This window comes from Papio anubis, chromosome 3 (assembly GCF_008728515.1).
Source record: "Papio anubis isolate 15944 chromosome 3, Panubis1.0, whole genome shotgun sequence".
Classification (NCBI taxonomy): domain Eukaryota; kingdom Metazoa; phylum Chordata; class Mammalia; order Primates; family Cercopithecidae; genus Papio; species Papio anubis.
This window is the reverse complement of record NC_044978.1, coordinates 5,145,571-5,396,674: the sequence shown is the minus strand read 5'-3', so window position 1 is coordinate 5,396,674 and position 251,104 is coordinate 5,145,571. Positions and strand designations below refer to the sequence as shown.

General features: G+C 44.0%; 2 protein-coding genes, 2 long non-coding RNA genes, 1 other non-coding gene and 1 pseudogene across 20 annotated transcripts in view; 2 read left to right on the top strand and 4 right to left on the bottom strand.

Annotated features, from left to right (window-relative positions):
• Nucleotides 1–9,118: 9,118 nt before the first annotated feature.
• On the bottom strand, nt 9,119–98,558 carry IRF2 (interferon regulatory factor 2). 7 transcript variants are annotated; one of them, XM_031664145.1, is made up of 10 exons: nt 98,362–98,554; nt 98,093–98,240; nt 52,700–52,792; nt 42,752–42,851; nt 41,817–41,993; nt 41,451–41,497; nt 31,166–31,283; nt 22,036–22,200; nt 14,151–14,197; nt 9,119–12,513 (listed from the first exon to the last, which is right to left on the bottom strand). In XM_031664145.1, exons 3-10 carry the CDS (start codon nt 52,784–52,786, stop codon nt 12,205–12,207), a joined length of 1,050 nt encoding a protein of 349 aa, XP_031520005.1. In that variant the 5' UTR covers nt 52,787–52,792; nt 98,093–98,240; nt 98,362–98,554; the 3' UTR covers nt 9,119–12,204. The 7 variants fall into 7 exon arrangements, with proteins under 7 accessions (XP_031520005.1, XP_031520006.1, XP_031520004.1 ...); XM_031664146.1 differs by lacking the exon at nt 98,093–98,240 and adding an exon at nt 72,791–72,955; XM_031664144.1 differs by lacking the exon at nt 98,093–98,240 and having other exon boundaries at nt 98,362–98,558.
• On the top strand, nt 55,645–55,728 carry LOC116274327. The gene has a single exon (XR_004182954.1). It is a non-coding gene; the product is annotated as a small nucleolar RNA SNORD79 (small nucleolar RNA).
• Nucleotides 98,559–102,985: 4,427 nt separating the features above from the next.
• LOC103884830 lies at nt 102,986–149,988 on the bottom strand. Of its 6 annotated transcripts, none has more exons than XR_004182599.1 (7): nt 149,609–149,988; nt 149,129–149,282; nt 147,761–147,862; nt 124,820–124,882; nt 124,593–124,642; nt 123,975–124,158; nt 102,986–103,217 (listed from the first exon to the last, which is right to left on the bottom strand). It is a non-coding gene; the product is annotated as an uncharacterized LOC103884830 (long non-coding RNA). The 6 variants fall into 6 exon arrangements; XR_647624.4 differs by lacking the exon at nt 102,986–103,217 and adding an exon at nt 108,488–109,323; XR_002522326.2 differs by lacking the exon at nt 123,975–124,158 and having other exon boundaries at nt 124,573–124,642.
• Nucleotides 149,989–174,761: 24,773 nt separating this feature from the next.
• Nucleotides 174,762–176,982, bottom strand: LOC110743380 (annotated as a pseudogene).
• A 58,402-nt stretch (nt 176,983–235,384) lies between these two features.
• LOC116274114 lies at nt 235,385–241,447 on the top strand. The gene is made up of 2 exons (XR_004182598.1): nt 235,385–235,468; nt 241,295–241,447. It is a non-coding gene; the product is annotated as an uncharacterized LOC116274114 (long non-coding RNA).
• The window catches only part of CASP3 (caspase 3), a 21,928-nt gene continuing 8,815 nt past the window's right edge, over nt 237,992–251,104 (bottom strand). For 3 of the 5 annotated variants that reach the window (XM_021938972.2, XM_021938973.2, XM_031664140.1), the window contains 6 exons: nt 248,969–249,036; nt 245,223–245,347; nt 242,201–242,329; nt 241,697–241,872; nt 241,292–241,412; nt 237,992–239,793 (listed from right to left, as the gene is read on the bottom strand). In XM_021938972.2, coding sequence (XP_021794664.1) covers nt 239,564–239,793; nt 241,292–241,412; nt 241,697–241,872; nt 242,201–242,329; nt 245,223–245,347; nt 248,969–249,021 — 834 coding nt within the window. In that variant the 5' untranslated portion in view covers nt 249,022–249,036 and the 3' untranslated portion in view covers nt 237,992–239,563. The remainder of the gene's footprint in view (nt 239,794–241,291; nt 241,413–241,696; nt 241,873–242,200; nt 242,330–245,222; nt 245,348–248,968; nt 249,037–251,104) is intronic. The other 2 variants (XM_031664142.1, XM_031664141.1) reach the window with 1 other exon arrangement.

Genomic DNA, 251,104 nt, shown 5'->3' with positions numbered 1-251,104 from the left:
ATAAGAGAAAGGCACAGGGGGGATTTGAGAGGGACAATAGAGGAAAGAGACAGGGATAAAGAGGAAAAGTGCATGTGAAGACAGAGATGGAGTTTGGAGTCAGGCACTCACAAGTCAAAAGAACACCTGGAGCCACTGGAAGCTGGAAAAGGCAAGGAGGGATCCTTCCCTGGAGCCTTCGAAGGGGACATAGCCCTGCTGACACTTTGATTTTGGGCTTCTGGCCAAAAGTGAAATAATACATTTCTGTTGTTTTAAGCCACCAAGTTTGCGGTCATTTGTTACAGCAGCCACAGGAAACTAACATAGGGCCTGAGGATTATGTGTGTGTGTGTGTGTGTGTGTGTGTGTATGTGTGTGTGTATCTTTAAAGCCTCATAGTTTACTAAAAATATCTCAGTTATTCTCTCTAGGTCAGTTTTTCTAGATATACAGTGGGCCTCTTCAATATGTAAATTATATTTTCTCTTCTTTCTGGAAAGTTTTCTTGAATTACAGTTCCATTCCATTGCTTTGCTTTTCTTCTCCAGGAGCTCCTATTATATGTATGTTGGATCTTATTTGCCCATCCTCCATTCCAATCACTTGTGTTTAACCCTGTTTACATCATTCTTTATTCTCTTCGTTATTTTACTGCCCCTTTTCAATGCTGAAATTGTTCAATGTTCAAATCTATTACCCTTCAGTACCTTGTAATCTATTCTTCATTTTTGAAATGATTTTGTATTTTTCTTGAATTTCATTCCATAGCTCAATCAACTCATTGCATGTCTTCCTATTTTGTGCTCATTATGACCTTAGTTATAAAATTTCTGATTCTGGGTTTCTTTTTTTTCCTAAATATATCCCATTGTTTGAAGATAACTACTTCAGTTTGGAATGTTGGGTTACACTTTTCTTCTGCTCTTTGGTTGGTTTTGGTTAAGAATTCTCATCAGTTAAACTGCAATGATTCTCATTTTTGCGTGTATGTGTTCTTCTAATAGTAACTCTTTATGGAATTAGGTTGATTTTTTAAATTTAAAGTTTTTTGGACAGGTTTCTAATTCAAGAATATCCTCTCCTGTCAGTGCAGTGCAGAAATGGGTAGTAATGGGATAGTGGGCCATCATGTCTTATCTCTCTACTTTCTGCAAGGTCCTCCATTTTTCCCTCTTAGTTCCTTCTTTCTCATCACTGTCAAGTCTCTAAGGGGTACTACTCTTTCTTAGTTTATCTGATTCTCCCCAAGAAGCAATGCTTCTTTGAAGTTGCTATTTCTGGTTCTGCTTATTTTCAATCCCCTTCCCTTTAACTGTGCTGTGAATGTGTCACTTAGCAGTGAAACTTTTACTTTCTGGAGGTGATTTTGTTTATGCTATGTCTAAGTTTTCCCTGCCTCTTTACTCTTTTTCCTGGGGATTTTAAGCCTTCTTTCTCCCACTCTCTGCACACAGCTTACAGTGGGTATAAGTGATGGGAGTTCATTTGGAATATGGCGTTTGTTTCTCTACTTATTGGTCACTTAACATTTGTGGTATCCTCCATCTTCCACCAATGCTGAAGGCATGGACCATAGGTGATTATCTTGTGCTTCTGTTGAATTTAAGGGTTTTGTGAGGAGGTCCAAATTAGATGGCCACAATTATTCTGGAAGCTCCCTTGGATTAGTGTTTCTTAACCTTTTTGAATCCATTTTCTCTTCATCAGCATAAAAATCACATACACTACTGTCATTTTTATAAAATTCAAAATAGATGAAATATTATAACTAAAAACAAATCAAACCAATGAGACAAAATACCGTTTTCTTTCTAGACACACATTCTCCCCTCCACAGATTCTGATGTGTAAACATTTCTTTACCCTCTTCTCCAAATCACTGAACTGAATAATTTTCATAGGCATAATACTGAATCAGTAAAATTTTGCCATAGTTGTTTTGATGCATAAATATTTCAATACCTCTGAATGTATATATTTTATGACACCTTTGTCTTTTTTTCTTCACTTTTTACTGTCCTGTTCATTTTAAGTGGTGTAATTTAACTCACACCCAATACCTATAAAATTGTAAACAATATTGTTTTACTTTCCCTCTTCTTCTGTATTATTTAGTTGCATTCTTTCTACTTGGTGAGAACATATCATATTTACTTAGTATAATTCCAACTATGTTCCCGTTTTAGTCTTAGTTATATAATCAAATACAGCAAATTTTCATCAACAGTCTTTTTGCTGAAGTTTCCCAGTAATCTTTTGTTGGATGAAGCTCGTTCATTAGGGGAGTCTTTGGAAGGGCATGTAAGGATGGTATTTATTCGGTGTGGGGGCTTTGATGTGAGCAAAGGCGAAAGCCTCAGAGAAGCATTCCTTCTTGGAGGAGAATCAGATTCAAAGAAAAGGGGTGGAACTTCTTACAGAGTTGGCAATGAAGAGAAAGATGAAAGCAAGTTGGGGGGAATGTTAAGAATTTCTTGATGAAATGAAGGAGATACAGCTTTATATCACAGTGGTCACATCACAAGGAAAAAACTCTGTTTTTATTATCCAGTTGTAATTTCAGTGTCCCAGGGCTTCCCAACCTGTAGGTACACATAATGTCATATTACTACTATATGAGCTGTCCTAAACATTCAAGTCCTAACCTTGAGAGCCCAGCCTAATGAAACCTCAGGAAATCAATAGCAGCACCCCCTGCCGCTACCTCTTTTTTTTTTTTTTTTTTGGTCTCACTCTATTGCCCAGGCTGGAGTGCAATGGTGCAATCTCGGCTCATTGCAACATCTGCCTGCTGGGTTCAAGCGAGTCTCCTGCCTCAGCCTGTTGAGTAGCTAGGATTACAGGCACCTGCCACCACGCCTGGCTAATTGTTGTATTTTTAGTAGAGATGGGGTTTCACCATGTTGGCCAGGGTGGTCTCAAACTCCTGACCTCAGGTGATCTGTCCACCTTGGCCTCTCAAAGTGCTGAGAATACAGGTGTGAGCCACTGCACCCAGCCTCCACTACCATTTTTGAGGTCCCTTCCACCTTTAGTATCCAGGGTTCTCTGCTTTTGTGTGTCAATCCACTAAGTACACTTCTGCCCTCCCTAGCCCTGGAGCTGCCACTGACTGGGCCAGCAGCCTACCTACTGTGTTTCTGCTTTTAGGCAATTTTCATTCCTTAGCTAAGGCTTCTGCTTTCCCTACTGTCTTAGTCAGTTTGGGCTACTATAACAAAATACCTCAGACTTGGTAATTCATAAGCAATAGAAATTTATTTCTCACAGTTCTGGTGGCTAGGAAGTCCAAGATCAAGGCATACGCAGATTCGGTGTCTGGGGAGGACCTGTTCCTCATAAATGGCACCTTCTATCTGTCCTCACATGGTGAAAGGGGCAAACAAGCTTCCTCAGGCCTTTTTAATAAGGGCATTAACCCATTCATAAGGGTGGAGTCCTCATGACCTAATCATCTCTCAAAGGCCCCACCTCTTAATACTATTGCATTGGAGATTATGTTTCAACATATGAATTTTGAGGGGACATAAACATTCAGACCATAGCATCTACTGATGCAGTCCTATTCCAGGATGTCTAGGAACTTTTACTGGGACACATGCCTCTGTCATTACTGGGGAAGTTCTCATCTTCTACTTAATCTGCCACCCAGGCTCAGGCCACTAAGAAATAGCCATGGAAAACTCTGCTTAATAGAGGTGATATGGTTTGGCTCTGTGTCTCCACCCAAATCTCATCTCATGTTGTAATCCCCATAATCCCCACTGTTGAGGAAGGGACCTGGTGGGAGGTGATTAGATCATAGGGGTGGTTTCTGCATGTTGTTCATGAGATAATGAGTGAGTTCTGACAACATCTGATGGTTTTGTAAGTGTCTGACAGTTCTGCCTTCACTGGCTTCTCTCACCTGCCGCCATGTAAGACATGCCTGCTTCCTCTTCTGCCATGATTGTAAGTTTCCTGAGGCCTCCCCACCCATGTGGAACTGTGAGTCAATTAAACTTCTTTCCTTTATAAATTACCCAGTCTTGGGTATTTCTTTATAGTAGTATAAAAACGGGCTAATACAAAGGATAACCGGGACCGGAAGTGGCAGTTTTACACTCCCAGCCATTCTCTCTTCAAGGTATGCACACCCCTTGAAGCAGGCAGGTGTCTTCACAGGTTCAGGCAGCAGTCAAGACAATGTACCAAGAACACCTTCTACCACATTCAGAGCCTAATTGGCCCCAGCTGGTCACATCCTCAGGCTAGATTCTTTTCCTGGGATCCATTCTCTGCATGCTCTTCTAGCTCTTTTCCCAGGAGCCTCCTCAGCCCCTATGTTAATCTGTTTATGCAAACAGATAACACAGAAGGTCTGGCCCTGCCCTCATGTCTGGCACAGGTTAGGCTCTGACAAAGCACCTGCCATGTAAGCTCCCTCATTCTGTCCTGAGTGTGGGTAAGATTCTAGCATAGGGTAGAAAGATACCAAGAAAGCACAAGAGCGTAATGTTTGTGGCTCTGTTTTATGAATATGTTGAAATATTCCCAGTTTTAAAATTGTTGAGTCAAAATGTCATGAATCCCAGCATCTAGTGGGAATTATAATGCCAACTGGTCCAAAGGGAAACTGTATCAATGGCCAGAATGAAGCAAATCAGAATCACTTCAATAATCAAAAGTTAATGTAATTCCACTGGGTGGCTTTATGAAGCTTAAAAAGTTTGTTTGAATCTATGTTGTTTAAAAAATAAAATTGGCCAGCCATGGTGGCTCACACCTGTAATCCCAGCACTTTGTGAGGCTGAGGCGGGTGGATCACTTGAGCTCAGGAATTTGAGATAAGCCTGGGCAACATGGTGAAAATCTGTCTGTACAGAAAACACACACAAAAAAAACTAGCTGGGCATGGTGGCATGCACCTGTATTCCCAGCTACTACTCAGGAGGCTGAGGTGGGAGGATGGCTTGAGCCCAGGAGGCAGAGGTTGCTGTGGGCCGGCACTCCAGCCTGGGTGACAGAACAAGACCCTGTCTTAAAAAACAAAAATCAAATTAAATTAACTGCCAGCAGGTTTATATCCCCTTCAACTTCTACCAGAAAGGAATAAATTCTCAGCTCCTTCTATGCCACTTGACAACAGAATTAGGCTTGCTCAAAAAAAGGATAGCTCAGAGAAGGAAAGACTAATTTTAGTTATATAGAAATTGGGGTCACATGTCTGAGCTCTGAGATCCTCTGTGGTCAAATCTTGAATTCATGTAAGTCTGAGAGAGGATAGGTAGTTTGGAATCAGTGCTCCAAAATATGGATCTTAGCTATTTTATATGCAGATGGTGTGGCTGATATAACTGAATGCTTACAATGTACTTCATACTTCAAACTTTACATTATCTTATCTAATTCTCACCTTGCAAGTAAGGTGTTAATATCCCCAATTTATATGTGAAGAACCTTTTTCTCATAGATACAAAGAGATTTCCCAAAGTCGTCAGCAAATAAGAGCAGACTGAACCCAGGTTTATCTGATTTCAAAAAACGTATTCTCTTCCCACTACATATGTTGCTTTCCCATCTACGCTGGAAGGTATGGGATGCAGATTTCATTCTCTGGATATTCTTACCTTGGATTTTTCACTCCCTTTGGTATTCCTGGCAGGTTTCCTGAGGTGTGACAGACATCCTGAAGAGGCACTCAGCACCCATTCTCAACTCCTTCTGGAGTCTCTTCCTGTACCGCAGAGGCGGGAACTCTGAGGGCCATTTCTCCAGTCTCACTTGCAGCTGGGGTTCTAACTGTGAATTAGGTTCAACCAATTATATGCAAGAGATTTGGAAGTCAGAATGGAGGCAGAAGCCACCTCCTCCTGATTGACTGTAAACACTGGCAAGCATGACTGTGGTAACACTGGGGTTTTCTGAAGCCATGTCTCAAAGTTCAGCCACTGATTGCATGGGTGTTGAGAGACAGTTAAAGTGGTGGTGACAGAACTTTCTAATAAATAGCTTTCAGCTAAGACAATGTGTCTTCAGAGTCACTATTTCCAGCCACAGGCTCCTGATTTCCTGCCTTTACGGTGGTGGCAGATGTGGAAGCACCCGCAAGCCGGCTCCTCCAGCCTTCCCAACAAAGTTGTAAACACCTGCTTCTCTCTAGACAATGCCTTTCTGCTTAAAATAGCTGGCGTGGTTTTTGTTTCCTGCAACTAAGCCCCATTGATATATGCTGTTTTCCTTCTTTCCCTCTAACTGCTGGTTTTCACAACCGCCAACCCTGCAATCAATCCTTTAAGCTCTAAAATGAAAGCCTTGAATATCTTCATCACTCTATATTCTGCTTTGTTTTTCTCCATAGAGTTGACTGTCACCCAAAGATTATTTTTATTATTTGTTGACGGTCCACCTTACTAGAATTTAAACTCCATTAGAACAAAGACTTCGTTTTGTTCACTTCTGTAACAACTCTCTGACATTTAGAACAGGACTAGAAAATAGTGGGAATTCAGCACATAGGGTTGAATGAACGAAATCTACTTTTTTTTTTTTTTTAACAAAACACTACTTTAAATTAATGCATGAATAGGGTCATCAACAAGATATTCTCAAGAACACCTCCTCATGAAACATTTACCTGGGTTTTAAAAATCTTCCAAAAACACAAAATGTCATTTGTGCTGTGTAACTCAGCATTACATTTAGGCGACATCCCTTCCCAGTTTGCCTGAGACGTTCCTGGTTTTAGCACTGAAAGCCCCACGTCCTGAGAATCCCCTCAGTTCTGGGCAAACGAAGATGATTGGTTACCCTAATTAAACATGTTAGTTGCTGAGAAAGGCACTGTAATTACATTACTTCAGATCAATTTTGCAAATAAAAGTTTGAAAACACAAATCCACCTGTGGTCTCCTTCCCATATCAGCTGTGTTGCACAGGATCCCTGGAACCATCAGGTAAAATCCAAGCAATGGCTTTGGGCTGTATTTTATGTTTTTTACTAAAATGTCTATTGCTTGTACCCCGAGTATTGCAGAGCTGAGCCTGTGACATCTTTCCTGCATCTCAGTTACATTCAAAACATGAGCGTCCCAGAGAAAAGATACTGCAGCATAAAGATATGCTCTAGAGTCCCAGCACCGGGCAAGTCCCCTTGGGAGACAGCAGAGCGAACTCGGCAGAGAATATGGATCGATGTTAATTCTGGGGATGAATAAAGGCTTAGTCATCACCTTCCCCCAATTAAGGAACTCACTCCCATCTCGCTGCTAACATTATCCTGAAACTTCAGGCAGTCGGTTCCGGGGCCATGTGTGGATTTGAAAATGTCAATGCCTTTGAACTGGCACATTAGAGAAAATTTGGAGCATAAGAGTATTCTCAGATACACAACCCAAGCTGCCAGAACATCTTGGATATCCTCTCCCTGATGATTCACGTGGAGAGATATTTGTATTTTAAAATCTGCTTCTCAACCAAAAGTGAAACTTAAAGCTGCTATCACTGTGGAGTTTTTTTGCACCTGCAGGAAAAAAAAAAAAAGTTGTGTTTTTTAAATTAACTGTTTTCGCAACACAGGCTGTTGCACGTGATATTGCTGTTTCTCCAGCCACGCATGTAAGGGGTTAACTGGGCAGCAGTTGCACGATCCCAGCGCACTACATTCCACAGCACCAGCAACCTGTCTGGACGTGTTTATAAAGCAGATATGGGGAAACTGACCAAACCTCCAAAGGGCAGTGTGCTTACAGGAACTGAAGCACACACACTGCTTTCCTTCTGAAGAAACCTGGTCAGACTCCAGAGCGTGCTCTTTTCAGACTATGTGAACTCTGAAATGTGCTACATCTTGATCCTTCCACAGCACAACCCAGGTTCTTGGACAGACTTAACATTTTTGCTAAAACCAGCTATTAGGCCTGACCACTTCCTTCCTTCCAGGCACTATTTTCGGAAGCAGAGACACAGTGCCTCTGCACCTGCTGTTCGTGTGGTCACAGAAGAAAATCCTCTACAAAACCCTCATTTGTCTGCACAGCAGGACCAGTGATGCCCAAGCCCAGACAGGGAATAGGGAAGGTACCAGTGTCCCATGGGGCTAGTGGGGACCCAGAGGCCAGGCAGCCTCACAAGAAATCATCTCCCCCCTGACTCCTGCCAGCTTCCTGCATCTCCTGACCTGAGACCTGACGGCTTCGCACAGCTGGGCTCTCATCTCCAGGCCTGTGGTTAGACACATTCCTAAGGGGGTGAAGCCAAGAGTCCCAGTCCTGTTCTTTTGACACCAGGATGGTGGGGCTCAGGGAAGGAGGAGATCCCGGGTATGACAGCCTAGTAGTACCCAACCTTGATTCACATGTTGGGGTGCAAATGAGATTGAGAAACAGCCTCAAGAAGCTGATGGTGTCACCCAACTGCCCTTGGGAGGGGTCCACTGCAGCCTGGGGACAGAGGGAGGTCAGGGTCATGTCCTACCAGCTCTGATCACTCTGGTCCCGGGCATGTCACTGTGCTGTGGGATGGAGTTTCAGGGTGAGGGAGGTGGCTGAACAGTACCACGTAAAAACCAGTTTCTGCCTCCAAACCACACTGGTACTCAGCCATTAGCTGTTTGACCCCTGAATGCCAGGAACTCATCTTGGCCACCTGTGGGTAAACCTCTCCCTAGCTTTTGTCTTTTATCAGGAGAAATCGGGCAGAACAGTGGGGTTCTTTTTTTTCACCTTTGATCTGGGCTTATTTGTCCATAACTACAATAGCAGGGGGCCTTTACAGCCTAATGAATGCAGCGCTGCAGAGTGGCCTCAAGCAGAAGGAACGTCTCATGTTCCATCTCTCGGAATTAGGGGCAGGAGGCCATTTGGGGCTTACCATCTTTTCATTTATATGCAAAGTACTTCCAAAAGCACAAGTTTGAAAACTCAGACTCCTGAAATCAAATCACTCATCTTCTTCACTTCTAAAATCTGTCTCAGTGGTGGCTACATGATAGCATGGTACACTTTGGATTCAGGTGGGGAAAGGGTGTTGTGTTAGGGTTTTGATGTCTCAAGAATCTGTGTTCCACAGCCATGTATCTCTCTTCTTTTTTACAAATCCTTTTCAATAGACTCAATATCACCTTTGGCAGTGGTTCATCAAAACACGGACAAAACGGTACGGTTGAGGGTGGATTTATTTAGATATGCAAATGGCATTCCAGAAGCCCCTTTGGTCAAGGCATGTGGATGTGCTGGGTGCTGGCAACCTCAAGGCTGGGCAGAAGTACACGTCCCTGAATTCACAGTTCACAGCTGTACAGTGAGCCCGTTATCAAGGGAGTGACCCAGGAACTGGCTGCAGAGAATGGAAACTATTGTTCCAAAGGCAGTTACACTGAACTTGAACTTGCTGTTAAGTGCACACGTGCACACACACACCCAAGCCCATCATAAAAGCCTATCAGCTCACACAAATACCAACCAGAAGCATGTGTCCCTGGTACTTCCTCTAAGTGACGACAAGGTCTGAGGCTTGGGTCCATGAGCTGCTCTATCGCCTTTTTCTTCCTGTCAACCGTAGGCATCCTGAGACTAGCTTGTTTTCCTATGTTGCTCACAAGGATCACTTAGAAACAATATAGGCTTTCTCAGAAGTATTTTAAACATGATTCTGTTTTTCATGGCCTTATTGGCAATGGGAGTATCATCTCTGGAGCTTAAATGATGCATTTCCAAGTCCTGAATTTTATTCCACTTGATGGGGTTTGAGAAATCTGGTTACACTACAGAAGCAGGGGGAGGGCAGCAGGAATGGCATTTGGGACCTGAGATGCAGGAAGAAGCCCTGAGCCTGTGTTGGGAAGAAGGAACGGGGAGGAGACCTGAGCTACCTTAAACCCTTTGATAACCAGGTCATGTGACTCAGGGCAACCTTCCGTTACTGTTTTGTTAATTTATTTAAAAACAGGATGACTTAGTAAAAGGTTTTAGATGTAAGTCTCAAAGAAGTGAACTCCTCCATTTAGGACCTGGGGGAAGAGCAGGTCTTCACTGAAAAGCAGGGTGCCAAGGAGCCGGGGAGCATCCGTTTCCTCCTGGTAACTCCCCTTTCACTAAGAAACTGAGACAGTCAACGAAGGTGCTCCTTCCACAAGCAGCCCCGCCTGTGTGTGTGGCATTTCAACTACAATGCATCCGCCAGGAAAATGCTCCAGCTGATTTCCATTCAGGGCTGGATCACTTTATGGCCGCTAATTATATCTGCTGCCACACATGGAGAGAGGCACAGAAATAGCCTTTTGTCCTTTCATTAAAGGAACCTCTTCAAATATTAACTTAGCAATCTCCTCCACAACCCCCCAGAGGTAGTAGGCAGGTAGCGAAGGTTTCATATTCTGATTTTACAGAATAAGATACTGGGGATGCAGGGGAGGCTGGTGCTGTGGCTTTCTCCAGGCCAAGGCTATACCTTCAAACACCAAGTGGATGATAAAGACTGGTGTTCTTGAAGTCACCCCTTTTATTCCACAAGACAGACCCCAAGTTTTGAGGGCAGGGTCTATGTGCAAGGCCTTGGGTCCTAGGAAGAATAGCGACGGACATGGTGTTGGAGCCCAACACATATTTCCTGTTGTGGAAAATGTCTTATCCATGCACCCCTCTAAGTGACATAAACACAAAACGTTCGTCGTACGTGTAAGCCTAAGGATGAAAACAGGAAAGACACAGAGGTGGGTGAACCTCGCTCATAGCAGAGAAGGAAACCAGTGGAGTAGCTAAAATACTCCCCTCCCTAGGGAACGCTCCCAACACAAAGGAAGACAGACATTTGAGATAACAGATATGCTTACAAGAAAAAAGACCCCCTTCAGAGCACAGGGAATTGGGCTCAACTTGTGCCCAACGTGTGCCTTTGCCTCTTAGTGTCACTGTGAGCCGAGTAAAGGCATCTTCACGTTAAGTCTTCATTTCCTCCACATGAAACGGAGATGAATGCCTATTCTACAGCACGAGTGTGATGAATGAAGACGGGAACTCATGGAAAACGCTCAGCACAGGCCCCTGCTCAGGCAAGCACTCAAGAGAAGTCATCTGCGGCCTCACAGTAGGAACCTCCAGGGTTTCTTGTGGTCAACAAGGGAAAACATTTTGGTCCCCAAAAAGAAACAATACTTTGTCAGTCCTATTCCGTGATTGTGCTCTTTTAAAGCAGACACAGACAAAGCCAGGAGTGATGCCCCTTAAAAATTTAACTATATATCATATTCATTTATTATCAATCCACAGGATAATCTGATTGCTACATGAGCTCATAAAAGCTTTTCTCACCTTTACAAAATTAAAAAAAAAAAATGTGCCACAAGGATGTAATAACAACTGCTGATAAACAAGAAAAGGAATCTTAAAATTATAAATTTGCTGTAGAAAAGATAAAAAACAATTATATTTTATTTAGAATTTTACCTTGAATAAAATATTCCCCTGTATAAAAAATAAAAAAGCTTGCTCTGGTTAGAATTAGAGTATTTTTGTCTTCAAATCTGGGAATTTGCATAATATTTCCATGATAGTTTTTCCTTTGTACCGCGTGGCATTCAAGCATAGCAGATTAGAAGGATTTTTTTTAAAGCAGTCTTAAAATGGGACATCTGTAGAGAAATTCATTTCCTTCTTCTCCTCCGGATGTGGAATGGAAGCTTTGAGGGAAGGAAAAGTAGGAAAAGAGTGGGATGGGATGGGTCGGGATGGGATAGGAAGAGAGGCTGGGGAATGGGCAGAGAAGGGGGTGCTGAGTGTGCTGTGAAATAGAGCAAGATCACAAGAAGGCCTATCTGTAAGTGCTTTAAGATAAGGTGCAGAAGCAGACTGCAATGTCGCTAGTGCTGCCTATGTACATATTCACAAGAATAAAAAATTCCAGCTAGTTCACATTATCTCGTCCATTCTGAGGCATCCACTCCACCTTGCTGGCCGTGACCGCAGGCAATGCAGCACCTCCACTGCCCTTGTTGGTCCTTGAACTTGAGCGAGTAGCCCTGGGAGATCCAGCAGGCTCTAGAAACACACGTCTACCAATGGGCTGGAGTCCTGAGTTAAAGAGAAGCTCCAGTACTGGAGTTGGACACAGCAATCAATGTTCTATTGTCAAGGCTTTTTCCCTTAGATTTGTCTAAAATAGGTGTCAGAGAGAAAAAAATAAAATACAAACAAACAACAAAACAAAGCCAAGAAGCCCCAATAACCACCGGGGAGAGTCAGAGGCTTAACAGCTCTTGACGCGGGCCTGGGTGATATCCGATGTTTTCTTGATGACACTAGCCCGGGTCTCCCGGTCTGGCCGACTGCTGCTGGATGCTGGGGTCATGGAGGAAGAAAGGGGGAGGTCTTGAAAAGGGGGCCAGGAGCTGTTGTAAGGCACCGGATTGCTCTCCTCTTTGATGGTGACCTGGAGGTCCGGTTTGTTGGAAGTGACGAAGGACGCCATGCCGGGCAGCAGGTAGGAGCCTCGAGTCCCCATGTTGCTGAGGTACTGTTTGCCTTCAATATTCCTCTTCCGCCAGTGTGGCCGCCCCTTTAAAGAAAGTAATTAAGATATGTATTTCCTTCTCCTTCTATTGGATGGCTTTTTAAAAAATGCATCACTGGCCAGGTGTGGTAGCTCATCCCTGTAATCCCAGCACTTTGGGAGGCTGAGGCTGGAGGATCACTTAAGCTCAGGAGTTTGAAACCAGCCTGGGCAATGTAGTGAGTCCTCATCTCTACAAAACATATTAGTTAGGCATGGTGGTGCACACCTTTAGCCCCAGCTACTCGGGAGGCTAAGGTGGGAGGATCACTGGAGCCCAGGAAGTCAAGGCTTCAGTGAGCTATGATTACGCCACTGCACTCCAGCCTGGGCAACAGAATGAGACCTTGTCTCAAAACAGCAACCCACAAATAAAATTTAAAAATGAAAAATGTGTCACTGTTTCCATGTGTTGGTGCTTTAGCTGAATTTTTTAAGAACTGCAGAATGAACAAAGGCTTAGCACTTCTATATCCTTCAAGTGAAATCTATTGCACCCAGCTATTCACATGCCAAGTAATGGTTTTTCTTCCCTTTTCTTTTTTTTTTTTTTAAATCAATTCCCATTTGCTACCTCCCAGAAATACTTTCCAGACTACTCTATGAAGGCAAGAAAAGAAGGCAGCAGCTTGGTTTCTGGTTCCCGTATGCTCTGCCGCTCGGCCCGATTACTCGATAGGTTTCAGGTCACCACAGCCAGTGTGGCACAGTGACTCAGTCCCTCAGAGCTGGCCCAGTCAACCTGAGCCAACCTGCATTTGCAGAGAAAAGGTAGTGAGGAACTTAGTGATTTGCAATGTATGCCCCTTGATTGCTTTCAAATGGGGGTGGTTTAGAGCTCCACAGTGTGGAGCTCTGAATGAAGGGCTGGTTTCATTCAGAGAAGGGACTAGACCTGCAACCTTGAAGAAATCAGGCCAGGGTGTATGTGAGTGTGTACATCTGTCTTTTCAGAATGCCTGCACTTTTTCTGAAAGTGTTTAGTACATGGGAAACCACTAATTCAAACAACCATGAGCTTCCCTCTCTCTTTCTCCTTCCCTCTTGCTCTCTCTCATTCACTCAAGCACAGACCCCCAGCAGGTGGCCAGCAGGAATGCTTTCCATCTCCATTCCAGCCACTCTCTGCCATTGTGCATGCCCCATCTACGGGAGGGAGAGGGGATGGGACCCACTCGGAATCAAGATGGGGCACACAACCAGCTCTGGGCATGGGTCACAGAGGGAGGGAACCCACGCACACGTGGAAGAGGCTTTTGCTTAGCATTTTCTGACGTGTACTGGTCACTGCTTTTGGCTGGGAAGGCTGTTCTATTTTTGCCAGTGAAGTAGGATGTTTAAGTGGTAAGAGCATCAGCATTTCCTGGCCTCCACTTCATTCCCTTTTCCTGCCATCACAGCTTCTCTACCTGATGGTAACATTTAACTCCCTTTCCTCCCATTCAGTTCCAACATCGAATTTTATAACCCCAAACCCAAAAGTATGGTAAATTTTAGGTGATGCATATTTCACCACACAAGAAAATCCCAAAGTGAAGCTTGTGATCTAAAGGAAAGGTGTGTAACCAGCAGCAAGGAAAGCCTGGAGCTGGTGGGGAGGCTTTTCCTCGGCAGAATCGTAGGCGGCCAGGGCAGCGGCTTACCTCAGCGCTCTCTTCATCGCTGGGCACACTATCAGTCGTTTCGCTTTCTGTTCACAGAGAGAAAAACACAGGGCCATCATTCCTGTCCCTCAAGCCATGCCCAGGCTCGGGCAGTGTTTATAAAAAGGAGACTGAGTAACTAAACTCATCACCTCCTCCCTTTGTAAAGTCAAACATTCTACATGGAAGAAGCTACAGTGAATTTCCACTCTGTAATCTTCGGAGAACCAGGCTTGAGAGCTGCGAGGAGGCTCCCTTGGCCAGGGCCGGGCTGTGTCTACACTGGGCACTACCTCCCAGGAAGGGGCACTGGTCCCTGGGGCCCTCCTCACTGTAGCACTGTCCACGATGCCCACATGGGTCCTGTCTTCCAATCCATGCCAACCAATTCATTTAAGTTCCAATGCAGAGTTGACCATTTTGAAAAGGTTTTCCTACATTATCCCCATCACACTCAGATCCTTCCTTTACCTCTCACCCCTTCAGGACTTAGATCCTGGATTTCTAGAGTTGCATCTGCCATGTGGGTTACCGTAGGTGGACAGACCTGGGGTGCTCCCCATGATCCTCACCTCCTCGGGTTCACTTTCTTTGGGATTGCCTCCCTTGAGTGTGGATGGAATGTGTGTCTGCTTCTAATAAATAAGATACAGTAAAGGGGATGGAATGGATGTGATCCTGTGTCCAAGATCATGTTACATAACACAAAAACCTGTTGGGAGAGGAAACACTCTGCCTTGCCGGCCTTGCTGAAGCAAGCAACCATGTTGGGAAGGCTCCCATGGCAAAGAAGTAAGGACTGCTTCCAGCCAACAGCCAGCAAGAGACTGAGGTCCTTGGTCCAACAACCTGCAAGAAACGAAATTTTGCCAAAACCACGTGAGCTTGGAAGTGGACCCTTCCCCAGTTGAGCCTCAGATGAGACAGCAGCCCTAGCCAACACCTCCATGGCAGGTTTGCAAGACTCTGCAGCAGAGGACACAGCTAAACTACGCCTGGATTCCTGACTCACAGAAACTGTAAGATCCGTTTCTGTAAGATCCAAATGTGTGTTGCTTCAAGCCACTAAGTTTGTGGTTTCATGGTTATGGCAGCCAATCAGTTACCATCCCCATTTGGCCTGCCAGCTGTGAGACACTGGGCAAGTTTCTCAACTTCACTGAGCTGCAGTTTTCTCCTCTGTAAAATGAGGGCACTGCTACCTGCTAAGAGGATTACATGGAGAGTGAGTGAGAGGGTACATGGAAAAGGCCTAGCAAGGGCCTGGCACACAGCACACACTCCATACATCAGCACTGCTTAACCCTGGGTTTGCACAACAGGCTGGATTAATGAAATTGAAGTCTAGTGATTATACACAACCTATGCTTATAAAAATATTTTTAAACATAAAAACATTTTGATTTTGTAAAATAAAATATCAATGGTGTGTGATTTTTCCAGTGTCCATAACCACTGAGAAATGAAATCACAGAGGGCAGAGCTTGTGCAATATTTAGGCATTTAGAGATCACTTAACCTGAGCCATTCACTGTACAGACAAGGCCTAAAGAGTAACTGCAATAGCTTCTCTTCCTGATGGTAACCTTTAACTGCCTTTCCTCCCATTTAGTTCCAACTCTGAATTTAATAACCCCATACCCAAAAGTATGGTAAATTTTAGGTGATGTATATTTCAAAACACGAGAAAATCCAAAAGTGAAGCTCATGTTCTAAAGGAAGCGAACATTCTAAAAGAGGGGAGCGCTATGGGTCAATGCCATGCCACAGGCTTTGCATGCAGGTCTCACAGGGGTCCTACGTCAGGAAGCAGCTGCTCTTATCCCCCGTTATGCAGAAGAGCTCTTGTGCTCCAGTGCCTTCCAGCTTTCCACCCGGTCCCTGCTGAGGGGCTGGCTTCTGTCTCACATCTTCCTGGTGGCAGAGCTGGGATGAGATGGCTCTAGCCCAGATAGAGCCCTTTCTTCCACTGAGAGCATTAGCCCCAGACCAGGCTGTCTATCAATTAAAGGCAAAAGAACAAATGGACAAACTGTGCCACAGGTGCATTCCTTAAACGAGGAAAGTAAGAACGCGGACTCCACTGGTCCCAGCCTGGAGTCTCTGGGCCTGTTTGTCAGCCACTGTTCTCCAGTGACTTCACACAAGCCTGAGTGATCGCGGGGGGCTGGCCAGGAGCATGCAGAAGGCAGATCTCTCCACTCCTCGGACTGGGCATGTTTCCCCAAAACATCCCGTGCTGGGAGCCACAGAGGCCCAGAGAAGCCCTCAGCCTCAGCTGACAAAGATCCCAGCTATGAAGATGAGCTGACAGTGCTAAGCACAAGAACCGTTTCCACGCAGAAACACATGAAAAACAACAGAAAACAGAATTCCCCTCCTCACAGAACTCTCGTGTTGGCTCAGTATCCCGAGGAGGCAGGAATCGGAACAGCCACTCCCAAGAAGAAAAATGAGGAACAGAGATGTTGAGAAACTTGCCAGAGTTGCCAACTGAGACAGCACAGAGGAGAGAAAACAAAACCGGACTTCTGACTCCAGGGCCTGCACACTGCACACAGCAGCCCTGCTTCTCTGCTCTTCTGGCCTCTGATGAAATTTCAAGATCCGCTTTCCATTTTATGCTGAGCTTTCTTTGTGCTCCAAAGCCAAGGTTTCTCTTCCTTTCATATGGGTTCAGAGGCTTTTCACTCCTAATGACTTTCCATAAATATCATGGTCTTCTTTTCCTTTCCCCTCCAAGTACAAACAAAGAAACGCCACCAAGCATGCTTTGGGGGCTGGGATTCCAGCACAGCCCAAGTCGCAGGTGCAGGAAGGGCTGGAAGTCAGATCCTGGGGTAAGGCTCCTGGGCGAGACCTTGCACAGCCCATGAATGTGACTGGGATGCTAACTTCCTTTAAGTACCCAGTTTTCAGCTCAGGGAAATAGCTGCAGATAAGAAAAGATACACACGCTCTGAACTTCTGTTTTCAGCTGACACAAATGCGAGTTAAAGAGCGTCATGTCTAGATTAAGGTCCACAGCATCTGAAGTCATCAGGAAGATGCGCCATATTAGGACACCGACAGTTTTAAAAAGTGGCCTTGAGTACCTTCGGAGCAGAGAACCCTGAACCTCCCCCTGAGGGCAGCAGTTCTCTCTGCGACCCCAGAATCAGTGACTCAAAGTGCTTTGGTGGATGCACCGCACCCCATGTCCTCTGTTTCCTTGGTTTGACTCCACCACTCCCACTTCCACGCTGACTTCTTACACAAGGCAGCTGACTGCAGCTGTGCCTCCAGATCAGTACTACTATGGAACTATCAACATAAGTTGTTATTTCATTTTCCCTTTTGATTAGTTTGAATTTCCTTTTGCTTTTTGTTTATTACTTACTTCAAATATAATGGAATAAAGAAGTCTGGAGTTGCCTCTCTAGCAACTCCAAACAAGCTGCATAAGCTGAAGGTGTTTACATGGCACCAACAGGCACATGAGTAATTCACTTAACCTTTCTGGTCTCAGTTTTCCTGAAAGCATCTGGGCTGGGAGGGAAGGGGAGTATTTGGATTAGATGATCTCCAAAGCTCTTCCAGTTCTAGGGTGACGCTGGTTGTAGGTTAACTCTCTATTCCAGACCAGTTTTTAATGCCTCCCTGAGAACACACATATTGTCAAACCATCTCAGGCATACTGCTGGAAGGGAGATGACACATTTTTACCTGAAAGCCTTTTTTGCACTCTGACATTCTGCTACACTTTCTGGAAGGCTCTTGTTCAACAAGTTTGATTTGAATGTCTTTCTATTGATCATATTCTCAATTACTTTCACCAGGAGTAAATTATTTTCAAATCGGAGTCCTCTTCATCTCAAAGCTATTGTGCCTTTGCTCCGCCCAACAAAATGCAAGCCTGGTGTGGTTTCCCGAAGGATTCAAAGCCTTTACTGATGGCTGCCGGTCAGTAGAAGATCTCCACTCTCTCATTATAGCCAGTGAGTCCTTCAGATGATGCTTTCTTCTCGAGTCTACTCTCCAGCCCCTCTTACCCATCCTCCCCCATTATTCTACTGTGGTTTTCTTTTATTAAACCATCAACCACCTAATAAAATTCTGATGCCACAGATCAGGCAAGCGGTCCCTTTGTGATGGATCTTTAAACATGACATGTCTGTCCGCCGGAGCTTCCCAAAGTGGCACTTTGAAATGTCCCTCCCTAGTACGAAAGGTTTACGAATCACACTAGAAGTGTATGTTGTCTTAAAACATCCAATGCAAGTGCTGTCTCTTCTCTTTCTCACCATAATATTTAGACCACAGAGGAGAAGACAGACTTGCAAAACTGAATGTGGTTTTCTAATACACTACTGGGATTATAGTTCAATGATTAGTAGAGGGGAAAACGAGCAAACGGCAGCCTCCAAATACCAGTTTCCCAAACAGATGAATAAAGATGGTCAGAGGAGGTTGACATGCAGATGAACAGCCCAAACAAAGGAACTCCATCATGAAAAACAGGCAAATGGCCGGCTCTACTGGAGAACACAAAGCAAGAAAGGTGAATACACGCAGAAAGCTGCCTTTCCTGGCAGCACGTTATACAATTTCTGACGGAGGAACTAAAATTAGCCACAGTCAGTAACAGGGAAATGTTTTATATCAGTGTGAGCTCTAGAAAAGCAGCAGCGACGGAACACTGTGGCTCCATCCAGTAACCCTCCCTCCACAAGGTTCTGGAGAATCCAGACAATGAAGACAACAGAAAGAACCAAAGGCCAGGCTGAAAAGCCAGGCTCCAGCCAAACCTCCTGTTGATGGCCATCCTGGCACTGAAATCCTTCCTTTCAAATCTATGCAAATGTCCTGAAGACAGTAACGAAATTTTCCTTTCTCTCTGCATGGATCTGCTGTTCTCCGGATTCTTTTGCTTGAGCAAATGCCGCTGCTGGCAGAACGGCAAGAAGAGGCCTTTCCAGAATCCCCAAGAAGACCTCAGAGAAGTCTTACTCAACAGATAAACATAGAAGTCTATTCTAAAGCTCCAACCCCCTAAAAAAAGAAGAGAAAAAGAAAACCACATGGAGCGTAACGATGCCTGCAGCGGCAGGATACAGAAGAAAGTCATGGGTTTTTAGCCATAACTATGTAAATATAAGTGAAGTGGCTGAGTGTTTCACGCTTCAGTTAGCTCTACTGTAAAATTAAGGCATAAACATTCGGCTTTGCCTCCTTCGGTGGGTCCTTGTGAAAATCAAATGAGATCACGAGATGTGGCTGTGTTCTGAATGGCAGAGCCCGTGCAGCTGTCCAGGGCAGCAACACAGGCTGGGGGGGTTAAGGACCAGCCTTTGGCATCAACGGCTCATGGGTTCTAGCTGTGCTCCCAATCGTTCCTCCCTCAGACACACAGCTTTACCTACGACAGCCGTAGATCCATATATATATATATATATATATGGTTTTTAAAGACAGGATCTCACTCTGTCTCCCAGGCTGGGGTGCAATGGTGCAATCAGGGCTCACTGAAGCCTTGAACTCCTGGGCTCAAGTGATGCTCCTGCCTCAGCCTCCCAAGTGGCTGGGACTACAGGCACATGCCACCACACCCAGCTAACTTTTTTTATTTTTTGTAGAAGTGGGGTCTCATTATGTTGCCCAGGCTGGTCTCTGATTTCTGGGCTCAAGTGATCCTCCCACTTCAGCCTTCCAGTGCGGGGATTACAGACGTGAGCCACCACACCCAGCCAGATTCATCACTTTTAAAAAGGGGATGATGATGATGCCCAGCTGACAGGGTTACTCTAATTATAATTAAACAAGTCAACTGTATCATACCAGGCTTGGCAGCTCAGGCCTGTAATCCCAGCACTTTGGGAGGCTGAGGTGAGCAGATCACTTGAGCCCAGGAGTTCTAGACCAGCCTGGGCAACATGGCAGAACCCTATTTCTATTAACAACAACAATAACAACAACAAATAGTCCCCTGTACCGAAGCACTGAGCATGGTTCCCAGGGCACGATAAACTTGCAACAAATGGTGGTTCTTGTGACTGAATACTGGCAAGGACCAAATAGGGACTGGCACGTATAAGAGTTCAAAATGCATTTGCTGAATAAATCACTGATGACAAGCTTATCCTGTTTGACAGATTATAGTCTTCCTGTAGCCAAGGTTTATTCTCACATCCCACTTACGTTCGTTCCTAGCATAAATGTACACTAGAACCTATGCTAAGTGAAGTAAGCCAGTCACCAAACAATAAACACCATGATTCCACTCATATGAGGTACCTAGAATGGCCAAATTCATTGAGATAGAAAATAGGTAGGAGTTGCCAGGGGCTAGGGTGGAGGAGGGAAAAGAGGACTTAGTGTTTAATGCGGACAGAGTTTCAGTTTTGCAAGATGAGAAACGTTTTGGTGGTGGCTGCTGGTGACAGCTGCACAACATTAATGCACTTAACGCTACTAAACTTTGCACTTAAAAATGGCTAAAATGGAAATTTTATGTTAATGTATTTTACCACAATTTTTAAAAGTGAAAAAAAAAGAAAAAACAAGAAAGTTGGCATTCAGGGAAAATGAGATTAGATTTAGTGGCTGATAATTCACAAACAACGGTCCTTAATTCCAGCGCGGGTTTGAGCCAGTGTTGGGGGTGGCACCTACTGGAGGACACCCCATTTGGCAGCGTGTAAAGAGCACAGGGAAGAATCTCTGAACAATTTACTAGAACTGAACTGCAGTTTCCTAGGATGGGGCCTCTGCTTTTTATTTTTAATATCTGCAAGCAGTAACACTGACTCAGGATTTATATTTCCTAATACGGTTGATTTCCACAAAGTTAAATGGAGATCATCAGGAAGAGAGGAGAAGATGAAGTAATGCCGGTGAACAAGAGGAGCCGTCCTTTTATTCTGTAAGAATCAAGAACCAACTGGATCTGTTCCTTCTCCTGTGACTCTGCCCGGGCCAACTCCTGTCATTATGTCGCCAGTTCCCTGGGGAATTGGCAATGGGCTCAGTCATCTGGCCTAATTAGAACCTGTACTAGATATAAAAAGAAAGAGAAAATATGTGGAAAGGACAAGTACGCTTGCTGGAATGGAATGGATCTAGCAATGAGCTTGGGGTCTGAAGGTTGAGGTCAAGTCCTGGCCTAGACATGTGCTGACTGTAGGACCCCGAATAAGTCCCTTCCCTTTCAGAAATGAAGGAACAGGAAGAGATCACCTCTAAGGTCCTATCCAGTCTGCTCAAACTGAGAATCCATTAAAGCACTGCCAAATTTCTAGTAACTTGGACTAACAAATTAGACTCTGATGAACCACTGCCCTAAAGAAATCTTATCTGTTAACCATACAGAAAAATGTTATGGGAGGCCAGGCACGGTGGCTCAAGCCTGTAATCCCAGCACTTTGGGAGGCCGAGGCGGGCAGATCACCTAAGGTCAGGAGCTCGAGACCAGCCTGGCCAACGTGGTGAAACCCCAACTCTACTAAAAATACAAAACTTAGCTGGAGTGGTGGTGTGTGCCTGTAATCCCAGCTACTCAGGAGGCTAAGGCAAGAGAATCGCTTGAACCTGGAAGGCAGAGGTTACAGTGAGCCGAGATCATCCCACTGCACTCCAGCCTAGGCGACACAGCGAGACTCTGTCTCAAAAAGAAAAAAAAAATGTTATGGCCAACGAAGTAAAGAAATGTTGTGATCCTGTCCTCTACCTGAGAACAAAAGTGTCCAAGAAGATATTGATCAAGATAATTAAAGTATGAAAAACTCCAGGAAGAATAACTCCTAGGACAGAGGAGAGATGCTCCGTGGGGTGGTGAGATGGGTGACCCTAGACCAAAGCACTGCGCAGCCAGTTTCCAGGCCTCCCAGAGCCTCCCACTGTAGCTCACCTGCATAGGAAGACACGGGGGAGATCTGCAGAGGGTAGAGCTCGCTCATGCTGACCGGCTGTTCATCGCTCTCCGTGGTCACCTCTACGACTTGGCAAATGTCCGGCGGATTGGTGACAATCTCTTGATCCTCAATGTTGCTGTCCAGATGGGACTGTCCTACAACTTCAAAGAAAAGACAGCCATCATGCAAAGTCTCCTGACCTCATAATTCTAGCACACTTTCTCAAGAAAGAAAGTCTTCCCCAAAAGAGCCAGGTTGCCAGGCTCCCATCACCATCTGTCCCCCGCCATGGGGCTGAAGAACAAGCCTGAGCTCTGTAGCTCTGGGGTGGTGTCTCCCAGGGAGCAGCCGGCCAGCACTTGGCTCCCCAGGTCTGTCTCCAGCATGCCTGCCAATGGCATGCACCGTAGCCATGTCCTATCCAGCTCAGCAGAACTCCACACTCAACCCCGTCACAGCCAAGGCCACAGGACCAGAGGGAGCATCCAGCCCCAGCCCCAGGGCCAGACATGACAGTATTTTGAACCTGACCGATTTCTGCTCCCTGCACTTGCTCCAAAAGAAGGCGCTGTGCTTATTTCTGGATTCTATGATCCAGGGAGACATTGTCAAACCTTACCAAAGAGGAAGGACCATGAAAATCACCCAATTGTGTCACATCTAGCTGTGGGGTGCTCTGCTTACGCTCCCAGCTCCCTTCCTGCTCTGCAGGCAACATGTCCAACTGGCTGAAATATCAGCACAGTGGAACAGAGTCAGATCTCCAATTCTGGCAAACATTAGTAGCATCAGCTCCCCGGAACACCGATAAGATGGAATCTGACAACCCTAGCTCTGAAATCTGCCTCAATTTTTAAAATTATATTGTTTATTTCGAGATCATTGTAAACTCACATACAGTTGTAAGAAATAATACAGAGAGATCCTGTGTGCCTGTTACTCATTTTCTTCCAATGGTTATATCCTGCAAAGCTAGAATACAATATCGCAACCAGAGTATTGAAATTAATAACAATCCACCCATCTTGTTCTGATTTCCTCAGTTTTACTTGCACTTTTTTGCGTGAGTGTGTACCTGCGCCAGGACTAAGTGGTTTTATCACACATGAAGTTTCATGTACCTACCACCACTGTCAAAACACCAAACAGTTCCATCACCACCAGTCTCTCTCATGTGACTCTTTGTAACCATAGCCACCTTCCTTCAGTACCTCCCCATCCATCTCTTTGTCCAGGACCCCTGGGCAACTATTAATCTGTTCCCCGTTTCATTAATTTGTTCATTTCAAGGATGTTATATTAATGGACTCATATAGTAACCTTTTGGGGCTGGCTTTTACTCAGCAGAATTCACTGCAGAGTCACCCAAGTTGTGCGTGTCAGTCATTGGTTCCTTTTCTATTGCCGAGTAGTATTCCACGGTATAGACGTACCAGTGTGTTTATTCTCCCCCAAAGGATGTCTGAGTTGATACAAGCCTTTGACTATTACAAATAAAGCTGCTATGAATGTTTGTGTTCAGGTTTTGTATGAACATCAAGTTTCCACTTCTCTGGGATAAATGCCCAAGAATGCAATTGCTGAGTCATATGGTAATTTCATGTTTAATTTTACAAGAAATTGCCAAACTGCTTCCCGGAGTGACCGTGCCATTTTACATTCCCACCAGCAATGTCTGAGTGATGAGATTTCTCCACAGCCCCGGCAGCGTTTCGTGTTGTCACTGTTTATTTATTTTGGCCATTCTCGTAGGTAAGTAATGATATTTCATTGCCATTTCAATTTGAAGATCCCTAAGGTCCTGCCCTAATTTTAAACGAAACTGACCTCATACCACTGTCAGTTGGATGAAATGTCCCTGAAAATTAGCTTCAATAAATAAAGGTGAAGAAATAATTCCCAAGGTCCTCGTATATGTTATTTTAACATTTTATCCCACAAGGATGACAGAGAAAGCAGCGTTATCCTGTTATAGATGAAGAAACTCAGGCACAGAGAGGGAGAGTGACTTGCCCAAACTCACACAGCTTGGAGTATATGCGGTGCTCTATGTTGCTGACATTTTCTCACCAATCGGCGAAGTATTCAGGTTAGAATGCATTCCAGTCTCCTTGAGACGCCAGGCGTCATGGAGAGGCTCCTGTTTTAATCACTCCAAGTATTTTATTTTCTGAAGTATTCTTGTTTATAAACAGGTTCCTGTTTTAATTGCTTTCTGTGGAGTGATAAGCACATTGTCTGATTGCTACGCAGGGAAGGTTTTAGAGGGCAATGGCAATTCATAGGTTCTTTAATAAAGAAAGGAAAGGTACAGAAGAGGCTCAGAAAGGGGATTTGGGGCTGTGATAAGAGTCCAAAAGCCACAGCATACAGAACGGAAGGAAACCGGATCCTGTTTAGGTTTTCCTTGGGGGGATAAAATTAAAGAAAAGGCAGGCAGACTCTATATGGCAGGCAGATCCCAAGCCTGTTTATTTCATCCTTTGGACTATCCTATTTGAGGGTGAGGACATCAATTATGCAGGTCACTAGACACAGACTGACGCTGACCTACACTGACCTCTCTCAAGTTTCTTCTGCCTCTTCCCTCCAAGTAAAATAAAATGGCAGGAAAACAAGATAATGTCCTGCCCTAGCCCAAGTCCTAAGAAGCAGCTGGTGGGTGGAGGTAGAACCCAAACGGGTGAGTTTGAGGAGGGAGGGCACAGTGATGCTTTGCATACTAAGGCAATGAAGGCCTTAGATAAATGTGACTTAAGGCGAAGCCATTTAAACTTCCAGTACTTCAAAACTCATCTCTCCTTTGCATGTTGCTCCTGATAGAAAGACAGCAAGCTAGCTGGGACTACAAACAATGGCAGCCGCTCAAGTATCCCCCTAGTCAGATCCCTTTGTTCCAACCAGGAATTCCTTCTCTCACTGCTTTTCCCCATGACATCCAAGTCGGTTATTCAACTAACAGAGATTTATGGAACACCTGCTTTGCACCTCCTAGCCTCCCAGGGCTAGAAGGAGCAGCGGAAGAGCGATGCAGTCAAGCATCCGGTTTGTAAGGAAGTTCATAAACATGGCTCTAGGCCAGCGACTAACCATCTAGAGAGTAAGTTTAAGGCCGTGAACACAGAAAAGAAAGAAAAGAAAAAGAAGGGGCCACACGATGGAAGCTGGAGAAGTGGGGTGTTTTTTCTAGTTTGAGGAATCAAAGACTTCAGTGAGGCAGTGGCACAGGGGTGGGGGTTGAGCAAAAGGCAGCATGCACCATGCCCCTGACTTCTGGAGCCCCTTCCTGACCGGCCAGCACAGACCAGCCTCTGTCCCCTGGGTGCCTCTCACTCACTGTCCCCGTCGCTCGGCCGAAACTACAACGGGGCGTGACCTTGCGACACTTCTGGACTTCCGGCCTTGTGTTGCTGGTTAATTCTATATACCCGTATGGAACTTTGAACTGGTCAATGGCGTCTCTCCTCAATGGAAGTATGAACTTTCTGTGTCCAGTCATGACACACACTCACAACTCCCACCAGAGAGGCACTCAGGGACTCTCCCCTGAATAAATGGACACATGAAGGGGCCGAGGCTCACTGACTGGAGCCAGAGAATGGACACATGAATGGGCTGAGGCTCACTGACTGGAGCCAGAGTCGAGTCCTGCAGGAGACTGTGACAATCTGCAATGACGAGATGTGACGATTAATGTTTTCTAGAAAACGTCAAGACTTCTGGCAAGCGGACTCTTGAAGCCTTTGGGAAGTGATAAAGACAGCCGGCTGCGGGTGCGAGGGCTGGGGGCCAGGGAGGAAACGTGTTGGGGTGATGACCATGTTCTGTCTTGAGTATGGTGGTAGTTACATCACTGAGTGCATCTGTCAACATTTATAGGACTGTATGCCTTAAAAGGGGTGACTTTTACCGTATTTCACTTAATACACATGACCTGGGATAAAAAGTAGATAAGCATGTCCACGCAGATTTTAGGTGTATCCTGAATGCGGGTGACCAGGACAGAAAAGTCAGTCTTTGTTTTCTGGGCTAGGATCTGGATACCAAGTTAATATAATGATGTTATCTCTCAGGCCAAATTCCCCCACAGGCGTGTGCTGTTTGATGCCCTGGTAAGGGACAATGGCTTCTCTCCATCCAAACATCCTGGGTACTTTAGAAACTTTCCAGCTCCCGAGTGAAAGCCCATGAGAGAAGCAGGGAAACCCCAGTATCGAAATGCTCTCTAGACGAGCATCAACACTATCACTAACCAGTCTCTATCTGTGTCTCTCTCTCTGTCTCCTGCCATGTGAACTGATTTCCCTGAACCGCTCACAGCAACACTGACTCCTGACAGCTGAAAAGACACATGAATAACAAACTTACCTGCTACAGCAAATAGAGTCAGAAGTGGCACTCCTCTGGGTACTCAAGAGTGTCCTGACTGATAATAATGACAAAACCTGACTTTCTGAGCACCTATCTTTGCCTCTACCTACCACCTCCCAAGACCTCACAGCCCATGAGGCAGGCACAATAGTGATCCCCATTCCAGACATGCTGAAACAACCGGACGAGACATAACCACATAACTAATTCAAGGTCGGACAGCCAATCAGCAGCAGAACCGGGAGTCAATGTTAGCCTTACCTGACTCCAAATTTCAACTCTTTATAATATGCTCTCCCTAACAGAGAGAGTTAATGAAGTCCGAACTGAGCTACTGTTGGCTTTCTTAGCCCCTCTCAGGATAAAAAACTTTTGAATCTCACCTTAGTGAGTCTTCAGGCTCATAACTAATAGTGACATTTCTTTTCAACAGTTCTCTGTTGTGTGCTAGGGAAATTCTCAGTTAGAAGAAGGAGAAATCCACCAAGTTTCTCCAGTTTATTGAAGTCAGCACATCTGAAAAGAGTCACCCACAGGAATGCAATTTTAACTGAATCTAGTTGCTGAGAATTATAACAATATTATTTATGGCTGGTTACCGATGAACCGGTTTGATTCCTTAAAAGGTCATTCTTACTTTATTAGCCATTGTTGACTTAATGTAGGTCTCCACCTGAGAAAGCAGCTTGCTCCCACGCCTCAGAGAAAGTGCTTAAAAGCAGATTATTAGAAACAGAGGGGTCCTTGGAGGGGGTTTGGTCCTACCATTTTACAGCTGAAAAAAGCTGAAACCCAGAAGTCAGGTAGATTGCTAAGGTCACCCAGGTAGCTGCAGAGTCAAGAATGAAATTGATTAGCAGGCATATAAACTCAGGCCATCAGCAGGGCCTCACGCAGGGAACTTCCCCCCCCCCTTCTGAAGGTTTCAGGAGTTAAACTTCACACTCGCCCTGATGACACAGCACAGATGGAGGCTACTTTTCTTAATCAAATATATTTTAATATGATTTTGGTAATATCATAATCATATCATTTTACCCCCGTCTAGTCCCAGAGTGATGTACCTGTACATTTCACTTCATCCTCACAGTAACTCTGTGAGATGGGCCGGATCCATATGATTATTTCCATTTTCTATATAATTTTAAATTTTTCCATTTTATAAATAATTATATATTATTTCCAATCTATCTAGACATTGAATTTCAAAAGATTAAGGAGTTTGCCCAAAATCACATGGTAAATAAAAAACTTCAGAAGCAGGTCTAGAACCCACATCTTCTGACTTCCAATCTCGTGCTCTTTCGGTATAAAATACAGCCATGATTTGATTTAGGCACTCGAGAGCCATGGTGGGAGAGACAGTCACCGTGGGGTCGGTGATTCAGAGACAGGGATCTGTAAGTGCCTGGGCCATGCTGTCCCTGACTACAGGCTGCACACACCTCACCAGGGTGACAGAGTGCAGTAGTAGGCAACAGTAGGACAGGGCACCGTGCACCCTGCACCCCGTGAGAAAACAGCATCTCAGGCTACTACACGAAGGGAAGCACAGGATGTATCCCAGTAAAAACTCAGTAGAGGCCAGGCGCGGTGGCTCACACCTGTAATCCCAGCACTTTGGAAGGCCGAGGCAGGTGGATCATTTGAGGTCAGCAGTTTGAGACGAGCCTGATCAACATGGTGAAACTCCGTCTCTACTAAATACAAAAAAAATTACCCAGGCATGGTGGCACATCCCTGTAATCCCAGCCACCTGGGAGGCTGAGGCAGGGGAATCGCCTGAACCCGGGAGGCGGAGGTTGCAGTGAGCCGAGATCGCGCCACTGCACTCCAGCTTGGACAACAGAGTGAAACTCAGTCTCAAAAAAAAAAAAAAAAAAAACTCAGTAGAGGTAACCAATGTCTCAAGGGTCAATGTCTCAAAGGGAGCAGAAGTGTGGATGAGACGTGTTGGGCTGGAGCTACACCTCCTGTTGGAACTGCCACATGTCCACTCCTCACTGTGCCCTGTGGACAAAGCCTTTGCAGCTGCTCCACCAGAAAGGGGCCCACCACCAACCTCACTGTCTCCATGAGCAGCCACAGGGAGCTGAACTTGTTCAGAGTAATTCAAGTTCAAAGACAGGTATGAAAGCGGTGGGCAGGGCCCAGGTTATGCCAGACCGCGGGGACCTGGGGGAACTCAACTCCTTCTCTTGGGGTCAGTGGTGACATGATGACACTGGCATTCTTTATTCTGTGAGAAGAATAAATGGGGGGCAGAATGGAAGCAGAGCCCAGCTGACAGCCAAGGCAGGCCCACACACAGCGTCTGCAACAGAAGGGATGGACTTGAGAAGTACGGTGAGGGAAGACAGGAGGAGGTGACAGTGAATTATAAACGAGGTGGTGGCAGCCAGGGAGAGAAGGAAGAAGAAAACAATATATAGCATCACAAAAAGATGACAGCTTTCTTGAGTAAATAAAAACTTCTTAAGGCTGAAAACACAGCAGCCCAACTCCACTGCCCGGGTCTCTCGGTTGGCACCTGCTGACTGAGGAGCGGCCCCACAGTCTCACCTCAGTGCCCAGGCGCTCCAGGTCCAATACAGCCAAGAATAAAGCATGTTGTTGTGGGTTCTGTGTCGGGGCATATTGCAATGTAAGGGTTCACATCTCATATGGTGTTTCATCTTGCTAAGAGCGTTCTAGGGGTGTGGATAAAATCGAATGCCTTGTCTCAGGCCCCTTCTCCTAAGGGGTGAACAACTCAGCTTCCAGGAGGAAGGCATGGGCACAGCTGACAGCATAGGTGATCTCTTAGAGGGGGTGCCCTCCATCTAAAGACTGACCCAGAGTTACTTTTTAATCTTTGTTTTTTTTTGGCAGTCTCCCTCTATCACCCAGGCTGGAGTGCAGTGGTGCCATCTCGGCTCAGTGCAACCTCCACCTCCTGGGTTCAAGCGATTCTCCTACCTCAGCCTCCTGAGTAGCTGGGACTACAGGCACCTGCCACCATGTCCAGTTAATTTTTATATATTTAGTAGAGACAGGGTTTCACCATGTTGACCAGGATGGTCTTGATCTGCTGACCTCGTGATCCACCTACCTCGGCCTCCCAAAGTGCTGGGATTACAGGCGTGAGCCACTGTGCCTGGCCCCAGAGCTACTTTTTATCTTATAAATAAAATTTCTATCTGAAGCATAATAAAACATGGCAAAAACAAGGGGAAACAAAGGATATGGGAAGAGATGAAGACCCAGTGCCACAGCCCTGTGTCACCTCTGGCCATCCTGAAACCATGGCAAGTGCTGGGGCCAGAGTCTGCCAACCTTGAGTTCAACTGGGTGGCCCTCACAGGGACCCTAACACTGGCCAGTAAGCTGTGGATCTGCTCTCCTGCGCCTTCGGGAGCCCATGTTGATACTTGGGTTTGCAGGCCTGCCTTAAAAAGCTGCTTGAGTTTTACTGTAGATAACGACAGGCAAACTTGGAAACAATTACCAAAAAAAGAATATCCTATGGGGGCACTTTGGGTAGCCAAAATTAAGACAAAAATCCCAACTCCATGACTTCCTAATTGCCATATGTCTAGTCCCTACAGACTGCTCTATTGACTCCAGAGTAATGAACAGACTCTCTGGTTTCATAGCAATCTTTGCTTTATTAAAGGGTGGGGCTGTGTTTTATCGAGAAACACAACAGGGTTACAGAGCACTGCCTAGGCCGGTCGGACAGAATGTCCGCACCTGCAAACTTTTTACACTGCCCCGGAGATGGTTTCAATACAAAAAAGCACTGCTAACCTCGGCAAGAGGCCAGCGGAGGCCTGTCAGGACAATCCAGTATGCTGCTGGCTTCTTCCGTTTCCTAAAAACAGAAGTCGCCACACACACAACAAAAATTCAATGCTAAAAGAAAGTAAAAATAAAAAGGAGTTTTTTCTTCTCCTTCCCCTTAAAGGGAAAGCAGGCTGAGGTCTTTTGGGCACCACACCTGTGCCTTTGGCCACACGGGAGAGAAGGAACATCAGAAGACATGTCTTCATTGTAAAGACCCTGCCCTCCTCGGGGGTGGGCACAGCTAGCTACATCTGGAAGTTGTTCAACTGTCACGAAGCAGGGAAAACACTGCTCCTCTGAGACCTCCAATCTAAATTTGGTGCCTTGGTTTTTCCCTCTCCTTTCTTTTCTTTTGCAGTATCTACCACACATGGTAACACTGCAGTTATCTGTGGGTGTCTTTGTTTACTATCTGCGTCCCTCCATGCCTCCTCCATCTATTTCCTGCTCCTAGTACTGAGTCTGATATACAGACGGTGCTCAGAAACATCTGCTGAACCAGAGTGGGCCCTTTGGCAACACGTCTCTGTGCCTCAGTTTCTCTGTCTGCCAGGAAGCAGCTGCTGAGAGGACTCGTGAGGACCGTCTTCCCTCTCCTTGGTTCCCGAGTTAAAGAAATACTCTTTTGTCCATGTGAACCAAATAGTGAAAGACTGGGATCGCTAGCCACGAGCCGCCGGGAAACAAACATTTCTCCTGGGAGGTCACCCCAGCCTTCTTCCACGGAGACTGACCCGTCTCAGTTCCTTTATCTGATCCTCAAAAGCCTTCGTTTCTCAGCCTTGAAATCCGAGAGCTGGAACTTGCATTCTGAGATGATTCCAAGACCTCCTCCCACTGACTATGTTATTTGAAGTTCACTGTTTTACAAATTTTAGGCCCCAGGGGGCTGCTCGTATGTATAAAAAAAGAGATGTCAAAACAGTTTACCTATGATGTTCACCGTACTATCCACTTCATTTTTTATAGTTGAAGTCAGGACCGCAAACTCAGGAGAAAGATCACTTACTCCATTACTAAGCCCCAGAGATGACTCAACTGGTTCTTGCTAGGAAGAAGAAAAGAAAAAAGAATTGAGAACACTTCCTTTCCCCTCCCTTCTCTTAGCTGAAATTCTACCCTCGGCCTACTTTCTTTAATGCTAGGGTCATTCATGTTCAGCTGCCGAATACATTCATTCCCTGCTTCTTTAAGCTGGCCTGTTTTAAAGCACATTTCTGCACAGGGTACACTGCTGGGTATTCAGCTCCTTCCATTTTCCTTCAAGGAAACGGTACCGGCCCATCTGGCTTGCCTTTAGGAAGTGCTTCCACCTGCAGACAATAGCTTTGGGGCTGCGCAGAGCTGCATCACTGTCTCTGTAAAATGCCGCACTGTGTGGATTCCACATTCTCCTCCTCTGAGGGAGTGCTCAGAAGAATCAATGCCTGGCTTTCTCCTAAGGGGGGAATCATGCCACCTCTTTCACAGTTATTTCTTAGGAAAAGCTCTGCCCCAATGACTGGCCCAAGAACAGGAGCCTAGGGGAAGTTGTAGATGAATTCTCTGCAGGTAAGTTTTGCCATGGCCTCCGGCCACCTGAGGCCCTGCACTGGATGGTTGGCTGATCACAGGGGCCGTACCCTGGCCTGAGCCCAGCCAGGCCACCCCACACCATGGGCTTTACATAACTGCCCTTCAGGTGGCTGAATATCCCATCCAGCCCAAGAATTCTGCACGCACACACTAATGAAATGATGAGAACAAATTCCTTCCCCTTATTGGAGCTCTGAATGTGTGCTTTTTTCAAGTGCACCAGAACCCTCCATTCCCTTGTACTAAACAGCTCTGCAAAAGCCAGCCCTGAGGTGCCTGTTGCCGTTCAGCTCTCAAGGTAAGCTTGCCTCTGCTGCTACGATAGCAATCAAGTCAGACAAAAGCCACACAGGACAACACCCAAGGAATCCAAAGCGGAAGAAGAGGGTGGAGAGCAGAAGGAACACAGGACTGGAAGCAGAGGCTCATGCAAGTAGATGTGACTGCGTTTGGAAAAGTCAACAGTGGTCGGCTCTGAAACATGGTGGGTGTTCTCATCAGTTTATTTATACACTAGCTGGAATCAATCCCCCCAAAATCCTCAAAAAGTCACTAACGGAAGGAGGGGAAATAACCTCCTCCTTCATAATCCCACCTGGCAAACTCCCACCTCAATAACATGACTTCAAAGGCATCGCTCCACTGTATAGCTCGGTTTTTAAATAAACGATACACTGCCTGCTTTACCAGATGTCCCGAAGGTCCAACGTAAGGGCAGGCCCAGAACATCCATCCCTACCGGGCACGATTTTTACTCCTTTCTCCCCCAGCATCTTGCATCTCTTCTCTTACAAGTTCTAAATAAGAAGTCTGCCCTTTCTTGGGTCAAGCACAGTGGCTCACCCTGGAATCTCAGCACTTTGGGAGGCTGAGGCTGGAGGATCGTTTCAGCCCAGGAGTTGGAGACCAGCCAGGGCAACATAGCAAGACCCTGTCTCTACAAAAAATAAAAACATTGGCCGGGTGTGGTGGTGCATGCCTCTTGTCCCGGATACTTGGGAAACTACCGTGTTGGGAGGATCTCTTAAGTCCAGGAGTTCGAGGATGCAGTGAGCTTTGATTATGTCACTGCACTCCAGCCTGGGTGACAGAGTGAGAGCCTGATTCTTAAGGGAAAAAAAAAGCCTGCCCTTTCTGGAAAAAAAAAAAAAAAAAAAAAAAACTTGCCTGTGACATGGGTGAGTCAGCAGGTTTTCCCTTCCTTCACAGCCAAACTTCCGATCCCCCGTCTGCCTTTCCGGACTTGGCCTTTCCACCTGGGCCCCCATTAGTTCCTGTGGTCTCGCTTCCCCTCCACCTCCAGAATCAAGCTCCCAGCGGGTCTTGAGAGCTCAGGCTTTGGAATCAGAAGGGCCTGGGGCAAAGTCTGGCACCTTCCCTCCTCACTAGCTGCGGCTCCTTATTGAACCTCTGTAAGCCACCCTAGGGCACCGCGGACAGTTGTAAACTGAGGACAATAATAGGACCCACGTCATAGGGATAAGGTGAAGATTAAATGAGCTAACCATGTACATGGCACTTATTAGTAAATAAGTACTCACCATTACCAAAGGTCACCAACAAAACTCTGCTCTCCCAAATCCAATGGCCTTTTCTCAAATCCCTTCCCCCCGCCCCATATTCTGACCTCTGATGGACGGTGCTGTCCCTCCATGGCCACCTGGACTGACACTGCTGCAATTCTCCACTTCTCCGACGGCAGCCTCCTTTCTCAATGGCGTCCTCAATGACCCTGGTCAGTTTCCCTCCCCCAAGTCATGCCCCACCTTTCACTCTTCCACCTCCATTTCTTCAACTCCCTCTAAAAGAACTAAGCACAGGCCTCTGAAGAAGTGACGAGAGAATTGCTCATTTGTATGGGTTTCCTTTGCTGTCTGACCTTATTTTTTTATTCATTCTGTTTCTAGGTTTCTTATAAAACTAATGAGGCAGTCAGGCTTGCATATATTTAAAAAGCTAAATTAATTCTGATTTCTCCATTGAAGACCTCTAAATGTTACACATGATCTACAGTTTAATTAGTGACAAGTGATACTTTTATCACTTGAGAAAACGATGACTCAGAGTCTAAATTAATTTTCCAAGATCATGCTACTTTTAGCCTGCGGAGACACCGGAACTGACCTCTGTCCTTGGTCACGAAATATGGTTCCATTCCAGGAGCTTTCTGTCTTAAGAAGCCCTTGTAGCCTGCCCTAATTCCAGTGGAGACTGAGACACTCTTTTGAACACTGTTCTACTCTCTCCATACTTTTTTCTTTTTTTCTTTTTTTTGAGACGGGAGTCACACTGTCACCTGGGCTGGAGTGCAATGGCGCGATCATGGCTCACTGCAACCTCCACCTCCCGGGTTCAAGAGATTCTCCTGCCTCAGCCTCCCAAGTAGCTGGGATTACAGTTGCCTGCCACCATGTCTGGCTAATTTTTTTGTATTTTTAGTAGAGATGGGGTTTCACCACGTTGGCCAGGCTGGTCTCGAATTCCTGACCTTAGGTGATCTGCCAGCCTTGGCCTCCCAAAGTGCTGGGATGATAGGCATGAACCACTGCACTTCTACTCTCTCCATTCTTACCCTGTATCCTGCACTGACCACTTCTATAATGGCACCATCTATTCCACCGATGGAGGCTGGGAGAGACTATTCCAAACGCTGTGTTACTCCCTTCACCCCACTTCAAAAGAAACCGTCATTTCAAAGCTATCATCTCACTGATACTGTCACTCTGGACGGACAGTACAGTCAATGGCACAGTCAAATGGAGCCAGCACCTCCTGAAACGCCTCCATCCAGAGTGCAGAACAGGCCCAGGAGAGAAGGATCTTCACGAAACAGGGTCAACATTTTTGACATGATTGGAAGTAGAAACATCTAAATCTAAGCTATATTAAAAATCCAAGGATCTCAAATGAAGAAAAGGGGTGTGGAGTTCTGTATGTAAAATGAACACAGAGATCCTGCAGCCCCTGAACAGCCTTCACCCGCAGCCTCTCCTGCACCCCCGATGCCCCACTCCTGCCCTGGCTCAACTGCCTCCTGCTTTGCTGCACCATAACCTGGCCCGGTGAATCCTGGCCAGGATTCATGTCTCCTCTTTCTGCTCCCTTTCTCACTTTAGATAGAGGCTCTTCTGTAACTCAAGTAACCCATAGCTTTCTTGACTTTTAATTTTCTCAACTTACTCCAAAGATTAAAAAAAATAAAAAATAAAAAAAGAAATAAAAGACCCTGCTTGGGTCCAGACTCCTCCACGGTGCATAAACACCGCCAAACATTTATGTTCAAAACCTTTGCTCTAACTATAGAATCCAAGGTTTGGTCTACACGGGGGCATGAACTCTGCCAAACACTGACGCTCAAGAACCTTTGCTGTAATTACAGAATCCAAGGTTTGGTCTATGGTTTAAGGGATTTTAAGCAGAAGCAAACTGGCACAAGAGAGAGTTCAGGGGCAGGAGCACGCTTCTTTAGACCTGTAAAATAATACACCTTTAGCTGGTCTTGAAGCTACACAAGCTGAATGGGCTTGGGGATGGACCAGAGTTAGAGGACAGCAGAGGGACTCCCCTCTGCTCCAAGCCTATGCTGTCTCAACCCTGTGCTAATGCCCCTTGTCCCTGAAGCCCTGTTTAATGGGCCTCCAGCCCACCTCCCACCTTCCAAAATGCTCTAATTCATCTGTGCAAAGCCAATCTCTTTGAAGCCAGATTTAAGAACATCAAATTTAAGGGCATCTCTAGGTCTCTGCTAACAGAACATGTAGGCTGAGAGCTAGACTTCACAAGTAGGTCAGGGAACTAGACCCTGGCGAGTGCACGCACCCAGCACAGAGGCTGCAACGCCACTGAGAACAGAAGCTCTCGTAAGACAGGCTGGGGCCTCCTGCCCGGTCCCAGAACCACCTTCCTTCCACTCCTTCCTTAGAATGAGGCCATTGTCATTCTCTTCCTCCCTTCTCTCACTGCAGCTTCCCTCTTGACTTTTTTCCTTAGCTCGCTTTTCTCTGCCTCTTCTCTGCAGGCCTTTGTCTGCATCTCACAGAGCTTCTCTCTTGGAGAAGCCATCAGTGTCCAAAGCTACCAACGCCATTCTCAAGTAAATGACCACACATCTGCCCATTGGGCACTCACTCAAGTGCTACGCTCTCCAACTTTCTAGCTGGCATTTACTTTCAGGGCTCTCTGTCACTTCAAAGGCAGCATGTCCAAAGCGAAACACCCTCTCCACAAAACGACCTCCATTCCCAACACTCCCTTCTGAAGGTGCAAGACGCAGGGGCCTCCTCTTTAGGCCACTCTTATCTGCATCCTCTGTACCCTCTTCCACTTTCTGGAGAAGCGTCTCCTCCCTCCATGCCAGTAGCACCAGCTACTGCCTTTCCACAGCAGTGTCTCCGCCCCCACTCCTTCCCATCCCGGTGAGAAAGGCCTCCCTTACACACCAGTGCCCTCCTGCTCTAAGTGTGCTCCAGGGAGTTCAACTGCGTCTCATCCCATAAAACTGTCCCTCAAGCTTTTCAAATTGGGCTCGGAGGTCCGGTTCTGAGCCACCACATGGGAAGGGAGGATCCCGGGCAGGCAGAATAAGCCTGATAACCCGCTTCACCCAGGGCATCTCTCATCTTATCTGTTTTTCAAGTGAGTTGCTGGCGTGTGTTTTCATTTGATTACAATTTAAAAACTGAAGACCTCTTCCAACCAGTGAAGGGATCACCCCAGTAGCAGCCCTGCCAGGGAGTGTGCCGTGTTTTAATCCAGCTCATGCCACTGTTAGAGCCAACAACTCTATGAGAAAGAGCAGCCGAACCCCTATCTGCTTTTCTGTAACTTCCACCCATAGGTCTGCGCTCAGAACGAATACAGACCAGGCCTAATCTTTTCCAAGCGACTTTGGCAGCCCTTCCCAATTCTGTCTCCTTCATTACACTAACACTTTGATCTGGAAGCACTTTGCAGTTTGGCAAGGATTTATGTTCTGTTTTCAAAACAACCCTCCCAAGCAGGAAGTACCTATTTCTTTTTGAGACGGAGAGTCTCAGCTTCTGTCGCTCTTGTGGCTGGAGTGCAGTGGCCGATCTCAGCTCACTGCAAGCTCCGGCCCTGAGCCCACCCCGACTGGCTCCAGCCTCCCCGAGGCTGACTACAGGCCCGGCCACCACCTGTTTTTTGTATTTTAGTAGAGACGGGTTCACCTGAGCCAGCTGTGGGATGGCCTCGATCCCCTGACCTCGTGATCCGCCCGTCTCGGCTTCCCAAAGTGCTGGGATTACAGGCTTGAGCCACTGCGCCCGGCCGGAAGTACCCATTTCTATTCGCCTCACCTACACGCCTGTATTTCCCATTGTCCCCTCGCACAAACTTCTGCTCTAATTAAGCCAGTTTCCTGTCTCATCCAGGAAAGACAAACCAACTCTAATCTCCAGGCCTTCATTCCTGATGCCCCTAGTGTGGGGGAAGGACCATGGTTTGACCCTGTCCACCCCTTAAGGCCTGGTTTAGGCCCCAAAGGCTACAAGGCACCCGGTGGACAAACCTGGATTCAAATCTCAGCTCTGTAAAGCAATGCAGCCTTGGGAAAATGAATCGGCTTCTCTGTGCATCCATTTCCTAAATGTCTACAAGGGAAACGACCTGTCCATCACAGGGAGAACTCAATGAGACAATAATCATAGCTGGGAACTTGGAATCAGCTGAAAAATATCAACGAGCACCCCTCTGTTTTAACTACTTCTATCCTTATTGTTCTTGGCCTTGTGTGAAGTCTCACAGAGCAAACCATTCCATGATATTTTCTGAAACATATGTATGCACTGATGATGTAGCATCCAGGATTTCTCACTATTGTTTTTCTTTCTTTTTTGAGGTGGGGAAGGGGTCCTGCTCTGTTGCCCAGGCTGGAGTGCAGTGGTGCAATCATGGTTCACTGCAGCCTCGAACTCCTGGGCTCAAGCCATCCTCCTACACCTCAGCCTCCTGAGCGGCTGGGACTACAGGCATGTACCACTGTACCCAGCTGTTTTTCTTGTTTTCACTTCCTTGGATATCCAGTTACTGCCGCACAGGTGGGGCTTAGCTCAAGGAAAACATGGCTCACTGAGCATGCAGGGATATGCTCACAAAAGGACATGTCAGAGGATGCTGAGGCCATTTCTGCACATACCACATGGCTACTGGGCCTTGGGTCTCCCAGTCTCGGGGAGACTATTTGTTGGGGGACATACAGCATGGAGATGAATCATGAGTGACCCCAAGAAAATTCTAACACTTGGCCTACATGTTGTAAACACTGTTTGCTAATGAAAACTTCAACTTGAATTGAAGATTGGGAAGAGCTTGCTTCAACAGCAAATTTTCATACCTAGTTACCACATGAAAGACAAATTTGCTCAGTAGAAGAAACCTGCTTAGTGTATCCGGTTACATATGTGGATAGACTAAGTAGGTTTAGTATATTTGCACAGGGTATATTAACTCAGTCCCTGGGTGTTTTGATATACAATTAAAAGGTAATATATTAATAGCTAGTAATTGTCCTCTGACTTTCCAATTCCAGACGCCCTGGGGAGTTCACTTTTCAAACACTCCACAGAGACAGAGTCCACACGATGGCTTGAACAGCCAGGAAGCACAGAACTCGGGAAGCCCACTGGCCTCTTCCGAGCTTCCCTGCTTTACTGTACAGCACAATGCAAGTAGATCGAAATTCCGAAGTTAGGCTGTGTGTAGGCCTAATGAATCACCTGCCTTCTGCTGAAGGAATCAGGTCCTTTCAAAACAAAAGTTTCAGGTGTCAATCCTATCCTCATGGCACAAGGATTTCATGAAACACACTTGGCTAAGGTGGCTCTTGACCCACATGGCTGCACGTAAGGGGGTCTCTCACTTACTTCCCTGGGCCAGGATGGTCAAGCCCACCTAGGACTGTGCCTTCCACAACTTGCTCATTTTAGGGCCATGTGAAGACACTGCTGGTGCTGATGTGGCTGCAGAGATCCCGGACGAACGGGACCACCACGTGGCAGGAACTACTAAGACGGACATTTCCTCGCATTGCCACATCCCTGAAAGAGGACGTGCCTTTCAATCCAGTATGTGTCCTGGTTTCATTGGAAGCAATTTTTCTAAGAGATACACAAAATAACAGTGCATCTTAGCATCATTGGCATCTGGCGTTCGATGGAATACAGTGGATGCATGTGAGCAATGTGTGCTGAAAAGGCAACATATGTTACTCCATTCTTATTTCTTCATTAACTGTGATTCGGAAATTAAATCTGCATCCTAATGGAAAACCCCTCACTCCCACCCCACATATCCTACTTATTCATGCATCTATTTAGTCAACAAACGCTGATGCATCTATTCAGTTATCAAATACATATTAGTGGTCTGTTCTGGGCCAGACACCGAGCTAGATGATGGGAAAACAGTAGTAAATACGATTTAGTCACACTTGAAATTGTAGCAAATTCTCACACATTGGTGAGAAAGGTATACTTTTCTGACTAAATAACATGAATCAAAATGTAGGCCTTAAAAATACTAACTCGGCCAGGCTCACACTTGTAATTCCAACATTTTGGGAAGCCAAGGCAAGAGGATCACTTGAGGCCAGGAGTTTGAGACTAGCCTGGGCAACAGAGTGAGACCTCACCTCTATAAAAAAAATTTTTTTAATTATCCATGCTTAGTGGCACACACCTGTAGCCCCGACTACTAGAGCGAGGCTGAGGCGAGAGGATCACCTGAGCCCGGGATGTTGGGGCTGCAGTGAACCATGATCGCGTCACTGCACTCCAGCCTGGGTGACAGAGTAAGACCTTGTCTCAAAAAAAAAAAGAACTGTGAGAAATGATATGGCTAACAACTAGGTTTGTTCAATTGTAAAAATATATATATATATTTTTTAAGAGGTAATATAGGAGAAACATATACACTTAAAAAATACTTAAAAGACATTCAAAAACCACATGTGAATTGTATATGGGTCTTAAGTAAACAAACCACATGAAAATTATAACATGTATGAAACAACTGAAACTCTGAACACTGGCTGGATATTCACTGATATTGAGAAATTACCGTGCACTATTTCAGGTACAATAATGACATCATGGTATTTTTACAGAGCACTTATCTTTTAAATATATATACTGAACTATTATGGAAGAAATGCTATGAGATTTGGGATTTGCTTCAAACATTATATTAAGCTGAACTACAAAGAATTGTTTTTGGGCCGAGTGCTGTGGCTCCCACCCGTATTCCCAACACTGTGGGAGGCTGAGGTGGGAGAATCGTTGAAGGTCAGAGGTTCAAGACCAGCCTGGCCAACATGGTGAAACCCCATCTCTACTAAAAATACAAAAACTAGCCAGGCGTGGTGGCGTGCGTTTGTAGTCCCAGCTACTCGGGAGGCTGAGGCAGGAGAATCGCTTGAACCCGGGAGGCAGAGGTTGCAGTGAACCAAGATCACACCACTGCACTCCAGCCTGTGCCAACAGAGTAAAACTCTGTCTCAATTAAAAAATAAAATAAATAAATAAATACACAAATTATTTTTGTAAGTCAAAAATGGTTGAAGGGCTGCAATTTCATGTTAGAAGTCAGGAAATGGGAAGAGCTATTGATGAAGCAAAACTGGCCGGGAGCTGATTAAGGTTAAAATTACTCTGAATGTTGGCCTATGGAGTAAATTTTACTCATTTGTCTCCTTTCTATGTGCATAAAATCTTTCCACAATGAAAAGTTAAAGCACAATCAGGCCTTTAATACAGTGCAATATTTAAATTTAGTTAAAAATAAAAAATAGTGAAAATGAAACTGAAAGTATCAGTGCAGAAATACGCTGCCTAAATTTCTTCATCTGCAAACGGAGGCCAGCGAGCTAGACAATCTCTCTGAGATCCCTGGGTCTGTGGCTGCAGTGTCTGCTCTCTGCTCAGCCACTGAGGTTTGTCCCCAGTTTTGCGGGGCATATTCGGCTCTTCTCTCACTGTTTAACAAGGGCCACCTCATCTGTGCACAGAGATCCTCAGACCGCAGGGGACTTCAGACCACACAGCCTCGTGTGAACTCACACACACACGCACATCCCACGGGAAACCCTTGTGGGGTGCGAGAGATGCAGGGGGCAGAAGGCAGTCATTGAGAGCTGTGCTGATGGAGTGCTGAAGCTAACCACTGTGTCCCCCACTGAAGGGCCCGTGACGGATGTCTGTAACATACAGTTCATACATTTTATAGAGGTAGAGAACATTCAATACACACTAAAGTATATTTAATAGCCTGAAAATATGCTTAATAGTATGAGCCACAAGCTGTTGTGGAGCTTAGCTGGCACAGAATGACCGCTGGCAACGGCCGTGGTGGCCAGATGGAGGCCTCAGCCTGCCGAGCACAGTGAGAATCTGTGACTTCATTCATAAATTTCCCAGGGAAACGGGATGAGGCAGGGCCCTGTGTACCTATGTCTGCAAGTGGATACATGCCGAAGAGCAAACATGTAAAGCACAGAAGACACAAGCAAAGGAAGAAAGATGACACACTCCGCAGAGGTCCTGTGACTCGTCTTTACGAGGCAGAGTATGAGTCATTAATAGGAACCCAACTTTGGCTTTCTCTCTGAAACACCCAAGATTACCTTGATGTGCTTAACTTTGTCTTCTTTTTCTGTCTTTGGTTTCTTTCCTGTGGCAACAAAAATGTAGTTTTGTATTAATTCATGAAGGGCCTCCAGAGAAACATTTCCCTCAAATTAAATTCTTTCTGAAACTCTCAATGAACTTGTTGCTTTACTCTGTACATGATCAAAATTCCACATGTATCTTTTACTGCCTTTGGTGAATTGAGAGTCTTGTTTCCAAGCCAGGTAGGGGCGGAATGATCCCCCACAAGCATGAACAGGCTATTCTACCTGCGAAGTGACTGCAGATGTAGAAATGAAGAGGTCACGAAGGCACGATGACATAAATTGAGTGATCTTGTTTTAGTCTGTAAATGCCTTTACCTTTCTTAGAAGGCCGCTCCGATAGGGGCAGCATTCGGTAGACCCTGAAGGCATTGTTTCCTTTCTTTATGCTTTTATCCTTGACTTCTTCAATATCAGGCAAGGAATTCATGGCACATCTGAAATTCGCCTTCCATGTTTTGGGATCAGGTTTATCTACTCCTGGTTGATGCTTTCCTAACAAAAGAGATAAAGATGAAGAAAGAGAGAGAAAACATTAGATACAGCGGAAGAAATTTCTGGAAACAGTATTGCTGGTCAGGCAGTATGAGGAAACCTTTTCACTCCAGGCTATACCTCCAGTGACCAATCGTCCTGGTGTACCTGGGGGTGAGAAGGTTCTTGGGATGTGGGAATTTTGTTTTTAAAACTTGAACAGTTCCAGACAAACTGGGACAAGCTGGTCACCCTGGTTCTACTGAACAGCTTGAGGAAACTATAAATGCTGGAAGAATGGAGCACCAGCGTAAGAAAAATACAGAAGACCGAGAGGCTGCAAAGTCAACAGGCAGAGGGAACCTGAGTGCCTCTTTTTCATCTGACGCTCCAATAGAGTCCATTCCTGTAAGTAGCTCCCTATGTAAATGTTGTAATAAATAAATGTATTTCTGACTGCCTTTTGTAGGGTAGATAAATTTGATCAAAGTTTATAGCATCAGAACAAATGAGTTTCTATTTCCCTGGTAACACCTAGGGAACTTCTTAGAATACCACATTTATAGGAAATTGAAGGACTAAGAGTCTATGAGATGAGGGGAGCATTACTTCTGACGGCTGTAGTTTGCACCCCATGTGTCCTGGATGTGCCTAGCAACAAGTCACAGGTTTTTCACAGCCATCTTCATGAGGTCATAAGCCAGGATATTTTATGTGTAATAAAAACAAAACTAAGCAAGAGTGCCTGCCTCTATAAACGCCGCAGGGAGTTTTAGTACCTGTATGGATTGCCCAGTTTCTAAAGAGTGGTGCATCTTTTTCCACATCCCACCCATGTCTAGCCGCATGCATCCAGGGGATCTGAAAAATCTTCTTTTCCTGAAGGGAAAAAAAAAAAGGTAAAGAACAACCGCAGTCACGGGTTTTGACCCACCACTGCAAAAGGTTGTGAAGGTCTAGCCAGCAAGATTCCCCACCAAGCATCACTGAATGTGTTGACTGTTGACAAGAAAATCTACCGTAAACCAAACCCACTTCCCCCGCTGGATCCCAAATCCTGACAGCCTACCCCAAGTGACAGTCAGTCCCATGAAGTCTTGCAGAGCAGGAATGTTTTCCAAGGTCAAAGGTGATGATTTGGGATATGCCAGTGTGTTCCATTATTTGTGCCTCTTTTCTGTTTTTTAATTTTCTTTTTGGAGACAGAGTCTCGCTCTGTTGCCCAGGCTGGAGTGCAATGGCACGATATTGGCTCACTACAACCTCCATCTCCCGGGTTCAAGAGATTCTCCCACCTCAGCCTCCTGAATAGCTGGGATTACTGGCATGCGCCACTACACCTGGTCACTTTTTGTATTTTTAGTAGAGACAGGGTTTCACCACGCTGGCCAGACTGGTCTCGAACTCCTGACCTCAAGTGATCTGCCCACCTCAGGCTTCCAAACTGCTGGGATTACAGGTGTGAGCCACCACACCCGACCCTGTGCCTCTTTTTATAAAACCACAGAAAAATGGCCACCTACTGAAACTTCTAATGCTTATTCTTATAATTTATTCTCATCGTTTGGTAAATAGTAACTCCAGCTATCTTCAGTACATTAAAAATGAGACAACTTTCCAAAACCCTTGATGCTGCTACAGAGAAGTCGGGTGTATCTGGGCCACTGTCGCAGAAACCGAGTATCTCCATTTGCCTATGCATCCAACAGAAATAGAAAGTAATGTTGGAATCCCCGCGGGTCCACCGCCTGCAGGAAATAGCAAGGAGTGCAAACAAAGAGGTAGTGGTTTTGAGATGACACATTTTCTGGAGAAACAGCTCTCAATACAATCCTTATATCAGACTATCTCTACATCTCTCTCAATGTAACTGAGGTTTGTAATTCATCACTGCCTCAAGCAACCCTGAAAAACAAATCATTGGAAATTGGAAACGCATGGTTTACTAAGAAAGCCGTCTTCTGAGTGAAGCTACAGATGAGGAACCTGGCCCAAGCAGCTCCTGTGGCGGTAGCGGCAGACGTGCTAAGGTCCCACTGGCACTGTGCATCTGCCTACACGTCCACATGGACCTCAGGTACTAAGGTCCCACTGGCACTGTGCATCTGCCTACACGTCCACATGGACCTCAGGTACTAAGGTCCCACTGGCACTGTGCATCTGCCTACACGTCCACATGGACCTCAGGTACTAAGGTCCCACTGGCACTGTGCATCTGCCTACACGTCCACATGGACCTCAGCTTTGTTTACCTCCTACAGCCTCCTGAGCGAGGTATATGTTACGATTTCCATTTTACAGCTGAAGAAACCGAGAAGCAGATTTTAACTGTTTGGTCAAGGAACTTGCAGGGTAGTAAGTGTCTAAGTTCAAACCCCAGGTCATGCAACTCCATATACTATTACTTAATCACCCACTCATTATCTCCCAGCTTTTAGATTTGGAAGAGTCCCTGTCCTATGACAGACCGGTTGAGACCTGGATTCTGTAGATTAAAGCCCAGGAGGCCGTACTCTTTTAAAGCTCTCAAGGCAGTTCTGGTAATTGCCAGGTATGCGGGTCCCCGCACTAGACGCTGAGGAAGGAGAGGAAATGTCAGCAGGGGTTTCCACCTCTTCGGTCTCACACAGTGACATGCAGAAAGGGTCCAGCTGTCCCCAAAGAGACTCAGCACCTCTCCACAGAACCAATCACAAAGCCAGAACTAAGACTATTTCAGAACATTGGAGAGTTTCCCAAAACCTGTTAAAAGGAAAATTCTACCATCTTCTAAAAAGTCAGTTATTAAAGGAGAACTGAAAGTGAGAGACTCTTTCAGAAATTCCTTGGTGTTCATTCTGTATCATCCACAGAGAGGGCTGCAGGTTAGCCAATTTCAAAAGACAGTGATCAGAAAGGGGCTGAGTGACATTTGATGCTTTAATGTAGATGAAATCGACAGCAAAATCACTTAATGCCATTTATTGATGTTCACATGAAAATGAATACAAGTGAAAATTGATTTCAGTGAAAGAACTGTTCCTGAAGTGCACGCCCAGAATCTAAAGCTTTATGCTTAAACACCAAGATTCTTAAGAATTTGCTGTTGCACTTTTTTCTAGATCAAAGGAGTTCTAGGGTGACACAATCTGAAATCTAACTTGCAAGACACAAAATTGATACCGATAAAGTAGATCTTTTTAAGCATCTGCACGCATGCATGCATATACATACACACACACACAACCAAACCTAGTCCCACAGAAACCGCAAAAGTCTTGCAACTACAAAAGCGCTGACCGAACCTAGCAATTACCCACTATGGATCCTCCTGAAATGTGTGACAGGCCTGAGTAGACGGGAAGAGTTCGGATGTTTGTCCCCTCGAAATCTTGCGTTAAAATGTGATCGCTAGTGTTGGAGGTGGGGCCTGGTGGGTGGTGTTTGGGTCATGGGGCAGGATCCCTCATGAATGGCTTGGTGTCGCTTTCATGGTAATGAGTAAGCTCTCGCTCCATTAGCTCCTGTGAGAGCTGATTATTCAAAAGAGCCTGGCGCCTGCACCTTTCTCTCTTCCTCCCTCTCTTGCCATGTAATGCCCTTTGTCTCCCATCCTGAGGCCTTATTAGAGGCAGATGCCAAGGTCATGCTTCTTGTACAGCCTAGAACCCTGACCCAAAGAAACCTCTTTTCTTTATAAATTACCCAGCCCCAGGTAGTCCTTTATAGCAACACAAAACAGACTAACCCATAGACATGTCTCCAAAAACAGATACACAAATAACAAACGCTGGTGAGGATGTGGAGAAACTGGAATCCTCATACATTGCTGTGCGAATGCAAAACAGTGCAGCCAACTCTGGAGAAAAAGTCTGGCCATTCCTCGAGACAGTGAAACACAGAATTACCTGATGACCCAGTAATTTGACACCTGGATATACACCCAAAGAATTCTAAGCCAACATTCAAACCAAAACTTAGACACAAATGCTCATAGCAGCACTAGTCACAAAAGCCGAAAGATAGAAACGACCCGAGTGTCCACCAGCTGACGAATGTGCAAACAAAATGTGGTATATCCATACAATGGAATATTATTCAGCCACAAAAAGGAATAGCGTATTGACACATGCTACCACGTAGATGAACCTTGAAAACATTACGCTGGGTGAAAGAAGCCAGACACAAAAGGCCAAATATTGAATGATTCCATTTACATGAAATATCCAGAAAAGGCAAATCCATAGAGACAGAGAGGAGATTAGTGGTTGCCACAAGCTAGCGGGGAGGGAAATGGGAAGTGACTGCTTAACGGCTATAGCATTTCCTTTTGGAGGGATAAAACGTTCTGGAACTGGACAGTGGTGATGGCTGCATATTTTTTAAACTACATGTCACTTTTCACTAGTTTTTCATATTTCAGGAAAAAAAAGACTAATAAACTTATCAGAAATATCTTTAAAATCGTATCACAGATTCTTTTTTTGAAGAAGACCATATGAAAAGGTAAGAGAAAGCAAGATTCATCTTAAAACTGAAAGAGATTCTGACCAGCAAACATTCTGGTCACAAGCTGTGTGTTCCATGGGACATGACGGTGTTGCTATGTGTGTGTAGACGCTATGACGTCAGTACGTGCTAGGTGTCCCATCCCCGAGTGACCAGCCCTGCACATGTGGTGGTGGTACACGCTGTGCATGGATAGACGCCCCATGCCAGGGCCCACCATTTGTACATGTGTGCAGCACTCTGCCCATCTGAAGGAAGGCAGGAGAGATGAGCACTGCTTGACTTCAGAAAAGCATCTGAGATTATCTTGAGCAATGTAGAACAAAAATGTTCCTTGGCCCCACATGGAAACTAGTTCTGTTATCTCCTCTGCCTCTTCTTCCCCCCAGCATTTGCAAGATGTTCCAATTACTGTGCTATTTTTGTTTGGACTCCTTACCTCAGTCAGAGACAGCCTGATGTTTACACAAACACAAGTCTACTTTCAAAGTGAAAAAAAGGGAAAGGTCTGATGATTCCCCTGCCTTAGTGCATGGATCCAGGAGGATCTCCCCCAGGAAATAAGAAATCAATAACCCCACCAGTGTTGGGGGTCACACGGAGCTGTGAGAGAAACTGGGACCCCGGATGTGGCTGCCTCCTTCCTTCCTCAAGAAATGGCCCAGGGAACCACAAGCAAGCACGTGGACAAACCCAAAACTAACCTGGTCTCAACAAGTCAATGGCAAGAAGGAAAAAAACAGAGGTTACTGCCCACAGTCAGCAGAGACGTAGAGTCATAAACATGAAACACAGCCTGTGGACAGCCTTTGAATTCTGATTTGAACAAATCAACTGTAACAAGATTATTTGGGAATACTCAAGGCATTTTGAATATGAATGGAGCAGTGATGATATTAAACAGTATTAATTTTGTCCAATTAACAATGGTATATTGTGGATATATAAGAAAATGTCCTTATGTCTTACAATGTACACTGTCAGGGAGTTGCTTTAAAATACCACACAGATACACACAGATACACACACACACACACACACACACACACACACAAAGATAAGGCAAAATATTCATACATCTAGATGCAGGCATATGAAAATTTGCTATCCTATTCTTTTTTTTTTTTTTTTGGTCATTGGGCTACTCAAATATGCTATGCACATTTGCAAATACCTATAACCAAAGGCAAATGGCCCAGCCAAGGCCTCATTCATAAGCTGGTTATAAAGCACTTTTCCAAACTTCCTCGCTGTTCCTTCAGAGAAATCCAAGGGACCCATTCCATTCCCACCCTCCTTCAAACTTATTAAAAGTAGGTGCTATGGTTTGAATACTTGCCCCCTACGAAACTTATATTGACATTTAATCCCCCATGTGGCATGACTGAGAGGTGGGGCCTTTAAGAGGTGATTGAGTCACGAGGACCCTGCCCTCATGAATGGATTAATCCATTCAGGGATTAATGGATTAATGAGCTGTCATGGGGGTAGGATTGTGGCTTTTTAAGGGGAAGAGAGACCTGTGTTCGCACACTCGTCCCCCACACCAGGTGATATCCTGCACTGCCTCAGGACTCTGCAGAGGGTCCCCACCAGCAAGAAGGCCCTCAACCAGATGCAGCCCCTCAACCTTGGACTTCTCAGCCTCCATAACTGTAAGAAATAAATTCCTTTTCTTTACAAACTATCCAGAGTCAGGTATTCTGTTATAAGCAACAGGGAACAGACTAAGACAATAGGGGATGGAAACAAACGTAAGGAGTTAACGAACCAACTCTTTCTCTCGTACTAAAAATGGAGTAGGTTGAATGGACTTTCTGAGAGCCATGTGACAACTGCCAACCCAGTGTCCATAAATCTGATTATCTTAACAGAACAAAAATACCACCAACGTTGCTCCCCTTCAAGACCACGACATTCATCTGCGTATTCCCAGAACAATTTTGACAGAGGGCCTCCCACTTACCAGGCACTAGGCCTGGCCCTGAGCACGCAGACACGATAAAGACGGCCAAGGCACCAGTGCATGGGGCTTCCAGCCTGGAGCACTTCACGGTAAACACGAACACATCCTGAATGCCAACTGAAGCAGAAGTGAGTCCCACAGCCCCAGGGACAGTGTTTTCTAACAGTCACAACAGTCTTCAGTGGCAAAAGGTATCTTGGAATGATCTCAAACCACTCAAAATATAAACAAGGATTTCCAGGCAGAATGCTTGTGAATGGGAGGGAAGAACATTAGGCTCTCCGTTAAGTATTTATATGGACGGATGAATGCCAACAAGCCTAAGTTAGCGGAAACCTATAAAAAGACGCCCTGTGGGAGTGTAGGTATGGAGAGAAGAGATCCTGACCCCAGCCGAGGTCTGCAGTGACAGTGATGGCAGTGCCCATGTGCACGAGCAGCACACGTGCCCACTCTGGCTAGGCCTCAGCAGGATGCAGCTTGACAGGGCCTCGGGGCCACAGTGCAGGCCTTGGCCTCTGTGCCAGGGCGGTGCTGAGAGGCGGCACGGGCCAACAGCCACGGGCACGCTCTTCTTCATCAGCCTGGCTCACGTCCAGCTCTAGCGGAGGAGCCCGGTGAGATGACAGAGGTCTCCTTTCCTTCCCTGCCTCAGGAAGAGAACTCTCAAGCCAAGAGTCAGATAAGCGACGCTCCGCAGGGAAGGGCTGCCTGAAAGGGGCCAAGTGTTCATTTGCACAAAGAGAAATCCATTTGCCTTCTGGTCCTGAACCAGAAAAACACGGACAAAATAGATGGAAGAGAAGGCATCTCAACCGAGAGTCCCAGTAAGGAGGTGACCCTTAGAGGGTGCATCAATCTCCTAAGACTGTCGTGAAAAATTACACAAAATGGGTGGCTTACAGCAGCAGCAATGTATTCCATCACAGTCCTGAAGGCCAGAAGTCCAAAATCAAGGTGTCTGCAGGGCTCACTCCTTTTATTTATTTATTTATTTATTTTTGAGACGGAGTCTTGCTCTGTTGCCCAGGTTGGAGTGCAGTGGCGCAATCTCAGCTCACTGTAACCTCAACCGCCTGGGTTCAAGCGATTCTCTTGCCTCAGCCTCCCAAGTAGCTGGGATTATACGCACCCCCCACCACAGCCAGCTAATTTTTGTGCTTGTAGAGATGGAGTTTCACCATGTTGGTCAGGCTGGTCTCAAACTCCTGACCTCAGGTGATCTGCCCACCGCGGCCTCCGAAAGTGCTGGGATTACAGGCATGAGCCACCGTGCCCAGCCAGGGCTCACTCCTCTCAAAGGCTCTGGGAAGATTCCTTCCTCGCCTCTTCTTGGAGTCCTTCGGCTGTGGCTGCCTATTTCCAGTCTCTGCCTCAGTCCTCACACGCCCCTCTCCTCTGTGCGTGCCTTCTCCTCTTCCGTGTGTTATAAAGGCACTCCTCATTGGAGTTAGGGCCCACCCAGAAAATCCAGGATGATCCCATGTCAAGGTCTTTCACCATATCTGCAAAAACCCTTTTTCCAAATGAGGTGACATCCACAGATTCTGGGGGTGAGGATGTGGACATATCTTCTCGGGGAGCCAGAGTTCCATCCACTACCGCACCAAGAAGGCACTAATGGTTAGTCTAAACCAATCACAGAGGTCAACATACCAGGCACCTGCTCAACACGATTGGTGTGAGACACTGTCTGTTCTCTACTGCATCAAGCCAACCAAAACTGGTGGAGGTAATTTTAAAAAAGGAAAAGCAAAAACAGACAACTTACTTCTCTTTAGAACACAGGAACATAGGCTTTCCTCTTCCACTCCACATCAAACAGTGACGCTACCTGTTCCTCAAGACAGAATCCTACCTAACCTCTCTGTGCCTCGGTTTCCTTGTCTGTAAAATGGAAAATATTAACTGTACCTACCCCATGATGGCAGAAGGTAAGTTAATGCATGTACCTTGCTTAGAAGGGTGCCTGGCACACAGTAAGTGCTGAGCACTCGTCAGCTTTCATTCAGTGTCATTTGCTACCCTGGCTCTCCAGCTCCCCTTTACTCTGGTCCCCCCTTCCTTATACCCCCATGGCACCCCTGCTAACTGAGCTGACCAAGGAGCTCCTCCATTTCTTGTTTGTTTCTTTGGAAGAAGCTGATTACATATGTAAATCTAAAACACTATAGATAGAGCAACTCTAGAAAAATACATTGTTTGCGTTAAGACCTTGAGATATGTGACAGGTCTCAGGGAATAAGCATGTGGTTTCTTCATTTCTATTTACTTAGTGCCCCACCTTGTTTCAGAAAGGCTCAAACAGAGCTATTCAACACAGTAACATTAAATTCAAAATAAGGCTGGGCACTGTGGCTCATGCCTGTAATCCCAGCACTCTGGAAGGCCGAGGCAGGCAGATCACTTGAGTCCTGGAGTTCCAGACCAGTCTGGGCAACATAGTGAAACCCCATCTCACCAAAAAATTCAAAAATTATCCCGGAGTGCACCTGTGTCCCAGCTACTTGGGAGACAAAGGTGGGAGGACTGCTTGAGCCCGGAGGCAGAGGTTACAGTGAGCTGAGATCGTGCCACTGCACTCCAGCCTAGGCGACAGAGGGAGACCTTGTTTAAAGGAAAAAAAAAAAAAATCTAAATAAGTGGATAAAAGGAAAAGGACAAAAAGAAATAAGATTTAAAAGATATCTGAAAAGACCCAATAAGGCCAGGAATTATATTAGTTAAAAAAAATTACACTGCGGCCGGGCGCGGTGGCTCAAGCCTGTAATCCCAGCACTTTGGGAGGCCGAGACGGGCGGATCACGAGGTCAGGAGATCGAGACCATCCTGGCTAACACGGTGAAACCCTGTCTCTACTAAAAAATACAAAAAACTAGCCGGGCGAGGTGGCGGGCGCCTGTAGTCCCAGCTACTCGGGAGGCTGAGGCAGGAGAATGGCGTAAACCCGGGAGGCGGAGCTTGCAGTGAGCTGAGATCCGGCCACTGCACTCCAGCCTGGGCGACAGAGCTAGACTCCATCTCAAAAAAAAAAAAAAAAAAAAAAAAAAAAAAAAAAAAAAAATTACACTGCAATATCCTGTTCCCTTGTTGGAAGCAAGCTACAAACTGCAATCTGGCTCTAAACTCTTGCACCTGATACAAAGATAAAGCCTGGCCAGCTAAATTATTCATTGGGTCCTTAAGATTAAAAAAGAAAAGGGGAGGGAGTGGAGAAGAGGAAAAAGGCATTTACTCAGAAGTGTCCCTGGTAGGAGAGGAACTTCTCTCCTGGGCCTCCTTAAAGAAGGCATGATATATATTTAGTTGTTTTTCTAGATTATATAGTTCTAGAAGTTTTTCATTTTTACCTACATTATCTCTTTCTGATTCACCCCTAATAGCTAGGATCAATTAAATTCAGAGTGTTTAGGTTAGCAAAGTAAGGGAGGGTTTGTGCATGGAAGGGGCAGGTTGTAAAGGACTGGCTGCTTTTTCAGGAAAGGTGGGCACACAGATGGGCTTCATTACAGAGGTAAAAAGAAGGTTTTTTTCTTAAAGACAAAAACAAGCTTTCTTTAAATAGAGAACATTGAAAAGGAAATGCTCCATTCCTAATATAAAACCCTGGAGTTCCCATGTCCTCTAGTCCTAAAAGGCCAGGAGAAGCAAAAAAAAAAGGAATTTGGAGAAGGAAGAGGGTAAGAATCCTCAAAGAACACCACAGCAAGGAGCTTTCCACAGGCAGTCAGCCAAGACACCAAAGGTGAGCAGACACTGGAGACTCCAGGCTGAGGCTATAGTCGGAGAGGATACAAATCCTTTTGCGACAGGGTTCAGTGGCTCATGCCTGTAATCCCCACACTTTGGGAGGCTGAAGTGGGAGGATCACTTCAGCCCAGGAGTTCAAGACCATCCTGGGCAACATGGTGAGACCTCAGCTCTACAAAAAAAAAAATACAAAAATTAGCCAGGTGTGGTGGCGTTTACCTGTAGTTCCAGCTACTCTGGAGGCTGAGGTGGGAGGATGACTCGAGCCCAAGAGGTCGAGGCTGCAGTGAGTCGCAATCACACCACTGCACTCCAGCATGGGCAATATAGTGAGACCCTGTCTCTAAAAGAAAAAAAGCCTTTGAGATGATAACTTGATGTTTTATGATCATTTTGCATTGGCTGTTTTTTGTCATGAATGAGCCTAAGATTTTGAATACAAACAATTTTACTTTCGGCAGTCTGCTTGGGCGTGTTTCAGCCAGGACCTCTCTCACACATACACCCATCCTGATCCACTCACCTTGTTAAGCCACTTGAGCCCTGGGATCGTGTTGGAGTTTATCTGCTCCTCCAGCCACGGGCGCATGCGCATCCTTTCCACCGGCATGGTGCCCTTGCAGGAGAGAAACACAGCGTCAGGCGTTGGTGCCACTCATTGTGGTGTCCGCGCTGCAGAGTTCTACACCCTGCCTGACCCTTTCCTTCTCTCCTTTCCTGGGCGTGGGGACTGGCGAACTGGGGGATTGGTGTACTCAGGGGCTGTGTCCTAGAGCCACCTGTGCAAGCCCAGCCCTCGTGCTGGCCAGGAGGCTATCTGGGGACACAGGATGGTCCAGGCCTGCCCTCCACTGGGAAGGTCCTATGGACATTGGAGACGAGGACCGGCACTCCTCCCTGGGACTCTGCCTCGAGGGGGGCTTTATCCCCACTACCCTGGCCATATTTTGAGGCTTCAGTTGCTCGGAGGCCCCAATGCCTTTGGGGATTATCCTTCCAAGAGCCAGGGGTGGGCAGAGCAAAGCAGTTGTGGGAAAGCACTGACAGTCAAGCCATTCCTTTTGAGAATCTGGGTTATACAAACGCTTTCAACCCCCAATATTAACATTTAAAGCTCGAAAGGAATCAGTTAATTTGGCTTTCCCAAAGTTTTCCACCAATTACCCGTCCCTCCCGACTTTATTTCCAGAGCCCCCGGCACCCTGCACAGGTATCTCCTTTGGTTTTGCTTTTACCCGAGTGCAATCTCTCACCCAAGTGTCTTTCTTCAATGCCAGCCTCCCCTCTGACCTGACATCACCCCCTTTTCCTTTAACTTACTTTCCCTTTGAAAATCATTCTCCTAGTCTGACTGCCATTCCTCCGCCAGTCCACACAATGCCCCCTGCTGCTTCCAGATGCCTTTCTAAGATAGACTTCCCCTTGTCCATCGGAATAGATCCAGAGGGGAATCACTAACAAAGTACCTTCCACACTGTCCCCCACCCATCTTCACCCTATCTATGCCTGCATTTACTTCTAATCTGGGGTCCAAAAGCGAAGACGGTTCTGGTGCAAGCCTCCGTTCTATAGGACCTCACGGACAGTGTGACACTGTAATCCTCTTCTCAATCCTGATGCGTCCCTTCCTTCTTTGGTTCATTTCCTCCAAAACTGAGCTCTGAAAATTCTATTCATTGGCATTTGAGCAGATGTCTCAATAACTCTCCTTTCCAGCTTGCCACGAACTTCCTCTCTCCTCTATTCCCTGTGCCCTGAACATGCCAGAGTTACAAGCATCCTTCCATGACCCCCCCGGCCTCACCCCGGGCCTGCAGGAGTCCACAGCCTTTTCCTTGTACGCCTCCCGCAGTCGGGCCCACTGAATACTGCAGACACCTCCTGCTCCGTGCTCATCCCATGCCCTCTGCTCTTCATTCCCTGGCCTTGCAGGTCCTTATCCGCCCTCTAAGACCCAGCCTCCTCCTCCACAGGGGCTTCCGAGACCACTCCTGCCTAAAGCAGTCCCTCTGCCTCCAGCTCCTACGATACTCACTAATCCTACACTGCTCCTCTGAAAAATCAAACATTGCTTTAGGGCAGTTGTTTTAAGTGAAGTCTTTCATCTTATCCCTTGCTTTACCTATATACTTCTCAGCTGTGTACACTCCACTCTCTTTTCCTAACCAAATTTAAGTTCTACATAGCAAGAACATCACCTTCTTTTGTTCTGGAGGCTGGGTCTCACTCTGTCACCCGGATGGGAGTGCAGTGGCATGATCACGGCTCACTGCAGCCTCAACCTCCTGGGTTCAAGCGATTTTCCCACCTCAGCCTCCCGAGCAGCTGGGACCACAGGTGTGAGCCACCACGCCCAGCTAATTATTTTTAAATTTTTGTAGAGATGGGGTCTCAACTCCTGGGCTCAAGCAATTCTCCCACCTTGGCCTCCCAAAGTGCTGAGATTACAGACATGAGCTCCCATGCTCCGCCCTCTTCTAGGTCTTTTACTAGTCCTACAAAGCCCAAATGTTGCCTTCCACACAGGAAACACTCACTACAAGGCCCAGGCCAGCTCTGAAGATCGCTCTGACAGCCTAGGTGGGGTGCCGTCAGAGGCTGGCCTCATCCACTCATATGGAGGCTCCAGCCACCAATCTTTGAGACACAAACAGGAACCTTAGAGACACTTCACGAGGACATGGAATGGCCGCAAGGAGTTGCAGATACTGCTGCTCTTGGTCTCATTCATTCATTTGTTCCATTCATTCATTTGTTCACCCACTCATTCAAAGATCATGTATTGAGAATGATGCTCCAGGAACAGGGAAAGATGACATTCCCTACCGTCTAGGAACTCCCGATCTAACAGGACACTGGAAAGAAGGGAGGTACCATGCTCCACGAAGACTCCTGGGTACCAGATGATAAAGAGTTTCAGAAAAGTCTGGGGAGTGCTGGGGAAAGCTGTGCATAGAGAGGTGCACTGGCGACCCCTCAGAGGCTTACCCTGCGAGAGCTCTGCCCGCCAGGGTGGTGACCACCAGCCCAGCCTGATCCTCCCTCTGGAAAAGACCTCAAGACACAGATTGGAGACCACTAAATCCAGAGCAGTCAAGAAAATAGAGGGAAGAGCGAGGGAAGAGTAGTTACAGGATAGGGGTAGGTACAGTGGTCACGAGTGGAGAGCAACAGATGCCAGTTCTCCTGGCAGCCTGATGTGCAGAAGTGCTGTGTGTGGTCCCTGGCACTGCAGCTGAGCCTGAGCCTAGCAATATGGAAACGTGAGCGGAGTGTGGAAGTGGCCCTGCTTCCAGCTAGTACTCAGAATAATATCATATTTCCTCCATTATCTTTCTCACAAATAACCCAGTTGGGTGGGGGGCGGGGGATGGGGGGTGGGGGGGAAGTCCCATCTGAAATAGTTCAAAAAGCCATATGGTATGGTTCCTCCCAGGTGCCCCCACCAGCTCACGGTGGTTCCTGCTCTCATGTTAGTGATGGCTTTCAAAGTTCACACAGACGAGAATCTCCCTGAAAGACAATGAAGATCAGTTTGAAACGGAAACAGTACTTGAAAAGTCAATTGTCAGGTAAAGCAAAGCACCAAGACAAAAAACCCAACTTTCTGTCTTTAAAACTAAAGCCTGTGTGTGAAGACACATTCGATCCACGCTGTTCGCAGATTCTGTATCTGTGAATTTGCCTACTCACTAAAACATCTCCGCAACCCCCAAATCAATACTTGGTGCATTTGTGGTCACTTGCGGACGTGTGCTGAATTCAAGTCATCTGACGCACGTGTTCCCAGCTGAAGCTGGACAAGGCCACACTCTGCCTTCCTGCTCTTGCTCTCCTATGGCAAACAAGTGTCCTTTTCACAGGCTACGGAGTGCGACATTTTTGCGTCGTTGTGCTTTTTGTTGGTGACTTTGTTGTTTCAAATGGCCCCCAGGCATTGTGCTGAAATGCCTTCCCGGGTTCCTAAGAACCAGAAGGCTATGATGTGCCTTACAGGGAAAATATGTATGTTAGATAAGCTTTCTCAGGCATGCATTATAGTGCTGTGAGTTCAGTGCTAATCAATCAACAGTAAATATTACAGAGGGTATCTTCAAACAGAAACACGTAAGACAAGGTTATATACAATGATCAGCTGACAAAATATTGTGACCAGTAGCTCGCAGGAACCGGATGTCCTCATAAGAAGAGGGAAGTGTGGACACGGACACACAGAAGCATGCTGCGTGAAGACGCAGACACAGGGAGGATGGGCACATGAAGCCAAAGGCAGAGACTGCAGTGAGGCTGCTGCAGCCCGCCATGCGCGGAAGCTGGAACGGGCAAGGAAGGATTCTCCTGAGAGCCGTGAGGCAGAGCAGGGCCCTACTGATGCCTCGATCTGAGACTTCCGGCCTCCAGAATTGTGATGGAATACATTTCTGTTGTGTGAAAACCATCTGTTATGGCAGCCCTGAGCAACTAACACAGAAGGGAGAGCTGCAAAGGCCCCGAGGCAAGGTGGCCCCTGTGGACGGCAGTCAGTGACAGGGAGGGCCCAGAGACCCAGCTCACCCAGAAGACCATGCCTAGGATTTAGGTCATGACCATGACCTAAGACTAAAGAGGAAACCGAAGGATTTTAGCAAAAGAATGATAGGGTCAGTTTGGCCAATAGTAAAGGGAAGAGCTGACTGTCAAATCCAGACCAGCGCTTCACCAACTTGAATGCACACAGGAATCCCAAGTCAGTGGATTCCAGGCAACCCCTGTTGTCTGCATCTCTGACAAGCCCCTAGGTCCTTGGGTCACACTCTGAAAGCAAAGCTCCAGAGTCCCCTTATTTTCCATGCTTAATGGCCTGGATCTCCCATGCTCCTGCCGTGTGGTCATTTTGGCTATTCTGATAGACTCCTCCGCTGGTCGGCGTGCTGGGCTTGTCATCCACCGGCTGGGTCCGCTCCTCACTTGCGCAGTGTGCCTGTCTAGTAAGGATGCAGCTCCGCCAAACCTCAAGCTTACTGGAAAAGTTCATAATCTTAAATCAGGACTGTTATTAATTATAAGTAACTTTTAGAAAAGGCAAAAAATCAAACAAGTATTTTATCAGAGTAAAAAAAAAAAAACTTAAAAAGGTCTATACTTATTTCAGGTTTTGTTTGTGTTTGTTTGTTGGTAGGACATCTCCAATGAGACGCAATGAAAAGCTCACCCAGTCACATGGAGGCCCTTCTCCTTTGTGACTTGATTTTTTTCTCCCCTGACTCATCTCCCACCCTAGGAAGGTAGTGCATTACCAGTGCGCTTGGCATGCGAGAGGTTATAAAGGTTGCCATTTGACATAGGTTTCTCTAGACTAGCAGAGGGTGAGCATACATCTTTACTTCTGTGAAAAACAGCAAAGGCAGAATCTACCTCAAGCCTAGCACCAGAAACGGATCATTTAGTTGGACACTAAAAATAGATTAATTATGCTTCCAGAGATTAAAAGACTGAGATGACAGGCACAGAGGGTCAGGGGACTGAGGACTGGAAAGCAAGATGCTTACTCGGTATGTATCATCCAGCTTCCATTACTGAAAGTCAGGGTGACGTGCTGGTCTTTCCATAAGGCAAGCCTCCCACAGGCACTAACAGCCAGGCCATGTGAACCTCGAACCGAGTTAGAGCAGGCAGGTAACTTAGTGGAGATGACACAGAGCGGCTATGTTTGTCTAAGAACAAAATGCACAGAAGTCAGGACAGTTGTGCCACGGCCCTGACTCTGCCATTGCTGGTGTGTGTCCTTGGGCTAATCACTCCATCTTTCTGTCCACACTTTGATCATCTAGAAAAATGGGACGTTTTAAACAGATGATTCCTGGGGTTATCCATGATACGATGAATCATAATTTGATTTTTTTTTGTAAGCTTCTCTTCTTGTACATCAGGTTGTTTTTAGAAGTAAAATGCTAAAATTTTATGGTCCTACAAACCTAATATATGAGCAACCTGTACTTCAAAGTAGGTAAAAGAGTTGAAGCATCTACCCTGGAGCCTGACGAAAGGCACTCTGTAAAATCACTTTTGAGATTTGAGGTTGGGACTGGTTTCAAAACCGTGGCATCTGGCCATAAGTCAATTCAGCCCACGGTGGGTACTGAGAATATCACTGGTGCCAAGCCTGCTATATAAGGCATGCAAGCTATTCGTTGTGATTCGTAAGTCACGACTGATCCTCCATGAAGTTGACAGTAGTATGGCCATGATTAGTGCTATTAACAATGAAGTTGAATTTTCACCCAAATAACTGAATTTTGGTTCTTGGAATAGTAAGAGCAACGGTGACCACTTATAGAGCACTTAACTATGTGCTAGGCATTAAAACTAGGGTTTTCTTGCTAGGTATGGTGGGATACTCCTGTCATTTCAGCTACTTGGGAGTCTGAGGTGGGACAGTCACTTGAACCCAGGAGTTCAAGGCTGCAGTGAGCCATGATCACACCACTGCATTCCAGCCTGGGTGGCAGAAAGAGCCCCTTTCTAAAAATAAAAAATAAAAAACCTAGGCTTTTTTACAAGTTTTGTCATTTAACCCTTACAACCCTAGGACATAGGGACTTTATTATCCTTTCCCACCTGCTAGTAAGTGGAGAGCCAAGACTCTCATTTAAATTCAGGCCTGTCTAACATGAAAAGCTCAGGCTTATCCACTCTAACCTCTGCCTTCATCTTACTTTAGAAAGCACTGAGTTATGATGACCTCTTAATTGTTCTACTTACTGAGACTTTCCAAACTCCTGTCTGTCTTGCATACCACTGACAGTCATCTTCCTAAAATACCATTTAATCATGTTAATTCTCTGTTCCAGAGACTTCTAAATGTGCCTGCTGGACTTAAGGTAATAAATTCCTTAGCTGAGACGGGGGTGGTGCTTCTGGTAATGGTGCAATAGGTAATTCAGACCTGACTCTCAGGCTGACTAGCTGAGAAACATGGACAAAATATATTTTTAAAATCCATTTACATGCATCAGAGAGCTAACAAGGTAGTTAAAAATTAGGGGGGCAAAATCTGGGAGAAAAAGAACCCCAGGATGGTGAACCTGACATTCAGGGCTGCTGTAATCCTAGCGCGGGGACAGCTGCTCATTTCTGAAGAGGAGGCTGCGGGGCTTTGAAACTGAGCAGAGCGTTTGACACACTCAGGTGACTAAGGAGACAAAAATCGAAGACAGGACCCAGCTAGGAAAAGGGGTTCCTGGAAACACCCCCACAAGCTTTGTAAGTAATACAACTAAGTAGAAATAAACTAATATCAAAGGCTGAAACCCAGTTTTGAATCATCTCAATCCCTGATCAAATGAAAATGACCTGGAACTACCAAAAGCAAATATAAATCAAATCTTGAGGAACATAACATTATCCTGGGATTCATATTATCTGTGGAGCTTTTCTTTTTCTTTTTCTTTTTTTTTTTTTTTTTTCTTTTTTTTTTTTTTTTTTTTTTTTTAGACAGAGTCTCACTCTGTCGCCAGGCTGGAGTACAGTGGCTTAATCTCAGCTCACTGAAACCTCTGCCTCCTGGGTTCAAGCTATTCTCCTGCCTCAGCCTCCAGAGTAGCTGGGACTACAGGTGCCCACCACCATATCCAGCTAATTTTTGTATTTTTAGTAGAGACAGGGTTTCATCATGTCGGCCAGGATGATCTCAATCTCTTGACCTTGTGATCTGCCCACTTTGGCCTCCCGAAGTGCTGGGATTACAGGCGTGAGCCACCGTGCCCGGCCATGGAACGCCTTTTCTTGGTACCCAGTCACCCAGTGGATCAGCAAAAATTCATTAAACACACATTGTCACAAGGAACTGTGCTGAGTGCTGTGGGGGATTCAAAGATGGGTGAGATATGATTACTACCCTCAAGTAACAAATAAGTTAACTAAGGATATGAGAGATAAATCACATAAAGCTAACTAATAATGCTATAATTATAATAATAAAAGACTATGCAATAAAGATCAGAAGGTAGTGTATTATTAATTGCCAGCTAAGTTAGCTAGTTCATAAGGAATACATAAATCATTGTTAAATGGGCTTGTAAGAGAAAGCTTTATGGTAAGGGAAAGCTTTATGGCAAAGGAAGACCTTAATGGATGGGGAGGTGCTGTCTAGGCAGGGAGAAGGTGGCAGGCAAGCCAGGGGAGGTAAAAGGTTGGTATCGGCGGCCAAAGCAGGACTGAAGATGTGTTTGCTGATGTGAGCACAGCAACTGTCTTATGAACCAACATGGGTGTCTTCTATATAAGAGTCACTGGTGTGTGAGAAGCAAGCGCTGGGTATTTTACATCAATCATTTTTAACTCTCATAACAGCTCTAACCAGTTAAATACTAGTATCCCCATTTTATTTTTTCATTTTATTTTTGAGACAGGGTCTCACTCTGTCACCCACACGAGAGTGTAGTGGTGCAATCCTGGCTCGCTGCAGTCTTGACTTCCTGGGCTCAAGAGATCCTCTCACCTCAGTCTCTCAAGTACCCAGGACTACAGGTGCATGCACCATGCCCAGCTAATTTTTTGTTTTTGTTTTTGTGTTTTGAGACGGAGTCTCGCTCTGTCACCCAGGCTAGAGTATAGTGGTGCAATCTCGGCTCACTGCAACCTCTGCCTCTCGGGTTCAAGCAATTCTCCTGCCTCAGCCTCCTGAGTAGCTGAGATTACAGGCACCCACCACCACATCCGGCTGATGTTTTTGTATTTTTAGTCGAGACGGGTTTTCACCATGTTGGTGAGGCTGGTTTTGAACTCCTGACCTGATGATCCACCTGCCTTGGCCTCCCAAAGTCCTGGGATTAAAGGTGTGAGCCACTGTGCCTGGCCTAATTTTTAAAATATTTTTGTAGAAACAGGGGTTTCACTACCTATGTTGCCTCAGGTGGTTCGAACTCCTGGCCTCAAGCGATCCTCCTACTTCAACCTCCCAAAGTGCTAAGGTTAAAGGCATAAGCCACCATGCCCAGCCTATTATCCTCATTTTAGAAATGAGGAAAAGCATAACCAAAAAGGCAGCCCCCACAAAAAAGAAGAAGTAAGAAAGAAAAGAAAATGTCCAAGACACTCACACCTCTAGATTAGGAGCCAGGATTTGAACCTCAGGAGGGTCTCGGACGCCCAGCTAGAGTCTGAGCTTGTTTACGCAGGCGGCTAACAGCTTCTGAGTGTGTGACTTGGGAAAAACCATGCTTCAGTTTCATAAGCCAACCAGCACTCTATACAGAGCCAAATGGAGGGAAGGAGGGGAGCTAGAAACTACTGCTCCAGGTCAGGACAATGGCTATGGAAATGTACAAAAAAAAAAAAAACATGCGATGACACGCGTATAGGAATCTAACAGCAGTGTTTAGTAGTAATTTTTCCTGGGCACACAACAGTCTTTTCCCAAATGCAAGTTCCTCACAATGACTTCTGTGTGCTTTTTCAGCAAAAGTAAGAATTTCCATGAAAGTTATGTAAATTGAGAGAAAGCTGGAGTTAGAAATTGAACATCATCATCGTCATCCCCATCACTAATACCATTCCAGCCCTTACTAGGAGCCTGACCTTCAGCCCAAATGCCTTTCATGCATTATTTCATTTAATCTTCCAACAAGCTACATAAGGCAGAGTAGCTACTCTCCATTCTACAGATGAGGAAATGAAGCTACTTACAAAGCTCCACTTACAGCCATTAAGTGGTAAAGCAAACATTCAAATCTAGATCCATCTGACTTCAAAGAATATGCCAGAAACCTCTAGACCAATGCTTTGCAAGTCTCTGTTAACAACCCATCAGAGGGTCATGGGATCGTTTATTGCATTAAGATCAGCACTTTTAATTTAATTTTAATCTACAATATGATAGAATGGAAAATGAGGGAGCACCCCAAACAAAGTGAAGTAAGCATTGTTCTACGAAACGTTTCTTCCATTTAATGTCACATCACATTATATTATACTGGTCCTGGGGTCAAAGGGGTATAAAAACATTGAAGTAGGCTGGACTGCCTCCCGAGGGTGTGTGTGCAGGTGTGTGTAAGCACGTGGATGGTGCAGACAGGGAGGGGACGCTGTGGGAAGTAGAATGCAGGAAAACAGGATATGTGAAAACAAGGAGAAGCAGACCCTAAGAGCTGTACTGAGTGCTAAGAGGTAGAAATAAAACGGACGAGAACTTCATGGCATGAAAATAGCATGTTCAGAGTAAAGATAATAGGACCTGTATACTAGAGAGGTGGCCTGAGACCTTCCTATGTGGCCATGCTTAATCCTGCTCTGCCTGTGACTTTCAAATCACTCTCCAGACTCTGATGGGACTCTGAAGGCTGAAGTCAGCCATTGCCAATCCTGAAATCAGAAAGACGTTTAACGTTTAGATGGAGGGCCAGATACGGTAAAAAGGATGCCTCTCAGTATACATATGATCTGCACCAACGCAAAACTGATTTTTATAAGTTTTGTTGAACTTTAGAAAGTCACAGATTCATTTAAGAATGGGAGTCTCCAGCCAGTCTTCCTCAGAAGGTTTTAAGCAATTCAACCACGAATTCTCCTACTCTGTAGATTTCTTAGGATGAATGATGGGGCAGGACTGCTCTCCAAATACATCATAACCCACCTTTATTCTTTTCTGTTCTGGTTATACCACTAGCCCAAAACTGTCTTGCAACGCTATCACCTTAAAACTTTAAAAAAAAAAAAAAAAGGCAGGGGGGAAAAATAAGTCCCTGGCCCCACTCTAATGAAATAAGAACCGGATTTTTTTTATTATCCTAGAGTAATTTTGATAAGCAATTCACTGTTATTTAGTATCCATTAACCCAATGGACTTCCAGATTCCAGATGTTTAATAAACATCTCCAGCTGAGTCATGGGAAAACAGGAGGCCAGTGGTGAATAGATTTCATCATTAATGAAATATAAATGTATATGAAATTAAAAGTCTAAAATGCTTTTAAATACCACAAAACTAGTTTTCCAGGCTGAAAATCATCCAGATCATAGTTTTACATATTTGCCATTCTATGCACAAGTTTCCTATTAGGTGCGTTTTCTATATCCTTTTGGAAGCTATTCCTATAGCTACTTTCTAAAATTTACCTTGTCTCTGACCACAAACTCCTCTGGTACCTGAAATGTGGGCTGCGTCACAACCACAATCGAGCCAACTGACTTGGGGCCCCTATGTGTGTGTGCACAAAAGTCACCTGCCTATCACTGGCTCTTGGTTCTGCAGACGACCCAGTGGTCACTCTAGAGAACAGTTCTCAATGCAGACTAACAAGAACAGCAGATCTTCATCCAGAGATCAAGCCTTGAAAATACATGCAATGTGTTACGTTCACCCAGATGTGTGCTTTTCTGAGAAAGGCCCCCACAAACTCTCAAAAGGCAGTTCCCGAGGCAGATATAAGAAACACAGCGCAAGAACACGAATGGGAAAGCAGCCAGACCTCTGCTGACACTCTCTTGACTTTCCCTGGCTCAGCAGCCACTTCCCTGGCCCCCCCACCCATTGCCATGTCAGCCACCAAGGGGTGCAGTCTCCATCCACTGGACCATCCCTGTTACCCACGGCCTTCTTCCATGCTCCCACTGCAGCCTGTTCAGGGGCTGCTCCACTCTGCCCCGAGCTGCTGCAGCATCCCTGTCCTGGCCACCCTCCCTGCAATCCCCTTCCACATTCCACACAGTGGAGGCCTATACTTACTCAGACTACGTAGGCCCATATATTAACATGGGGAGCAACGTTAACACGGATTTCAGCTACAGAGGCCTCCTGCCCTGCTCCCTAGAATGCCCATGCCCTGGCCCCATTCTGCTTCCCACACAGTGGCCTGACCACTTTCCCACCACAAACGGGCCTCACGCCTCCGTCTTGTTTGCTCACACCGCAAACATTTGTGATAGGCTGGAGCACCTTAAAACAGATGGACGGTTGATCGCCTCATCTGAGCTCTCAGAGTGTCTGCAGATCTTCCCGCTTTCCTCTCCTCAGGTGCTGTTCCCGTTTTCCACAGGTGCAATTTCAGATCCCTCCCTGCCGCCAGCTTCACAGAGAAAAGAGATCTGCGAGGCTCTCCTTTCTGAATGTCTGCCTCCCCTCCCTCTTCACACGCATCTGGGTGTGACCTTTCCCCTTTCTTAGACTATAACGCATGGGAGTGCCACTCTGCAAGAGAAGATGCGGAATGTTTGAGGAGAGATACTGAGAGTGGTTTGGGGACTACTGAGTTGGAGATCTTTGGGATTCCCAAAAAGAGGTGGTGGCTGCGCTATTAGCTGTGCGAGGCTGGAGCTCAGGAGAAAGGCCCAGCCTGGAAACGTCCAGCCATACCTTGAAAGATTGTTCAAACGTCATCTTTTCCACATCGCCTGGCCTGGCCAGCACAAGACACATATATGCCCCTTTCCCTTGAAGTCAGAAAACTCACTGCCTCTAACAGTGAGTTAGCACGCATCTCACACTGCCCTAAAGTCACCGGTTCATTGCTATGTGCTTTAATCCACTGAGACCAGTGCTCCTTAGGCCTAAACACGCCTTGTACTCTGCACCCAGCAAACACCCAGTGAGTGTAGACCAGCACTCTCCAGTAGACGTTTTGCAACAACTGGCTTGTTACCTATCAGGGCAGTCAACAAGGTGGCTCCTGAATGCCTGAAACGTGGCTAGCATGATGAGGAAAGCTTTGTCATCAAAGATGGACACATAGTTTCCAGGCCAGTTCTAATCTTTCCAAATCACAGTGAGTGGTCAGGTGTCCGGTGGAAAGAAAATACCTGCTGGGGACACCCCCGTAGAGCGCCTGACATTGAAACTGCTTTGTTTTGAGAAAAGCTTCGTTTTAAAAAGCCTGATGCACACTCTGCAAACTTCATCACCTTTGGAACACAACCTGTTGGTAAGCAAGGGAGCTTCTGTGTAACTGCCTGATCCAGGTCTAGACCTGCAAACCCTTGGAAATGATACCAGCTGGCCAGAAGGGAGTGTCCCACTTGCCAGGATATTGTCAATGTCCTCCACCATGAGGGTATTAGCAATAGCTAATAAGTATTAAGCGCTTAACAGTGTTAGGCACGTTCTAAGCACGTTAAGAGGATAAGCTCACCTGATTCACAGTGTCCCAAGAATGTGAGTACCACTGTGGTCCCCATTTTATAGATGAAGAAACTGAGGCACATAAGGTTAAGTAACTTCCCAAGGTCACAGAGCTACTGAATGGTAGCACTTGTATTTGAACTGGAGTCCTAGGCCCTTACTTAGCCTTTGGATATGAGGCTCGCACAGGCAGGCCAAACCGGGGTTCACATCAAGAGGCAGAGAGGGCCCCACACCTCCGTCTGACCTGGCATCTGCACTGGGAGCCTGTGTGGAAGGGGACACAGCCAGGGCCGCAAGATCCCTACAGCCTGGCAAGCACCGTTCCAGCCCCTGAGCTGGCCCTGGTGCACAGGAAGCAGTTTCCCAGCCTCCTTTATGCAGCCCCTTCTAAAGTCACACTTCCTTCCCCGTTCAATACTTCCCTGGCGAGTTGGCATCAACAACACATGCTGCGTTTCCTGTGGCCAACCCGGGCTTTCCTCTTGTAGTCCGGACCAGGAAAACACTCCCATACTCCAGAATAAAGACACTCGCCCTCTCGCCACCCCTTCCCTTCCACGCTGTCTTTAAGAAAACAAGAGAAAACTGCTTTTTCCTAGCTTTGCATCACCTGGGTGTATTCTCCAGTTGTTTCATGTTAGTTGCTGCGTCTGCCATAAAGCAGGGTCACCTGGGTGCTTACAGGGTCTTTTGAAGGCAGAAGGGGAGGAAAGTGTGCCCTGCCCAGCCCATAACTGATTAACTTGAAGAACTATTTCAGAAGCACAAGTAAGTCCCACAGAAGGCAAACACTCCACTATCTTAATATTAATTTCACATGGGCATTTATTTAAGGTGCTGAAAACCACTGAAGTACTAATAAGCATCTTCAGTATTTGTCAGTTTCCACCTCCTGCCATTTCAGCACATATGAAGAGCAAACACTTCGTTATGGGGCCATTTTGCTTCCCACTCTAAAAATGACCTCATTTTTAGTATCAGGACCTCTAAGAAGTACAAAACCCCTGTGCCCCAAAACTCCTTTCTCCAACCTACTTAAATCTCTCAGCCCTGTTTGTTTTTTACCACTTGATACCAAGTACTTCTCTCTTGGTCTTCAGAAGATAACTGTGTGTGTGTGTGTGTTGGTGGGGAGGAGGTTGTGTTGTTTTGTTTTGTTTAAGATGGAGTCTGGCTCTGTCGCCCAGGCTGGAGTGCAGGGGCATGATCTCAGCTCACTGCAACCTCCGCCTCCCAGGTTTAAGCGATTCTCTTGCCTTAGCCTCCTAAGTAGCTGGGATTACAGGCGTGCACAACCACCATGCCCGGCTAAGTTTTGCATTTTTAGTAGAGATAGGGTTTCACCATGTTGGCCAGGCTGGTCTCGAACTCCTGACCTCAGGTGATCCACCCACCTCAGCCTCTCAAAGTGCTGGGATTACAGGTTGTTTTTGGTTTTGCTTTTAGTTTTAAATTCAGGGGGTACATGGGCAGGTTTGTTATATGGGTGTATTGCATGATACTGGCCAGGGTTTTGGCTCCTAATGATCCTGCTGTCCAAGTAGTGAACATAGTACCCAACAGGTAGTTTTTCAACCCTTGCACCACTTCTACTTCCTCTCTCTCTCCCCTTCTGGAATCCTCACTGTTTCTTGTTCCCATCTTCATGTCCATGTGTACTCAGTGTTTAGCTCCTTCTTCTAAGTGAGAAGATGTGCTAGTATTTGGTTTTCTGATTCCGTGTTAATTCATTTAAGATAATGGCCTCCAGCTCCATGCTTGTTATTGTGAATGATTTCATTCTTTTTATGGCTGCGTAGTATTCCATAGTGTATATACACCGTATTTTCTTTTTCCAGTCCACTGCTGATGAGGACCTAGGTTAAGCCCGTATCTTTGCTATTGTGAACAATGTTGCAATTAACATAAAAGTACAGGTATCTTGTGCTAGAATGATTTCTTTTCCTTTGGGTATATACCCAGGAATGGAATTGCTGGGTTGAATGGCAGTTCTATTTTTAGTTCTTTGAGAAATCCAGGAGACAGTTTTAAATCTACCCATCCCAGAAAGCTTTCCCTAGCCAGTGTAGACTCGTCTATGACCACAACTCCTGCTGAGATGACAGCCCTGGGAAATGGTTTGTTGCAGCTGCCATCCTACTCCATGATGAATAAGGATAGGCCTGTGAAGGGCCTCATCACTCACTGGGAAGTTGCATGTTGCCAAATTAATGATCAATCATGTCTGACCCTTAGCTCATTAATTTGGCAACATGCAACTTCCCAATGAGTTGATTAGGCCCTTCACAGGCCTATCCTTATTCATCATGGAGTAGGATGGCAGCTGCAATGCAGGACGCAGGATGGCACCCGAGGTCTGACAGCCACATGACTTCAGGACAGCACAGCCACCTAAGGGCAGGGCAGAGAACAGGGAAGACCTCAGCGGCTCCTGCATCCATGACAAGTGGGCAGGAGTCAGCCTTGGCTAGTGACGCTTTTTTATCACTATACTGTACATGAGATAAGGTCCCCATCCTTATCTCATGTACAGTGTAGTGATAAAAATGAGACCTGAAATGAGAAATCAACAAGCCATTGCCCTAAAGCTTCAGAAATCCCCTAGTATTGGTCGCCGTCTCCACATCTGTAGAAGCCATTCAGGTCTCCATCTGGCAACTATAGCCACTTCCCAGGGAACTGCTTCAGGAACCAAATGCAGAAGGTAACAGAACCCAAGACCCTTATGCCTCAGTTTTCTCCTCTATAAAATGGGATAACTTCCGCACGGTAAGGATTAAATAAGATGTGTGACGTGCCTAGCCTGGTACCTGATCCATCAATAGTCAATATTTAACAAATAATAGTTTCTGCAGATACAAATTTATAGTCAATGATGCTCAAAGAGCATTATTTATAATAGCAAGACTAACCCAAATACCAGACAGTAGGAAGATGTGGAAAGAAAACGTAATAGAGTCAAATAATGGAGTATGGGGGCTACAGCAGATCCCGTTATCTCAATAAAGGGAAGATTTATGTCCTGGGCAGGAAAAGGTGGGATGTTACATTCCATCATGCTACTTGCAACAGTGCACAATTTAAAACTTACAAATTGTTTATTTCTGGAATTTCCCATTTAATATTTTCAGACCTCAGTTGACCATGAATAACTGTAACCACTAAAAGCAAAACCACAGATAAGGGAGAACTACCCTCTAGAATATTTAATTTGTGCAGGAATGCACAGAACATCATGTGAAAAAAAGTAGGGAAGCAGGTGGTTTTAACCATCAGGGCAATCAAGGACTATGCACAAACTTCCAGGCCCTCCACACCATGGTGGTTTCCCCACGGCTGAGTCCACGTGCTGACACACTGCTCTCTTCCCCCACAGCACCAATGACAGTCAGAGTTCCCCGTTCACCCACACTTACAGAACTCAGAGCACGCACCAGGCTGACAACATGCACCAAGAGACAGCTGTTTGACCTGGAACTGGGCCTCTGGGGGTCGGGGGTCGGCAGTCGGGGGTGTGCCCCAATGCCAGGATGGCACAGAACAGAAGGCGAACATGTCTCCTGAACAGCCCAATGTCATCACACTAAGAGCCATCCTGTGCTCACTCTTAAGTCCTGAGTTTTCCAAGACTGTCCTGATGTCAGCAGGGTGCCCTGATTTTAGATGAGAAAATAAGAACAATAGGCCAGCACAGTATTTCACGCCTGTAATCCCAGTACTTTGGAAGCCCGAGGCAGGTGGATCACGTGACCTCAAGAGGTCGACACCAGCTTGGCCAACATGGTGAAAGCCCATCTCTACTAAAATATATATAAATTAGCCAGGCATGGTGGTGCACACCTGTAATCTCAGCTACTTGAGAGGCTGAGTCAGGAGAATCACTTGAACCCTGGAAGCAGAGGTTACAGTGAGCTGAGATCATGCCACTGTACTCCAGACTGGGCAACAGAGCAAGACTCCATCACAAAAAAAAAAAGAAGAACAACAATATAGTAATAGAGAACATTCTTCTCAAAACAACTGAGTTTCCTTCTACCTTCCTTCCTCCACCCTTCCTTTATGAATGATTTACTCCAAAAGTCCATTCGATGCAACACAGCAAAGATGTACTGGGTTGAACAGTGGCCCCCCAACATTCGTGTCCACCTGGAGCCTGTGAATGTGACCTTTTCTGCATATGGAGTCTGTGCAGATGTAATCAAGTTAAATGAGGTCATACCAGATTAGAATGGGCCCTAAATCCAATATGACTGGCGTCCTTAAGAGGGAAACTTGGACACAGACACACATAGTAGAAAGGAGAATGTTTAATGAAGACAGAGGCAGGCATTAGAGTGACTCCTCCATAAGCCAAAGAAGGCCAAGGATTGCTAGCAGCCACCAGAAGCTGGGAGAGAGGCTTGGGGCAGGTGCCCGCTCAGGGTCCCCAATAGGAACCAGCCTTGTCCATACCTTAATTACCAACTTTTGGCCTTCAAAACTGTGAGGGAATAAATTTCGGTTGTTTCATGCTTCCCAGTTTGTGGTAATTTGTTATGGCAGCCACAGGAAACTAACAGACACTAGGGGTGGAGGGGCAGGTGCAGCCAGGGTAGGTATTGGCAGAAAGAGGGCACCTGTTAGGGTAGCTGGGGCAGCAGCCACCCAGCACACAGAATAGGAAAGCCCACGTGGGCAGTGAGGATAGACACAGGAGGGAGACCACAGCCCTGTGCAGGGCTGGGAGCCAGAGCACGGAGGTGAGGAGGGCATCATCACTGTGGTGGGGCAGCAGTGGGGACACAAGACCACATACACACAGGCAACTGAGTAAATTATATTATATTCCAGGGTAATGGAAGCCAGGCTTTTGACTACTGGAGAAGGAAGTTACAAATACAGAAAGAAAGAAAGAAAACTATAATAACCCAGGCTGTGGCACTAGAAGAGGAGGACTTCATTTGAATTTGTGCTTTTTCATATATATCTCAATAAACATAGAAATAAATACAGTGGTAAAAAAGCATGCATAGGAGGTGGGCAGATCACGAGGTCAGGAGATCGAGACCATCCTGGCTAACATGGTGAAACCCCGTCTCTACTAAAAATACAAAAAAAACTATCCAGGCATGGTGGCACACGCCTGTAGTCCCAGCTACTGAGGAGGCTGAGGCAGGGAGAACTGCTTGAACCCGGGAGGTGGAGCTTGCAGAGAGCCAAGATTGTGCCATTGCACTCCAGCCTGGGCAACAGAGCAAGACTCCATCTCAAAAAAAAAAAAAAAAGCATGCATATGTGTAAGTATGTATGTAACTAATACACATATTCTTTAACCTTGCCACTAAAAGGGCCTGGGAACAGCAAGACCCCAACAGCAACGAGCACAGGCAGTGTCCAAATCTTGGTTTCCAAACACCATCCTCCACCAAAAGGAATCAAGGGTCCTTGGAGAAACGGCTGACTCCAGAGCTGGGGCAGGGAAAGCAAAAGATAAGACCGGGCCAGAAAACAAGGAAGGGCTCAAAAGATAATAGCAACATAAGGAAAAGAGACACAGAAGCCAACCTGATGGGGCTCCCACTGGCCACACCTAAGAAAATCTGAGCACCCAAATACATGACTGAAATGTATTTGTCATTGAACAAAATTGGAATCTATGAATAAATACAGGAGGATGAGAAAGCTTTCCCATAACGTAGAATGCAAACGAATGAACACAGGAAGAATGATGGACTTAGAAGGTCGACATTTGGTAGCTATCAAAGTATACTCAGCCAAGAAATACCAATGGATGCTAACCAGTGGGTAAAAGGTTGGTGAAAAATGGGATACTTACATAGCCTCAAAAATACCTCCCACAAAATATTTTTTACGACAAAGGGAAAAAGACTAACTTTATCATGGAGAAGCCTGACTGATGGCTCCTTAATTAAAAGATCAAATGAACGTTACCAATTAAGGGACAAATCAAAGGCATGTGTCACCTATAAGGATGCAAGAAGATGAAAGCCTCACCGCTGTGATATTCTTGTAAGAAATGCATAACCTGAAACGTCAACAGGCCCAAACGGATAGACGTTCTCTAAGATAATTGCCTTATCATTGTCAAAAGTGTCAAGTTCATGGAAGTCAAGGAATAATGAAGGAGTCAGGGCACCAAAATTCAACCCCTAGCCCTGCATCAGATTCTCCTGCTGCAAGGGACGTGACTGAGACATTCCAACAGGAACGGGGTCTGCAGGTGGGAGGGGATTCACGCAGTGGTGCTGGTTTCCTGATTCTGATGGCCATGCCTGGTTCTCAGTGGAGAGTGTCTTTGTCACAGCAAAGATACATTGAAGTACTCTGGAGTGATGGGATATCAGTACTGGCAAGTTACTCTCCAAAGGTGCAGAAAAATAATTTTTGGTACTGTTGTTGAACCGTGGTGGAAGTCTGAAATTAGCTCAAAAGAAAACGACTTGGCGAGAAAGACAGTGCCAGGTAGGGAAGTAATTTCCAGTACAGAGAGAAAGACCACAGCCTTTCTGCAAATACAACAAACTCTAGAAACCCCCTTTGTGGTGCTTAAATTAAGCTGCTGGCGGTTTATTCTCCATCCGTGCACCAGGACGGTATTAATAAGCACATGCATCAATCACTTTATCTATCCGTCCATAAGGGGCAGCTTAATCAAGCAACAATTAGCTGAACAAGGAGCCTCTAAGCTTCATTTCCTGGGGAAGACGAGGAGTGATGGTCCATAATTCATTTAAATTGTTTGGTTGTGTAGAAGAGGAAAAACAAGACCACCAAAGAGCTCTCCTGCGTATTTGAGAGAAAGCGCTCAGATTTAGGCGTCAAAGATCTACCTCCAGTCAAACTTCTGTGCGAATTCAATAGACGCTATTTATATTTTATATTTTAAAGCCCAGAATTGGTTTCCAAGTCACACTGCCTCACCTCAAAGTTAAGGTGGAAGAAAATCGCCAGAAGTGCCATCGCTGGGTCACTGATAGATTTGCAAATTTTAGATGTTTATCCTCCAGAGGCCCCTCCACCCCCAGTTCTCTGCAGGACACTTCAGGGTTCCCAGCGCCCCAAAGCTGGCATTCCCAGCATAGTTTCATTTACTGTCATGACAACAGTTCCCACTCCCACAGCTTTTCAAGCACTTGGCTCGGAGAAGACCTACTATGAGTAAGGGCTTTGCTTTTAGTTTCTTGTTTACAACGTTTCCTCGACGTGTGCAAGACGGAAGCCTGAATAACCAGCAGTTCCACTGGCTCGTACTTGGCTGAACACTGCAGTCACTCCACTGGCCTCAGACTCCGGAGAAGAGCACACAGCACTGTCCAAGAACAGCTACCACACTCAGAACAGAAACCGAAACCAGGGGTGAAGAACCGCTCCTTCCTTCCACAAAGCCTGGACCAGGCAGCCATTCAGACTGCTCTCCTCGGCCGCCAACCCCAACCCAGCTCTGCCCTGCAGCCGGAACACCCTTCCAAAAGCAAAAACAGACTCTCGTCATTCCACAAGCCTAAAGCCTTTCCTTACCCCACAAGCCTCCAGCGAGGGGTCTGTCCCAAGGCTCTGCGTCTGTCACCCCTCAGCCTCAACAGCATCCCCTCTCACAGGCTACCTCTTACTCATTTTTCAGATTTGGCTTCAAAGTCACTCGACAGCAAGCCTTCTCCATCTCGCCAGGCCAGGCCCCCAAATCTGTAGACAAGAATCTCCATGAGAACCAAAGCCAATTCTGTTTTGTTCAGCATGCTATTCCCAGCGCTCAGAGTACGGCAGAGGCCAATGCTCAATAAATATTAGTTGACTAAATAATGAACTTGCTATACACGCCCAGCATAGTGATATGCAATGGGAGAAGGAGCTTGCAGCCTAGAAAGAGAAGACAGGGACACAGGCACTCACAGTGAGGAGAAGGATGAACTGCCATCAAAGGAAGCATGCACCAATGCATGGGAAATGCTGTCTAGACAGGCAGTCGGGGATACCTTATCAATAATGCTTTAAATTATTTTAGGTTTTCAAGATACAATCTGGAATCTTGTTTATGTAGATCTTGTTTATTTCATACATGGGAATTCATTAGAAACGTACTGATGTTCACCAACACCGCGTTGGCCGTTACCAAGAACTATGGCATGTGGTCAGTATGGTGACCGAGCCAAAATGCAGCACTTCTGACTGTGAATGGGGTCTCATTAATACTTACACCTGAAACAGATATAAAGAGCGACTGTTCCTGGAAACACCAGGATGTGAGAAGCCTCTGGTTGTAGGGGCCAGGTGTACTGACGCAGGCTCGCCATCTTCTATTCAAAATCTTGGGGCCAGATAAAGTCTTCAGAATTCAAAGGTGTGTGGATGTTAGCAACATAATGCAGCACATATACCACATACCCCAAGGAACATAACACCCCGGAAAGTATCTAGGGCGGAACCCCTTAATCCAACACAGTTAATATTTCTGCAGCGAAACACGAACATTCACACTGATTGGGATAAATAAAAGCTATGAATAGCTTCATGTCAACTCAGGGCAGACTACCCTGCCAAATGAGTCACGATAATCACTTTCAGTTTCACAGCGTTTTGGATTGCAAATAAGGGATTTGGGGCTTGCAGTAGATTTCAAGTTATTTCAATCCTTGGAATATATTATTGTTATCATGCTATACAGAAAAATCAGCATCATTTTCCTTAAACTGTATTTATATTACAAATTAATCTGGCACACACTATGCTTAATGTAGTGAATAATAGCACTGTTTAGTTCTGAAATGAAAAAAGTGTAATGCAAACTATTTCTGCTTATTAGAAAGTGGAAAAATACTTTTCCTGAACATTTTTATAAAATTTGATATCTTAAGCAGCCATTTACAAGTATTATTTCCTTTAAATCAGGTTTACCTAACAATGTGTATGTGCTTTAGCTTACCAATCAAACACATAAAATATTTACTTATAAAATAAGAAAAGCTTTAAATATTTAGATTCAAAATTTCTTTGAAATAGTCTCCCTAAGGTTCCTTTATGATGGCATTTGTAATATCATTGTTCTTTCTCCATGACATTCTAAATATTTGATTTAAAAACTAAAGTTATTTAGGGCCGGGCGCGGTGGCTCAAGCCTGTAATCCCAGCACTTTGGGAGGCCGAGACGGGCGGATCACGAGGTCAGGATATCGAGCCCATCCTGACTAACACGGTGAAACCCCGTCTCTACTAAAAAAATACAAAAAATTAGCCGGGCGAGGTGGCGGGCGCCTGTAGTCCCAGCTACTCGGGAGGCTGAGGCAGGAGAATGGCCGGAACCCGGGAGGCGGAGCTTGCAGTGAGCTGAGATCTGGCCACTGCACTCCAGCCCGGGCGACAGAGCGAGACTCCGTCTCAAAAAAAAAAAAAAAAAAAAAAAAAAAAAAAAACTAAAGTTATTGTAAAAATACCCTTCCAAGTATCAAGTTAAATGGCATTTGTTTATTTGTTGGTTGCTGTGCGTGCACTATGAATGACATCCACGTCATCCACTGAGATGAGCACATAAGCAACTGCTCCATTTAACATGCCCTACTCCTCCGCGGAAGCCTCGGTGCAAACCGAAAAGACTCAATACCCACAAATGCAAAACCATACACAGGAATTGTCTGGCAAGTTTACCTCCTCCATTTCTTTTATCACGTAATGTTGAATCAAACGACAAATATCATGCAACATGAGAAGTATAAAAAAAAAAGCACTGAACTGTTTAGGTTCTGTGGTGCTTGGGAAGAAACTCAGTTCAGAGAGGCACATACTTCCCCATGAAAGTGTGAAGAAAGAAAAAACACTAAAGGTAATGAGGGTCAAGGTGAAGGAGCCCCGAGACCTTCCTACCATAACGGCCAAGGTACTTAAATCAGCGTCTACATTTGCAGGCACTGAATTATTTATTACATGCAAAAGTCCAAAGTCGCTTCACAAAAATGTTCTCCTGATGTCTAGGAGATAACAGTGGTGGTGGGGATCATGACAGCAATGACTATTTACCGAGCGCCCATGGTGCACCCAGCATTAAACTCTATACATTATCTCATGTAACCCTCACAGTAACCCGATGGGGTTGGTCTCATTACTATCCTCATTTTAAAAGGGTGCTCTGGCTTAGCCCATGCCAAAGCTGATTCTAGGTCATCAAACTCTGTTATCATGAGAACTGAGGATCCAAAAATGGGCTTCATCTTCAGGGGTATTCTTGGCAATATAAAACCCCTGGGAAACAGTATTTTTCTACATGTGCTGTTGATCCTCAAACAGAACTGCTAGGAAACTGGTGTGCTTCCCCAGCTGGCCTTGGACAACACACTAGTCCCCAGGTTGTCGCCTCCTCTCAGGAACGTGAGCACTGAAGTCCCGCAGGCCTGCAGATCAGAAAGAAAACACAAAGCCAGAATGTTCCCTGGGGCCCTTCTCAACACTTTCTGCTTGCTCAGTCTTTGTTCAGAATGAAAGACAATTAAAAATACAAATCCCCCACAAGCAGGGAGGGAACAAGAAGATAAGTGAGCAGCTGTCTGGGACTTTTCCTAAAAGAGGAAGCCTTTTGATCCAATATGACCCTAGGCTGCCCCGATGAAAACAAGCACATTTTTTGCAAAATCCATCACACCAAATGCAGCAGCAGAGACAAGCATGGGTCTAACGCCTGCAATCCCTACAGAAATGCTGTGAAACCTTCACACTTCTATTTGGAGACCCTCCTCAGGTGATGTAGAGACCCTAGGCCAGGCCCAAGTCCCCCCCAGCACTGCAGTCATGGGAAATGATGCCGGCAGAGGTGACGGGGCAATGACAGCAGCACAGGGGCACAGGAGAGCTAAGGAAAGGGGCTGGCTCTCCAAAGGGACCATTGCTTCTTTCCAAATTACACCACCGCACAGAATGCGAAGACCATAGGCTTTGGCCCAGGAAAAGCATTCTGCACCTGTCCTATCTGATGAATCAAGGAGAGTGAAAGTCGAGGCCATATCCATATCTAAGGGCTCCCAAAAGGAAGGCGTCTCATCACAGCCTCTCTTTGCTCATGTTCTCATGCCTGCTACCACAGAAGTGCAGAGTGGGCAACAACATGGACCGTGGAGCTCTGCTGCACTGCCTGCTTTCACCCCCAGCTCTATCATTTAGCTGTGACTTTGGGCAGGTTACTGACCTTCTCTGTTCTCATCAGGCTTTGTGAGGATTAAATGAAGAAGCATGTAAAATAAGGCAATGCAGTGGCTCACACCTGTAATCCCAGCACTTTGGGAGGCCGAAGCAGGAGGATCACTTGAGCCCAGGAGGTAGAGGCTGCAGTGAGCTATGATCATGCCACTACACTCCAGCATGGGCAACAGAGCAGGACCCTGTCTCAAAAAAAAAAAAAAAAAAGAGAGAGAGAGACAGAGAAGAAAGAAATAGAGAGAGAAGAAAAGAAAAAAGCAAATAAACATATGAAATATCTAGAATAGTGTTTTGCATCTTACATGCACTATGGGCGGGAGTATAAAATAGGTACAAAATTTCCAAACAGCAGCTAGGCCATAGGTATCAAAACTTTTAAAAACACACCCTTGGACCCAGCCATGTCACTTCTAGGAATGCTTCCCAAGTAATCTAATCATGTGTGAAACATGCTGTCTTAAAATTAAAAAAAAAAAATCTACAAGGATCATGAAATTTGATGCAGATACAAATGTAATATTCTTTTCTGTAAAAAAACAGATAACATGAGAGAACTGTGAATTGCAGATAAATTACCTTCCAGATACATTTAAATTATGAAAATCTAAGAGTCTTTTTTAGTCCATCATTTTTTTAAAGAGCATTTTCTAGAAAAATTTATGCAAGGCCATTAAGACCTAAAAGGGTAGACTGACTTTTAAAAGTTTTCATAAATGTAAACTCATGCTGGGACCGTTAGGTGTGTCTGGCCCTGGATCGCAGCATCTAGATGGCATCAGCCTCTGCAATTCAGCAAAGCAAGAATCATGCACAGATTTCGAAGCATATGGACTCGAACACATACTGCATTTTCAAAGCTTCTTTCCATATGGAAAATGGGAAAAGAAGTGATCCTGTATTTCCCTTAATCAGCACGTCCTCTGAGCACTGCCTTTGCAGTACAGGAGAAGTAACGTGACCTCGGGAAGGCTCAGCTCCTCCTCCTCGGAGTGCGGTGGGGTTCCTTTAAGACTGTGCCAGCCTGCAGTATGCAAGCCGGAAAAGACCGCTCCGTCCTCTAGTGCAGACACTGGAGAGGTAACAGTATACAGAACAAGTTCAATAGGAGGAGGCACATGGGAAAAGGGTAGACATCAAAGTGGATAACTGAGCCATGCTGGCTTGAGGAGGAGGAGCATGGCAGAAGCAGCAGGACCTGAATTACCTGAGCTGTTTATGTCACCCAGTCACCTTTGACTTCATTTTTAAGCTCCACAGACCTCAAAAGGTGTGTTTTGCCCCTTCAGGAACACAGAAAAGACAAGGGGACAAGAGAGAGGAGATGTCAGTGTGGTCAGTATTTGTGAAAAGTCAAATAACAGAAACTCAAAGAGCCAGCATACTGGAACCGGAACCTGAGACAACAAAATTGCTGCTTTCTGATTTCAATCACATCACTAGCAGACTACCTTGAAAACCAACACCTTCCCAAAAACCAGCTGCCTGAAAATAACTTGTTCTGAAAGGTTGATTTTGAAGGGCACTATCTTTTCCCCTGGATGACAAAAAATGATTTCCTCCCACACTCCACATGCACAGGCTGGCCCTGACGGTCTGCTTCTTGCTGCCACTTTTCCTCTGAGGATTTCCTTTGAGCTGTCCCCTCTGCCAGGAAGCTCTCCATAACGGTTACCAGCTATTTTTGGTGCTATGATCACTATTAATTATTATGGAGACATCCAATTTAACTCTTTATGTTCAAATCTGGTCAAGCTCCAGCACACAAACTATAAACTCACGCACTACAGTTTCCGATAGTTTGATTCTATTCATGGGATAAACCATCCCAATCACCAATGAATTCCAACTGGAAAAAGAGCCAAAACTGCTACCCACTCTAAGTACAGGAATACCTCCGAAGCAAGAATGCACGTCTCCCCTGCAAGCTGCAGAACTGTCTTCGAATATTTTTGGAAGATACCCACTGCCTCTCACCAGTTTCCGAATGGTAGCCAGAGGTTGGATGGTTGCATTCGGCATCCATCGGATGGTCACTATTTCCCCTCTCTGCCAACCCCTCCCAGGACCACAGCGGTTTCTTTTCTTTCCCTCTCCTTGTTAAAGCATAATACGGTGGTGGGAGCTCAGATTTGGCTTCAAGCCCACCTGAATTGGAACCTCACCACTCACAACCTTTAACTTGTCCAAGCCATAGTTTCCTCGTCGCTAAACAGAGATCTTAACAGCAACTTAGCAGAGCTACCGTGAGAAGAAATAGATAAAAGATAGTTTATGTTAGGAGGAAAAGTATGAGGTGAGATTTCCTTGGTCTCCCCTAAGACTTCCTCAAAGAAATTTCAAACAGTAGGGCCCGTGCTCCACCTAACAGCATTGACCAAGCCAGAGTGTTCCACAAGGAACAAGACAATGTCCAGGGTCCACCTTCTGTAATAGAAGCATATTCTCCACCCTGCACATTGTTGGCCAGATTAATCTCCCCAAATGGCTCCTCACCTTGCAGAAAATCCTTCCATGGTTCCACAATGCCCACTGAATAAAATACAGACTCCTGGCCACCATAATTCATCCCCATCCCACCTTTCTAACCTCTTATCCCACTGATTCCCTCCACCTTTTTCTTCTAACCCCTTATCCCACTGATTCCTTTCTTCTTCCTTCTCCCCCTCCCCCTCCCCTCCTTCTTCTTTTTGTTCTTTTTCTTTCCCTTTTTTTTTTTTTTTTTTTGTAGAGAAAGGAGTCTCCTCATGTTGCCCAGGCTGGTCTCGAACTCCTGGCCACAAGTGATCCTCCCATCTCAGCCTCCCAAAGTGCTGGGATTGCAGGCATGAGCCACTGCACTCAGCCTCCTTCCACCTTCTGATGCAACCAAAGCTTACAGCTCCACGTACTTGGCAACAGGCTTATCTCTGTATAAAGTCCTGTAAGGAGGAATCCCATCTCATTCATCCCAAAACATCAAGTACAGTAGCTTGCACATAATGACATGTAGTAATCACTCACTGATAAGAAAGTGGATGAATTCCTCCTGGGAAAACTCACTGAGGGCAAGGACTGAGGAGGATAAAGCAGATGATATTAACTATATGTTGTGATGGATAAACTTATGAACAAATGATAATCAAGGAAAACAAAATGACTACAAAAAGCATGCAACCGAAAAAACAATTTTACTATTTACATGCCATTTTCCGGGTGAATCCAGCTAAGGATGTTAATACACTTTTGAATTACGTTGGTTCAACTTTTCATTCCAAAAACCTTACCAGCCAACCACATGAAAATCGCTGTGTGCCAAGCATTATCTAAAGCTGTGTGGAGTATGCAAAGATGATGAAGACATGATCTCTGGCCTCCAAGGGCTTACCCTGCAAAGACGAAGGCAGGCACGTCAGCATTAAAGCAAGCTTTCAAGCAAGACGTGGTGTCCTGGAGGTGAGTCGAAGCCCCCGGGATGAGCACACTGGAGCGGGCGGCTGCCCTGCGGCCAGGCACCCACCGCCACTGCTCACACTGATTACGGGCGTCTGACACATTCGGTTTGGGCTCCCTCTCTGCATCAGACTCACCCCCACTGGTTCATTCGCCTCACAATAACGTGACTCTGCACTTTAAATAGATGAATGTTTTCAAAGGCCTATGGGGGAGTTTTAATATTTTATGTAAAAACCCAGAAGAAAGAGAGGACTCTGGAAGGCTTCCTAGAAGAGGGGACATCTGAACTGGGCCTGGAAGCCGAGGGATCCTCAGGTAGAAGAGAAGAAAGAACATTCCCAACAAAAGGAAGAACAACGACAAGGGCAAATGACCGGGGACGACCACATGTGTGAGCCATTGGTGATACAAAGCTGCTGCTCCACAGGGAACATGAGAGCCGCGGTGGAGAAAATGCTGGAAGGTTTCCCTGCAAGCTGCTAGTTCACAGTCAGCCATGTGTCCTTGCACCTTAGCGAGGGTCCCTGCCGACTAAGTGGAGGAAATCCCCCAGTCCAGCCAGGGCACACACCCGCTGACGCGCTTTCCTCCTGCTGCCCGGTCCGCCTTCCCTACCGGGAAACACCAGTGCCTGAGCCCAGGGGCACCAATGTCCTGCAGGCGTCTTTGTGTCTGGACAGGAAATAACAGTAGGAGGACCGAGTCAATCACTGCAACTGAATTCAGCCAACGCGTATGAGGGTACCGAGTCCACGCGAGTCATGTGGCTCAGCCCTCCACAACACATAACCGGTTCAAAACAGGCAGTTACTGACAATAGAGGGGAGACGGTGAAATACCGAAATAAACCACAGAAATATCTAGGCCTTTGAATAACACCTTCCAATTTATCCCCCCAGGGAAGTGAAGACTCTGGCAAACATCCAATCAATGCCATCACCGCAGCCGGTCACCCCAGCTGTGAGGGCCTCGGCACCTGATGGTCACACCTCCCCAGCCACTCTGTAGCTGCGTGGGATGAAGAGTGTGAGGTGGTTTGGTTAAAATATGATGCAGGTGGAATAATACCTCCCAAGTATCCCACATGCTAGCCTCTGCGACCTGTGAACAGACTGTGTTATGTGACAAATGGGAATTAAGGAGGCAGTCGATTTAAAGGTTGTCTGTTGACCTTGACAGAGGTGAATTTTCCTGGATCATCCATGTGGTCACAATGCAGGGAAGAAGCCTCAGTATGGCACGGCCAGCTCCGGGGCTCCCTCCAGCTCCTGAGTCCCCCTGGCTAATGTTTGCACCTTAGGTGTTCTCCCAGCCCTTCCATGGCCTGGCGTGGCGTCACTCGGAGGACCTGGGGACACTCTGGGCGGATAGGAAGACCTGTCTTAACTTCTGCCCTATGAAGGCATTGTTTCTGGGGGGTTTTGCCATTATCTTTGATTCTCTAACTTGGGTTTCTTACCTGAATTGGAGCCCACTGTCTTGAATTCCTCCTCACTTATTATAAACTTATCCATAAACACTCTCTTTACAAACCGATTCAAACCAAACAAAAGATAGTACAAAAAATATTTTTGTACCTATTCATCATTTCCTCTTAGAAACTTATATAAAAGCACCTCAAAGACAGGCCTGGCTATTATCAAAGGCACGACCCAGTCCTTCCCGCAATGGACCACAGACTACAAATGCACACGCCTTAGAGCTCCTCTCCAACACTGCAGGTGCACAGCTGCGACACGCCCTGCTGCTCGCAGTCATTAGCTATCATTTTCTGAAATGCACAGGGGAAAATGTTCCAAATCCTCAATAACCTTCCAAAAGAAAAAAGAAAAAAGCTGGCTGTATCCTCGGAACAAAACCGTTTCTTACTGGGAAACTGGAACACATGCCCTGAGTGAGATATTTGCGGCCACCAGGAACTGGCTCTGACACTCCCTCCTTCATCTGTTTGTCCCAGCCACCCTGGAGAGCAGTCCATGCACCAGGAGCGGAAGAAACTGTCAACCCTTCATGTCTTTGCTCTTGCTGTTCTTTCAACCAAAAATGCCCTGTTCACCCACTGGCCACCAGATGACATCGCCTCCCTCCTTCCGGCCAGTCAGAAGTCAGTGGTGAGGCACGCCCCAGTTTCTCTGGTCAAAGAGATAGCTCTTAGTTCATGATGGGTAACTCCAGTAAATTAAAAAGAATAAAAAGAAGATACAGCTTCTTCCTCTTCTCTCCCTTAGCCTTTGGCTTGCTATGCTTCCATGAAGCCCATCTTTCATTCTTTTCACGACCAGGAATGCTTATTTACCTGTTTGTCTCTCTAACCAAACGATAAGCTCTTTGAAAGCATGGATCCGAAATTTTCAGCTTTACATCTTCACAGCACAGGGCTTCACACACAGCTGTTCAAAAATGTCTGCTGAAGGAATGAATTCCTCTGAAGGTTTTATTTAAGATATTTGTTTGCAGAAGAGAGTCTTCAATTTAACTTCATCATTATCATGTTTGTTTTCACAGTACTTAAAACTAATGTGAAGGATTTTAAAAATCTTTGCCCCAAGCCTAAAGAGAACAAAAATTTTTGCAGCTCCTCTTACCACTCTGCTTCACAACACATAGATTATGCATCTTCTTCCAATTATGTACAACTCCGTTATAATCCACACATGACCTTGCCGGCTTATATTATTCAATAAAGTTCAACTTTTCAAAAGGATTGAGTAAAATGAAAAATTTCCACAGGACATAAAACTAAACCAACAATGAATTTGCTTCCATACAGCTGTGATAGTTCACTGAATTTCTTTATCTACTATAGCTCTTGTCAGAACAAATGAATGGCTTCTCATGCTGTGAACAATTCACAATAAATACACAAATGCTTTTATTCATTTTACTTAACAGATCTGTCATTATGGCAATTTTTTTTCATCTACTCAGTAATACTATTGAACCATTATTGAATGGATTATATTTAAATTCTTAAGCCCCCCAATGTTATTCTGAGGCTGCTTTTACTAATTTTTATCTTGAAATACCACAGAAGTGAAGAACCCTAAGGCCTTTTTCATGAGTCCCAAGCAGAGAGGTTACCACAAGGGCAGCCGCGACAATAAATTCACTACCATATTCAAGCACTGCTATTTTTCCTCTCACAAGACATTTCTGGATTCAAAATACAACAGAAAAAAATTATTTACTGCACAGTTCGACAAAACATACTGAGTACTTAACCTGGTCACAATACACTGAGCAGGTTACTTGATTTCTGCAGCTGAAAAAATGAAGGGAAGGGGCTGGCAATCGTCGCTACGGAAACTCCCAATTGCAGCATGGTGCAAGAAGGGAAGGTACTTTCTATCAGATTCTCGCTTACCCATGCGCTCCGATTTACTTCACTCCAGCATAAGTGAATTCCCCACACTGTGCTTCATCAGCTTTATAGCATCTCAAAATTCTAAAACAGAACTTTTTGCCACATGCTACATATATTGTAATGGGGAGAATCTTAGTTTCTCAGACTTACTAGTGTGTCATTTTCAAAACCACAAAAGGAATGACTCAAACCTACAGCTCAACAACAACAAGAAAATCAAAAATGAAGAAAGCCCTTGAGACATCCCTCCTAAGAAGATAGACAAATGGCTAGGAGCGCATGAAAAGGTGCTCAGCATCATTAGTTACCGGGGAAATGCAAATCAAAACCTTCATGAGCTACCACTTCATACCTATTAGGGTGACCCTATCCAAAAAAAAAAAAAAAAAGATAATAATAACAAATGTTTGCAATAGGTGTGGAGAAGCTGGAACCTGTGTGCATTGCTGGTGGGGATGCAAAATGGTACAGCTATGGAAAACAATTTGGTGGCTCTTCAAACGGTCAACATAGGATTACCGTATGACCCAGCCATTCTACAGAATTGAAATAACTGAAAGCAGGGACTCAAACAGATACTTTTATACCAATGATCACAGCAGCCCTATTCACAATAGCCAAATTAATAAGAACCCCAGTGTCTATCAAGAGATGAATGGAGGAACACAATGTGGGAATATTACTCAGTCTTTTTTTTTTTTTTTTTTTTTTTGAGACGGAGTCTCGCTCTGTCACCCGGGCTGGAGTGCAGTGGCTGGATCTCAGCTCACTGCAAGCTCCGCCTCCCGGGTTCACGCCATTCTCCTGCCTCAGCCTCCCAAGTAGCTGGGACTACAGGCGCCGCCACCACGCCCGGCTAGTTTTTTTTTGTATTTTTTAAGTAGAGACGGGGTTTCACCGTGTTAGCCAGGATGGTCTCGATCTCCTGACCTCGTGATCCGCCTGCCTGGGCCTCCCAAGAGGAATGAAGTTCTGATGTGTGCCACAACATGGATGGACCTGGAAAACATTCTGCAGAGCGAAATAAGCCAGACATGAAAAGACAAAGACTGTATGATTCCACTTACATGAGACACCCCGAGTGGTCAAATTCACAGACAGAAAGTAGAATGCTGGCTGCCAGGGGCTGCAGGAAGCAGAGTTATTGTTTAATGGGTATAGAGATTCTGATCCAGATACTGAAAAAGTTTTGGAAATGGATGGTGGTGATGGTTAGGCAACCTTGTGTATGTCATTAACGTCACCAAATTATACACTTTAAGATGATTATAATGGTAAATCTTGTTATGTAAATTTTACCACAGTTTAAAAAAGAATGCTTCAACATGCATTTATGACTTCCCTACTTGCTGCCACTGTTTCCTTCAGTCCTTTTATGGATGATAATTATTCCTTAATTTCAGGCAACTTAAATATTCACTATGGTCAAACACACACACGCACGCGCACACACACACACGCAAAGAGAGAAAATGAGGCATTTTCAAAATGAAGTAAGGGCCACTTTTCCCTTCAAGGTGAAAGTAGGACCTACCTAGAAAAAGAGCTACATAAAATCCCTTCTAGATCCATGTGGGGAAGCAAACAAAGGAACTTACAAATATACCCTAGTAGGCTGTTATTTTAAATAAGCAACAGTAACTCTAGAGCACTAATGGGAAGCCTTAAAAAAATCTTTTTATTTTGAAATTATTTCAAATCCACATAAGAATTTCAAAAATAGTGCCAAGAGTTCCTGGATATCTTCCATCAGCTTCCTTCAGTTTACCGTGGGGGGCAGGAGCACTGATTCCGCAGCTCTGCTGGTTACAGTGTCTCCCCACAAGGGAAGGGGAAGTAGAGAGGGGAGATAATTATCAGGATTTAACCGCATCAGTTTTCCTTAATGACAAAAGACACCAGACCATAGTTCCACGTTCCAAACTCAATGTGAGACAATTGTGGAAAACAGAAAGAACAACAAAACAATACATTGTTTTATGCCTATTTTACAGTCTATTAAGAATCTGTTCTTAAAATAAAATAAAATAAAATGTATACACTTGGCAAAAAATCTGTCACATTAGCACTGTGGCTTCCCCTACAATCTGAAACAACCCCACAGGGCCCACGGAAGAACTCTAAAAGGGATTCACAGATAAGTAAAATCGTTTCTGGAACTGTCATCTTACTTGCCTCATTGTGTTTTCTCTAACTGGATAAATTAGGCTTCTCACGCTAAGGAATGCAGACCATCTACCTACCTGACTACCTCAAATCCAAAAGGATTACTTTTCTTTCGTTTTATATCTCCCTCTACATACAGTTAGCAGAGAATAAACACCCACTAAATAAATGACTGAATGGATGAATGATCAAAATAGTCAACTGTTTCAGTTGAGCACTCTCCTCTACCCCATCTCCCAAACTGCAACGACTTTCAAGAAAAAAAAAAAAAAAATCATAATGCATTAAAAGCACCTGTAAGTTAAGTAAATCCTCTCCTGTAACATTTTCAATTCGCCCTGACTTCACCAATCGTCAGGATGACGGCACCCAAAAGTGGAAAGAGCAGGTCATCTACATTCCCTACAGGGGCCTTCCTCGCAGGCTCCCCAAATTTCCAGCCTCTACAATGGAGAGAAGAAAGAGGAGCAGCAGTCCTGACGCACATCCCCAGGTGTCCAGCCTCTGTCTGCCTTCTAGGGCCTTACCTTCAAAGGTCAGCTAAACAGTGTGTATGAGTTAAGTTTTCCCATATGAACAAAAATCCCAGCATCCCAAGAAAAAGCCAATAAAGATTTACCTTCAGGACTATTATTTTAAAGTGAGATTATGCTTTGCTGTTCTTCTGTCAGTTGCAAATCCCCAAACCTACTAGAATTCACTTAAAACTAATCTACAGTGTTTTCATTGGAAGAAAGCAATCAGGAAAGCTCTGAGCCACGGAGCAGCTGGGAATTTCGTTGCTGAAGGTTTGGTTTAGTCTTTATTTTTCTAGCTGCTGGCCCTGCTAACATGATTCCATGAAGGTCGCATTTAATCTTGCAGAGAAAAGCTACCTAAGCAGTTCTTAGGTAGTCTTCAGTAAAAATAAATTGCCTTGGCTCTCTGGATAAGTCTGTTTCTTCAACCCAACAATTACAGTCAAAGAGAACAAATGAAGGCAACTGTAAAATACTATACTTGGCCGGGCGCGGTGGCTCAAGCCTGTAATCCCAGCACTTTGAGAGGCCGAGACGGGTGGATCACAACGTCAGGAGATCGAGACCATCCTGCCTAACATGGTGAAACCCCGTCTCTACTAAAAAATACAAAAAACTAGCCGGGCGAGGTGGTGGGCGCCTGTAGTCCCAGCTACTCGGGAGGCTGAGGCAGGAGAATGGCGTGAACCCAGGAGGCGGAGCTTGCAGTGAGCTGAGATCCGGCCACTGCACTCCAGCCTGGGCGACAGAGCAAGACTCCGTCTCAAAAAAAAAAAAAAAAAAAAAACTATACTTGATTTCAAAAGAATTTCATGGCGTAGATGTCATGGGCTATGTTTGTTAATAACAAAGTTATTGTTAACAAAGAACCCATGGAAAAAGTTGCAGCTTCCAAATGTTTATCTCTGGTTCATCACCAAATATAGCTTATTTATACTTATAAGAAGGTACTAGTATCATCATTGGAACTTAAATATCAAAGGAATGAACTGATAAGATTTTTTAAAGTTCTGGATACAAAGGAGAAAAACCAAACAATTTTTCACCTTCTGGGTATGGAACCCCTAATACAAAGTGACAAATCCTAATGCAAAGTGACAAATCCTAATGTTTATGTGTTCAATTCATATACCATTAGGTTTCCAGTACAAACTAGATGCCATCCTTCCTGAGCTGGAATTCAGCCTTTCAAGCTAACCTTTGCTTTACAGCTGAAAATCAAATAAACTAATATTTATCTAGGTCTTAAAGGTGAGGAATGCAAATAAATCGGACTGGATCCTGGCTCTCAAATAACTTACCACATAGGTGATACAAATGGAAAAATCCAAATAATCAAAGATGTTCTTAACAGTTCAAGAGTCTAGAAAACATTCATCTCATCAAGATGCAGATAGCTAACTACCCTAGGAATGGGACGTATAGTATGCTGCTTCTACAGAAATTCAGAGCATTTCATTGTTTTAGGCTAAAGAGATCAGGTACGGTTTGTTGGGAGAGGCACAAGGAGATTCATACAGTTGTGATCAAAACAACCACTCCAACTCTACTTTCCTTCAGTCCTTTCAGGACTGCACTAAAACTTTCCCCCTGTATTCTCTTCACACCTTAATTCATTCCCTTATGCTGCACCAACCAAGATGGTAGCCACCAGCCAGATGGGTCTACTGTGCACTTGGAATGTGGCTGGGCTGAATTAAGACAGGCTATGGGTGTAAAGGATACGTAGGATTTTAAATACTCAGTATGAAAAAAGAATGTAAAATATCTCATTAATATTTTTACATTAATGACATACTGAAATATTTTAGATAAAATGAGTTAAATGAGAAATATTATTACAATTATTTTTACCTACTTTTTACTTTTCTAAGTGGCTACTAGAAAATTAAAACTATACATGTGGCTCACATTATATTCGTATTGGACAATGTTGTGTGTGTATATATATGTATACATATGTGTATATATGTACATATGTGTGTGTGTGTGTATATATGTGTATATATATGTATTTTGATGGGCTATGCTACGGCATTCAGCCTCTGAACTCATAACGGTCACGCCCAATCCTACTTCCATAGCAATCTAAAAACGTCTCCACGTTCATAAAGAGAGTGAAACTATTCTAATATTTTTTTCAGATAAAAATTGGAGATTTGAGGTCTTCAGTTGTGAAAAGTCAGAGGTCACACTCTGATTAAGTTCTACTGTCATTCTCCAACAGAGGTCTTTTAAAGGCAGGTGTGAGGGGAAAATAAAGCTTCCCAGGCTTCTTTCCAGACTCCTCAGAGTTCCTATAAAATGCCTTCACCTCCTAAGATACAGAAATGAATACAATACAAAGGGAAAGAATGTATAGGACATGAAGCTAGGGAATGCATATGATACGAAGATAGGGACCGTTTAGGACATGAAGATGGGGACCGTATAGGACATGAAGGTAGGGACTATATAGGACATGAAGATAGAGAAGGTACAGGATATGAAGACAGGGACCATTTAGGACATGACGGTAGGGGATGTATAGGATATGAAGATAGGGAATGTATAGGACATGCAGATGGGGACTATATAGGATATGAAGATGGGGAATGTTTAGGAAATGAAGATAGGGAATGTATAGGATATGAAGATGGGGACTGTTTAGGACATGAAGATAAGGAATGTATAGGGTAGGAAGACAGGGACCAAAAAGGGTCTGAAGGTTGGAACATATATGACATGAAGGTAGGGAATGTATAGGATAGGGAATGTATGGGATATGAATATAGGAACCATATAGGATATGAAGATAGCGACTGTATAGCATATGAAGACAGGGAATGTGCAGAACATGAAGACAGGGACTATATAGGACATGAAGACAGGGAAAGTATAGGATGTGAAGATAGGGAAAGTTCACTCTCACTTCCCCTACAAACATTTTATACTTCACTTACCATGAGAATTAGATCTGTAGCCATTTGTGTACATTAAATGCTCTTTTCCAAAAGGATAATAAAACCTCTAATCTCCTCAAGAGGACCAAATAGTTTCAGCCTGGAGTGGTTCCCAAGGTGCTAGGAAGACCTATCTCCCTAGGCGTGTGTGTTTCAAAAGGAATAAAAAACAGACCTTGGAGACACCCCCAGGTTGTAAGTGTCTCACATTCTAAAAGGTCAGGATAAGACCCCGGAACCTTTTCACCCCATGTCAGGGGAGCTAAGGTGTTTTTTGTTTGTTTGTTTTTCCTTTTTCTTTTTCTTTTTCTTCTCTCTCTCTCCTTTTGGGACGGGAGAGGGACAGCTGCTCTGTCCCTGTAACAGAGTGCAGCCCACATGTACATTCCATCAGTTTTCAGTGTCACCTAAGGGTCCAGGTTTAGGGGCCTGACACAGCAGTGTCACCGAGACTGCTGCCCCGGTTGTAAATATCAACAAGGAACTCTCTTCTGCTACCCAGGTGTTTTGTGTTTCTGTAGTATTCATATGTATAAAGAATGTTAACTGTAAAGTGAGATCATATCTCAAGCCCTTCACCGTTACTGACCAAACATTATGTCCCAACTTCACCAAAAAGCCACCCATCTAAGTGTCTCCAAGTAGCCACAGCTGTCTGAGGACAAGGGCTTCCAACAGCCCGGCTAGGAAAGCCCTGGCTCTAGAGCCTGGTCCACACGTGGAGGCAGAAAGGCTCGAGAATGGCCCGTCCCTGCACAGCCTCCTCCTCAGCAGCACCCAGTGTGTTCCTCCTAACCTATCGTGGACCAGAGGTCAGGGCAGAGATGCCCTATGAGCACTGTCTTGAGAATATTCTTCTGGTTAAAAGGGTAATTGGTAATTGTGCTTGCTGTTTTAAATTTGGAAAGTACAAAAATGTTTCAAGGAGGAAAAAAAAGCCACACACTCACAATTCCACCATCAAAAAGGTATGTTTCCTTCCGGGTTTTTTTAAATACACCAATATACACACACGTTTTTAAAATAAAATTAGAAGCATAATTTCACATTCTTTTTTCCCCACCCAACCAACATAGATCATAAATATTTTCCCGTCACTAAATGCTGCTCGAAAACACGAGCTTTGTAAGTTACCTATACGCTGTCTGGATGTGCCGTAATTCGTTCAAATGTGTCCCTACTGTTGGATATTTAAGTTGTTTCCAAGTTTTTATATAACAGAAGCTAATTCAATAAACATCCTTGTACATAAATCTTTGTTCCCATCTCTGGTTACTTCACGTAAGTAGGTTCCAAGAAGCAGAATTACTGGAACAGAGAGCTTAATATTTTTAAGACTTTAAGTATATAGCACCAAGGTAAATTCCAGAAAGTTTATTTCAATGTAGAATCCCAACTACAGTCACTGTGGAGAACTGAGTGCCCAACTCAGTGACCCACACTACCCAGTTATGGAATTCACAGTTCAGTTTTAACTTATCCCATCTGTTCTTTAGGAAAACACATTATCAGCCCATTCTATGTCCCTGATTCCATATTTAACTCCCATAATCGGAATGGCACAATTACATTGATTTATCATTACAAACTACAAATATGAATGCATTACATTATTACATGTGCCCTGAAAATATGTACATCTATTATGTATTCTTTCAAGAATTTAAAAATAAAATAAAAACAGTACCAAGGAAGATCAGTATGGGGGGAGAAGGGCCTAAGAGAGCCATTACGGTATTTCCGTGGATGCCTCCAAAGGCAACTTTAGATTGAGTTTGGGGCCTCACATAGTAAGTATCAATTTCCCCATCCCCAAACAATGCATCAACACCGGCACAGTTATACATTCTGAGATGTGCACCATTAAGCAATTTTGTCATTGTGTGGACATCACAGAGCGTACTTACACAAACCTAGATGGTGTACCCTCCTACACACCCAGGCTTATGGTATGGCCTATGGCTTCCACGCTGCAAACATGTACTGCAGGTTACTGTACTGAGGCCTATAGGCAACTGTAGCACAATGGCAAGTATTTGTGTATCTAAACATAGAAAAAGGTAGAGTAGAAGTCTGATATTATAACCTTATGGGGCCATAGTCATGCATGTGGTCCACTGTTGACCTAACTGTCATGATGCAGCAACGTAACTGTACCCCTACGGTGACTTCAACCATGTCTCCAAGTGACAGCTACTCACAACTTCATGTTTCCTTGTAGAATAATGTCAGCAGCTGCCTAGCAGTTTTCCCATCAGCCTTTATCATCCCCAGGATAAAAGGGTCTAACCCCAAAGTCAGCAGTGGACGGTCCTCCAGTCTTTTGACTGGTCCTTGGGTTATTACTAATTACCTAACCAACTTCAACTCACCCCTCCGACCTCTAACACTCTTTCAGTGACATTTGTGCAGAAAATCTCCCTGCCTGATTCTCTCTTCCCTCTCTCCCATTCAAGAATCCAGGAGGCACTAGTCACCTGTTTCCTTTCCATCACCCCATCCCCCAACTCTCACTTTCCAACAGCCTCCCATTCCTATCACCCAACACACCCATCATATCTAGGTGTTAAGACGCTCTCTTATCACCACTGTAATTTTTCTCATCTTCTCCAATAGATCTAGGATAAAAAGGACAAAAGAACTCTTTCAAAAATAACAAGGTAGATATTACTTGAAATAAAGCAATTTGTATGCAGTTCCTCCTCATCTGAAAGGTCAATCTCATGAAATGGGAAAATCGGTAGGATTGTAAGGTTAGGGGACTAGGACAGCATATTCTATCTACAGAGTACTTCTTTGGATCTTCCCAAAATCTGACATTCATAAGAACAATTAAAATGTACGCTCAATAAGAACAAATTAAAATGTATGCTCATCTCTCCTTTGATGGCATTAGGTGTGCGAGTATCAAATGCCTTCAGCAGATAGCAACAGAGTGTTAAGTATGCCCAAACGAAATTATTTACGAAAATTACACAGAAAGTAGTTAATTCTCAAAAAATCTTCATTTAATGAAAACAGGACAGGCTTTTATCACACAAAATCCTAAATTAAGGTATTTTGCTGAACTAGTCTTGCCTCTGGGATAAAAATACTTAGAATCCATAATCAGAAAGAACCACACACACCTGCTTCTCATCCGCAGACATTCTCTGTCAACTCTGCTCTTTCTTGCTTATCAGAAGGGAACACTAAACTGATAAAAGAGTTATAAACCAAAACAGAAGCAAAACCAAACCAAACACCTAATTATCCATGGCCTTCCTGGACAAAGAGGCAAATACATAAAATAAAGTCCTTCTTGCCTCTTCAAAATGGAAAATTCAGCTGGGCGTGGTGGCTCATACCTGTAATCCCAGTACTTTGGGAGGCCGAGGCAGACAGATGACCTGAGGTCAAGAGTTCGAGACCAGACTGGTCAACATGGCAAAACCCTGTCTCTACTAAAAATACAAAAATTAGCCGGGCGTGGTGGCGGGCACCTGTAATCCCAGCTACTTGGGAGGCTGAGGCAGGAGAATCAGTATAACCCAGGGAGTGGAGGTTGCAGTGAGCCGAGATCACACCACTGCACTCCAGCCCAGGAGACAAGATCAAGACTCTGTCTCAAAAAAAGAAAAAAAAAGGAAAATTCAATGTATCACAAACTTAACATGAGTCCCATTTCTGTAGGGCAAGCAAGGTCGAGTGGGCAGAGCCAACACAGTGACCACAGGCCCCTGTCCAAAGAGCTCTTTAAAATGTGGAAAGAGGTTTCATCTGAGCCGAGGAAGAGATCAACTATTTGGCCCTGGGAAGAGATCCTTGATTAGGTGGCTTTCCATTTTTGCTCTGGCCACACACCTGAGGGAGACTAGGGAACAGGGATCCAATGGTGAATAAGAGGCTCGCTATTCAGGGCAGGAAGGGGAAGGAGGGAAAGGGGGCTATAGATAATCTCAAATCTAAAGGGTCCTGTGTAATTTCTAAAAGTCCCCTCCCCAGGCGATTTTCATTACACACATAGGTTGTCTCCTAAGGAAGACAGAACTATCCAGCCACGTTTTACAGAGTGAAAACTTCCAAAGGGGGAAGTGATTGGATTACTAAAAGGCCACTCTAGGCATCTGAATTCATGCACCTTCCACCACAGAGCCTTGTACACTGCTGGCTGTCAACAAATATTTAATAAACAAATGAAATAATAACACAATGTCTGCATTTAAGAAAACTGTTGAATGTGTTACTATGTTTAACAAAATCAATTATTCATTTAAAATAATTGCTTGGGGTCCCTGGATCCCTAAGCAGACCTCAAGTTATTGAGGGATGGCCCCAGCTAGTCTCAGTGCCTCAGAAAGCCTCACGGGATGGTGAGTTTCTCTACACAGAGCTGGCCAGCCTGTCCAACACACCACGGGTCTCTACATTTGGCTAAACAAGATCAACTAGATTTGATGACACCCGTTTTTCTCAAGGCATTCAGGAGTTCTGACTGAAAGTCATATGTGTTTCTGAGGAATAAAAACGGGCACAAGGGCCAGGTGCAGTGGCTCACGCCTATAATCCCAGCACTTTGGGATGCTAAGGAGGGAGGATCATTTGAGGCCAAGGGTTTGAGACCAGTCTGGGCAACAGAGCAAGACCCTGTCTCTACACAAAAATGTATGTCGGGCTTTGGGGTGGCACACGCCTGTTGTCGCAGCTACTCAGGAGACTGAGGCAGGAGGATCACTTGTGCCCAGGAGTTTGAGCCTGCAGTGAGCTATGATCGAGCCACTGCACTCCAGCCTGGCCGACAGAGTGACACTTTGACTCTAATAAAAGAAAAAGGGTACATGAAGTCTTCTTAAATAAACCCAATTTGTTTCAGAGACAGTTTGTCATAAGATGGAGCTTCTGAGGGGAAACGTCATTTTGAGGGGATCTTTGAAGGTCAATGCCAAGACTTCAGGCCTGCTGCTTGCTCTGAATCCAAAGAGCCCCAGATAGAGTCTCAGGGACAAAGGGGACCTGTAAGCTGGGTTTCCTGCTTGTGTGTTTTCCTTGGTACTCTATAAAAAATACTGGCTTCATGTTCAAATCTGGACCCTATATGTTATTCATCATTCTTTGTTCTTTGGTGATAAATTAAAGTTTGATGGAACCTCCTCACCCACTTTTCCATCAGTCATTCCTGCCACCAGAGCCACTCCTCAATTCAGCACACTATGCATTAAGCTGGCATCGTGCACCGACCACTGATTACACTCAGGCCAAACACAGGGGGCCAACGGGGCAGGCAGAGACGGAAGGTCCTGACCTCCTATGCCTGTGCAGAAAGGAACATCGTGTCCCATACAGATGAAAAGAAGAACTAATTTTTACTAATAACTGACATTTCACCACAGTTTTGTTTATTTGCATATATTACGTATTTTAATATAGGTTATAATATATACTATCAGTTATATTTACTTTCATGTATGTTGTCACATATACAGTGTTGGGCACACAGTAAGCATTCAATAAATGCACATGAGCCAAGATGGTAAAGCAGGCCAGTGCGGGAGCTTATGCCTGTAATCCCAGCACTTCAGGAGGCTGAAGTGGGCAGATCACCTGAGGTGAGGAGTTCGAGACAAGCCTGGCCAGCATGCTGAAACCCTGTCTCTACTAAAAATACAAAAATTAGCCAGGCATGGTAGCACACGCCTGTAATCCCAACTACTCAGGAAGCTGAGGCACAGGAATTGCTTGAACCTGGAAGCAGAGTTCTGCAGTGAGCTGAAATTGTGCCACTGCACTCTAGTCTGGGCGACAGAGCAAGACGCTGTCTCAAAAAAAAAAAAAAGACGGTAAAAGCAAAATACTAAAATCAGCCCAGTGCACACCTGCAATGGCAGATAATGAAGAAGCTGACACGAGAGTGAAGAAGATTCAGACTAAACCACAGAGAGGCTTGGGAAGATTTTCTTATCTGATAGAAAGAGGGAAAATACATTGGTCCAATCACTATTATTTCCATATCATTTGGTCTCCATGGATACCACCTAACTTTCCTTCTGAAAGGAAGAAATTCACTGACAATATCGGGTTTCACTGTTAAATATTTTTTGATACTTTACATAAAACAGTTATTCCATGTTTAATCTTTTATCATTATTTATGTACGCTCAGAAGTAAAATCTCTCCTTGCTGGAAATTCCATGAGAAAGACAGTGTCTAATCCAGTCATGATTATCTGGCCCTTTTACATTAAGAATAATCTGACAGAATTTTGAAAGTTAACGCCTTACACATTTGTAGACTGCCATAATTTATGCAATGTTCTTTCATATACAGTATCTCAGTTGTTCATGAAAGCAACGCTATGAGACATAGTTAAGAATTATTATTACCCTCCTTACAGGTAACCCCAAAAGGTAATAACTGTATGTATTTTTTGTTGTTAATGATCAGCTCACTAACCAGAACACAGCCTAGCGTAAAGATACTGTCTTTCTCGCTGTCAGTTGAGTACACAGAGGCTAGCACTGTGTCTGGCTTTTAATAGATGTGCTAAGGATATTTATTGAGTGTCTACCTAAATTATCTCGTCTGCGTTAAGCCCTTTTTGGTATAAGGTAGATAAGGGAACTATAACCCAGATACTCAATTTAGATAGAGTACAGTGGTTTTTCACTATCAAAAGCATATTATGTGAAAATGCTCTAAAAACAACAGAGTTTTGTACGAGATGAGGTTAAGAATAAAAACATAACATCGTTGGTAACATGAGAAAATTGATGCACATCAAATGTGGAGTATCCAAAGTTTCTATTTTTCCAGTAAGTTCAAACATCTTTCGCTCTGGTGCGCTATTTGCCTAATAAAGTGTTTCAGAAAGTGGGATAAAGGTGGGACCATTGTTCATAGGGCTGTCAGAACTTCATGGCACACATGTGTTTGCCATAATTTGCTTCCAGTTTGACTACAAATCCTTGCTTTTGATGACATTTTTACAGGTAAGTAAATCTGAAATAACTGGAACTTTCTCTAACAAAAAAATGACAACTCACTGAGAATGAAATATGTAAATGTTTAATTTTAACAAGCAGTTACAAATCGTAACAGACAAGAACTCTTGGATCTAAGAGACCAAAATGTAATTTCTTACACAACAAAGTTACAAGTTATAATCGTTCACTAATTACGTGAAATTCCGGACTTTGACACATCAATCAATAGATGTTCCAACGTTCCCCCTAGAGATCCCAGTTCAAGTCTTAAATATTTCATCTGCTGAAGTTTCCTCAGAAAAGGCTCCTTTTCCCAGGGTTTTTTAGGTTTCTATTTTTGCCCCTTCTCCCCCTAAAAGAAGAATAAAGGAAAGTTGGGGAAATCAGAGAATCCTGAATCTTCGTGCGCGGTGAAGTTAAACAGTCACCCTCTAGGCCTGGTGGGGATAACTGCATCTGCCTGGCATCAAGGTTATCCACCGCCTGGTCTAACCCCCGACCCCCTTGTGCACCTGCCCTTAAGCACCAAAAACTGAACTGCTCGAAGAGAACCTACAGTAGATAGGAAAACTAGTAACTGACTGCAGGCTTGACAGCAGTCTCGGTGATTCCTGAAAATCCACAACAGGAAATCTAACGATCCTCCATCCCTCCTGGCTATTCATCAAAAGCAGACGAGTCACAGCCATAGGGAGGCCGGTGGCTGAAGACGAAATGCCAGCACCACTTTTCCTCATTTAGAACTGAGTTTTCTCCTTCCATAACCAAGGACAAGGAGCAACCGGAGGGAGGTGGTTGAAGAGGGAGGGGGCGGGTAATATGTCCCCAAGTTTCAGACAGTAGCGGGTTAGAAACGAGCGAAAGCCACCTCGCTCTTCTGAGCTACCTCGGCTGCCAGTCCCCGGGATCACATCCGCAGCCGATCGCCAAGGGTCCGGCCTACACAGACTGACCCGGGCGTTTCACCTGGTGCCCGACCACGGCCCTGGCGCCCGGCCCAGGCTGCCAGCCTCCTTCCCCTCCCCCGCTTCTTAGGGAACAAGGAGGAGACGGTGGCAAACGCACCCAGACCGGGGGCCAAGGGGAGACGCCGGCGCGTGCTGGGAGGGGCATGAGTTACACCCGCGACCCTTGGAACTTGGAACGGCTTCCCCAGCCCTGGCGGGCGCTGGCCCCCAGACGGTGCCACTGGGAGCAGGCGGGCGCCGCGATTGGCCGCCGCCGGCTTCACTCGGTGGGCGAGCCCTACCGGCGAGGCGGAAAGGAAGTGGCGGCCGCCGCGGCTTTGCACCAACCATGTTCGGCCAGCGGGCGAATGTCACCCGGCGCCCGGAGCCGGGTCGGAGGGCACGGGGCGGGCACTCGCGTCCCCACCCCGCCGCGGCCCGCGCCCCGGGACCCCGAGGGGACGCCGGCCCCACGGCGCCGCTCGGTCCCCGGAGGCTCCCCGCCCCCACCTCGCCCGCTCCGTAGCCGAGGCGGGTCAGGCCCAGCGCGCGAGGCCGGCCGGGGGCGCCTGCGGGGACCCGGGGGCGCACGGAGCTAGGCCGCGGCCCGGGCGGCTGACCCCTCGGCGCGGTGCGCTCCCGGGACGCGCCGCCCGAGCCCCTCGCGCGCCGGGACAAGTGCAATGACAAAGCCCCAGGGCCCGACCGGGCGCTGGCCGGCGGGAAGGAGGACGCGGCGTCCCTTCCGAGCGGCGGCGGCGGCGGCCCAGCCCCCAGGAAGCAGGGCGCGTCGGCCAGGCCCGGCGCCCGGCCCGGCTCGGAGCCCGCCCTCCCGCCCGGGCCGCTGGCACCCGACGCCTGCGACCCGACTCCGAGCCCGGCAGGCAGGCGAGCCCCGGGACCGCCGCGGGGCGCCCCAGCAAGTTTCCTCTGGCCGTGGCTGGAGGCGCTCCTCCCGGCCGGGGCGCGGGCGCGGGCAGCCGGGCGGGCGGCGGTGCCTGCTTATTTACGCTGGAGGCAGCCTGGAGAGACGCCGCCGCGGGCACCGAGAAGGACCCGCTCCCCTCCTTCGGATCCGCTGACGGCGGTGGCTGCACACACACGCGCGCACACACAAACACGCACATACACACAATTTTGTTTTAAATGAGGCCCGACTCCAGCGGACCTGCACCCCCACACACAACACCTGGGGCGCAGAAGCACACACAGCAGGTCTGTGTCCATGGAGCCACCTCTCCGCATCTGCAAATCCAAAAGTGAAATTAAACCTCCACCAACCTCCTCCTCCTCCTCCTCCTCCTCCCTCTCTACCTCCTCCTCCTCCTCGCAGCCTCAGCAGCCCCAGTAGCAGCAGCAACAGCAGCAGAACCTGCTTCCCCTAAAATCAGACGATCCATAATTGCGCCGACTGTTCCTCCAAAAATCGGTATTAATATTTATGAACCCCGGCATTTTCCGTCTGCAAAACATCGTGTCAAGGTATCAGGACACGCATACACACACGGCCCCCCACAGTCCCCAGAAACATGCCCTCGAGAGAAACACACGCACAGTCACAACTATTATTTGAAAAATGTTACCTCTCAGTGTGCTTTTTTCACGCTACCAATACAATTCCGCAAGGTATAAGTGTTGCTAGGGTGTGTGAAATGGAAATGAAAGCCCGTCAGTTGAATAATCGCAGGAGCAAAACTAAAAGTTACTCCCCGGCTTGCCTGAGAACAGTCCAGATCGAAAGCAAAACAAGGAGAGGAAACTGCGAAGAGCCGCGGCTGGAAATCCCCCCACCCCCCGCCCTCCTCCGGCCGCGCTCCCTCCCTCGCCTCCCCTCTCCGCCCTCCTCCCTCCGCCCTTCCTCCCCAGTGTTTGTTTCAAGCTTGTGCAACCAGGAGGTGGAGGCGGAGGGAGGGCGCGAGCGGCCCGGCCGGGAGGTGCGGAAGTTCGCCGCCGCAGCTCATTGGCGGGCAGCGCCGCTTTCATCATTTCTCGGAAAAGTCAATTTCATTTTCGCTTCCCCAGGTCGCGGCGGCGGGAGCAACAAGCAGCGGCTCGTGAGTCGGTGGCTCGCACCCAGGGGCGCCCGCACGCGCCGCTAGAGCGCCCGAGTCGCGGTCCGGGGTGGAGGGCGCAGGCCCGCGGCGGTAGGGGAGGAGGGCGGGCACCCGACTGCCCATCCTCAGGGTGGCCTGAAGGTTCCAAGAGGGAGTCCGGCGAAAGCACGGGGCTCCGACCATCCGGTTAGCAGGGCTGGTGTGACTGCTTAGAGCGAATGAAAATTCGTTTTGTGACGCTGACCACTTCCAAGGAATGAAAGGAGCAGTCAACCGAAACGACAGCATTGCTTGCGTCCTTACCTAATTGGAACCTTATCCGTGGTTGAGGGTGCCACCATTGGAGGGGCCGCCCCGCCCTCTGACACCACCTGGCACTCCGCTCCACTTAGTAGCTAGAACGAAAAGGAGGCCCATCCCCCAGTAAGTCACAGCCCACGCCAAGATGAGTTATGGAGCCTGTGCGACCGAAGTTTCTTCATTGCAGGGCGAGGTGGACAAGGGTGTGAGTTACTTTGACTTCAAGACGTCTTGGTGGCGGCTGGTTCTGAGAGAGGCTTTATACTGGAGCACTTCCAGCAAAATTCGGCTTGGGCCTCCTTAACTCACCGGCTGGGCACCCTTGGCCTCGGTTTTCAACCAAAGCCTAAGGCCTCAGTTTTCAAGGCTGTAAATGGAAATAAATGAGAGAAGAAGGTACAGCCCGCGTGACAGGTGCAGCAAGCAATGCAACTTCCTTGGGACCTACCCTTTGTGGTTCCTTGCTTTAAAAAAAGTGTAGATTCACATTTAGTTAGATCTGTTTCTTCCTCGCATGCAGTTTCATCAGTCTTTTCCCAGACTTCTGTATTCAACACAGAAAGTTCCTTCCTGGGAGACCATAGCTGTTTGTATGTAAACAGTTGCCTTAAAAAAAAAAAAAAAAAGAGAAAAAAACTCCAACACCTCTCTGTCACAAAAGTATTGAATTATATAGACTGGAAAAATGGAAGTATCCAAGTAAACGTGTGTGGTAAGGAAATAGCTAAGGGTTCAGGATTCTGTTTTGTGACTCTGGTCTCAGAAATAGACCTCACATACACATTATTCCTTATTCCCTCTATTGTAATATTCATTTTTTTTTTTTTTTTTTTTAAGAGACAGGGTAGGCTGGGCGTGGTGGCTCATGCCTGTAATCCCAACACTTTGGGAGGCCGAGGCAGGAGGATCACCTGAGGTCGGGAGTTCGAAACCAGCCTGACCAACATGGAGAAACCCTATCTCTACTAAAAATACAAGATTAGCCAGACATGGTGGTGCATGCCTGTAATCCTAGCTACTCGGGGAGGCTGAGGCAGGAGAATTGCTTGAACCCAGGAGGCAGAGGTTGTGGTGAGCCGAGATGGTGCCATTGCACTCCAGCCTGGGCAATAAAAGGGAAACTCTGTCTCAAAAACAAATAAAAAAAGAAGAGAGAGAGAGAGGGTCTTGCTCTGTCACCCAGGCTGTGCTATATCATAGCTTACTGTAACCTTGAACTCCTGGCGTCAAGCGATCCTCCTGCCTCAACCTCCCAAGTAGCTGAGACTACAGGCCTGCAACAGCGCCTGGCCCAGCCACTGACTGTCTTATGTCATATAGCAATGATCACTAAGGTAAAGTCTATACAAACTGTAGAATAGTTGTCATTCTTTACCCAACCCGGGGACACAAGTTAAAAACCTAGTATTTTTTTTTTTTTTTTTTCTGTACCAAAACAATCGTCTTCCTTTATTTTCCCTGGAGCGGGAAGAGGAGAGTCGAGAGGAAGGGAGGAATGCAAGGTGTCACTTTGAACTTCTCGTTCACCACACACGTGGGATTCCACTCTCATGTCATCAGCCTCCATGCACAGGCCCCAGGTGAAAGAAATAGAGTTCTAGTTGGACCAGCTAACACCGCCTGCCTTGTGTTTATAAAAGGCAGCTGTCTCTGTGGTGTGATTTCAGGGGAGCCAGACGGAGCTGGGGCCATGAACCTGTATCCTGCATCCTAACCACTTATCCATGCATGAGGCTAACTGGAAACTCACTTGCTGGGTACAGATAGCTTCTGTGATGCTCATGCTTGACTTCCAAAGGAACATGTTTCAGGAAAGGCAATTGCCTTAATTATGGTCTTTCATAAGCAGGAAGAAGTTTGTTGTTCCTTTTTTTTCTTAATGTCCTACTTTGTGCAACATACATCCAATCAGTCATATCCTATTGACACTACCCCTAAATATCTCTGGGCCTGGCCTATGCCCAGGGCACTGCCTTCATTCAGTTATTGCACTTGCCTGCTGCCTGTGCTCCTGGTCTCCTGTTTGGACTCCCTCAGGTCAGCAGCCACACTACTGCCAAAATTCAGTAGAAAATTAACTTCAGGTAAAGTACAATTCCAAACCTAACACTGCCCCCTCAAAAGCCTCTGTGTAACCTTCAGAATAAAGGCCATATTATTTGACAAGACACATAAAGTCCATTGTAATCTGGCACCAAACGACCTTTCCAGCCTCATCTCCTGCCACTGTGCCCCACAAGCCCTGCATCCCTCCGTTGCCAAACCAGCCTCCCTTCCTTTTTGTCAAACAACAGAGCTGTCCTCTTGTTCATTGTTTTATCCTTAGCATGGTGCCCGGCACACAGGCACCGAAATACTTGTGAATTAATAAGTACTTGCTCTTTTCATCATGCTCTCATAAAATATTTCAGACTTGATCAGAGCCTTGTATTATATTTTAATAGCTTTTTAATATAAATGTAACAAATTTTTTTTGAACAGAATTTGGAAGATGCAAGAATGGTGAAAGAAGAACATAAGCCACCTGACATCTCACTAGTCAGGAATAGACCTGTGGATATTTTTATGTATTTCCTTCTAGTGATCTTTCTAAGGGACCATTTCCAATCCTCATCTCCGTCTCTGTGTAGGATTTAAGAATGCTGACTGTGCAGCCTGCTCTCCGCGATGCCCATGTGACAGCCTGCTGTCCTATTCTAGTTCTTGGCCGGCTCCTCGTCTGCTGCCAGCCCCCTAAATTATGGTGTTTCCAGGCATTCTATCCTCAACCCTCTTATTTTCTCATTCTACATGCTTTATCTTTGGGTGCTCTCCTCCACGCCCAGGGCTTCAGATATCACTATTTGCTGATGACTCCAAAATCTGTAACTTCTGAGCTCTGGACACATTAACTCCTACACATGCCTCAGGTGCAACAAATTATATATGTCCCAAATCAGAGAGAACATCTTTTCCACAACCTTGCACTGTTCACTTCATTGATTAGCTGGGAAACTGGAGGACTCACAGACTGCCCCCTTTCCTTAGTCCCGGGGCCTCCCTGAAGCATGGGTGTTGCTTGCAATTTTCCAGGCCCCTAAACTCATAAAACATAAGATAGAATGAATTTCTGTTCTTAGGCCCTTGATGACATGTCACTGCAAACCAAATACGTACCAATGAACCAAAACAGCCGCATGGTACTGATACAGTCAAGAAGTATTTCTTAGCCCTTTGATGAGATGCATATAATAATGAATCTCTGTGGAAACTACAGCCTTTCTGGAAGCCTGTGTAAAAAAGTAGGCACGGTGGCTCATGCCTGTAATGCCAGCACTTTGGGAGGCTGAGGCGGGCAGATCACGAGGTCAGGAGATCGAGACCATCCCAGCTAACACGGTGAAACCCCGTCTCTACTAAAAATACAAAAACTTAGCCGGGCGAGGTGGCAGGCACCTATAGTCCCAGTTACTCGGGAAGCTGAGGCGGAAGAATGATGTGAACCTGGGAGGCGGAGCTTGCCGCGAGCCAGATTGTGCCACTGCACTCCAGCCCGGGCGACAGAGCCAGAGCAAGACTCGGTCTCAAAACAAAGAGTCACCTTTGCCATACTGAGGAAATCTGACCTAACACTTCAGTCTAATGTGAAAAAAGTTGAAGGGTCTTGTATAGTGAAACTAGAGTCATCTCCTGGGTGAAGCATGTTTATATTTCACTTGTGGGATGGAACATCGTAAAAGATCTGCCTGGCTGCCTTAGGACTCATTTGTTTTCAGGGGAGTCGGGTAAGGACAGTATTACTTGAGCACAATAGTGCCAGATCTCTCTGAGTAGATCTTAACTAAGGAAGAAATGTAAAGACACCTTCAAAGTTGACCCCTTTCAAATGGGTTTTTAATTTAGCTTCCTAAAATTGAAAGTTTCAGAAAATAATCATTCAAGTCATATTTGTTGAGCACTCAAGAACATTTCCCAGCACTAGGGATACAGCAGTGAACCAAATGAATGAAAGTCCCAGCCTTCTAAGCCATTTGCTTACAGTCTGGTAGGTTGACATGTTGATTTCCACCGTGGCATCCGAGTAATGGCACCGACATCATCTCCACCTATAATCACAGACTTTAGAACTGTACATTCAACCTAGGAATGCGTAACATGAAGGCATATGCGTGAAAACCTAAGTATTTATAACTATGATTAAATCAGGAACCTTTAGGTCTGCAAGCTGATGCTCAGTTTTCTCCCCAGGATCACTAGGACCACTTCTGTCTTGGCCACTGGGGCTCCCCTCCGAGGTGCTGCAATTCAGGGGATTAGAAAGTCATGGAAAACGAGAGTTCCACGCTTGCCAGAGCAGTTGCCAATACAAAAGCCACAGATAACAGTCCTGCCTTGCAAAGAACATTATTGTGAAGTCCAAGTTGAATAAACACAAAGTCAAGTTAAATTTTGTGCGACAGTAGAACAGTGATGGGATTGAAAGAACCATCAGTCAAAGTTCAAAGGTCATTGGCCTCAAGTCGAACCATTCTTGAGCATGTTTGACTATTACTTTATGTAATAGTTGCTTCCATTTTATAAGAAACCGGGAAGTGGGGGTCATTTTGTTGCAACTGTTTTCTGAAAATCATGAGTTTACATTGAGTAATATATTGCCCAGTTTTGGGTAATACTCATTCTGCCCTGTTCTGAAGGGAAAACACATTCTCTAAAATTGCCTGGATTTCTGTGTGTGTGTATGTGTCTGTGTGTCTGTGTGTGTCCGTGTGCGCATGCGTGCGTGCGTTTTTCCCTCCCCAAAGGAAGGCTTTCAACTTTGAAAACTTCCTGAAGTGTTTTTTGGCATAATTTCCCAAATGGCTGTGAAATATGTGAAATATTCATTATTTCTCTCTGGTGACAAACTATAAAGTAGTCCTTTTACCTTTAAAGACAGAGGGACACAGTGTCTCTAGCTTTGCCTTGACGTCCTGCAGAGCAATTACTAGAATAGTTTTGGGTATTAAAGATAGTTTAAAGAATACATTTCAAATTTGTAACCTAAATTTAGGAGACTACTTGGTTCACTGGTCATCTGTATATTTGAAGAAATTTTTAATAGTGTTTATGTTTGTTTTCTTATTTTAAAATATTTGTCGCCTAGGCATGGTGGCTCATTCCTGTAATCTCAGAGCTTTGGGAGGTCAAGGCAGGAGGAACACTTGAGGACAGGATTTCAAAACCAGCCTGGGAAATATAGCGAGACGGTCTCCACACACACACACACACACACAATTAGGAGGGTGTGGTAGCGTGCACCTACAGTCCTAGCTACTTGAAAGGCTGAGGCAGGGGGCTCCCTTGAGACCAGGTGTTCAAGTCTGCAGTGAGCTGTAATCATGCCACTGAACTCCAGACTGGGTGACAGAAAGAGGCCCTGTCTATAAATCAATCAATCAATCAATCAATCAATATTTTAAGTAAGTAAAAATAAAGTATGTAATTGTCAAATAAAGATTGAACATATTCAAAGTAAATATGATTATTTGAGATATATATATTGTGTAACAATTACCACAAATGAATTAAAACATCCGCGAACCCCCTGCTGTGATTAGCTTCCCAGAACTTACGATATTATACATAACTAAGTTTTTAATCTTTTGGCTAACATCTCTCCATTCCACTTCCAATCCCTGGCAACCACCATTCTACTTTCTGCTTCTATGAGTTTTAACATTTATAAATTCCACATATAAGTGAAACCACACAATATTTGTCTTTCTGTGTCTGGCTTATTTTACTTAGCATAATGTCTTCCAAGTTCATCCATGTTGCAGATGAGATAGGATTTCTTTCTCTTTTTTATGGTTGAATAATATTCCATCGTATATATGAACCACAATCTGTTATCTGTTCATCTATTGGTGGACACCCGGTTGTTTCCACATCTTGGCCACTGGAAATAGCGCTGCAGCGAACACAAGGGAGCAGACATCTCTGCACAATGTTGGTTTGATTGCGTTGTGATATGTACCCAGAAGTGGGATTGCTGGATTGCATGGTGGTTTCATTTGGTACTGTCATACAAATGGTAATTCCATTTTAATTTTTTGAGGAACCTCCATACTGGTTTCCATAATGGCTGCAACTGTCTATATTCCCACCAAGTGTGCAAAGGTTCCCTTTTATAGCCCTTCTAACAGGAGGGAGGTATATCTCTTTGTGATTTTGATTTGCATTTCTCTGATGATTCATGATGTTGAGCACTTTTGCATACACCTGTTGGCCATTTGTATGTCTTGTATGGAAAATGTCTATTCAGGTTCTTTGTTCATGTGCTACAACGTTTACTATTTCTCTGTAAACCTTTGGTCTCAGCATATGAAGCGTGATGATGTTCAGTGTGTTCTCTTCCTTCCCAAACTTCATAGCATTCTGAATAATACACCTTTATTCTATTTGAAAATGTTTGGAAATTTGCCAATCAGAAAGACAGAAGAGTGTCATAAAACAAAGGATTGAGAACATTTTAAAAGTTCTCACTTCCTTAAAGAACTTTATCTCTGCTAAATACCAAATGTGCATGGCAATTCACATGCACAACTCTTGGCACAGTCTCCTTAACCTTTGATTCATCTTGGTGACATTTACCATCCATGTTTAGTGAGCATTGGGATGCTCCAGGCACTCTGAGAGCTGCTGTGAAGACAGCAAGAGCTAGACAAGACCTCTACGCCCATGCCCCTGATGCTCTAGTGAAGGTGAAGGCAACAGACAAATAAACAAGCAAACCAACACAATAGTCACAGGTTGTCTCAGTGCTCTGAAGGAAATCAACAGGAGCTTTGGTAGAAAATACTGTGCCAACCGGGTGGTCAAGAAGCTTACTCTGAGGAAATGAGATTTAAGTCAAGACGTGAAGAATGATGTGGTCCTGTATTAGTTTGCCAAGGCTGCCATAAGAAAGCCCCACAACTGAGTGGCCTAAATAACCAAAATGTATTGTCTTACAGTTATGGAGGCTGGAAGTCTGAGAACAAGGCATCCACAGAGTTGGTTCCTTCTCAAGGCTCTGGGGGAGACTTCCACACCTCCTGGCTTCTGGTGGTTTGCCAGCAAGCTGGGGCTTGCTTTGGCTTGTAAATGCATCACCCCGCTCTCTGTCTTGATGGTTATGGGGTGTTCTCCCTGCACACGTGTCTGTGTCCACATTTCCTTTTTTTATAAGGACACTTATATTGATCATATTGGATAAGGAGCCCACCCTACTCCCACAGGACCTCATTTTAACTAATTATATCTCCGAATACCCTATGTCCAAATAAGGCCATGTTCTGAGGTACTGGGAGTTAGGACTTCAGCATATGAATTTGCAGGAGGAGAGCACAATTCGACCCTCCACAGATACCAACTGCACCCAAGCAGAGCAAAGAGTGGGGACAGAGGTCTGGGAAGCAAGAGGGCCTGGCAATATTCTGAGAACAGACAGGAAATGACTGACTTCAGAGTTATGTGACAGAAAGAGGACAGGGATGTGGTGAATAGGTGGAAGAGACCAGAATAAGGGGTTTGCATTTTATTTTAAGAGCAACAGGAAGATTTTGAAGGGTTCTAAATAAGATCAACTTGTGGTTTTAAAAATTGACACTATATTTCCCAATTGTCTCTCCAACATCAATGAAATGCAAGGATTTCTTCAGTTGTGATTTTTTTTAAGTTTTTTAGAGTTGGGGTCTTTCCCTGTCACCCAGGCTGGAGTGCAATGGCACAATCACGGCTCACTGCGGCCTTGAACTCCTGGGTTCAAGCAATCCTCCTGCCTCAACCACCTGAGTAGCTGGAACCACAGGTGCGCACCACCAGGCCTTGATAATTTTTGTAGAGACAGGGTCTCATTATGTTGTCCAGGCTGGTTTCAGACTTCTGGCCTTAAATGATCCTCCTGCATCAGCCTCCCAAGATGTTGGGATTACAGGTATGAGCCACTGCACCTGACAAATCATTGATTTCTTAGAGGAATTTCCAACTGTTCTTTATTGCCCTCTCAGTCTGTTGCATAACACATTTATAACACTCTAAAATAATTCAGTCTTTTTAATTCTATTTTTGAATTCCTAACTCAAAATATTTATTCCCCTTTAACTTTCTCTCCAATTTCCATTTCCACAAATAAATAAAGTTAATTAATGTTATTTTACGAAACACACCCACACAAATACACAACAACTTTAAAAAGAAAAAAAAAAGCTAGGCCAGGTGTGTGTGGTGGTTCGCGTGTATAATCCTAGTACTTGGGAGGCCAAGGCAAGAGGATCGCTTGAGCCCAGGAGTTCGAGACCAGCCTGAGCAACACAAACAGACCCTGTCTTTACAAAAAAAATAAATAAATACAAAAATTAGCTGGGCATGGTGGCTCGAGCCTGTGGTCTCAGCTACTTGGGAGGCTTAGATGGGAGGATTTATTGAGCCCAGGAGTTCAAAGCTGCAGTGAGCCATGACCATGTCCCCAAAATGCCAGGGGTTCAGTCTAGGTCCCGCTGCTCACCTCACAGAAGGCTAATCACTAGACAACAATTATTGCCAAGAAAGAAGGTTTTCATGGGGTGTTGCAGCCGAGGAGATGGGAGATCAGTCTTAAATCCATCTCCCTGACCACCAAAATCAGGGGTTTATGTGGCAGGGAAGAAGCATAATAATGTGTAAGAAAGCAGAAACTAGGGAGGAGCAAGGAAGCAATCATGATGAATGAGGGCCTGGCATCTCATTGTCTGGATACGATTATCTGGTAAGTTTCAGTTCTTAGGTACTTTTTGCCAGAACTGGAGGTCCTTTCCTGAGGAAGAAGCTCAGATAAAACAAATATAAATTTCAAGCTTTAAGAACAGAAGGATCAATGTATATGGTTTTCCAAGAAAAAAAAAAAAAACTGTCTATGGGACTATTGGGTCAGTTTCAGTGGTGTCACAGTACTCTAGCCTGGGCAACAGAGCAAGATCTTGTGTCAAAAAAAAATAAGAAGAAGTATATTCAACTGTGGATTTCAGGCACACACAGTTTTCCTCATTCCATCTTGAATGAACAGTAATAATTTTCAGAGATTGTGTCACCACAAAACCAACATTCATTTCAAACTTTTCAAATGTATTCACTTTTTTGATTTCTAAAAATTTTCAGATATTTCCATCAGAAACTCCTTGTGTGATAAAAGGTTTATGCAAAACTGAATTTTTGTTGGCAAAACAATCAGCATAAGTAAAATTTGAATGCGCTGTAATTTGAAAGAAAATACTGGTTTCCACAGCCCATCATGTATTTTCTCAACCTAAAACTGTGGATCCTGGCTTTAGGCACCGCTCCTTTCCAAACAAAGGTCTGCTTTTTTCTGTCTTACATATTGAAGTTCTGGGTAGACTGTCATTTAGGAAAAAGATAATGTTTATTTAAAAAATAGGAAAAAAATCAAAATCATTAATATCAACTATTAGTTTTACTTCATTTCAAATAATTAGAGAGAAGAAAGAAAACACAGCCAAACATGACTGAAATGCTGTAAGACTGAAGGAGAGAAGAAACAGTACTGCAAACAGCAGACGGCTTGGCCAGCATCACCTTAGTTAGCAAGTTCGTGTTGGGCAGCCAGGCAGAGGCAGTCACTTGTGAGATACCCACATTACAGGGCCATCATCGTCAAATTATGCTCAAAATGCCTCCAGTTTTCTTTAGTTTTATTTCCTATCTTGATAAGATCTTTTGGTCTTTCTGATGATGCAGAATGTGTCATGGGTGCTACTACCAGGGCAGGCTTCACAGTTGGTAAAGGATTTACCAAGATAGTTGTAGGAAAAAAAAAAAAAAAAAAAAAAGGGAGATTGATTAGAGAAAGTGTGAAAATACGTTGCAAGGTTGCAACAGGCAGCACAGCAGAGAAGGGGCTGTCTGCAAAGAAACGGGCTGGAGGGAAATCTAATAGGGTCGTGCTGGAGGGGCTACGTGCAAAACAGAGGTCTTTGTGCCCACAGATGTTTGTGATTAGCCATCTCTTACAACTGTTCATTGTTCTTCCCCACTTAGGGCCCTCCCCCACATAAGCCCCCACCCCCCATGGGGCCCCTTCCTTGTTGTTGCTTACTTATCCAGACTCCACAGAACCAACAGCATTATGGCCACTTGTGTCACAATGTGTGCAGTGGATATCACACTGTTAAGACAGTTTCTGACAAACCTTTTTTGCTGATGGAGAAATTAGAGGAACGTTATCCCTCATTCTATCATCTCTCACAATGCTTAGAAATATCTTACCACATAGATAACATTTTCGTTTGTTGATACTTTTGCTGATTATGAGCTTAAGCATGTTAGTTGGAAATATTTCTGCTATACATTGAGAGTAAGAGGAGAAGAGTATGACTACCGTAAAGATGGGCACATACATGAAACCACAGGGAAGTACATCAAAACATGAACAGTGGGTGTCTCCGAGTGATGGGCTATGGGTGATTCTTGTTCCTATTGAAAAGTTAATATTTTTGAGAATAGATTTGACTTTTGTTAAGACAAAATGCTGGCCGGGCACAGTAGCTCATGCCTGCAGTCCCAGCACTTTGGGAGGCCAAGGAGGGCAGATCACGAGGTCAGGAATTGGAGACCAGCCTGGCCAACAGTGAAACCCCATCTCTACTAAAAATACAAAAATACAAAAAATTAGCTGGGCATAGTGGTGGGTGTCTGTAATCCCAGCTGCTTGGGAGGCTGAGGCAGGAGAATCACTTGAACCTGGGAGGCGGAGGTTGCAGGGAGCCGACATTGCACCACCGCACTCCAGCCTGGGCGACAGTGCAAGACTTGGTCTCAAAAAAAAAAAAAAAAAAAAATTACATAATTTTATAGGTGATTTCAGAACCTATTTCCTGATATGCTTACGATTTTTTATATTATCTGTCTGTAATGCTTAGCTGGTTTTTCTACCATGCTTCAAACCAGAAAGCACTGATTAACACATCTTTTAAGAATTTTTAAATCTATGTGTATATTCAAGTTACATAGATGAAAATTTTTTTCTACAAGTGCTGTATAGTTTCTCCCAGTCTTTCATTTCATCAAGATACTTCCTTTTTAGAAGCATTTGTTTTTATCTTAGCAGTTCAAATATTGACTCTCCGAAGGAACTTATGATAACATATAAGAACAAACTTTCTGGGATTCAGTGCTCCCAAAGTATAAAAATAATGTATCAATTAACGTGTGACCAGCTCAATAGCTATTAATAAATGATACATCCCATGCTCATCATCAATATCTAAATAATATTTTGTTTTGATGACTATCATGTTTTAAATATGCTTAAGAATTCCAAGAAATCTGTAACAACTAAAGTGTCTTTTCTAACTGTAAATTTCATTTCGCTGACATTAAATTTCAATTACTATATTCTTAGCAATCAAATTCAAATTCTTAAATCTCAAAAATGAATGAGGACTCAAAGAAAAATATCAGACATCTATGTTAAATTTGCTCTTTGGCTTTCTTTCTGGCATTTTCATGTTTACTTATCATATTGTCTATTTCACTCGCTCCATGTCCATACCCAATCAGATCGGCAGAAGAGGAAAGACAAGAACATCTTGTTTGAGTGCAGTGAGGGAAAGGACTTTCCCCTTCTCTGTCTCTCACACACACACAGACACACACACGCACATACACACACACACACAGAGTAGAGTAGGGCTCCTCTGCCCAGATCCTCATTTGGAATTCAGAACATTTTTTCCCACAGAAATAATAAGAAACTATAATATTATAAGTACATAGTTCAGCTTCATTATGGGTTAAAAGAAGGGTTTGTGGGCTGGCATGAGACTATACCAGTTTATAACATTGTATACTTGGGAAAATTTCATTCTGAAGTCTAAACTGCTATTTTTTTAGAAGAAACTGTTGGCGCACCCTGGGATGTGTGGGCCTGGGACTGTTTGCCTTTGGCAAGGCTATGCTCAGAGCTTTGGAGGAGCCAAGGAAGAAAGGCCTGGTTTATGACCTTAAGGTGTTTGCAGTGTGCATTGGGAGACATACACTGCAATGAAAAGATCATTATTGCAAGAGAGACGTGGCATGGAGCCTCATTCCCAGGTAACATTTTAATGCATTCTTCTATGTATTCATTCCAAATCATTGACTTTATAGTATTACATAGTATAGTGTTTCCCAGCTTCATAGTATAATTATCTTTCTTTTAATCTCTTTTTCATTAATATATTTTAAATGTTTTTCTAAAATAAATAATACATAATTATAGTAGAACATTAGAGCACTACAGACTTATTTGTAGTGACAAAATCACTGGAAAAAACTTGAATGTTTGTAACTAAATAATTGAATTAACTGTGGTTGATCCATTCTCTGGAATGTTATGCACCAACAAAAATGAACAAATTGAGACTATCTGTTTACTGGGTGCGGTGGCTACACCTGTAATCCCAGCACTTTGGGAGGCCAAGGTGGGTGGATGGCTTGAGCTCAGGAGTTTGAGACCAGCCTGGGCAACATGGTGAAATCCTGTCTCTACAAAAATAAAAAATAAAATAAATAAATAAAATTAGCTGTGTTGGTGGTGTGCACCTGTAGTCCCAACTACTTAGGAGGCTGAGTTGGGAGGATCACTTTAACCCAGGAAGCAGAGGTTACAGTAAGCCAAGAATGCACCATTGCCCTTCGGCTTATGCGACAGAGTGAGATTCTGTCTCAAAAAAGAAAAAAAAAATCTGTTGATCTAGAAAGAGGACAGGATGTATTGTAAAGAATGAAAGTCAAGATGCGAATAAATGTTCATATTATAATCTCCTTTTTGCAAAAGCAACAGTGACACCCCCCAAAAAGTCTGAATTAAGAAAAGATAAAAAGGTGGACATGCCAAGCTATTAATATTGGTTACCTTGACGATAGGTCAGTTATTCCTTTTATATTGAAAAAAGTGAAATTTTTAAAACAAAATGAAAATGTGAAAATGAAAAAATTAAAGAGAAAATAAAATCACTAGTTTCTGATTTCTGTTTTATTAGGTTGTGTGTGTGTGTGTGTGTGTGTGTGTGTGTATTTGTGTGTGTGACCTGCCCTGGGTAATTAATTATAAATATTTTTTTACTGCCAACTATGTTTATATCACTCCAAGGGCCTTCTGGCAGAAGTTCCTTTTTTTGCTTGTTTTTTTGAGACAAAGCCTGACTCTGTTGCTCAGGCTGGAGTTCAGTGGCGCAGTCTGAGGTCACTGCAGCCTCGACTTCCCAGGCTGAAGTGATCCTCCCACTTCAGCCTCCTGAGCAGCTGGGACCACAGGCGTGTGCCAACACATCTGGCTAATTTTTTGTATTTTTCATAGAGACAGAGTTTCACCATGTTGCCCAGGCTAGTCTCAAACTCCTGAGCTCAAGTCATCACCCACCTCGGCCTCCCAAAGTGCTGGGATTACAGGTGTGAGCCACCGTGCCTGGCTGTGGGAGTCCTTTTACCCAAAGCCACCCAGTAGATCCACATGGAGACTTTTAACCAGCAATCATCTCGGTTCTCTCTGAGGCTGCCGGCTCTCCCTGTGACAGCGGCCCATCTTAGCCCTTCCTGTGTATCTCTGCTGTCTAAAGGATGAGAGTTTCCTAATGTGTAGAACTGTGAGGAGTGAAGGGACATTCCTCTCATGCTGGCCTGAGTCCTGCACCTGCTCTGGAAGTCCTTTGCCTTATACCATGGAGTTCGCCTAAATCACCTTAGAGAACTGACCTGGCACCTTCCAGGCCGACTGGATGCATCCCCAGGAAGGAAGCCGCTGGTGGGGCCGGGTGCACTGAGCGTGCATGGAGAACAAAGTGCTGTGTACATTTCTGCTCAACACTACTCTAAGCCCACAGCGCCAGCTCAGAGGCTTCGGGAAGAGCAGGTGTCTTCATCCAGTTTCCACTGTACCCTTCTGAGGTACAGGAGATAGAGGTCTCTCATTTCAAGGTGACACTGGCATCAGTCAAGCACAGAGCTGACCAACTGCCAATCGTAAACAAGGAAGCCAGTGAGGACACCCAAGGAAAGGTGCAGAAAGCTTCCCCCAGGGGGTGGGATTTGAGGTCTGCCTTACAAAACAGGTTGAAAATAAAGAGCAGAGTAATTGAAAATAGATTTATGTGTGTATATGTATCTGTTGCTCATATCCAGCCTTAAAAAGCCTTGACATAGCCTTCAGACTTAAACATCTCACTCCACCACGAGCACCAATCTGACAAATGCATTCAGTCCTCTAGTCCAATCCAGCTCAGTTTTCAAGCCAAGGGGATTTTGCTGAATTATATATTCAAGATATCAGTAGAGTTATAAAAGAAGGGTGGTTTCCCAGTTAAATTAGGGATGGTAGGAGGAATCCTACATCCAATATGTGGAAGAAATATGTGCATTTAATCAGTTCTCTAAGGCAGCTCTTCGGCCTCTGAAAGCATAGATGGAAACCATCTCCTTGTGATACTTTAACAGATTCCTTAGGAATGAAAGAGAACAAGTGAAAAGTTACAGTTACCAGATCAGTGCCCGCAGACATGAATTTCTTGGCCCCTCTTACAGCATTCATCAGTGGATGGGCTGACGTAATGAGAGGCTCACTCATTCATGGTCACACACAGGATGTACAGAAGAGTAGCTTCAAGTTATTTGTTAACTCAGTGTTTCACTCACGAGTTAATTTAATTACATGGCTATGTCTATTCCATAACACCAAACATCTGGTGAAAACTAACAAAGATAGTATCTAATATCCAGATGCTTACCTTGTGGTCACACCGGCAGAACACCTGTGCGCTGAAGTAGTATTCTACCCAGACGCTTGGTGGTATGTGTCCATAGCCCTTTCTCTATAGAATTCATCTCTTCCAGTTAGCCAATGTAAAGCCCAAATTAGATTAAAAGTTTGTTTATCTCTAACTTTAGGCTTTCAACTTTACAAAACAAAGGAACTACAGAAATCCACGACATGGTGAGTCATGTTTCCTGCTATAAAATGTAAGAGACCTGGTTTCAGAATGGCAGAGTAAAGACATACTCACCGGCTGCCTTCTCTCACAAATAACTCAGAAACAGCAAGGAGAACAAGTCACAGAAACACACCCCATCCTTAGGAAACCAAGAAATATCTATCAACATGAAATGCGAAGACAGAATTTTGGAAGAAAGTTAAATATTTAAGGTCATGGATATCCCAGTTACCCTGATTTGATCTTTACACAATGTATGAATGCAACAAATTATCACATGTACCCCCCAAAATATGTACATCTATTATGTGTCAATGAGAAAAAAAGAATTTGGAAAAAGGAATGACAAATGATTTAGCAGAGAGAAAGAAAGTCAAACCTTATTCCCCACAAAGGGAGTTGAAGGGCTTTCCATGGGAAGTGAGTTAATTTTCCATATAGAACCTTCAAAGGCAAAAGGCACGGGAATAGGGGAAACTAAACAGAAGGACAGCAGGATTAAGCTAAAGCCTAATAAGCAGTTAGATCACTCCAATTCTCAGCCTCCATCCAGTTCTCAAGTGGCTGGTTGACTCCTCTCCCTGCAGATACTGAAGAGGACAGAAATGGAGTTCTTTCTAGGCAAAAGAATTGAGGAACAGTCAGCTTAGTAAATACTGAGGTATCTCCATCCCCCTCCCACTGCTCAGACCCAGAAAAGCCACCAGAGTAAAATCCTCAGAAAAGAAATTGCAGGATGCTATCCCAGAGAAAATACTTGCAAACTCATAATATTTGGAGACCCTCAATTTTCCTCAGTGGAGTTGGTTTCTCAATTTTCCTCAGCAAAGGCCGCCAGTGTCATAAGCCCAGCACATGTACACAGAGCTTTCTGGTCAGCCTTTTTGATGTCTTATTATTATTATTATTATTATTATTATTATTATTATTGAGACAGGGTCTTACTCTGTCACCCAGGCTAGAGTGCAGTGGCACGACCACAGCTCACTGCAGCCCCAACCTCCTGGGCTCCAGCAATCCTCCCACCTCAGCCTCCCAAATTCCTGGGTTTACAGGCGTGAGCCACTGCACTGGCCCTTGCTGCCTTACTTTTAAAAAGTGAACCCCCACTGGATGAAGAGACACTCAAGGAAAAACTCTTACATGACCAAGATGAAAACAAATAGAATAGAAGAACCAGAAAAAAGCAAAATGATACAAGGAAAAAGACTGCAAAAAAACTTTAATTAATATCATTAGTGATGTGAAAGAACATATTGCATCTGTGAAATAAGAGCAAACTAATATAAAAATGAATAAGTAGAGAACAAAGAAAAGCTCTTAGAAATAAAAATATGATAGAAATTTAAAATTCAATAGAATAATTGGAAGATAATATGGTTTGGCCCTGTGTCCCCACCCATATCTCATCTCAAATTTTAACCCCTACATGTCGAGGGAGGGACTTGGTGGGAGGTGATTAGATCATGGGGGTGGTTTCCCACATGCTGTTCTCGTGATAGTGATGGTGTTCTCACGAGATCTGATGGTTTGAAAGGGTGGGGTGGCACTTCTCCCTTTGTTCTCTCTCTCTTCTGCTGCCATGTAAGGCCTGCCTTGCTTCCCCATCACCTTCTGCCATAATTATAGGTTTCCTGAGGCCTCCCCAGCCATGCATAACTGTGAGCCAAATAAAATTCTTTCATTCTTAAATTACCCAGTCTCAGGCAGTTATTTATGGCAATGTGAAAACAGACTCATACAGAAGGTAATCTCATATAAGATAAAAGGAAATAAGTAGAATACTACTTTAGTGCACAGGTGTTCTGCCTGTGTGTCTATTCCATAACACCAAACATCTGGTGAAAACTAACAAAGACAATATCTAATATCCAGATGCTTACCTTGTGGTCACACAGGTAGCACAAAACTTTTTTTAAAAGACTGAAAGAGAAAATGCACAGAGACTGAGTGATTCTCGGGACAATGCAAAGCTGTCTGGAAAAAAACATGTAACTGAAGTCTCAGAATGAGAAACGGACGCCAGAGAAAAATATTTGAAGAAATAATGAACAAAATTTTTCCAAGTCTGATGAAAGTATTAAGATCACAGATCCAAGAAGCTCAACAAACCCTAAGCAAGGTAATCAGACAAATAAAAAACACAATAAGGCATATCATAATTTCTGAAAATTCATGATAAAGAGAAAAAATTTTAAAGCAGCCAGAGAAGAAGAGAACATATTATATACAAGGAATAAAAATAAAGTTAACAGAAAACTTATCAGAATCTTGCAAGCCAAGACAATGGGATGATACTAGTTCATAATTAGATTAAGGAATTCAATTTTAAAAGCCCTGGACATAGAACTTAGAACTTAATCAAAGAGGTAAGATTTGCATACTGGAAACAATTAGGAAATGATTCCAGGGCAATGCATCAACTTGCATCTTATATGTAGACAAATTATGCTGCTCATTTCCTAAAGTAACCTTTTGTCCAAGACAAAGTCTATAGTTGTAGCAGGTTGAATGGTGATCCCCTCAAAATATATGTCCATGTCCTAACACCCAAAACCTGTGAACTTCTATGGGAAAAAAAAAAAAAGTCTTTGCAGATATAATTCAATTAAGGATGTTAAGATGAGAAGATCATCCTGGATTACCTGGGTGGGGCCCTAAATCTAAGGACAAGTGTCCTTATAAGAGATAGAAGAGAAGACGCGTACCCAGAGGAGAAGTCCATGTAAAGATGGAGGCAGGGATTGGAGTGATGCAGCCACAAGCTAAGGAACTGCAAGAGCCACCAGAAGCTGGACGAGGCAAGGAAGCATTCTCCCTAGAACCTTTGCAAGGATTTGGGCCTTAATGGCACCCTGATTTCAGATTTCTGGTCTCCAGAACGGTGAGAGAATAAATTCCTGTTTGTTTTTTTTTCTTAAACCACCCAATTTGTGGTAATCTTTTACAGCAGCCCCAGAAAACAAATACAATCAGTCATTCACCCTGAATCTCCCCGAATCTGTGACACCATAAGAAATTCAGTAAGTTGGATCAGGTTTGAAGCCAAGAATAAAGGTCGTATTTATGCTTTTGCTGTGTACTTAACATTAATAACTAATGATTAAATGCTTTTATCTTTGTAAGTACACAAAATGAAGTAGGTATAGAACCTATAAAGGGGTAGGCCAGGCGCGGTGGCTCACGCCTGTAATCCCAGCACTTTAGGAGGCCGAGATGGGCTGATCATGAGGTCAGGAGATCAAGACCATCCTGGCTAACATGGTGAAACCCGGTCTCTACTAAAAAAAAAAAAAAATGCAAAAAATTAGCCAGGCATGGTGGCGGGCGCCTGTAGTCCCAGCTACTCGGGAGGCTGAGGCAGGAGAATGGCATGAACCCGGGAAGCAGAGCTTGCAGTGAGCCGAGATCGCGCCACTGCACTCCAGCCTGGGAGACAGAGCGAGACTCCATCTCAAAAAAAAAAAAAAAAAAAAAAGGAACCTATAAAGGGGCAAAGAATTCGCAGCACGAGTCCCAGAGTCTGATGAGCGAGCAGGCCAGGCCTCTCTGCAGGGTGTTCCCTCTACTCGGACTTAGGACATATCAGTTTCCCCTCTTGACCTCCATATTCAGATCTAGGCATAAGAGGAAGTGGGTAAAGTCCCCTCTAGCTTTAACACCCCTGCAATACAGAGAGAACTCGGAAACCAGAACCAGAAGCTGAGGAATGGTGAATGGAGCATTCTCCCTGGCATGATGGAGGGACCTGCAGGTCCAGCTGTTAGGGTGGCGTCTCACCATTTCAACGCCTCTGCAGAACTGGATCCCAGCTTCCAAACCAGACTCGAAACTGATCTTTAGTGTTGGTGGGTTTGTGGTTTTTGTTGTTGTTGTTTGACTCTTACTGACGCAACAGCTTCTGGCTGGAACTCCTTCACGGAGAGTATGGGGGCTTCTTTGGCCAAACCGGCCGGGTGCAGGTTCCATCTGCTTGGCAGCCTCTGTGTGGGCCACAGCGCGTCCAAAGCATCCTGCTCTTCTACAGAGGTTTCTTCAGACATTGCAGTGTGTCTGGCCATGTCATTTGTCACCGGTGTGAAAACAACAACCTAGAGCCTGCAGCTGCTGGCTGAGGGCCTGCGGCAGAATCCTGCTCCTCACAGGCACAGCTACAAGGCGCCCCTGCACTCCAGCCCTGCTCCTTCCAAGAAGACAGGTACAGGGACGGCCAGGATCCTACTTCCTCAGCCACGGCAGTCTGTGTGGGCAGCAGGCCCAAGCTCTTCCCCAGGACCTTCTTCTTGACTTCCCTTCCCCCCATTCCCACCAGGCAGTAGCGCAGCTTCTCTGGCACGACTGGGGACTGGATGCAGGGAGGGGAGGGGTGGCCGAGGGCCTGAGGCAGGTGGGCGGCCTGTGGCCCCCGAAGGACACCTGCTGTGGCTAAGACACCTCCTAGGGCCACCTGGCTCCAGGCCTCAGCCTCTGCTGCCTCCAGGAGCCCCAAAAAATTGTTTCAAGAAGGGATGAGACAATGCTGAAGATGAAGCCCACAGCAGCAGACCATTCACATTAATTTGCAAAGAAAAAAAAAAATCTTGTTCACGCCCTGATTAAAGGGGACTGACAATTAACAGCAAAAACAATAGCCAACACTACAGACATCACAATTAGTTCAGCTTACACAATTCTGACTAAAAAATGAAGTTGAGCGAACTTTCCCCTTAATGGGTGCCAAAACTGTTGCTCCAAGATCAGCTGCAAAGAAGAGCAGAGCTTTCTATGGAAACTTTAAACAAGAGGGATCAAGAATCTGAAGCATTTCTTCAAAGAATTGTAACAGGAGAGGAAACACGGCCTTACCAGTACAATCCTGAAGACAAAGCACAATCAAAGCCATGGCTACCAAGAGGTGGAAGTGGTCCAGTCAGAGCAAAAGAGGACTGGTTAAGAGCAAAGGTGACTGTTTCGGGGAATGCTCTAGGCATTTTGCTTGTTGACCTTGTGGATTCCCAAAGAACAATAACATCTGCTTAGTATATTTTGAGAAAGTCAGCCAAACCTTTAGCAGAAAATTGCCGGAAAGCTTCACCAGAGACTCCTTCTCCACCCAGACAATGCTCCTGCTCATTCTGCTCATCCAACAAGGGCATTTTTGCAAGAGTTTTTTTTTTTTTTTTTTTTTGAGACGGAGTCTCGCTCTGTCGCCCAGGCTGGAGTGCAGTGGCCGGATCTCAGCTCACTGCAAGCTCCGCCTCCCGGGTTCACGCCATTCTCCAGCCTCAGCCTCCCAAGTAGCTGGGACTACAGGCGCCCGCCACCTCGCCCGGCTAGTTTTTTGTATTTCTTAGTAGAGACGGGGTTTCACCGTGTTAGCCAGGATGGTCTCGATCTCCTGACCTCGTGATCCACCCGTCTCGGCCTCCCAAAGTGCTGGGATTACAGGCTTGAGCCACCGCGCCCGGCCTTTTGCAAGAGTTTAAATGGGAATCATCAGGCATCCACCTTACAGTCCTGATGTGACTCCTTCAGACTTATTTTTGTTCCATAATCTTAAAAATCATTAAAGGGCACCCATTTTTCTTCAGTTAATAGTGTTAAAAAAAGACTCAATTGACATGGTTAGATTCCCATGACCCTCAGGGGTATTTAAACTATTGGTTCTATTTCTGTAGAGAACCCTAATACCATATATCAATAGGTATGTGTGTCTGTGTACACACACACACACACACACACACACACACACACACCCCATATATTTATGAGAGAGAGAGAGCAATTTATTACAGGAATTGGCCCATGCGTTTATGGAGGCCAAGGAGTCCCACCACCATGTGTAAGCTGGAGAAGCAGGCAAGCCAGTGGTATAATTCAGTTCAAGTCTGAAGGCCTGACAACCAGGAGAGCTGGTGATGTAAGTCCTGGTTCAAGTCTGAAGGTCCAAGGACCAGGAGCACTGATGTCTAAGGGCAGGAGAAGATGGATGTTCTCATTCAAACAGAGAATGTTTGACCACCTTTCCTTTGGCTTTATGTTCTATTCTGGCACTTCCTCAAAAGAATGGATGATGCCTGCCCACATGGATGAGGGAAGATCTTCGTTTTTCAGCGTACAGACTCAAATGCTAACCTCTTCCTAAAATACAGTCACAGACACACCCAAAAGTAATGTTTTACCAGCTATCTGGGTATCCCTTAGCCCAGTCACTGACACCTAAAATTAACATACATATGCGTGTGTGTGTGTGTGTGCATGTGTGCCTGAATTCTGTCACAGAGTCATTAATAGAACTTAAACATATGTCTACTTGTTTGTAATGACATTATCTCACCAGTTTTAAGTACAATGACCCATTTTAGAGATTTGGACAAAGCCAAGTATCCTTAGCTTTTTCCACCAAAGAAAGGGAAAAAAAAGCACATGGTGCTAACATTCTGAGTATAAAGTATATGCCAGGCACTCTTGGATACTTAAACACCCTCTCACCCCAAGATGTCATCCCTTTTGAGGCTGGGGATGGAATTCCCAGTGTCATGTTTTATCATCTTTGCCTGGTCTGCTGGAGCAGACTCCTCATCAGTATCTCTGCTTCTACTTTTTTTTTCCCAATAGTTCAGTCTGCTCAGAGGCACCAGAGTGTGATTCAAATATATCATGTCACTTTCCTGCCTAAAGTTCTTCACACATTTCCCACAGCAATTAGAATAAAATTCACACTCCCTTCAATGGCTTACAAACCTCTCTCGGCATATGGTCTGGCCTTTGCCTAACTTTCTAATTTCATCTGCAACTATTCTTTTCCCTGCTCACAATGCTTAGCATAGAGGTCTCCACACGACAGCCCACAGGCAAAAGCCAGTCTCCTGCCTGTTTTTGTACAGCCGCTGAACCAAGAATGATCTTTACATTTTTAAATGGCTAGAAAAAAGAAAACAGAAAAGTAATATTTTGTGACACATGAAAATGAGATGCAATTCAAATTCCAGTGTTGATAAATAAAGTTTTGTGGCAACATAGGGCATTGTCCAGGGTTGCTTTTAGGCTAAAGAAGCAGCTCTTATTTTTTGGAGCTCAGCTGTTGCAGCCATGGCTAAATGGCCCACAGAGCTTGAGATATTCGCTAGCTGGCCCACTACAAAAGAAGTTTGCCAAGTTCTGCTTTAGCCACACTGAAGACCTTTCTGTCACTGAAACTCACTCTGTGCATTCCTTCCTCAGGGCTCCCTGTTTCCTAGTCTCTATTCCTGGTATGTTCTTCTCTAGCTTTTCACGTGACTGGTTTGTTCTCATAAAGTCTGGCTTAACTTGGACAAAACTAGCAGAAGGTCATATACTATCAGACTGTATCTCCTTCCATAATGACCAGTTTCCAAACCCTGCATAGAGAGAGATTTGGTTTCAGATTCTCTCATTTTTATCTGGCAGTAGCGAGGGAATGGGAAGCTTTCTTGAGGCCACAGTTGGTTCTGAACTCCATCAACCTAGTGATTTCTCCTGCAATTGGTGTAAATCAAGCTTGTCCAACCTCACAGCCCATGGGCTGCGAGAGGCCCAGGACAGCTTTGAATGTGGCCCAACACAAATTCGTAAACTTTCTCAGAACATCATGAGATTTTGTGTGTGTGTGATTGTTTTTTAGCTCATCAGCTCTCGTTAGTGTGTTTTATGTGTGACCCAAGACAATTCTTCTTCTTCCCAAGGAAGAAGAAGCCAAAAGATTGGACACCCTGATGTAAATGGATGTCCCTCCCCTCTCGCACCCAGGAGACTAAGAAGCTAAAGGAAGAGACTGTTCTGTATCCCAGACTCGGGGGAACAAACGCGATGTTGCTGAAACTCTCCCCATGGTCGTTTCAGCCACATCTCCATCACATTACAGCCAGCAAGGGAGCAAGAACAGGCCAGAATTCTTAACGGAATTGTGGACATGGAACTTCCAACAGAGGATAAGGTGTGCTTTTTATTACAGGGCACTGGTCCACCAAAGAGGGCGTCCATAGACCCTCTGGATAAAAGCTACATTTATCCGTGATGTGGAGAGAGGTCTTCCGAGCTAAAGTCAGTGCACGTTGTCTACAGCCCGTGTAGTGTGGTGTGGTACAGACGACGTGCATGGACCTTAGCTCAGAAGACCTCTCTCCACATCAGCTGCGGGGTGCTCCAAGTCACCCACCCACTCTGAGCCTGTTTCCTCGCCTGTAAAATACCAACCGGCCTAATCCTCTTAGAGACTGTTTAAGGATCTGGTGAGAAAATATTTTTACAATGCTTTTTAAGCTAAGTCTTAAAGAAATACAAAATATTTTACTAGCCCTTTCTCGATGGCATCAACAGAAAATTCTGCTTAACAAGTGCCACCATGGGGCTGAGCACGGTGGCTCACGCCTATAATCCCAGCACTTTGGGAGGCTGCAGCAGGTGGATCACCTGAGGTCAGGAGTTCCAGACCAGCCTGGCCAACATGATGAAACTCCATCTCTACCAAAAATACAAAAATTAGCTGGCTGTGGTGGTGGGCGCCTGTAATCCCAGCTACTCGGGAGGCTGAGGCAAGAGAATCCCTTGAACCCGGGAGGCAGCGGTTGCAGTGAGCCAAGATCGTACCACTGTACTCTAGCCTGGGCGACAGAGCTAGACTCCATTTCAAAAAAAAAAAGAAAAGAAAAGAAAAAAAGAAAATACCACCATGGACAACTTCCATGATTTTGTGAGTATCTCAAGAGTATTTAATTAAGTTGTCACGTCCTTAAATGTATTACTTTTAAATATATATAGGAGAAAAAGATATGTGTGAGGTTTGAAGGGGTGTTGCTTAGAATGCAAATACATTCTGTGAGATGTGGGGTGGGGGCTGACTGTGGAGGCAGAGACGAGAGAGGGAAATTCTGAAAAAGGAAGCTGCCAGGATAACAGATCAAGGCCAAACCAGGAGAGAAACGCGTCCAGACCTCCTGGGTAAGCATAACTCTCACATTGATATGCCAGCTTTAATTTAGAAAGTGTATGTTTCCCAAAGCAATTCAGTGAATGAGGTTCACTGTAGGAATTGTTTCAGGGTTACCGAGTGCAGTGAATACCAAGGGGAGTATTATGACAGAGACCACTGAGGGACTTTTTTTTTTTTTTTTTTTTGAGACAGTCTTGCTCTGTCACCCAGGCTGGAGTGCAGTGGTACGGTCATGGCTCACTGCAGCCTTGACCTCCTAGGCTCAAGCAATTCTCCTGCCTCAGCCTCCCAAGGAGCTGGGACTACAGGTATGTGCCACCATGCTCAGCTAGTTTTTTTATTTATTTTGTTTTTTAGAGACAGGGTCTCTCTCTGTCACCCAGGCTGGAGTGCTATGGTACAATCATGACTTATTGCAGCCTCAAACTCTTGGGCTTAAAAAATTCTCCTGCCTCAGCCTTTGAAGTAGCTGGGACTACAGGGGTGCACCTCCACGCCCAGCTAATTTTTCATTTCTTTTATTTTTTACAGATGGGGTCTCACTTTGTTACCCAGGCTGGTCTCAAACTCCTGGCTTCAAGCAGTCCCCCCACTTCGGCCTCCCACTGGGATTACAGGCGTGAACCACCATGCTAAAGGAATTTTGAATTGGGATTTAGAAGAAAATGCAGTAAGTTCTGAGAGACTGAGGACGATGCTTGGCCCAAGGGCTGGTTTAAATATAAAATGTATCTCTATTAAGACCCGTGTGAGGGCCCGGAGGTGCCCTGGCCCTGGGGTCAGGAGATGTGGGTCCCAGGCAGTGCTCTGACATGCCCTAGCTGAGCAGAGCTGCTCTCTGGGAGCCAGTTTTCTGCTCCGTAAAATTAGGACAATATGCTCTATCTTTCGGGTTGGGGAGGGTGGTGCGAGGGGCAGAAATAATGCGTGGAAAGCAATCTGCACCATACCCTGCAGGAAAGGAAGCTGCTGTTCCTGCTCTCATGTGCCAGGCCAGTTACTGTAGAGATGTGCGCTCCATTAAAACAGCGTCATCCTCCCCAGGCTGCAGAGATGCCAGTGTTACAGCACAGCCGAGATGAGGGGCTGACTGCTCCTGTTGGGAGGACCTGGAGATGATTCATGACAAGAGCACTATGGGAAGAGAGAGAAACATCTGCTTCCTCGAGTGCCAGGGTGGCAGAGGCCACCGGAAGTCTTCACTTGGCTGAAGACTTGCAGTGAGTCTGGGGTTTAATTCAGATAATTGAGAGAAGGCCAGCACCATGGGAATTGTTCAGAATGGGGGTCCAGGGTCAACAGAGAGAACCCTGATTGTATTCAAGAAGAAAGGCGAAACTCTGAGCTAGGATAGCTGAGCTCAGCAGGAGGTCAGAGAGGTAGGAGTAGCATGCAGAAAGTGGGCCATGAGCCAGGAGAGGCCTGCAAGGTGGGATGTGCACACGGCTGATGCTGGACACCTGCAGCCAGGGTGTGACGGGGACACTGGCTGACTACCCAGGGCACATGTCTTATCCCCCGCCCCCACCCACCACGCCGCCCCCACACCTTTCTGTGTGGGTCCTCACCCAGCCTGGCCACGCTCCAGTGGTATCTACAGCTCTGCTCTTTTCCTCACCTGCAAAGAGCAAAACAAAGAGGGTAGCAAGGTTAGGCCAGGTGAGAGGCCACTCACCCTGGCCAGCAAGTATGGGTGAGGCAGGACAGGCCAGGCCCCCGGCAATCCAGAAGTCCCCTTGGAACAGATGGAAGAGGCAATTCCATCTGGCAAGAGCCAACCCTCTTGCCCACTTACCAATCCCATTCTCTCCACGTAGCCCTCCAGAGCAACTCCCTGAGCATCTTCAAAGCCGGAGGCCTGGAAGTGATGAGAGGCCAACATGTGCTCCAGTGAGATACAGCCCCGGGTTCCACTTCATCTCCTTGAGACTCCAGCTCTTGCTTGCTCTCCCCATGTCCACCTTCCCTTCCTGACTGCCAGCGGCAGCCGGCAGATCCTATTTCCACGCGGCAGCTCAATGCGCTCAGCCAATGCATAAAGGAAGCCAGTGGAAGGTTATCAATAAATAATGGCTCAAACAGTGAGAGTGTGAAAGATGAATACTGGATGTTTTCCAGGACTTTGCATAGTCATTCATATGCATATATACTTTGCAAATTTCCAAGAAGAAAATATAGCATGTGGCATGTCTCAAACTTAATTGTTCTATAGAAAGTGTTATGAGCTCAACTGTGTCTCCCTAAAACTCATATATTGAAGCTCTAACCCCCAGTACCTTAGAATGTGACTGTGTTTGAAGATCAGGCCTTTAAAATGGGAATTAAGATAAAACGGGGTCATGAAAGTGGGCCCTAATCCAGTATCACTGGTGTCCTGAATGACCATGTGAACACACACCAAGAAAGCAGCCACCTGCAAGCTGCCGGGCGTGGTGACTCACACCTGTAATCCCAGCACTTTGGGAGGCCAAAGCAGGTGGATCACGAAGTCTGGAGTTCAAGATCAGCCTGAGCAACATGGTGAAACCCCATTTCTACTAAAAATACAAAAATTAGCCAGGCGTGGTGGCAGGTACCTATAATCCCAGGTACTCAGGAGGCGGAGGCAGGAGAATTGCTTGAACCCGAGCAGCAGAGGTTGCAGTGAGCTGAGATTGTGCCACTGCACTCCAGCCTGGGTGACAGAGCAAGACTTGGTCTCAAAGAAAGAGAAAAGAAAAGAAAATAGGCCCCTGCAAGCCAAGGAGAGAGGATTCAGAGAAACCAAGCCTACCAATACCTTGGTCCCGAACATTCTGCCTCCAGAACCGTGAGAAATCAATTTCTGTTGTTAAAGCTCCCAGTCCATGGTATTTTGTTATGGCAGCCCTAGCAAACTCACACAGAAAACCTCTGACTATCTGCACGATCCGTTTAGGATGTGCTGAAATAGTATTATTCATCATTCCAATACTATTTTACTTTTTTATTTTTAATTTTATTTTTTTGAGATAGAGTCTTGCTCTGTCACCCAGGCTGGGGTGCAATGGCACGATCTCGGCTCACTGCAACCTCGGCTCACTGCACTCTCCACCTCCTGGGTTCAAGCAATTCTCCTGCCTCAGCTTCCCAAGGAACTAGGATTACAGGTATGCTCCACCATGGCCAGCTAATTTTTGTGGTTTTTTTAGTTTCACCATGTTGTCCAGGCTGGTCTGGAACTCCTGACCTCCGGTGATCGGCTCGCCTCAGCCTCCCAAAGTGCTAGGATTACAGGCATGAGCCACTGTACCCGGCCCAATACTATTTTATTAAAGCTTTTCTATGTGTTTATTTGTATTTATTGGTTATCTAGTATCACTGATTTCTAAGCACTAACTTTCCCCACCTTTGTGTGAGTTCTTTGCACCTGATTCACATAAATCCTTGAATGGTACCTACTCTACAAATAGACAAACGCTTCCTATGCATTCTCGGCCTGCATTCATAATCCCTCCCTGGCCAGCCATTGCGGTGGCTTTGTACTGTGTCAGTGTGCCTAAGCTGGAACTATGTTTCTCAGAAAATCGGAGCAAAATCTGGAAGGCAGAAGTAAAACAGCAGTAATATTTACAGTCAGAGTCTGTGTAGGGCCCAGCACTATGGTGGCTCACACACAATGCCATGCACCCACTGGCTCAATTTATTGGTACAGGGCAGCAGCCGTGCCTGCAGTTCCTCCATCTCCCACCAGAACTGCTGCTTCAGCTTCACTGAACCTTGGGTTTGTGAGCAATTCCATGGTGAAGTGCCCCAGCTCTTCTGCAGGTCATCTTCAGCATCAGAGCTGGAGTGTTGGAGACCCGAGAGGCTGCTGTGGAAGACATCGGTTTCAGTCCATCCACAGGAGTTCCATCTCCTCCCTGCAGGTGCAGCTCACGCTTACCCTCTCCCACTTCACATCCATTTGCCAGCCCTGCTGACTTCTGGACACGGGGCAGCAGGCTGCAGCTCTCATAACAATGTTTATCCTAATATCGTCAATAAATGCCTCGTTTTGCTCAAGGTGGTTTCGCTTCTCTGATCAAACTTTAATGATACAGAGTTTGGAACCCTTGTAGGTGCTGCTGCAGTAAAAACCTAAACTGTGTGGCACTGGCTTTGGGGCCAGGCAGTGAATAGAAGGCAGACGGGCCCTGAGAAGTCTGTCAGTGAGGGCTTCAATAAACATGACGAAAATATTGTTGAAACCTGGAAGAGGGAAGACAGGTTTGTGTAGTGGTGGGAAGTTTAGCAACACTGAAACCCAGGATAACTTGGAAAATAGAAAATGTTTCAATGAACTACATGACAGAGTGGAGGGAACTGACAGGCACACAGGCCACCTAACTTCTAGCTGCCACAATAAAATAAGAGAGAATGGGCCGATCACACTTGTAATCCCAATGCTTTGGGAGGCTGAGGTGGGCAGATCATGAGGTCAGGAGTTCAAGACCAACCTGGCCAATGTGGAGAAACCCCATTTCTACTAAAAATACAAAAATTAGCAGGGCCTGGTGGCAGACGCCTGTAATCCCAGCTACTTGGGAGGCTGAGGCAGGAGAACTGCTTGAACCCAGGAGTCGGAGCTTGCAGTGAGCCGAGATCGTGCCACTGCACTCCAGCCTGGGTGACAGAGCAAGACTCCATCCTGGAAAAAAAAAAAAAAGAAATTAAAATAAAAAATAAAAATAAATAGGCCAGGCGCGATGTCTCACGCCTGTAATCCCAGCACTTTGGGAGGCCGAGGCGGGTGGATCACCAGGTCAGGAGATTGAGACCATCCTGGCTAACACAGTGAAACCCCGTCTCTACTAAAAATACAAAAAAAATTAGCCGGGCGTGGTGGCGGCACCTGTAGTCCCAGCTACTCAGGAGGCTGAGGCAGGAGAATGGTGTGAACCTGGGAGGCGGAGCTTGCAGCAAGCTGAGATCGCACCACTGCACTCCAGCCTGGGCGACAGAGCGAGACTCCGTCTCAAAAAAATAAATAAATAAAATAAAAAATAAGAGAGAATGGAGATGAGTTAAGGAACCAATGGTGGCAGGACTTGCAAGATTTGAAAAAAGAAAAGAAAAATGTTTTATCATTCCCAGCCTCTCCAAATGGCAAACACCTCAAAAAATTAAGAAATGGCTTGTGGATCTGGTTCCAGTTAAGATGGAGTGAGCCGACACCATGGTAGCTCCCCAGTGGGTTACTTCTAAGAACCCCAGAGTGGACACATAAAGCAACTTAATAGGGACTCTGCAAGGAAATAATAGCAGGTGGCTTGGAGAGGGAGAGCCAAACTCCAAGAAAAATGAATAAGGTGGTGAGTTTCCTCTTCTTCCCCTTCCATGTCTCTTGACATAGATTCAGGGCAGCCAAACCCAGAACTGCTTAAGTGGCAGGGACAGGAAACATTTCAAGAGAAATTCTGTCTTTGCAATCAATGGAATAGGAACAGGGGTCCCTGCATGGCAGAGCGAGTCGGGGAAACCTGGCTTTATTCCATCTCGACCTGTCCTGATGCCATAAAAGAGTAAGACTTAGGGGTCTTTGGGGAGGGGATGAGTATATTTTGCATGTGGGAAGGGTGTGAGCTATTGTTGCCAGAGGACAGGCTGGTGGACTACATGATCCAAAGATGGTGTAGGAGCACCCCTCGGCCCACATGCTGGTTTCATAATGTGATCTTGTCATCTCCCATCCAGAGGTGAAGTCTACATCCCTTCCCCTTGAACCTGCGAGGGTTTTTGTGCCTGCTTTAACCAATAGAGGATAGGAGAAGTGACACTCTGTGACTCTAAGACTAGATTATAAAAGGCAATGCTGTTTCCTACCGGCTTTTTCTCAGGATACTCACTCCTGGAACCCAGTGGCCATGCTGTCAGGAAGCCCAGACCACATGGTGAAGCCCCAGCTGAAGTCCTAGCCCCAGTAATCCCCAGACTGTAGGAGATAATAAGAATGAATGATTTTTGTTCTTTCATGCCACTAAAGTTGCGATTGTTTGTTATAAAGGAATAGGTATATAACTATCCCCAAAGACCCGAACTGTAAACCAGGAAGCCAATATATTACTTTACAAGAAAGATTAGGTCTTTCCAAAGACTACTTACTCCATCCTCGGCAGCCCCTTCCAGGTATCCAGGTCCCTTCGAGGCTACTGGATGAATAAGAAAATAGAGCGCAGAGACCCACAGGCCTGGTGACACCTACTGAAGTTTCTGCCCCAAGCTGTGTCCACCAGTGACTGTCATTTCCCTTCCCCACCCCACCCCCAATGCTCGCTCTCTCATTCCGGCTGGAGAGGGTTTATGTCCAACCATCTCCTGCTATTAATAGGCAACACCTTTCCTAGGTAAAGCAAACACAACAGATTCATGTTCTTCCAGGTTAATATACTTATTACGTTCAGTGTCACAGATGTTACTATAGATGTCCTGATAAAAACACCACATTGATTCATGAGGGGCACCACTCCTCAGTCAGTAGTTTACTGATTATTCATTAGTCTGACTTCACCCGTTACCTTTTTATTCTTCATTGCAGTCTGAGAGGTTAACTTATCTCTAAGTTGTGATTGTCTTAGTGTTATCCCACGGACTGATATACATGGTCACTCCCACCTATCCACCAAAAGCAATGCCTAGTGACTTGTTTGGGTGCCGAACAAAGGGTGCTCATGTACCATATTTTGAGGAACCATGAAGTTTAGCACACGTAGTTGTTCATCTAATATTTTCATTCTGAGGAACATGGGGCTGATTGGCTGCACTGAGCCACACTTTGGCATAACCCCTCGGGTTACTCTCAGTCCCTTGTTATAGGACCAACAGGTTCATGTGCTCACTGTGCAGTAATAGATCCATTCCACAGAGACAGCAGGGTTTGCAGCAGAGAAAGTTTAAGAATCTCAAGGTGCCGAGCAAGGAGATGGGAAGAGACCCTCAAATCTATCTCCCCAAGGAGTTCGTGGCTGGGGCTTTTAAGGGGATCATGAAGGGGAAGGGGCTGGATAACTGGGGTCCTTGATTGGTCAGGGTAGGGGGATGAAATCATCAGGATGTGAAAACTGCATTCTTTGGTGAGCCAGCCTCTTGTGGGGTTCTGTGGACGGGTTGAGTCAGTAGTTTCATCAGTATGCAGGAACTGAAGGAATAGCTCAAAGGGAAAACATAATGTTTCATAATTCTCAAGTTGTTTTCTATAGAGTAGTTAAGGGGAAGTATAATCTTGTAACAGGGTCTACATGATCCTAGGACAACAATAGTTGTTCCTCAAACAACTCTGAGGAAGCAGATTTGAGCTGGCTGACCTCAAGGTCAATGCTGAAGGTGATGCAAGCTGGGTTTATTTTCATGTCTCCCTCTTTCATATTATCTGATTAATTTTATAAAGTTTATAGAGTTGGGCCAGGCACAGTGGCTCACCCTTGTAATTCCAGCACTTTGGGAGGCCGAGGTGGGCGGATCACAAGGTCAAGAAATCAAGACGATCCTGGTTGACATGGTGAAACCCCATCTCTGCTAAAAATACAAAAAATTAGCCGGGTGTGGTGGCGTGCACCTGTAGTTCCAGCTACTCGGGAGGCTGAGGCAGGAGAATCGCTTGAACCCGGGAGGCAGAGGTTGCAGTGAGCCATGATCACGCCACTGCACTCCAGCCTAGGCGATAGAGCGTGACTCCATCTCAAAATAAATAAATAAAATAAAGTAAAAATAAAGTTTATAGGGTCAGTTTCACCCTTTTATTCAATTTTCTGTTCCTTTTTCTCCTTTTTAAATCCCCTCAAGCTTATACCATGGCACTCTCACACAAGTACAAGCTGCGCTGACAAACTGCTTCAGTTCTTTTAGGGAAGCAGCAATGATTAAATCCTTACTTTTGGTGCAGAACTTACTGTCAGTTCTCAGATATGTGACCTCTTGGAGCCTCAGTCTCCTCATCTGCAAAATGGCGACAGTCACTATTGTCACCTGTTTTCTTCCCAAAATTACCATGAGATTCAAATAAGATCATGTGGGTGAGAACACTGTGAAAGGCTTGGCAAGCCACACAAATGCCAGGAAAACATGCAGATAATTTCCTACAAAAATAATTAGGCATTCACTTTCATTCATTCGAATGCGGCCTTTGTTCCTTTCTTGCATCTAATTAAATCAAGAGAAATGTCAGGTGTAGAATTCTTAGGGATCAGGGTTTTGTTTTTGCTGGGCAAGAAAAATATGCCCTCAAGTGTCTTGGGCATATAGTTAATTTGGTTTTCCTGTGCTCTACAATTAAAGCCTTATCTGGAATTGTTTTGGCTTTGTATCCTTTCAGCCATTTTAATGCTAATGAAGAAAAGTTCAGCAAGGATGAAATTCTAAATATCTAGTACTTTATTTCATAAGCATCTTCATTAATAGTTATGGCTCATCACATGACCGGCCTTCTCAAAAGCAAGAGGATGTGGATGTCATGCAAGTCCCTGGAGAAGGAAATTTGGAAACCCAAATAAGTAAATTTAATTAGCGATCTCACATGAGATGATTGTGAGATGCAGGCAAATTTCCCCTGCCTTGCAGCAGAAGGGCTTTGTCCTGGTGTGTAACATTTCAAAGGCCCGAGCTCATGAGAGCCGCTTTTCTCCACAGCAAGGATGCTTCTGCAGCTGCTATAAGGTGTAGGGATTTCATTTTAAATACAGAATGTGCTCCAGCTTCCGTAAGAACCTGCAGCTGTTTGGCCACTCGGTGCAAGAGGATGAATGTTGTGCATTGTCCCTGGAGCTGCTTTAGACCAAAAGCAAAATATTTTCTGCTTCCAAGAATTGGTGAAGGCCACCTATCAGAGGAATTTAAAATATTTCTCCAATTAAGCTCCATACCTACAGAGTCCACTTTGAATATGAGAAGAAAGGGGCAGCAAGTTAGCAGAGTTGCTCTTTGAAAAGCTGTTCTTGAGAAGACAAAGCTCTCTTCAGAGCAGCCTTCGGTCCTCTTTCTGAACAAGAAAACACCTGCTTTCAGGAGGACTGCAAAGCCCTCATTCCCTCTAGGCAAAAGGAGAGAGAATTGTTTGGATTTTTCAGGGCTGTTATCTAATGCTGAACATCCAGAAGAAGTGAATGCCTAACTCACAAGCAGTGTAAGTGGTCAGTAGGCAATAAATGTTATTGAAGGAATGAGTCAATGAATACCACAAAATGCATAACACTTTAGCTTTAAAGGAGATTTTCTTTACAAAACTCCATCAGCCTGAGTTCAAGCTGTTCTTTACAATTCTAAAACTACATGGCTGCAAAGTTGTAGCACAAGTCACACCTGTAGACGGATGGAGGGAGAAGGGGTAGGCTCACCTGGAAGTCTACCTGGCAGGTTAGCTGCACCAAACCTGGCACTTACTGGGATGAGAGATCTTGGAGGGCTTTCCTTAGATCCCGTGACCTCTTCTATTCATGCACTTCAGGAACAGTTATTGGCCAAACACTGGTTTATTGCCCAGCTATCACTTTTTCTTCTTTTCAAATTATTTGGAATTGACCACAGCAAGTTAGCCACATCCCAAATACTTGCAGCAATTATCTGTAACACCAAATGTCAAATCGTGGTATTTAGTTGTGTTCCAGAGGAATATTTGAGTCGGGATTCTAGATTCTTGGGAAACCTATAGAAAAAGTAGTCATGGCATGATTGTCATTGTCTTCTGTTATGTATTCAACCTCTTCTGTCTTGCTTTTGTTTCTGTCAGAGATGGACTAGAAGCAAAGTGTCAAGATCTTGCTTTATGCCAGTTGGCTGTCATATATAGTCATTTAATTTTTCCCTTCCCAGATGAGACTCAGGTAGCAAGGTGGCAACTTTCAGCAAAATACTTTCCACAGAACCAAGAGGTCCTTGACAGGGGTGACCTTTGGGGTCTAGGACACAAGGTTACACAAGAGGATTTGGTGCATAGAGGTGCTGCATCTGACTCCCTTCCTCCCCTCGTTCCAAACCTGAGGTTCTGTGGTTTGTCATAGTGGAATTTCTACAGGTAACACGCTGTATGCCTGACAAAGCCAACTGTCACGTAGGTGTTCGATAGCGTGTCTTTCTGGTGTGTGGAGCAGCTTAGAGACAAGGTGGGATTGAAGCCTGCAGTTTCCCAGAGTTGGACGCCAGGACCCCAACAGTAAATGTCTTAACTCAGAGCTGTAACTTGGAGGCATCTGTAGGGAATCCGCATCTCGCTGCATTTGCCCAAGAGCTGAAGGGACTTTTACAATAAAGCCCTTCAAACAGGAAGGGAGTGATCATTTAAAACCCTTGTAAGGTACACTAAGAAGATAAAGGAAGCAGGAATAGCCATGGAGAAGGGGAAGAGAACATTCCTCCATCCACTCTCCTCCTTTGAACCTAACCAGATAGCCTCACCCAGATCACAGACCACAGAGTCCTTCAGGCAGCTGTGACATCCAGGAGTCTCTCTGCACAACTCCTGCCTAAAGATGTCCTTGATATACTGAATGGTTGCTCCAATCTGACACTTCTTCCCTTCCCTTCCCTTCATCTCTGACATCTCTGAGCTTCTTTCCAGTGACATCACTCACCTTAGGGTGGTACAGATGAAACCCAACCACACTGCTTATGCCTCTTTTTTTAGCTTCTTTTTATTATGAACCCTTTCCTCCTAACACATTTAAGGGGGCGGTGCAGAAGTGTACATGTGAACTTTTGCTTGTTTGAATTGAGAAAATGACAAAGCATCAGGAATGTCCTAGTTTTGAATATGCAATATCAGCACATCCTTCTGTGCAACTCTCCCAAAAAAGGGTGTGATTTTGTGCATGCATGCCTCCGCCGTCTTGGTAGCTCCTTCCCAGGTCCCCCTGTGAGCTCAGCCTAATGACTAGTCCTCAAAGATTGTCCCTGAGTGTAACTGATATATTAAGGTACATTTTCTAAATGTGGAATTTTCTAGTCAGGACTTCCCAAGTCATTCCTGTACCACCCCACTAGAAGGAGTGCGGACAGATTCGCTTGCTGAAATGGCGAAGTGAGTGCCCGCAGCTGGCCAGGCTGAGCTGTTTCTGAAGCTCAGAGCAGCTATGACTCATCCCTCCTACAGTCCGTTAACTTCCCACTCCTGTCACTAGACCTACTCCTCTCGCTCTGACTCCTACAAACCCACTTATTTTCAAATTTGCTCAATAACTATGACATTCAAACCCAACATGCTCCATGCACAGGATGCTGTAAAAACACACAGTGAGAATTAAGGGTTCACAGAAGGAATAATGGCCAGAGTGAGAACTGTTTTCTGGGATGCTGGGTGATGAGAAATAACTGCTAATAAGAGACAACAGCAAGTTTTAGGACATGTGCCATCAGGCCCAATTGAGTTAAGGGAATGCAGTCATCCTAACTGGTGGTTTTCAGAAAGCCACACAACATTTTAATTGAATGCACAGGCTTCTGCATGATTAGGAACATAATACTTTGGTGCCCAGGCCGGATTGAGCTGGTAACAATGAGCTGAAATGGCTTCCTGCCATGAAGCAGAGAAGCTCAAGCTTATTCTCCCCGTGACTCTTCCTGGCCCTGTGGCAAAGTCACAAAAGAAGCTCAAGAAACCAATTTTCGGAGAAGGTTTAGAGCTTTCCTGCATGGTTCCAACTACTTGTGTGATATAAAAACGCAATGACTGCAGAAGGAGGATTGCAGCTGGATTTCGGAGAAACTTTCTGAAGAATGGACACAAAGAACCAGCAGCCTGGTGCAAAGTCACTGAAGCAAGTAGCACCAACTCCTCCCATCCTCCCATCAGACACCATTAATTTAAAGTGGTCTCCAGTTATGCAGTCATTTCACAGAGTTTGCATCTTAAGCCCACCTAAGATATTGTCAATAAGATATTGTCTTGAATTCCCAGCCAGAGTCCAGGGAATCCAGAATTTCCAAAACTTTGAAAATAGGAAATATTCAACAGAGTCATTCAGCCAATATTTGTTCAGTGCCTACCACATTCCAGTCACTAATAATTGGCATGGATATCAGCCCAATAGAATTAACCATTGGATTATCTTTGGGAACCCCTGAGAGACATATTCAACACGAGCCTGAATTAAAAATACAACTAATTTTCTATATTGTGATTTTTAAAATGTATAATAGGCCTTTCACTTTAAACTCAGCTCTGGACATCTCCATGCAACTCTCAGAGCAGCTCTTTCAATTCAGCATGTTTACACATGAACTCATTGTCTTCCCTCCAAATCTATATGTCAGTTGGTGGCACTCAATCACCCAAATCAGGACCTGTGAATCACCCTTGCCCCTTTCTACTCCGTTACACTCAAGATCCAATCAATCAGCACATCATATCACTTTTACCCCGTAGACACAACTCAAACAATATAATAGTCTCTTCTGTAGACGCTGTAGTAGGCACAACACAGATGGATACTATTGCTATCATCCTCATTTTACAGACGAATAAACATGGCTGCAGGGGTTAAATAACTTCCCTAAGATCACACAATCTGTATATGGCAAAGCTAAAAATCAAGCTTGGCTGGGCACAGTGGCTCATGCCTGTAATCCCAGCACTTTGGGAGGCCGAGGTGGGTAGATCACGTGAGGTCAGGAATTCAAGACCAGCCTGACCAACATAGTGAAATCCCATCTCTACTGAAAATACAAAAATGAGCCAGGCATGGTGGTGCATGCCTGTAATCCCAGCTACTAGGGAGGTTAAGGCAGAAGAATCGCTTGAACCAGGGAGGCAGAGATTGCAGTGAGCCGAGATTGCACCACTAGACTCCAGCCTGGGCAACAAGAGGGAAACTCCACCTCGAAAGAAAGAAAGAAATAATAAAAATCAAGCTCAAGTCTTTCTGAATTTAAAGAGGAGGATTTTGAAGCGCTGTGTCTCTAATTCAGCAATCACTGCCCTAATGTAAACCTCATTCTTTCTCCAGTCTCCTTACTGGTTCCTCTGCCCGCTGCCTTCACTTTTTTTAGTGGATTTTCAACATTTATAATGTTTTGTTTTTGTTTTGAGCCAGAGTCTCACTCTGTCGCCAGGCTGGAGTGCAGCGGCACAATCTTGGCTCACTGCAAGCTCCGCTCCGAGGTTCAAGTGATTCTCCTGCCTCAGCCTGCCGAGTAGCTGGGACTACAGGCACATGCCACTATGCCCAGCTAATTTTTTATATTTTAGTAGAGATGGGTTTCACCATATTGGCCAGGATGGTCTCGATTTCCTGATGTTGTGATCTGCCCACCTCGGCCTCCCAAAGTGCTGGGATTACAGGCATGAGCCACCTCGCCTGGCCCATTTATTATGTTTTTTTGTTTGTTTGTTTTTTGTTTTTATTTATTTTTTTTTTTTTTTTTTTGAGACGGAGTCTCGCTCTGTCGCCCAGGCTAGAGTGCAGTGGCCGGATCTCAGCTCACTGCAAGCTCCGCCTCCCGGGTTCACACCATTCTCCTGCCTCAGCCTCTGAGTAGCTGGGACTACAGGCGCCCGCCACCTCGCCCGGCTAGTTTTTTGTATTTTTTAGTAGAGACGGGGTTTCACTGGGTTAGCCAGGATGGTCTCGATCTTCTGACCTCATGATCCGCCCATCTTGGCCTCCCAAAGTGCTGGGATTACAGGCTTGAGCCACCGCGCCCGGCCTATTATGTTTTTTAAAGTCAAGTTTATGTGGGTATAATATACAAAAGTAAAATTCACTCCTTTTAAGTATAGTTTGACAAGTTTTGACAAATGTATATGGTTGTGTAACTACCACGATGATCAAGATATAGAACTTTTCTATCACCCCAAAAAGTTCTTCATGATCCTTTACAGTCAATTCCCTTCCCTGGTTCCTGACTGCGGTAATCACTAATCTTATTTTTTTTCCCTACTTTTTCCTTTCAGATAATGAAATGTAAATGAACCATACAATACAGAACCTTTGGTGTCTCGCTACTGTCCCTTAGCAGGGAGCTTTTGATTTTGTCCATATTGTTGTGAGTGTCAATAGTTGGGTCCTTTTTATTGCTGAGTAGTATTCCTTTGCATGGATGTATCACCATTTGTTTATCCATCCATCACATGAAGGACATATGAGTTATTTCCAGTTTGGGGCTACTATGAATAAAGCTACTAGAAACATTCACATACAAGTCTTAATATAAACACATTTCTCTTTCTTTTGGGTAAATAAATACACAGGAATGGGACATAGGTTGTATAGAAAATGTATGTGTATGCTTAACTTTATAAGAATCTGTCAAACTGTTTTCCAAGTGGCTATATAAGTTTGCATACCAACCAGCTACGAAAGAGAGTTCTAGTTGCTCTACATCCTTACCAACACTTAGTATTGATAGTCTTTTTAATTTTAGCCAGGCTAATATGTATATAGTAGTATCCCCTTACGATTCCTATTTGCATTTCCCTAATGACTAATCATGTGGAACATCTATTTCATGTGCTTATTTGCTATCCATTTGTTTTGTTGTTGTTGTTGTTGTTTTGGTTTTTTTTTTTTGAGACAGAGTCTTGTTCTGTCACCCAGGCTGGAGTACAGTGGTGGGATCTCAGCTCACTGCAAGCGCTGCCTCCTGGGTTCATGCCATTCTCCTGCCTCAGCCTCCTGAGTAGCTGGGACTACAAGCCCGCCCCACCACACCCAGCTAATTTTTTTGTATTTTTAGTAGAGACAGGGTTTCAACATGATAGCCAGGATGGTCTCAATCTCCTGACCCCGTGATCCGCCCACCTCAGCGGCCCAAAGTGCTGGGATTACAGCTGTGAGCCACCGCACCCGGCCTCCATTTGCTAGTGCATATCTGTATAACCTTAGGAAAGTTACTCAGCCCATGATGGCTCTTTTTCACTTTGCCTCTCTCATTTCACCTGCAAAATTTTTTTCATTTTCTTTCTCCAAGTAACATTGGGCTCCTTCCACTGTAAAGCACACTAGTCTAACCGCCTCCCACCTCCTTAGCCTTACCATGATCTGCTGAGCAAATCCCAGTTAGCAAGATGGCGAAGACAGACTTACCCTCAGAAGAGGAGACCCTATGCATATGTTACCTTTTCTTGCCACTTCGCATTAAGTTAATCTCCCAGAATCACATACACATACATAGCAGGGGAGGAGGGAGTACTTCTTTCCAACTCCAAAGCTCATATTTTTGTTTCTTCCAACTTTTAAGTTCAAGGGTACATGTGCAGGATGTGCAGGTTTGTTACATAGGTAAACATGTGCCATGGTGATTACCTGCACAGATCATCCCATCACCTAGGTATTATGCCCAGTACCCATTAGTTATTCTTCCTGATTAGCCCCAGTGTGTGTTGTTTCCCCTACCCCATGTGTCCATGTGTTCTCATCATTCAGCTCCCACTTGTAAGTGAGAACATGCAGTATTTGGTTTTCTGTTCCTGTGTTAGTTTGCTGAGGATGATGGCTTCCAGCTCCATCCATGTCCCTGCAAAGGCCATGATCTCATTGCTCTTTATGACTGCATAGTATACCATGGTATACATGTACCACATTTTCTTTATCCAGTCTATCATTGATGGGCATTTAGGTTGATTCCATGTCTTTGTTATTGTGAATAGTGCTGCAATGAACATACACAGGCATGTATCTTTATAATAGAATGATTTATATTTATTTGAGTATATACTTAGTAATGAGATTGCCAGGTCAATTGCTGGGTGTTTCTGCCTTTAGGTATTTGAGGAATCACCACACTGTCTTCCACAATGGATGAACTATTTTACACTCCCACCAACAGTGTAAAAAGCATTCTTTTTTCTCCACAACCTTACCAGCATCTGTTGTGGTTTTTGTTTTGTTTTGTTTTGTTTTACTTTGTAATGATAGCCATTCTGACTGGTGTGAGATACCATCTCACACCAGTGAGAATTTTGATTTGATTTTTTTATTTTGATTTGGATTTCTCTAATGATCAGTGATGTTGGGCTTTTTTTCATATGTTTGTTGGCTGCATGTATGTCTTCTTTTGAGAAATGTCTGTTCATGTCCTTTGCTCACTTTTTAATTAAGTTGTTTTTTTCTTGTAAATTTATTTAAGTACTTTGTATATGTTGGATGTTAGACCTTTGGCAAATGGATAGATTTCAAAAATTTTCTCCCATTCCACAGGTTATCTGTTGACTCTGATGACAGTTTCTTTTGCTATGCAGAAGCTCTTTAGTTTAATTAGATTCCATTTGTCAATTTTTGCTTTTGTTACAATTGCTTTTGACATCTTCATCATGAAATCTTTGCTTGTGCCTATGTGCTGAATGATATTACCTAGATTTTTTCCAGGGTTTTTATAGTTTTGGAATTTTACATTTAAATCTTTAATCCATCTTGAGTGGATTTTTGTATATGGTGTAAGCAAGGGGTCCAGTTTCAATTTTCTGCATACGGCTAGCCAGTTCTCCCAGCACCACTTATTAAATAGGGATTCCTTTCCCCACTGCTTGTTTTGGTCAGGTTTGCTGAAGATCAGATGATTGTAGGTGTGCAGTTTTATTTCTGGGTTCTCAATTCTATTCCATTGGTCTATGTATCTATTCTTATACCAGTACCATTCTGTTTTGGTTACTGTAGTCTTCAGTATAGTTTGGAATCAGGTAGCATGGTGCCTCCAGCTTTGTTATTTTTGCTTAGGATTGTCCTGGCTATTTAGGCTCTTTTTTGGTTCCATGTGAATTTTAAAATAGCTTTTTTCTAATTCTGTGAAGAATGTCAAAGATAGTTTAATGGGGATAGCATTGAATCTATAAATCGCTTTGGGCAGTATGGCCATTTTCATGATATTGATTCTTCTTATCCATGGGCATGGAATTTTTTCCTTTTGTTTCTGTCCTCCCTGATTTCTTTGAGCAGTGGTTTATAGTTCTCCTAGAAGAGGTCCTTCACTTCCCTTGTTAGCTGTATTCCTGGGTATTTTATTCTTTTTGTGGCAATTGTGAATGGGTGTTCATTCATGATTTGTCTCTCTGCTTGCCTGTTGTTGGTGTGTAGGAATGCTAGTGATTTTTGCACATACATTTTGTATCCTGAAAGTTTGCTGAAGTTGCTTATCAGTTTAAGGAGGTTTTGGGCTGAAACAAAGCGGTTTTCTAAATACACAATCATGTCATCTGCAAACAGAGATAGTTTGACTTCCTCTCTTCCTAGTTGAATATGTTTTATTTCTTTCTCTTGCCTGAATGCCTTATCCAGAACTTCCAATGCTATGTTGAATAGGAGTGGTGAGAAAGAGCATCCTTATCTTGTGTCAGTTTTCAAGGGGAATGCATCTAGTTTTTGCCCATTCAGCATGATATTGGCTGTGGTTTTATCATATATGGCTCTTATTATTTTGAGGTATGTTCCTTCAATACCTAGCTTATTAAGAGTTTTTAACATGAGGAGATGTTGAATTTTATCAAAGGCCTTTTCTGCATCTATTGAGATGATCATGTGGTTTTTGCCTTTAGTTCTGTTTATGTGATGAATCACAGTTATTGATTTGCATATGTTGAACCAACCTTGCATTCCAGGGATGAAGCCTACTTGATTGTGATGGGTAAGCCTTTTTACATGCTGCTGGATTTGGTTTGCCAGTATTTTATTAAGGATTTTTGCATCGATGTTCATCAAGGATATTGGCCTGAAGTATTCTTTTTGTGTTACATCTCGGCCAGGTTTTGGTATCAGGATGATGCTGGTCTCACAGAATGAGTTAAGGAGGAATCCTTCTTTTTCAATTTTTTGGAATAGTTTCACTAGAAATGGGCCAGCTCTTCTTTGTACCTCTGGGAGAATTCTCAGCTGTGAATCTGTCTGGTCCTAGGCTTTTTTTGGTTGGTAGGCTATTTATTACTGCCTCAATTTCAGAACTTGTTATTGGTCTATCTGGGGATTCAATTTATTCCTGGTTGAGTCTTGAGCATGTGTATGTGTCCAGAATTTATCCATTTCTTCTAGATTGTCTAGTTTATGTGCATAAAGGTGCTTATAGTATTCTCTGATAATTGTATTTCTGTGGAATCAGTGGTGATATCCCCTTTATCATTTCTGATTATGTGTATTTGAATCTTATCTCTTTTCTTCTTTATTAGTCTAGCTAGTGGTCTATTAATTTTTCCAAAAAATAAGATCCTGGATTTGTTAATTTTTGAAGGGATTTTTGTGTCTCTATCTCCTTCAGTTCAGCTCTGATCTTGGTTATTTCTTGTCTTCTGCTAGCTTTGGGGTTTGTTTGCTCTTGTTTCTCTAGTCCTTTTAGTTGTAATGTTACATTGTTAACTTGAGATCTTTCTAGCTTTTTGATGTAGGCATTTAGTGCTATAAATTTCCCTCTTAACACTGCTTTAGCTGCATCCCAGAGATTCTGGTATGTTCTATCTTTGTTCTCACTAGTTTCAAATAACTTGATTTCTGCCTTAATTTCACCATTTACCCAAGAGTCATTCAGGAGCAGATTGTTCAGTTTCCATGTAGTTGTGTGGTTTTGAGTGAATTTCTTAATCTTGAGTTCTAATCTGATTGTGCTACGGTCTGAGAGACTGTTTGTTATGATTTCAGTTCTTTTGCATTTGCTGAGGAGTGTTTTACTTCCAATTATATGATCAATTTTAGAGTAAGTGCCATGTGGCAATGAGAAAAATGTATATTCTGTTGTTTGGGGACAAAGCCCACATTTCTTTTTTGCAAACTCCATCAAGATAAAAGGCAAGATTATTAAAAGCAGAGCTGACTTGAGCTGTAGTGATGGAGAAGAGATCCATGGTTATGAAAGGTTAGTGTGTCCAAAAGGATAGGGAACAGGGAATTTTTTCTGGTACTGGAATTGTTCTGTATCCCATTTGTGGGGATGAACTTACACATGTATTAAAATTCATAGAAAGCACACCCCCATGAAAAATCCATTTTGCAGTATTTTTTTAAAAAACAGCTGCTTCAACAGAAAAATTTTCTGCTATCCAATGTGGATGACATTGAAATTGACCCAAAAACTTAAAAGTAAAAATCTAGGCTATCTTTTCTTCTCTAGAACTGTATTCGGTCATCCCTAGGCAAAGCTGTGACTAAGTAAAGGCCCCTCACTACCTGCCAACACCCTTTCTGAGCATCCCCTTCCTCTCTGGATCCTCCCACACAGCTCTGCAGACAGGGCATGCATGGGTCCATGCTGCCTTCACCATAAATGCACATGCTCTGTTCTTTGTGACATCCAGGCCCACTGCCCCTGGGCCCACTGCCCCTAATCCCTGCACTAGGCAGCTCCTCCCATTCTAGAACCCTAATCTATTTATCAAAACTCACTTCCTCAACATGAGGTTCTGCTCTCAGTTAATTGTGACAGTAGGAAGAGTTCAATAAATCCATCTTCACCATGTAAAGCTGTCAATAACCAAGAATAATTGAATGGGACAGAAATATCTGTCGGGAATAGGCAGATCATGGAGAACTGGAGGAAGGGAAGCTTTCACAACATCATTCACCTCGTTCCTTGTAGGTCCTGCCAATTCTGGCCTCAACATACACATAAGCCATCTCAGAGAGCTGTCACTCCTTTTCTTAAAAGTCTTCAGAAGAGTGAAGGAGGCTGTGCACATGTGGGAGCAAGGGCTCAATTTTGCTGTGCACTTAAACTGCTTCAAAAAATAAAGCCTTTTTGTTTAAGTCTTCACAGACTTCTCAGTATATATGCTGCATAGTAATTCTTTAGCATAGACAGGGCAAAGCTGACTATATTATTCAGTAGAGTAATAATAAAGTAATAATAGCAGGCTGGGTGTGGTGGCTCACGCCTGTAATCACAGCACTTTGGGAGGCCGAGGCAGGCAGATCAGAAGGTCAGGAGTGCGAGACCAGCCTGGTCAATATGGTGAAACCCCATCTCTACTAAAAATACAAAAATTAGCCAGGCGTGGTGGTGGGCACCTGTAGTCCCAGCTACTAGGGAGGCTGAGGCAGGAGAACCACTTGAACCTGGGAGGTGGAGGTTGCAGTGAGCCAAGATCATGCCACTGCACTCCAACCTGGGCAACAGAGCAAGACTCCATCTCAAAATAAATAAATAAATAAATATGAATAAAGTAAAACAACAATAGCTAGTATGTTTTGAATATTTATTATATGACAAGCACTGCTCTAAGTACTTCATGTGTGTTATTGCATTTAATTTTCTAACAATCTTAAGTGGTAGATACTGTTATCATCTCAATGTTGCAGGTGAGGAAACTGAGGCAAAAGCTGTGAGAGCAACTTGCTGTGGTAGACACAAAGAAGTGCCACCCAGGACCCTGGTCAGACCTGGCCTTGTTGCCTGGCTGTGGGGAGGGGACCAACGCAGTGAGCCTTCTGCTGCCAGCTGTTCAGGTCAGCCCTAGATACAGTGTCCCTCATTAACGCCCTTCCCAGGCCGCACCACAGCAGGCTTCAGAGCCAGGCCAGTGTATAAAGGTCTGGCCATTTCGGTCCAGTGCAGGAGCGCTGACTGTCTGGAGCTCCTGCAGGGCTGGCCCAGCTGCATTGGGCCTGCATCTCATTTCCACCCCATTTCTCTGCCCGGTCCTGCTTCTGCCATTGGCCTGCCCTGTGTTGATCCGTAACAAACACCCTGCACCCAAAACTTTGTCTCAGCACTGGCTTTGGGAGGACCCAACCTATAGCACTTGCCAAGGGCCACACAGCAGATAAGTCATGACCCCACAATTCAAACTGATGGTTTTATGCTCTTAAACACTATTGATAACGCTGCCTCCAAATATAAAAACAAATCTAGAACTCTCCTATAGCAATGGTTAAAACTATTACTAGGAGTGTCTGAAATTTTTTCTTTAATTTTCAATAACAGCTTTATTGAGATATAATTCACATACCACAAAACCCATCCTTTTAAAGTATACATACAATTCAGTGTTCTTAGCACATTGCCAAAGTCATGCAACCATGACCGCTATCTTATTCCAGAACATTTCATCACCTCGAAAAGAAACCCTGTCCCCATTAGCAGTCACTCCCCATTTGTCTTTAATTTTGTCCACCTAAACAATAATTCATGTAGTTAATCTGTTCTTGCCAGCGACGAAATTTATCCACTGTGATCAAAGATACAAACTCTCCTAATTTCACTGCCTTTTAAAGTATTAAATCCATAAACATGTTCAAATTCTTGTTTGGTAATCTCACTCCTGGGAATTTATTCTAAGAAAAAACTGACAAAAGATGAGAGGAAAACAAAATGGTTCGTTGCAGCATCATTTAAAAACTAAGAAACTGGAAACGAATGTCGTCCATCGTGGGTGATTGTATAAATTGTGGCACATTAACAAAATGGAATATTGTTCATCTATCAAAGACTAAATAGCAACAAGAAAAATGTTTGGTATAACATTAAGCATAAAAGCAGAAAATAAAATTGCATTTACAACTATGTAAACGATGTATGAATGGATAAGGGTCAAAAGGAAAGGGAGAAAAATGAAAACAGTCGCTGCAACAGGATGTTGGAACTGTGAATTATTTTCATTCTTCTGAGTTCCTTTATTATTGTCAAACCGTGGTCTTCATAATAAACAAGAATTGGAAGGAAAACATGCATATATCCACTCTTGCCAGGAAAAATTCTCACTCAGAAAGGGAAGTGGTATGATAGAAAATTATTGTTAAGGGCAAGGACTTTGGAGTCACCTGGACTTAGATTTCAATTCTGGCTCTGATGCTTCTGAGATGTGACAATAGGAAGTAGCCTAATTCTGTAAGCCTAATTTTCCACAACTGTTAACAGGGGCTTATACAGTCATACACTACCCCACAGGGCTGTTGTGAAGAGAAGTGAGATGGTGGAGCCCAGCTCTCCTTTTTTTTTTTTCTTTTGAGACAGGGTCTCACTCTGTCACCCAGCTAGAGTGCTGTGGTGGCTCACTGCAGCCTCGACTTCCTGGCCTCAGTCAGCACCACTTATTAAATGGTAGTTACTGCTATTTTTGTTGCATAGGTAATGGTAATTAGAGTGATGGTGGTGGTACCAACAAGGGGACAGGGAATGGAAGCTTTTGTTTATGAGAATACCATTAATACTGAAAAAAAATAGAATGGCAGTATAATTTTCTACTGAATACACAGACAGAGGACTTTCTATCATCTCTACCAACTGATCACTCCAATTCAGACCAAGTGAGCATTGCTTCAAAGGAGAGTTAGGTTGGGGGTCCATCACTCCTTCCTAGCTGGAGATACAGAGAAATTTGTACCTACAAGATCCTCCCAGTGTCCTTGTTGAGAACTCCATCCAAGAAACTCAAGTACTGCTGGATTTGTGTGACTCATCTTGTGAATGAATACAAAGGCCTATTAACTATTCTATGGTTGTAGTCATTGATATTATCACCATCATTAACAAAGAGTCTGTGTGGGATACTAAGAAAACGCTATTCATGTCTTTGTCTTCTCTGCTGGTCTGGATGAGCTGTCCTCTCCCCCCAGGCCCTTCCTGCCTTTGCACACAGGACACCATCCCTGCTGGTCCTGCCCACACAAGGACTCTCAGAAGTTCCTCTTACTCTTACATCAATTTGTCCTCACCCTTCCTCAGCATATAGATGTGCTGTCATGTCTCCCACCTTAATAAAAAACAAAAATTATTGCGTGATTCCACATCTCTTTGTAGATACAGACCATCTCTCCATTCCCCTTTACACAAAAACTCCTTGAAAGAGAATAGCAGGATGCTGAAAAGTATTGAAGCTGGGTGATGGGAAGATGTATATTATTCTTGCTACATTTTTTAATTTAGAAAGACTATTGAGCTGTAATTGACATACAATAAACTATATACGATTGGCCTCCATATCCATAGGTTCTGTATCCATGGATTCAACCAATTTAGATCAAAAGTATTTGAAAAAAAAAAAATGGATGGTTGCATCTATACTGATTATGTGCAGATTTTTTCCCTTGTCATTATTCCCAAAACAATACAGTATTGTAACACAGCATTTACACTGTATTTGGTACTATAAGTAATTGATATGGTTTGGCTGTGTCCCCACCCAAATCTCATATTGAATTGTAGCTCCCATAATTCCCACATGTTGTGGGAGGGACCTGGTGGGAGTTAATTGAATCATGGGGGCAGTTTCCCACATACTGTTCTTGTGGTAGTGAATAAGTCTCACAAGATCTGACAATTTTATAAGGGGTTTCCTCTTCTGCTTGATTCTGATTCTCTCTTGTCTGCCACCATGTAAGACATGCCTTTCACCTTCCACCATGATTGTGAGGCCTCCCAGGCCACATGGAACTGTGAGTCCATTAAACGTTTTGTTTTCTTTATAAATTACCCAGTCTTGAGTATATCTTTATCAGTAGCATGAAAATGGACTAATACGGTAATCTTGAGATGATTTAAAGTATATGGGAGGATGTGTGTAGGTTATATGCAAATGGTATCTTTGAGGGTCCTGAAATCAATCCCCCATGGGTACTGAGGGATGAAAGTATATCATATGTACAATTTAATAAGTATTGGCACATGAAGATGCTTGTAAAACCATCATCACATTCAAAATAATGAACATATCTATCACCCTTGGAAGCTGTCTAGGGTCCCTTTGAAATCCCTCCCTCTTGCCCCTCCTTTCCCGAGCACCTTTCTGTTGTTATACATGCATTTGCATTCTGTAGAATCTGTATAAGTGAAATCATACAATATGTATGTTTTTATTTGCCTTGCTTGTCTCACACAGCATAATAATTTTGAGATTCATCCATGTTGCAGCATGCCCCAATAGTTCCCTCCCTGTTATTGCTGAGTACTATTTAAATATACCACAGTTTGTTTATCCATTCACCTGCTGATGGACATTTGGGTTATTTCCAGCTTGGGGCTATTACAAATAAAGCTTCTATGAACATTCAGGTACACGTCTTTGTATAGACCATATGCTTTCATTTGTCCGGGCTAAATATGAGAATAGAATAGCCAGATCAGATGACAGGTGTACATTTAAATTTTTAAGAAACTGCAATACTGTTTTGCAGAGTATTCGCACAATTTTATATTCCCACCAGCAGTGTATGAGTTCCAGATCCTCCATATCCAAACAACACTTGGCATATAGTCAGATTTTTTTATTTTCATCATTCCAGTAGGTGTGGTTTCTCGCTGTGGTTTTAATTTGCATTTCCCTGAGAAATTACTTAACAGGTACAATATACATTATTCGGGGATGGTTACTGTAAAAGCCTTTACTTCACTGCTATGCAATCAATGCATATAACAAAATTGCATTTGTGCCTGTAATTGTATACACATAAAAAATTTTGCATTTTTCTACTGACTAATGAAGTTGAGCATCTTTTCATGTGCTTATTTGCCATCCAGAAGCTTTCTTTGAACAAGTGTCTGTTCAAATCTTTTGCTCATTTTTTAATTGAGATGTTTGCTTTCTTATTGTTGACTTTTGAGAGTTTTCTTAATATCATAGATACCAATCCTTTAACAGATATGATTTTCAAATATTACCTCCCAGTCTTTTTATTCTCTTGAGAGTGTCTCTTTAAGTGAGATATATATATGTATATATACACACATATATATACATATATACACACATATATACATGTGTGTGTGTATATATATATACACACATAATGGAATATTATTTAGCCCCAAAATATTGTTGTTTACAGCAAAATATATTAATCTGAAGACCATTATGCTAAGTGAAATTAACAAGCACAGAAAGACAAATATTGAATAATCTTACCTCTTTGTGGATCTAATAAGTTGAATTCATAGACATAGAGAATAGAATGATGGTTTCCAGCAGCTGAGGTGGTAGGGTGGTGAGGAGGCAGGGAATGAGGAGCTGTTGATCAAAGCGCACAAGTTTCAGATAGAGATGGGGAATAGACTTTGAGATCTATTGCACAGCAAGGTAATCATCGTCATAATAATGTATTATATTTTTCAGAATAACACGGTAAATTTCAAATGTCTCACCCTAAAAAAATGACAGTAAGCAAGGTGATGGACATGTTTAATTAGCTTGATTTAATCATTTCATATTGTATATACATACAAGGTATCACACTGCACCCCATAAATGTATAAAATTATGATGTGTCCATCAAAAATAATATTAGTAATAAAAAGTTAATTTAAAAAATTAACAGCAGAATTTTTAATTTGGGCGAGTCCAATTTATCAATACTCTTTTTATGCATAGTGCTTTTGATGTCCTAGTGAAGAAATTTTTACCAGAGAAATTAAAGACCTAAATGAATGGAGAAATACACTTTATTCATGGGCATGCATGTATATGACTCAATATTGTTGATATGTCAATTAAATCTACTGATCTACAGATTTAAGAGAATCCCAATTACAATCTTAGCAAGGTTTTTAATATAAATTGAAAAGCTAATTCTAAAATTCACAGGGAAATGAAAGGACTTGGAACAGCCCAAACAACTTTTAAAATGGAGAATGAAGTTGAAGAGCTAACACCACCTGATTTGAAGGTTTATTATAAAGGTATAGTAATCAGGACAGTGTTATCTTGACATAGAGGTAGGCAAATAGGCTAATGAAACAGCGAGAACAGAATTATTTCCACATACGTGGATGACTAATTTTTGACAAAGGAAATCCTGCAGAAATCCTGAAGAAAAAAAATCTTTTCAGCCAATGATTCTGAAACAATTAGATATCCATTTGCTGAATGAAAAAAAAGACCTTCAATCTATACCTGTATCTATGATTGCCATGGCTCATGCCTGTAATCCCAGCACTCTGGGAGGTCGAAGCAGGCAGATTACCTGAGCTCAGGAGTTTGAGGCCAGCCTGGGTAACATGGTGAAACCCCATCTCTACTAAAAATACAAAAATTAGCCAAGCGTGGTGTCACACGCCTGTAGACCCAGCTACTTGGGAGCCTGAGGCAGGAGAATCGCTGGTACCCAGGAGATGAAGTTTGTAGTGAGTCGAGATCATGCCACTGCACTCCAGCCTGGGCAAGAGTGAGACCATGCCTCAAAAAAAGAAAAAAAAAAAATCGGGACCCCTGACGAGTTGGGAAAAAATGGGGAAACTAAGCAATGTGGGAGGAAGCTAGAGTTGGAGAAAAAGATACCTGTTAAGGATCCGGTGAGGTAAGGTTCTGTCCTCTGGAAGCTGAGACAGTGAACTGGGTAAGAACAAGAACCGAGCCAGTGTCCCTGGGAAGTGACTGGAATCTTGGGAACACAATCTCAATTTTCCTTACAAAGTGACCTCAGCTGACATACCTCAGGAACAAAAAGAGCAGTGTTTAAATAGAACCTGAATTATCCCCCTCTCCTATTAAGAACCTGGTGAGACGAGGTCAGGAGATCGAGACCATCCTGGCTAACACGGTGAAACCCCATCTCTACTAAAAAATACAAAAAAACTAGCCGGACGAGGTGGCGGGCGCCTGTAGTCCCAGCTACTCCGGAGGCTGAGGCAGGAGAATGGCGTGAACCCGGGAGGCGGAGCTTGCAGTGAGCTGAGATCCCGCCACTGCACTCCAGCCTGGGTGACAAAGGGAGACTCCGTCTCAAAAAAAAAAAAAGAACCTGGTGAGAATACATACTCATGGCCTCTTCCTTGAAAAAAATCACGATTTGATGTGTAGGCTCCCCTGGAGTTGTGCAGTGACTGATCTGAGGCTGTGAAACAATGTTAATAACAGAAGATGAGGCTTCCATCTCTGCCAGATGCATTCATTATCAGAAAGAACGTAGACTTGGACATGCTACCTTCAAAACAAAAAGAGCGAGGGGTAGAGTCATACCCAGTTTTATCCTGGGCTGCTCCTGTTAGGAAAGGATTTATCAAGATATGTTAATGCTTTGGACAGGACATCAATTAGGTACATCTTTAATTTGAAAACAATAAATTTGGGCTGAGCATAGTGGCCCATGCCTGCAGTCCCAGCACTTTGGGAGGCCAGGGTGGGAGGATCACTTGAGGTCAGGAGTTCAAGATTAACCTGGGCAATATAGCAAGACTCCACCTCTACAAAAGATAAAAATTAAAAATCAGCTAGGCATGGGGGCACACACCTGTGGGTCCCAGCTACTTGGGAGGTTGAAACAGGAGGATTACTTAAGCCCAGAGGTCAAGGCTGAAGTAAGTCATGATCACACCATTGCACTCCAGCCTGGGTGACAAAGTGAGACTCTGCCTCAAAAAAATAAATAAATAAATAAATAATAAATTTGAAAGTATTGTTTTAATTCTTTATTATAAGCATGCCTAAACCTAAATACACAGAAGAACAAGGACTAATTCAGTTTAAATCAGTATTTTTTCCATTTGAGAAACAGAGTACAAAATAGTGGTACTTTCACGATTCCATCTGTAACATTTAGGTAAGAAAATATCTTGTACTCTTGAAGTAAGGTTGAGGTGACCGCTGTCCTCCACCAAAGTCCATCCATCCTGAGATTGAATGACACTCAAAGAATGTTACTACACATTCCACAGCCCTCTGTGAGGAAATGGCCTTGAGTCACAAAAGAACTGCTGGAAGAATCTATCGTTCTTAAACTATGGCTCTCCCTCCCGTTTATTTCTCATAACAACAGAGCAAAACAGAAACCAAGAAACAAGATCATAACTCAGAACACTGCAGCTATTTTTTCACAATCTGCCCACTTCTTAAATAAACATGAAATATTGTAACTAGCTATATTCAGATACTACAGGAAACAGAAAGACCAGAAGAAAAACCTCGAACATCCGTCCTTCATCTTTCCTCTACATGAAATCTACTTTTCTTCCTAACTGCAAATGCCTCCTTGCAAGAAGTTAAAATTGGGCATAATGCAGTGCAGAATGACCAGGTTCACACTTTTTCAGAATTTGCATTTTTCACATAAACACACAACCCACATATCAGGAAAATTACCATTTATCAGAGGGGACCAATCCTAAAAGTTCTGTTAGAACACCAGAAATTGTATTGATATGCAAGCAACATGACATATCGAGGGTTCTGTGTGAGTGTATATTCCTTTGGATCTTTTAGGAAACCTTTGAGCTATACTTATGGTGATAAGGTATATACTATAGTATATAGTATGGTGAGAAGGTTTATACTTTCAGCTTTACTTATGGTGACAGGTTAGACTTATGGTGGAGTTGAGTCAGTGTCTTTATGGAACTTTGCGGGAACCTAACATCTCTCTTGTTGTCCAAAGCAACAATCTCAAAAATCCTGGTGAGCAGAACATCAGCAGCGAAGAGTGTACTTTTTCACTCATGTATCAGTTGAAAGCAAATGAATGGCACCTCTGACCTGGAACCAACTAACCCTGCACTTTAAGTGGCAGCTTGGGGCAAACTGAAGGATTTGATGTCAATTACTCTGTTTTATGGGCTATATATGCTGAAAAGATTTTCATTCTGTTTTGAAACAAAATAAAAGGACCCGGCAGGAAAGTGACTATGCCCTGATGCTGTACAATCCAAACTTGTGTATTAACATTGTTTCAGGTTTTAACATCCCAACTTCACAGGCTAGACTTAAATTCAAAAATTTTACTTTTACCTGTAAGCCCAGCACTTTGGGAGGCCGAGGCGGGCGGATCACGAGGTCAGGAGATCGAGACCATCCTGGCTAACACGGTGAAACCCTGTCTCTACTAAAAATACAAAAAACTAGCCGGGTGTGGTGGTGGGTGTCTGTAGTCCCAGCTACTCCGGAGGCTGAGGCGGGAGAATGACGTAAACCCGGGAGGCGGAGCTTGCAGTGAGCCGAGACTGCGCCACTGCACTCCAGCCTGGGTGACAGAGCGAGACTCCATCTCAAAACAAAAAACAAAACAAAACAAAAACAAAAATTTTACTTTTAGTACACTTCTATGATTTCTTATAAATTTCCCCACTTTGATATTGAATAATGACGATGATGATAACAGCCACCTCTTTAAATAAACACTCACTATGGGCCAGGCCCTATGCTAAGCCCATTATATGCATCAATTTTTCACCACTGGTACAACCCTACATGCTAAGTATTACTATTCCCAGTTTACAGACGAAGAAACTGAGGTTCAAGGAGATCAGCCAACCTGTCCAAAGTTACACAGCTAAGTAAGGGGTAAAGGGAACTGACACCTAAGTCTGTGCTCCTTCTTTGCTAATTCTTCGACTTCTTAGATATCAAACTCTGAAATTTTTCTCTTTTTTCCTATAATCTGCCATCCTTCTACCCTTTTCCTACTTCTCTCCTACTGAGGCTGTTCAGGAATATCTCATGATGAACTCCAGCTCTAAATTCATTCAAAAAAATATTTACTGAGTGCTTACATTAATGCTTCATTCGCTCATCTGCAAAGGTTTCTTAAGAGCCCACTGTGTGCCAGATACCGTGCTGGGTGTTGAGGATTCATCAGTCCACAACATTGACAAAAATTCCCCGCCCATGTGGAGCTCACATTCCAGAGAAGGCAGAGAAAATAAACACAGAGATAAGAAATACAGGGATGGCTCAAAGATAACAAATGCTAAAGGAAAACAGGATAGGGGAAGGGGGAGAGAGAATATTAGGGAAGGTGTGCACATGTGTAGTACTGCAATTTTAAATGTTATGAAAACATAATATTTGAGCAAAGACTTTCTGGGGTATGAGGGTTAGTTTTATGTGTCAATATGCCTAGGCTATTATTAATTATTATTATTAATTCAATTATTTAATCAAACACTAATCTAGGTGTTACTGTGAAGGTATTTTGTAGATGTGGTCTGTTTTTGAACGGCATTTCTAGCGGCCCTGGCCTTTCATTACACTGGACACTTTACTGATTACCAACTCACTGACTTTTGGGAGTCTGTGGCATTTAGGAACTATGTTGACATACTTTATTTTGAACTGCCTTCACAAAAACTGTCAAGCAGGGAGGACAGGCAATATCACCCTTATTTTACAGACAAGAAATTGAGACTCAAAGAGGGAAACTAACCCGTAAGAGATAACAGAATAAATAAATAGCAGGGATGGGTGTCAAGCCACCATCCTATCCTTCTTAACAATATACTGGAAAGGAATTCACAATCATTTCCAACTGCTCACCTTCCAGCCACCATTCACTCTTCAACCTGTTGTATCTCAATCTGACACACCCCTAACTCGGAAGTTTTGCTTATTTGGGGTGGGTGAAGTGGGGACTGTAGTTTTCCATGAATTACATACATTAAGGGTGCCTGTCAGTCAAGCGGCGCGTTAAGGAGAAGTCTCATTCCCCCAGGACACTGTCTTCAGAACAAACACAGTAACAAAAAACCAGTTGAAACGAACATGGTAAGAATCCCGGGTCCAAGGATTACAAAGTCCATAGCTCAGAACAGCCTCTAAAGGAAGCACGCAGGGTAAAATACCCAACAGCCTCCTCTACGTTCCTCTAAATTTCCCACTGAAATCCCTTAAAGAGAAAACATTCACCACAACAATAACATGCAGGATTGTCAGCCTATCCCACACTCTGGGAGGGATTCCCACAACTCCAAGGACGAGATGACCAGAACAGGAGCCAGCAGGAACCACCTGTGCTGGGCCCCCGCAGTGAGGGGCAAACACCTCTCTCCCGGTTCAGAGAAGCAAGGTCTGTGCACATCAAAAACCTAGACAGCCGACTCTCTCTGTGGTGCCTGCTGCTTTTTTGTGAAAGAAAAACATAAGCTGTTCCCAATACCTTCCCAAGCAGCCGACAAACAACCGCCCTTCCACCTTAAACTTTCCCCATACTGGGCGGAGCCCTAAGTCACATGAAGCGCCCGGCAGGAAGTCGGGCTGCCAGGGCGGTGGCGGGCGCGGTGCATCCTGGGAGTTGTAGTCCGCTCTCGGAGGCGCAGGCGCAGTGGTGAAGGCGGGGAGCTGGGGGCAGCACCACAGAGGACTGTACTTTTTCCTGAATGGCACAGTCCTCCTTCCACATGCCTGGGGGAATTGGTTCCAGGACCTCTGCTGATACCAAATCCGGAATGCTCAAGTCCCTAATATAAAATGGCGTAATATTTGCATATCGCCTACGCACATCCTCCGTGTACTTTAAATCTTCTCTGGATTATTTCTAATACCTAATGCAATGTAAATAATTGTTATACTGTGTTGTTTAGGGAATAATGATAAGGAAAAAAGTCTGTACGTGTTCAGTACAGATGCAATTGATTAAAGGCTATTTTCGATTTCTGGTTGATTGAATCCACCGGTGGGAAATACTGTGGATACTAAGGGACAAATGTATGAAGGGTGTCAGAAAGTCAGGGGGTGCCGTTAGCAGACCTCGTTTCACAGAGGGAGGGTGATCTGGTGAACGTCGGCCGCACAGGGAGACTTGGCTTGGAAACGGGTGTCGGCCTCCGTCCAGTCTCAGATCTGAAATGGACTGAGATAGCCCCCAAGTGGACAGAGTGGGGTGAAGAATAACCCACAACATCTGCAAACAGGACTGTGGAACTGTGACAAAACGTCATAAATCAAGGAAGGCGAGCCAACGCAGACTCAGAGAAAGAACAAACCTCAAAGTCATCCACTTATAAACAGAATTTTTTTTAAATGTTGGCTTCTTCAAAAAATATCCCCCCCCCAAAAAAAAAACAACAAAAAGCACCAACCCATATTATATGTAGGACTTGTAGGCAAATGAAAGTATGGCACAGTCTGGAATCATATACATCAAAATGTTAAAATTAATCTTCTTTGGATGAGAGGGTTGCATTTTATAAAACTTACGTGTATTTTCCTCATTGTTTACAAGGATGAAATACTTCTTTGGTTTGAAATATTTTAAGTATAAAGAAAAACACATAGTAATTTTTAAACACCTTGGTATCTGCTACAAAGTTTTATCAGATTTACTTCAGATCCTTCCTCTCTTCCTTCCTCCCTATTTGTTTCTAGAAAAGCAAATAAAACCAAAAAAATTACAGAAAAAAAAACCTTTATGGCCGTGCACAGTGGCTCATACCTGTAATCCCAGCACTTTGGGAGGCGGAGGTGGGTAGATCACAAACTCAGGAGTTCAAGACCAGCCTGGCCAACATGGTGAAACCCTGTCTCTACTAAAAATAAAAAAATTAGCTGGGCGTGGTGGCACGCACCTGTGTTCCCAGCTACTTGGGAGGCTGAGGCAGAAGAATCGCTTGAACCCGGGAGGCAGAGGTTGCTGTGAGCTGAAATTGTGCCACTGCACTCCAGCCTGGGTGACAGAGCAAGACTCTGTCTCAAAAAGAAAAAAAAAAAAGAATTTGACTAATGACTAATGAAATGGGTTGTGTGGACGACCTGGGTAACCAAATAAAATGCGTAACTATGCAAGTCAAATGCCTGCCACCCAATTTTCATCCTTGTGGAATTTTGAAATTGGCCAGATAGCCAGTCTCAAAAAATCTCCGTCTCAAACACACACACACACACACACACACACACAAACACACTTTACAAATAGTGTCCCTTATGTAGCCCTTTGTCCTCTGCAGGGAAATGCATACATACTTACACAGATTCTGCAGAGTATTTATGTATGTGTCTGTGTGTTTTTGTTTTTTGAGACAGGGTCTCACTCTGTCGCTCAGAACTGGAGTGCAGTGGCACTCATGGCTCACTGCAGCCTCAACCTCCCCGGGGTTAAGGTGATCCTCCCATCTCAGTCTCCCAAATAGCTGGGACTACAGGCACACACCACCATGGCTGGCTAATTTCTTGTATTTTTTTTGTAGGGACAGGGTTTCACCATGTTGCCCAGGCTGGTCTCAAACTTCTGGGCTCAAATAATCTGCTTGCCTCAGCTTCCCAAAGTGATGGGATTACAGGCGTGAGTCACCATGCCCAGCTCAACAAATTTTTTAAATCACAATCATATCAAGTATCTTATCAGACTACAATGAAATCAAACTAGAAATCAATAAAAAGAGAAACTTCAGAAATTACAAATACGTGGAGATCGAACAACCTGCTTCTGAACAACCATTAAGAAAAAAATTTTTTAATTTCTTAAATGAAAATATAAACAACATACAAAAACCTGTGGGATACAGCAGAAGCAATGCTAAGAGGGAAGTTTATAGCAATAAATGCCTACATCAAAAAAGTAGAAAAATATGTCAAATACACAACTTAATGATGCACCTCAAGGACTACAACAGCAAGAATAAATCAAACCCAGAAATAGTAGAAGGAAAGAAATAATACATATCAGAGCAGAACTAGGAGGTTGAAGATTATATGGTATATGTAACGTCTTAATAAATTTTGACAAGAAGGCCTTTTTTCTTTACATTAAATAGAAGGATCTCACAAGAGAGAAAGAGAGAGAGAGAAAGCTACTACTTAAATAGAACATAGTTAAATTAGTTATTGGGACTGTGCTTTAACCTAATTAATCAGCTCCTTTTAGGGGAGGGGAGTGAGACAACCACTTGGGAATTTAAATCTACAATCAAGAAATCTATAGTCGGAGCCAAAAGATGAGGTTATTAATCAGAGAACTTAGATAGAACCCAGGAAATTCAGAGGAGGGAAAGCTGGAATTTTCTAAAAGTTAGGTATAAATAAGCAAATATGGAGTCCAGCATACAGCATCTTTTTTTGTGATTTTTATTTCTTCAATTACTTAAGATTTGACTGTTAGTAGTATTTATATTATTGATACTATCTTTATACTATTATTTGTTTTATTTGGATTTATTTGACTATTATATTGATTAAGATAATAATACTATGTAATACTACGTAATAAATAACAAATAATACTACATAAAAGGTAACAAAGACATAAAATAGTAACAGTCAATTCTCAGTTTTCTGTACTAAAGGAGGGGAAGGCCGAGTACAAATCATTAAGAGCTTTAATCCCTCTAGCTGGGTGAAAGTCATGGTCCTTGCTTTTAGTGGCAATGGCACCTCAATCCTGACCCAGCTGTCAGTCAGGCATCTGAACTGCTGAGATAGTTTCCATCACAAATAAAATATCTAGTGAAACGCCGGGTGCGGTGGCTTATACCTGTAATCCCCGCACTTTGGGAAGCCGAGGTGGGCAAATCATGAGGTCAGGAGTTCGAGACCAGCCTGACCAACGTAGTGAAACCCCATCTCTACTAAAAATACAAAAATTAGCCAGGCGTGGTGGCACGCGCCTGTAGTCCCAGCTACTTGGGATGCTGAGGCAGGAGAATCACTTGAACCCAGGAGGAGGCAGAGGTTGCAGTGAGCCGAGATCGTGCCGCTGCACACTCCAGCCTGGGAGATAGAGTAAGACTCCCTCTCAAAATATGTATATATTGTGAAAAAGAAACTTCAAATAAAAACAGTTCTGTTTTGAGTATATCAACAGCAAAGTTTGGGTCTAATATAAATATTACTACTATAACCAGGCGTGGCAGCTCATGTCTGTAATCCCAGCACTTTGGGAGGCCGAGGCAGGCTGCTTGAGGCCCAGGAGTTCGAGACCAGCCTGGCCAACATGACAAAACTCCATCTCTACTAAAAAATACAAAAATTATCTGAGGATGGTGGTGTGGACCTATAATCCCAGCTTCTTAGAAGGCCAAGGCACAAGAATTGCTTGAACCTGGGAGGTGGAGGTTGCAGTGAGCGGAGATCATGCCACTGCACTCCAGCCTGGGTTTCAAAAAAAAAGAAAAAATTTCTACTGCTATGGTGCCTTTGCCTTTGAAAGTTCAGCAGCAAACACTTGCGAAATGTGTACTACAGAAAGGGGTTGTGTGCTGAGTGCCAAGAAAATGCAACTCCCAACCAGTGCAGCTCACACCTCATGGGTGAGGCACCACTGCAGGGAGCCCTGAGAACCCTCCTAGGCATGGGTTGATTTTCCCAGTCAGTGGATACTTCAAAGACAAGTATTATCTTGTTCACATTTTATTTTTGAAGGGGTCATCACCTCACAAATGCCATGGATCACAAAAAATGAACAGGGCATGGTCTCTGCCTTTGGGAGCCCATCATCCACTAATATATATTCTGATTATCATAATGATGCTATTAAGTAAATTAGGAATGATTTTTCAAATTTAACAAGAGGAAACCGAGGCACAAAGAGGTTAAATAATTGTATTTTTCCAGTGTAACTAAATAATCTCCCAATAACATACTAAGGCTCAGTTCTACTAACTTAAGTCTAGTTTTCCTTTCTCCCGCTAAACTATTCAATGTCTTACCTCATGGTTATCTTTTTTACCCAAGAAATCAAAGCACTTTGACCACATTACCCAATCCGTTTTTCTGTGCCTAGTTCAATTTTATCTTTTCTCAGTTCGAGTTTTTCGAAACTAATTGTGCACTGAGACATTTACTTTAGTGTGTTTTGTAACAGAGTGAACCTTGCTTAAAAGATTTCCATTTCGTGGACTCTCCAGTTGACCTGTACTACCCACAACCTCAGTAATAATGTATCTGACTAGTGCTGTTGGCGCACCGAGGCTTTTCTCCAATAGGCCAGCTTCCTTTTTCTTCCATTAGTTGAGATGTTAGTTTTTCAGAGTTACTTGTTGTCTTCAAACCCACTGGCACCATTTGTACTTACTGTTAACATGTAATTTAATTAAGCTGCGGGCGAGGTAAGGAGCTATGAGTCCAAAACAAAAGTGACTTGCTGTTTCAATGATAATCACTGAGTACTTTGAGGAAAGGCAACAAAGCTAAGTGGCTGAGAAATACTGTTTAATTAGACTATACACAGAATACTTTTCAAATACATTAAAGTGGCCGGGCGCGGTGGCTCACGCCTGTAATCCCAGCACTTTGGGAGGCCGAGGCGGGTGGATCACGAGGTCAGGAGATCGAGACCATCCTGGCTAACACAGTGAAACCCTGTCTCTATTAAAAATACAAAAAACTAGCCGGGCGCCTGTAGTCCCAGCTACTCGGGAGGCTGAGGCAGGAGGAACCCGGGAGGCGGAGCTTGCAGTGAGCCAAGATCGCGCCACTCACTCCAGCCTGGGTGACAGAGCGAGACTCCGTCTCAAAAAAAAAAAAAAAAAATTAAAGTTTTTGATCCACTTTAAAGAAACAGACCCTGGAAATTGGAGATGATACATATGGGGGTGATTTACGCAAGAAAGACTTCATAGGGCCAGGCGTGGTGGCTCACGCCTGTAATCCAGCACTTTGGGAAGCCGAAGTGGGCGGATCACCTCGAGGCCAGGAGTTCGAGATCAGCCTGGCCAACACGGGGAAACTCCGTCTCTACTAAAAATACCAAAAAAAAAAAAAAAAAAAATTAGCCGTGCGCACACACACAAAAAAATTAACCGGGCGTTGTGGCACATGCCTGTAATCCCAGCTACTCGAGAGGCTGAGGCAGGAGAATCGCTTGAACCCGGGAGGCAGAAGATGCGGTCAGTGAGCCGAGATCGCACCACTGCACTCCAGCCTGGGCAACAAGAGCAAAACTCTGTCTCAAAAAAAAAAAAAAAAAAAAAAAGACTACATCGAAATGAGGTCAGCAGATCTATACAAAGAGAAAACACTTTGGTCCCTGCCTATAAAAGATGGATAAATGAGTGTATTTTTATTTTCAGTTACAATGTTTAACATTTGTTTCTATTTTTCAACTCTCCGCTTTTACTAACTCTTATAATTATACAACTACCTACTAATGTAAATCACAGAAGAGAGCTTCTGCTGTCTTCTTTGACATAACTGAAAATAATCTTCAGGAATTTAGAAATTAGGATTGAAATTCCCCCTGGATTAGGCAGTGAAGCTGATGACTATATTGGATGATTTGCTTAATTTTTGATTCTCTAGTTGACTTTGCAGAAATTTTTTCCGGGGTGAATTCTAAGTTAACAGATTTTTAAAAAATGCAATCCTACTTTTTCAAATCCTGAGACATTATCACACTTCCTTAAAAGAGCATCAGTGATAGAAATGGATTCATTAATAAACTGAGAGACCATCTGAATTCAGATGAAACACTAGCTTTATTTCCATAATGCACCCATTATTAAACATATGAAGTTTTCTTTCAAGAGCCTGAGCTTTAAACCTACTGCAGATTAGACCATTAAGAGGGGCTGATGGGTTCTACATGCCTGAAGACCCACTGAAATTGACCAAACTGAGAGAGATACTAAGTAGCCAATAAACCTCACTAGCAATCTCTTAAAAATGCAAACCAAAACAACAGAAAAATGCCATGTTTTTCCTATCAGATCAACAAACTTTTAAAAAAATATTTGTATTGGTTGGGATGCGGAGAAATGGATACCGTGGGAAGGTTTATTGGTATTCTTTTAAAGGAGATTTAGCATGATATTAAAATTATAAATACTCTTCAAGTTAAAAATTCTGCTTCTTATTTATCCTAGAGAAACGCTTGTACATGGGCACAAAGAGGCATGTAAAAGGACATTCATTGCTTCATAATTGCAATCATGAAAGATCAAAACCAATCTAAAAAGCAGCAACAGGAGAACAATGACATAAAATATGACTTATTTATAGGATGAAATATGTTGCAGCAGTTAAAGAGAACAAGTTAAATCTAATATGAAAAGCTGTCAAGGACATACAATTTATTGGGTGGGGGAAGGAGTAAACTATGGGATAGAAATATATCATATGATATGGTTTATGTATGAACAAAAATATTAACGCATACAATGCATTGAAAAGGGTCTGGAAGGATCCACCTGAAACTAACAACAGTGTCTACGTCCAGAGGGAAAGACTGGGATTGAGGCGGTGGTCAAGATGGATTTTGCTCATCTTACTGTTTTAACTGAAAGTGTATTGATGTATTGCTCACACATTTAAAATATATATAAAATAAAAAGCATTAGGAAAAAAAGCCAAAGTTCTCAAACAGGTTCAACACAAGAGAAAAAATATAAATGGCAAAAGAAAAAGTGAGAAAAAGTTCCAAATATATTTTTGGAGAAAATTTTTCAGGGATTATTAAGAGCTGTCTCTTTGGATGCTGGAACTATGAATGATTTTTTTTTAACTTCTCTTTCTACTCTCCCATATTTTTAAAGTTTTCTATAATGGAAATACATATAAGAAATGTTTAAAAGGCTAAAAAATGACTGGTAAATCCTCACTAGCATGCTGTCACCTTTAGTTCTTACTCTGACAGAGAGCATATAGTCCATTTGGAGTAAGTGGAAATTTCTGATGAAAAATCCCCATGGAAAAGTGATATTTCAGGTGAGTGGCCCTGTCCTGATGTCATGTGACAGACCAACACACTGATGTGCTGGAAACCAATTCTAAAAAATTTTACATTTTAATTCTTTTTTTTTTTTAAAAAAAGCCCTGATTTGTAGTATTTGCTGATTTCCATAGTGTTATAATTTGAATTGCGTCCTCAAAAAGATATGTTGAAATCCTAACTCCCAGAAGCTCCGAATGTGGCCTTATTTGGAAATAGGGTCACTGCAGATACAATTAGTTAAAATGAGGTCACACTGGAGTGGGATGGGTCCTTAATTCAATACAACTAGTGTCCTTATAAGAGGAGGAGAAGAGACGCAGACAGACACACCCACCAGGAATGCCACGTGACTCTGGGGGCAGAGATTAGAGCAGCGTCTGCAAACTAAGGAGTGGCAGGGATTGACGCCCCCACCAGAAGCTAGGAAGAGGTAAAGAAGACTTCTACCCAGGATCTCAGAGGAAACATAGCCCAGCTGACCTTGGTTCCAGATTTCTGGCCTCCAGAACAAGAAGAGAATAAATTTCTATTGTTTTAAGCCACACACTTTGTGGTACTTTGCCATGGCAGCCTAGGAAACTAATACACATGGTGTAAATAGAGGTTGAGTATCTCTAGTCCAAACATCCAAAATCCAAAATCTTCCAGAATCTGAAACCTTTTTTGAGTGTCAACATGATACAAGGGGAAAATTTCACACCGCCCTCATGGGATGGGTAGCAGTCAAAATGCAATCAATGCACAACAGCAAACATGGAGAATCAACCTAAGTGTTCAGCAGTGGAGGACCGAGTGATGAAAATGTGTATACTCCATGGAATACTAGTCAGCCATAAAAAAGAATGAAGTCATGTCTTTTGCAGCAGCATGCATGGAACTGGAGGCCGCTATCTTAAGTGAAATATAACAGAAACAGAAAGTCAAGTATCACATTTTCTCACTTCTAAGTGCCAGCTAAATAACATGTACACATGGACATAGAGAGTGGGACAATAGACATCAGAGACTCAAAAAGGTAGGAGGGTGGGCGGGGGTGAGAGATAAAAAATTACCTGTAGGGACTACATGCACTGTTCTAGTGAGGGTTTCTCTAAGGGCCCACACTTCACCAGTATGCTATATAGCCACGTAAGGTAACTACAGTTGTAGCCCCCAAATCTACAAAAGTAAAATAATTTTGTAAAAACTTGGTTTCACGCGCCGGGTGCGGTGGCTCAAGCCTGTAATCCCAGCACTTTGGGAGGCAGAGGCGGGCGGATCACGAGGTCAGGAGATCGAGACCATCCTGGCTAACACGGTGAAACCCTGTCTCAACTAAAAAAATACAAACAAAATTAGCCGGGCGTGGTGGCGGCGCCTGTAGTCCCAGCTACTCAGGAGGCTGAAGCAGGAGAATGGCATGAACCTGGAAGGTGGAGCTTGCAGTGAGCCAAGATTGCACCACTGCACTCCAGGCTGGGCAACAGACTGCACTCCTCCTTTTTTTTTTTTTTTTGTTGAGACAGTCTTGCTCTGTTGCCCAGGCTGGAGTGCAGTGGCACAATCTCTGCTCACTGCAACCTCCACCTCCCGGGTTCAAGCAATTCTCCTGCCTCGGCCTCCCGAGTAGCTGTGACTACAGGTGCGTGCCACCACGCCTGGCTAATTTTTGTATTTTTAGTAGAGATGGGGTTTTGCCGCGTTAGCCAGGATGGTCTCAATCTCCTGGCCTCATCATCTGCCTGCCTCGGCCTCCCAAAGTGCTGGGATTACAGGCGTGAGCCACCATGCCTGGCCAATGAACCTCTCCTCTTGTTTCCATCCACCAGAGAGGTATTGGGCTTTGAAATCAGTCAGACCTGAGTTCAAATTCCAGCTCTGTCACTTACAGTCTATGTAGCTTGGTACAAACTGCTTAAACTCTAAAGCCTCAGTTTCCTCATGCATGTAAAGGTGTTAAGAAAACTGAACTCAAAGGACAATTATGAGGATTGACAGCATTGACACAATACCTGGCATATGATGAACACTCAATAGACAGTAATCAAGCTGTGGTGGCCACTCCCTGGTGTGGAGGTTGGAATCAGGAGGCTGAGTGCAGAGTGCAGAGTCCAGTGGCAGAGCCTCTTGGCCAGGTCCGACTGCGGAGATGGCAGAGAAGGAGCCAAGGAGGTGCTGTGTACCCCAGGTCCCTGCTGTGTGCACCTTGAACTGGGGAAACTCCTGCCTCCTCTGTGTCTGGTGTGAATTCTGCTTCCTCCCAAGGAGTTTGAGGCCTGAATTCACCCATGGTTTATTCACCCCTGACCAAAGCAAATGTTCATGTTGAGAGGAAACAACAAATATGAAAGGTCAAGACAGAACACAGAGCATTTCTGAGGAAGTCTGTGGTGTCTGAGGAAGTTTGATGGGCTCTGGAAGCCTGGCTTTGCCTATCCCAGGGCGAGTATAGCACTCTAGGAAGTAGTACCTGGGTGGGGCTGTTGGTAGCAGGGGGTGGTCATCTGATTACGAGGGAAATGCAGAGTTTCTTCTATCTGATTACCGGGGAACTGCCTGAGAGACTCCATCTGTCATAATTCTAAGCATTGCTGAGGAGACTTTATCTTTACAGTTTCCAGTGTAAAGGCCAGAGGATGCTGGTTGTTGGGAGTGGTGGGGGGCACATAAGTGTACATTACTCAATTTTGTCTGATTCTGTATACACTTGAAAATCTCCATAATAAAAAGCAGCATCAAAACCACGAGCGATCGTGTGGCCTGTGGGCCCAGCTACTCGGGAGTCTGAGCAGGGAGGATGGCTTGAGCCCAGGAGTTCCAGACCAGCCTGGGCAACATAGTGAGACCCCTACCTTTAAAAAACCAGCAACAAACAAAAAAACAGAAAAACCAAAACAATTTTTTTTTTTTTTTTTGAGACGGAGTCTCGCTCTGTCGCCCAGGCTGGGGCGCGGTGGCGCCATCTCAGCTCACTGCAAGCTCCGCCTCCCGGGTTCCCGCCATTCTCCTGCCTCAGCCTCCCTAGGAGCTGGGACTACAGGCGCCGCCACCACTCCTGGCTAATTTTTTGTATTTTTAGTAGAGACGGGGTTTCACCGTGTTAGCCAGGATGGTCTCCATCTCCTGACCTCGTGATCCGCCCGCCTCGGCCTCCCAAAGTGCTGGGATTACAGGCGTGAGCCACCGCGCCCGGCCCCAAAACAAATCATGTTAAAAGAAACGAAAATTTAAGAAACAACTAACAAGGAATAACCATCTCCTTTGAGAACCCCAACACCACCCCACAATACACATAATCATGAGAATCCGTATTAAGGGTGTTTCTCACCCTTAATACAGGAAGTTGTCATAGAAAAGGAAGTATGCAGACTCACTCTGTGTCTCTTAAAGTTCCAACGTTTCCTTATTCATAAATGACAAAGAGTGCTCTTCAGATTGACACATCAGGTTGCAGCTCTTCTCTGCTTGAAATCCCTCAGTAGCTTTTCAGAGTAGTGTCCCCTCCTTCGAAGGGAATAGCAGTTCCTTTATGACCAGGATCCAGCACACGTTTCGCCTCCCATTTGTACTCTCCACCTCTTGTGTGCTGGTCTTCTCCCTCCAGCCCTAGGGAATGATGTGCCTTTTCCCACCATTTGCCTTCTGCCTCTCTTTCCTGGGTCCAGGCTGTTTCCACTTCCTGGAATGCTCCCTTCCCCACTCCCACGCCCTGCCCATCACCTACTCATGCTACAGGTCTGTCCTGAAGCCCTGCCTCTTCTGCAAGATCTCCGGACCCTCAGCAGAGACCTCCCTCCGTGCTCCTGTTACAGACTTTCCCTTAGTTCAGCTGACGATGGGCTCCTTGCCCGGCCCACAGCCACGAAAACGGAGGCTTGCAGACGGTTTGAAGGATGAGTCAAGCAGGGTTTTCTTTGGGTGAAAAGGGAAAAAGGGAGGAAAAGGAACCCTCTGCGAAACCAGAGTCCCTGCTCGTGCCCTTCCTGTCTGCCAATTTGAATCCCACATTCCACCCAGAAAGAGATGGCGCCGGGCCCCTCCCCAGTGCGAAGGGCGTGAACTTGCCGAGGGTCCACCCCGGTGCACAGGCCTGTCTCACTCCCATTGTCCATAGTCATTACCTCTCATCGTTTCTATCTTTTCCCTCGGAGAGAGGTGAGCCTCTTAAATGCAGGAGTGATTTTGTTTCTTTTTGTCTTCCCAGTGCATGGCACAGAGTTGATTTTTTTTTTTTTTTTTTTTTCTGAGACAGGGTCCAACTCTGTCGCCCAGGCTGGAGTGCCGTGGCACAATCTCGGTTCACTGCAGCCTCCACCTCCAGGCTCAAGCGATCCTCCCACCTCAGCCTCCCAAGTAGCTGGGACTACAGGCATGCGCCACCGCACCTGGCTAATTTTTGTGTTTTTAGTAGAGATGGGCTTTCGCCAGGTTGCTCAGGCTGGTCTCGAACTCCTGAGCTTGAGTGATCCACCTGTCTCAGACTGCAAAAGTGCTGAGATGACAGGTGTGAGCCACTGCACCCAGCTAAAAACACAAATAAGTGTAGTAATAGTGTGAAGATTGCAAAATATTGCTGAGAATACAGTTCACTAGTATCATCATCATAGAGCACAAAACAAATTCTGGTATTAAGAATATCAGCCAGGCGCGGTGGCTCACGCCTGTAATCCCAGCACTTTGGGAGGCTGAGGCAGGCAGATCATGACATCAAGAGACAGAGACCATCCTGCCCAACATGGTGAAACCCCATCTCCACTAAAAATACAAAAATTAGCTGGGTGTGGTAGTACACACCTGCAATTCCAGCTACTCAGGAGGCTGAGGCAGAAGAATTACAGCCAGGTGCGGTGGCTCACGCCTGTAATCCCAACACTTTGGGAGGCTGAGGCACGCAAATCACGAGGTCAGGAGTTCGAGACCAGCCTGGCCAACATGGTGAAACTCTGTCTCTATTAAAAATACACAAATTAGATGGGTGTGGTGGTGGGTGCCTGTAATCCCAGCTACTTGGGAGGCTGAGCCAGGAGAACCATTTGAGCCCGGGAGGTGGAGGTTGCATTGAGCCGAGGTGACAGGGTATGTGAGACTCCATCTCAAAAAAATAATAATAGTAAAAAAATAAAAATAAGATTATCGTAGCTCTAACACATACATAGAAAACTCGCTCTATTAGAAATTAAATTATACAAATATTACTGACAATCACTTTTATAGCTGTCATTGTAAACTCAAAGACAAGAAATAAATTCATCACCAGAAAACATAAAACAAGTACTTAGCCTTATGGTTGAGAAGCCTGCAGTTGCCTTTTACTGAATGGCACCTCAGTTCTTGGGATAAAGTTTGAAACAGCGACTGGAAGGACAGTTTAACTTGAAAACGGTTTTATTTTTAGAGTTGTCATGTTACAAAAGCTCTTCTCACATAGCTAAGCTGTTGGAAAGAGACCAGGTTTTGTGAAAGTTTTTCATTAAGTGTTTCATGTTATCCTCACTGTAACCCCAAACAACGACAAATGCTTCCTAAGCCGCTGTAATGCCGATTCAGCTGATAAATTAATACAATTCTCCTTCTTTAAAGTCCTAAGCCAGTAAATGCTTGTTAACATTGTTAATAGGAATGAATGAAGATGGATGGACCACCCAAAGATTCTCCTATTCCAAGGTAATCTTCAAAGACAAAACATCAATTTCACTGTGTTTTTTGCTTATCCAGGTCAAGAGTTACCAATACCAAGACATCAAACTGCACAGAGATTGGACCTAGAGCAGCAGGAGGTAGTATATAAAACGCCAGTACTAGAGGGAATTGGGAGAGGGAGCAGAAAAATGATTCATCTGTATCAGGTGTGGTCTGCAAGTTGTGGGGTGTAGAATGTAGCTTGTGAATAGAGGAAGAGTATTAGAAAAAATTAATGCTCATTCAAGTTTATTTTATGAACTAGCCAAAAAGTCACACATGGATATTCACAGTAGGTAGAATAATCAGAGCAGAAATAGCACTTTTGGCACATAGTTATTGGGGTTGAGGGAGAATTCATTTTAGCTTTAATTTTAAAATAGCTTTAATCACTTTTATCTTAATTCTTCTAAAGCTTTTAATTTTAAAAAAGCTTTTAATTTTTATTGTGGCAAAATATACATAGCATAAAATTTGCCATTTTAATCATTTCTAAGTGCATAGTTCAGTGTCACTAAATACAATCACCTGATTGTACAACCATCACCACCATCCATCATCTCTAGAGCTTTTTCCTATTCAACTTCCCAAACTGAAACTCTGTACCCCTTAAACAATAGCCCTTCATTACTCTCTCCTCCCAATACCTGGGAACCATCATTCTACTTTTGGTTTCTATGAAAATGACGTTCTAGAGACCTGATATAAGTGGAATCAAGCAGTGTTTTTTGTATCCAGCTTCTTTCACTTAGCCTTACGTCAAGGCTCATCCATGTCGTAGCATGCGTCAGAATGTCTCTTTTTAAGGCTAAGTAATATTCCACTGTATGTCTGTATCACATTTTGTTTATCCATTCCTCTGTCAATGACTGCTTCCACCTTTTTGCTATCATGAATAATGCTGCTATGCAAATGAATTTGCAAATATCTGCTGAAGTCCCTGCTTTCAATTCTCATGGGTTTAAACCCAGAAGTGGACTTGATGACTCCTAGGGTAATTCTATGTTCCATTTTTTTAAGGAGCCACTGTACTCTTTTCCACCGTGACTATACCATTGTGGAGTCCACCAGCAATGCACAGGAGCTCCGATTTGGCTACGTCCTCACCAAAACTTATTATTTCCCGGTTTTTTTTTTTAATAATTGCCATCTTAATGGGTATGAAGCGGTATCTTATTGTGGTTTTGATTTCCTTACTAATCAGTGATGTTGAGTGTCTTTTATGTGCTTGATGGCCATTTGTATATCTTCTTTGGGAAAATGTCTATGTAAGTCCTTTGAATATTTTTTAATTGAGTTGTTTATCCATTGCTTTATATATTCTGGATATTGATCCCTTATCAAATATATTATTTGAAATATTTTCTTCCATTCTGCAGGTTGTCCTTTGATTGCACAAAAGTTTTAAATTTTGATGAAGTCCAATTTGCTTATCTTTTTATTTTGTTGCCCATGCTTTTGGTGTCAGAAAGTTTTTAGTTTATAATTTTAAATATATCATGTTTCCTGCCTCATATGTACCACTGGAAAAGGTCCCTTTTATGTGCTCAGCTTCTGTCAGAGGTACATGTATTTTGAAGTGGAGAACAAAGATAATTGCAAAATTGGCGTGGAGAACTAAGGTAATTATGAAAGTTCCAGATACAAAGAGAGAAGGTTCAATATGCTAGCAGTTCTCTACCAATCCATCCTAGAAGTCTTCTTTTAGGATTGCCTAAATAATGCAGGGGATGGGTGCAAGACACACAAGTGTTCCAGAAGCGTGTAAACAAGGTACAGAGAAGAGGATACAATAAAATAAGATGAGATAAGAATATTAGGAAAGCCTTTGTTCAGAAGGTTGCCTACAGAGGCAAAAGGGACAGTTTCACTTTGCTGAGGGAAACAGGATGGTAAGAACCCTCGCGGGGAAGACCTCTGCTTATCCTGACACACAGAGAAGGTGTAAAATAACTTAATGGAAGACCATTAGGCTGAGATAGCTCCCATGGCCTGGGTTCCTACACAGACAAAATGAAACAAGCTTAGCCAGTCACAAGTGTCCGGCTGAGTATTACCTGTGTAATGAGAGGCCTTCCACCAGGATAATTCAAATAATGCAACTGCCCAAATTTTCACCAAATAGTTTCTCTACTTCTACATTCACCCTATAAAAGCCTTCTCTACAAACACCTCCAGTGCGTCCTCTAACCACGTTCACTTTGGAGCTGCCTGATCCATGAATCTCTGTTTGTTCAAATAAACTCTTTAAAATTCTAATATGCTTAAGTTTATCCTTTAAAAAAAAAAAAATTGAGATGGGATCTTCCTATGTTGCCCAGGCTGGTCTTGAACTCCTGAGCTCAAGGGATCTTCCCGTCTCAGCCTCCTGAGTAGCTGGGACTACAGACATGTGCCTCCACACCCAGCTTACATTTATCTTTAAACAAGGGTTTGACCCCTTTCTGAAATTTGTTTATGTTAAGACATGAATCCTAGTGATATTGCAGGCTCATTTTAGACCATCAGACACTTTGGTCTCTGGACCACTATTTGCCCTTTGTGACCTGATCTCCTAAGAAATTCAAGTGTAATTCAAGTTAGTTAACCCTCTGCTGATCAGGGGAGGTTGCTCTGGGTACAAGTTCAAGAGAGGCACTCATACCTTCCTACCAACTTCTCCGGAGATTCAACAGGGCAAATCTGGCCCTCTTGGGGCCTAGGACAGAGCAAGGCCTCCTCCTGGGGCTGAATCGCTGAATTTCTTCCCAGCCCTGTGCCCTCCCTATGTGAAGACACGGATGCTGGGTAGACAGTCATCAAAGACATGTCTCCCCTAGTGTCTGGTCCCTTCACTCCATATCTCCTGGTCATTTCTGCTGACCAGACTACCCCCTCCCCGCGCTGACCTCGGAGAAGTGAAGCCTGCTCCCAGGGTGTCTAGACTTTGTGCTGCTTCACAATCACACAGTTTCACCTGGGATAGGAGATGGCAGGAAAATCATCAGTGATTTCTGTTCCCCTCTGAGGGTCTCTAAATAAGTTGATCATTGCCTCTCAGGGCTTTATTACCTGGCCAGTCTCCTGGAGAGACGAGAAATGTTTCCACTAAGGACAGATGCACTGCCTGACGTGAGCTTATTGCAAGTTAAGTCTCCAACCTGGTTCAGAAGGGCCGTCTGCCTGCTGCTCAGATCTGCTCATGGGTTGGGTGCTCCTAACAGCTTCCGCTCCAAAGCCCAGACCAGGAGAGAGGTGGCTTCACCAGTGGAGGGCGCCAGGCTCTGTGATGAGCCGGGAACTGGAATGCGGCCACCTGGGCAGAAGTGGTGGTGGTGGGGATACTGAGTGGCAGGGAGAGTGAGACGCTTGGTATGAAAAGCATTCATCACGGTATTTAAGTGAGGACACCTGGAAGCCATGAAATTCACTAAAATCAATCTGTTGCAGATCATCTGTGATTTACAATTTTATAATTTTATTTTTGTTTTTTCCTTCTAGCAAAACTTCCTTGTAGCCAGCATGATGGGAACTGAGGGAGGTGGTACCAGCCTAGTAAACCATACAAGTTTCTAGTTGAGAGTTTTAGCCTTTATAGAGAGTCAAAATCCAAACCTCTGACCTGTCTTCTCCTGACCCTGCTTTTAACCCCATATCCCTCCCACCTGTTTCTTTCCCACAGCTCCTCTATCCTATACAAATTCGACTGGTGTCTGTTTTTCTTTAATCAGAGCCAAGCCCTCTCCAGAAGGCAATAATAAAGCATGAGAAGGGAGAAAAGCATGAAGGTTGGCCATATGGTTATGACAAAAAGCAAACAACCAACAACAAAAATAATAAATCACATTGCATGCAAGTGAGTCTACCGGGAAGTTTTGCTGCATTTACAATATTTGTAGGAAGGAAATAAATAAGTACAGGACTACGATTTTTATTTTACAGATAGAAAACCTAAGATGTATAACTTTTTCCCCAAAGTCACACTGTTAAAAACAAATTGAGCAGTATCATATTGGGTATTTTGGGGAAGAATGTGGAGAATAAACAAACTGTTCCTGGAACTTGAGTCTTCGGACTTCCAGATCAGATTCAGTTCAAAACGCTAGTCCTTTTACATAGTCCTCAGTCTTTGTGTCAAAATGGAGATGCACTGGCCTGGGCAACATAAGAAGACTCTGTCTCTACAAAAAACCAAATTTTTTAATTAGCCAGGCATGGTGGTGGCCAGGCTGGTCTTAAACTCCTGAGCTCAAGGGATCCTCCTGCCTCAGCCTCCTGAGTAACTGGGACTACAGACATGTGCCTCCACATCCAGCTTACATTTATCTTTAAACAAGGGTTTGACCCCTTCCTGAAATTTACTTAAGACATGAACCCTAAGTGATACTGCAGCTCATTTTAGACCGTCAGGCATTCTGGTCTCTGGAGCTGTAGTCCCAGCTACTCGGAAGGCTAAGGCAGGAAGATCACTTGAGCCTGAGAGGTTGAGGTTGCAGTGAGCCATGATCATGCCACTACACTCCAGCCTGGGCAACAGAGTGAGACCCTGTCTCAAAAAAAAAAAGTAGATGAGTTTAAATAGACTAATTGCTAGTCTGTGCTGTAGGCAGGTTTATGGTTGATTCATCTTTGAAAATCTTATCTACTTGTTTAAGTCAGTTAGTTTCCCTGAACCATGATACTGGTTGCCTAATACCTACAGTTGCTATTCAATATCATTTTTTTTTTCTCAAGAGATAGCAGAGAAAATGACCTTCGCATTTTAGGGTGGGTTTTATTTGCTCATATGTAAACATCTATATCACACATCGTTTGATCTAAAAAACGTTTGCCAGGTAAAAAAGCATGCCATGCTCATGGATTGGAAGGATCAATATCATTAAAATGGTCATACTGCCCAAAGCAATTTACAAATTCAGTGCTATTCCTATCAAACTACCAATGTCATTTTTCACAGAGTTAGCATAAGCTATGCTAAAATTCATATGGAACCAAAAAAGAGCCCAACTAGCCAAAGCAATCCTAAGCAAAAAGAACAAAGCTGGAAGCATTACATTACTTGACTTCAAACTATACTATAAGCCTACAGTACCCAAAACAGCATGGTACTGGTACAGAGACCAGTGGAACAGAATAAAGAGTCCAGAAATAAATCCACACACTTACAGCCATCTGATCTTTGACAAAGTCAACAAAAAAAAGCATTGAGGAAAGGATAACTGGCCAGTCATATACAGAAGAATGAAACAGGACCGCTACCTTTCACTATATTAAAAAATCAACTCCAAATGGATTAATTATTTAAATGTAAACCTCAAACTATAAGAATTCAAGAAAACCTAGGAAATACCATTCTGGACATCAGCCTTGGGAAGGAATGTATGACTAAGTCCTCAAAAGCAATTGCCACAAAAACAAAAATTGATAAGTGGGACCTAATTAAAATTTTTTGGGCAGGGTAGAGTCTCATGCTGTCTCCCAGGCTGAAGTGCAATGGTGCAATCTTAGCTCACTGCAACCTCTGCCTCCTGGGCTCAAGTGATTTGCCCCCCTACAGGTGCACACCACCATGCCTGGCTAATTTGTTTTCTTTTTAGAGACAAGGTTTCACCATGTTGCCTAGGCAGGTCCCAGACTCCTGGGCTCAAGCAGTCCCCTCACCTCTGCCTTCCAAAGTGCTGGGATTACAGGCATGAGCCACCATGCCCGGCCAGGACCTAACTAAAGAGCTTCTGCACAGCAAGAGAAACTATCAACAGAGTAAACAGACAACCTACAGAATGGGAGAAAATATTCACAAACTATGCATCTGATGAAGGTCTAATATCTAAATCTATAGGGAACTAAATTCAACAAGCAAAAAACGATGCCATTAAAAAGTGAAACGCCATTAAAGGCGAAAGACATGCAGAGACACTTCTCAAAAGAAGACATACAAGAAGCCAACAACCACATGGAAGTGCTCCATATCACCAGCCATCAGAGACACGCAAATCCAAACTACAGTGAGATGCCATCTCACACCAGTCACAACAGCTATTATTAAAAAGTCAAAAAATAGGCCGGGCATGCTGGCTCACATCTGTAATCCCAGCACTTTGGGAGGTGGAGGCGGGTGGATCATGAGGTCAAAAGACCAAGACCATCGTGGCTAACACAGTGAAACCCCGTCTCTACTACAAATTCAAAAAATTAGCCAGGCGCGGTGGCGTGCACCTGTAGTCCCAGCAACTTGGGAGACTGAGGCAGGAGAATCACTTGAACCCGGGAGACGGAGGTTGCAGTGAGCTGAGATCATGCCACTGCACTCCAGCCTGGGTGACAAAGCGAGACTCTGTCTCAAAAAAAAAAAAAAAAAAAAAAAAGTCAAAAAATAACAGAGGAGAAAGGGAAATGCTTATGCACTGCTGGTAGGAATGGTAAATGAGTTCAGCCACTATAGAAAGCTGTTTTCAGACTTTCCAAAGAACTCAAAACAAAACTCCCATTTGACTCAGCAATCCCGTTACTGCATATATATCCAAAGGAAAATAAACTATTCTGCCAAAAAGACAGATGCACTGGTATGTTCATCGCAGCACTATTCATAACAGGAAAGACATGAAATCAACCTAAATACCCATCAACAGTGGACTGGGAAAAGAAAATGTGGTACATATACACCATGGAATACTATGCAACCATAAAAAGAACAGAATCATGTCCTTTGTGGCAACATGGGTGCAGCTAGAGGACACCATCCTAAGTGAACTAATACAGGAAAAGAAAACCAAATACTGCATGTTCTCACTTATGAGTGGGTACTCATGGACATAAAGTTAGCAACAATAGACACCCGGGACTACTAGAGGGGAAGGGAGGGAGAGGGGGACAGGGATTAAAAAACTATCAGGTGCTATGCCCACTACCTGGGCGATGGGGTCATTCATACCCCAACTCTCAGCATCACACAATACACCAACGTAATAAATCTGCATAGGTACCCTCCCGAATCTAAAATAGACATTGAAATTTATTATTATTATTATTATTATTTTATTTATTTATTTTTTTTTTTTGAGACAGAGTCTTGCTCTTGTCGCCCAGGCTAGAGTGCAATGGTGCAATCTCGGCTGACTGCAACCTCTGCCTCCCAGGTTCAAGCGATTCTCCTGCCTCTCCCTCCCGAGTAGCTGGAATTACAGGCTCATGCCACCACACCTGGCTAATTTTTGTATTTTCAGTAGAGACAGGGTATGCCATGTTGGCCAGGCTGGTCTTGAACTCCTGACCTCGCGATCTGCCTGCCTCAGCCTCCCAAAGTGCTGGGATTACAGGTGTGAACCACTGTGCCTGGCCAGAATTAATTAAAATTTTAATTTCATCTTATTAAAAAAACAGATAAATTTACTTCTTTCCAATTTCAATATACATTATACTGACATACATACCGTATTATATGGTGAATTATACTGATTGAATTTCACATTTTAAACTAACACTAAGTTACTGTGAAAAACTCCATTGGATCATAATGTAGTATGTTTTTAATATATTTTAATACAATTTGCAAAAATTCTGTTTTAAAATTACAACTATGTTGCATAAACAAATATGTAAAAAAATAAGAAATGTTTGTATTATTCAAGTGAAGATTATAGAGATCTTTTTTTAAGGTAATAAAACACTTTATTTTAAAAATTCAAATATGCTTCTAATGAAAACTCCTGTCCATTTATTAAGCACCCACAGAGTGCCAGGCACTGTACAAAATATTAGAAAGACTTGTTCGTGCTCTTTTAGAGCAAAATTCACTATTCCATGGCACTTTGCATGATGCTGACATTGTAGATCCATTGTCATAAAATGACCAAGATCTTCAAGACTTGCTGGAGAAACAAGTTTCCAATCCATAGTAGACACAGATCATGCAGGTTCATGCAGAAGTCAACTGGTGATGTCTGTCAACTGTTTCACTTCATGTCCTCTCCCTCTGAAACCATCACCTCCTCTTCCTCCTCTGAAGCCCCCGCCTCCACCTCCTCTTCCACCTCTGAAGCCCCCACCTCCGCCTCCTCTTCCTCCTCTGAAGCCCCCACCTCCACCTCCTCTTCCTCCTCTGAAGCCCCCACCTCCGCCTCCTCTTCCTCCTGTGAAGCCCCCACCTCCACCTCCTCTTCCACCTCTGAAGCTGCTGCCTCCGCCTCCTCTTCCTCCTCTGAAGCCCCCGCCTCCGCCTCCTCTTCCTCCTCTAAAACCACCACTTCTGCCACCACCTCTGCCACCTCCCCTTCTTCCTCCTCGGCCTCCCCTGCCACCACATCTTGGAGGTCCTTTCTCACCTGGAGGTCGAGGTAAAAACCTCTGCAGTGGCAGCAGCTTATATGGGTCTACATAAAACTTCTATAGTTTCCTAAAGGATGACGCCTTCCCATTTTCTGACATTTTAACTGAAAAATAAAAATCTCTAAGTTGTCCAAATATTTCATCCACTTTTCCAATTTGTTCTTTGTTTTCTAAGTAAAAAGGAGCATTGAAATAAGGCACCTTATTTTCATCTGTAGTACGTTTACAAACTATGTCATCTCCCCAGGGATGCAGGAACTCTCCCAATAAGACTACACGTTCTGGCGGTCCTTGGTCTTGGCCTCTGTTAAAGCCTCTGCGGCCACCCCCTCGTCCAAATCCTCCCCTGTCGCCACCTCTGATATTTCCGCCGCCTCCACCTCAGAAGCGGTTGCTGCTGCCACCGCGGTGGAAACCGCCACTTCCACCACCTGGATCAAAGCCTCCAGGATCCCCGCCCTGAAAAGACATTCTCTCTCTTCCCGGTCCCACATGCACCTCTGGCCCTGGTCTTGAACGCACACCCCTAGAGATCTTGTTAAACATGTGCTTAATCTCAACTAGCTTTAAATTCAGGAGTAGCAACTCCATAGCAATTCCACTTATTTCTACTTTTATTAATCATACTGGTCACCTTGAAGAAGCCTCATTGCTATCATCCAGTTTAGACTGGAATGTCACAAATCTCTAGACTGAGTAGTATAATACTCACTATTCAAATAAAATCAAATTATTGTAATGTTATGACACCTCCAAAGACAAAAAACAAACCCATGGATTTAGGTTAAGGTACAGAGACAAGTATTCCTCCTTACTATCTTTTAGGGCAGACATATCCCAGCCAGGATGATTGCAAAATGAAATGGAAACCGTATGGTAGAAGGGGACTTGGGACTCACACAGATTGGATTTTCATTCCAGCTCTTACATATGCAAGCTGCGTGACTCCGGCTAGATTGCATATTCTCTTAGAGTTTCAGTTTCCTCATCTGTACAATGGAGGTTAACGCTTCCGTGTTATGGCTGACATGGGGAAAAAAAAAGAAAACCAGTACGGATGCATGGGCAGGGCCTGGTCCATACAGCAGCTGGCATCAACAAATGGAAGCCCCTTCCCATCTTGTCTTTGCTTGCACTACAAAATCCGGAATATGTGGGTATGAAAAGTAGTCTTATAAGAGACAGAATTGGAAACTTTTGCAAAAAGAGGTTAGAAGGATGTCACATCTTGTGGCATGAGGAGTTGTTGGCATACACTTGAGCTTTGTGCTGTGAGATATTCGTGGAACTTCAGTAGCTTTAAGAGAACAGTTTAGATGTCATCTTATTCACCTGCCATAGAACTTCCTCTTCTTTTCAAAGATTTCTGGACAATATCTTTTACAGCTCTAATAATGCACTTCTCTCCCTATTGTTTGGACTATTCTAATAGATACAAAGTGGTATTTCACCAGCAGATGCTACTGCAGTTTATATGATGATTTCAAACTGAGAATCCCTTTAAGGTTATGCAGTAGGATTTTTTGGAAATAGGATGAAAGTACTTTAAGTCTAAAATCCTATGAAATAGGTTTACAACATATAATTATTTGTTGCAATGTCTATCATACTGCAATGTCTATCATACTATCTTATATCCATATACATATTGATTTCCTAATACATATGTGTGAGAGTGAAAGTTATTGAGGGCAGAGACTGTGCCATATGTTTCCTGCACCCCTGGTGCCTATCTCAGGACATGATATACAGTAGATGCTCAATAAATACTTTAACTTAAAAAATGCCCAGGCCAGATGCAGTAGCTTAGGCCTGTAATCCAAGCACTTTGGGAGGCCAAGGTGGGCAGATCATGAGGTCAGGAGATCGAGACCATCCTGGCTAACATGGTGAAACCCCATCTGTATTAAAAATACAAAAAATTAGTCAGGCATGGTGGCAGGTGCCTGTAATCCCAGCTACTCAGGGGCTGAGGCAGGAGAATCGCTTGAACCTGGGAGGCAGAGGTTGCAGTGAACCGAGATCACACCACTGCACTCCAGCCTGGGCAACAAAGCGAGACTCCGTCTCAAAAAAAAAATGCACTAAGAATAAATCATAGTAGACATAAAAATACGTATGAATCCAATCTACAGACATGATCAGAGCTCAAAATCCAGTCTTCAACATTTAAAACCATATCCATCTTTCAAGACCCATCGTGCAATGCAACATTTTCCCCTGGAACTCCTCTGATCCTCCCACAACCCCAGGATATAATCTTCCCCACTTCAGAGTGTCCACAGCACTTTGTACCTCTTCTCTTTAATCCCTTGTCACTCTCTGCCTTACGTTATGATCTGTCCAGTGACTTAGATATACATAAACTCCTGCCTGTTCCTTGTGTTGTCCTTAAGTGTCCCCCAGTGCCAACAGACTGTGGGTCCTCACCAAATGCTTGCTGAATTCTCTCACCCCTTTTTCAACAGCTAAGCTCTGAAATCTTAAAAGTAGACCAAAAGTTTATTTATTTATTTATTTAGAGACAGAGTCTCACTCTGTTGCCCAGGCTGGAGTGCAGTGACGCGATCTCGGCTCACAGCAACCTTCCTCTCCCGGGTTCAAGCGATTCTCCTGCCTCAGCCTCCTGGGTAGCTGGGATTACAGGTGCACGCCACCATGCCTGGCTAATTTTTTGTGTTTTTAGTAGAGACAGAGTTTCACCATGTTGGCCAGGCTGGTCTCAAACTCCTGAGCTCAGGTGGTCCGCCCACCTCGGCCTCCCAAAATGCTGGGATTACAGGGGTCAGCCACGGCGCCTGGGCACAGAAAGTTTTAAAGTAGCTTCAAAACCCATTTGCAAATAGGTGTATTCACAACAAGATGAAAACAAGAAAACATTGAGCTTCACATAATAGAAGGGCTCTGCCTGGATTTGCATGTGGGCCCCATCATTTGTTTGCTGTTGGGCCATGGTCAGGTTACCTAGCTGCTCTCTGCCTGCTACATAGGCTTGATGCCTGTGCATCCCTCATCTACAAAATGGGAACGATAAGAATAACTAACAATGAGAAGTGGAGAAAACATATGTAAAGGCCTTTGAAAAGAGCTTGTCAAAGCGCTGTTGTCCTCAATAATTGTCAGCTACCGTTCAATAATCATAATCATAATCATAAAAATACATTGACTCAAAGAAAGATTCCTACTTCATATCCAGCTTCTCAAAAGAATATCAGACATTGGCCTGTGAAAGGAATGACACTGAGATGTAGTTTCACATTGCTAAGTTGTTTTTTTCTCTTTGCCATTCAATTTCTGTAGTCCCCACTTTAAGTTCATGGTCCACCTTTTTTCTTTCTCCTAAACTTTCTTCCCTTCTGGTAAGATTATCTCTGCCTTAAAAAGGGCCCTTTTCATCCCCCTACCCACTTGCCCTTCCCAGAAGTTGGTTAATGGGCACAAAAATACAGTTAGATGGAAAGAACAGAAGAAGTTCTGGTGTTCAACAGCACAGGAGGGCAACGATCGTTAACAATAACTTATTATATATTTCAAAATGGCTAGAAGAAAGATTTGGAATGTTCCCAACACAAATAAATGATAAATATTTGAGGTAATGGATATGCAAATTATCCTGATTTGATCACTACACATTTTATGCATGTATCAAAATATCATGTGTACCCTAGAAATATGTACAATTGTCATGTATCAATGAAAACAAAAAAGGGCCTGTTTCTCTTTGCCTTCCTCCCCGAATTTCCTTCTGTCCCAGATATGTGTTGTTCCTGGCACTCTCTGACCCCACGTTCAGCCAGCACTGAGCCAGCAGGAAGGATCTCACAGGTCATATCCTGAGGTCCAACCCTCCACCCCTTCAGGTAATAATCCTCCCGCTTTCAATCATTCATGTCCATTGGCTCATAGATATTTTGAGTCTAGTGCCTTCTTACCAGCCCAGGCTGGTCTCAAACTCCTAAGCTCAAGCAATTCTCCCACCTCAGCCTTCCAGAGTGCTGGGATTATAGGCATGAGCCACTGTGGCTGGCCCCTTTGAAGCTTTGAAGCCAGGCATGGACTTATCCTCTCTATCCAAAGTCCTAGATGGCATCTTCTTCCAATAGAAGGCTGTTTCACCTACCTTGACAATCCGTTATTCAGTATAGCCACTTTCATCAATGATCTTAGCCAGATCTTCTGGATAACTTGCTGAAGCTTCTACATCAGAACTTGCAGCTTCATCTTGCGCTGTTGTATCATAGACGTGATTTCCTTCCTTAAACCTCATGAACCAACCTATGCTAACTTCAGACTTTTCTTCTGTAGCTTCCTCACCTCTCTCGGCCTTCATAAAATTGAAGAGAATTAGGGTCTTGCTAAGGGTTAGGCTTTGGCTTAAGGGAATGTTGTGGTTGGCTTGATCTTCTCTCCAGACCACTTAAACTTTCTCCAGCAATAAGGCTTTGTTTTTTTTCTTTTTCTTTTCTTTTTTTTTTTTTTTTTTTAATATTATAGACTTGGTTTATTGTAAAAGCAATTCAAGAATACCCAGTTAAAATCTGCTCCCAGTGCTACCCAATACAAGCAAGAAGCAGTTAAGCACTTTTACATTAGGAACAAGGACATAAAACAAGAGACCGCATCAAGCCTATGATTCAAACTCAAAAAGAGAAAGGACGCTTAGGTCTCTTTCCGGTCAGTACAGAGGGTATCACGAGATTAAATCTCTGTGCCAGGTATCATAGTACTGTTACAACACTGAGGTATAACTGGGCAATTTAAAGTCGAAGGGAAAAGAAGATCTCCCTACTCTTGTGGGTGTACTTAAGTGATTGAAATTCTAGAAACAGCTGCCTTTAATGACAGCAACATATAAGACAAGTCTTAATTAAAGAGAAAGAAGCTTATAAAATTCTCTATCAAAGTCCCCCTAAATCTTCAAAGCCCCCCAAACTTCCTACCCTCCCCCTAAGCTAAGGCTACTCTGCTGGTATATAAGATGCAATCTTAATTTGTGGCTTACTGACAAATTACGGGCACTCCTTCCGAGTAGCTTTGATCTTCTGTACATTAAAAAAATAAATAAAAATCTTGGTCGCGTGCAGTGGCTCACGTCTGTAATCCCAGAACTTTGGGAGGCCAAGGCACGAGGATCACCTGAGGTCAGGAGTATGAGACCAGCCTGGCCAACATGGCGAAACCCCATCTCTACTAAAAATACAAAAATTAGCCAGACATAGTGGCACGTGCCTGTAATCCCAACTATTCAGGGATTCTCCTGAGGCAGGAGAATCACTTGAACCTGGGAGCTGGGAGCTGCAGTGAGCCGAGATCACACCACTGCACTCCAGCCTGGGTGACAGAGCGAGATTCTGTCAAAAAAAAAAAAAAAAAAAAAAAATCCCAACCACATGCTATGTAATTCATAGACCCAATTTTGCATTCTAGGTAGAATTTCATTATTACTCTAAAACTCCAGCTGCACAGTGGCCATTTCCCTCCCAGACTTAGTTCAAGATTTAATCTTTCTGCTGTTTTCTTAACAAAAACCTTAGAGTCAATTATTACGAGTGATCGACCTATGAACTATTATACACAACACCGTGATTGTACTTTTTTGAGCACTGAAAGTATTTAAAATAAAACTTCTTACTTCCAACTTTTGCACTCCTCCAAAATGAAGGGCCAAAATACATAGATTTTGTAATTGGAGGGAAAAAAATCTATCTTCCCAAGCTAAGTCTTTTTTTCATAGCAACTTTTGCCAGGACAAGAAGTTTTATGTCTGTAATAAACCCTTGAAAATAAGGGCTTATTCTAGAAACATTGGAAGATCATTAAAACATAGAGGTGCTAGCTGGTGCCATTTAAATTCACAACCAACTATTCCTTTATAGCTTATATTGAAGAGTTAATTCATGCTCATTTTGTTCCTTTAAAAAATACTCCTTAGCTGGGAATGGTGGCGCATGCCTGTAATCCCAACACTCTGGGAGGCTGAGGCAGGAGGGTCACCTGAGGTCGGGAGTTCAAGACCAGCCTGACCAACATGGAGAAACCCCGTCTCTACTAAAAATACAAAATTAGCCAGGCACGGTGACACATGCCTGTAATCCCAGCTACTTGTGAGGCTGAGGCAGGAGCATCACTTGAACCCAGGAGATGGAGGTTGCAGTGAGCTGAGATCACACCATTACACTCCAGCCTGGGCAGCAAGAGTGAAACTCTGTTTCAAAAAAAAAACAAACTCTATAGGTCAGGTGCGGTGGCTCACGTCTGTAATCCCAGCACTTTGGGAGGCTGAGGCAGGCGGATCACGAGGTCAGGAGATCAAGACCATCCTGGCTAACATGGTGAAACTCTGTCTCTACTGAAAATTATAAAAAAATTAGCCGGGTGTGGTGGCAGGCGCCTGTAGTCCCAGCAACTTGTGAGGCTGAAGCAGGAGAATGGCGTGAACCTGGGAGGTGGAGCTTGCAGTGAGCCGAGATCCCGCCACTGCACTCCAGCCTGGGCAACACAGCAAGACTCTGTCTCAAAAAAAAAAAAAAAAAAACTACAAGAATTAGCTGGCTGTGGTGGCACATGCCTGTAATGCCAGCTACTCAGGAGGCTGAGGCAGGAGAATTGCTTGAACCCAGGAGGCAGAGGTTGCAATGAGCCGAGATTGCACCACTGCACTCCAGCCAGGGCAACAGAGCGAGACTCCATCTCAAAATAAATAAATAAATAAATACTCTTTGGAAACCATTATTACTCCTGTAGGCACATAGGCACGTACTCTAGTTACATCATCTCTTCCTGTAAAAATAAAGGTATAATCATGATTATCTCTATTTCTTTGCTAGATTCAACTACCAATACACATTAATTAATCTGATCATTTTCCAGCTAACTCATGATCTTATAGTATTCTCTTCAGGTGGAGAGAATTTTCAGCATATAGAAGTAGGGGCAAGTCTTGTAAGTAAGAACGATCTTGAAGGCAGTTTTTAAATCTAGTCTTTAACGTGTTCATCACAAGTAAGAACGACAAACTAGAAGTAACTTCCAAAACTAAGGCAAAGGTAAACTTCCAAAACTAAACGAAGGTAAACCACTATAAAGCTTATTTCTGTCATGCACAGTATGAACCTACTCAGTGATTTCCAACCAAGACTTAAAAATTAGTCCAACGGAGTCCATGGGGGAAAATAAAGTCACTTCTGGTTTGCTCCTTTCCAATTCCTCAGATAATCAGATAGTAACTATGGTGTGCCCAGAGGGCGTGGAGTACTCCCCCAGGCACTATCCATAGTAATTAGGGCTTTGTTTTCTTATCATGTGTTTTCACTGGAGTAGCACTTCCAATTTCCTTTGAGAACTTTTTCTCTGCATTTACAACTTGGCTAACTTTGGCACAAGAAGTACAGCTTTCAGCCTGTCTGGGTTTTCAGCATGGACTTCCTCATTAAGCCTAATCATTTCTTGCTTTTGACTGGAAGTGAAAGACCTGTATCTCTTCCTTTAATTGGAACACTAAGAGGCCATTGTAGGATTACTCGTTGACATAATTATAATATTGTTGAGTCTCAAGGAATAGGGAGGGCCAAGGAGAGAGACAGATGGAGAAACGGCTAGTCAGGAGAACAGTCAGAACACACACAACGTTTATCAATTAACTTTGCTACCGTATAGGGGCCTGGTTCATGGCACCCCAAAATAGTTACAACAGTTACATCAAAGATCACCTATCACAGATCACCAAAACAGAGATAATAGTAATGGAAAAGTTTGAAGTATTGTAAGAATTACCAAAATGTGACACAGAGTCACAAAGTGAGCACGTGACGATAGAAACGTGGCACAGATAGACGCTCCACGCACAGTTGCCAAACCTTTGCACAGATAGATGCTCCAGGCATGGTTGCCAAACCTGACTTGTGAAAAACACAATATCTGCAAAGTGTAATAACATGAGTTATGCCTGCACTCAAAAGAATGAAGGGACAGATCCAGGAAATGGAAGGAAGGACCGGTCCTTTCCAAGTACAACAATATCATCAGCATAATCTCGCTGGAGTCCTTCATAGACGAAGGCAAAAAGTATCCTCCACACATTTATATTAGAACCTACACTCCTGTTAAAGGGGTTGGGGGTTTTTTTTTGAGACGGAGTCTCGCTCTGTCGCCCAGGCTGGAGTGTAGTGGCTCGATCTCAGCTCACTGCAAGCTCCGCCTCCCGGGTTCATGCCATTCTCCTGCCTCAGTCTCCCGAGTAGCTGGGACTACAGGCCCCGCCACCTCGCCCGGCTAGTTTTTTTTTGTTTTGTTTTGTTTTTTTGTATTTTTAGTAGAGACGGGGTTTCACCGTGTTAGCCAGGCTGATCTCAATCTCCTGACCTCGTGATCCGCCCGCCTCAGCCTCCCAAAGTGCTAGGATTACAGGCGTGAGCCACTGCGGCTGGTTGGTTTGGGGGATTTTTTAAGGGGATGGCCCCTTTGTTCTTTCCTGTATTTTGATTTCTAAATTCCTTTTTTTTTCCCCCTGAGATGAAGTTTTGCTCTTATTGCCCAGGCTGGAGTGCAGTGGCATGATCTTGGCTCACTGCAACCTCCACCTCCCAGGTTCAAGTGACTCTCCTGCCTCAGCCTCTCAAGTAGCTGGGAGTATAGGCACCTGCCACCATGCCTGACTAATTTTGTATTTTTAGTAGAGACAGGGTTTTACCATGTTGGTCAGGCTGGTCTTGAACTCCTGACCTCAGGTGATCTGCCCGCATCAGCCTCCCAGAGTGCTGGGATTACAGGCGTGAGCTACAGCGCTCAGCCTCTAAATTCCTTTTATGGAGCCCCATTTTCATGGCTAAAATGTCCTGAATTGACTGTGGCCTGTTGGGAGGTGGGATGGAGGAAGCTCCTTATGGGAAATGAACAAGGAAGGGAAGCACACCGGAAGCCAGAAAGCGTCATCAATGTTTACATCAAACACTCCACGAAAAAGAGAAAGCACAAGTAGCGTGTTTTCATAACTGACCATCGGACTGCGGACTGCACCTGCATCTACCAGATTCTTCTGAACAGTCCCCATTTTAAATTTTTGACCTGCTATTCCTGAACACAGTGCTACTGGGCAGACCTTTGTCCAGGTTTAAGCTTCAGAAAATAAGGTCTTCATCCAGTGGGAGGCCTGGTGAGGGTCATGATTCTGCCCTGGGGCATCTGCCGCTTCTGCCCTGGAGGTAAGTTGGCATCTGCTATTTACCTCCACACTTTAACAGCCAAGGACGGGCTGAGCACAGTGGCTCACACCTGTAACTCCGGCACTTTGAGAGGCCAAGGCAGGAGAATCACTTGAGGCCAGGAGTTCAAGACCAGCCTGGGCAGCATAGTGAGACCTTGTCTTTATAAAAACAAACAAAAAAACAAAATGGAGGATGGGTGGGTGGCAGGGAGCAGATTAACCTGGGAAACCATTAATCTGAGAGCTGGAAGGAACCTTAGACCAGCCCCTCATTAACAGATGAGACTCTCCCCTGGGACTATAGCCTAACGCAATGCATTGAGCTTCTCTAGAGATTTGAAAATAATCAATCCTGAAACCCCCCAGCATACTGCTACTGTTTGCTATTAATGTTTTCTAAGCCAGGCGTGGTGGTTCACACTGTAATCCCAGCACCTTGGGAGGCTGAGGTGAGCGGATCACCTGAGGTCAGGAGTTCAAGATCAGTCTAGCCTACATGGTGAAACCCCGTATCTACTAAAAATATAAAAAATTAGCCAGGCATGGTGGTGCACACCTGTAATCCCAGCTACTCAGGAGGCTGAGGCAGGAGAATCGTTTGAACCCGGGAGGTGGAGGTTGTAGTGAGCTGAGATAGCGCCATTGCACTCCAGCCTGGGCTACAAAAGTGAAACTCCATCTCAAAATAATAATGATAATAATAATGTTTTCCACAAGCAAGGGGTTACTTTGTACTGCGAACTGGTGTGAAGGGATCCACCACGTGTAAGCTTTTGGAGCTGATTTTATTATCTGTGTTGTCCCCAGTGGTGAAGGGAAGATGGGACACCAAAATGGGGGCATTGGTGCCAGTGCCTCAGGTAAATAGGCATCTATAGATCTGAGAACAGACTGCTACCATTCGTTCTAATCAATGCCACAATAACCTTGTAGGTTTGGTCCTCCTCTTCAGAAATTACAATGTCTTCCCTACAGTTACGCATAAACGTCTTTTATGTACAAGTGTTGGAAATTTTAATCTCCAGATACAAGGCCATGGAAAAGGTTTTAAATATGCTACATATTATTCAGCAAACATTTATTAAACTGTCCATGGGCCAACCATTGTTTTAGGCCTGTGGGACAGAAAGATCAATAAATACGAGGCCTTTGGCTAGAGAAACTCACAGTTCTTGGCCTGGAATGAACAACCAACAAATCATTGCAATTCTAGGTGATGTGCATTATAGTAGCATTATAACGATCTTTTCTTTTTTGTATTTTCCCCCAACTGACAATGGCTCAACAAAATGTAACTGGAGGTCACAGAGATCCAACATCTAAAACAATTCTTCTATGCTGCCTCTCCGGGTTCCCCTGCCAAGATGCAGGTACTCCAAGAAAGACAATGCCTTTATCAAATCCACTCTCTCTTACTTGAAGTCAGCCTGAGGTCATAGGATGCAACTTTCCCCAGATAATTTTGCCCCATCCTTCATAAACCTTCAAATCTAGCCTGTGACAGGTTTCAAAGACAAAACAAAACAAACAAACAAAAAAAACATTTTCCTGTTATTCACATTTTTAAAAACACCTGTAACTTCATCACTTTATTCTTTTTCCACCAGTGTAGAAACCACAAATTGGCTTTGAAAATAATATATAATTAATATCATCAAACATCAAAAATATCAGGCAGAAAAAATAACTTTGAGACTATAGAGTTTGTCTAAATAAGACATTTGAAAAGGCAAACTTTTAAAATATCCTAATAGAAAATTGTTCAAAATACGGTGAAGCAAACAGAAAAAAACTTAGCAACCAGTATCATGAAAAGAAAATAAATACAGTGAGCTGAGTTTTGGGTGTGTTTGTCATGAAAATGGAAAATGAGAAAGAGCCAGTATGCAGTGATCTGAATAAAATATGTTATTACTAACATATTTTAATAGTAAGCGAACTGAAATATATTCATCCATTCATCTACTTGATGACCAAAAGGAATAATGCTTTAGATTTGGGTAACTTTGGTTAAAAGGATGAAAAACCTTTTGAGCTATTTAAAAAGCAAGTAATTGGGCCAAGCGTGGTGGCTCATAATCCCAGCACTTTGGGAGGCCAAGGTAAGAGGATCACTTGAGCTCAAGTATTTGAGACCAGCTTGGGCAACGTAGTGAGCCCCCACCTCTACAGAAAAATTTTTAAATTAGCCAGGCATGGTGGCCACACCTGTAGTCCCAGCTACTTGGGAGACTGAGGTGGGAGCATCTCTTGAGCCCAGGACTTTGAGGCTGCGGTAAGCTATGGTTGCACCCCTACACCAGCCTGGGTGACAGAATGAGACCCTGTCTCAAAAAAAAAAAAAAAAGTAACTGAAATTAAATGACAACAACTGTAGGATTAATTTAATTTAATTTGGAGTAATTTAGGAAAACATGTTTCCTAAAGAAATGATAACCAAAGAATGACAGACACTTCCTTAAACATCTAAAAAACTGCTGATGTCTTTGTTTAGATAGCTGTCACTGACAAAGGACTGAAAATGATGGCTTTTACTTTTATAAAAAATGTAAGACTTCGGGGTAAAGATGGCAAAATGAAGTTAAATAACAAGCTCCACCTCTCTTAACACCTAAAGACAGCAGAAAAACACAAGTCACCTGGAGTAACCAGACACAGAAACAGGTCAGGCTGTAAACTTCAGAAGGAGACTATGGTCAGCAAAAGAGAAAGAAAATGTTGGCAAGGCCCACCCAGGTGCCAGACCCACTCCCACCAAAGAAAAGAGGTCTGGAGCCACTGGGCAGTACACTACAGACAGTGTCTAGGGCCGCAAAGCCATAAGGACCTCCAAGGACATTTCAGATCTGAAAAAAATGCTATCCTACCAAAATAAAAAATATAAGAATAAAAATTAATTAAAATGTTAGGTCTGTACTATAAAAACCCTTTCAAAAATTTTATAGGAAAATTATATTTAGGCTGGGCGCAGTGGCTTACACCTGTCATCCTAGCACTTTGGGAGGCCAAGGCAACTGGATTGCTTGAGCCCAGAAGTTCCAGACCAGCCTGGGCAACATGGCGAAACCCCATCTCTACCAAAAACACAAAAATTAGCCGGACATGGTGGCACACACCTGTAATCTCAGCTACTCAGGAGGCTGAGGCGCAAGAATTACTTGAACCCAGAGGCAGAAATTGCAGTGAGCTGGGATTGCACTACTACATTCTGATCTGGGTGACACAGCGAGACTGTCTCAAAAAAAAAAAGATTAGCATTGACTTCACTTTTACGGAAGTCATTTTTTTCTGTTAAATTCAAGTAAAATACAACCACCCAAGTAAAAAAAAAAAAAAGGTCTTGTTGAATTAGCTCAACGGTAGAATGGAGATGATGAAGATGAGAATGGAAAACAGAAATGACTCAATCTGAACAGAGAGATATGGGCTGAAAAAAATGAATAGAGTCTCAGGAACCCTTGAAATAACAAAAGTTCTAGCGTTCATTTCACTGGAGTCATACAAGGAGAAAAGACATCCTGAGAAGCTGGAAAAAAAGCATTTGGAGAAATAACAGCTGAAAACATCCCAAATTTAGTGAAAGACATAAGTCTTCAGATTCAAGAAAATCTGGGTGAACCCCAAGTTAAATAAATCCAAAGAAGTCCCTACTGAGACATCATAATCAAACTTCCGAAAGCAAAAGGCCAAGAAAGCAATCTTAAAAGCAATCAGCAAGAAATGAAACGTTTCCTGCAAGGAAACAGCAACCCGAATAACAACAGAAATCATCCAAAATCATAGAGGCCAGAGGAGGTGACATGACAATTTGCAAGTGCTGAAAGAAAACATCAACTGTGCATTCTATTTCAAAGAAAATATGCTTCAGAATGGCAGGGGAAATAAATGAAAACACACCCACACCAAAGAAAACAAAGAGCATTTGTCACTAGCATGCCTACCACTAAAGAATAGCTGAAGTAATTTTTCCAGATAGAAAGGAAATGATAACAGAAGGCCAAGAACTTCAGAGGAAAGAACCATGGAATGAGTAAAAATAAAGATAAATATAATAGACTCGCCTTCTTCTTACGAATTTCTGAAATCATATTTGATGACTGAAGCAAAAATTGTAACAGCATATGTTGGAATGCTCAATATAAAAAAGGAAATATTTGAAAGAATTATACCTAAAAAGTAGGGAGGATAAAGACCTAAATGAAAGTAAGTTTTCAATGCTCCACTGCAAGTAGTTCAATCTTGATAGCAATAGGCTAAGTTATAGATATATACTGCAATACCTAGAGCAACCACCAAGAGAACTATGTAAAGTGATATGCTCAAATACAGTATAAATTAAACAAGATGGATTTTAAAAGTGATCAAGTATCCCATGGGAGACTAGAACAGGGAAACAGGATAAAAACAGAAAACAAATAGTAAAATGGCAGAATTAAGCTCTAACACATTAAGAACTACTTTAAAGGTACATGGCCTAAGTACATCAATTTACCTTTGATGTAAAGGATGGAGATGGCAGTTTCAAGAAAATAAAATATAACCCAACTACGTGCCATCTACAAGAACCTCACTTCAAACACAGCATAGCTAAGTTGACACACACAAAAGAAAAAAAAGAAAGAAAAGAAAAGAAAAAAGATATATCATGCTAACATCAGTAATAAACAAGAGTTGACCAGGTGCGGTGGCTCACGCCTGTAATTGCAGCACTTTGGGAGGCCAAGGCAGGTAGATCACCTGAGGTTGGGAGTTCGAGACCAGGCTGACCAACATGACGAGACGAAGCCCCGTCTCTACTAAAAATACAAAAATTAGCCGGGCGTGGTGGCACATGCCTGTAATCCCAGCTACTCAGGAGGCTGAGGCAGGAGAATCATTTGAACCCGGGAGGAAGAGGTTGCAGCGAACCGAGATTGTGCCACTGCATGCCAGCCTGGGCAACAAGAGCGAAACTCTGTAAAAAAAAAAAAAAAAAAAAAAAAAAGAGCAAGAGTGCTTGTATTAATAACAGATAAAATAGATTTCCAAAAAAGGTTAATAAGGACATTACATAATGTAATGAGAAACATTACATTATAATTTAAAAATCATTATGTAAAGAGACACATTACATAATGATTTAAAAATTAGCAAGAAGACGTAGAGATACTAAATGTGTATGCATCCAACAACAGAGCTTCAAAATGCAAACAAATGCAAATTAATGCTTTTTATACAAATGAGCACTGTAGTAGTCTCATTTATGCAGAATTATTTTTGTCTATCCATCTTTCCTCGTCTATTTTTCTTTTTTCTTTTTCTTTTTTCTTTTTTTTTTTTTTTTTGACGGGGTTTCCTTTTTTCCCCCGGGCTGGAGTACAGTGGCCGGATCTCAGCTCACTGCAAGCTCCGCCTCCCGGGTTCCCGCCATTCTCCTGCCTCAGCCTCCTGAGTAGCTGGGACTACAGGCGCCTGCCACCGCGCCCGGCTAGTTTTTTGTATTTTTAGTAGAGACGGGGTTTCACCCTGTTGGCCAGGATGGTCTCGATCTCCTGACCTCGTGATCCGCCTGCCTCAGCCTCCCAACGTGCTGGGATTACAGGCGTGAGCCACCGCGCCCGGCCGAATATTTAAACTTTTTATTGACGTTTCAAATTAGATTCTAATTAGATTTTAGAACAGCATCTCATAGAAGCAGATGTACTCGATTATGTGAACTCTGCGGTTTCATTTCAGCAATCTGTTTTGTGAAGGGACACAAATCCAACCAGATTTTAACAGTGTATGAATACTTATTACTTAAGTTACAATTACAGTACCCTCCACTTGCCATTTGAATAAAGGAGAGCATCCTGTCTCCGTTCTGGGGCACCGACTATTACAGGTGTGTGGAAATACCGATGCCCTCCTCGGCCGTGGGGCAGGCTCATTGGGACCTGGAATGCTGGAGCCCTTGGGCCATTCACCTCTGGTCACAAAAGCCATTGTCCGTTTACCCCCAGCTGCTATAGAAATATTATTTTCAGCGGTTAAGATGCAAAAGAAGCAAAGCAGGGGGAGATTTGTTAATCCTTTACGTATAAGTTATGTTAGTAAATAAAGTGGACTTTCTGGCCAGGCGCAGTGGCTCACGCCTGTAATCTGAGCACTTTGGGAGGCCGAGACGGGTGGATCATGAGGTCAGGAGATCGAGACCATCCTGGCGAACACGGTGAAACCTCGTCTCTACTAAAAATACAAAAAACTAGCCGGGCGTGGTGGCGGCGCCTGTAGTCCCAGCTACTCGGGAGGCTGAGGCAGGAGAATGGCGGGAACCTGGGAAGCAGAGCTTGCAGTGAGCCAAGATCCCGCCACTGCACTCCAGCCTGGGCGACAGAGTGAGACTCCGTCTCAAAAAAAAAAAAAAAAAAAAAAAATTAGCCGGGCGTGGTGGTGGGCACCTGTAGTCCCAGCTACTCAGGAGGCTGAGACAGGAGAATCGCTTAAACTCGGGAAGCGGAGGTTGCAGTGAGCCAAGATCATGCCACTACACTCTAGCCTGTGCGACAGAGCGAGACTCTGCCTCAAAAAACATACATAAATAAAATAAAATAAAAAATAAAGCAAACTTTCTCCTGGCTTAACTAAAAAACTATACTAGTATTTATGATTTTTGGAAAATGGAGATGCCAATTTAAATATTATGAAGCAGAGCAACTGATTATTAGGTAAGACAACCAATTACAACTGCAGAATTGTAGGGGTTATGGGTTACATGTATACAAATATTTCATAGCAATAATCTTTTAAGACTATGTGATGAGACTCCACAGTTAAACAGAAATTAGAACAGAATTAATACTACTGTGTATGCTCTCAGTTCACCAATTTATCAGAACTAGCTTTATGATTCAGGAGGGCATCTGTTCTTTTGCAATTGGAAGAAAAAAATATTTTATTTTTCTATTCTTTAGATTTTCTTCACTAAGAGTATTTCCAAGGCTAAGTGAGGGAGTTACAAGTAGCACCAAGAGAAAAAAGCAGGGTTGAGCAGCCTTTAAAACATGGTCTTAAAATATAGAAAATGGAGCCAGGTGTGGTAGCTCATGTTTGTAATCCCAGCACTTTGGGAGTCTGAGGTAGGAGGACTGGTTGAGGCCAAAAGTTTGAGACCAGCCTGGGTAGCATAGCAAGATCCCTATCTTTACAAAAAGAAATAATAATTCTTTTAAAAAATAGCTGGATGTGGTGATACATACCTAGAGTCCTAGTTACTTGGGAGGCTGAGGTAGGAGGAGCTCTTAAGCCCAGGAGTTCAAGTCTGCAGTGAGCTACGATTGCACCACTGTACTCCAGCCTGGGCAGCAGAGTGAGACCCTGTCTCTCTCTCTATTATATAAATATATATATATATATGGAAAAAGGAAAGGGCCAAGAATATCAAAGACATTATTGAAGAAGAGGAAAGATTTGTCCTGCCAAATATCAGAACTTTTATAAAGCTACGGCAATTAAGACAGTATGGTCTTAACTGAAAAACTGACCAATGAAACAGAGAGCTCCCTAACAAATCTCCACAAATTTAATCTTTGATATGTGATGTTGGTGACATGGCAGATCAGCAAGGAAAAGAAGGACTTTTCTTTTATTTTTTTTTGAGACAGAGTCTCGCTCTGTCACCGAGGCTAGAGTGCAATGGCGGGATCTCGGCTCATTGCAAGCTCCGCCTCCTGGGTTCACACCTTTCTCCTGCCTCAGCCTCCCAAGTAGCTGGGACCACAGGCACCTGCCACCAGGCCCAGCTAATTTTTTTTTTTTGTATTTTTAGTAGAGACGGGGTTTCACCATGTTAGCCAGGATGGTCTTGATCTCCTAATCTCATGATCTGCCCATCTCGGCCTCCCAAAGTGCTGGGATTACAGGCATGAGCCACCGCGCCCAGCCTAGGACTTTTCAATAAATGGAATAGAAAAATAATGGTTATTGATCTAGGAAACAAAATGAAATTATATTCCTACATCACTCTATATACAAACATTAAATTCCAGATGGACCAGACTTAAATGTCAGAAACAAAACTTTAAAACTTTTAGTAGAAAATGTAAGTGAATGAGACACAAAAAGGCATTTAACCATTAAAAAAGATTAGAAATTTTGACTATCACAAAATTAAGAACTTGTTACATCAAAAAGTGAAAAGATAGGCTGGGCACAGTGGATCATACCTATAATCCCAAAACTTTGGGATGTTGAGTCAGGCAGATCACCTGAGGTCAGGAGTTTAAGACAAGCCTGGCCAACATAGTGAAACCCCATCTCTACTAAAAATACAAGAAATTAGCCAGGCATTGGTGGAAGACACCTGTAATCCCAGCTACTTGGGAGGCTGAGGCATGAGAATCGTCTGAACTAGGGAAACGGAGGTTGCAGTGAGCCACTGCACTCCAGCCTGGGTGACAGAGCGAGACTCTGTCTCAAAAAAAATAAAAATAAAAAATAAATAAAAAGAGTGAAAAGATAAACTATAAACTGGAAGAAAATATTTGCAGTACCTAAAACCTACACAAGATTAATACCATATCAACAAAGCATAGGGAGCTCCTGTGAATTCATTTTTAAAGCAGCAACCCAACAGAAAATTGGGAAAAGATATTAATAGGGATTTCACAAAAGAGAAAACAGCCTCCAAAACATAAAAATTTTCTCACCCTCATTGGTAATCAGGAAAATGCACAAGATACTGCATAGCTATTCTCTCCACAAATATTAAGAACTCTAACAATACCAAATTTATTAGTCCATTTTCACGCTGCCGATAAAGACATACCCGAGACTGGGAAGGAAAAGAGGCTTAATTGGACTTATGGTTCCACAGGGCTAGGGAGACCTCAGAGTCATGGCAGGGGATGAAAGGCACGTCTCACATGGCAGCGCCAAGAGAAAATGAGAAGGAAGCAAAAGCGGAAACCCTGATAAACCTATCAGATCTCATGAGACTTATTCACTATCACAAGAATAGCACACGAAAGACTGGCCCCCATGACTCGATTACCTCCCCCTGGGCCCCTCCCACAACATGTGGGAATTCTGGGTGATACAATTTAAGTTAAGATTTGGGTGGGGACACAGACAAACCATATTATTCTGTCCCTGGCCTCTCAAAATCTCATGTCCTCACATTTCAAAACCAATCATGCTTTCCCAACAGTCCCCCAAAGTCTTAACTCATTTCAGCATTAACCCAAATGTCCACTGTCCGAAGTCTCATCTGAGACAAGGCAAGTCTCTTCTGCCTATGAGCCTGTAAACTCAAAAGCAAGCTAGTTACTTCCTAAATACAATGGGGGTATAAGTAATTGAGTAAATACAGATGTTCCAAATGGGAGAAATTGGGCACAACAAAGGGGTCACAGGGCCCATGCAAGTCCAAAATCCAGCAGGGCAGTCAAATTTTAAAGCTCCAAAATGATCTCCTTTGACTCCATGTTTCACATCCAGATCACACTGATGCAAGAGGTGGGCTCCCACAGCCTTGGGTAGTTCTGCCCCTGTGGCTTTGCAGGGTACAGCCCCCCTCCCCAGCTGCTTTCATGGGCTGATGTTGAGTGTCTGCAGCTTTTCCAGGCTCACAGTGCAAGCTGTTGGTGAATCTACCATTCTAGGGTCTGAAGGATGGTGGCCCTCTTCTTACAGCTCCACTAGGCAGTGCCCCAGTAGGGACTCTGTGTAGGGGTTCCGACCCCACATTTCCCTTCTGCACTGCCCTAGCAGAGGTTCTCCATGAGTGCCCCACCCCTGCAGCAAACTTCTACTAGGACATCCAGGCATTTCTGTACATTCTCTGAAATCTAGGTGGAGGTTCCCAAACCTCAATTCTTGACTTCTGTGCATGTGCAGGCTCAACACCACATGGAAACTGCCAAGGCTTGGTGCTTGTACTCTCGAAGCCACAGCCTGAGCTCTATGTTGGTCCCTTTCAGCCATGGCTGGAGTGGCTGAAACGCAGAGCGCCAAGGCCCTAGGTTGCACACAGCACAGCAATCCTGGGCCCAGCCCACAAAACCATTTTTTCCTCCCAGGCCTCCAGGCCTGTGATGGGAGGGGCTGCTGTGATGACCTCTGACATGCCCTGGAGACATTTTCCCCATTGTCTTGGGGATTAACATTCAGCTTCTCATTATTTATGCAACCAACTTGAATTTATCCTCAGAAAATGGGATTTTCTTTTCTGTCACATTATCAGGCTGCATATTTTCCAAACTTTTATGCTCTGCTTCTTTTATAAAACTGAATGCCTTTAACATCACCCAAGTCACCTCTTGAATGCTTTACTGCTTAGAAATTTCTTCCACCAGCTATCCTAAATCATCTCTCTCAAGTTCAAACTTCCACAAATCTCTAGGGCAAGGGCAAAATGCTGCCAATCTTTTTGCTAAAACATAACAAGAGTCACCTTTGCTCCAATTTCCAACAAATTCCTCATCTCCGTCTGAGACCAACTCAGCCTGAACCTTATTGTTCATATCACTATCAGCATTTTTGTCAAAGTCATTCAACAAGTCTCTAGTAGGTTCCAATCTTTCCCATATTTTCCTGGCTTCTTCTGAGCCCTCCAAACTCTTCCAACCTCTGCCTGTTGCCCAGTTTCAAAGTCGCTCCACATTTTTGGGTATCTTTTCAGCAACACCCCACTCCACTGTTATAAATTTACTGTTTTAGTAGTCTGTTTTCACACTGCTGATAAAGACATACACCAGACTGGGAAGAAAAAGAGATTTAAGTGGATTTACAGTTTCACATGGCTGGGGAGGCCTCGAAGTCATGGCACGAGGCAAAAGGCACTTCTTTCATGGTGGCAGCAAGGGAAAGTGAGGAGGAAGCCAAAGCAGAAACTCCTGATAAACCCATCAGATCTCATGAGACTTATTCACTATCATGAGAATAGCACAGGAAAGACTGGCCCCCATGATTCAATTACCTCACCCCGGGTCCCTCCCACAACATGTAGGAATTCTGGGAGATACAATTCAAGCTGATATTTGGGTGGGGACACAGCCAAACCGTATCACCAAATATGGAGAGACTGTGGATCAACAAGATTATCTCGAACTAATACAGGAGGTGAGAGTTTAAATTAGAACAACCACTTTGGAAAACAATTTGGATTATCTTATAAAGTTGAGCATTCTCACATGTTATGACACAGTAATTCCTCTACCATAAGCCCTGGAGAAACTCTTGCCCATGTGTACCAGAAGCAGTAAAAAAAGAAAAGAAACACTCATGTAATGCCATTCATAATACCAAATTTCTGGAAATAAGCCAAATGTTCATTAATAGGAGAATGAGTAAATTAATAAGAGAATGGGTAAATTAACAGGAGAATGGGTAAATAAATTATACACTTAAAAAACTGAATAATATGTTATTTAGGGCAATCATATATATACAATAAAACAATTTTATTTTTTAAGGAATGGAATCCTAAACATAAATTCAGGGTAGTAGTTACCCCTGGGGCTGAAGGGTGTGAATCAGGAAAAAGGACAGAAGAGGAGCAGATGTTAGGATCGGATCCTAGTTCTTGGGTTGTGTGGTGGGCTCACAAGTGATTACCATTTTATTCAAATATATTTACATAGAGGCTTAGGCACAGACAAGGATGAAATAGGAACCAAGGTATGCTATGAGCCAAGGATTATGATTAATCCAGTTTTTGCACTTTAAGTCATTTGAAAAACAGAAAAGCAAAACAACAAAATAATTTTATTTGTTTATTTATTTATTTATTTATTTTTGAGACAGAGTCTCACTGTTGGCCAGGCTGGAGTGCAGTGATGCAATCTCAGCTCACTGCAACCTCTGCCTCCCAGGCTCAAGTGATTCTCCTGCCTCAGCCTCCCGAGTAGCTGGGACTATAGGCACGCACCACCATGCCTGGCTAATTTTTTGTATTTTTAGTAGAGATGGAGTTTCGCCTTGTTAACCAGGATGGTCTCGATCTCCTGACCTTGTGATCTGCCCGCCTCAGTCTCCCAAAGTGCTGGGATTACAGGCATGAGCCACCACGCCCGGCCCAAATAATTTTTAAGAAATTGAATATAGGGTGCTATGGTCTGAATGAGTCCTTCTACAATTCATCACCAGTGTCATAGTATTAGGAAGTAGGGCCATTAGGAAGTGATTCAGTCATGAAGGGAGAGTCTTCACGAGTGGATTTAGGGACCTTACACAAGGACTGGAGGGAGGGAGCTTCCTGTTTTGCCCTTCTGCCTTCTGCCATGTGAGGACACAGTGCTCAAGGCGCCATTTTGGATGCGGAGACCAGGCCGTCACCAGATACCACTCCTGCTGGCACCTTGATCTTGGACTTCCAGCCTATGGAACTGTGGGAAATACATTTCTGTTCTTTAGAAATTACCCAGCCTAGTGTATTTTGTTATATAGTAGCACAAATGCACTAAGACATAGTGCTTCTTGTCGTTTTCTTATTCTACAATTTTCTTTGTGGCCTCTTTAGCAGTATGTCATTTTACATTTGATTCTTCATAATATCTCTTACTTTTGGTTTTTCACATTTCTGTTCCAAGTGTGTTCTTAGATATTGTTCACTGTTTGTTAGTAACCAGGTCAGAGAGTCCAGAATACATTCTTTTAAGGGTTCAGTTTCTGCAACAACGTAAGTATCAATGCCTCCTGTAAACCAGGTATTTCCTTGCCAATTGTAACTGCCATCTGGAAGCAAAGTGGCATTACGGTCTATGAGTGTGGGGTTGATTTTTAATGTCTCTGGGGTATGGTTAAATGCTGCTTTCTAATCACACAGACTCATCGATGGCTCGGCACACTGGGGTATCGGTTGCGAGTTATCTCTATTTTTCCATGCTGTTAGAGAGGGAAAGTACAGACTGTGAAGTTGGACCAGCTGTCACAACCACAACATTTGGGGAGCTTTGTTTTTTTTTAACCTTTAGCTGCTTAACTGTCACACGTAGCAGCTCAGGTGAAAGGCGTGTGTATCGTGGGGACTTTCCCTCGGTGCTCTGTGGCGCAGAAGAGCAGACCTATGTAGCAGCATTGAAGTATTTTGTGCATCAACAGGACATTTAAAGGAACCAATTTTTATTGTACCTTTTAGTTCCTGAAGACAAAACCACAGTGACAGTAACTAGGTCAAGGCATTGGACTCAAAGCGGGTCAGCCTTGGTCTTTGAGAGTGAGTCCCCTTCACCCCACTGTCAAGACTCATTGGCCAGATGGGAAAGTTCAGGTGCAACACGCAGTGAACAGCAAACACGGTGGTGGGCGCTTGCTGTCACGTGCTGCCATGCCTGCCACGGTCAGCAGACCTGTCTTCTCATTGACAACAGGCAGGTAAACAGATGTTTATCAACCGAGAAATATCTTCTTGGAGAGTTTCTTGATTCTTCCCAGTTGTGGCAGGACGGACTGACTTAGAGGAGCTCAGAACGATTGTTGAACAAGACAGAAACACAGGTGGAATTGTACTCCTCAGCTGGCCTAGGTTAGAGCAGCAGGTCTATCATTGTTCCTCGAAGCCTCGGCCACTCCTGGGACATAGCATAATGCCCCTAATGATTTGAAATGTGGTGGAGAGTGGGTTGCTAATCCCTGTGTCCAGGGACAAAGAGACATAAAGAGCAAAAAGTTATAAAATAAGTGGGACTAACATCTGCTTATAGTGAGAGGTAGGGATTCAAGATAGAAGAATTTGACTGCATGTGGTAGCTCACACCTGTAACTTCAGCACTTGGGAAGGACAAGGCAGGAGGATCGCTTGAGCCCAGGAGTTTGATATGAGCCAGGCAACATGTGAGTCTCCATCTGTACAAAAATGTTTTTAAAGAAAAGTAGCTGAGTGTGGTGGCACATGCCTGTAGTCCCAGCTACTTGGGAGGCTGAGGCAAGAGGATTACTTGAGCCTGGGAGATTGAGGCTGCAGTGAGCTGTGATCGCACCCCTACACTCCAGCCTGGGTGAGACCTTGTCTCAAGAAAACAAACAAACAAACAAAAAAGAACTCAGATTTGACACGAGATACTAAGCAGTGAGGTTTTATTGTTTTTGTTTTTGAGACAGAGTCTCACTCTGTCACCCAGGTTGGTGTGCAGTGGTGCAATCTCAGCTGACTGCAACCTCCATCTCCTGGGTTCAAGCAATTCTCCTGCCTCAGCCTCCCAAGTAGCTGGGATTACAGGCGCCTACTACCATGCCCAGTTAATTTTTGTATTTTCAGTAGAGATGGAGTTTCGCCATATTGGCCAGGCTGGTCTCGAACTCCTGACTTTGTGATCCACCCACCTCGGCTTCCCAAAGTGCTGGGATTATAGGTGTGAGCCACTGCACCCAGCCAGCAGTGAGATTTAAACAATGTTTTCCACTGATGGGCCCCAGTGTGAAACCATGTCACTTCATGAGTGTGCAAATAACTGGGTAGACCCTCTCTTACTTGCAAATGATAGGTCACATCTCATATATATTATAATCCATCAGTCTCCAACCCCCGGGCCACAAACTGGTACTGGTCCATGGCCTGTTAGGAACTGGGCTGCACAGCTGGAAGTGAGTGGCAGGCAAGCGAGCAAAGCTTTTTCTGTATTTACAGCTGCTCTCCATCGCTCACATTATTAACTGAGCTCAGCCTCCTATCAGATCAACAGCAGCATTAGATTCTCATAGGAACACAAACCCTATTGTGAACTGCTCATGGGAGGGATCTAGGTTGCGCACTCCTTATGAGAATCTATTGTCTGATGATCTGAAGTGGAACGGTTTCATCCCAAAACCGTCCCCCACCCCTCCACCTGCTGTGGAAAACTTGTCTTTCACAAAACCAGTCCCTGGTGCCAAAAAGCTTGGGGACCACTGTTATAATCCATAATATGCCATTATGATCCAACGTAATATCATTTAGCTCCTGTATATTCTGCCAAAAGTATCTAGAAGACCCAAAGTCCTACAAATTAATGTTTCATGCAGGGAGAGTGCTAATTTTTTTTTTTTTTTTTTTTTGAGATGGAGTCTCACTCTGTCACCCAGGCTGGAGTCCGGTGGTGCGATCTCAGCTCATTGCAACCTCCACCTCCTAGGTTCAAGCGATTCTCCAGCCTCCACCTCCTGAGTAGCTGGGTTTACAGGTGCATACCACCACGCCCAGCTACTTTTTTGTATTTTTAGTAGAGACGGGGTTTCACCACGTTGGTCAGGCTGGTCTCTAACTCCTGACCTCGTGGTCCGCCCACCTCTGCCTCCCAAAGTGCTGGAATTACAGGCGTGAGCCACTGCGCCCAGCCGAGAGTGCTAATCTTTAAAGCTGTAAATTTCATATTCACAAGAGCTGTAGGCAGGGCTGATCTGAAGACATATCATGGCAAGTTTCTTTCTCAAAATGCCATTTTGATATTTTCCTGGATGATGTGAGTAGTGGAAGTATTGTTGATGCTATAGGGTTTTAAAAACCCTGTTCACGGCCTGGCGCGTTGGCTCATGCCTGTAATCCCAGCACTTTGGGAGGCCAAGGCGGGTGGATCACCTGAGGTCAGGAGTTCGTGACCAGCCTGGCCAGTGTGGTGAAAGCCCTTCCCTACAAAAAATACAAAAACTAGCCGGGCATGGTGGCACACACTTGTAATCCCAGCTGCTCGGGAGGCTGAGGCAGGAGAATTGCTTGGGCCGGGGAGGTGGAGGTTGCAGTGAGCCGAGATCATGCCACTGCACTCCAGCCTGGGTGACAAGAGTGAAACTCAGTCTCAAAAATAAATAAATAAATGAATAAATAAATAAATAAATCCTGGTTACATCATCCTATAAAGAGCACCCTCCCTTTTTTTTTTTTTTGGACACAGGGTCTCTGGAGCCTCCAGCCATCCTCCAGGCGTGCACAACCACGCCCAGCCTATTCACTCTTTTTTATTTCCTACTTTCTTTTCTTTTTCCTGGCCTATTCACTTTTAATGACAAGGTATTTCCAACACAGAATAGTCTTTGACAGTATTAACTGACAGATATTTGTGTATGAGTTGCTTCTATTCATCCTGAAAAGATACAATTACTAAAGCATACATTTGTAAGAATAACATTTTGATTTGAGTAGGTTAAATCTGAATAACTAGAAATATCCTTCAAGGAGAAGGTTGAGCTGCATTCTTTGTCTTGAAAGCTTTTCTCGCTCTCTGGATCTGAAAAATAGGGCAGCTGGCCCAGTACTGTCGGGCCACACCAGAAAAACTGTGGAGCTTCTGAATCATGTGAAATTATTCTCAGAATCCCATCTTCCTTCCTGTGTGCCAGGCCATGACTTCAATTAGTGAGAAGCACAAGTAAATCCTTTGCCATTGCCAAATGACCATCTAAGTAGTGCCAAACAGAATTTGGATACTAAGTTAGCCTGACAGTTTGCTAAGTATTTCCCCCCCTGAATTTGGGGTTGTCAGAGAAGACTGGTTATTTTTTTCTTTAAATCTAGGGTCCGGTCTGCGAATGTGGAACAGCAGAGACTTGGATTAGAGAGCTAGCAATATAGTCATTACAGAAGAACTCTTATAAGGGCCATCTGGATATATTAGCTCCCCCAGAACGAGGCACAGCTAGTGTAACGGGAAAATGTTAAGTTTTTCTTAGAAAAAACAGTACCCGCTTCAGGAAGAACAAGCTCTGTTGCTTGGGGTACCTTTGCTGACAGGGCGGAAGTGGAGCCAAGGGTTTTTGTTTTTTGTTTTTCGTGGTGTTTGGCTGGAGTAGAGTGGTTATTGTCTAAAAGTTTTCCATCTTGCCAGGTTGCCCGTTTCCTGGTCCCTAGCTAGACATAGCAGGCTTTCTTTGGCTTTTTATTTTTATTTTTTTAATCCATGCCCATTGGTGTTTCTGGGTTGCCAGCTTCTCCAGTGTGTGACCCACGATACGGGAGACTGAAAGAAAACTCAGTGACTCACTCACTGCCGTGTCGTGACCTGCGTTCCCAGGTCCCCACGTAGCCTTCCTTGCTCCATCCACTTTCAGAGTCTTCATATATTTGTCTTGCAAATAATGTCTAGGCTTTCTAGCTACACTTAGCAGGAGGAATAGAGAGAAAAGCACATACTCCCTTTTGGTCTTGTAGTATTTTTATATCAATTAAATGGGAATTTCACTGGAGGTGAGAAACAGCATCAATTTCAGTTGTCTCTAGAGACACACAGAGTGATCTACGTCAGGGTTTTCTCCAGTGGAAACTCTGTATCTGGTTCATTTTTAAAAATCAACTTTACTGGGGTTTGATATTCATACAATAATGGATACTTTACATACAATAAAATGCACTCATTTAAGATTAGTTTCATGAGTTTTCACAAATGTTTACACCTGTGTAGCTATTACCACCACCAAGATATAGGACATTTCCCTGAACCCTCCAATCTCCCTCTGCCTCGTTGTAGCTGAGACACTCCTAATCCCTGCCCCAGGCAAGCATTCATCTGATTTCTCTTGCTTTGGCTTGGTTTTTGCCTTCATATAAATGAACTTCTAAATAAATGAAATAATAGAGTATGTACTCTTGGGTCTCTTTCATTCAGCAACATAGTTCTGATATCCATCCACATTCTGTGTATTAGTAGCTCGTCCTTTTTGACTGGTGAATGCTATTCCATTGTATGACTATACCTCAATTTGTTTGTCCATTCTCCCCTGAGTGGACATTTGTGTTGTTTTCTTTTTGTGCTGTTATGAATATGGTGCTTTAAACATTCATGTTCAAGCCTCGTAGATGTATACTTTTGTCTCTTTTGAATAGCTAGGAGTAGAGTGGCTGGCTCATTCGGTAAGTGTATGTTTAACTTAACAGCCAAACTGAATTCCCAAGCGGCTGCCCAATTTTGCATTCCCAAAAGCAGCGCATGAGAATTCTGATGGCCTCGTATCCTTGGGGTCTGGCTCTGGTCCCAGCACTGCTGAGAAGCCCTCTGAAGCCAGCATGGTTCCAGTGCTCAGCTCAGCCAAAGGTACCACTTACTAAAACAAGTGCACACGAACACCATCTCACTCTTCATATTCCCACGCACTGGAGACCTGGGCTAGGACAGGCTATGGGATCTGCCCCGCACACGCCAAGAGCCACTCTTCCCATTTGACTTTTAAAATCTCGGTTTTTAATCCCACAATTCTTTCTCAAGTCTACTTAGTCATCACGGGGGCGTCTTCCCTAAGATAAAACTCACACTATCAAGTTTCACTAAAAAGCTTAGCCTAAAAGAGATGTAGACATCATTTGGAGGGGTGAGGGTAGTGAGGAAAAGCAGAGCTATCTGATGTCAGTCATCTGCACAGAGAAAAATAAGGAAGATAATTTTGTAGCCATTTTAATTCAAATAGACCTTGAGAGGCTTTGTAAGCTACTTACCTTCAAAATGTGGTGTGCCTCATGGAGGTTATTAATACAAATACAAAATCTATTTTTCTATTACAAATGAGAAAAAAGGGAGCTAGGGTACAGTGGCTCATAGCATTTTGGGAGGCTGAGGCAGAAGGATCGTTTGAGCATGGGAGATCAAGACCAGCCAGGGCAACATAGTGAGGCCCCATCTCTACAAGTAATTTTTTTAAAAAAATAGCTAGGCGACCGGGTGCAGTGGCTCATGCCTGTAGTCCCAGCACTATGGGAGGCCAAGGCGGGCAGATCACCTGAGGTCAGGAGTTCAAGACCAGCCTGGCCAACATGGTGAAACCCCATCTCTACTAAAAATACAAAAATTAGGTGGGTTTGTGGTGCGTGCCTATAACCCCAGCTACTCAGGAAGCTGAGGCAGGAGAATTGATTGAACCCAGGAGGTGGAAGTTGCAGTGAACTGAGATCATGCCACTACCCTGTAGCCTGGGTGACAGAGCAAGACTCAGTTTCAAAAAAATAAATCAATAAAATAGCCAAGGGTGCTGGCATGCACCTGTAGTTCCAGCTATTCGGGAGGCTGAGGCAGGAAGATCGCGTGAGTCTGGGAGGTTGAGGCTGTAGTGAGCTGTGATTGCATCACTGGACCCCAGCCTGGGTGACAGACGGACACCCTGTCTCAAAAAACAAAAAAAAAGTTTTTAAAGATTTTACACTAACGAAATTCTCCTCAATTCAACTAATTAATTCAACTTCAAGTAATTTGAGAACAGTTTTCACCAATGTCTCTTCACAGCTGTAGTCATTCAGGAATTTAAATGTTGGGTGGAAAATGTCCAGCCATCCACACTAGATAGTCCGTTTCCCATTTTCTAGCTGTTGCCCAGTTGCTAGGAATCCTAATGAATTGATACTTCTCTCCTCTGACAGCCAGGCCCAACCAGCCCATGGAAATCTCAGCCAAGGCAGCACTACAAGAGACCCAGAGCAGGGGCTGCATGAGCTTGGTCCTTTCTGGGTCTCAGTTTCCCCATATTTAGATTGAGGGTATTTCCAAAATTAGATCTCAGGCCCTGTGCCCCGTGTTCCTCCGGCTGCACACTTAAGATGTTCTGTCGGGGCCGGGCGCGGTGGCTCAAGCCTGTAATCCCAGCACTTTGGGAGGCTGAGACGGGCGGATCACGAGGTCAGGAGATCAAGACCATCCTGGCTAACACAGTGAAACCCTGTCTCTACTAAAAAATACAAAAAACTAGCCAGTCGTGGTGGCGGCGCCTGTAGTCCCAGCTACTCGGGAGGCTGAGGCAGGAGAATGGCGTGAACCCGAGGAGGAGGAGCTTGCAGTGAGCTGAGATCCGGCCACTGCACTCCAGCCTGGGTGACAGAGCGAGACTCTGCCTCAAAAAAAAAAAAAAAGAAGAAAAGAAAAAAAGATGTTCTGTCGGGCAGACAGCAGGGCAGGGTCTGGATGGTGAGATGCTTTCTCAGGGCATACCGTTTCCCAGAAAGACGACATTCTCACAGCGTGTGACATCTATTATTTTTGCCAGGATTTTGTAGAAAATGTAAATCTGGCAAGAAGAAAATTCACCTGGTGGATTTCCAAGTGAATCAGGAGCCGATTCCCAGGCATCTTCCCAGCGTCGTGAAGGCGTGGCCCCCAGTCCTCTTGGAGCTGGGCATGGCTAAGCAGGTCTGGGAGGCAGAATTTGGAGGTGGCCCCCAAATCCCTGCCCCCTGGTGGGCATTCCTGGGGTGCTTGCATCCCCCTGCAAGTGGGCAGGACCCTGGATCAGGGTAGAGGCTGTATGGCAGAAATGAAGAGGTTTTGCAGATGTAACTAAGGTCTCTCATCAATTGACTCTGAGTTAATTTTTTAAAAAGGAAACGATCCTAAGTGAGCTTGACCTGATCAGATGAACTGTTTAAAAGAGTCCAGGCCTTCCTGGAAGGAAGCAGGTGTTTGAAGTGAGGAAGATCCTCCTGCTGAGCTTCGAGAAGCAAATTGCCTCATTGTGAACTGCCTGTGTGGGGCCAGGTGGCAAGGGTGAGGGCGACCTGCAGATGCTATGATGGGCCCTGTCCAACAGCCGTAAAAGAACAGAGGGACTTCAGTCCCACACTACAAGGAGATGAATTCTGCCAATAACCTTTATGAGCTTGGAAACAGTTTATTCTGGAGTCAAACCTCCAGATGAGAACACAGTCCCAAGGCCAGGCACAGTGGCTCACCTCTACAGGGCCCAGGCACAGTGGCCACCCCTGTAGGGCCCAGGCACAGTGGTCACCCCTGTAGGGCCCAGGCACAGTGGCCACCCCTGTAGGGCCCAGGCGCAGTGGCCACCCCCTGTAGGGCCCAGGCGCAGTGGCCACCCCTGTAGGGCCCAGGCACAATGGCTCACCCCTGTAGAATATGTAAGTCTGGCAAGAAGAAAACTCATTTGGTGAATTTCCAAGTGAATCAAGAGCTGATTCACAGGCTTTTGGGAGGCAGAGGTGAGAGGATTACTTGAGGCAAGAGTTCAAGACCAGCCTGGACAACATAATGAGACTCCTTCTCTACAACACACACACACACATACACACACACACACACACACACACACACACAGAGCCCAGCCAGTACCTTGATTTTAGCTTGGTGAGACTGAACAGAGGATCCAGCTAAACTGTGCCTGGACTTCAGGCCACAAAAACTGTCAGAGGCTAAATCTGTTTTAACTTTGTGGGGTAAATCATCACCCATCACTAGAAAATGAAACACAGCAAGGATCTTTCAGTGCTAGCATTCCCCCAGCTCTCTGCAGCAATTGTTTGCACCTTGACCTCACAGCACTAGCACGTGGGAGGGCAGGGAATCCAACCTCTCATGAGCTCCAACGATCTGATGGAGACCACGGAGGATCCCGCGGGAAGTAAAGGAGCCTTAAAGCAGGACAGAACTGACTGCCTATTAAGTCCTAAATCATGTATTTCATACGCATATGTTATCTTCACAACTGCTCTGCAAGGATGGAAATGAGGTTAGTTATGATAATCATTTTAGAGGAAAACTGAGGTTAACTAAAATGCCCAAGGTCATGTAGCGAATGAGTGAAGTCAGGGTTCACAGCTTGACCTTGCTGACTCCAAAGCCCTTGAACTTTCCAGGTTACAATGCTGCTTCCTATTTCTCTCCTCCACTTTGTTTCCGAGTCCCAGGCCACACCATACTCTACCCCAGAGTCCCCGTACCCAAGTCTGCTGTGTGCCTGTGTAGTTACTCCTTGCCTAGAGCTATGTTTGTGGCCAGAACTGTCCTTGCTAGAACTCTTGCTCCTGTTCTTTTGCTGATACCCACGCCCAGCACCATGTGGTGAGCCCAGCTCAGCTCCCTCAGCTGTAGCAGCTGTTGCTTCTTTACTTTCTGCATCCTAAGGTGACGGATAAGTAAGAAAAGAATGGTATTGAATGGAAAATCAAGAAGAAAAGTACAAAACTATGATGTTTTAAATTTGTTGTCAAGCAATTCAGAGATTTAGTTAACAAATCAGTATATGCATCGAAGAATAGGGACCTGCCAATTTTCAACCAAAGTTGACTCTCCAACCTATAGCAGAGAGATGAGGGACACTGACTCCCACACAGTGAAAAATTCACATATAACTTTTTTTTTTTGAGATGGAGTTTCACTCTTGTTGCCTAGGCTGGAGTGCAATGGCACGATCTCGGCTCACTGCAACCTCTGCCTCCCAGGTTCAAGTGATTCTCCTGCCCCAGCCTCCCAAGTAGCTGGGATTACAAGCATGTGCCACCACACTCAGGTAATTTTGTATTTTCAGTAGAGACAGGGTTTCTCCAGGTTGGTCAGGCTGGTCTGGAACTCCCAACCTCAGGTTATCTGCCTGCCTCGGCCTCCCAAAGTGCGGGAATTACAGGTGTGAACCACTGCACCTGGCCAAAATCCACATAGAACTTTTTGACTCCCCAAACTTAAACATTAATAGCCTACTGTTGACTAGAAGCCTTACTGAGAACATAAACCATTGATTAACCCATATTTTTTGTTATACATATTATATACTATATTCTTACAATAATATAAGCTAGAGAAAAGAAACTCTTAAGAAAATCATGAGAAAGAGAAAACACATTTACTGTCCATTAAGTGAAAGGTCTTCATCCTTGTCATCTTCATATTGATGGGGCGAGGAGGAGGAGGAAGATGAGGGAACGGTCTTGCTGTCTCGGGGGTGGCAGAGGCAGAAGAGAATCCATGTGTAAGGCCCTGTGCAGTTCAAACCCATGTGGTTTAAGGTTAGTGTTTAGTACCATGGTTTGAGTATGTCCCAGCTGACACTCATGTTGAAATGTGACTCCCAAGGTGGTGGTGTTGGGAAGTGGGAAGGTGTTGGGTTAGGGGGTAGACCCCTCATGAATAGATTACGTCCTCTCTTGGGAATAAGTGAGTTTTCACTCTTGCGGGACTGAGTTAGTTTCTGAAAGGCAGATTGTTATAAAGTGAGCTCCACCTCTCGTGCCTGTCTCTTTTGCACACACCATGAGTTGAACAGCATGAGGCCCTCACTAGGTGTGCTGCTAGCCTCTAGAATCGTGCATGAGCCAAATACATTTCTTTTCTTTTCTTTTTTTTGAGACAGAGTCTCACTGTTGTTGCCCAGGCTGGAGTGCAATGGCACAATCTCGGCTCACTGCAACCTCCGCCTCCTGGGTTCCAGCAGTTCTCCTGTGTCAGCCTCCCAAGTAGCTGGGATTACAGGTGCCCACCACCATGCACGGCTAATTTTTGTATTTTTAGTAGAGATGGGGTTTCACCATGTTGGCCAGGCTGGTCTTGAACTCCTGACCTCAGGCGATCCACCTGCCTCGGCCTCCCAAAGTGCTGGGATTACAGGCATGAGCCACCATGCCCGGCCAATTTCTTTTCTTTTTAAATCACTCAGTGTCAAGTATTCTGTTACAGCAACACAAAGCAAATTAAGACAATAGCTTTCCCACTCTATCCTGGGACTAGGTTAACTTCCTTTTAATTCATTTATTTTTAAGTTCTAATAAAATTTAGTAATAAAAACTTTACCTATTTATCATGCACACAATATATTTTCAAACATATGGTTTTGAAATATATATACATTGTGGAATGGTTTGATTGAGCTAATTAACATATGTGTTACTTCACATATGTATCATTTTTTGTGGTAAGAACACTTAAAATGTACTGTCTTAGCAATTTTTAAGAACACAATACATTATTATTAACTATAGTCACCTATTGCACAATAAATCTCTTGAACTTACTCCTCTTTGGCTCTCCTTTAAGTTGGTTTATTTAAAAGGTTTAGTGACATATAGTTCTCTGGCCATCTTGAAGGCAGCCATTAGAAAACAGGGTCTCGGCTGGGCATGGTGGCTCACGCCTGTAATCCCAGCACTTTGGGAGGCCAAGGTGGGCGGATCCCTTGAGGTCAGGAGTTTGAGACCAGCCTGGCCAACATGGTGAGACCCTGTCTCTGCTAAAAATACAAAAAAGTAGTGGGGTGTGGTGGCATGCACCTATAATCCCAGCCAGTTGGGAGGCTGAGGTGGGAGAATTCCTTGAACCCAGGAGGCGGAGGTTGCAGTGAGCCGAGATGGCACCACTGCACTCCAGCCTGGGCAAAAGAGTGAGACTCTGTCTCAAAAGAAAACAGGAGGGGAGGGGAGGGGAGGGGAGGGGAGGGAAAAGACGAGGTCCCTGACATTGATTCAGATGGTTCGTAAGGACCGGAGATCATCTGCTCTTCTGCTCTTTTGTCCAGCTCCTCTAAAGGAAGGGCCATTCTGCGGCCCAATCCTTCCTGACCTTCTATCTGCTTGGCTAATGCTCCCTACACGGGCTGCTCACAAGGCCGGAACTCTAAGAACCGGATGTGAGTTGTACCCTCAGGCTGTTTTACAGGCGTCTGCTGTCTGCTAGACCCTGGCACATGCTTTGGCTTGTGTTTGTAATTTAGTGTCCTTTTGGGGAAGCGTGTAGTGGGGGACTAGTGAAAAGAGGAAAGCGATGGGAATCAGAAACATCTGGATTCATGTTCCAGCTCCACCACTTACAGCTGGGTGACCTTAGGAGTGTTCTTTAACCTCTGGGCATTCATTTCCTCAGTTATAAAATTGGGCTAATAATACTTTATAAGACTCGAGTGAGAATTAAGGGAGATGATGTTTATAAAGTGCTTGGCATGGAGAAGAGTAACTACAATGACAAGCATGTGTGGCAAAACGATGTTAGCTGACATGCCCTCATCACCTGCATGCCCTCTTCCTTCTACTCTTCTTCCTACTCCCACGCTGCCAGTTTGGCTTTTAGGCATGAGACCTTCATGTCCCCCAGGAGAATTGTCTCAGCAGAACTAGAGGACAAGGGCATTCAGTTATTGGGTTTCATGTTTAACAGCCAGGTGTGACACAGAAAGATAATGCAGACCTGATTCTACCCACCCCTGCCCAGCCTGCCTCGGTAAACATGCTCCATGCAGGAGAGGGAGAGGACCTGGGGACAGGAGCACTGGCGTGAGTCACTGGTGTGGGCCTCAGAGCTCAGTCCACTCTGAATGGACTCAGCTTGACCTGACTGACAAGTTTTCCACTAATGAGTCTCAGGTAACTTGACTGAGAAAATTGCATTTCTGGGATGCTGGAGTTGGTGGATCGAGAAATGCGTGCTCACCATGCAAAGAATGTATCACCTCCTGCAGAGCAGGGATCACCTATAAAGATCTTAGACGCTGCTTTTTGGGCCATTTGCTGCCAAGAATGGGCAAATTTGGTAATGCAGGAAACCGTGCTGCTTCCCTTCAGGAATAATGCAGAGGACTGGCTGGGAGCTCCTTGCCTTTGATAATGTTTTCAAAACTTTCCCATCATATTATGAGACTGGGTCTACCTTGACAGGTGAAGGAAGAAAATATGAGTTGCCAGGTCCAAGGCAAGATGCTCCTCTCGTCTGATCTGTGTAAGATGGGGGAAAATATCCCATTAGACTTTTGAGAATAGTAGCAATAATAATAATGGCTTTCATTTATTAAGCACGTATAAGTCTACACTTTTCTTTTCTTTCTTTCTTTCTTTTTTTTTTTTTTTTTGAGACAGAGTTTCCCCTTGTTGCCCAGGCTGGAATATAGTGGTGCGATCTCGGCTCACTGCAACCTCCGCCTACTGGGTTCAAGAGATTCTCCTGCCTTAGCCTAGCAAGTAGCTGGGATTACAGGTGCCTGCCACCACACCCAGCTAATTTTTTGTATTTTTAGTAGGCACAGGGTTTTACCATGTTGGCCAGGCTAGTCTCAAACTCCTGACCTCAGGCAATCTGCCCGCCTTGGCCTCCCAAAATGCTGGGATTATGGGCATGAGCCACTGCACCCAGCCACAGTCTACACTTTTTTTTTTTTTCTTGAGACGGAGTTTCACTCTCATTGCCCAGGCTAGAGTGCAATGGTATGATCTTGGCTCACTGCAACCTCTGCCTCCTGGGTTCAAGTGATTCTCCTGCCTCCGCCTCCTGAGTAGCCGAGATTACAGGAGCCCACCACTGTGGCTGGCTTATTTTTGTATTTTTTTAGTAGAGAAGGGGTTTCACCATGTTGGCCAGGCTGGTCTCGAACTCCTGACCTCAGGTAATCCACCTGCCTCGGCCTCCCAATGTGCTGGGATTACAGGCGTGAGCCACTGCACCTGGCCCTGTCTATACTTTTTAATGAGTAAACAAATATCCATTCTTTCTTCCACTAATGACATAAATTTAAGGGAATAAAAATCTATAATTGCCTTATTTTTTTATCCCTGACGGACTAGAATCCTGAAAATAGGTGACTGAACTGAACCTTTGAGTGAGTGTGTACACCCAGGCATATGCAAACGCATGCACATGTGCACACGCATGAGCATGTACATGCCAAGTCAGCCCACTGCCCCTCCTGGCCCTACCAGCCTCTGCCAGCACAGCCCTCTGTGCAGCCCCCATCAGCCCTTTCCTTCCTCACAGGGCATGGTTCTTACACTTGAGTTAAAGGAGGTCTACAGCAAACTCATGTTCAAATGGCAGCTTAGTCTCTTTATATACACAATCCTATTTCAAAGCAATCTAAGAAATAGAAAGCATTGCTTTCGCTCTCATCTGTGATATTTGCCTCCTTCTGGAACGTACCTTTGCCCAACAAATTATCTAGCGTAAGTTAGGTCTGACAAGCTGCTAACTTTAGCTAGAGAAAAAGCTCATTTTGAAGACTTCAGGTGTGATTTTTTGAAAAAATTATTCATATTGACTATTTGGAAACTAAAACTACGTCCTTGCTGAAACTTTAGACAAATGCTCCTTGTTGACAAACAAGGATATGCTTGAGCTGAAGGTGATGTGACTGACGTATTTATCAGGGAGGCAGTGGCACTGAAACCACAGAGGACAGCGGCGGCTGCCTCAGGCTTTTCCTTGCAGGTTGTATCTTTGGTTACTTTTGCTGGAATAGTTCTAATACTGACCTTTTAGTTACAACTAGAAAATACACTGCTTTAACCTCCTCTCTGTCAACAGCTGAGCTGGAAAGAGCTGAGCGGCTCGGTGTCCAGACGGTGAATTAAAAGAGCACACCAAGACAAAAGTGACGATCGAGGCTTTCATCACCTCCGGTGGTGGCGTAAGCAGGAGGCAAGTGGCGAGAGTGTCGCCTCCTCCACATTTTATTTTTCCCCCCAGAACAGCACCAGGAGCAGGTCAGATGGATCAACAGGGATCATCTCACCACTGAGGCAACCGACCCCGGCAAAAGGCTCTTGCAGATTTGTTGGGGAGGAAGAGGAGGGTGAAGGACTAGGGGTGTTAAAATACTGAATGCTGAGTCAGAGTGATGAAAAATGTCTTCGTGGCCCCCAACAGCATGGTCTCAGTAGAGACCCCAAGAAAGACCTCAGCTCATGGTCTGCAGATAAGGAAGTCTCTGAGTTGTGTGTCTAAGCTGGAAATGCAGACACGTGCAGCGTCACGGCTGGCCAGGGGGACCCATACTGTGGGTCGAGTCTGCGGTGAGGAGGGCAGCTCTCCCCGCCCAGGCCTACCAGGAAAAGCCTTTGGAACTGCCTAGGGTTGGGCCTGAAAAGTCACATATAAGATTTTGGCTTCCTGGCCTTTTGGCCAGATGCCTTACTCCTCAGCTTGACTCTCTTGGGTTGTAGAACCCAAGATGTAACCGGATGTGGAAAGAGACTTATGACACCACACAAAGGAATCCAGAATGTCTTACTGAGTATCATTCTGAAACCACCTTTGCAAAAATTATAACTGAGAAAATGACGACAGTGAAAGAGATCTGACCTCACCGACTCCATCTTGCTTCTGACCTTCAGGCTGCCCTTGTTCATTCCCCAGCACAGGCTGAACTGACTTTGAGAGGAGTTTAGTTTATGGTTTGATGATAACATGATAACAGCCCTTTCCCAAAATAAGCCCCCCTCTTGCCTGGGGACTAAACTGTCCTTACAGGACTAATACATTAGCCATGAGATTAGAAATGATGGTGTAGGAGTCATTGTTGAAAACCCTGAGGTCAGTGCTTAAGATATTTTGCAGACCCTGCATTCCAGTGCACCAGCTGGCACCACCCAGATCAATAAACTAGCTCATCAGGTCTTGTGGCCACCTTCCAGGAACTGACTTAACTCAAGAGGACAGCGTGGACCCCCTATGATTTCATTTGTGAGTCAATCAATTAGCACTCCCCAATTTCTGATTCCCTACCCACCAAATTATCCTTCAAAACTCTGATCCCCCAGTTTTCGGGGAGACTGATTTGAGTAATAGTAAAACTCTGGTCTCCCCTAGAGCCAGCTCCAGGTGAATTAAACTCTTTGTCAATTGTAATTCCCCAGTCTTGATAAATCAGCTCTGTCTCTGCAGTGGACAAAAAGAACCAGTTGGGTGGTTACAATTCTGTGTCCCAGACACACATTTACTCATCTGTTGATTTATTCCACAGATACTTCCTACAATAGAAGTGTTTCCCAAAATAAGTGTTTCCCATATGATCTTGATCTTTTTTACAAATACGATATTTTTCCTTAAAAAACAGGCTGGGAGATCTCTCAAGATGGCCGAATAGGAACAGCGCCAGTCTGCAGCACCCAGCGAGATCAACGCAGAAGGTGGGTGATTTTTGCATGTCCAACTGAGGTACGCAGCTCATCTCATTGGGGCTGGTTAGACAGTGGGTGCAGCCCACAGAGGGTGAGCCAAAGCAGGATGGGGCGTTGTTTCACCCCAGAAGCGCAAAGGGTTGGGGAACTCTCTGTTCTAGCCAAGGGAAGCTATGAGGGACTGTGCGGTGAGGGACAGTGCACTCTGCCCCCGATTCTACTTTCCCATGGTCTTTGCAACCTGTGGGCCAGGAGATTCCCTCCGTTACCTACGCCACCAGGGCCCTGCTTTTCAAGCACAAAACTGGGTGGCTGTTTTGGCAGACACCGAGCTAGCTGCAGGAGTATTTTTTCTTACCCCAGTGGTGCCTGGAATGCCAGCGAGACAGAGCCATTCCCTTCCTGGAAAGGGGACTGAAGCCAGGGAGCCAAGTGGTCTAGCTCAGCAGATCCCACCTCCACGGAGCCAGGCAAGCTAAGATCCACTGGCTTGAAATTCTCGCTGCCAGCACAGCAGTCTGAAGTTGTCCTGGCATGTTGGAGCTTGGTGGGGACAGGGGCGTCCGCCATTACTGAGGCTTGAGTAGGCAGTTTTCCCCTCACAGTGTAAACAAAGCTTGGGAAGTTCAAACTGGGAGGTGCACACTGCAGCTCAGCAAAGTCACTGTAGCCAGACTGCCTCTCTAGATTCCTCCTCTCTGGGCAGGGCATCTCTGAAAAAAAGGCAGCAGCCCCAGTCAGGGGCTTATAGATAAAACGCCCATCTCCCTGGGACAGAGCACCTGGGGGAAGTGGCGGTTGTGGGCGCAGCTTCAGGAGACTTAAACATCCATGCCTGACAGCCCTGAAGAGGGCAGCGGCTCTCCCAGCACAGTGTTCGAGCTCTGCTAAGGAACAGACTGCCTTCTCAAGTGGGTCCCTGGTCCCTGTGTCTCCTGACTGGGAGGCATCCCCCAGCAGGGGTCAACAACCCCCTCATACAGGAGAGCTCCGGCTGGCATCTGGCAGGTGCCCCTCTGGGACGAAGCTTCCAGAGGAAGGAACACGCAGCAATCTTTGCTGTTCCGCAGCCTCCGCTGGTGATACCCAGGCAGTCTGGAGTGGACCTCCAGCAAACTCCAGCAGACCTGCAGCAGACGGGCCTGACTATTAGAAGAAAAACTAACAAACAAAAAGGAAAAGCATCAACATCAACGAAAAGGACATCCACACAGAAACCCCACCTGAAGGTCACCAATATAAAAGACCAAAGGTAGATAAATCCATGAAGATGGGGAGAAACCAGCACAAAAAAGCTGAAAATTCCAAAAACCAGAATGCCTCTTCTTCTCCAAAGGATCACAACTCCTCACAAGCAAGGAAACGAAACTGGACAGAGAATGAGTTTGACAAATTGACAGAAGTAAGCTTCAGAAGGTGGGTAATAACAAACTCCTCTGAGCTGAAGGAGCATGTTCTAACCCAATGCAAGGAAGCTAAGAACCTTGAAAAAAGGTTAGAGGAATTGCTAACATAAAGAACATAAATGACCTGATGGAGCTGAAAAACACAGCACGAGAACTTCGTGAAGCATACACAAGTATCAATAACCTAATCGATCAAGCGGAAGAAAGGATATCAGAGATTGAAGATCAACTTAATGAAATAAAGCATGAAGACAAGATTAAAAAAAAAGAGTGAAAAGGAATGAACAAAGCCTCCAAGAAATATAGGACTATATGAAAAGACCAAACCTACATTTAATTGGTGTACCTGAAACTGATTGGGAGAATGGAAACAAGTTGGAAAACATTCTTCAGGATATTATCCAGGAGAACTTCCCCAACCTAGCAAAACAGGCCAACATTTGAATTCAGGAAATACAGAGAACACCACAAAGATCCTCCTCGAGTAAAGCAACCCCAAGACATTTAATCGTCAGATTCACCATGGATGAAATGAAAGAAAAAATGTTAAGGGCATCCAGAGAGAAAGGTTGGGTTACCCACAAAGGGAAGCCCCTCAGACTAATGGCAGATCTCTCTGCAGAAACCCTACAAGCCAGAAAGGTTAACATTCTTAAAGAAAATAATTTTCAACCCAGAGTTTCACATCCAGCCAAGCTAAGCTTCCTAAGTGAAGGAGAAATAAAATCCTTTACAGACAAGCAAATGCTAATAGATTTTGTTACCACCAGGCCTGCCTTACAAGAGCTCCTGAAGGAAGCACTAAACATGGAAAGGAACAACCAGTACCAGCGACTGCAAAACCATGCCACATTTTAAAAACCATCAACACTGTGAAGAAACTGCATCAACTAACAGGCAAAATAGCCAGCTAGCATCATAACGACAGGATCAGATTCACACATAACAATATTAACCTTGAATATAAATGTGCTGAATGCCCCAATTAAAAAACACAGACTGGCAAATTGGATAAAGAGTCAAGAGCCATCGATGTGTTGTATTCAGGAGACCCATCTCATGTGCAAAGACACACATAGGCTCAAAATAAAGGGATGGAGGAATATTTATCAAGCAAATGAAAAAAAAAAATGCAGGGATTGCAATCCTAGTCTCTGATAAAACGGATTTTAAACCAACAAAGATCAAAAGAGACAAAGAAGGGCATTTCATAATGGTAAAGGGATCAATGCAACAAGAAGAGCTAACTATCCTAAATATTTATGCACCCAATACGGGAGTACCCAGATTCATAAAGCAAGTTCTTAGAGACCTACAAAGAAACTTAGACTCCCACACGATAATAGTGGGAGACTTTAAGAGCCCACTATCAATATCAGACAGATCAATGACACAGATAATTAACAAGGCTATCCAGGACTTGAACTCAGTTCTGGACCAAGAAGACCTAATAGACATCTACAGAACTCTCCACCCCAAATCAACAGAATATACCTTCTTCTCAGCACCACATCGCACTTATTCTAAAATTGACCACATAATTGGAAGTAAAACACTCCCCAGCAAATACAAAAGAACAGAAATTATAACAAACAGTCTCTCAGACCACAGTGCAATCAAATTAGAACCAGGATTAAGAAACTCACTCAAAACCACACTACATAGAAACTGAACCACCTGCTCCTGAATGAGTAGTGGGTAAATAACCAAATTAAGGCAGAAATAAATAAGTTCTTTGAAACCAATGAGAAAAAAGACACAATGCACCAGAATCTCTGGGACATAGCTAAAGCAGTGTTTAGAGGGAAATATATAGCACTAAATGCCCAGAAGAGAAAGCAGAAAAGATCTAAAATTCACCCTAACATCACAATTAAAAGAACTAGAGAAATGGCCGGGTGTGGTGGCTCACACCTGTAATCCCAGCAATTTAGGAGGCTGAGGCGGGTGGATCACCTGAGGTCAGGCATTCCAGACAAGCCTGACCAACATGGTGACACCCCATCTCTACTAAATACAAAAAAATGGCCGGGTGTGGTCCTGCATGCCTGTGATCTCGGCTACTTGGGAGGCTGCAGCAGGAGAATTGCTTGAACCCAGGAGGGAGAAGTTGCAGTGAGTCAAGATTGAGCCATTGCACTCCAGCCTGGGCAACAAAGCAAAACTCCATCTCAGAAAAAAAAAAAAAAAAAAAAAAAGAAACAAGAGCAAACAAATTCAAGAGCTAGCAGAAGACAAGAAATAGCTAAGATTAGAGCAGACCTGAAGAAGATAGAGACATGAAAAACCCTTCAAAAAGTCAATGAATTCAGGAGCTGTTTTTTTTAAAAAGATCAACAAAATAGATAGATCCCTAGCCAAACTAACAAAGAAAAGAGAGAAGAATCAAGTAGACACAATAAAAAAGGATAAAGGGGATATCACCAATGATCCCACAGAAATACAAACTACCTTCAGAGAATACTATAAACACCTCCACACAAATAAACTAGAAAATATAGAAGAAATGGATAAATTCCTGGACACATACATCCTCCCAAGTCTAAACCAGGAAGAAGTTGAATCCCTGAATAGACCAATAACAAGTTCTGAAAATGAGGCAGTAATTAATAGCTTACCAATCAAAAAAAGTCCAGGACCAGATGGATTCACAGCCAAATTCTACCAGAGGTACAAAAGGAGCTGGTACCATTCCTTCTGAAACTATTCCAAACAATAGAAAAATAGAGACTTCTCCCTAACTCATTTTATGAGGCCAGCATCATCCTGATACCAAAACCTGGCAGAGACACAACAAAAAAAAGAACATTTCAGGCCAATATCCCTGATGAATATTGATGCAAAAATCCTCAATAAAATGCTGGCAAACTGAATCCAGCAGCACATCAAAAAGCTTATCCACCATGATCAAGTCAGCTTCATCCTTGGGATGCAATGCTGGTTCAACATATGCAAACCAATAGATGTAATCCATCCCATAAACAGAACCAATGACAAAAACCACATGACTATCTCAATAGATGCAGAAAAGGCCTTTGACAAAATTCAACACCCTTCATGCTAAAAACTCTCAATAAACTAGGTATTGATGGAACGTATCTCAAATTATGAGAGCCATTTATGATAAACCCACAGCCAATATCATACTGAATGGGCAAAAACTAGAAGTATTCCATTTGAAAACTGGCACAATACAAGGATGCCCTCTCTCACAACTCCTATTCAACATAGTATTAGAAGTTCTGGCCAGGATAATCAGGCAAGAGAAAGAAATAAAGGGTATTCAAATAGGAAAAGAGAAAGTCAAATTGTCTCTGTTTGCAGATGACATGATTGTATATTTAGAAAACCCCTTGGTCTCAGCCCAAAATCTCCTTAAGCTGATAAGCAGCTTCAGCAAAGTCTCAGGATACAAAATCAACGTGCAAAAATCACAAGCATTCCTCTACATCAATAATAGACAAGCAGAGCCAAATAATGAATGAACTCTCATTCACAATTACTACGAAGAGAATACAGTATCTAAGAATACAACTTACAAGGGATGTGAAGGACCTCTTCAAGGAGAACTACAAACCACTGCTCAAGGAAATAGGAGAGGACACAAACAATTGAAAAAACATTCCATGCTCATGGATAGGAAAAATCAATATCGTGAAAATGGCCATACTGCCCAAGGTAATTTATAGATTCAATGCTGTCCCCATTAGGCTACCATTGACTTTCTTCACAGAATTGGAAAAAACTACTTTAAATTTCATATGGAATCAGAAAAGAGCCCACATAGCCAAGACAATCCTAAGCAAAAAGAACAAAGCTGGAGGCATCATGCTACCTGACTTCAAACTATACTACAAGGCTACAGTAACCAAAACAGCATGGTACTGGTATCAAAACAGATATACAGACCAATGGAACAGAACAGAGGTCTCAGAAATAACGCCACACATCTACAGCCATCTGATCTTTGACAAATCTGACAAAAACAAGCAATAGGGAAAGGATTCCCTATTTATTAAATGGTGTTGGGAAAACTGGATAGCCATATGCAGAAAACTGAAACTGGACTCCTTCCTTGCACCTTATACAAAAATTAACTCAAGATGGATTAAAGACTTAAACGTAAGACCTAAAACCATAAAAACCCTAGAAGAAAACCTAGGCAATACCATTCAGGATTTAGGCATAGACAAAGACTTCATGACTAAAACACCAAAAGGAATGGCAACAAAAGCCAAAATTGACAAATGGGATCTAATTAAACTAAAGAGCTTCTGCACAGTAAAAGAAACTAACATCAGAGTGAACAGACAACCTACAGAATGGGAGAAAATTTTTGCAATCTATCCATCTGGGACTAATATCCAGAATCTACAAAGAACTTCAACAAATTTACAAGAAAAAAACAACCTCATCAAAAAGTGGTTGAAGGATATGAACAGACACTTCTCAAAAGAAGACATGTATGCAGCCAACAAACATATGAAAAAAAGCTCATCATCACTGGTCATTAGAGAAATGCAAATCAAAACCACAATGAGATACCATCTCACACCAGTTAGAATGGCAATCATTAAAAAGTCAGGAAACAACAGATGCTGGAGAGGATGTAGAGAAATAGGAGCGCTTGTACACTGTTGGTGGTAGTATAAATTAGTTCAACCATTGTGGAAGACAGTGTGGCAATTCCTCAAGGATCTAGAACCAGAAATAACATTTGACCCAGCAATCCTGTTACTGGGTATATACCCAAAGGATTATAAATCATTCTACTTTAAAGACACATGCACACATATGTTTATTGCAACACTGTTCACAATAGCAAAGACTTGGAACCAACCCAAATGCCCATCAGTGATAGACTGGATAAAGAAGATGTGGCACATACATAACATGGAATACTATGCAGCCATAAAAAAAGGATGAGTTCATGTCCTTTGCAGGGTCATGGATGAAGCTGGAAACCATCATTCTCAGCAAACTAACACAAGAACAGAAAACCAAACACCGCATGTTCTCACTCATAAGTGGGAGTTGAACAATGAGAACACATGGACACGGGGGGGAATATCACACACCGGGGCCTGTTAGTTAGTGGGGGGCTAGGGGAGGGATAGCATTACGAGAAATACCTAAGGTAGATGACGGGTGCAGCAAACCACCATGGCACGTGTATACCTATGCAACAAACCTGCACTTTCTGCACATGTACCCCAGAATAAAGAAAAAAAGTAAAATACAGAATGGGCACGGTGGCTCATGCCTGTAATCCCAGCACTTTGGGAGGCTAAGGCAGATGGATCACAAGGTCAGGAGTTCGAGACCAGCCTGGCCAATATGGTGAAACCCCACCTCTACTAAAAATACAAAAAATTTAGCCAGGTGTGGTGGCACAGGCCTGTAATCCCAGCTACTTGGGAAGCTGAGGCAGGAGGATTGCTTGAATCTGGGAGGCGGAGGTTGCAGTGAGCCGAGAGCATGCCACCGCACTCCAGCCTGGGCAACAGAGTGAGACTCTGTCTCACCAAAAAAAGTCTTTGAATTCACCTATGACCTGTAGGCCCATGCTTCCAGATGTCCTTCCTGCCTTTCCAGGTCAAACTGTTACCAATGCCCTGGGTTCCTGTAATGTCCCATGTTCGAAATCAAGACAGATCACCAGACATAGCAGCAAAGAGAAAGTTTACCTGAGCTTGTGCTCAAGGGAGCCAGCATTGAGAAACTGCGAAGAATGGGCCGCTCCCCGAGATCAGCGTGTGGGTTAGTTTTGGGGTCTTTGTAAAGGAAAGGGTTACTTCAGGGCACATATAGGAGGGGCTTTTCTCGTGCTTGCACCGTGGTTCAACATGCTTCTTCATACGTCGTATGTAGTTCAACATGCTTCTTCATACGTCGTATGTAGCCTTCGTGTTTTAAATCTCCACCCCTGAGTATGAATTTTAGTCTTAAAATGAGGAAGGAGTAATTGTATGTTGGAGTTTAACTTTACATGTAGGGCTCTGTGGAAGTCCCCAGCTCCCCTGAAATAAGAGCTTACAGTTAATCGCTCCTTGGGTCTTTTGTGGCTGACTGGCTGAGAGTTAGATAAGCTAGAGCTTGAGTGGGGGCCTCCTTATGCTTTTCCTCCAGACCGTCTTAAAGTAGGAAACCAACCTGTCTGCCTGTCTCAAAACTGATGTTTATATGTATTGATTTACATATTTGCCTGTAACTCCTGTCTCCCTAAAATGTATAAAACCAAACTGTAACCTGACCACCTCAGGCATACTTTCCTAGGTCCTAATGAGAGCTCCCTGGGTCATGGTCACTCATAATGGCTCAGAATAAACTCCATTAACACTAAGGAATGAATTCCAAGCATAAACCTTTCACCCCAGATCTGTTTCTTTCTACCACTTACTCCACCGTTGTGATAGTTCTTCCTCTCCACACCCTACTGCTTTGTAAATACCCAGCGGGGAAATCAGTGTTCCTTCCCAGAGCAAGGTCTAATCCAGGATCCCACATGGGTGTTAAGATCAGTCCCTAAAAAGCTGAGCTATGCTGGCTTAGCTTGGCCTGGTCCCTGTGTAGTCTGGGCGAAGCAGAATGTGCCATCTCCTTAAGACCTCTATTCCCCAGGGTGCTTGGGTCCAATTAAATTGAGTTGAACGTAGCCCTTACACTGATCTGCCTTGGGATTGACCAGAATCATGTATAATTTTTTAAGCTCTTGAGTCACCAAGATTTCTCTTTTTTTCCTTTTCCTTTTTTTTTTTTTTTTTTTTTTGAGTCAAAGTCTCTCTCTGTTGCCCACGCTGGAGGGCAGTGGCATGATCTCAGCTCACTGCAGCCTCTGCCTCCCCGGTTCAAGCGATTCTCCTGCCTCAGCTTCCAGAGTAGCTGGGATTACAGGCGTATGCCACCACGCCCAGCTAATTTTTGTATTTATGGTAGAGATGGGGTTTCACCATGTTGGCCAGGCTGGTCTTGAACTCCTGACCTTGTGATCTGCCCTCCTGGGTCTCCCAAAGTGCTGGGATTACAGGCGTGAGCCACAGCTCCCAGTGAGTCACCTAGTTCTCTTTTGCTTTCCTTTTTGACAGATAAGTAGGTAGAGTTTAGGAGGCTGGCCAATTCATTATCTAGGATAAGGTAGAGTTTAGACTTCTCATTCTCTGGAATTTTCTTGGACTCAGTTTACTCCTCTTGACCTGGAATGAAGAGAAAGCATCTTACCAGGTTGAGTGTGGAAAAACTCAAAAATATTTTTCCTCAGCTTTCCCGTAACACAGAATATTTCTGTGCCCAGATGTGTGAGGTTTCCCCTCGCACCAAGCAATTCTACAGCAGCCGATAGCAGCTGAGTGTCCGCTAATTCAATTCTGACGCCATCCCCCTGGAAACAGGGTCAGATCCCACAGGTCAAGGACTCAGTCCCTGAGACTGTCCTCCCCGCCCCACTTCTGATGATAATCGGAAGCCGCAGGTTGTTTCGTCCGTGCTTCTGACTGACCTGCTACCAACTGGGGTTTGCACACCCCTTGCTGGGCTCAATTAATTTGCTAGAGTGGCTCACAGGACTCAGGGAGGCACCTACATTAACAGCTTCATTATAAGGAATATTACAGAGGATACAGGTGAAGATATGCATAGGGCGAGGTATGAGGAAATTGGAGGGCGGCTTCCACGCCCTCCCTGGGCACCACCCTACAGGAACCTGCATGTGTTCAGCTCTCCAGAAGTTCCTCAAACCCTGTCCTTTTGGGTTTTTATGGAAGCTTCGTTACATAGATACAATTAATTCACTGTTAGCCATTGGTGATCAACTTAATCTCAGCCTCTCTCTCTTCCCGGGAGGTTGGCGGTGGGGCTGGAGGTCCCAACTCTCTAATCCTGCCTTGGTCTTTCTTGTGACCAGCCCCTATACTGAAGCTACCTGGGTGCTGCCAGCCTTCAGTCAACTCATTAGCGTACACAAAGACAGCACTTTGGAGGTTCTAAGGGTTTCAGCTGTATGCCAAGAGGCCATGGAAGACCAAATATATATTTTACAGGATCATGTAGGTGTTCCTTGTTTGTCTCATCAACCATCTGACAGGTTCCTCGAGAGCCTGAGATGAGTCTCTCCACTCTATAGTCCCAGCACCTAGCACAATGCCTGGCAAACAAATTGTAAGCACTCTATAAATGTTGAATGGAAACGTTAGATACCCCAGGGATTGTCTGTACATTTAGGGCTAAACCTGCTAACATGGCTGCCACAGTAACACAGGATCTCTCTCTCTAGATGGCTTAGCGTGGTGGCTCAGAGCACAGAGTCTACAGTAAGACTCTTGAGTTCAAATCCTGACCCTGCCATTTCATAATACACTGTGACCCTGGTCAGGTTACTTCAGTTTTCCCTCAGTGAATTAAGGATATCTCCTAAGGTTGATAAGAGGATTACATGAGTTAATGTTTAGAAACCACTCAGCATAGAGGCTGGCACAAAGCTGAGAGCTATATCAAGTGTTGATAAGTACATAGAACAATTTTCTTAGCCTTACTGACATCTTTAATGGTGTCAAACTGTGGGGGATATTTAGAATAATTTACATGGTTCTATAGTACTTTAACTTCTTAGACATCTTTCCTGCTGTTATCTCTTTAAAAATTCTCATATCCCTTCTACTTTGAAGGAAGATTATTAAATGAGTTATGGGCACTCACTGCCTTGGACTGAGCTCCTGCATCAGGCCCACCAGACCAGACCAAACCAAACCAGAACGGAGTTCCTCGTGCTAGGTGCCACATAATCAAACTGAACTTTGAATGGGCCAGTTTTCAAAAAACACAGGAGATTCACAGGAACCAATCAGAAGGGGCCTAGTTTCCCTGAGCCAGCATGGCAACAAGTTCCCTCTGTTTTCACTCTATAAGGAAAGTAACTTTGAAATGACCAATCCACTGTTTGTTCCCTGTTTCAGCCCCTTTTTGCCTATAAAGCTGTAAATGAAAGGCAACTGAGGCAGGTCCCAATCAATTTAGAAAGTTTATTTTGCCAAGGTTTAGGATGTGACTGTGGCACAACCTCAGGAGGTCCTGACAACATGTGCTAATTTGGTGTGTGGGGCACAGCTTGGTTTTATACTTTGCGGAGACGTGAGACATCAGTCGATACGTGTAAGATGTATGTTGGTTTGGTCTGGAAAGCTGGGACAACTCAAAGTGGGGGTTTTCTGGTCACAGGTAGATTTAAAGATTTTCTGATTGGGGATTGGTTGAAAGAGTTATTAAATAGGAAGGATGTCTGGGTTACAATAAGGGGTTGTGGAGACCAAGGTTTTTTTTTTTTTTTTTTTTTGAGACGGGGTCGCTCTGTCGCCCGGGCTGGAGTGCAGTGGCCGGATCTCAGCTCACTGCAAGCTCCGCCTCCCGGGTTCACGCCATTCTCCGGCCTCAGCCTCCCGAGTAGCTGGGACTACAGGCACCCGCCACCTCGCCCGGCTAGTTTTTTGTATTTTTTAGTAGAGACGGGGTTTCACGGTGTTCGCCAGGATGGTCTCGATCTCCTGACCTCGTGATCCGCCCGTCTCGGCCTCCCAAAGTGCTGGGATTACAGGCTTGAGCCACCGCGCCCGGCCTGTGGAGACCAAGGTTTTATCATACAGATGAAGCCTCCAGCGGACATGCTTCAGAGAGAATAGATTATAAATGTTTCTTATCAGACTTAAAGAGTCTGTTCTATCCGTAATTCCAAAAGGGAGGAAGGTATAATGAAGAATATCTGTTTCCTTCTTCCCATCATGGCCTGAATTAGTTTTTCAGGTTAACTTTGTAATGCCCTTGCCAAGAGGAGGGGCCTGTTCGGATAGTGGGAGGCTCGGAATTTTATTTTTGGTTGCTCAGCCCATCAGAGCACCTGTCTATTTTTACAGAGATGCTGTCTAATTCATGAATTGCTAATTAATCGAATTAGATCTTCATGCTAAATTTGTTGTAATTTTGTCTTTTGACAATATTAGTGTTTCTATTTTAGGGAAGCAGAAACTGGAGTTCAGATTGGGTGTGGCAGCCACCTAAAGGATCCCAGAGCCGTTATTAGCCAAACTACACAAAACCCAGTCGAGAAAAGGTGGAGATGGGAGCTGAGGCAGGGAGGGGAGGATTCTGAGTTGAAATGAACTGTGATTGCAGTTTGTGAAAAACATTTTTTCTTTTTTTTCCTTTTCGAGATGGAGTTTCACTCTTGTCACCCATGCTGGAGTGCACGGGCGTGATCTCCGTGATCTCTGCTTACTGCAGCCTCTGCCTCCTGGGTTCAGGCATTCTCCTGCCTCAGCCCCCAAAGTAGCTGGGATTACAGGTACCTGCCACCATGCCCAGCTAATTTTTTTTTGTGTGTGTATATATATACACACACACACACACACACACACATATATATATATATATATATTTTTTGTAGAGATGGGGTTTCACCATGTTGGCCAGACTGGTCTCGAACTCCTGACCTCAGGTGATCCACCTGCCTTGGCCTCCCAAAATTCTGGGATTACAGGTGTGAGCCACCACGCCCAGCCTGTGAAAAATATTTCTTAGTCATAGTTTGCCTGTGAGTTTCACATGCTGAAAAACGAGGTGCCCAACAAACTCCAAAGAAAGTGCAGATGTCAACTTGGAATTTTCTGGAATTTACTTGACACAATTTTCAATTATGCCCCTCTCCATGGAGGTTTCATAGTTGGTATCAGTGCAGTGACATGAGGGACATTTACATCAGGGCTTGAACATAAAGTAGATGGGCCTATGGCTCACAGATAAATGTTCACAAGCTTCCATCAGTGACTTGGTCGGCAGTGGTGGGGATTTAGGAGAAATTTATGAAGAGAATTTTAAGAGAGCAGTCAGGGTGGTAGGAAAAATTATAGGAAAAGGATGCAAACCTTCTCGGAAGGCTGGGAGTTTGCATAGCTTCAGAAGAGAGTCTGGCTGAAGGCAGCTGAATTCGCTGAAGAGCTTAGGTTAGGTAACAAGGGGATGTAAAGAAACTGATCTAGATAAGTTAGTTTACTTAGGCCTCAGAACCTGGCCTTTAATCATCCGTGTGGGACTACTCTCTCCAGGAAGGGTGACCATGTTAATTACCCACAAGTGTGTTGACCCAAAGCCTTTGTCATTAGATCTGTACTAAATAAATGCCTGCAGCACCAACTTGCCAGGGCCAGGGCTGCTGACTCCTTACAGCACCCTCTTCAGGGTCTGTGCACGGCCTAGTCCCCTAGCCCGCTCTTTCACTGGATACTGGTGTCTTGAGTGTATTCTTTCATCCGTCATTCGGCCAGTGTCTGTGGGTTGGACCTGGCAATAATCCATATAAATCATGTTAATATTTTAGTAGGATAACGTTAGGGACACAAATGTATTAGAGTGGCCCTGAGTCTAGCCCATCTTTCTTTTTCATGAGTTCGTTGAATGAACCAAAATGTTACTAGAAAGGGGTCCCAATCCAGACCCCCAAGAGCAGGTTCTTGAATCTCGTGCAAGAAAGAAATCAAGGTGAGTCTATCAAGTAAAGTCAAAACAAGTTTATTAAGAAAGTAAAGGGGCCAGGCGCGGTGGCTCACACCTGTAATCCCAGCACTTTGGGAGGCTGAGGAGGGCGAATCACAAGGTCATGAGATCAAGACCATCCTGGCTAACACGGCGAAACCCCGTCTCTACTAAAAATACAAAAAAATTAGCCAGGTATGGTGGTGGGTGCCTGTAGTACCAGTTACTCAGGAGGCTGAGGCAGGAGAATGGTGTGAACTCAGGAGGTGGAGCTTGCAGTGAGCCGTGATTGCACCACTGCACTCCAGCCTGGGTGACAGAGTAAGACTCCATCTCAAAAAAAAAAAAAAAAAAAAGAAAGTAAAGGAATAGAGAATGCCTACTCCACAGGCAGAGCAGCCGCTTGAACTGCTTGACTAAGGATACTTATTGTTACATCTTGATTATATGCTAAACAAGAGGTGGCTTATTCATGAATTTTCCAGGAAGTGGGGGGAACTGAGGGTTCCTCCCCTTTTTAGACCATGTAGGGTAACTTTCTGACATTGCCATGGCATTTGTAAACTGTCGTGGTGCTGGTGGCAGTGTCTTTTAGCATGCTAATGTATTATAACTAGTACCTAATGAGCAATGAGGATAGCAAGAGGTCACTCTCGTCTCCGTCTTGGTTTTGGTGGGTTTAGCTGGCTTCTTTACCGCAACCTGTTTTATCATCAAGGTCTTTATGATCTGTATCTTGTGCCAACCTCCTGTCTCATCCTGTGACTTAGAATGCCTCACCTCCTGGGAATGCAGCCCAGTAGGTCTCAGCCTCATTTTACCCAGCCCCTATCCAAGGTGGAGTTGCTCTGGTTCAAACGCCTCTGACAAAAACACTGTTTGGTTCAACTATTTCAATGTTTCAATTCTGCTCTATATTTGAGGATGTGTGAGGGGCTGGACTGGGATAGGGAGAGAAGAGGGATAAATCAAGTTCCAATTTTGTATGACTTTTGTACTAATACTAGACATTCAAATAAAATATAAAGGATATTTAAATGGAGTGAATATCAGAGAGATGTGCCTTGACAGTTCATAATGTCAATCTAAAGGGAAAAAAAAAAAAACAGAAGTAGCATTATAGAGTTTATTTGGTCCAGGGTGGACGACATCTGCACGAGACACACTTCCCATTTGCCCTGAAGAGTGCTTCGTTCAGCCTTTGTTACAAGCAGATTTTTCATTGTTGTTTGTTTTGTTTTTTGGGTGGGGTCAAACCACTTTATTGAGGGGAATGGGGTGGCAAAGCAGCAAGGACGATGAGATCTGACGTCCTTGGCTGGGAGCTCCCGGGATCTTCAGGTGCTGAAAGCTACAAGCAGATATTTGAAAGGCAAAGGGGACAAGTTGTGGGCTGATACAAGTTGTATGACAGGAAGTCTCATTGGTTTACAAAAATAATATTAATGATTGGCTATACATTGTTAAGCTATAGTGTGTGGGTTATAGCGTCAAGTACATTATTATTAGGTTAATTTGTAGCTATTATGGCAACAGCAAGAAGTTTCAGAAGATGAATATATCACTCAAAGGGGAAGTACAACGTGATTGCTGGCTCATCTTAATGTCTCTCTGGGCCTCACGCAGTGCCTCAGGTCTATAATCCCAGCACTTTGGGGGGCTGAGGTGGGCAGATCACCTGAGGTCAGGAGTTCGAGACCGGCCTGTCCAACATGGCGAAACCCCATCTCTACTAAAAATACAAAAATTATCCAGGTGTGGTGGCACGCCTGTAATCCCAGCTACTCGGGAGGCTGAGACAGGAGAATGGCTTGAATCCAGGAGGCAGAGGTTGCAGTGAGCCAAGATCGCGCCACTGCACTCCAGCCTGGGTGACAGAGCAAGGTTATCTAAAAAAAAAAAAAATATGTCTCTCTGGGCCTGATAATTTTAAAGGACTCACCTTCCTTGAATAAAAGCTATTTTCTTTCCTCATTTATAAAGACAAGATTTAAAAAATTTTTTTCAGACTATGAAGTTGATTAATAAAGTGACAGAAAGTAAATTAGAAAGAACAAATCTGTCCATTAAAAGCAGATACTTTTTATTTATTTATTTACTTACTTTTTTATTTGAGACAGAGTCTTGCTCTAAGCTCAGGCTGGAGTGCAGTCGGTCATGCAATCGTAGCTCACTGCAGCCTTTGATTACTGGGCTCAAGGGATCCTCCCACCTCAGCCTCCCAAGTAGATGGGACTGCAGGCAGCACCTGGCTGATTTTTAAATTTTTTTTGTAGAGATAGGGTCTTGCTTATGTTGGCCAGGCTGGTCTCAAACTCCTGGGCTCAAGCAATCCTCCTGCCCTGGCCTCCCAAAGTGCTGGGATTACAGGTGTGAGCCACTGTGCCCAGCAAAAGCAGATTTTAAAATATTTACATCATTTAATTTTTGTATCAGCCAGGTTTAGGGTAAAGGGATTGTAGAGGCCAAGGGAAAACTTCTTCACCCACTGAAGGTTCACTGAAAAATCAGCTGACAAAAGGCAGATTAATAGGCGAAAGGGCATATGAATGTATTAATATGTATGGGAGTCCTACCAAATATAAGAACTCAAAGAAATGGCCAGATGGTTGACCTTTCTATACTGTCTCGAGGTTAGGGAAAGAATGGGGCCTCAGAGCATGGCTAAAAACAGGTTATGGTGGTAAATCAGTTTCTAATGGCAAGACAGGTTACGGGAGGGAGAGAAGAGAAGGCCTGGCCTGCAAAGGTGGTCTTGTTATGTAGATGAAAGCTTGCAGGTGGCAACCCTCAGAGAGAATAGATGGGAAATGTTTCTTTCAGCTGTTTAGAGGTGTCACTCTCAGTTAATCTTTTCTAGATCCAGACAAGGGAGGAACTCAAAGCCTGACTGTATCACTGCTGATTTTCCCGGCAGATGCAAATTTCCCCCACCAGAGACCTTTGCAGGGCTGCCCATGCTCGCAGGCCCTCTGAACAGCCATCTCAAAATATGTCAAAGAAAGGTATTTTGGGGTGAAATATTTTGGTTTCTTTCAGGGTGATGAGTTAGACCACAGGTGACATGCACACGCCAGACAAATCTGAACTGTTTCTCATTCCAGGGTCTTGAGTTCATCGCAGGGGGCAGGTAGCCATGGGGGGCGGGCAAGAAATGGGGAGGGCAGGTAGGAGCTCAGCGAGGTTTTGGTACCCGCTGCTTCTCTCTCTCACCCCCTGCTGTAATGTAACTAATTCTCACAGACTTATAAACAATAGAAACTCTCAACAGAAACCACTTGCAAATTTTATTTCTCAGTCCTTTCTGTTTGAACTGCATCAGCAACACTCTGGAGGCAAATGTTCAAAACAGAGACACAGCTGTATTGGCTGGAAACAGGGAACTATTTCTATATGGTGCTTTCGACTATATTATGTTCTGAAACAAAAAACATATTTTTAGCTTCTTAGTAGAATCATCAGTTAATTTTGAAAGCCTTAAAAATGGGGAAGGACCTTGGAGAACTTAAAGGTCAAAAAATTAAATACTATTGTAAACTGAAGTATGATGACATTTATAAATTGGGAAAGGAGAGCTTTCTTTCTCCTAGAGGGTTGCTGCCTGCAGGCAGCCATCTGACAGGCTGGAAAGTGTAGCCTTGGGCCAGAAGCTGGAAACACACACTTCAAAAGCGGGGTAAAGGGAACAGGAATTTATGCTGAGCAGGTTTGTTACGTATACATGTTCAACAGATTACAGGAGGAGCTATGAATATTCATGAAGAGGAGTCTCGTGCATGTGTAGTAGGCTAACATGCATGCAACACGTGTCCCATGTTCACTTTGGGGTGGAGACTTAACATTTAAATGCATTACAATTAGGCCTTATACATCAAAAGATAAAGCAGGAACACACAGGCTCTCTGTGTGCAGCCTCTGAAGACTGTCCAGAACCACGCTGGGTTGGGGGTCTCTTATCAGGAGGGAAGCTGGTTAATCGTTATGTGGACACTGCAAAAGGGTGGGGAAGCCTCAGGTAGTTGTTGATATCAGCACTGGAGTCTTTTGAAGGAGCCGGTTTTGGCTGGGTGCGGTGGTTAATGCCTGTAATCCTAGCACTTTGGGAGGCAGAGGCGGGCGGATTGCCTGAGCTCAGGAGTTCAAGACCAGCCTAGGCAACATGGTGAAAATCCATCTCTACTAAAAATACAAAAGAAATTAGCCGGGCATGGTGGCACGTGCTTGTAGTCGCAGCTACTCAGGAAGTTGAGGCAGAATTGCTTGAGCCTGGGAGGTGGTGGTTGCAGTGAGCCAAAATCGAATCACTGCACTCCAACCTGGGCGATAGAGCAAGACTCCTCTCCAAAAAAAAAAAAAAAAAAAAAAAAGGATAAGAAAAAAATATAAGGAAAGAGCTGGTTTCTGTTTAGCCCCTAGGGAAGAAAGCCTAAGGGGGTTAGCAAGGTGGGGGTGTGCAGCAAGTTACATCTGACCTCTGACCTCCCATCCCCTCACAGCCTAGAAATTAGTTTTCAAAGTTACATAGGCAGTCTCCTTGACCAAAATAATGTGAACCCAGAAAATCTGAGACAGGTCTCAGTTAATTTAGAAAGTTTATTTTTTCAAGGTTGGGGAAGGCGCCCATGACACAGCTTCATGAAATCCAGACGACACATGCCCAAGGTGGTTGGGGCACAGCTTGGTTTTATACGATTTAGGAAGACATGAGACCTCAATCAGTATTGGTAAGAAGTACATTGGTGTGGTCTGGAAAGGCGGGACGGTTTGAAACAAAAGCAGGAAGACTCAGGCGGGGAGGGAGGGAGCTTCCAGGTCACACATAGGTAGATACAAACTGTAGCATGATTTTGAGTTTCTGATGAGGGTTTCCAAAGGCGGCAATCAGATAGGCCTCTATCTCCGTGAGCAGAGGGATAACTTTGAAGAAAATGGGAGGCAGGTTTGCCCTAAGCAGTTTCCAGCTTGAATTTTCCTTAGTGATTTTGGAGGCTCAAGGTATTTTCCCTTCACAATGGGATCCATTTAATCAGTTGTGGGGGGCTTAAGATTTTATTTTTATTTCTCACTATACGTGAACATAGGATATGGAAATATAATAAACTCCCATAGAAGACTGTTAGATTACAGATGTTTAACAGAGTATTAGATTTTGTCTCGTCTCTGGCATGTCCCTTGCTACCACCTTCCAAGACTTCAAATCTCCATCACTTCTCCAGCATGGGGTCCTCCTTCCCCCATTCTCCACCTTCACTAGGCTCTTCTGCACTGGCCAGTTACATTCAGCTACTGAACAAAATCCCTAATCCCAAACTTTCTGGAGACATGAACTTGAGGTTTCCTCCTGTCTTCTTGTTTGGTGGCCCTACGATTAAACCTCTTTCTCTGCGGTCGTCTTGGTGTGCTGATTTGATGCATGCATTGTAAATACTGCCTACAAGTACAAAGACGAGTCCTTAGCTACAGGATATATATATTTATATATATATATATTTATATTTATATATTTATATATATATTTTTTATATATAGTCATTATCTTAAGCAAATTAATGCAGGAAGAGAAAATCAAAGATGGCATGTTCTCACTGATAAGTGCGAGCTAAACACTGGGTACTCATGGACATAAAGATGGCAACAGCGACACTGGGGACTCCTAGAGGGAGGAGAGAGGGAGGGGGCAGGGGTGGGAAAACTAACTGTTGGGAACTATGCTCACTCTTCGGATGACAGGATCAGTCACACTGCAAACCCCAGCATCATGCCATATATACCCATGTGGCAAACCTGCACATGTGCCCCCAAATCTAAAATAAAAGTTGAAATTATATTTTTAAAAAGCATATATATGTATCTGGTTTTTGTCCCTGTTCCTGGCACAGAGTTCCTGGCACAGAGTTTCCTAAATCCTTGGAATTGCCTAAGCGATGGGAGTCTTTTTTTCTTTTTTCTTTTTTTTTGAGACAGAGTCTTGCTCTGTCACCCAGGCTGGAGTGCAGAGGCGTGATCTCGGCTCACTGCAACCTCTGCCTCCCGGGTTCAAGCAATTCTCCTGCCTCAGCCTCCTGAGTAGCTGGGATTACAGATGCCTGCCACAACGCCTGGCTAATTTATTTTCGTATTTTTAGTAGAGATGAAGTTTCACTGTGTTGGCCAGGGTGGTCTGGCCTCAAGTGATCCGCCTGCCTCAGCCCCCCAAAGTGCTGGAATTACAGGTGTGAGCCACCATGCCAGGACTGATGGGAGTCTTTTGTTATTCATAATGAATTCCTTTTGATCACATCTGCATTTATGCTAATTAGGTGGTCTAGAGTGTGGCCCCTAGGTACTCAGGATGCGGCTGGTCATCAGAAAGACTAAATGTTTAAAAGGTTGGAATTTTCACTCTGCCCCTGACCTTTGCCTTATGCAAGGGAAAGGGGAAGCTGGAGATTGAGCTGTATAGAAACTCCAGGCTGGTGAATACATGGGTTTTGGAAGGCTGGTGCCTGAGAGGTGGCAGGGCTGCTCCATGCCCCTCCCCTACGCCTGGTCCTATGCTTCTCTTCCATTTGGCTGTTCCTTAGTTGTATTGTTTATCTTAAGTTGGTAAATGTAAGTAAAGTGTGTTCCTGAGTTCTGTGACTCATTCTAACATGTTTTGAAACCTGAGGAGGAAGTTGTGATGAAGCCATCCCCACAGCATTAACAAGAATGAAACATGGTTATATTTCAGCATCTATCAGGCTGCGCTCTGGCCCCTTCCTCATTGCTTAAAGTCTCGTAGCACCTGCCACCGATCATTTGCATTCCCATTATTCCTATAGACAGGATCTCTGACATTAGAATCATAAGACTTTTGTTTGAGGATTGCTTAAGATGTTTTTCTCAGACCCTGAATTTCAGCGAAGCAGCTGAAACCAACCACTGTGAAGACCCCCACAGAGGAACCAAATCAGTGTGAGAATACAGCTTCTTCATCTTCCTGTCCCATGACTTCACACCGCACTACTCAGCCAATCCACCATCTCCACACTTCTGCCCACTCCAAAACCCTTAAAAGCCAAACCCAGGCAGGGCGTGGTGACGCAGGCCAGTAATCCCAGCACTTTGGAAGGCTGAGGCAGGCAGGTGGATTACAAGGTCAGGAGATCGAGACCATCCTGGCCAACATGGTGAAACCCTGTCTCTACTGAAAATACAAAAATTCGCTGGGCATGGTAGCAGGCGCCTGTAATCCCAGCTAATCGGGAGGCTGAGGCAGGAGAATCGCTTGAACCTGGGAGGCAGAGATTGCAGTGTGCTGAGATCACACCACTGGACTCCAGCCTGGGGACAGAGTGAGACTCCGTCTCAAAAAAAAAAAAAAAAGAAAAAAAAGCCCACGCCCCAAACTCCTTGGGGAGATGGATTTGAAGGTTTCCTCCTGTCTTCTTGTTTGGTGGCCCCACGATAATACCTCTTTCTCTGCACAGCTGGGGGTCTTGGTGTATGGACTTGATGCCTGCGTTGGGTGATGGACCTATTACAGTTTCAGCAGGAACCCCTGAATTCTAGCCAGTGGGTCAGAGGTGCAGGCGGCCAGGCCTTGCAACCAGCATCTGAAGTTGTGGGGGTCTTGTGGGAACGAGCCCTTAACCTGTGGGGTCTGTGCTAACTCCAGGTAGGCAGTATTAGAATTGAAGGTAGGATATCCAGCTGGTGTCTGGAGAATCAGAGAATTGATTGTTGGCCTTGAGAAAACATTCCAGACACCATGAAAGTAGGAGAGAGAGGCAGATGAAAGTTTAAAGTCCAGACCTGAGTTAAAGAGAAATAATAAAAACTGCTGGCCAATGCAGTCTTCTCACTTGGTTCATGGGTAAGACAGAAAGGACTGTGACATAGACAGCAGCAGCGTTTCTTCAGGTGTGATCCTAGGAACAATGGCATGGGGATCGCCTGAAGTGCTTGTTAGACCCTGAGGAAGATTCTCTCCCTCGCCGATCTCTAAGCAGGCACCTCTGAACTCTCTTCTCCACGAGGTTCTGACTTCTGGACTTCTTTGTTCACCTTTGCACTGTCCAATTATAGCCAGAAGCCTGCTAAGTCAGTTTAGCCAGAACGCCCCAACCTTGACATCCGATTGGGTTCCTCGTCCTCCACCCACCCCCAGGTGATGTCTGATCACTCTGGCCTGCCTTCAGCAAGAAGCCTGTTAGAGTCGATTTAGCTGGAATCCCCCTGTATCCCTGAAGTCCCCTGGGATCCTCCCACCACCCCCACCAACTCCTCAGCTATAAATTCCCACTCTTCCTTGTTGTATTTGGAGTAGAGCCTAATTTCTTGCCCTGAATGACTGCAAAACCCCATCATGGCATTCTCTACAGCTATCGCAATCCTCCCCCTGAACAATGTCTGCCTTATCCTTCTTTATCAAGTGCCATGTACACTTTTTTTCTTTAACAACATGAAGATTCCTGAATCTCTGCATCTCTTTAACAACATGAAGAACCAGAATCCCAGAGTATGAAGACCTGGCATTGTCATGTTTAACATGATGACAATGACGTATGTTAAAGTTTGAGAACTATGGCCTGTCAAAATGAAGAGTTGCGGCCACGTGTGGTGGCCCACACCTGTAATCCCAGCACTTTGGGAGGCAGGAGGATATCGTGAACTAGGAGTTTGAAACTAGCTTGGACCAACATAGCAAGATCCTGTCTCTACAAAAAATTTTACAAAACTGGCAGGGTGTGGTAGCACACACTTGTGGTGCCAGCTACTTGGGAGGCTAAGGTGGGAGGATAAGTTGAGTTTGGGAGGTTGAGGCTACAGTCATCTGTGATTGCGCTCCTGCATTCTAGCCTGGGCAACAGCAAGACTCTGTCTCAAAAAAAAAGTACAGTTGTGAACAGTCTCTACACACTCAAAGTGCCTTTTACTTTTTTTTTTTTTTTGAGATGGAGTCTCACTCTATTGCCCAGGCTAGAATGCAATGGCACAATGTTGGCTCACTGCAACCTCTGCCTCCGGGTTCAAGTGATTCTCCTGCTTCAGCCTCCCGAGTAGCTGGGACTACAGGCACCCGCCACCATGCCCGGCTAATTTTTGTATTTTAGAAGAGGTGGGGTTTCACCATGTTGGCCAGGCTGGTCTCGAACTCCTGACCTCATGATCCTCCTGCCTCGGCCTCCCAAAGTGCTGGGATTATGGGCGTGAGCCAGTGTGCCCAGCTGCCTTTTACTTTTATATACAATATTAGAGCTGAAAGGGCCTGAGTCTTCAAATGTGGACAACAGAAGTTGTAATTTGGCCAAGATCACTTGATCAGTGGCCTAACAGGCTGGAATCCAAATATCCTAGGCCACATACCTACATGCGTACTGCATTTGACTTGAATCTGTTATGCTGAATCTGTTATTATTTCTTAATCGTCTATGCAATGGACCCACAGACTTTCACACGTGAACATTCATTTTTTCTTGCTCTGGATCAACTGAAATTCACACAAATCTGAAAAAAAATGAATTAACTTGGAGTGTTTATTTTATCTATGGAAAGTTCTGACATCTCACTGATAATGATGACACAATAATCGGCACAATGAACATGTTTTGTAAAAGGGTTTCTAAGGGACAGTTCAGTGCCATTTCTAGTCATGGCTGCTTCTCACTGCCTGAGTCTCACCAAGGAGGGAAATTTTTTGAGTTCAAGTTTATTTCAAGTGGTAAGTGAAATTTTATTTTAGTGGATTAGAGTATTGCTTCCCGAATGCGGTTTCAACCTGCAAAAGGTTAGATCCTGAGGAATGTGTGGGTGTGTGCATGTGTGATAAGCCTTTCCTTGGAAGTATTATCCTTTTTTTTTTTCTTTTTGAGACGGAGTCTCGCTCCGTCTGTCACCCAGGCTGGGGTGCAGTTGTGCGATGTCAGCTCACTGCAAGCTCCACCTCCCAGGTTCACACCGTTCTCCTGCCTCAGCCTCTCGTGTAGCTGGGACTACAGGCGCCCACCACTACGCCTGGCTAAATTTTTGTATTTTTAGTAGAGACGGGGTTTCACCATGTTAGCCAGATTGGTCTCGATCTCCTGACCTCGTGATCCGCCCGCCTCGGCCTCCCAAAGTGCTGGGATTACAGGCGTGAGCCACCGCACCCAGCGTATTATCCTTTAATCTGGGATTATGTCTCTACTTATTTGGGGGTTGAGAGGAAAATGAGGAGGTGGGAGTTAAAATGTCTTTCTTGTTATGAATAATGGTTGACTGCTTTAAAAAATGTTATCTGGCAAAAATGAACAATGGATTTTTTTCAAATCCATAAAATCAAAAGTTTGTAAACACAACTAAGTTATATCACATTATCTTTTTTTTTTTGAGATGGAGTCTCACTTTGTTGCCCAGGCTAGAGTGCAGTGGTGTGATCTCGGCTCACTGTAACCTCTGCCTCCCGGGTTCAAGCGATTCTCCTGCCTCAGGCTCTTGAGTAGCTGGGATTACACGTGCCCACCACCACGCCCAGCTAATTTTTGTATTTTTAGTAGAGACAGGGTTTCACCATGTTGGCCAGGCTGTCTCAAACTCCTGACCTTGCTATCCGCCCGCCTCAGTCTTCCAAAATGTTGGGATTATAGGCATGAGCCACTGCCCCTGGCAACATCATTTTATTACTATGTTCCCACATACTGAATCTCATTTTAGCATAAAATCAATGTCCATACAGAAGAGCACACACCCAACATCATCACCCTTAGTTCACATCATTTCTATAATGGTCTCTTGATGCCCCTTCATTCTTCTTAGTCCCACCATTTTCATGACCAAACGTGTGCCCCTCCAATTCAGACAACCTGTTTCTGATCACAGCCCCCATCATTTAGTGTTAGTGTTCCACTCCTCCCACAACAGTGGATCTTCACGTCCATCAGCGCTATCAGATCATGGATCACATGTCTTATTCCCTATTAGTCCCTTCTTTTCATTTCTCTGTCTATCCAGCTTAGAGTCCATGGTTCATCAATTCAGAAAATCATTTTGCAGTACTCCAAAATCTGTGGCTCCTCTGTGCCCTCCTCAGTGTGGGCAAAAGCCCAAAGTTGGACAAAGCCAACACATGCGATATCCATGGCAGCACCCAAACAGCCGCGTGTCACCGGGTAGATTCACACAGCCGCACAGCCTGGAGCCACTGCACATTTGTAACCGTTGGTTTCAACCGGGCCCCTACACATGGCCCAGCGACCTTACTAATCTCTGGTCAACTCCCATTCGTGACAATGATTGTTTCAAGCCTGCCTTACTCTTCTAGCCCTCGATCTATCATCTCCCTAACTTTGAACAGAGTTCTGTCTTCTGCTTCACAGAAAATACATAAGTTACACTAAGGGAACTTCCTGCCACAAAACTACAAATTTAACTTCACACCAGCCCATTAAAAAAAAAAAAAAGGTTCTTTGCCTCTTCACACCCCACCCCCAGCTATGCTAGAATTTACTGCTTGGGGTTCTTAGGAACCCTGTACTGTCAGTTACCTTTCCCTCTAGTATTTTCAGTCTTAATCTCCTAACTGGATCCCCACCATCTGCATTAAACCTATTCAGATCTCTCACTTAAAACAAAACCCCCAAGTCTTTCAACTTACCTTCTCCTCCAGCTCCTTCCCCTTCTCCTGTGTGGAAGCTCCAGTGTATCTAACCTGTCTCCTTCATTATCTGGGCAAACCAGCCCCTGATATTTCATGTAGGTTCTTTTCTATTTCCCTAAGTGTCAGCCGGTCTGAGAAATAAAGGGAAAGAATACAAAAGAGAGAAATTTTAAAGCTGGGTTTAAAGAGGAATTGACAGCAAATTCCTCTGTCAAAATCCCAGCACCCAGAGGAGGCCATCAGTAAACATCAGCGGCTTGTTGTACAACCTCTTAGGTTGTTCTTCCCATTAGACACATTTAACATTTATCTTGTGGAAAAAGTTTTAAATTCACAAATACGGTCACATGTAAGGCCTGAGATCTATGCAAACAAAGTATCTTCCTGGCATTGTGGTCATTTCAGGGTCAGGACCTTCTGCAAGGACTTGGGAAGCGTAAGTGATCTGTCGGCCCTGTTTAGTAACTGCCACCACCTCAAAAACTAGGCTAGAGTTCTGGTGCTTCCTCTTTGACTCTTCCAAATCATGCTTCTGATTAAAAACATGTTAACTTCCAATTAGTAGCACAACATCAAAAACAACAGCAACAAAAAACTCAAACACATTGGTAATTTTAAGTTTGAATGTGTATTTTGAAATAAAAATGGAAAATAACAAATTTGTACAAAATTGTCACACAGGAACACACTTTAATGAGATACCATTACATGCTATGTGTATTTAGAAAAGTTACAGATCTAGTAAGAAAAACAGTCATTGACAAATGCGAGTTCATTTTTTGAGCAACAAGAAATCTCCCGTGAAATGTCAGACTGGAAGCCAGTGAGACTTGGTGAGTGACGGCTCAGCACCTGTGAGGCCTGGAGCTTGCCTCCCAGGCTGGGTGCTCAGCTCTGGCCTGCGGCTGGATACCATCTAGAGTCCTATGTGGTCTTTTTCTTTCAGTAAACAGTATAAAATATACTATTTTCCTTTGATTGTAAACTTCAACAGAAAATAACATGCTTAAGAATTGTGCTACAAAGAGTACTATGATTTTTTATTGTAACTCACCACATTTAGAACATTTCCACTTCACAAGTTTCTGATTTGCTTCACTTTCTTACTTGGCAATGGTGCCCTGACGGCATCGTCCACACACACCAGTGTGTATGGAGAAGCGGGCTGCAGGCCCTTCCTGAAACCATGCTCCATGGCTCTGCCTTCACGGAACAGGCCGAGTCCTGTCTCTGCTCAAGATCAAACCATCTGCTCGCAAGTTAGAGGCAGCTCAGCCCATCCATTTATTGCTTTCCTTATATTCCATTTTTTATTATTTAAGCTGTATTTTCATATGTCTCTATAGAATTTACTTACATTACCTGGCTAATAATCAACAGTTTGGGCTTTTTATATCACAGCTCTTCAGATAGACTGCTGGTATGTGAAGCTCACCTGATCTGCATAGGGACAAATCAGAAGGTATTTTTGCTGGTAGATCAGCTGCACTGTAGCACCTTACAGTTAAAACTCCACCCTCTAGGAATGTTATGTTTTAGTCTTAAAGAGTCAAGTTTGTTCACACTTCCTCTCACATAAAATACTTAGTTTCTTTCTTAATATTAAACATTATTATTATTATTATTTTTTTGCAACAAAAGTGTTCAGGACAGACATCGCAAAACCATAATCCCAGATAAATGGTCTAAAAATGCAGTTAGGTCACCTTTGTATATCAATAGTAAACAAAAGGTTTGAGCCTTTGACCATGCCCATAGATGCCTAAGTTCTTCCACATCATCATTTCTATAGTTTGACAAAACTAGAATACACAGTCTTAAGTGGGGGGAATATCATAAAAATTCATTACTTCAATGTTTAACTTTTTCACGATTACTTGAAAATTCATAGCACAGCATTACTGCAACTTGCTAATCATGAAAGCTGTAAATTAACAATCACTGCCTCTCATAATGACTGCACCAGTATCCATTTTTATTTATTCCTAATTTAATTCAATTGCAACTACCTGGCTGTAAGTTTGAGGTAGCTTCACAGTGGTTCCACCTGATGGAAGGAGTATGACTTAAAGTACCCTCTGCAGTATGAGACTAGGTCAAAATGAGAGGGAAATAAGTACCAAATATACCGTCTTCTCACTTGGCATACAAACGGAAAAAAACCACCAACCAACCATTTCTTTAGTGATAAAAATACAGTTCTTTTGTGAGCATGGAAACAATACATGGAATCTGTTTCTTTGCATGAAAAGTAGCATCAAGGGAAAAGGACTCAAATTCTGTTGCCACCTTTCGGTTAACCCGGGTAAGAATGTGCATAAATTCAAGCTTGTCGGCGTACTGTTTCAGCATGGCACAAAGCGACTGGATGAACCAGGAGCCATCCTTTGAATTTCGCCAAGAATAATAACCTAAAAGGCAAAATACAACGAAAATACCATGGATAGCTGATTTTAGTTGATTCTATAAATTATTATGTAGTCATAAAGGCAAGAATAAGCATAAACCTACAAGTCTTATTAGCCAGACAAAGAAAAAAAAAGACACCTTTGGTTTCAGAAGAAATGATGCTGAAGAAGGAAGAATGTGTGCTATGCGTACACCCCCTGCTTTCAGCAAAGACAGGCGCCGGGACCAGCTTCACGAACACTGAATTATTCAAAGTTTTACTTTTTGGACTCCCCTTTCAATAGGCAAGAACAGCAAACATGCAGAAGATGCAAAAGTAAAGATGTATAAAAAGGATCATTGTAAGTAGCACAGTGTTCCAATCAGATTTCACCTTACTTTAATACTGACTTAGTCTAGAAATAAATTGCTTTGAGTGTCCTGCTTGTCTACAGAGCATCTGAATAAAGTATAATAAACACACTACCGAGTATTCAAAAGCTCTAAAAAGGGAAAATAGTGTATTTATCATACTTTGTTTTCTAGGTTAAATGTTAGACCCATTGCTTTTAACTTAGAGGTACTTTGCTTGGAAAGATGCCTAGAGGATAAAATAAACCATATTGAGCATATTTTAAAATGCCACACTGCTTAAGAGTACATTTACTTTAAGTTTCCAAACTCTGACACCCTGAGTTAGTTGTGTAAGTAAATAGTGGTATAATCAACAAATATTTATTTAGACGATGTGCAGAACTGTAAAAAAGTGGAGGTTAACGGCATATTCATGTATCATTTTTTACCTTCTTTATTTTCTCCCACTCCACATCTATCCTCTTGTATACTAGTCATGTTTATCTTTTTTATTTACTACCTTTCAAATAATTCCTGAGAAACATACCTCTCTTCTTCTATAAGATGCAGCGGAAGCTCTGACTTGGCCTCTGTTGCCACATAAGTCCAATGAATGACATCGTGCTAGTCTACTCTATGTCTGCATATTTTTTTTCTTTTTTTGAGACGGAGTCTCGCTCTGTCGCCCAGGCTGGAGTACAGTGGTGCAATCTTGGCTCACTGCAACCTTTGCCTCCCAGGTTCAAGCAATTCTCCTGCCTCAGCCTCCCAAGTAGCTGAGATTACAGGCGTGTGCCACCATACCCAGCTAATTTTTTTTGTATTTTTAGTAGAGACGAGGTTTCACCATGTTGGCGAGGCTGGTTTTGAACTCCTGACCTCAAGTGATCTGCCTGCCTTGGCCTCCCAAAGCACTAGGATTACAGGCGTGAGCCACCACGCCTGGCTATGTATGCATATTTTGTAGCCAAACTTTTGGCTAAAGATAACTTTTTGAGACTTCTCTTTGATGAAGGTTCCCTAAAATATAAACAAGTTTTGATATCTTTAGGGATATCAAAATCTTGACAGTCTCTGAAACACACTCTTCATTGTATAATTCTGATTAGTCACAGTGTAATTCATTTAAAATCCACATGTAACATTCCTTATGTGTAACTTTCTCACCAGGTGCTGTGGAGTATGCATACAAGAAGTCGGCCTCCACTGGGATTTTATGACACGCCATGTCATCCTCAACACCACTGTCTGTCTCAATGCCACAGTCCAGTTCTGTGCCACGGCAGGCCTGGGTGTTAGAAAATAAATATTTATTTATAAAAATGTGTGTGTGAACATGTAACTTATTCCTAAAAACGTTATGTAAAAATGGATGTTAATTATGCTGAGCCTTTTTGATATAAGTATATTAAAATTTACTCTGTATCTTTTAAGTGGTAGTTTAAATAAATGAAAAATAACAATAGTTCATTAACTTCAGGGAAAAAACCACAAATCCTTTGGATAATTTCCAATTGAGAAAAGTAACCCCTGCTTAATCGTCAACAACCAAATCACTCAGTTATACATTACCTGAATAATGAAAAGTTTGGGTTTTCCAGTTAGACTTCTACAACAATCCCCTCTGAAAAAGCTTGTAATTTTTTTCAGGTCAAGAGGTCCATTTGTTCCAAAAATTATTCCTTCTTCACCATGGCTCAGAAGCACACAAACAAAACTGCTCCTTTTGCTGTGATCTTCTTTAGAAACTGGAAAGACATTTGCAAATAAAAGGAAAAATAAAAATCCATGACTTTATTCAACAACTTCAGATATACTTCATGGGAACATGATGAAGAAACTGAGAATAAAACTGAGAGATCATCTTAATCTAACCTGGGGCACAGCAACACATCTCAAACCATTTTATGAAGTTGGCATAAATAATTTTTTTTAACTTCTTAGTAAAGCATGTAAGATTAGGGTTATGTACAGTATAATTCTACAATTCTCATATTTTATTATACATGTAATTATTGCTAGACCATAATATAAAATTGTACAATGAAGTTCACTCTTCTAATTGTTTCTTCTTACCATTACGCATCAATTCCACAATTTCTTCACGTGTAAGATCGTTTTTATTCCTGACTTCATATTTCAAGTTTATGAATGTTTCCCTGAGGTTTGCTGCATCAACATCTGTACCAGACCGAGATGCCATTCCTTGGAACAGAAAGAATTACTTTTAATTGTATTGAAAACAAAGAATAAGTACTTTGAAATGAAATTAACTACCCAGCAATTCAAAAGTCCACAATAAATTCTTCCTTTTAAATGGTAAGAGAACTCAAACTACTTTGAGTTTGGTGACACAAAATCTCTTCAACTTTGTAGCTTATAAGATATTTCATAATATAAGCTTATCAGTGTTATAGCCAAAATGATCTTTCACAGCTGTTTAGGTAGTGAAAAACAGAAACCAATGTCTAACGCTAGGGGCTTGGTTAGACAAGTTACACTCACTTATATAACGGGATATACTATGTTGTCATTTTCACAGATAAAATGTTGCCATGGGAAAATCATCATATTAAAAAAAAATAAAACTAGAAAACAATATGATCCTATAATACACACACACATCTGTTATACTCAGAGGAACTGCATGTCTCTGATTCTAACTTCCCAACAATTTTAAGATAGCATTACAACATTTATAGTGTCTTCAAGGAAAACCCCCAGACACTATTGCGGTTCATCAGGTATTCTGCTACGGGTAATCTCTATCCTTCCAATCACCATGAGAGTTGTATTATTACTAGCTTCACTTGTGCAGATGTGGGACATATACTAGGGTTAACAAACCAGTCTAAAGTGACAAAGCTATGCTGGGCCTGTAGCCAGGGCTCCTGGGCTTTCTACCACTCCATTAGAGAACCTTCCACATTAATGTACAGATGGACTGCATGATGCACTCAGATTTCAAAATGCTAAATCTCGGTGGGAAACACCCCTCAGAATTGAGTGAATTTGATGGTATGAAGACTAAATACAAACAGTCTACACATATCTCCAAAACGTTGTTGATTATCTCAGCTGTGTGACAAGATCACTGGCTTCTGGTGCTATATTGGCTGCCTTTTTATTTTTTATTTTATTTATTTTTTAGATAGGATCTCGCTCTGTGGCCCAGGCTAGAGTACAGCAACCACAGCTTACTGCAGCCTCAACCTCCCAGATTCAAGCTATCTTCCCACCTCAGCCTCCTGAGTGGCTGGGACTATGGGTGCACACCACCACATCCTGCTACCTTTTTTTCTATTTTGTACAGATGGGATTTCCCTATGTTGATCTTGAACTTTGGTGCTCAAGGATCCTCCTGCCTTGGCCTCCCAAAGTGTTGGGATTAGAGGGATTAGAGGCGTGAGCCACGGCGGCTGGCCCAACACCAGCCTGCCAGAGATCTCATGAGAACCCAACTTTTACATTGCAAAGTAGGAAAGGAGCTCACTGAGGGCAAAACCCAGACTGCTGGTCTAAATATGTGGGGGAGGTGCTGGTGGTAGTGGAATGATATGCTTGTTTTTGGTTTTTTAAACAATAGAGGCAATAGTGCAAAATTCTATAGGAAGAAGGTATCCTAAAACTAGAAATGTGAGGCAGAATATCTGGAAGTAAATTTCCAAATATGCATAAAGCAAAAGTAAACAAGGTGCTGTGTTAATGGTCGAAGGTGGCATCTCAACTTATAGCCAAAAGCAATAAAAGTGGTGCCATTTAGAGCTCCATTTTCAACTATTCTCTCCTCACTCCTTATAACTAATCTGACACAAACCCTGCTATCCTCCCAGTGTGATCTGGCTTCCTTCCCTTTCCACTACCACTCTGATAGGTACTGGCCCACATTAGATCTACTATAGCTTCTCTAATTAAAAATTAACTCTAATATCATTAATATGCCAATTCAAAGAACTATCACAGCATCAATTTAAAAGGGAAACAGCCATAATGGTCATTCATAGAGTAAATTTTTGAAATTAAGTGAATGGTATTTTGGGGGATGCAGTATTATATAATCACGATAACAGATATGAAAATTATGCAGCCATATGAAAAATGCTATTACTTTAAGCGAAACAAGCAGAATACAACATTGCTTACATGTTATGAATAAAAGCAAGCTTTAAAAAGAACTGTCAAGAAAAAAATATCAATACACCACATATTAATTAGCTTTTCTGGCACTGTGAAGGATTTTATTATCTATATTTCTGAAAAAAATTCTCAAATGTAGTACTACATTCAAGTTGTACCTAGTACAGAAGTCAAGAGGGGAATCTGGTGACAAGGCCACGGTAAGTTTAATGCGAGCAGTTTCAGCAGTAGAGACAGAAAATAGAAAAAGACTCAAGAAGGAACAGAAACAAGTGAAGAGTACAGGCTTAAACTACAGGTATTCAAAATTTAAGGAAGAAGGGAAGGAGATAAAATATCAAAGGAATTAAAAGGAGCAGAGTAAAAGAAAGGTCTCTCTAAGATGGGGAGCTTCGTAGGGTAAGGAAAGACAGGCAACAGAGCACATGAAGATACGAGGAAGTGAAGCAGAACAGAAGACGGATTTAGATTTTGGGCTTTGGAGCCACATAGACCTAGCTCTGCCGCCATACTGTGTGACTGTGCAAGGTTTTTAACCTTTCAGAATTTCATCGTTACTTTCCAGGTTGTCATAAAATTAAATAAGGCAATGCTTGTGATATGTCTTGCAGTTTCTGGGGAAAAAAATAAATACTACCACTTAACTGTTTTTTGAGAAACTTATGGGTTCAAAGAGGGAGTAGAAAGAAGAAAAAGCAGCAAGGACTACAGAGAAGTCAGGGCAGAAGCAGCCAAGCATACAGATAGGAGGCCAGCTGATGGAAAAGGAGGCTGTGACGTTGAGCAGAAGAGGAAGCATTCACATGTATCACAGGACCCGTAGGTCCTGCCCAATCTCTACTTCACAACTAGTCTGTGTCACAGTTTACTGACCAATCATACCTCAATAATACTCCTTTTAGTATCAAATGTAAATGGTGCAAATATTTGAAAAGGATTAAAAATTCTGTAAGATACGTACCAGTGCTTTTATGAAAATTCTTATTATTAATTATTATACATAAACCCATCTCAGGATAATCCATTTTATAACTGTTGTCCAGGGATATTCCAGAGTCCACTGATTTGCTTCCATGTATGATTTTTCTGTTTAGAAATAAAATAATAACTTCATAAAGGTAGAAATGACCACGCTTTCTGTTTACATTAGTGCAATTTTTATAACTCACAGTAACAGTTAACACTTGTTGAATGTTATAAAACAGGCTGGTTGTCTTCATTTCAATTTCACATCAACAATTATACAGATGAGAAAATGACCTGACATGAGGCTAAGAAATGTGCTAAAGGTTATGCAAATATTGTGTCACAGCCAAGAAGGAAGGAAAGTATCTGTTGGACTTCAAAGTTCAGGCTTTTTCTTTTTTTTTTTTTTGAGACTAAGTCTCACTCTGTTGCCCAGGCTGGAGTGCAGTGGTGCAACCTCGGCTCATTGCAAGCTCCGTTTCCAGGGTTCACGCCATTCTCCTGCCTCAGCCTTCCGAGTAGCTGGAACTACAGGTGCCCGCCACCACACTTGGCTAATTTTTGTATTTTTAGTGGAGACGGGGGTTTCAGCTTGTTAGTCAGGATGGTCTCGATCTCCTGACCTCATGATCCACCCACCTCGGCCTCCCAAAGTGTTGGGATTACAGGCATGAGCCACCGTGCCCAGCCGAGTTCAGGCTTTTAACTTCCATGTTTTACATTTTCCTCTAAATTCCATCAAATACCTTTATAATTTAAAAATTACTTATTAACTTTGTGAAATATTTTATCCTTTGAGGTAAAAGTAAGAATCTTAAAAATTACCCTGAAATGATGGGAAATCAACAAAATGCAAATATAACTCAAAACACAATATTTATCACAATTCATAAATTATTCCTTAAACCCCATAAGCTTAACAAATTAGTAATTCATGAATATATAAAAGCATTATTGAAAATAATTGAAAATATCTGTCTGGAAGTCACTTATCTAAAAAAATCTCTGCTATCTAGATTAGGGGTCAGTACACTTTTTTTTTTTTTTTTTTGAGACGGAGTCTCGCTCTGCCGCCCAGGCTGGAGTGCAGTGGCCGGATCTCAGCTCACTGCAAGCTCCGCCTCCCGGGTTCACGCCATTCTCCTGCCTCAGCCTCCCGAGTAGCTGGGACTACAGACACCCACCACCACACCCGGCTAGTTTTTTGTATTTTTTAGTAGAGACGGGGTTTCACCGTGTTCGCCAGGATGGTCTTGATCTCCTGACCTCGTGATCCACCCGTCTCGGCCTCCCAAAGTGCTGGGATTACAGGCTTGAGCCACCGCGCCCGGCCTAGTACACTTTTTTTTTAATGGGCTAAATCTTAAGTGTTCTAGGCTTGTGGCCATCTGGTCTCTGTTACAGCTACTCAATTCTATTTTTTTTTTTTTTGAGACATGGTTTTACTCTGTCACCCAAGCTGGAGTGCAGTGGTGCCATCATAGTTCACTGCAGCTTTGAACTCCTGGGCTCCAGTGATCCTCCTTCCTCAGCCGTCTGAGTAGCTACAACTACAGACAGGCATGCCCCACAATGCCCAGCTAATTTCTGTATTTTTTTGTAGAGACAGGATCTCGCCATGTTGCCCAGGCTAATCTTGAACTCCTGACCTCAAGTGATCCTCCTGCCTTGGCCTCCCAAAGTGCTGGGATTACAGTTGTGAGCCAATGCGCCCAGCCATAGCTACTTAATTCTGGTGAAACAGGCTTAGGACAACATGTCAGGGAATGGGTGTGCCTATATTCCAAAGAAATTTGATAAAAACAGGCGTCAAGCTTGATCCCAGATCTAGACTAAAAGTCAGGAAAAAACAGGTCTAGGAACTGCCAAACACTAACACCTACAGTCCATATACTCATGCACTCACATTATACACAATTCCAAAAATACCGTTGGAAAAAGATTAAATGTAGTAAATTAAAGGAGTCAGGGTCAGAAAGCAGTTATTTTTAATTAGAAGTGAAGAGCTTCACATTTACAGATTAAATTTAAACCCTAAAAGCATGACTTGACCTTTGAGTCATACAGATAATGGATCACAGAACTATAAATCCCAGCTCCCAACGCCTATTCCCCACTTGCTCTGGCTGCCTCCTAAGGAGGTAGGTACTTTACAAGCATATGATAGCTAGACCAAGAGGGGATACTCCTAACAAAAGGCAGAGGCTGTGAAAGCCGGGAATGTGAGGGCAACTTATCACAGGATCAAAACAACCCTAAACCTGTCTGGGGCTCCCGTACAACTTGTTATTGAAGTGGTGTTCTGTATGACATGAAAAGGTAGGGCCAGGCAGGGTGGTTCACACCTGTAATCCCAGTACTTTGGGAGGCCGAGGCAGGAGGATCCCTTGAGGCCAGGAATTGGAGACTAGCCTGGGAGACACAGCAAGACCCCCATCTCTACAAAGACAAAAAACAAAAATAACCAGGCATGGTGGCACATGTCTGTAGTCCTAGCTACTCGGGAGGATTACTGGAGCTCAGGAGGACAGTGAGCCATAATTACATCACTGCACTCCAGCCTGGGTGACAGAGCAAGACCCTGTCTCAAAAAAGAAAGAAAGAAAAAAAGTAGTAGGAAAATGTGTAAATCACTTTCAAAGGATTTTTTTAAAAGAGATGGGGTCTTACTCTGTTGCCCAGGCTAGGGTGCAGTGGTGCAATTATAGTTCACTGCAACCTCTGGCGTGTAGCTAAGACTGACTACAAGCACACACACCACGGTGGACTAATTGCTTTTGTTTTTTGTAGAGACAGGGTCTCATAATGTTGCCCAGGCTGGTTTCGAACTCTCCACCTAAAGTGATCCTCCTGCCACAGCTCCCAAGTAGCTGGGATTACAGGAGCAAACCACTACACTGGCTAAAATGATTTAAATAACAACAACAACTCTCTAAAATAGGACTGCATTTCAAAAACTTACTTTCTAGAAAAATCCCTTTGCTAAACAAAAATTGTGAAATCTTTACTGGTAACTTAATAGTATTTCTGTCATTGTATTGTTTAGTAATAAATTAGTTTGTAATTTCCAGGGCAGCCGAGAATAATAATACTGGGTTTCAGAAATAAACTTTCAGAATTTAAAGTATTACAAGAGATTCCAAATAAATAATAACAGACATGAATTAAAAAGTGAATTTGAGTTTTATCTTTTCCCTTTTTCCATCTGCTAGTTATTGGAAGCATTAGTAAGCAGAATATTCCAAAAAGACACGGGGAAAAAAAAGGGTAAAATTCATCCATAACTAGGTAATTCCTTCCTGGACTGCAAATCGGCATTGCATTTTAGTCATAAAAACTCATAAACAAGACGTCAAAAAACTCCTCCCAAACCCAAACCCTCTAATCCTATAGAATGATTCAGGAGGGTAGAAAGCACCTGGGCTTGGGAGTCCTGCCTCTCCTGTAGTGTCCTTTTGGTTCCAGGACTAGGTTTCCAACTATGGGTCTCACACCCTACTAGGCCTTTCCTTTCATCTTCCCTTCAGTTCTGTAAAAGCTTTGGCTCCATGTTAAAGACGAGGTTCAGAGAAGAGGTTAGTTTACGCAAAGCCACACAGCTGTCTGAGGTAGGAAGTCAGCTTGGTCTCTCTGGCCTGAAAGAGAGACCACTCTCTTTCTGCTTTTCCCACTCCTCGAGGTTTGCTGTATTACACATCCCCATCTTTCTCTGATTATAAAGAATTCCATTTAAATACTCACGGTTCCAAACTTTTAATGGATTTTGAATCCACTGAGTTTTCAGTGTTCTCCATGGATACCTTTATTAACTAGAATACAAAGAAAATAGAAGTTAATAAAAAATCAGTCATAAAACCACTGCATTATATTAATTATCCCAGTGATTATTTTTCCAAATTAATGCCTCAGTTCCACCTCTACTGTTAAAGGTGTATGTGAGTCAGTTTTGGGGATAATGATTTCTTAGCAATGGTACATACAATTTAGCCTCTCTCTCTTTTTAACTGAGCTATGAATTACATATAGTGAATTACATAAAGCATATAGATAGTATATAGCTCGATTTTTTATATTTACATGCCCTCATAAGATTAAGATATAAATTACAGTTTATTTCTTTTGTAAGACAACACAGCGGGTCATTTCTAAAACTGCAACTCAACACAGTTAAAACAAAAATCAAACACTTCCCACCACAATGGTATAACTCACATAACACAATTCTACAATGCTTAGATTCCCAAGATAAAGTATCAAGATGTTTCAAATCTCCACTAATTTTTTTTTTTTTTTCTTTTGAGGCAGGGTCTCACTCTGTCACCCAGGCTGGAGGGCAGCAGCGCAATCACGGCTCACTGCAGCTTCGACCTCCTGGACTCAAATCCTCCCGCCTCCGCCTCCCGAGTAGCTGGGACTACAGGCATGCACCACCGTGTCTGGCTAATTTTTGTATTTTTTGTAGACATAGGGTCTTGTTGCATTGCCCAGGCTGGTCTCCAACTCCTGGGATCAAAGCGATCTGCCCACCTAGGCCTCCTAAAGTGCTGGGATTACAGGCAAGAGCCACCGGACCTGGCCTAGTCTTTATTTTTAAACTGGGTTTTGGAAACCCAACGTCTCATTTAGGGTAGTAACATGGCTCACGAAATGTAAAAGTAAAAACTACAGTTTCTGCTTTCATTCTTCCATCACACAATTGTATCTCACAAGGTGAATCTGTTCTTATAAGCAAAGCAACTATCACTTATTGAGCTCTTAATATACACCAGATGCTCTGCAAGGCACTCATTTTTAATCTTTTCAAAATTCTAAAAGTCAGAAAACCCAATTTCTGGCGGTTAAGTGACTTTGTCGACAGTCACAAGCTAAGTGACAGGGTCCTCTTCCCACTCTGCTATGCCGCCTCTGAAGAAGCCAGCTCCTTACTACTTTTCTGCGGTTCTACCAGGCATTCTCTGGCTTTTCAGAAGCAAAGGTACTTCCCATGGCAATCCACCTCCCTAAATAGAGGAAAACAAGACCAAAGGCAAAACAAAAAACAAGAACAAAAAATACTGAATGACCTTCTCCAGGTTCTAGAAACCCTGACAATGTCAAAAATTCCAGTCAAAATACAACTTTAACCTCACTCCTACGATACAATCAGAAATACCAAAATAATACACAATCCTATAACAGGAATTGCTAACCCACAAAAGTCCTTCTAGAAAGTCCTAGGTAACTTTCCCACTTTTAAAATTTTAATCTTTAAAACTGTGGTAAAATAGACACAAAATTTACCATTTTTAAGTGTACAGTTCAGTGGCACTGAGTACAGTTACATTGATGGAATCCATCCCAGAACTTTATCTTTCCAAACCGAAACTCATTACCAAGGTCCCCAATTTCAAGGTCTCTTGGAAAACGTAATTTCTTCCCTTCTATTAAGACAAAGCTAAGCTCCTTCCTCTCCTCTCTCCCAGTTTTGTGTGCACCCCTAGTGGGGAAAGGTGCCTTAATAATACAGAGGAGAGCCAGTGCCACCATCTCAATTTAAACACAGGAGACGGGGATGTTTGACCTTCTCCAAGAGCCAGTCTATGCTCTGCATTTCAACGAAGCCTTTGCTTTTCTACCGTCTTACCTCCTGTAGGCTTTCTGGAAAACCAAGGGAAGATGTGAGTGTAATTGGGATAAATCATCTTTTAGTTTGTCAGTCAACAAATACTTTATGCCAGATATCATCCTGGGAAATAGGAAGAGTGGAAGACAAGACAAAGTTCCTATCTTCCAGAAGTTCTTACTTTAGATAGAAGAATAATTATACAGTAGTATACCTGTGGGGCAGGGGCGGGAGGTACCTCCCAAGTCCCCCAGTAGATACTTGAAACCAAATAC

Excerpts from the sequence above, each read along its gene's own strand:
- IRF2 (XM_031664144.1), bottom strand. The coding sequence starts at position 52,786 with ATGCCGGTGGAAAGGATGCGCATGCGCCCGTGGCTGGAGGAGCAGATA. Across the intron at positions 22,201-31,165 it reads TAGTACGGTGAACATCATAG|TTGTAGGACAGTCCCATCTG; the intron begins GTAAACTGTTTT and ends TTTTCTTTGAAG. Across the intron at positions 12,514-14,150 it reads GCGATGAAGAGAGCGCTGAG|GGGCGGCCACACTGGCGGAA; the intron begins GTAAGCCGCTGC and ends CTTTCTTTAAAG.